The 288,358-nt window shown below is 42.6% G+C and overlaps 2 protein-coding genes across 2 annotated transcripts; one reads left to right on the forward strand and one right to left on the reverse strand.

Annotated features, from left to right (window-relative positions):
* The first annotated feature begins 3,851 nt into the window (after positions 1 to 3,851).
* On the forward strand, positions 3,852 to 224,436 carry megf10 (multiple EGF-like-domains 10). The gene is given in 28 exon segments (XM_034191821.1): positions 3,852 to 3,918; positions 26,867 to 27,002; positions 42,933 to 43,034; positions 43,386 to 43,486; positions 51,532 to 51,624; positions 136,727 to 136,973; positions 137,926 to 138,046; positions 140,971 to 141,107; positions 156,589 to 156,801; positions 158,328 to 158,502; positions 158,615 to 158,735; positions 159,246 to 159,409; positions 165,348 to 165,450; positions 177,537 to 177,683; positions 185,304 to 185,438; positions 186,476 to 186,604; positions 196,265 to 196,393; positions 197,540 to 197,668; positions 198,952 to 199,080; positions 203,953 to 204,180; positions 205,945 to 206,021; positions 206,023 to 206,062; positions 206,216 to 206,253; positions 210,430 to 210,517; positions 220,397 to 220,441; positions 220,518 to 220,681; positions 220,683 to 220,725; positions 222,038 to 224,436. Coding segments are annotated over 27 exon segments (3,354 nt in total). The 5' UTR covers positions 3,852 to 3,918; positions 26,867 to 26,883; the 3' UTR covers positions 222,175 to 224,436.
* A 1,686-nt stretch (positions 224,437 to 226,122) lies between these two features.
* Positions 226,123 to 265,037, reverse strand: lmnb1 (lamin B1). Its single transcript, XM_034191511.1, has 11 exons — positions 264,632 to 265,037; positions 255,785 to 255,941; positions 255,529 to 255,654; positions 247,653 to 247,823; positions 238,944 to 239,069; positions 233,796 to 234,016; positions 230,415 to 230,643; positions 230,158 to 230,262; positions 229,944 to 230,063; positions 229,340 to 229,438; positions 226,123 to 227,404 (listed from the first exon to the last, which is right to left on the reverse strand). The coding sequence occupies exons 1-11, from the start codon at positions 264,976 to 264,978 to the stop codon at positions 227,363 to 227,365; spliced, it is 1,743 nt and encodes a 580-aa protein (XP_034047402.1). The 5' UTR covers positions 264,979 to 265,037; the 3' UTR covers positions 226,123 to 227,362.
* Between the last annotated feature and the right edge of the window lie 23,321 nt (positions 265,038 to 288,358).

The raw sequence follows: 288,358 nt of genomic DNA on the forward strand, positions 1-288,358 counted from the left end.
ACAAAAGTGGTAATTTACGAGAATAAAGTTGTAATATTACGAGAATAAGTTCGTAATTTTATGAGAATAAATTCACAATTTTACGAGAATAAAGTCATATTTCAACTTTTTTCTTGTAATATTCCGTTTTTATTCTCATAATATTAAGACTTTATTCTCGTAATATTACAACTTTTTTCTCATAATATTACGACTTTATTCTCAAAGTCCAAAAAAAAAACAAAGCAAAAAAAACAATGTGGACCTAAAACTCCGTCGTAATTTTCGCCATTATATAAAACAAATAATGAATGTTTTTTCCATTCTTTCAATGGAACGAATATTTAATTCAGTGAAAGATGGAATATTTCATCTTTCATCTCATCAAATATTTGTACCATTGAACTCATAAACATTCATTATTTGTATATTAATGACTCTAAAAACAAGAATTGGGTGTACAAGTCTGAATTTATTGTGGATGTTAGTGGCAGTTGTGGTGCTAAGCTTAATGCCTTTGTCAAAGAGTTTGTTGATGAGTTTGCCAACAGTTTGGCTTGCTCTGGTGAAGTGCCATGCTATTTCTGCATCTAGGTATCCCTTGGTGCAGATTGTGTTGCCCAAGTAATAGAACTTGTCAACATATTTGATCTCTGATGGCGGGAGTAGAGGGAAGGAATGTAGTACCTTGGGTGCTGCAATGGTGCCACTTGGTACATAGTCTCCGTTTTGCTGAGAGTGATGTTAGTCCGACTCTGAAAACCACTTGCAGGAGGTTGAGACTAACAATGCACAGTCAGTCATGAGCAGTGGTGGGCACAGATAACCAAAAAATTAACTTTGATAACAGATAATCAGATAACTGAAAAGTTATCTTCGATTAAGATAAAACAATAAACCACCCAAAAATGTATCGGAAGTTACAGATAACCGATAACAGATAAATTCCAATATTGTCTCTGGTACATTTGCAACTATTAGTAAAACGAATTTAAGTTTTAAATTGAAAACATTATCTTCGATAATTATCTGTTATTGGATTATCGGAACTGTGCCCACCACTGGTCATCAGTATAGAGTAACTCCCTTAGAAGTGCCTTGAACACCTTGGACCTGGCTTGGAGGCGCATTAGGTTGAAGAACCTACTGTGTGTCCTGTCACAGTCTTTAAAGGCATTGATCAGCTGTGATTAACATTGTTTTTCAGCGGAAATACATCTGAGATGTCAGCATTTTCCTGCACTCTTACCTACACACCATCATGAAATGATGCGATAAGCTGAGTGAGCCTCTTCTGGGAATTGTGGAGAACCTCCCATAAGGCAGCTTCTGTTTACAGTCAAACGCTTTGGTCAGATCTGCGACGTTCAGTCGCTGTATCAAATTTATACAGTTACTTAAAAAAAATCTTCTGAATGATTAACTGGGATCAATCTGAGTTAACTGGAGAATGTTTGATGCTGGTTCTAAATGTGTGTTGTGTTTAGAAGCAGCACCTTGTATTACAGAGCAGGAGTGAAAAATTAATAAAGGCTTTCAGAACACAAATGCGGATCTTCACACAGCTTCATCCTCGTTAAGAAACTTCTCAAAAACCAGCAACTGCACAGTTGATGATATAGAAATATGGGAAGAAGCTTGGGACATCGACTTGGGACATCACTGAGGAAAGAGGTTCACATTTGAACCTTTGCTCTGAGGATCCACCACAACCTCAGGATCTTAATTAAGGACTTGATTCATTCAGATAGTTTGATCTTTTCTCAAGCAAAGCGCTTGGTTGCAGTATTTCTTAGGAAACTGCTTTTAAACTACTGACTATTTCAACTATTACACCAATAATGGCAGTGATACTACTCATTTATTTAAGTATTTTAGGAAAATAAAGTCCAACAGAGATATGAACGTGATTTAATGTTGTTAATCCACTACAGTTTCTTTTAAAAAATAAAAAAACTACGTACTCAGTGACTGTTTTGTCTGAACGTCCAAACGAATCCAAATCTGACCCAATGTGTTTTGCGGCACTTTGTCCACTAGAGGGCAGGGTAGGTAATAGTTTGGACTAATAATAACTAGTATAGTTTAGGATTCATAGTAGTAATTTTGACTTCACAGTTAGTTACATATGCATCTGATAACTTGTACGATTGTTGTTTGCTCATTGTGTTGATTTACATGTGTGTATTTTGTCTGACTGTATTTTTGATTAATAAAAGAAGCTCTTCAGTAAGGATTGTAACTGTCACCAAAAGTGCAGTAGTAATGTCTGTTTGCTTCTTCCCACAAGATAACATCATAAATGCAAATAATAATACATTATGTTTTACTCATAAGAAAATTAAGTGGTAATAAGTAATTTATTAGTTATGCAGAGGAAAAAAACAAAGTTTACATGTGAACATAATATCTTGTGGATATTTGTCTTCTGGGAGCAAGACACTAATTCCAATTGTATTATGGAAACAAAATAGTATCTTGTACAAACAAGATATTATTGTGGTAACATCTGGTTGGCATAATATATTAATAATGTTGGTAAATAAGTTCTTATCTTATGCTTACAATCTGAAGTTCTCGTGATAACAAAAGATATAACTCTGCTGTTGTGGTATAGGGGACATTTAGAATGTGATATATGAGTTAATATCTTACACTTAACATTTATTATAGCAGCATGATAGAAATATGTTAATAATCTTGTAGGAACAACAAAATAATTTTCTTGAGAACGGTATGTTGCCTTGTGGGAACATTCCATTTTGTGCAAACAAGATATCTTTATTTTGTATGTACAAGCCTATCTTGTGTGAACAACATCTCGTCTCTCTTGAGCTGTTGTGAGAACAAATTATCTTGTGCTAAAAAGAATGACACATAACTTAGGAAGAAGATATTTTGGGAAAATGTTCAAAACATAAAATTGATAGTGGTATTTGTTTTCTTGAGATATTAAACTTGTGTACATTAGATAAGTAAATATTTGGGAATATGGTGATTTTTTTTGGCGGAAACTGTTTTCTTATACTAGATAAGTGAACATTTGGGAACAGGATAATTGTTTTGTGGAAACTATTGTTTTCTTATAATAGATAAGTGAATATTTGGGAACAGGATAATTGTTTTGTGGAATCTATTGTTTTCTTATACTAGATAAGTGAATATTTGGGAACATGATGATTGTTTGGCAGAAACTATTGTTTTCTTATACTAGATAAGTTAGGGAACATGATGATTGTTTTGTGGAAACTTTACTTATACTAGATAAGTGAATATTTGGGAACATAATGATTGTTTAGCGGAAACTATTGTTTTCTTATACTAAATAAGTTGGGAACATGACTGTTTAGCGGAAACTTGTTTTCTTATACTAGATATGTTTGGGAACATGATGATTGGTTTGTGGAAACTTTTAGTATACTAGAAATATTTGGGAACATGATGATTGTTTTTGCAGAAAAGTATGGTTTTCTTGTACTAGATAAGCTGGGAACATGATGACTGTTTAGCGGAAACTATTATTTACTTATACTAGATAAGTGAATATTTGGGAACATGGTTGTTTAGCGGAAACTATTGTTTCCTTATACTAAATAAGTTGGGAACATGATAATTGTTTAGTGGAAATTATTGTTTTTATATACTAGATAAATGACTATTTGGGAAGATTGTTCAGTGGAAACTGTTTTCTTATTTCTTGAACACAATGTATTTTAATTCTCATGTCTTTTGGGAACATTATATTTTATTTATCTTGCTGGATCAAGATCGTGTATTTATCTTGCTGATTTTGTGGGAACACGCTTTTATCTTTGGTGGGCGGGGCTGTGACGTAACGGCAGCGGTCCGGTCCTCCTCCGCTGGTCTCAGATCTGCACAAACACTGTGTCCTGCACGCACGGATCTATGAGCGCGCGTCACCCTGCTGTCACGAAAAAGGTAAAACATTAAACTTTTACAATATTGTTCCAAAAAACAACTTTATGACGTTAAACTGGAGAATGCCTTTGAGTGAACTCTCAAACAGCACTTGTGCGACTTTTAACCATCAAAAAGTGTAAAAGTGGTCTGAAAATCTCGACTTTTTTTTTTCCAGCGCTGTTTTTTTCTGAATACACACTTTAAAAACGCATTATTCTGGTTATTTTGCATGTCAACAAATAGAAAATGAAATTGATGACATAATTGTGAAAGTGTACACCACAGTTTCACAATTATGTCATCAATTTCAATCAATGAGTAAGCTTAAAAAATGCACAAACTTACTCAGCAGCAGATGTAAACTCAGACCTCGATTTATGCAACAGAAAAGTTCTCAAAAGGATCAAAAAATAATTAATAATATCAGGATTTAGTGTAACTTGGAAGGACTTGAGCAAACAGGAAGGAGGGATTTTGGTTAAAGAGTGAATGAAATATTGGAAACTAAACAAGAGATTAATCTGAGTGATGATGTTGAAAGAAGATGGAATAATCTTAAAACGAAGTGCCTGAAGAGGAAAGTGGTTCTAGGAAACAACAACCACAGAAGCCGTGGATTACTCATCGGATGGTCAAATCAGTGGAAGAAAGAAGGAAGTGGGAATCTGTAAATAACAGAGCAGGGCCAAAGAATGTCCCATAAACTGAATAATCAAGAAGACAGACTGACAAAGATAAAGAAATATGGTTAGAACAAGAGTGCAAGGAGATAAAAGGAAATGGTGAGGAAGGTGAAATAAGTGATTGCTCAAAAGCAGAGGAGCACAGAAGATAATAAAGATGGTCAAATACTAACAAATGGAAGAAATAAAAGGCAGAGGAACTATATGCTGGAGAAGATAAGAAGGAAGATGTAAAACTGAAAGAACCACCATGCCAAGATGAAATAGGGCCTGATCGTTTGATACAAGAAATCTTAGTCTTCATTAAGGAATTAAACAATGGCAAAACAATTACAGCACAGTACAGTGCAAACTGCTAATCCATAAGAATGGCTTAAACTCTGGATATCGCATTCTAAACATTGGTATGTTCCCCATCCAACCACCAGTATCAATGTAGTATTGAACATTAATAAGTACTCTTTTAGACGCAATAAAATCATCTGTGTTTATTTATTTATTTGTCTGTTTGTTTGCCTGTTAGCAGGATTACATCAAAACTACTGCATGGATTTTGACGAGATTTCCACCACTGATAGATATTAGACTATGGAAGAATCCATTAAATTTTGGAGGTGATCCAGATCTGGATCCGGATTCTGGATCAAGTTTCACTTTTATAGGCTTTGAATGATTAGTTTTAGCATGATTATGTCAAAACTGCTGCACAGATTTTGACAACAATTTCACCAAAGATACACATTAGGCCATGGAAGAATCCATTACATTTTGGAGGTGATCCAGATCTGGATCCAGATTTTGGATCAAGTTTCACTTTATATAGGGTTTGAAGGATTAGTGTTAGCAGGATTATGTCAAAACTGCTACATGGATTTTGACTAAATTTTCACCAAAAGTGGGGCCAAAAAGTATTTAGTCAGTCCCTGATTGTGCAAGTTCTCCTACTTAGAAAGATGAGAGAGGTCTGTAATTTTCATCATAGGTACACTTCAACTGTGAGAGACAAAATGAGAAGGAAAAAAAAAAATCCAGGAAATCACATTGTAGGATTTTTAAAGAATTTATTTGTAAATTGTGGTGGAAAATAAGTATTTGGTCACCCACAAACAAACAAGATTTCTTGCTCTCACAGACCTGTAACTTCTTCTTTAAGAAGCTCTTCTCTTCTCCACCTGTTACCTGTATTAATGGCACCTGTTGGAACTCGTTATCTGTATAAAAGACACCGGTCCACAGCCTCAAACAGTCAGACTTCAAACTCAGCCATGGCCAAGACCAAAGAGCTGTCAAAGGACACCAGGAAGAAAATTGTAGATGTGCACCAGGCTGGGAAGAGTGAATCTACAATAGTCAAGCAGGTTGGTGTGAATAAATCAACTGTGGGAGCAATTGTAAGAAAATGGAAGACATACAAGACCATTGATAATCTCCCTCGATCTGGGGCTCCACGCAAGATGTCACCCGTGGGATCAAAATGATCATGAGAACGGTGAACAAAAATCCCAGAACTACACAGAGGGACCTGATGAATGACCTGGAGATAGCTGGGACCAAAGTAACAAAGGCTACACACTACACAGAGAGGGACTCAAATCCTGCAGTGCCAGGCGTGTCCCCCTGCTTAAGCCAGTATGTGTCCAGGCCCATCTGAAGTTTGCCAGAGAGCATATGGATGATCCAGAAGAGGATTGGGAGAATATCATGTGGTCAGATGAAACCAAAATAGAACATTTTGGTAAAAACTCAACTCTTCGTGTTTGGAGGAAGAAGAATGCTGAGTTGCATTCCAAGACCACCATATCTACTGTGAAGCATGGGGTTGGAAACATCATGCTTTTTCTGCAAAGGGGACAGGACGACTGATCCATGTTTAGGAAAGAATGAACATGGCCATGTATCTTGAGATTTTAAGCCAAAACCTCCTTCCTTCAGTGAGAGCATTGAAGATGCAACATGGCTGGGTCTTCCAGCATGACAATGATCCCAAACACACTGCTCGGGCAACGAAGGAGTGGCTCCGTAAAAAACATTTCAAGGTCCTGGAGTGGCCTAGCCAGTCTCCAGACCTCAACGCCATAGAAAATTTGTTGAGGGAGTTGAAAGTCCGTGTTGCCCAGCGACAGCCACAAAACATCACTGCTCTGGAGGGGATCTGCATGGAGGAATGGGCCAAAATACCAGCTACAGTGTGTGCAAACCTGGTGAAGACTTACAGGAAACGTCTGACCTCTATCATTGCCAACAAAGATTATGTTACAAAGTATTGAGTTGAACTTTTGTTATTGACCAAATACTTATTTTCCACCATAATTTACAAATAAATTCTTTAAAAATACTACAATGTGATTTCCTGGATTTTTTTTTTTTTCTCATTTTGTCTCTCACAGTTGAAGTGTACCTATGATGAAAATTACAGACCTCTCTCATCTTTCTAAGTAGGAGAACTTGCACAATCAGGGACTGACTAAATACTTTTTTACCACACTGTACATATTAGGAAATGGAAAAATCCATTAAACTTTGGAGGTGATCCAGATCTGGATCCAGATTCTGGATAAAGTTTCACTTTATATAGGCTTTGAAGGATTATGTCAAAACTACTTCACAGATTCTCACCAAATTTGCACCACAGATAGATACTAGGCCATGGAAGATTGGCAGACGTCAGAAATCTCTAATTGTTCTTCTTCTAACATCAAGTCAGTGTCGTGTGTGAATAATATTTGATTCACTAAATCTTGTTCAAACAGCTGCTGTGTGACATCGGGATGAATGTGAGGCATAACTTAATAAAATATCAAATGACAAGGACCTATTTCAGTTGTTATATAAAACAAATAATGAATGTTTTTTATTCTTTCAATGGGATGAATATTTAATTCAGTGAAAGCTGGAATGTACCATCCAATTCGGCTTCGCCTCATTGAATGGAACATTCCATCTTTCACCTCTTGAAATATTCATACCATTGAACTCATAAACATTCATTATTTGTATAATATATTTGAATGCGCACATGCCCAAATGTTTCATTCAGAACCATTACATGAATAAACTATTTACCCACGCAGCCATCATGCCATGTTCTGGCAGACTGGCTATTTACACCACGGGTGGTGCACATTGTGTGCACCACCCGAATACATGCTCACGTCGGATTGCGCCATTTGCAAGGTCCTCTTACAATGCTAACACAGCCATTGTTAGTGCCATTTTATGCACCACTTTACACCTGCTTTAATGTCCACTCATATACAGTCGGGCCAAAAAGTATTTAGTCAGTCCCTGATTGTGCAAGTTCTCCTACTTAGAAAGATGAGAGAGGTCTGTAATTGTCAACATAGGTACACTTCAACCGTGAGAGACAAAATGAGAAAAAAAAATCCAGGAAATCACATTGTAGGATTTTTTAAAGAATTTATTTGTAAATTATGGTGGAAAATAAGTATTTGGTCAATAACAAAAGTTCAACTCAGTACTTTGTAACATAATCTTTGTTGGCATTGACAGAGGTCAAACGTTTCCTGAGTCTTCACCAGGTTTTCCCACACTGTAGCTGGTATTTTGGCCCATTCCTCCATGCAGATCTCCTCTAGAGCAGTGATGTTTTGTGGCTGTCGCTGGGCAACATGGACATTCAACTCCCTAAACAAATTTTCTATGGGGTTGAGGTCTGGAGACTGGCTAGGCCACTCCAGGACCTTGACATGCTTTTTACGGAGTCAATCAATCAATCAACTTTTTTCTTGTATAGCGCCAAATCACAACAAACAGTTGCCCCAAGGCGCTCCACATTGCAAGGCAAGGCCATACAATAATTATGAAACACAGTCTACGTCTAAAGCAACATAACCAAGGGATGGTCCAGGGTCACCCGATCCAGCCCTAACTATAAGCCTTAGCGAAAAGGAAAGTTTTAAGCCTAATCTTAAAAGTAGAGAGGGTATCTGTCTCCCTGATCTGAATTGGGAGCTGGTTCCACAGGAGAGGAGCCTGAAAGCTGAAGGCTCTGCCTCCCATTCTACTCTTACAAACCCTAGGAACTACAAGTAAGCCCGCAGTCTGAGAGCGAAGCGCTCTAATGGGGTAATATGGTACTATGAGGTCCCTAAGATAAGATGGGACCTGATTATTCAAAACCTTATAAGTAAGAAGAAGAATTTTAAATTCTATTCTAGCATTAACAGGAAGCCAATGAAGGGAGGCCAACACGGGTGAGATATGCTCTCTCCTGCTAGTCCCCGTCAGTACTCTAGCTGCAGCATTCTGAACCAACTGAAGGCTTTTTAGGGAACTTTTAGGACAACCTGATAATAATGAATTACAATAGTCCAGCCTAGAGGAAACAAATGCATGAATTAGTTTTTCAGCATCACTCTGAGACAAGACCTTTCTGATTTTAGAGATATTGCGTAAATGCAAAAAGGCAGTCCTACATATTTGTTTAATATGCGCTTTGAATGACATATCCTGATCAAAAATAACTCCAAGATTTCTCACAGTATTACTAGAGATCAGGGAAATGCCATCCAGAGTAACGATCTGGTTAGACACCATGCTTCTAAGATTTGTGGGGCCAAGTACAATAACTTCAGTTTTATCTGAGTTTAAAAGCAGGAAATTAGAGGTCATCCATGTCTTTATGTCTGTAAGACAATCCTGCAGTTTAGCTAATTGGTGCGTATCCTCTGGCTTCATGGATAGATAAAGCTGGGTATCATCTGCGTAACAATGAAAATTTAAGCAATACCGTCTAATAATACTGCCCAAGGGAAGCATGTATAAAGTGAATAAAATTGGTCCTAGCACAGAACCTTGTGGAACTCCATAATTAACTTTAGTCTGTGAAGAAGATTCCCCATTTACATGAACAAACTGTAATCTATTAGACAAATATGATTCAAACCACCGCAGCGCAATGCCTTTAATACCTATGACATGCTCTAATCTCTGTAATAAAATTTTATGGTCAACAGTATCAAAAGCAGCACTGAGGTCCAACAGAACAAGCACAGAGATAAGTCCACAAAGAAGGAGTCACTCCTTCATTGCCCGAGCAGTGTGTTTGGGATCATTGTCATGCTGGAAGACCCAGCCATGTTGCATCTTCAATGCTGTCACTGATGGAAGGAGGTTTTGGCTTAAAATCTCATGATACATGGCCCCGTTCATTCTTCCCTTAACACAGATCAGTCGTCCTTGTTGTGTGGGCCACCAGAAGAGGAGGTACTGCTGGCCCACCACCAGAGGGCGCCCTGCCTGAAGTGCGGGCTTCAGGCACGAGAGGGCGCTACCGCCACGGACACAGCCGGGAGTGACAGCTGTCACTCATTATTTCCTGACAGCTGTCACTCATTCTTCATCATCTCACTCCATAAAACCCAGACGTCATCTCCACCTCATCGCCGAGATATCGTACTTCTATGGAGGTAACTTTCTCTGCCTGTATTGATTGATTCCAAGAGCTATTGTGTTGCAGCTGTCTAACCAGAGGACCGGCGTGGGTCGCGACTGTTTCGTCCTACTTCCCGTCAGATAATCAATCAATCAATCAATTTTTTTTATATAGCGCCAAATCACAACAAACAGTTGCCCCAAGGCGCTCCATATTGCAAGGCAAGGCCATACAATAATTATGTAAAACCCCAACGGTCAAAACGACCCCCTGTGAGCAAGCACTTGGCTACAGTGGGAAGGAAAAACTCCCTTTTAACAGGAAGAAACCTCCAGCAGAACCAGGCTCAGGGAGGGGCAGTCTTCTGCTGGGACTGGTTGGGGCTGAGGGAGAGAACCAGGAAAAAGACATGCTGTGGAGGGGAGCAGAGATCGATCACTAATGATTAAATGCAGAGTGGTGCATACAGAGCAAAAAGAAAAAGAAACAGTGCATCATGGGAACCCCCCAGCAGTCTACGTCTATAGCAGCATAACTAAGGGATGGTTCAGGGTCACCTGATCCAGCCCTAACTATAAGCTTTAGCAAAAAGGAAAGTTTTAAGCCTAATCTTAAAAGTAGAGAGGGTGTCTGTCTCCCTGATCTGAATTGGGAGCTGGTTCCACAGGAGAGGAGCCTGAAAGCTGAAGGCTCTGCCTCCCATTCTACTCTTACAAACCCTAGGAACTACAAGTAAGCCTGCAGTCTGAGAGCGAAGCGCTCTATTGGGGTAATATGGTACTACGAGGTCCCTAAGATAAGATGGGACCTGACCAGATAAGTGGTTACACAGACGCTGCACGAGTGTGTATTAGAGGTGGAGGTGGCATTCCCACCGTTGTTGTTACGGGGTGTACACACACCCACACTTGACTGTCTTTGCTCTTCGCCAGCAGTACCAGATCCGACAGTCGGGGACGGTGATCACCTGGGAATTCGGGACTTGGCGGCTCCAGTATTCACCAGGTTCGGTGGCGGCGGAAATCGTGACGGACGTCTTCTATCCTCGAGCCTGCCCACACGTCACCTTTGTGGATTGACTGTTATCAGATTCTGAGATTGTCTGTATATTCGTTGTGCACCTTCACAACATTAAATTGTTACTTTTTTGGCTCATCTATTGACCATTCATTTGCGCCCCCTGTTGTGGGTCCATGTCACTACACTTTCACAACAGTCCTGTCCCCTTTGCAGAAAAACAGCCCCAAAGCATGATGTTTCCACCCCCATGCTTCACAGTTGATATGATAATCTTGGAATGCAACTCAGCATTCTTCTTCCTCCAAACACGACGAGTTGAGTTTTTACCAAAATGTTCTATTTTGGTTTCATCTGACCATATGATTTTCTCCTAGTCCTCTTCTGGATCATCCATATGCTCTCTGGCAAACTTCATATGGGCCTGGACACGTACTGGCTTAAGCAAGGGGACACACCTGGCACTGCAGGATTTGAGTCCCTCTCTGCATAGTGTGTAGCCTTTGTTACTTTGGTCCCAGCTCTCTGCAGGTCCTTCATCAGGTCCCTCCGTGTAGTTCTGGGATTTCTGTTCACCATTCTCATAATCATTTTGACCCCACGGGATGACATCTTGCGCAGAACCCCAGATTGAGGGAGATTATCAATGGTCTTGTATGTCTTCCATTTTCTTACAATTGCTCCCACAGTTGATTTATTCACACCAACCTGCTTGGCTATTGTAGATTCACTCTTCCCAGCCTGGTGCACATCTACAATTTTCTTCCTGGTGTCCTTCGACAGCTCTTTGGTCTTGGCCATAGTTGAGTTTGGAGTCTGACTGTTTGAGGCTGTGGACAGGTGTCTTTTATACAGGTAACGAGTTCCTACAGGTGCCATTAATACAGATAACAGGTGTAGGAGAGAAGAGCTTCTTAAAGAAGAAGTTACAGGTCTGTGAGAGCCAGAAATCTTGCTTGTTTGTGGGTGACCAAATACTTATTTTTCACCACAATTTAGAAATAAATTCTTTAAAAATCCTACAATGTGATTTCCTGGATTTTTTTCCTCATTTTGTCTCTCACAGTTGAAGTATACCTATGATGAAAATTACAGACCTCTCTCATTTTTCTAAGTAGGAGAACTTGCACAATCAAGAGCTGACTAAATACTTTTTTTACCCCAATGTAACTGCAAACACGTGGGTGTGTTAATTCCTCATCACCGTGTCTCTGATGCGAACATCATTCTGATGACTTCATGTTTTCACACTATTAACGGTTCCCAGTATCAGCTTCATGTGTCCGTAGTGGACCAGTAGCTGTAGAAACGTGTGTACGCCAGCCAGGATTTTTGCGTGACACACCACACATTTCCATGGTCATTTCACTTTTAATACAGCTGAATGTTGGTGTGGAGACGGATGTGCGCCACGTTATTGTGCATACGCACGCTTTGCACATGAGGCCCCTGGTCTCTTCAGAGGATCCTTGGGTACCGCTGGAATTACTTTGTATCAAATAAGCAGTTACTCAGGGACACAAAGACTATGTGGCATGTTCCTCTGTGCATGATCCAGCATGCAGGTCACCAGGACCCCAGTGGCTGGAGAAGACGAAGGAGACGCCCACATTTCACCTAGCGGTGACAGATTCATGGTCACTTACCTTTGAGATGTGAGGAAAAACCAGCTGTCTACCTCTGTGGTTGCCTCCAGGAGCTAGGGCAGTTCTGTAGTGTGGTGAATGTGGCACCAGAACATGGTCTGACACTTCTGGTCCCAACACAAGACCTGTCAGATAATGTCTAATGGTCAACTATGAAACGTCTTTATCTCAAAATGTAAATCGAGATGCAACAACAGTCTGGTTCAACATAACTGATTGTTTTACTTGTGACGAGGAGGTGAAGTTTTCAGCTGTGTGTTTCTGTGTCAGCATGGAATGTGAAAAAACATGTAAAGAGATTTCATTGAAATTTTGAGGGTATGTAGAATTTTGGACACAAAGGAATTTGTTTAACTTTGATGTGGGTGCAGCTCCAGGATTTTTATTTTTACCTGAGGCCATCAAATATGGTCATCGGGTATTGCGAAGACCTTGGGCAAATTCAAAGATGGCTAACTTTGACCTATTTTAAGAGGTTAAAAAGTCACATTCTATTTCAGTCTGTTCAGTTTTGTTTTGGAGTAGCGGTCATGACAGTCAATCAGAGTAGAACTGCACTGTGACGTCAGTAGCTGGTCTCTCCAAAATCGCTTTGTTTTGTGTGTTTATATACATGTTTCTTATATATTATGCACAAGCTAGCAAGAAGAACACTTCTAAAACTGAAAATCCTGTTTTGGTAACTTAATAACATCTCTGAAATTATTTACAAGCCATTTTGCGGATGTTAGCATGGTGATGTCATAGGCTGGTAGCTGCCTGCAAAACTCTGTTTTGTTTGTGTGTAAATGTGTCCTCTGTCATATATTATGTAAAAGCTAGTGAGAAATAAACACTTCTAAAACTGAAAATGCTGTTTTTGGAACCCCTCTGAACTTATTTACAAGCCATTTCGCGGAGGTTAGCATGGTGACATCACAGGCTGGTAGCTGGCTGCAAAACTCCGTTTTGTTTTGTAAGAGTGTCACATGATGCATAACACAAAATGGCTGATGCACATCCTGGGCACAGCACCATTTCTGTTAGGTTCTTTTATGTGGTGAGTGATCTCAAAAAGAACTGGACAGGAAACAGACTTCAAAGTTTAGAGCTTGTATTGAAAAGTTCAAACACTGCTACAGAGCGTCATCTGCAGCACTGGGGTCTTGAACCAGATCACACGCAAACATCTGGGACAAAGAGCCCAGATTTCCTTTCTATGCCAACTTTTATTTCTGTGCCTAAGCCGGCCCCATGTGGGTGGTCCTTAGCCTGTGGTGAATCAGTGTCCATGTGATTGGCTGCAAAGTGAGGTGAAGTAGGCGGGTATTAGCGGGTGTCTGCTCACGTTGCGTTCAAGGCCGGTATGTAAAAATCTTAGTATTTGTGTATGTCTGCAATATAATGTAATGTCACACAATAAGTCAGTGTTACATCATGCTGTCCAAATAGATGCAAATACTTTGTTTTTATCAATTAGACAGTTATAAAAAGATCAGATACCAAATACAAGGACATTTTGTACGTCAGCCATTTTGAAAAGCAGTTAGGTAGAGATCAGATAGTTTCAATGACATTTTGGATGTGTGTCAGCCATTTTGTTTTATGCATCATGGAACACTCTTACAGTTTTGTGTAAATATATCCTCTTTGTCATATATTATGTAAATGTTAGCAAGAAATAAAGACTTCTAAAACTGAAAACATTGTTTGTGTAACCTGATAACACCTCTGGAATCATTTACAAGACATTTTGCAGATGTTAGTGTCCATGATAACTTCCTATGGAGTTACATTTGTCTCATTAATATTCCTTGATTTGCACAATTTCTGCTCTTAAAACATAAATATTGTTTTGATTTATTGATTGATTGAGGAGGTTTTATTGATTATTATTGTCCGTAAGACAATAGGATCTTAATAATTAACTAAATAACTAGAAATTATAAAAGACACAATGCTCATACGGCCGAGGGTATTTTAACATTGCGTTATATTTTAATTTATTGATGTATTGATTGACGGGGATATTTCAGGGGTGGAGATTTGGGGTGGGGGGGAGGAGTTGTGACTTAGTTTGGTGTGCTGAAAGCACACCCCTACTAGGGAGTTCTAGAGACATACCCCCTTGTAAATATTTAAAAATTTTAAGCCATTTTTTCTGCATTCTAGGGAAGTCTGGGAAGCTAAAATCCAGCTCTCTAATAATCATTTTAATGCACAAGTTTTATTTTAAACACTGGAAATCTTCTAATTGTGCATTGCAGTAGTGTCCATCCATCAGCGTTTATTTATGCAAAATACTTTACTTTTCCCATGTTTGATCACACTTTTAGTCAGTGGCTTGAGGGGAGGGGGGTTGCAACTACTTAAGCCCCCTCCAGATACACTGTGGTACTTATCTGTGGTCTCCTCTTGAGCTCCATGTTATGTACATGATGGTCCCAGAAACACTTCAGTGTGCTCTCAATCTGTGACCTCCAGTTTCCAAACTGTACATTTCTGTTCATGGGCCTTATAACAGCTTCTTCTAAAATTTGACGTATTTGTGCGTAATGAGGTTGTGATGCTGTTTAACATTTGAGCTGCTGTGGGAGCGATGAACAGCGGAGTCCATGTTGGGTTTTGGATCAGTCCTCTTCATGTGATGTAATTGGTGTCCATGGTAACACGAGGACGTGAAGTGTTTCCTCAGCAGCCTTTCCTTTCACTCGACATTTCAGACTGACAAACAGGAGAAAGGCTGTGAAACGTTTTCGTTCCACTTCAGACTGTACAACGTTCCACGCGGTGTTGGCGAATACAGAAACCAGGGAAGAACTGCTTGTGGTGGGGTTTTGAGACGGGGTGGAGAAGCGGCTAGTACTGCTTTAGATCCTGCAGCAGGAGGTTGTGTGCACTTTGTATGAATGTTCTATGCCGTAGTCTTGTGTTAGAATGATGGCATGTCCAGGTGCCCTTAACTAACCCTAAACACTCAACCCGCCCGCTGATAGCTGGATATAACAAGAGTCATCAGGAGATGACATAGCTCTCTAGTCCCCACAAATCAGAAATACAAAGTGTCGATGGTTCACCCAAGTACACGCTTATGCTAACTTTGAGTGAAATTGGTCAGCTGGTTGTTGAGATATCACCCTAACAAAGGTGGCAATGACGATATCTTCAATATGTCACTGTGACCTACAAATCGACTCCCAAGGTCTCCATAATTGACTGGTGTTGGGGGTTTACCCAAGTACACGCTTGTGCTAAATATGAGTGAAATTGGTCAACTGGTTCTTGAGTTATCGTGCTAACAACTGAAAACATGGATAGACAGGCGGACAGATGGACGGATGGACATGCTTGTCTCTATGTCCCTCTGTATTTGATACCAGGGGCATAATAAATGCATGAGCTCTGTAAAAGGCATCAGTGATTGAAGATGCTTTCGGATCTACAACTTTGAAAACTGTTAGTCTCAGACATCTACAACGTTTCTCTTGCAAAAGGATTCTTTAGTTCTTCTAACTGTCTGGGAGTTCTGAGTCACTGGCAGCCGGTTCTTGAGCGGCTTTCCTACATTCTCATGTGTGGAGTACAGGCATCTGCTCTGAGTTTTTCCCAGTGAAAACTGGTGTTCATTAGGAATATGTTCTGGGTCTTATACTGTTCACTGTTTGCATGGACTGAGTGTTGGGCAGGATTGTGAAAACCAGCGACATGGGTACTTTTGTTGGTGAGAAAAGGTGCACTGAGCTTGACTTTGCAGAGTCCATGGATACACTGATTACAACACTTGAAAAGGTGAGCAATGAATCAGAGTGTCAGTGTCTGCAGTTGTCCTGGATCAACACCAAGATCCAAGCTTCCAATGACTTTGTGGACTCAGCCATCAGAAGTGTATCTGTGTGTTACCAAAGTGTTGAACATGTACAGACATTCGCTCCTCTTCCTCTTGGCAGTGACGTTCATGTGAAGAGCTTATGGAGTCTTGAGTTTGCTGAACAGAGGTGTCTGGTGATACCGATGTCCAACCAGGAGAATGAAAGTTTAAGTCTTCAGGGTCCTGATACATCCTGTCTTACTGTTTGGTTGTGAGACTTTGACACAAAGGCAACCAATGGATGTCTTGAGTACTAGGTCTCTTTGGAGGATCCTTGGGTACCGCTGGAATGACTTTGTGTAAAATGAGCAGCTACTTAGGGAGACAACAATGAGGAGTATCACTTGCATTGTGAGGGAGCATTAGCTTTGACACTTTGTCCATGTGGGCGCATTTCTCTGTGCATGATCCAGCACGCAGATCCCTCAGTGTTGAGGATCCAGCTGGAGAAGGACAAGAACACATCCACATTCACCCGACTGTGGCAGATAGACTTTGTTTTAGAGATGTAGGGCTGGACTTGTGTGGTTGCCATCGAGGATCCAAGGCGATTCTTTGGTGTCAAGGTTGTGACAAAGTGCAGTACCAGTGCTTTCTCCCAAATGTGAATGGAGATATTGTTCCTGCACTTCATTTTTGTTCTACTTTTTGTGAACTCTTTTTATGAAATACAGTTCTGCTTTGTCTTCTGTGATGTGATGATGTGGAGGTGAAGGCAGGGCCTTGTGTAATTTGTCAGACCCAAGAAGACTTCATGCAAAGCAACAAATTCAATTAAAATAAATTTAAATGATGAACAGTAGAAAACACGTATGTTTTGATGTTCTTTAAAGATTCCGCAAAAGTGGATATTTTAACATCGACAGACACATTGTTTCACAAGATACAAACTCGATATGCAAAAGCCTTCCGATTTCTTTTTGACCCTCGAAATACAAAGTAAGCCTCCATCCAGATTCCCAAAGTATGAAAGGAGACAAAACAGCATCTTTATTTGTTCTTTAAACCAAACAACTATTTGTGTTGAAGAGTGAATCCTACACTGAGCCCGAGGTTTATCGGGTCCATGTCTATTCCAGAGATCATAGCATCAATCGGATGAGAGTCCATGACATCAGTCCATCACAGGTTATATCCCCAGCTCAGGCCGGCACCCAGCTGGACTGGGACAATTCAAGTGAACTACCTTCTACCTACCTTCTACCTTCAATACCTGTCTGTGTTGGACAAGATACAACCCCAATTCCAATGAAGTTGGGACGTTGTGTAAAATGCAAATAAAAACAGAATACAATGATTTGCAAATCCTCTTCAACCTATATTCAATTGAATACACCACAAAGACAAGATATGTAATGTTCAAACTGATAAACTTTATTGTTTTTGTGCAAATATTTGCTCATTTTGAAATGGATGCCTGCAACATGTTTCAAAAAAGCTGGCACAGTGGTATGTTTACCACTGTGTTACATCACCTTTCCTTCTAACAACACTCAATAAGCGTTTGGGAACTGAGGACACTCTTGATTGGGTATAAAAGGAGCATCCCCAAAAATCTCAGCCATTCACTAGCAAAGATGGGGCAAGGATCACCACTTTGTGAACAACTGCATGAAAAAATAGTCCAACAGTTTAAGAACAATGTTTCTCAATGGACAATTGCACATAATTTAGGGATTCTGTCATCTACAGTCCATAATATAAACAGAAAATTCAGAGAATCTGGAGAACTTTCTACACTTAAGCAGCAAGGCCGAAAACCAACAATGAATGCCCGTGACCTTCGATCCCTCAGGCGGCACTGCATTAAAAACAGACATCGTGTAAAGGATCTTACCGTGTGGGCTTCAAAAACCATTATCAGTTAACACAGTTTGTCGCTACATCTACAAGTGCAAGTTAAAACTTTACCATGCAAAGCGGAAGCCAAACATCAACATCCAAAAATGCAGCTGCCTTCTCTGGGCCCGAGCTCATTTGAAATGGAAAACGCAAAGTGGAAAAGTGTGCTGTGGTCTGATGAGTCCACATTTCAGATTGTTTTTTGACATCATGGACGTCGTGTCCTCTGGACAAAAGAGGAAAAAGACCATCCAGATTGTTACCAGCACAAAGTTCAAAACCCAGGATCTTTGATGGTATGGGGTGTGTTCCTCAGAGCACATCTTCCTCAGAGTGAGGACTCTGAGGAAGATGTGATCCTCACGTCGAAACGTTAGTCCCTCTGTATAATTTTGTTTTCTCTTTTATTGCACTCAACAAAAATATAAACGCAACACTTTTGGTTTTGCTCCCATTTTGTATGAGATGAACTCAAAGATCTAAAACTTTTTCCACATACACAATATCACCATTTCCCTCAAATATTGTTCACAAACCAGTCTAAATCTGTGATAGTGAGCACTTCTCCTTTGCTGAGATAATCCATCCCACCTCACAGGTGTGCCATACCAAGATGCTGATTAGACACCATGATTAGTGCACAGGTGTGCCTTAGACTGCCCACAATAAAAGGCCACTCTGAAAGGTGCAGTTTTATCACACAGCACAATGCCACAGATGTCGCAAGATTTGAGGGAGCATGCAATTGGCATGCTGACAGCAGGAATGTCAACCAGAGCTGTTGCTCGTGTATTGAATGTTCATTTCCCTACCATAAACCGTCTCCAAAGGCGTTTCAGAGAATTTGGCAGTACATCCAACCAGCCTCACAACCGCAGACCACGTGTAACCACACCAGCCCAGGACCTCCACATCCAGCATGTTCACCTCCAAGATCGTCTGAGACCAGCCAGTCGGACAGCTGCTGAAACAATCGGTTTGCATAACCAAAGAATTTCTGCACAAACTGTCAGAAACCGTCTCAGGGAAGCTCATCTGCATGCTCATCATCCTCATCGGGTTCTCGACCTGAGTCCAGTTCGTCGTCGTAACCGACTTGAGTGGGCAAATGCTCACATTCGCTGGCGTTTGGCACGTTGGAGAGGTGTTCTCTTCACGGATGAATCCCGGTTCACACTGTTCAGGGCAGATGGCAGACAGCGTGTGTGGTGTCGTGTGGGTGAGCGGTTTTCTGATGTCAGTGTTGTGGATCGAGTGGCCCATGGTGGCGGTGGGGTTATGGTATGGGCAGGCGTCTGTTATGGATGAAGAACACAGGTGCATTTTATTGATGGCATTTTGAATGCACAGAGATACCGTGACAAGATCCTGAGGCCCATTGTTGTGCCATACATCCAAGAACATCACCTCATGTTGCAGCAGGATAATGCACGGCCCCATGTTGCAAGGATCTGTACACAATTCTTGGAAGCTGAAAATGTCCCAGTTCTTGCATGGCCGGCATACTCACCGGACATGTCACCCATTGAGCATGTTTGGGATGCTCTGGACCAGCGTATATGACAGCGTGTACCAGTTCCTGTCAACATCCAGCAACTTCGCACAGCCATTGAAGAGGAGTGGACCAACATTCCACAGGCCACAATTGACAACCTGATCAACTCTATGCGAAGGAGATGTGTTGCACTGCATGAGGCAAATGGTGGTCACACCAGATACTGACTGGTATCCCCCCCAATAAAACAAAACTGCACCTTTCAGAGTGGCCTTTTATTGTGGGCAGTCTAAGGCACACCTGTGCACTAATCATTGTGTCTAATCAGCATCTTGGTATGGCACACCTGTGAGGTGGGATGGATTATCTCAGCAAAGGAGAAGTGCTCACTATCACAGATTTAGACTGGTTTGTGAACAATATTTGAGGGAAATGGTGATATTGTGTATGTGGAAAAAGTTTTAGGTCTTTGAGTTCATCTCATACAAAATGGGAGCAAAACCAAAAGTGTTGTGTTTATATTTTTGTTGAGTGTAATATCTTGTCTTTGTGGTGTATTCAGTTGAATATAGGTTGAAGAGGATTTGCAAATCATTGTATTCTGTTTTTATTTACATTTTACACAACGTCCCAACTTCATTGGAATTGAGGTTGTATCTTGTTCAGCACAGACAGGTATTGAAGGTAGAACAGCTGGAATTGAACCTCCGTCTACACCTTGGTAGACCAGTTTCTACATCGCAGAACGACTTGTGTGTGTGAACTCGGATTAAATTAATCTGATATGATCTGATCGGTCCAAATACTGTTCCTTTGGATTGGTTCAGGACATGTCCACTGGAGTTGTTGTTGTTTGATTGTCCTCATTGACCTCTGATGGGACAGAATGCAGTCAGCGGTGCAGGATTAATTTCAGTGTGACCAAATGATTTGGGTGAAAGCACAGATATGTTCAGTTGACTGCGTCCAAAATAACTTTAGTGCGTCTAATTTGAAGTGTTTATCAAAGAAAACCTGCATGAATTCTTCCATGAATACTCTGACAGGGTCTCAGTTCAGGCTTTGTCTGTTTCTGGGGGGATTCCTGGTTCCTGGCAGTCCTTTGTGAGCGGACAGCGAGATGTTGATCCGGTGCTGCCTGGAGCAGGGTATCAAAGTTGTGCCATAGTGTCTAATCTGCCCCGTTGGAGCTGGTGTGTCTGAAGATTTTTTTTTTTTTTTTTGTGCACACACACAGGACGGCCCTTGTTTGTGCAGCAGTGCAGTTGTCTGGAGGTGGGGATGTTGGGGGGGCAGGTTTTTGGTGTTCTTGGCTGCAGCTGTGCCTCCTCTTAACTTGGTGAAACCAGAGCGTCCTCGCCCTGGTGGACCCATAAACCGCCCACAGACACTGAAGACGTGTCTCCTACCTTCAGCTGAAGCTCAGAAAGTAGGAGTCTAAGTGCTAAAACACGTTCAGCTCCCTCAGTACAAGTGAGAGATGCATCAAACAGCTGGAGGCATTACACGGCCGTATCGTGAGCACCTGTTTCTGTCCAGTGTTGAAGACGAGCTTGTGGACATGCTGAAAAATCCCCAAATTCCCTCAGAGCTTTACTGCAGCTCCTTTATGTGTGGTGCAGACTGGATCACTTTCCTAATGTAATGTTTTAGTTTGTGTCCTTTAATCTGCTGCTTCGGTTATAGTCCATTTATTCATGGTAATCTACACCCCCCCGCCCCCCCCACCCAACACACAGACACAGATCTAATATTACATTAAAGAAACACTGCTGCAATCTGCCATTTAGCTCATTTAGCTCATTTATTTGTAGGGATGGGTATAAGATTTTATCGATATCATCGATACCATTATCGGTACTATTATCAGCATCGATACCCTTATCAGTGCCGCTTATCGATCTGATTCCTTATCGATACCTCTTGTGAATTTTCTTTGTACTAAAAGTAGACTTTACAGTTTTTCTATGTTAACAACATTTTATTGAGTCTTAAAGTAAATAAATATAAAATTGGTCACTGGATCCTTGATCTCTGGACATAAATGAAATAAACAAAATCTGTAGTTTTTGTCTAAAGCATTTCCTTTCAGACATTAATGGCATGAATGTCTCTCCATACCTCTGAGCTGAGCTCAGTTGCACTGCACGTCAACATCAATGTAATTCATAAAGAATGTAGGATGTCTCATTTTGGGAGGAAAACACGTTTTGTTTGATTGTAGTTTATTGTCTGTATTACTTAAAAAGCCATCACTTGACCCAGCTATCTTAGCTAATTATAGGCCAATCTCCAACCTTCCTTTTCTCTCAAAAATTCTTGAAAGGTAGTTGTAAAACAGCTAACTGATCATCTGCAGAGGAATGGTCTATTTGAAGAGTTTCAGTCAGGTTTTAGAATTCATCATGGTACAGAAACAGCATTAGTGAAGGTTACAAATGATCTTCTTATGGCCTCGGACAGTGGACTCATCTCTGTGCTTGTTCTGTTAGACCTCAGTGCTGCTTTTGATACTGTTGACCATAAAATTTTATTACAGAGATTAGAGCATGCCATAGGTACTAAAGGCACTGCGCTGCGGTGGTTTGAATCATATTTGTCTAATAGATTACAATTTGTTCATGTAAATGGGGAATCTTCTTCACAGACTAAAGTTAATTATGGAGTTCCACAAGGTTCTGTGCTAGGACCAATTTTATTCACTTTATACATGCTTCCCTTAGGCAGTATTATTAGACGGTATTGCTTAAATTTTCATTGTTACGCAGATGATACCCAGCTTTATCTATCCATGAAGCCAGAGGGGACACACAATTAGCTAAACTGCAGGATTGTCTTACAAACATAAAGACATGGATGACCTCTAATTTCCTGCTTTTAAACTCAGATAAAACTGAAGTTATTGTACTTGGCCCACAAATCTTAGAAACATGGTGTCTAACCAGATCCTTACTCTGGATGGCATTACCCTGACCTCTAGTAATACTGTGAGAAATCTTGGAGTCATTTTTGATCAGGATATGTCATTCAAAGCGCATATTAAACAAATATGTAGGACTGCTTTTTTGCATTTACGCATATCTCTAAAATCAGAAAGGTCTTGTCTCAGAGTGATGCAGAAAAAACTAATTCATGCATTTATTTCCTCTAGGCTGGACTATTGTAATTCATTATTATCAGGTTGTCCTAAAAGTTCCCTAAAAAGCCTTCAGTTAATTCAAAATGCTGCAGCTAGAGTACTGACAGGGACTAGAAGGAGAGAGCATATCTCACCCATATTGGCCTCTCTTCATTGGCTTCCTGTTAATTCTAGAATAGAATTTAAAATTCTTCTTCTTACTTATAAGGTTTTGAATAATCAGGTCCCATCTTATCTTAGGGACCTCGTAGTACCATATCACCTCAATAGAGCGCTTCGCTCTCAGACTGCAGGCTTACTTGTAGTTCCTAGGGTTTGTAAGAGTAGAATGGGAGGCAGAGCCTTCAGCTTTCAGGCTCCTCTCCTGTGGAACCAGCTCCCAATTCAGATCAGGGAGACAGACACCCTCTCTACTTTTAAGATTAGGCTTAAACTTTCCTTTTGCTAAAGCTTATAGTTAGGGCTGGATCAGGTGACCCTGAACCATCCCTTAGTTATGCTGCTATAGACGTAGACTGCTGGGGGTTCCCATGATGCACTGTTTCTTTCTCTTTTTGCTCTGTATGCACCACCTCTGCATTTAATCATTAGTGATTGATCTCTGCTCCCCTCCACAGCATGTCTTTTTCCTGGTTCTCTCCCTCAGCCCCAACCAGTCCCAGCAGAAGACTGCCCCTCCCTGAGCCTGGTTCTGCTGGGGGTTTCTTCCTGTTAAAAGGGAGTTTTTCCTTCCCACTGTAGCCAAGTGCTTGCTCACAGGGGGTCGTTTTGACCGTTAGGGTTTTACATAATTATTGTCTGGCCTTGCCTTACAATATAAAGCACCTTGGGGCAACTGTTTGTTGTGATTTGGCGCTATATTAAAAAAATTGATTGATTGATTGATTGATTATAGCGTTTGGAAAGAAGTGTCATTTGATTTAAAATGGCGATTCACTTTGAAGTTATTAATTCCGACCGGACTCTGCCTCGGCAGAGAGCAGCACAGCGTTTGGAGCTGTGACAACAGAACAGAGGACGATTCTCGTTTCTTGTCCGCAACGAGACAGGAGCCCAGTTTGTGCTTTTAATCTGCACAAAAGTGATGCACATTTGACATCATTAAATGGCTTTGAGAGGGATTAAGAAGCGGACTTGCTGTGTTGTGAAAGTGTAGGAACACGGACCCACAACAGGGGTCGTAAAAGAACGGGCAATGGATAAGCCAAACAGTAACAATTTAATGTTGTAAATTGTGCACAACGGAATACAGACAACAATCAGTTTGGGACTACAGTCAATTACACGTTGGGTGACGTGTGGGCAGGCTTGAGGATAGGAGCCGCCCGTCCAGAACCGAGCCGGATCCCACACGGCCCTCACCGCCAACGGACCTGAAGAACACCGGAGCCGCCAAGTCCTGGGTCCCCAGGTGGTCACCGTCTTCAGCTGTCAGACCTGGTACTGCTGGCAGAGAATAGAAACAGCACAGGTGAGTGTGAGTACGCACACTCAGTAATCCCACAGTCTGTGTTCAGTAAGGAGGGAGCACCTCCACCTCCAATCACACACTCGTGCAGCTCCTGAGACAACCACTTATCTGGGTGGGGTGGGAGGCGAAGCCGTCGCAGTCCACACCAAACGCCAACACAGCAGACAAGGAATCCGTTACAGGAAAACGGCTGCAAAAGAGATCAGACTATTGCTCGGTTTAGATTCAGCAGAGAAAATTACCTCCAAGGTAGCTGATTTCTCGGCAGGGAGGTGGAGTTGCAGTCCGGCCTTTATGGTGATAGTGTTGAGTAGTGGATGAGTGACAGCTGGTACAGATGATGAGTGACAGCTGTCACTCCCGGTCGCTCCGACGCCCTCTCGTGCTTGAAGCCCGCACTTCAAGCAGGGCACCATCTTGTGGTGGTGGGCCAGCAGTACCTCCTCTTCAACAGCCCACACAACATGCTGCTTCTGAAAAGCAGCGAAGCAGAGAAACAACAAAGCAGCGGGTCGGAGCACTGCTTCATTGCTTCAAGCTTCAAACACAGTCGCTGCAGAAGCAGTTGATTGTAGACCCGCTGCAGGTTCTGCAATCAATGTAAAGAAATGATCATTTACCCGACAAACACCCTCAAAAACAACGGCCGCTCTGAAGGACAGATAAGGGAATCATTAAGCACAAAGGCTATTGATATTAGTGGATTGAATAAATTCTAACAATACCCGAAAAGAAACCGGGTTCTCAATACTCATCCCTAGTTATTTGTAAATTAAATGATAAAGTACGATGTTTCAGTTGTATATGTGGTTTTTAGTGTGTTTATCTGGATAAAAACTACAGCCTGACTGATATAGATTTTGGGGGGAGCACTATTAGGGATTAAAAATATTTACAATACCAATATACCTGCCTGCAGGGGTGCCAAAAATGGGAGAATAAAGAGAAGGATTCTAGGGGCCCGTTATTAACAGAGGCCTAGAGAGGCCACTAATACCATTATTATACTGACAAAATTATATGGAGGGAGCCCCGTAGATTTTTTTTCATGGGACCCAAATTCCTGGTGCACCCCTGCCTACCAGTATATGCATAACAATGGCACTGATTCCTAACATTTCATTATTAAAAAAACCCTAGATTAGATAAATTAGACATAGTCTTAGATTAGATTAAATAGAACTTTATTAATCCCTTGGGAAGACTCCCTCAGGAAAACTGAGGTTCCAGCAGCATTGTATAGCAGCACATAGGGTGAGAAACACAGAGAGTATCAAAAGTGAAAAAAAAAAGAAAAACAATTTGCAAATATAAATACACAGAAAATTTTTCTGAGGAAGATTTACTCTACTGGGGTAACATTTGGTCCCAGTCTAAATAGAGTAAAATATACTTTACCACAGGGCTAAATCAGCTCAACATAGTGTAAAATCAACTCTTATTGGAGTAAAACCACTTGCATTGACTAGACGGTGTCGCAGACTGAATGGTCCGCCCTAAAAATTGGTCCGCCCTGCCGACACTGCGCATGCATCAGTCATCAGCCGTGGTTCACGGATTAACACCTCGTTTCTGCTTAAAACTGGACTCCAGTCATCATCTGTCTCAGCGACAGATATCTGAAGCTTTGTACAATAATTTTCACATAAATTCAGCATTATTTCATCATAAAAGGCAGAGGAAGTGATCAGACTGTCACAGCTATTTGGCTTCTAGCTGTTGCATTCACTGACTGCCCGTCATTTCAAACCATCACGGGGTAACGCCTCATTCCTGCTTAAAACAGCCTCGTTTCTGCTTAAAACTGACTTTAGAATGATTTAAAGGTTTTACCTTGTCATGTGATGGTTAATAATCCCATTAATCCATTTGATCGCTTTGGGTGAAGAGAGTCCATGCACAGAGCGGCTGAGCTCCGACATGACGCATGCCCAGTGGAGGCAGGACGGGGAGGGGGAATGTTCGGTCGGCAACACCCATAGAGCTGATTTCACTCAACAATAGAGTGTTTTTTACTCTATTTAGACTGGGATCAAATGTTATCCCAGCAGAGTACATTTTACTCAACAAAATTTACTCTTTGCTCTCCTTCCCATCCCCTGTCTTCCTGTTACTCCTCCTCCCCCTGAGTGGGGAGTTGTACAGTCTGATGGCCTGAGGGACAAAGGAGTTTTTCAGTCTGTTGGTCCTGTACTTGAGAAGGAGCAGACTCTGGCTGAAGAGGCTCCTGCACAGATGTCATTCAGAGTTTTTGAGGAAGTGTAACATAAAACCCGAAACACCTTCAGCTGTAAAAGGTGGATTGTAAAAATGAGTGCATGATGTGATTTATTACAGAGAGCGAGAGAGAGAGAAAACTGATCAGTGTGTGAATTGACACTTTGCAACATGTCTGTGAGATGTTTCTTATGATTTATCCTCTTGTCTGCAGGTGTATCTCTGAATGAGATGGCCATGTTACCGCCGTGCAGTCGGACCGTCCTATTGGCTGCGGCCTTCTGTTTCCTGCCTTGTATCACTTCCTCTCTGAGCCTGGAGGATCCAAATGTCTGCAGCCACTGGGAAAGGTCAGTTCCACGCAGGGGTGCTGAAAAGGGGAGAATAAGGAGAAGGATTCTAGGGGCCCATGACGCCCAGAGAGGCCCCTAATACAATTACAAAATAATATGGAGGGGTGGCCCAGTAAGATTTCTTTTTTGGATTCTGACTGGATTTTAACTCTGTCTCAGTCTGGGAAATTGAAATTGTATCGTTTGCTGCTTTGGAAACGTTAATGTTGAGATCGCTAAACTTCTTTTGAAGTTGGTACTTTTATTTAAATCAAACTTGAATCTGTACAACCAAGAAAACTTTCAATTGTTCTGAAGAGTTTCTAGTATTTTACATATAATTACTGTTCATTACTTTATCACTATTTTGCCAGAGCCAGTCTGCTCTGTGTGAGTCTCATCCCGTCTGGTCTCAGGAGCTAAGCAGAGTGGGACCTGGTTAGTACTTGGATGGGAGACATCTTCAGAAGAATAGGGGCTGTGTGTGTTTCACCGGGTAAAACTGGAGTTGCGTCTAGTATAAAACTTGTGCCACATCCCAATGCAGATCTGTGCCTGATCTGGTGTTAACACTTGGGAACAGCTGGAACACCACCACCACTTCCATCCTTATGTGGTACTTACTAATGAGCTTCAGTATACAGATGAGGGCAAAATTATTAGTCCCCAGCACAGCATTCCTAAACATCCTAGTCTCCCCCCCCCCAATGCTAATAGCCAATTATGTGTCCTTTTTGCTGGGTAACAGCCTGCAGTCATTTGTTATAGTTTTCAATAAGTCTCAGACATGTTCCCCGACCATTCTTTGGTGAATCTCTCAAGCTCCTCCAGATTTGATGGTTTTCAGTTTACCCCGCAGATTTTCAAAGGGATTCAAGTCAGGGCTTTGTGTAGGACAGTCAGTAACATTCACATTGGTCTTCTAGAAGTTGTTCTTCATCAAGACAGATGTATGTTTTGGGTCCTTGTCATGTTGGAAGACAAAGCGATGACCCCGACCCAGTTTTGCTGCTGACTGCTCGAGGTTTTCTTCCAAAATCTTCACATATCTTTCTTTCTCCATGATTCCTTCCACCTTGAGAAGATTCCCAGTTCCAGACGCACTGAAGCATCCTCACAGTCAGTGATGCCGGTAATGCGTTACTTAGTAACTCGTCCTCACCTCTTAAAGCATGGCGACAACAGCACACCTGCACTGAGCTTTACAAAGACATTTTTATGCTTTTTTCTCCTTTATTTAGAATTCTGAGCTGAGCCGCTCCGGATCTGCTCGTTTAAAACAGCTGATCCTCCGCGACGCGTCAACAACTAACACTATTTTCCACTCAAATGCACCTAAACTCTCTTTCTGAGGACCACATGATGTGAAAATGAAATAAAACTTTCTTACTTGTAAATCTGGTCACGTTTTCTGCATAAATAAATGTTATCCATTCTTTGTGCTCAAACGCCAAAGCAGGGGCGAATCCAGTTGGAATGGGGGCGTGGGGCAAGGATGTGCCCCCCTCACAACACCCCTAGATTAAAGGTCCAGTTTTGAAGCCTTTTTTTACTACAACTACTAATACTACTTATAATAATAATAATTTCGACAAGTAAAATGTTTAGAGAGAATTTAAATATTAGAAAAATGTTAGAAAGGATTTAATAGTTACATTTATAAACAATGTAGGTTAGAAATTACAAGTTTTACTGTCACAATGCTGTCAACAGTTAAATATGAGGTCAAGAAAGAGGTCTTTATTTTACTTTTTATAAAACAAGTATTTATTTTCATTGAAGCCAAGAAAGGGTGACTATAAAGTGAGTTTTGGCAAAACAGGTATCATTGTCATGTTGAGGTGGCAGAGGGTTATTGTTGGCAGCTGGGGAAGTAACTAAAAAAGTAACTAGTAATCTAACTTAGTTACTTTTACAATTGAGTAATCAGTAAAGTAACTAAGTTACTTTTTCAAGGAGTAATCAGTAATTGGATTACTTATTCAAAGTAACTGTGGCAACACTGCTCACAGTATAACACCCCCCCGCCGTGTTTCATTGTGGGGATGTGTTCTTTGGGTTTGACGCTTCTCCCCTCTTTCTCCAAACATAAGCAGCATCTCTTTGGCCAAAAAGCTCTAGTTTAGTCTCATCTGTCCAAAGGACACGTTTCCAGTTTGCATAAACTGTCTCCAGGTTGTCCTCAGCATACTTCAGTCTGGCTTGAAGGTGTTTCTTCTGCAGAAGTGGAGTTTTTCTTGGTCCTCACAGTCCATTCCTGTCCAGGGCTGTACTGAGTGTCTTCTTTGAGACTACAATTCCTGACTTGGCCGAGTCATTCACGAGTGTCTTGGCAGTTGCTCTGAGGTGTTCACACACGTCTCGCACTAGTTTTCTTTCCAGAGTTTTTGAAATCTTTTGTTTCCTTCCTCTGCCAGGCTTGTTCTCTACTGTGTACTGTACTGTCTCTTTGAATTTCTTGATGATACTTCTCACTGCAGTTCTTGACACTTGGAAACACTCTGCATACCTTTGCGTAAACTGTGGCGTCAGATCAGCGCCAAAATCACACTCGAGTAAAAAATGCGTTTGGGCATATTATATTATGTCACACACATATGTTATTTCTGTGAGCGATTTTCGAGCGAAAGAGTAGAAATCCCCTCGCAGCAGCTTTTCCCTCACTTGAGGAGCAGTTTCCTCACGTGCGCAGAGATAATTTGCATGTGTGAAATAATATCCTATGCATTTTTTATACGCACGAAGAGATTATTTGCATGCGCATAGTGATAATTTGCACACATACAGTTAATATCATGCATGAATGCATTTTTTACGTGAGTTCGGTTTTGGCACAGATCTGACGCCATAATAAACTTCTCCTGCTTTGTGAGCATCAAAAGTTCTTTTTCTCAAGTCTAAACTAATTTATTTTGTTTTTCACATCATGTTTTTTCAAGTGACAGCTCAAGTTGTTTTTTTTTTATGGGAATACAGCGTGGAACTCCCATTGGTCCATTTCAGGTCTTAGCCTCATCTCAGTCTTGATGCACTCCGGTCTTTGTCTTGTCCAGTCTTGATGCACTCTGGTCTTGTCTTAGTCTTGATGCACTCCAGTCTTTGTCTTGTCTTGGTCTAGATGCAGTCTGGTTTTAGTCTTGTCTCGGTCTTGATGCACTCCAGTCTTTGTCTTGTCTCGGTCTTGATGCACTCTGGTCTTGGTCTTGTCTCAGTCTTGATGCACTCCAGTCTTTGTCTTGTCTCGGTCTAGATGCACTCTGGTCTTAGTCTTGTCACGGTCTTGATACACTCTGGTCTTTGTCTTGTCTCGGTCTTGATGCACTCCAGTCTTGGTCTTGTCTTGGTCTGTTTACACTCTGATCTTTGTCTTGTCTTGGTCTTGATGCATTCCTGTCTTTGTCTTGTCTCAGTCTTCATGCACTCCGGTCTTTGTCTTGTCTCGGTCTCGGTACACTCCGGTCTTTTTCTTGTCTCGGACTTGATGCACTCCAGTCTTTGTCTTGTCTTGATCTAGATGCACTCTGGTTTTAGTCTTGTCTCGGTCTTGATGCACTCCAGTCTTTGTCTTGTCTTGGTCTTGATGCACTCTGGTCTTGGTCTTGTCTCAGTCTTGATGCACTCTGGTCTTTGTCTTGTCTCAGTCTTGATGCACTCCAGTCTTTGTCTTGTCTCGGTCTAGATGCACTCTGGTGTTAGTCTTGTCACGGTCTTGATACACTCTGGTCTTTGTCTTATCTTGGTCGTGATGCACTCCAGTCTTTGTCTTGTCTTGGTCTTGATGCACTCTGGTCTTAGTCTTGTCTCGGTCTTGATACACTCTGGTCTTTGTCTTGTCTCAGTCTTGATGCACTCCAGTCTTTGTCTTGTCTCGCTCTAGATGCACTCCAGTCTTTGTCTTGTCTTGGTCTTGTCTTGGTCTTGATACACTCTGGTCTTTGTCTTATCTCGGTCTTGATCAATCAATCAATCAATTTTTTTTATATAGCGCCAAATCACAACAAACAGTTGCCCCAAGGCGCTTTATATTGTAAGGCAAGGCCATACAATAATTATGTAAAACCCCAACGGTCAAAACGCCCCCTGTGAGCAAGCACTTGGCTACAGTGGGAAGGAAAAACTCCCTTTTAACAGGAAGAAACCTCCAGTCTTGGTCTTGTCTTGGTCTGTTTACACTCTGATCTTTGTCTTGGTCTTGATGCAGTCCTGTCTTTGTCTTGTCTTGGTCTTCATGCACTCCGGGCTTTGTCTTGTCTCGGAACACTCCGGTCTTTTTCTTGTCTCGGTCTTGATGCACTCCGGTCTTGGTCTTGTCTTAGTCTTGATGCACTCCAGTCTTTGTCTTGTCTTGGTCTAGATGCACTCTGGTTTTAGTCTTGTCTCGGTCTTGATGCACTCCAGTCTTTGTCTTGTCTCAGTCTTGATGCACTCTGGTCTTGGTCTTGTCTCTGTCTTGATGCACTCCATTCTTTGTCTTGTCTCGGTCTAGATGCACTCTGGTCTTAGTCTTGTCACAGTCTTGATACACTCTGGTCTTTGTCTTATCTCAGTCTTGATACACTCTGGTCTTTGTCTTATCTCGGTCGTGATGCACTCCGGTCTTTGTCTTGTCTCGGTCTTGATGCACTCCGGTCTTTGTCTTGTCTCGCTCTTGATGCACTCTGGTCTTTGTCTTGTCTCGCTCTAGATGCACTCTGGTCTTTGTCTTGTCTCGCTCTAGATGCACTCCAGTCTTTGTCTTGTCTCGGTCTTGATACACTCTGGTCTTTGTCTTGTCTCGGTCTTCATGCACTCTGGTCTTTGTCTTGTCTCGGTCTCAGTACACTCCGGTCTTTTTCTTGTCTCGGTCTTGATGCACTCAGGTCTTGGTCTTGTCTTAGTCTTGATGCACTCCAGTCTTTGTCTTGTCTTGGTCTAGATGCACTCTGGTTTTAGTCTTGTCTCGGTCTTTATGCACTCCAGTCTTGGTCTTGTCTTGGTCTGTTTACACTCTGATCTTTGTCTTGTCTTGGTCTTGATGCAGTCCTGTCTTTGTCTTGTCTCGGTCTTCATGCACTCCGGTCTTTGTCTTGTCTCGGTCTCGGTACACTCCGGTCTTTTTCTTGTCTCAGTCTTGATGCACTCCGGTCTTGGTCTTGTCTCAGTCTTGATGCACTCCAGTCTTTGTCTTGTCTTGGTCTAGATGCACTCTGGTTTTAGTCTTGTCTCGGTCTTTATGCACTCCAGTCTTTGTCTTGTCTCGGTCTTGATGCACTCTGGTCTTGGTCTTGTCTCAGTCTTGATGCACTCCAGTCTTTGTCTTGTCTCGGTGTAGATGCACTCTGGTCTTTGTCTTGTCACGGTCTTGATACACTCTTGTCTTTGTCTTATCTCGGTCTTGATACACTCTGGTCTTTGTCTTATCTCGGTCGTGATGCATTCCAGTCTTTGTCTTATCTCGGTCTTGATGCACTCTGGTCTTAGTCTTGTCTCGGTCTTGATGCACTCCAGTCTTTGTCTTGTCTCAGTCTTGATGCACTCCAGTCTTTGTCTTGTCTCGCTCTAGATGCACTCTGGTCTTAGTCTTGTCTTGGTCTTGTCTCGGTCTTGATACACTCTGGTCTTTGTCTTGTCTCGGTCTTGATGCACTCCAGTCTTGGTCTTGTCTTGGTCTGTTTACACTCTGATCTTTGTCTTGTCTTGGTCTTGATGCAGTTCTGTCTTTGTCTTGTCTCGGTCTTCATGCACTCCGGTCTTTGTCTTGTCTCGGTCTCGGTACACTCCGGTCTTTTTCTTGTCTCGGTCTTGATGCACTCCGGTCTTTGTCTTGTCTCAGTCTTGATGCACTCCGGTCTTTGTCTTGTCTCAGTCTTGATGCACTCTGGTCTTTGTCTTGTCTCGGTTTAGATGCACTCTGGTCTTAATATTGTCTCGGTCTCGGTACACTCCAGTCTTGGTCTTGTCTTGGTCTCGGTACACTCCGATCTTTGTCTCGTCTCGGTCTTGATATACTCCAGTCTTTGTCTTGTCTCGGTCTTCATGCACTCTGGTCTTTGTCTTGTCTCGGTCTCGGTACACTCCGGTCTTTTTCTTGTCTCGGTCTTGATGCACTCCGGTCTTGGTCTTGTCTTAGTCTTGATGCACTCCAGTCTTTGTCTTGTCTTGGTCTAGATGCACTCTGGTTTTAGTCTTGTCTCGGTCTTTATGCACTCCAGTCTTGGTCTTGTCTTGGTCTGTTTACACTCTGATCTTTGTCTTGTCTTGGTCTTGATGCAGTCCTGTCTTTGTCTTGTCTCGGTCTTCATGCACTCTGGTCTTTGTCTTGTCTCGGTCTTTATGCACTCCAGTCTTTGTCTTGTCTCGGTCTTGATGCACTCTGGTCTTGGTCTTGTCTCAGTCTTGATGCACTCCAGTCTTTGTCTTGTCTCGGTGTAGATGCAGTCTGGTCTTTGTCTTGTCACGGTCTTGATACACTCTGGTCTTTGTCTTATCTCGGTCTTGATACACTCTGGTCTTTGTCTTATCTCGGTCGTGATGCATTCCAGTCTTTGTCTTGTCTCGGTCTTGATGCACTCTGGTCTTAGTCTTGTCTCGGTCTTGATGCACTCCAGTCTTTGTCTTGTCTCAGTCTTGATGCACTCCAGTCTTTGTCTTGTCTCGCTCTAGATGCACTCTGGTCTTAGTCTTGTCTCGGTCTTGATACACTCTGGTCTTTGTCTTGTCTCGGTCTTGATGCAGTCCTGTCTTTGTCTTGTCTCAGTCTTCATGCACTCTGGTCTTTGTCTTGTCTCGGTTTAGATGCACTCTGGTCTTAATATTGTCTCGGTCTCGGTACACTCCAGTCTTGGTCTTGTCTTGGTCTCGGTACACTCCGATCTTTGTCTCGTCTCGGTCTTGATATACTCCGGTCTTTGTCTTGTCTCGGTCTTGATGCACTACGGTCTTGGTCTTGATTTGGTCTTTGTTTAGGTTTTCTTAACAGCACTGTAACTAACCTAACTTGGCACATGGCGAATGCCATTGGTTGGAACATTTACCATAGTGAGAGTGACCTAATTTGCATATTAATGGGGGTCACAGAATTTGAGAGTGGAAAATCATATTCTGTTATTTTTATCACTCATTCCATCTTTTTTTTGAGATGATCTACAATTGATTTCAAGGCACCCGGGGTGAATGCTTCCTCTGTGTCCGTCACTGCTTCACGGCATCGTCCACATAAAGACGACGCTCGAGGTGATATTTGTTTTGGAGAACAAGGTGAATTTAGGTGATTTCCAAATATAGAAGAAGCTCACAAATTCATGAAGTGAGACTGAAAAGAACAAAGGTGGAGGCACATTTCCCAGATAGATTAACTTTCACCAGCTAATCTGAGGAAACAGCTGCAAACACGCAGAGAGAGAGAGAGAGAGAGAGAGAGAGAGAGAGAGAGAGAGACCAAAGACAGGAAGACGGGTTCGTTCGAGACAGACGGGCTCGTTCGAGACAAACCCGTCTTTGGAAGACATTTTGTGCAGTTACATCAAGGCACAATAAATATTGATTGTAATTTGTCTGTTTCTAATGGTGTAGAGCGACAGCAGGAGTGAGGCGATCTGAATTTGGACTTGGGTATAAATGGTAAATGGACTGCGTTTATATAGCGCTTTTCCATCTGCATCAGAAGCTCAAAGTGCTTTACAATGATAAATCACATTCACCCACTCACACACTGATGTCAGGGTGCTGCCATACAAGGTGCTCACTACACACTGGGAGCAACTCAGGGGTTAAGGACCTTGGCCAAAGGCCCTTAGTGATTTTTCGGTCTGGTTTGAACCGAGGATCCTCTGGTCTGAAGCCCAGCGCTTAACCACTAGACCGTCACCTCCTCCCCAAAATCAGGACACCCATTATAGATCAGTGCGTTCAACACCAGCTGGCCTGACTTGCTCAACGATAAGCTACGTGACGTGAAGGTGGAGGCTCCACTGGTGGTCTGGATTACCAACTACCCCACAGGTCGCCCACAGTACGTGAGGCTTCAGGACATTACATCCGACACTATCAGGAGCAGCACGGGGCACCTCAGGGGACGGTCCTGTCTCCCTTTCTATTCACACTCTACACCTCAGACTTCAGGTTATGGTCACAGGAGGTACAGGAGCGTGACCTTTTGGCACATCTGTCTGTTTAACGCTCAAACCTTCAGGAATTAATACATTACTTTAAAAAAAAATGATGTGTAATATCATATTTTCACTTTGGAAAAATGCCGGAGTTGCCATTCATTTTGATAAACTGTCTGGAATGAGTTGGTTTTAAATGAAACCATGAGAGAAAGGTGCTTTGTGCTCCATGGGATGCTTCTTTTTTTTTCTTTTCTTTTTTGTAGTGGCGGTCCAGGTGCACAAAAACACAAGCCCTGGCTTTTTGTTTGTTTTTGGTTTGTGATCGCCTTTGAATTTACCCAGCAGCACTTGCGGTGCTTAAACTCGAAACTAGCTTAGCCGACGGCGTACTGAGTCAATACTAAAAGTTAGCAGTTAGCTGTAACTTCGGTTTAGCATGATAAAAGTTAACTTTTCAGTTAGTGGATTAGCGGTTATCAAAGCTAACTTTTGGTTAGCTGTGCCCACCACTGGATTTGATGTGTTGGTGTAAGAATTAAGTACTTTTATTTTTTGTGGACTTTTATAGCCTTATTTTATAGACTTAAAGAGAAAAGGCAGCGCTCTCTCTGTCTGTCTGTCTGTCTTTCCTTCTCAATTTCAATTTCAGTGGAGCTTTATTGACTTGGGAAACATATGATTTTGTCAAAGTAAGTATGAACCATCCTGATTGGAAAGTTGTGCTCCCTAACCTCCATCAACACATCAGTTGTGCCACCAGAGAAGGAAATACTTTGGATAAAACCTACTCTGATATCAAGCATGGCTACACGACTACACAGCTACCTCACCTGGACTCCTCTGATCACATGTCCCTGCTTCTGATACCAGCATACACTCCCCCTCAGGGAAAAGCAGCCCCACAGTAAAGACTGTTAAAACCTGACCTGGTGATGCCTCACAGCAGCTGCAGGACTGTTTTGAAAACTCTAACTCGAACATCTCCAGACATCAGGACTTGGAAGAATGCACCTCAGCCGTACTCGGCTACATCTGACACTGTGTCGACACTGTCACAGCGAACAGACGCATCCGGGTGTTCCCAAATCAGAAGCCTTGGATGACAAAACAAGTCCAGGCCCTACTGAAAGAGAGGACCATCGCTTTCAGGTCAGGAGATGAGGCCAAGTACAGCACTGCCAGAACCAACCTGAAAAGAGGCATCAGGGAGGCCAAGACAGCATACATGAGGAAGATTGAGGACCACTTCATCAGTGACAACCCACGGCAGGTATGGCAAGAGGTCCAATATATCACCAACTTCAGGTCCAACAACTTCATGGCAGCTGAATATGTGTAGAGGGTCTCAGACTTCAGGTTCCTGGATACCCACATTAAGGAGGACCTGACCTGGACAGCAAACACCACTGTGCTCCTGAGAGGCTCAGCCGAGACTGAACTTCCTGAGGACTGAGACTCATCAGGAAGAACAAGTTGTCAGAGATGCTGTTGGTGGCTTTCTACAAGTGCTCCATCGAGTCGGTCCTGAGCTCTGGAATTACGCTGTTCGCCAGCTGCACTTCTGCAGAGAGGAAAGTGCTCCAGAGGGTCATCAACATCTCCTAAAAACTTACTGGTTGCCTTCTGCCCTCTGTTGAGGCCATCTACAGTACCCACTGCCCCAGGAGAGCCCACAGCATCCTCAGAGACTCATCCCACCCTGGTCACCACGTGTTTGAACTGTGACCCTCAGGGAGACGCTTCAGAACTATCAGGTCCAAAAGAAACAGACTGAAGAAGAGTTTTTTTTTTTACCCCAGAGCTGTTACTGCACCAAACGCTGAACAAACCTGATAATACTTCAACACTCAATTCAGATCTGCAGTATTCTGATGTGTGATACTCTTTCGTGTTAATTATATCGCTTTTATACTTTTTATTTTAAACTAATATTGTGTCTGTCTGCTATTTATTTATTTTTATCTTTCATATCTCTTAAACAGCACTGAAATGAGAGACTCTACCTCAGTTTCGTTGTACTTTCGTGCATTAATCAATCAATCAATCAATCAATCAATTTTTTTATATAGCGCCAAATCACAACAAACAGTTGCCCCAAGGCGCTTTATATTGTACGGCAAGGCCATACAATAATTATGTAAAACCCCAACGGTCAAAACGACCCCCTGTGAGCAAGCACTTGGCTACAGTGGGAAGGAAAAACTCCCTTTTAACAGGAAGAAACCTCCAGCAGAACCAGGCTCAGGGAGGGGCAGTCTTCTGCTGGGACTGGTTGGGGCTGAGGAAGAGAACCAGGAAAAAGACATGCTGTGGAGGGGAGCAGAGATCGATCACTAATGATTAAATGCAGGGTGGTGCATACAGAGCAAAAAGAGAAAGAAACAGTGCATCATGGGAACCCCCCAGCAGTCTACGTCTATAGCAGCATAACTAAGGGATGGTTCAGGGTCACCCGATCCGGCCCTAACTATAAGCTTTAGCAAAAAGGAAAGTTTTAAGCCTAATCTTAAAAGTAGAGAGGGTGTCTGTCTCCCTGATCTGAATTGGGAGCTGGTTCCACAGGAGAGGAGCCTGAAAGCTGAAGGCTCTGCCTCCCATTCTACTCTTACAAACCCTAGGAACTACAAGTAAGCCTGCAGTCTGAGAGCGAAGCGCCCTATTGGGGTGATATGGTACTACAAGGTCCCTAAGATAAGATGGGACCTGATTATTCAAACCCTTATAAGTAAGAAGAAGAATTTTAAATTCTATTCTAGAATTAACAGGAAGCCAATGAAGAGAGGCCAATATGGGTGAGATATGCTCTCTCCTTCTAGTCCCCGTCAGTACTCTAGCTGCAGCATTTTGAATTAACTGAAGGCTTTTTAGGGAACTTTTAGGACAACCTGATAATAATAAATTACAATAGTCCAGCCTAGAGGAAATAAATGCATGAATTAGTTTTTCAGCATCACTCTGAGACAAGACCTTTCTGATTTTAGAGATATTGCGTAAATGCAAAAAAGCAGTCCTACATATTTGTTTAATATGCGCTTTGAATGACATAACAACTAAAGATACACTGATCTGTGAAAACACCCTTAGATTTTTAAAAATACATTGCAAATTTTCTCTTGTGCTTCCCCTAGTGAAACTCCTGAACCCCCAGGGGTACACACACCACAGTTTAGGACACCCTGGAGGTTCACAACAAGGTTCAGTATGCCAAGGGCATCCGGTGTAAAACTGGTGCCAATTCAAATGACAAAACACCCCGAGTCTGGGGAGCAAAATCAGTGGATGCAGGTGATCCCTCCACTATCCCCAACAAACTTGATCATCCGCTCACATTGTTCACATTGAGGTGTTTTTTTTTTTTTATACCTTTGAGGAGGTGATGATCTAGTGTTGGGCTTGAGACCAGAGGATCGTCAGTTCAAATCCCAGCCTGACCGGAAAATCACTAAGGGCCTTTGGGCAAGGTCCTTAATCCCCTAGTTGCTCCCGGTGTGTAGTGAGCGCCTTGTGCATAGCACCACCCTGAAATCGGTGTCTGAATGGGTGAATGTGAGGCATAATTGTAAAGCGCTTTGAGCTCCTGATGCAGATGGAAAAGCGCTATATAAATGTAGTCCATTTACCTCAGCCGTGACTGTGTTTATACGAAATTGATATGTTAAACAAGATTATTAGTTTTTGAAAAGCCGGAGGAAAAGGTGATCCGTCCATATCCGTCCACTGTCCGTATCTGTTCGCCATCCCCAATGAAGTAGATGCAGTCATATTGTGTTTGTTTGTGCTGGTTTTTTTTTGTACCTCAGAAAAAATATGTAAAACAAGATTAGAAATCATCATTTTCAGGCGGTATCTCGGAGGTTGACAAGTCTGATATTTTGTTTGTTTTGGTGTGAGCAGATGACAAATTCATCAATTACGCTGTGACCAAAACAAAGATGGCAGAAAGAAAATAGTTCCACACAACTTGGATCCACTACACCTAATCGGGGGGGGGGTGTCCGTACGTAAACCCAAGGCTGAAGTATAAACATGCAGATCCATGTTGGATTTGCCTGTGGCGACCCCGAGTGCAAACAACAGAACAGCCAAAGGGGCTTACTTTTTACAGAAAGTCAAAAATGAATAAATCATATTAAGAAATAAAATACACATGTAAAATAACTTTAATAGTCCAATTAACACATTTATGGCTTGACTTCCTGCTCCTCCATCTCCTCGAACTCATGCTTGTTGTCTTCACGTGATGTGTCAGTTCTGCTTATTGTTTAGCTTTGTTCAGTTTACAAATATAAACCCTATGATTGTGTTGACATAGACCATTAATCAGTTTTAATTGTATTGTTGTCTATAAATCTGTTGAATTAAAAATCAACAAATAATGGCAATTCAACATAATTCAATGTTGTTGTTTTTTTAATTGTCACACTTTTGTAACGTTACTTAACCTGTTTTACAACTTCAACATGCTCTCCATAATACTAGGACTAGTGGACCCTAGGACTAGTGGGAAGTTCTCCAACAGACCAACGAATAAAAGAAAATGGCATCACATTCTCAATAAGGGTTTGACAAAAATCAAGTAATGGGACTGACTTGAAAAAGAAAGAATTTATAAATAGAAAACAAACAAACAAGACATTTTGAGAATTTTTGAAGGAATAAAAACTGAATTGAGTAGATGGTGAGAAGTACTGAGTACTAACCGCCGTAACCAGTGGAACAGCTGAGTGAGTGGCGCTGCTAACAAGCAGTCACACGGCCGTCATAAGTCAGCCATTGTCACTGATCTCAGCGTGTTTGATTCGCCCGCTGAACACGATCATTCACACTTTGCTAAATGCTCACAGTCAGAGCTGGTTGAGTCTTAAGTAACGGAAACGCAAGCCCACACACAGACTGGGGTCAGTGCCCAAGCGGGACGGGGGAGGCAAAGTGGATCCTGCCAGAATGTACGAGTCACTTAATGACGGCCCCAATCAAATGCTCAGTGGTTCCTGGAACTGGACTCACGGGACCACATGGTGCTGTGTAAACATCAGTGATGGGCTGTTGCTCTTATTTTGCATGTGCGGAAAACAGAGAGAGGAACAGAGGAACCGCGGATTAACTTTTATGATGTGATCAGCTGTTCGTCTGACAGCTGTTCTAGCTGATCGCACTCATCTGAGGTTGTGGAGTTTGTGCACTGACTTATGGAAAGTAACACTGGCACACAGTTATATCATTATATGGATGTCCTGTCACGTGACAAAACAGAGTCAAAACATGTAATTATTACCTCCATAGAGGAAATAATGTGTGTTTGTCAGCAGGATAGTTAGAAAAGATATTAACAGGTGTCAGCAGGTTTCCATGACTCTGTTATTTTGCCCAAAGTGAAGTCCCAAATTGAAAGTATGTTAAATGGAAACGTGTATTTCGAAACAATTCTCAAATATCACAAAAAAAATTTTACGCTCACATGAGATGGAAATTTGAAAAACATAGGAAAAACATAGGAGATTGCGTAATTAGCTTATCCCTCCCCTAACCTTGACAGCGGCACAAACATTTTGAGAACGTTAGGCCTAATGTTCTCAAAATGTTTGTGCCAATGTTATTGGCAAACTTTCTGGGAACCAAAAAGAAACTGTTTTTTAGGCCTAACGTTTTCAAAACATTTGTGCTAACATTCTCAAAACATTTGTGCTAATGTTATTGTCAAATGTTCTGGGAACCAAAAAGAAACTGTTTCTTAAATGTTCCCAGAGCATTAGGCCTAATGCTACGTTTACACATAACGACGACAAGTCACGAATGCCACGAAGTCCACATTCTTGGCCGCTGATCACGAATGTGATGATTCGGGGCAGAGGCGTCAGGTGTCCTCAGGAACTGCTGCAACCTGTTACCACACGTTACGATTAATGGCACATGTTGCCGGAGAATTATCAGGAACCATTACGCACGGTCAAGAATAATGTTCCGCGTTGTTATGCACTATCGCGCGCTATTGCGTGTAACAGAGCATCGTTAAGTTCTGTCACGTTGTGAACGAGGTGAATTGTCTCCACACACACACCCATATTCTTCCAACCGAATTCAGATCGCTCCAGTTTTTCAGAAGAACTTTGTGACTGCATGCGTAGTTGGGCTCTGTGCCATGGAGTGGCGCAGAGAGGAGGAGGACAGAGCCAGATGTGTGGCTTCATGCGGCTCTCGTCTGGCACATTTCCCCAAACATCAGGCACATGCAGCAGGTGGAACACCTGCATGAGCGCGCTGAAGAGCACTGAAATTTGACTTTTAGCCGACTTGGTGTCAGCAATCAAACAATGTTGTGCAGCGCAGGGTTTAATTGTGCGCGCGCTTCTTCCTCTGCCAGACTGGAGGAGGTGCAGAGATGTCTGGCTGCATGTGAGTCTCCTCTCACTCCTCTGGTTGCTCAGACTCGTTCTCCCGCTCATCGGTTACAGCAGGTGGAACTCCTGCAGGAACATCCTGAGGAGCTTCAGCAGGAACTGTGGAACGACATTTGGAGCCAAGTTTAATTGTGTGCACGTGACAGAAAACTGATTTGTCGTGGCGCGCAGTGAAATGTGACACCGCGTTACAAGTCGTGTCAAAACTTGACAGTTTCCGTGTCACTTTCTAATAACGCGTGACAGTTTGGGCTCCAAGAACCATCACAGGAACCACTACGAACGTTGTCACATTCTATTAAGGATCAGTACTCATCAAGACGGATCAACACGCTCAGTTGCGACCTCCACGACGTGAGACGAAATGAGGGTGGTGTGTGATATTCATGGAAGATTTTTTGACAGGCAAAAACATGATCCACGAATATCAAGAATATCACACCAACACGCACTATTAAGAAACCTGTTCAGATGCGTTAAGTCACATTAAGAATGTCAGGAATGTGTCACGAATGACAGAAAAATGACATTCGCATAACGCGTCTTATGTGTAAACGCACCTTTACATTCTCAAAACATTTGTGCTTATGTTATTGTCAAATGTTCTGGGAACCAACAAGAAACTGTTTCTTAAATGTTCCCAGAGCATTAGGCCTAACGTTCTCAAAACATTTGTGCTTATGTTATTGCCAAATGTTTTGGGAACCAAAAATTATTTTTTTTAAATGTTCCCATAACGTTAGGCCTAATGTTCTCAAAATGTTTGTGCTAATGTTATTGTCAAACGTTCTGGGGACCAAAAAGAAACTGTTTCTTAAATGTTCCCAGAATGTTAAGACTAACGTTCTCAAAATGTTTGTGCTTCTGTTATTGCCAAATGTTCTGGGAACCAAAAATATATTTTTTTTAAATGTTCCCAGAATGTTAGGCCTAATGTTCTGAAAATGTTTGTGCTAATTTATTGTCAAACCTTCTGGGAACCAAAAAGTAACTGTTTTTTAAATGTTCTCAGAATGTTAGGTCTAACATTCTCAAACTGTTTGTGCGAGAGCATTTCATAAAATGGAAAAATACTTCAGAAGCACGTCTGTTTTCACGTACAGTTCGTAACCACTGTTAAAACACTTTCTTCTCACATGAGATTTCATATAAATTCCACTAATAAATAAAATGACAAACTGAAACGTTGTAAAGCTTTGAAGCCTTGAACCGAGTAGACATTTAAAGTAACAGTTCTTGGTCAGAGGTTTTTAGAATTAATCTGGACTGTGACAAAGAAAACGTTGTTGATGTTGAAGCTGAGCTCCACGGAGCTTCACGGAGCCTCCACACTCCTCTGAGCACAGCTAAGGTCCCAGAGAACCTCCATCCTTCACGACCTGATCCGTTTCCAGGTCCCATGAGTGACAAAAGGTGCTCCTCGTGTCTCACGTGTCTTTTCTGTCTTTTCTGTCTTTCAGCTACTCTGTTACGGTGCAGGAATCGTACGCGCACCCCTACGATCAGATCTATTACACCAGCTGTGCAGATATCCTCAACTGGTTCAAGTGCACAAGACACAGGTGAGGACATGTTTACACACAGCTGGTCAAAGACGCATCGAGCAGACTACAAATCTGTGTGTCCCAGACCCCAATCACAGAACACACACACACACACACACACACACACACACACCACTGAGTCCGTCCTGCTCCACCTCTCTTCTGTAAGGGGGCGTGGCAGCAGCGTTGGCTTTCCATTTAATAAACAAAGAAATAAATCATTTCTTCGAGACCTGAACTGATTGCAAATCGCAGTGTAGACACCTCCAAGAGCCAAAGACGGCAAATGTTTGTGTTTACTGTCTGTGTAAACTATTTCCTGAAGCGGTGCCATGTCCCTCTGTGACATCACTTCCTGCTGATGTGCAGGGTGAGCTATCGCACAGCCTACCGTCGAGGGGAGAAGACCATGTACCGGCGGAAGTCACAGTGCTGCCCAGGATTCTACGAGAGCGGCGAGATTTGTGCCCGTGAGACATTACACCACACACACACACACACACACACACACACACACACACACACACACACACACACACACACACACACTGACAATCCTGTTGGGAATTATTGGCCCCCTTAATTTCTAAACACAGGATATTTATTGGACAAAATTTTTAAATTTGATCATAAATAAACACACGAGCCAATTTTTTTTAAAATGAGAATATTTAATAAACAACAACAAAACAAATTACTTTCAAATACAGTAGTGAAATAAAAAGCAAAATGTTCATCAGACTAATCATAATAATAATAATAATAATAATAATAATAATAATAATAATTGGTACACTTTGAATTTACAGTAAATTATCACTTTTACAGACAGTTTTCTTGAGACAAAGAAAACCTGATTGACCGTGTGTAACAGGGTGATGTGTTTTATGATCTCCACTGAGATTTGTGTCATGTTCCTTTTGTTTTTATTTTACTCAGTGCCAACTGTAATGTGAGTATGTCACCACTTGAGGGCGTATAGGTTAGGAAGGAGTGGGTGTGTCCTACCTGGACACACCCACACGTGTGAATGGACACTGGAGAGTGGCGGCTGTTCTTTGTACATGTATATATTTTTTATGTTACCAGGACTAAAGCCTGAAAGAAAAGTGAACGTGTGTTTGATGGTGCGGAAAAGTAAAAAACAAAACAAAACAACACAACGCAGATTAAAACTACAACACAACCAAGAAGGAGATGAGCAAGGGGAGCCACCAAGGTGACCGTGACAACTTTGAATGAGTTATAGTACGATTTTGTGTCTGTTTCATCAGCAGTTAAGCTAGTATCTCACTGACGTGCAGCTGGTGCGAAAAATCACACAAAAAGAGGCGAGAAGGTGATAACTTTATCATATGGATTCTTATTGAGTTGATCCTCCCAACACGTGCGCATGATATCCGACTGTCTGCTGAATGCCTTCTGGAGTGGTGGTGAAAATACAGCTACAAATCTTGAACAGTCCGCACACATACTGTGCGAGAGCCACTGACATGGCGCGCAGCACACACGCAAAAGTCGAGCACTGCTGACGCAGTCTTTGCAGGCGCGAGGATTTGCACGTGAATACCACACAGCACTTTCACGGATGTTCAGCGCCACTGGTGCGGCTGAGATGGTGACATGTTTGTGCACACAGTGCTCAGGATGGATGTGGTATGTTATATTGATACTAGCGCATTGCCCGTGGGCATCCACGGCTCTAGACTGATGCAAAATACATAAACATACCAAAAGGTAAATATCAGCTTTCCCCAGTTTCACTGTGATCAAAGTTACAAATATAGAGGCCACTTGGCTTTTAATGTACGAGGTCTGTCCGTAAAGTATAGGTCCTTTTTATTTTTTTCAAAAACTATATGGATTTCATTCATATGTTTTTACGTCAGACATGCTTGCACCCTCGTGCGCGTGCGTGAGTTTTTCCACGCCTGTCGGTGACGTCATTCGCCTGTGAGCAGTCCTTGTGGGAGGAGTCGTCCAGCCCCTCGTCGGAATTCCTTTGTCTGAGAAGTTGCTGAGAGACTGGCGCGTTGTTTGATCAAAATTTTTTCTAAACCTGTGAGACACATCGAAGTGGACATGGTTCGAAAAATTAAGCTGGTTTTCAGTGAAAATTTTAACAGCTGATGAGAGATTTTGAGGTGATTCTGTCGCTTTAAGGACTTCCCACGGTGCGAGACGTCGCGCAGCGCTCCCAGGCGCCGTCGTCAGCCTGTTCAAGCTGAAAACCTCCACATTTCAGGCTCTATTGATCCAGGACGTCGTGAGAGAACAGAGAAGTTTCAGAAGAAGTCGGTTTCAGCATTTTATCCGGATATTCCACTGTTAAAGGAGATTTTTTTAATGAAAGACGTGCGGACGGGTCCGCGCGTCGGGACGCAGCTGACGCGGCGCAGCGGCACAATTTTTAAAATTTTTTTTTCATTAAAAAAATCTCCTTTAACAGTGGAATATCCGGATAAAATGCTGAAACCGACTTCTTCTGAAACTTCTCTGTTCTCTCACGACGTCCTGGATCAATAGAGCCTGAAATGTGGAGGTTTTAAGCTTGAAACAGGCTGATGACGCCGCCTGAGAGCGCTGCGCGACGTCTCGCACCGTGAAAAGTCCTTAAAGCGACAGTATCACCTCAAAATCTCTCATCAGCTGTTAAAATTTTCACTGAAGACCAGCTTAATTTTTCGAACCATGTCCACTTCGATGTGTCTCACAGGTTTAGAAAAAATTTAGATCAAACAAAGCGCCAGTCTCTCAGCAACTTCTCAGACAAAGGAATTCCGACGAGGGGCTGGACGACTCCTCCCACAAGGAGTGCTCACAGGCGAATGACGCCACCGACAGGCGTGGAAAAACTCACACATGCGCACGAGGGTTCAAGCATGTCTGACGTAAAAACATATGAATGAAATCCATATAGTTTTTGAAAAAAATAAAAAGGACCTATACTTTACGGACAGACCTCGTACACAATTTGTCATTGTGCACAATTTGTCATTGCTTTTTGGCACTTTAAATTGGAACCTCTATCCAATTTTGGTTGTGGAGGTAAATCCATAACAGAAATATGAGAGTGACTGAGATGCTTTAGTTTGAGATATAATGCAAAATGTAACCAACTGGGCTTTTCGATATTAAATTCAGATGTCCACAAAATCCACAATCCGGATCAGATCTGAATCAATGTGGATGCATCTCATTTCAAATATGAAAGTGATTGGGGCACATTTGATTGACGCCGTTGTATACGACGGCTGGGACCAAGCTTTACTAAATTATAAATAACTTTTTAATGATATGAGATAGAAATTTACTTTTTTTTTTTTTTGCTGAAAATTTAAGTCCGCAGACTTTCGATCCACCGTCGGCCATCTTTGTACTCCTCATAGAAGCTGTGTGATGACGTGCGGAATGTGAGTGTCCAATCGGAATTGGTTCACCGTTACATGATTTTCCAAAATCCAATCGTAGGGCAGATTTACCTCACGTGTTAAACCAAAGATTGTTTTCAGGACTGATACGTTACTAGTTGGCCCGTTTGAATAGCCTCCCTAACTCCACCAAAGAGCACTGCGCCATTACGCACAGCCAAAGTGAAAGCACACGGAGAGCCTCGTATGACAATCTCACATGCTCAAACAAAGAGTGTGTAACTATCAGGATTGCTCCACTAGTTTGCATTTGAATGTTACTGGATAACTCTGTGGCTCTGGATAACTCTCTGGCATAAAGCACTATTTATCAATGGGGTGAGGGAGAGGGGCCGCTCCTCAGACTGGAGCATAAACGCATAGACCATTTTGTATATATTGTTCAAAATGTGCATTTGTGTTTATTTTTTGAACATTTTTGTTGTACAGTCTTTCACACAAGACCTCAAATTACCTTTATAGTGTCAAAACAGTTGTTTATTATAGTTTGCTGTGTGTTTTGAATAAATGTGTGTGGAAAATTATTTTTCGCTTTATCTTTTCCTTTATTTCTGATTGTAAACCTTTATTACACTTATAAAACACAACAAAGTATATATATTATGAAAGAACAGGTTGTCCTGAAAAAAAGAGACATAAAACTTGATTGTGGGATGCAGGGAGAGCTGTTAACAGCAATAATAAAACATTTATGCCAGGCGAGTAAACTGTCCAAAAAATGCCCTTGGACCCCAGAGGGTTAATGTAATATAATGTAAAATATACTTTAAATGGGGTTTTCAATGTTACATTTAAATGGCTATAAAATCTATAATCTGAATCAGATCCAGATCAAACATTGTCATTTGATAAATGATACCATCCTACAAAATACTCTCAAATATGAAAGAAAGTTGATCTTTTGTGACAGTTATCAATTTTTGAAAATTCTTTCAGTGTTAAACATAGCAATTTTTCTAATTTTCCAAGACTGTGTGTGTGTGTGTGTGTGTGTGTGTGTGTGTGTGTGTGTGTGTGTGTGTGTGTGTGTGTGTGTGTGTGTGTGTGTGTGTGTGTGTGTGTGTGTGTGTGCATCATGCATGTGTGAACTTAAATGTTTTTTAATGATCATAAGAAATAGAAATTATGTGACATTGGCTTTTTGCTTTTCCATTAAATTCTGTCTCTTTTTTTTTTTTCGCTTCATATTTTCAGACTTATTTTGAAAAACACGTACAGTTTGGAGAAAGTGTTTGGCACGCACGTTCTCACTGCACATGCATGATTCCAGTTCACGTGCGGGAGAACATGTCCATGTGGCGTTTGTGTGTGTGCATGTGGGTGAGTGTCTCCACATGATTAACTTTGAAGCATATAGGTCAAAGGTCAAGGTGAAACTTTGGGGACATGATCTTGTAGTGGTTAAAGCATTGGTCTTGAGACCAGAGAATCAACGGTTCAAACCCCAATCTCTCCGTGGGTGAGGTCCTTAAACCCCAAGTTTCTCCTGGTGTGTCGTGAGCGCCTTGCATGGCAGCACCCTGACAATCAGTGTGAATGGGTGAATGTGAGGCATCATTGTAAAGGCCCTGTCACACCTTGACAATTTCGCCAGCATATGCCAACTGTATTAAAATACGCTGGCATAAATCTAATAAGTTAAGGGTAAGTTTTTTTATATGGGAAGAGCACGCTGAAGCACGTTGAAGCTCGCTGATATAAGTCCTAGTACACTGAACTCCTTGAAAAGTTTTGGGCATGCTGAAAATTTTCAACGCATGCCTACTTGTGACTCATATGTCCCTCACATGCGGGACATAAGTTATAGGTAAGTTATGTGATTGTTGGCACATGTTTCTTGTAATTTACTAAGTCTAAATACGTCCATTAATGCTGTCCACTGACTGGCTGAAACCTGCAGTCCTCATTGCAGACAGACTGTTTCATTCACCCACGGAGTAAATATTACCTGTTTGCTTCAGTCCGATCCATCATCACAGCCTGATGGACAAGTATCCACATAAAACTCCTGATTTTGGAAAATGACATCTGAAAATACTTCAATTCTCCTGATTTTGGAAAACGATGTCTGAAAATACTTCAATTCTCCCGATTGTGGAAAACGATGTCTGAAAAAACTTCAATTCTCCTGATTTTGGAAAACGATGTCTGGAAATACTTCATTTCATTGTCGTGGCTGGAAACATAACATTTTAAAGCAAGTCCCTCAGTGTTTTTTCTGCTGCAGGTGCATTTCTCAGAGGATGCCGGTGTCGTGCTCTGATCACACAGAAATGCTGTGATGATTTAAACTTTTAAAGCGCCGTCGCTGTAGGTGTGATCATCAGACGACCTGATTGATCAGGTGTGACCAGAGCTGAATGAAGCACTGTAACTCTTTAAACTTTTAAAGCGCCGTCGCTGTGATCTGTCGGTGCCGACACACAACATTCACAGCATTCACGTCTGCTCACACCTGACCACGGTTCACTGGCACTTTCAAATTTTAAATCATCACAGCACTCCATTCATGCATGGCAGCGTTTACCACAGCCAGTCGACTCATCAGCATTCTGTACACAATGAAAATGGTCCACCAAGATAAAAAAGTGTTTCTGACCCATACCACCCCGTGCAGTACTGACCCAAACCATCTTTAAGGTGTGACAGCTGCATTAATTTATTAGACGTGTGGCAGCGCGTGCCAGTGTTTTGAATATGGTTGGCATACGCAGGCTAAATCATCAGTGTGACAGGGCCTGAAAGCGCTTTGAGCTTCTGATTTGGAGGGAAAAGTGCTATGTAAATGGAGTCCATTTCCATTTAAAGTTGTTAAAAATATAGTGTGAAAAACATATTTTTATATCTCCCCAAACCCGTAGAGCACATTGCTGCTAAAGCTTATGTTGATCAGTTAATCATTTGTCATTCCACTGTGTAAGTGGCATCATGGTGATGTCACAATCGAGTCATGAAATGATGTCACAAAAGCCTGAAAAACATTTCCCAGGATGTCCTCACAACCAGCGGAACTTGATGAACAGATTCGGCCTCTTGCACTCTTCCTTTTGCTGCAACTCGTACGGCGTGGCATGACGTGCGTGCGTGCAGAGTGTGTGCCACCCCACTGCCCGAGGCACAGTCTGATGAGATGCACCGATCATATTGTTGTGGTCATTGTGCTTGGAGTGAGTCCTTGTTTGTTGTCCAGTGTTTGGCCTTACAACCCCGCCCCCCCGCCCCCTTCAGTCCTGACCAGGAGTGCAGCTCAGCGGAAAACAGATGGCACAGCGGTCAGCACCTGTTGTCCAGCAGCAGCAGTGTGAGAAACTATGTGAGGGAGGAAGACAATGGTGAGGAAGACGGGGCGTTAGCAGCAGTTGTTTTCTGTGAAGTTATGATGTGCGCCTGCAGAGGACAGACCCCACTTTAATCTGAGCGCTTAAAGGCTCTGTTGTCATGAGCGACCGTCACATGCTCGGAGTGTCACTGCGCTCTTCATCACTTCTCTGAAAGCTTAATGATCGCAGCCGAAGCCAAACAGTCCAGGCGGCCTGGAAGTTCCACATCACAAAGGACATCGATTCAGCTAAAGCAACTGACGTTTCACGGTAGAGTGTGAACTCAGGAAATCGATTATCGGTGGAGGAGACTGTTTTGGTTCACGTACTTTCGGTGGTGCTCCAAGTAAATGTTACATAAAAGAAAGAGGAGCAGCCAGGAAATCAAGAACCTTTTAAGATACAAAAACCTGCAGTAATATTGGTTCAGCTCTGGAATCAAGCACAACATTTTTTTTAAGTGCTCCAGTTCCAGAAGTAAAAATCCCAATTGTTTTCTTCATTGACATTTCAGGAAATCCTGAAATAAAGACTTTTAAGCTAGGAGAAGAAAAAAGACCACACAAAAAAAAATGATTTTGATTAAAAAAATGAAGGAACTACTCATCCCATAATCCATTGCAAATCCCAGAATCAATAGCAAATGACTCCATTAATCTGTTTTGTTTTTTTTGCAGTCGCCACTCAGGCGTCCACCAGTGCCACTTGTTTCCTCAAATTAACTGAGTGCCATTGTATTTACCTCACAGCAGCAACATCTGTCATTTTATTTATATATATATATATATATATATATATATATATATATATATATATATATATATATATATATATAGCATCATATAGTGGGGAAAATAAGTATTTGACCCCCAAGAAAAACAGAGCTTTACAACTGGTACAGAAACATTTGTCTGACATTACAGAGGTCAGACGTTTCCTGTAGTTCTTGATCAAGTTTGCACACACTGCAACAAGGATTTTGGTCCACTCCTCCATACAGATCTTCTCTAGATCTTTCAGCTTTGGAGTTTCAGCTCCCTCCCTGTTGTCCTCATTTAAATTTACATGTTGAGTCTCCCATGTGTCTTCTGGCAAACTGTGGCTGAATCTTTAAGAAAGTCCTTCTCTCTTCTACTCTGCTATGAAGCTGTTTAACTGGTTGATAGAGCAGATTGAAGTCGTGCGGCGTGCAGTTTCTGTCGCTCACTCGTTCCTTTCTTGCAGTTTTTGCGAGTTGCATTCTCCACACAGATTTACCAAACAGTACTGTACTGTTTGTATTTCATATTAATTGATGTCAGTGAGGTTAATGACATATTCGGTGATTGTGAAATGTTGCTGTTTTCATCCGCTGACGTCTTCAAATAAAACTCGCTGTAAAAGTGATCATTTGTATTAAGAATAATACTTACATCTGTCCGTTTACTTTTGGGCTCTGAACATGGACCATGTATAAAAGTGGCTGTAATTCCTAAATGTGCAATGTGATATTTTTGTTAAACCTCTTGAATTAAAGCTAAATAAGAAGCACATCGTTTGATTTAAAGTACATTGTGGTGCCGAACAGACACCAAATATTTAAAGACCTTTACTGTATGTCGTACTTTTGCCAACAAAGTTTCTGGTTTCTTTGCTTGTTGAGGAGGCGTCTAAATAATAATTTAATGCTGATGTATTTGTGTGTGTGTGTGTGTGTGTGTGTGTGTGTGTGTGTGTGTGTGTGTGTGTGTGTGTGTGTGTGTGTGTGTGTGTGTGTGTGTGTAGCTCATTGTGCAGAGAGTTGTGTGCACGGTCGCTGCGTGGCCCCAAACACCTGCCAGTGTGAGCCGGGCTGGGGGGGCTCCAACTGCTCCAGCGGTAAGTCCTCACAGCTGTTCCTGTCTGTGTGCGTCAGTTCGGTTTGTGTGAATCGACTCCAAACGTAGAAAAGGAAAAACAGATTCTGGTGCCGTTTGCCTCCTGCCTGGTTTTTCTCTGACGCATTCTCGGATAAACGTCCCCTAGTCTGTACCGTGTGTTAAACCCAGTGGAGATGACAACATTATAACCAAACAGTAATAAATACACTGGAGTTAGTTGGTTTGTTGCTCACAAATGATTTCAGTTGTTTTCAGTTTGGTGAAAAGTTCGAGCCAGAAATATTGGACATAGAAGGTTCGTGCAGAAAATCAGGCACTTTGGCCCTTGTTGGTTGACTGAGTGTGAATGTTCATAACTCTGACTTTACATCATGGTGCTAGTTTGCTGTTTGCAGAACCCTGTGCTGCTCGGGGGGTGGGGCTCAGAGCTGACCTCTCGTCACGCTGTAGTTAAATCGCTTTAGTGGGAAGGAGCACTACAGATGCAATGTTTGCTGTGGGAGATTGAGTGCCAGTGGGGGGGATCATGTTTGTGCAAGTGTCAAGGTGTGTACACTTATGTCAGGGTGCCCAGAGAAGAGTTGCGGGATGGTATAGCGAAATCTGGAGTGGAAGAGAAGTATGTGAGGGTGGTGCAGGATGTGTACAAGGACTGTGTGCAGTGTTTGCCACAGGGTGAGCATTTACTTGTGGTTTTGGGCAGCGAGCCATGTGACAGCGTGACGTGATGAGCGCGTTCAGAATAAATGATATTTTTTTTGCAAAACATACTCAATATCTTTAAATAATACAGAAATTTTAGAAGTTTACATATTAAACCAATTAGATTCTGAACATGCCAAAGGCAATTTAGTAAAATGGTGTCACTGCCCCGTTGGAGCTTCAAAACCGCTCCTCAGAAAGCCTTTGGATGATGTCACGGAGGGTTTGTCCAGTCAATAGTGTGAGTGTGTGCAAAGGAAGCATGGTGCCAGTTTCATGCCCTGTTCCTCATCTCCCTGCTTACTGGTTTGAGTTGAGTCTGTTCCTGGTTGGAGGAGGTGGGGATGGACTGCTGGCTGCCAGGTGGGATCCAGTACAGTGGTGGATGCAATTAAAGCTCCCAGACAAGGTCCTGGGTTTGATTACGGTTGTTGTGTGTGGTGTTTGCCGTATGTTTCCCACGTGGATGCATGGGTTTTCTCGGGGACTTCCCTTTCCTCCCAGAATCCAAGAACAAGCAGATTATATGGGAGTGAGTAATTGTCTCTGTGTGTTTGTTCCTGGAATGGACTGTAGATCTTTCACTCTGCACTAGGAGCGATTTTACAGTTAACAATTCAGGGGTGCACTGGTACTCGTGTTCGTGTGTGCTAATCATCATTGATGCACAGCAGAGGGAAACACTTTTCCTAAAATCTGTCATTGCTTTCCTCTTATGAAGTGCTTTCCTCGTGTTTTCTGCTACGCATAATTTATTTTTAGCACGCACAAGCACCATGAGTACCAGTTATGTGTACCCCTGATTATTGTGGCACCTTTCATAATGTGTTAGTATTCAGGCTGGGTGTTGAAAAATTAAAAATCAATCGATACCAAATTTATTATTTATGCAACCCATCATCTTGGCTTTTATATTTTTAATTAATTTATATCAAGTTGTAGAGATTTGGTTTGACGTTGAGTTAAGTTTTATACTGAGAAGCCTGATTTACTTTTTATATTTGAAATGGCATAAATAAATTAAAACGCGTTAAATACCAAGGGTTTTGCAAGCCACTGCCTATCTCAATCAAAAGTGCCTCAGTCACTCTCATTTTTTGGATGAAGGTTCCAATTTTATGCCTGTTTGTCTGTCTTCCAGTTATCAAAAAGCCAGTGACAAATTGTGCACAGCAGAGATAACCAATGTTCTGTGAAAACTGTCTGAAAAAGAATTCAGAAACCAAAAAGTTGAAAAAAAAAAAAACCCGACAACACCACATAAAAATTTGATTCAAGTGCATGAACTAAATGCACACTCCTGACATTTGATCACATGCTCATGAAAAGCCACTTCTAACAAGGTTTGACCTTGACATTTTTTTTCCAAGGTAAAAATGTGTCGAATTAGAAACTAGTGTTGGCAGAGGTTTGTGTTCTATGAGCGTGGTGCTCCAGTTTGTGGTGGCCAATTGGTTAGTGTGCTTGGTTTCAGTTTAAGTTCCTGGTTCAAACCCCACCACTGCCAGTTTCTCCATGTAATGTGGTGTTACATCAGGCGAAAAACATGTGCCAATTAAACATGCTGATCCACAACGAATCTGCTGTGGAAACCCCCCAAGTGAAAAAAATATTGTCGGTAAACTTGTTATGGTTAGAGGTCCGGGCGGAACTGGACCGTATTAGGCAATGGACCCAAATGCTAGGGAGCAGGACACGGGAAAGATTACAAAGGAAAAGATATTTATTTATAAGAATAAAAATCAAGATGCTGCACCGGGGGTGCCTGCAGAATGGTGGTGAAAGTAGGGAGCTGCAGTATCCCTAGCCAGTCTTGAAGGAGAACTGATAACAGGGGTTCAGGGTTCAGGACCAGGTAGAACGCTTGCCTCCAACACCAGGAACTAGGGGAATGAAGACACAACCGGTGAGTGAATGCACTCGTAACACTGAAGCCTTAAAACAGTCACTGTTCATAAAAGGCTTAACACAGGATTCTTCAGAGATCTGGAAATAATGTTCTCTTCTTAGGAAATAAGGTTTGCTTTTCAGGAATCATTCACAGTTCATAAATTGTATCCAGAGGTCAGAGGTCAAGTGCTGCGTGTTGTGACACAGTTCCAATTAAGCAGGACTTAGACAGCTGGGCTCTTAAAGCTAGAGTGCCAGGAAGCATATTGAAATTGAGACGATTGTTAGAATTTTGATGGAGACCAAAGTAATTTTGTTCTTCAGTGTGAATATAAAGGATTCCCAAAATATTAGTCTGAACATGATTAAAATTTGTCCGTATCTAAACAAATTCTGAATTATTGGCACGTGCCAAAAATTCGAAAGCCACGACGCCATCGGGGTGATGTCACAGGTCACGTGGGGGGGGGTTTCACCACTAGCAGCTAGCTAGAAGACTGGCGATCGAACTCACGAGGATTTTGCAGCGCTGCTTTTGGACAGGTGAGTTGCGTGGTGACTGGTGTCTGACGGTGTACAGTTATGGTTATTATCCGAGTCTGTTATTATCTGATTATCTGAGTTATTAAGTGCATGTGCGCAAGTGCAGATGCACTTCCGGCTTGAATTCGTCTGCAGGTTTTGACGGTCGCTGGGTCGAAATACGCTATGGATTTCCCTCAAATTATGTATGTTCCCACAAATTAAAAATTCCCCCCAAAATTTAATGGGTTCTAAATATGATGTAGTTTATATATATTAAACTTCAGACTATATTTTATCTACTGAAGATTGCCGGTACTCTAGCTTTAAACAGTTGATGTCAGAATTCATGCAGTTCTTAGGAAGAGCTCTTGGAACAGTTCTTTATCTTAGCACAGTCACAGACAGGAATGAGTGAGCACAGGATCCCACTGAGCAGAGCTGCACTCTGAGCAGAGAGCCTTAGAGTTCCAAAGTGGCGTTACTGTGCAGGTATCCAGGGACCAGGGCAGCGTGGAAGCCGTGCAGGAAGCGCCTGGAACTCCAGGAAAGACAGTTCGCTCTAATACAGGAATTAGAGAGCTGTCCAGGTTACCTTGAGCTTAGCTGCGGAAAGCTCCGACGTCTTGGGTGATTGGAAGCAGCAGGAAGACGTGGTCAAGGTCACAAAGAGGAGTCAGGCTCGGACAGTCTGGATCATGGAAGCGTCTGGTAAGTCTCTTGGAAGTCTTAGGCTTGAGGAGTCTCATGGAATGTCCTGGATCATTGATCATCAGGGAGAATCTGGCGTGGCTCTAGAATCATGGAAGAATCTGGCAACTACTGATTGGAAAGTCAGGGTTTAAATAGTCTGTCACACATCAGCCACTCATCCGCTCCAGGTGTGGAAAACAACTGAGGGCGCCATCTGCGGAAAAAACTCACACATGGGAATTAGTTAAAAACAGAATTAAAACCAGGATCCGGGTAAAACCCTGACAAAACTGTTTTGAATGTACCATTGGTGTGTGAGTGTGGCTGTGTGAATGTATGAATGTGAAGCATCATTGTAAAGCGCTTTGAGCTTCTGATATAGATTGGAAAAGCACTATATAAATGCAGTCCATTTATTAAGGAGCTGAAATATAAAGCAAAGGTTTGTACTTCAATGTGCAATGTAGTATTCTTTTTGTTCAAACAGATTAAAAAAAATTGTATCATCAAAAATATTCAGGACTTGGTATCAAAGTCAAAGTATCAGCATTGGTATCGGTATTGAAAATTTGAGTATGATACCCGTCCCTAGTTGGTATTAAGTGAAAAAACTGTTTGGAGAAAAACAGTTTTGGACGTCCGCTCTCACGTTGCCAGGCGTTTGTCTCCGACACATCAGGAGTCTCAGCAAGACCAAAAGCCTGAGGCTAACTTTAGCATCACTTAGCTCCCACAGCTGTGACGTGAAATTGTCATTAAGACCTTTAATGTGTGATGTGAGCTATATTCGGTTTTGGGCTGTGTTGTGTTGTGTGCACGCTGATGTGCACGAGGAGCCCACAGGGTGTGTTCCTGCTGAGTTCAGCTTTCAGGCCTGTAATCAAAGAGCTTATTGTTGTGTCTGGTCTTTGTGCTCACTCGTACAGATCACCGCGGCTCCTCTTGTCTGTGCAGCGTGACGGGAAAAGTCTTACCTGTAAAATAAAAGTCTCATTAAATTAATAAAAAAAAAAAAAAAATTAAAAATCCTGACTTGTTCCAAGTCAGTAGATTTGGCAACAAGGTGCAACTGAGTCGAACAAGTGCCAAATCAAATCAAATCAATTTTATTTATATAGCACCAAATCACAACAAACAGTTGCCCCAAGGCGCTTCATATTGTAAGTCAAAGCCATACAATAATTACGGAAAAACCCCAACTGTCAAAACGACCCCCTGTGAGCAAGCACTTGGCGACAGTGGGAAGGAAAAACTCCCTTTTAACAGGAAGAAACCTCCAGCAGAACCAGGCTCAGGGAGGGGCAGTCTTCTGCTGGGACTGGTTGGGGCTGAGGGAGAGAACCAGGAAAAAGACATGCTGTGGAAGAGAGCAGAGATCAATCACTAATGATTAAATGCAGAGTGGTGCATACAGAGCAAAAAGAGAAAGAAACACTCAGTGCATCATGGGAACCCCCCAGCAGTCTAAGTCTATAGCAGCATAACTAAGGGATGGTTCAGGGTCACCTGATCCAGCCCTAACTATAAGCTTTAGCAAAAAGGAAAGTTTTAAGGCTAATCTTAAAAGTAGAGAGGGTGTCTGTTGTGTGGGCCGCTGAAGAGGAGGTACTGCTGGCCCACCACCACCAGAGGGCGCCCTGCCTGGAGTGCGGGCTCCAGGCACCAGAGGGCGCCGCCGCCGTACGAGAGCAGTCAGGGTGACAGCTGTCACCCATTACTGGACACAGCTGACTCCACTCAGCCCGGGGGTATATCATCAGGACGGCGTCTCCACCTCAGTGCCGAGATATCGCCTTAAGACTGAGGTAACGTTCTCTGCATTCATATACTGAATAACCAGCTAAAACTTGTTAAACCTTTTCAGGACTGCTGACTACTGATAGCTAAATTGCTTGGATAAGTACTCACCTTCCTGCTATATATTGACAAGAGGTGGAGGCGGCTCTTCCCCTCTCCGTTACTGGGTGCTGTCGCATCCACACCTGTGTGTTGTTGCTCTCTCCCGCCAGCAGTACCGGATCCGACGAGCGGAGGCAGTGGCCACCTGGGAATTCGGGACTTGGCGGTTCCAGTATTTCCAGGGTTCGGTGGCAGAGGAGATCTGGGTGGTTCCGGTTCGACTGAGACGGACGTCTCCTACCTTCGAGCCTGCCCACACGACACCAGCGGATTCGACCCCAAATTGTTAATTGTTGTATTCGTTGTGCTCGTTTCACAACAGTAAAACTTGTTATTCACCTTTCTCCATTGTCCGTTCATTACGCCCCCTGTTGTGGGTCCGTGTACCTACACTTTCACAACAGGATATCTCGGCCAGCGTCATGGACCCCGAGGGGCGTCAACCGGCTGTTGAACGGCCAATGGAAGACCAAGGCGCGTCGGCGGCTTCGGGAGGGGTAATCGGTGAGTTGCAGCGGATCCTCAGCGCTTTCACCTCTCGGATCGATTTAATGACCGAGCAGCACATTCTCCTAAACCGCAGGGTGGAGGCTTTCGCCGCACAAGTGGAGGCGCGCCCTTCGGGCGCCGCTGCGGCTCTCCCTCCCAAGGACCCTGCGCGTGAAAGTGACGTTCCACTGGTCGTTCAACGGTCCCTTCCTCCGTCCCCAGAAGCATACATAAGCCCTCCAGAACCGTACGGAGGCTGTGTGGAGACGTGCGCGGATTTTCTGATGCAGTGTTCGCTCGTCTTCGCACAGCGTCCCGTGATGTACGCGACTGATGCTAGCAAAGTAGCTTATGTAATAAATCTGCTTCGCGGGGAGGCACGCGCTTGGGCTACAGCGCTCTGGGAGCAGAACTCACGGCTCCTTCATACATACGTTGGGTTTGTACAGGAGCTCAGAACGGTGTTCGACCATCCCAACAGAGGAGAGTCCGCTTCAACCGCGCTACTGTCAATGAGACAGGGGCGTCGGAGCGCAGCTGCCTATGCAGTCGCCTTCCGCATCGCGGCGGCGAGATCCGGCTGGAATAGCACTGCCCTCTGCGCCGCCTTTGTAAACGGACTGTCATTGGTCCTAAAAGAGCACCTGGTGGCGAAGGACGAACCGCGGGACTTAGACGGGCTCATCGATCTGGTCATACGACTCGACAACCGGTTAGAAGAACGCCGTCGGGAACGAGGCGAAGGGCGTGGCCAGGCACGCGTCGTCCCTCTCCCTTCCGGTTCCGATCGAGCTCCGCCTTCCCCACGCTCCACAGCCCCTGCGCTCCGTGGGGTCACAGCTCCCCCTACTGACGAAGCTAGGGACACGAGTAGGGCAACATTTAGGGCACCAGATGCACAGAGGAGATGGACCCACGGAGCGTGTCTTGTTTGTGGTTCAATAGAGCACCATGTGAGAGACTGCCCCGAGCGGTCAAACGCCAAACGCCCACCCCTAGAGACTGGGCCAGGGGTGGGCCAAAACATTCACGTGGGACACACCCACATTGCTACACGACTCCCAGTCACGATCCTGTTTGAGGATTCAACCCTGAAGGCCCCAGCACTGGTGGACACGGGCTCTGAGGGGAATCTGCTTGACAGTAGATGGGCCAGGGAGATAGGGCTCCCTCTGGTGGCTCTTACCTCGCCTGTGCAGGTTCGGGCGCTAGATGGCTCCCTACTCCCACCAATCACGCATAAGACACCTCCAGTAACTCTGGTGGTGTCAGGTAACCACCGGGAGGTGATCGAGTTCTTTGTGACTCAGGCCACCTCCCGTGTGGTTTTGGGTTTTCCCTGGATGCTGAAGCACAATCCCCGGATCGATTGGCCGTCCGGGGTAGTGGTTCAGTGGAGCGAAACCTGCCATCGGGAGTGTCTAGGTTCCTCGGTTCCTCCCGGCTCCCAAGCTAAGGAGGAGGTCCGAGTCCCGCCCAATCTGAAGGCGGTGCCGGCGGAGTACCATGACCTCGCTGACGTGTTCAGCAAGGATCTGGCTCTCACGCTTCCTCCCCACCGCCCGTATGATTGTGCCATTGATTTGGTTCCAGGCAGTGAGTTCCCATCCAGTAGGCTGTACAACCTCTCACGGCCGGAGCGTGAATCAATGGAGACCTACATCCGGGACTCATTAGCTGCCGGGTTGATCCGGAATTCCACCTCTCCGATGGGTGCAGGTTTCTTTTTTGTGGGTAAAAAAGGTGGCGGGCTTCATCCATGCATTGATTACAGGGGGTTGAACGAAATCACGGTTCGCAACCGATACCCGTTGCCCTTGTTGGATTCAGTGTTCACCCCCTTGCATGGAGCCAAAATCTTCACCAAGCTGGATCTTAGGAATGCGTATCATTTGGTTCGGATCCGGAAGGGAGACGAATGGAAGACGGCATTTAACACCCCCTTAGGTCATTTTGAGTACCTGGTCATGCCGTTCGGTCTCACTAATGCTCCCGCGACTTTCCAAGCGTTGGTAAACGATGTCTTGCGGGACTTCCTGCACCGGTTCGTCTTCGTGTATCTAGACGATATACTCATCTTTTCCCCGGATCCTGAGACTCATGTCCGGCATGTCTGTCAGGTCCTGCAGCGGTTGTTGGAGAACCGCCTGTTTGTGAAGGGCGAGAAGTGTGAATTCCACCGCACTTCTTTGTCCTTCCTGGGGCTTATCATTTCCTCTAACTCCGTCGCCCCTGATCCGGCCAAGGTTGCGGCGGTGAGAGATTGGCCCCAACCCACAAGCCGTAGGAAGCTGCAACAGTTCCTCGGCTTTGCTAATTTCTACAGGAGGTTCATTAAGGGCTACAGTCAGGTAGTTAGCCCCCTGACAGCCCTGACCTCTCCAAAAGTCCCCTTCACCTGGTCGGATCGGTGCGAAGCCGCGTTCAAGGAGTTGAAACAGCGCTTTTCGTCTGCACCAGTTCTGGTGCAGCCCGATCCTAGCCGCCAGTTAGTGGTTGAAGTGGATGCCTCGGACTCAGGGATAGGAGCGGTGCTCTCCCAGAGCGGGAAGACCGATAAGGTCCTTCACCCGTGTGCCTATTTTTCCCGCAGGTTGACCCCCGCTGAACGGAACTATGACGTCGGCAATCGGGAACTCCTTGCTGTGAAAGAGGCCCTCGAAGAGTGGAGACATCTGTTGGAGGGAACAGCCGTGCCATTCACGGTTTTCACTGACCATCGGAACCTGGAGTACATCAGGACCGCCAAGCGGCTGAACCCCAGGCAAGCCCGCTGGTCACTGTTCTTTGGCCGTTTTGACTTCCGGATTACCTACCGTCCCGGGACCAAGAATCAAAGATCGGATGCATTGTCCCGGGTGCATGAAGACGAAGTCAAAACGGAACCGTCGGATCCCCCGGATCCCATCATCCCGGAGTCCGCTATCGTGGCCGCCCTCACCTGGGACGTGGAGAAGACCGTCCGGGAGGCCCTGACCCGTGACCCGGACCCCGGACACGGACCAAAGAACAGACTATATGTCCCACCAGAGGCTAGGGCTGCAGTCCTGGACTTCTGTCACGGTTCTAAGCTCTCCTGTCACCCTGGGGTGCAAAGGACCGTGGCAGTCGTCCGGCTACGCTTCTGGTGGGCGTCCCTGGAGGCCGACGTCCGGGACTACGTCCAGGCCTGTACCACCTGCGCCAGGGGCAAGGCAGACCACCGAAAGACCTCAGGGCTGCTACAGCCACTGCCCGTGCCTCATCGCCCCTGGTCCCACATCGGCCTGGACTTCGTCACGGGTCTCCCGCCGTCCCAGGGAAACACAGTCGTCTTCACGATAGTGGACCGTTTCTCCAAGGCGGCCCACTTCGTGGCCCTCCCGAAGCTCCCAACGGCCCAGGAGACAGCGGACCTCCTGGTCCACCACGTCGTCCGTCTGCATGGAATACCATCAGACATCGTCTCCGATCGCGGTCCCCAGTTCACCTCGCATGTCTGGAGGAGCTTCTGCCGGGAACTGGGGGCCACGGTCAGCCTCTCGTCTGGGTACCACCCCCAGACCAACGGGCAGGCAGAGCGGGCAAATCAGGAACTGGAGCAGACACTTCGCTGTGTGACAGCCGCGCACCCGACGGCCTGGAGTACCCACCTGGCCTGGATCGAGTACGCCCACAACAGCCAAGTGTCATCAGCCACCGGCCTCTCCCCGTTTGAGGTGTGCTTGGGGTATCAGCCCCCCTTGTTTCCGGTGGTCGAGGGAGAGGTCGGTGTGCCCTCGGTCCAGGCCCACCTACGGAAGTGCCGTCGGGTGTGGCGTGCCGCCCGCTCTGCTTTGTTGAAGGCCCGGACGAGGGCGAAGAAACATGCAGACCGGCGGCGGGCCCCGGCCCCCAAGTATCGTCCTGGGCAGGAAGTGTGGTTGTCCACCAAGGACATTCCCCTTCAAGTGGACTCCCCCAAACTCCAAGAACGATACATTGGTCCCTTCACAATCCTCAAAGTCATCAATCCCGCCGCAGTGAGGCTCCAGCTTCCGGCCTCGCTGCGGATTCATCCAGTTTTTCATGTCTCCCGGATAAAACCCCATCACACCTCACCCCTCTGCACCCCGGGTCCGGCACCACCTCCTGCCCGGATCATCGACGGGGAACCGGCTTGGACCGTGCGCCGGCTCCTCGACGTCCGTCGAATGGGCCGGGGTTTTCAGTACCTGGTGGACTGGGAGGGGTACGGCCCCGAAGAACGCTCCTGGGTGAAGAAGGGCTTCATCCTGGACCCGGCCCTCCTGGCCGACTTCTACCGTCGCCATCCGGACAAGCCCGGTCGTGCGCCAGGAGGCGCCCGTTGAGGGGGGGGTCCTGTTGTGTGGGCCGCTGAAGAGGAGGTACTGCTGGCCCACCACCACCAGAGGGCGCCCTGCCTGGAGTGCGGGCTCCAGGCACCAGAGGGCGCCGCCGCCGTACGAGAGCAGTCAGGGTGACAGCTGTCACCCATTACTGGACACAGCTGACTCCACTCAGCCCGGGGGTATATCATCAGGACGGCGTCTCCACCTCAGTGCCGAGATATCGCCTTAAGACTGAGGTTAACGTTCTCTGCATTCATATACTGAATAACCAGCTAAAACTTGTTAAACCTTTTCAGGACTGCTGACTACTGATAGCTAAATTGCTTGGATAAGTACTCACCTTCCTGCTATATATTGACAAGAGGTGGAGGCGGCTCTTCCCCTCTCCGTTACTGGGTGCTGTCGCATCCACACCTGTGTGTTGTTGCTCTCTCCCGCCAGCAGTACCGGATCCGACGAGCGGAGGCAGTGGCCACCTGGGAATTCGGGACTTGGCGGTTCCAGTATTTCCAGGGTTCGGTGGCAGAGGAGATCTGGGTGGTTCCGGTTCGACTGAGACGGACGTCTCCTACCTTCGAGCCTGCCCACACGACACCAGCGGATTCGACCCCAAATTGTTAATTGTTGTATTCGTTGTGCTCGTTTCACAACAGTAAAACTTGTTATTCACCTTTCTCCATTGTCTGTTCATTACGCCCCCTGTTGTGGGTCCGTGTACCTACACTTTCACAACAGTGTCTGTCTCCCTGATCCGAATTGGGAACTGGTTCCACAGGAGAGGAGCCTGAAAGCTGAAGGCTCTGCCTCCCATTCTACTCTTACAAACCCTAGGAACTACAAGTAAGCCTGCAGTCTGAGAGCGAAGCGCTCTATTGGGGTGATATGGTACTACGAGGTCCCTAAGATAAGATGGGACCTGATTATTCAAAACCTTATAAGTAAGAAGAAGAATTTTAAATTCTATTCTAGAATTAACAGGAAGCCAATGAAGAGAGGCCAATATGGGTGAGATATGCTCTCTCCTTCTAGTCCCCGTTAGTACTCTAGCTGCAGCATTTTGAATTAACTGAAGGCTTTTCAGGGAACTTTTAGGACAACCTGATAATAATTCAATCAATTCAATTCAATCAATTTTTTTATATAGCGCCAAATCACAACAAACAGTTGCCCCAAGGTGCTTTATATTGTAAGGCAAGGCCATACAATAATTATGTAAAACCCCAACGGTCAAAACGACCCCCTGTGAGCAAGCACTTGGCTACAGTGGGAAGGAAAAACTCCCTTTTAACAGGAAGAAACCTCCAGCAGAACCAGGCTCAGGGAGGGGCAGTCTTCTGCTGGGACTGGTTGGGGCTGAGGGAGAGAACCAGGAAAAAGACATGCTGTGGAGGGGAGCAGAGATCGATCACTAATGATTAAATGCAGAGTGGTGCATACAGAGCAAAAAGAGAAAGAAACAGTGCATCATGGGAACCCCCCAGCAGTCTACGTCTATAGCAGCATAACTAAGGGATGGTTCAGGGTCACCTGATCCAGCCCTAACTATAAGCTTTAGCAAAAAGGAAAGTTTTAAGCCTAATCTTAAAAGTAGAGAGGGTGTCTGTCTCCCTGATCTGAATTGGGAGCTGGTTCCACAGGAGAGGAGCCTGAAAGCTGAAGGCTCTGCCTCCCATTCTACTCTTACAAACCCTAGGAACTACAAGTAAGCCTGCAGTCTGAGAGCGAAGCGCTCTATTGGGGTGATATGGTACTACGAGGTCCCTAAGATAAGATGGAACCTGATTATTCAAAACCTTATAAGTAAGAAGAAGAATTTTAAATTCTATTCTAGAATTAACAGGAAGCCAATGAAGAGAGGCCAATATGGGTGAGATATGCTCTCTCCTTCTAGTCCCCGTCAGTACTCTAGCTGCAGCATTTTGAATTAACTGAAGGCTTTTTAGGGAACTTTTAGGACAACCTGATAATAATGAATTACAATAGTCCAGCCTAGAGGAAATAAATGCATGAATTAGTTTTTCAGCATCACTCTGAGACAAGACCTTTCTGATTTTAGAGATATTGCGTAAATGCAAAAAAGCAGTCCTACATATTTGTTTAATATGCGCTTTGAATGACATATCCTGATCAAAAATGACTCCAAGATTTCTCACAGTATTACTAGAGGTCAGGGTAATGCCATCCAGAGTAAGGATCTGGTTAGACACCATGTTTCTAAGATTTGTGGGGCCAAGTACAATAACTTCAGTTTTATCTGAGTTTAAAAGCAGGAAATTAGAGGTCATCCATGTCTTTATGTCTGTAAGACAATCCTGCAGTTTAGCTAATTGGTGTGTGTCCTCTGGCTTCATGGATAGATAAAGCTGGGTATCATCTGCGTAACAATGAAAATTTAAGCAATACCGTCTAATAATACTGCCTAAGGGAAGCATGTATAAAGTGAATAAAATTGGTCCTAGCACAGAACCTTGTGGAACTCCATAATTAACTTTAGTCTGTGAAGAAGATTCCCCATTTACATGAACAAATTGTGATCTATTAGACAAATATGATTCAAACCACCGCAGCGCAGTGCCTTTAATACCTATGGCATGCTCTAATCTCTGTAATAAAATTTTATGGTCAACAGTATCAAAAGCAGCACTGAGGTCTAACAGAACAAGCACAGAGATGAGTCCACTGTCCGAGGCCATAAGAAGATCATTTGTAACCTTCACTAATGCTGTTTCTGTACTATGATGAATTCTAAAACCTGACTGAAACTCTTCAAATAGACCATTCCTCTGCAGATGATCAGTTAGCTGTTTTACAACTACCCTTTCAAGAATTTTTGAGAGAAAAGGAAGGTTGGAGATTGGCCTATAATTAGCTAAGATAGCTGGGTCAAGTGATGGCTTTTTAAGTAATGGTTTAATTACCGCCACCTTAAAAGCCTGTGGTACATAGCCAACTAACAAAGATAGATTGATCATATTTAAGATCGGAGCATTAAATAATGGTAGGGCTTCCTTGAGCAGCCTGGTAGGAATGGGGTCTAATAAACATGTTGATGGTTTGGATGAAGTAACTAATGAGAATAACTCAGACAGAACAATCGGAGAGAAAGAGTCTAACCAAATACCGGCATCACTGAAAGCAGCCAAAGATAACGATACGTCTTTGGGATGGTTATGAGTAATTTTTTCTCTAATAGTTAAAATTTTGTTAGCAAAGAAAGTCATGAAGTCATTACTAGTTAAAGTTAATGGAATACTCAGCTCAATAGAGCTCTGACTCTTTGTCAGCCTGACTACAGTGCTGAAAAGAAACCTGGGGTTGTTCTTATTTTCTTCAATTAGTGATGAGTAGAAAGATGTCCTAGCTTTACGGAGGGCTTTTTTATAGAGCAACAGACTCTTTTTCCAGGCTAAGTGAAGATCTTCTAAATTAGTGAGACGCCATTTCCTCTCCAACTTACGGGTTATCTGCTTTAAGCTACGAGTTTGTGAGTTATACCACGGAGTCAGACACTTCTGATTTAAAGCTCTCTTTTTCAGAGGAGCTACAGCATCCAAAGTTGTCTTCAATGAGGATGTAAAACTATTGACGAGATACTCTATCTCCCTTACAGAGTTTAGGTAGCTACTCTGCACTGTGTTGGTATATGGCATTAGAGAACATAAAGAAGGAATCATATCCTTAAACCTAGTTACAGCGCTTTCTGAAAGACTTCTAGTGTAATGAAACTTATTCCCCACTGCTGGGTAGTCCATCAGAGTAAATGTAAATGTTATTAAGAAATGATCAGACAGAAGGGAGTTTTCAGGGAATACTGTTAAGTCTTCTATTTCCATACCATAAGTCAGAACAAGATCTAAGATATGATTAAAGTGGTGGGTGGACTCATTTACTTTTTGAGCAAAGCCAATAGAGTCTAATAATAGATTAAATGCAGTGTTGAGGCTGTCATTCTCAGCATCTGTGTGGATGTTAAAATCGCCCACTATAATTATCTTATCTGAGCTAAGCACTAAGTCAGACAAAAGGTCTGAAAATTCACAGAGAAACTCACAGTAACGACCAGGTGGACGATAGATAATAACAAATAAAACTGGTTTTTGGGACTTCCAATTTGGATGGACAAGACTAAGAGACAAGCTTTCAAATTAATTAAAGCTCTGTCTGGGTTTTGGATTAATTAATAAGCTGGAATGGAAGATTGCTGCTAATCCTCCACCCCGGCCCGTGCTACGAGCATTCTGACAGTTAGTGTGACTCGGGGGTGTTGACTCATTTAAACTAACATATTCATCCTGCTGTAACCAGGTTTCAGTTAGGCAGAATAAATCAATATGTTGATCAATTATTATATCATTTACCAACAGGGACTTAGAAGAGAGAGACCTAATGTTTAATAGACCACATTTAACTGTTTTAGTCTGTGGTGCAGTTGAAGGTGCTATATTATTTTTTCTTTTTGAATTTTTATGCTTAAATAGATTTTTGCTGGTTATTGGTAGTCTGGGAGCAGGCACCGTCTCTACGGGGATGGGGTAATGAGGGGATGGCAGGGGGAGAGAAGCTGCAGAGAGGTGTGTAAGACTACTACTACAATAGTCCAGCCTAGAGGAAATAAATGCATGAATTAGTTTTTCAGCATCACTCTGAGACAAGACCTTTCTAATTTTAGAGATATTGCGCAAATGCAAAAAAGCAGTCCTACATATTTGTTTAATATGCGCATTGAATGACATATCCTGATCAAAAATGACTCCAAGATTTCTCACAGTATTACTAGAGGTCAGGGTAATGCCATCCAGAGTAAGGATCTGGTTAGACACCATGTTTCTAAGATTTGTGGGGCCAAGTACAATAACTTCAGTTTTATCTGAGTTTAAAAGCAGGAAATTAGAGGTCATCCATGTCTTTATGTCTGTAAACCAACAACATGCCAACAACATGAAAAGACCAATTAGAGTTGGATTTCCCCTCTATATGTATCTTCAATTTATGCAGTCATTTTTAAAAATAATACACTACATTCTTATAGTATTTAGCATATGAAGCTCCTGTGTTTTAGGCAAAATTACTTTGTTCTTTCAAATATTAAGTCAGCGATAATACGAGTGGAGCACGCCGCGAGGCTCGCTCTATGGTAGATGATGGCACAAACTGGAAATGGCACAAAAATCTTCACAGTGGGGGAAAAAGCCACAAACCGTTGTCGTAAAAAACGTTAAAAAGCCATAAACCGACGGTAGATGAACATAGACATTAAAAAGAGGAGTAGACGTCGCATTGGTTGCTGAGGCGCAAGAAATGCGGCCGCCATCTTTGATGGGTCATCGTAGTGATTCTATCACAAGGCACAGTGAAGGTTTGATTTTACAATCTTATTTTCTTTTTTAATCTTTCTAACATAATATTTGTGAAATTTTGGAGGGCACTGTATAGTAAGCTTATGATGAGTGCAAAATGAGTGTAGTATTATTACTGTTTTGTTTAACCCTCTGGGGCTCCAAGCTTTACTCAATTATAAACTTTTTAATGATATGAGATAGAAACTTACTTTTTTTTGCTGAAAAGTTAACTCCGTGGACCTTCGAGCCAGCCATCGGCCGTCTTTGTACTCCTCATAGAAGCTGTGTGATGATGTGCGCAATGTGAATGTCCAATCTCAATTAGTTCACCGCCACATGGTTTTCCAAAATCCAATCGTAGGGCAGATTCACCTCACGTGAAAAGCCAAAGATCGTTTTCAGGAGTGATATGTTACTAGTTGGCCCGTTTGAATAGCCCCCTGGGTGCTCCAATGAATACATACTCCAAATGCGCCCTGCGCCATTACGCACAGCAATCACTGAAAGCAGACGGAGAGCCTCTGATGACAATCTCACATGCTCAAACAGAGTGTGTAACTATCAGGATTGCTCCACTAGTTTGCATGTGAATGTTACTGGATAACTCTGCTGCTTTCTCTCAGATTAGAGTTATTTTCATTAGTTACTTCCTCCAAACCATCAACATGTCTATTAGACCCCATTCTACCAGGCTGCTCAAGGAAGCCCTACCATTATTTAATGCTTCGATCTTAAATATGATCAATCTATCTTTGTTAGTTGGCTATGTACCACAAGCTTTTAAGGTGGCAGTAATTAAACCATTACTTAAAAAGCCATCACTTGACCCAGCTATCTTAGCTAATTATAGGCCAATCTCCAACCTTCCTTTTCTCTCAAAAATTCTTGAAAGGGTAGTTGTAAAACAGCTAACTGATCATCTGCAGAGGAATGGTCTATTTGAAGAGTTTCAGTCAGGTTTCAGAATTCATCATAGTACAGAAGCAGCATTAGTGAAGGTTACAAATGATCTTCTTATGGCCTCAGACAGTGGACTCATCTCTGTGCTTGTTCTGTTAGACCTCAGTGCTGCTTTTGATACTGTTGACCATAAAATTTTATTACAGAGATTAGAGCATGCCATAGGTATTAAAGGCACTGCGCTGCGGTGGTTTGAATCATATTTATCTAATAGATTACAATTTGTTCATGTAAATGGGGAATCTCCTTCACAGACTAAGGTTAATTATGGAGTTCCACAAGGTTCTGTGGTAGGACCAATTTTATTCACTTTATACATGCTTCCCTTAGGCAGTATTATGAGACGGCATTGCTTAAATTTTCATTGTTACGCAGATGATACCCAGCTTTATCTATCCATGAAGCCAGAGGACACACACCAATTAGCTAAACTGCAGGATTGTCTTACAGACATAAAGACATGGATGACCTCTAATTTCCTGCTTTTAAACTCAGATAAAACTGAAGTTATTGTACTTGGCCCCACAAATCTTAGAAACATGGTGTCTAACCAGATCCTTACTCTGGATGGCATTACCCTGACCTCTAGTAATACTGTGAGAAATCTTGGAGTCATTTTTGATCAGGATATGTCTTTCAAAGCGCATATTAAACAAATATATAGGACTGCTTTTTTGCATTGCAGTTAATTCAAAATGCTGCAGCTAGAGTACGAACGGGGACTAGAAGGAGAGAGCATATCTCACCCATATTGGCCTCTCTTCATTGGCTTCCTGTTAATTCTAGAATAGAATTTAAAATTCTTCTTCTTACTTATAAGGTTTTGAATAATCAGGTCCCATCTTATCTTAGGGACCTCATAGTACCATATCACCCCAATAGAGCGCTTCGCTCTCAGACTGCAGGCTTACTTGTAGTTCCTACGGTTTGTAAGAGTAGAATGGGAGGCAGAGACCTTCAGCTTTCAGGCTCCTCTCCTGTGGAACCAGCTCCCAATTCAGATCAGGGAGACAGACACCCTCTCTACTTTTAAGATTAGGCTTAAAACTTTCCTTTTTGCTAAAGCTTATAGTTAGGGCTGGATCAGGTGACCCTGAACCATCCCTTAGTTATGCTGCTATAGACTTAGACTGCTGGGGGGTTCCCATGATGCACTGAGTGTTTCTTTCTCTTTTTGCTCTGTATGCACCACTCTGCATTTAATCATTAGTGATTGATCTCTGCTCCCCTCCACAGCATGTCTTTTTCCTGGTTCTCTCCCTCAGCTCCAACCAGTCCCAGCAGAAGATTGCCCCTCCCTGAGCCTGGTTCTGCTGGAGGTTTCTTCCTGTTAAAAGGGAGTTTTTCCTTCCCACTGTCGCCAAGTGCTTGCTCACAGGGGGTCGTTTTGACCGTTGGGGTTTTTACGTAATTATTGTATGGCCTTGCCTTACAATATAAAGCGCCTTGGGGCAACTGTTTGTTGTGATTTGGCGTTATATAAATAAAATTGATTGAATTGATTGATTGACTTTACCATGAAGACAAAAAACGCATAGACCATTTTGTATATATTGTTCAAAATGTGCATTTGTGTTTATTGTTTGAACCTTTTTGTTGTACAGTCTTTTACACAAGACCTCAAATTACCTTTATAAAGTGTCAAAACAGTTGTTTATTATAGTTTGCTGTGTGTTTTGAATAAATGTGTGTGGAAAATTACTTTCCGCTTTACTTTTTTCATTTCTTATTTTTGATTGTAAACCTTTTTTACGCTTACAAAACACAACAAAAGCATATATATTCTGAAAGGACAGGTTGTCTGGAAAAAAAGACACATAAAACTTGATTGTGGGATGCAGGGAGAGCTGTTAACAGCAATAATAAAACATTTATGCCAAGCGAGTGAACTGTCCAAAAAATGCCCTCCGACCCCAGAGGATTAAGAATGTTTAATTTTCACTGTTGCTGCACTTTGTGTGAAATTATAGTCATATCTTATATCATATTGATATGACAATATTGCAATATGATAATTTGGCCATATTGTAGGCAAAAAAAAAAAAATGCTTAAAAAGGTGGAGGGTCTGGGGGTCTCTGCCCTACTCTAATTGGTCTTTCCGGTGGTCAGACCACCGAAGCATTTACTAAAAAAAAAAGTCTGAAGGATCTAAATGACATGGTGAGATGCTGAAGCTCATCATGACCGTGACATATACATATTAGTAATATGTTTTTAAATAATATCTTATTTTTAAAAGTATAAGAATCTGGTTATTCTTATTCTTTTTCTTATTCTTATTATGTGATGGTTGACCCAGGAACTGACAGATAGGGCCCAGAATGCAGAGACAACCTGAAGACGGAGAAGGGTTTTTACAGTTTATTCAGGTGAGATGTAGGCCGGCTCAACTGGAGTGGTCTGATAGCGGAGGACAGGAACAGCTGAGCAGGACAGGCAGAGGAGTTGAACGTAAGTGAATCAAACAGGCGGCTGAAGACTGAAACAAGGCAGAATACAACTAGGATTACAGTGGATCAGGCGTGGCGGATCTGAGGCACAGCAAAAACAGGTAAACAGACGTCCAGGAAAATAACACCAAAAATACAGAGCCGCGAATAAATACTACAGTGGCTTGATTGGAGATAGATTGCAGGTGAGCAGACTCAGCAGCTGCAGAGGATCCGATGGGCAGGAGGAGGGAAGCCAAGAGTCCACGCCAGGAAACACAGAAACACTCACACACACACACACACACACACACACACACACACACACACACACACACACACACACACACACACACACACACTCTTCTTCAATCGCTTAGTCCAATCAAGGGTCGCGGGGGGCTGGAGTCTATCCCAGCAGTTATAGAGCGCGAAGCAGGTACACCCAGGACAGGGCGCCAGTCTGTCACAGGGCCACATACAGACAAACAAACACAGTCACACCCACTCGCACACCTACGGACAATTTAAAGATTCCAATCCACCTAACCCGCATGTCTTTGGATGTGGGAGGAAACCAGAGTACCCGGAGGAAACCTACGTATACATGAGGAGAACATGCAAACTCCACACTGAAAGGCCACAGGTGAGAACTGAACCCATGACGTTCTCGCTGTGAGGTGTTTGCGTGGGCTCCCTCCGGTTGCTTTGGCTTCCTCCCACATCCACACACATGCAGTTTAGATGTATTGAATTCTTTGTGTTGAACATCAGTGTGTGTGGGGGTGAATGTGTTTGTTTGTCTATATGTGGTCCTGCGACAGACTGGCATCCTGCCCAGGTTGTACCCCGCCTCACATCTTATGACTGCTGGAATAGGCTCCAGCCCCCTGTGACCCTTAATTGGAGTAAACAGCTGAAGATGAGTGAGTTTTTCTATTGTGAGTGTGACCTCTCCTCATCAATTGCTCCTCTTTGTTGTGGAGTGCCACAGGTTTCTATTCTTGGCCCTAATCTATTTTCATTGTACGTGTTGCCATTGGGATCAATTATAGCCGAGCGCAACCTGTCCTTTCATTGTTATGCAGATGATCTATTGTATTCAAGATGTAAAGCAGTGGCTCTCCCAAAATTTCCTTTACATGAATGATGGTAAAACAGAGACAGTTGTGTTTGGACATTGTGGCATGCCGAATGTTGTACCGTCAAACTTTGGTGTTCTGGCTAATTACAACCCCAATTCCAATGACGTTGGGGCATTGAGTAAAATATAAATAAAAACAGAATACAATGATTTGCAAATTCTGTTCAACCAATATTCAGTTGAATACACCACAAAGACAAGATATTTAATGTTCAAACTGATAAACCTTATTGTTTTTGTTCAAATATTTGCTCATTTTGAAATGGATGCCTGCAATACTTTTCAAAAAAGCTGGGACAGTGGTATGTTTACCACTGTGTTACATCACCTTTCCTTCTAACAACACTCAATAAGTGTTTGGGAACTGAGGACACTAATTGTTGAAGCTTTGTAGGTGGAATTCTTTCCCATTCTTGCCTGATGTAAGACTTCAGTTGTTCAAGAGTCCAGGGGTCTCCGTTGTCTTATTTTGTGTTTCATAATGCGCCACACATTTTCAATGGGCGACAGGTCTGGACTGCAGGCAGGCCAGTCTAGTACCCGCACTTTTTTATTACAAAGCCACGCTGTTGTAACGTGCAGAATGTGGCTTGGCATTGTCTTGCTGAAATAAGCAGGGACGTCCCTGAAAAAGGCGTTACTTGGATGGCAGCATGTGTTGCTCCAAAACCTGGATGTACCTTTCAGCATTGATGGTACCATCACAGATGTGTAAGTTTCCTGTGCCATGGGCACTAACACACCCCCATACCATCACAGATGCTGGCTTTTGAACTTTGCACAGGTAACAATCTGGGTGGTCTTTTTCCTTTTTTGTCAGGAGGACACAATGTCCATCATTTCCAAAAACAATTTGAAATGTGGACTCATCAGACCACAGCACACTTTTCCACTTTGCGTCTGTCTATTTCAAATGAGCTCAGGCCGAGAGAAGGTGGCGGCGTTTCTGGATGTTGTTGATGTATGGCTATCGCTTTGCATGGTAGAGTTTTAACTTGCACTTGTAGATGTAGCGACGAACTGTGTTAACTGACAATGATTTTCTGAAGTGTTCCTGAGCCCATGCAGTAAGATCCTTTACACAATGACGGTGGTTTTTAATGCAGTGCCTGAGAGATCGAAGGTCACGGGCATTCAGTGTTGGTTTTCGGCCTTGCCGCTTACGTGTAGAACGTTTTCCAGATTCTCTGAATCTTCTCATTATATTATGAACTGTAGATGCTGGAATCCCTAAATTCCTTGCAATTCAACATTGAGAAACATTGTTCTTAAACTGTTGGACTATTTTTTTCATGCAGTTGTTCACAAAGTGGTGATCCTCACCCCATCTTTGCTTGTGAACGGCTGAGTCTTTTGGGGATGCTCCTTTTATACCCAATCATGACACTCACGTGTTTCCAATCAGGTGTTCTTTGAGCATTCATCAACTTTCCCAGTCTTTTGTTGCCCGTCCCAACTTTTTTGAAACGTGTTGCAGGCATCCATTTCAAAATGACCAAATATTTGCACAAAAACAATAAAGTTTATCAGTTTGAAGAATAAATATCTTGTCTTGATGGTGTATTCAATTGAGTATAGGTTGAAGTGGATTTGCAAGTCATTGTATTCTGTTTTTTACACAACATCCCAATTTCATTGGAATTGGGGTTGTATTTAAAGCCAGCTGTTAAGAATTTGGGAGTTTGAGGTTTGATCAACAGATGAGCTCTGTTGTCAAATCAAGTTTTTTTTTCCCAGCTAAAGTAAAGTTTCTCAGTAGGCGTGATCTTAAGATGGCTATTCATCCTTTCATCAGCTCTAGACTTGATGACTGTAATACACTTTAGGCTGGTGTTAACCAGTCATCTCTTGCATGCCTCCAACTTGTGCAAAATGCTGCTGCTCCTTTTTGAACAAACACTTCCAGAAGTGAGCATATTCCGCCTGTACTTTACTCACTCCACTGGCTTCCAGTTGGTTTTAGAATTGATTTTAAGATTTTAATGTTTGTTTTTAAAGCTATTAATGGCCTTGCACCTTTCTACTTGTCTGAAATTTTAACTCTCCATACTTACAGTAGGACCTTACTGGCATCTGCTCATTTTTACTTCGATGTTCTAAGGTCAAAATACAAACTCTGGGGTGATTGTGCTTTGCGTTAGTCGGCCCCAGACTATGGAACAAGTTAGCTCCTGATTTACGCTCTCTTTCTAACCCAGCACTGTTTAAAATACAAGGAACTGAGCTGGAAGGAAGGCACAAGGCACATCGATCTGGTGATGGACAAGAGCAAACTGTGGGGCTTATAAAGCACCCAGGTGATGAGCTGCAAATCAAGAACAGGTGTGAGGTGAAACTTCCAAAACTGGGATGTGGCCAGACAGAGAGGAACGCCCACCACCAAGCACCAAGAGAGAGAGACAAGAAAGAGCAGGACAGAGAAAACCCAAGCAGAAAGACAAAACAAGAGAACAGAAAGATAACAAATACAAAGAAAATAAGAATAAAACAGAACACATACCCCAAAAAGTCCAAATCCTGACATCATTGTTGGAAGAGGTTTGCCTCAGGTGCTCCTGAAGTTCCCTCATAGGTACCTTAAGGATGCCTGATTTCTCCTTGCCAGAGATGGTCTTGAGAAACGTATAGGGATCTTTTCAGAAGGCCATCCTTGTTCATTCTTTATTCTTATGTTGCCTCCTCAGCCTTTGTACTGCTTCCAGAACCCTTCTTTCCTCTTCTGTGGCCTTCTTCCACATTTTTCTCAGGTTTCTTCTTTCTGTCATGAGCCCTTGCATCTCCTGTTGTCTCCTGGATTTGGTTCTGCTGTGATGGTTCCTTCTGTGGGACACAGAGGTGTTGTTGTGCAACATGAGGATAGTTACTGTCATTTGGCTGCCACGGTGTGAGCAGATCAGCATCCACATAAATGTTATCTGCTGAGTTGATGTGTTGATCAGTGATTTGCTCAATGATTTGGGAAGAGGGTTTAGGCTGCTCCTCTGCTTTGAAAATCTTCCCAAAAAGCTCTGCCACAGCCTTCTTTTCAGCTTCACCTCGCAGACCTTAAGAGAAAGAATAAATGACACCTATTATTATTTTGGCATTAACAGCTGGGAAAAATATAACTCAATGCTAAAATACCCTTGGCCGCATTGTGCTCTTTATAATTTGCAGTTGTTTAATTACTAAGCTCCTATTGTCTTACGTACAGTTTGTATATGTTCAATAACGATGCCGAAAACCTCATCGTCTCTCTCTTACAATAGGCGTGTTACCAGGTTACAAAAACAGTGTTTTCAGTTTTAGAAGTGTTTGTCATTAGCTTTTACATAATATATGAACACGAGCTTTTTAAAAGACCGGAAGTTAGCTTTGAGTGAGTTAGCGAACGTTAGTGTGCATGCTACATGGCTAAATGCCTTTTAAATCACTTCAGAGATGTTATTAGGTTCCAAAAAAACAGTTTTTAGTTTTGGAAGTGTTTATTTGTTGTTAGCTTTTACATAATATATGAACATGAGCTTTTGAAAAATCTAAAGTTAGCTTTGAGATAGCGGACGTTAGTGTGTATGCTACATGGCTAAATGCCTTTTAAATCACTTCAGAGGTGTTATTAGGTTACAAAAACAGTTTTCAATTTTAGAAGTGTTTATTTGTCGCTAGCTTTTACATAATATATGAACACGAGCTTTTGTAAAAAAACGGAAGTTAGCTTTGAGTTAGCGGACATTAGTATGATCGCTACATCGTTAAATCAATCAATCAATCAACTTTTTTTTTATATAGCGCCAAATCACAACAAACAGTTGCCCCAAGGCGCTTTACACTGTAAGGCAAGGCCATACAATAATTATGAAAAACCCCAACGGTCAAAACGACCCCCTGTGAGCAAGCACTTGGCTACAGTGGGAAGGAAAAACTCCCTTTAACAGGAAGAAACCTCCAGCAGAACCAGGCTCAGGGAGGGGCAGTCTTCTGCTGAGACTGGTTGGGGCTGAGGGAAAGAACCAGGAAAAAGACATGCTGTGGAAGGGGGCAGAGATCGATCACTAATGATTAAATGCGGAGTGATGCATACAGAGCAAAAAGAGAAAGAAACAGTGCATCATGGGAACCCCCCCCACAGTCTACGTCTAAAGCAGCATAACCAAGGGATAGTCCAGGGTCACCTGATCCAGCCCTAACTATAAGCCTTAGCGAAAAGGAACGTTTTAAGCCTAATCTTAAAAGTAGAGAGGGTATCTGTCTCCCTGATCTGAATTGGGAGCTGGTTCCACAGGAGAGGAGCCTGAAAGCTGAAGGCTCTGCCTCCCACTCTACTCTTACAAACCCTAGGAACTACAAGTAAGCCTGCAGTCTGAGAGCGAAGCGCTCTAATGGGGTAATATGGTACTACGAGGTCCCTAAGATAAGATGGGACCTGATTATTCAAAACCTTATAAGTAAGAAGAAGAATTTTAAATTCTATTCTAGAATTAACAGGAAGCCAATGAAGAGAGGCCAACACGGGTGAGATATGCTCTCTCCTGCCAGTCCCCGTCAGTACTCTAGCTGCAGCATTTTGAACTAACTGAAGGCTTTTTAGGGAACTTTTAGGACAACCTGATAATAATGAATTACAATAGTCCAGCCTAGAGGAAATAAATGCATGAATTAGTTTTTCAGCATCACTCTGAGACAAGACCTTTCTGATTTTAGAGATATTGCGTAAATGCAAAAAGGCAGTCCTACATATTTGTTTAATATGCGCTTTGAATGACATATCCTGATCAAAAATGACTCCAAGATTTCTCACAGTATTACTAGAGGTCAGGGAAATGCATCCAGAGTAAAGATTGGTTAGAAACCATGCTTCTAAGATTTTGTGGGGCCAAGTACAATAACCTTCAGTTTTATCTGAGTTTAAAAGCAGGAAATTAGAGGTCATCCATGTCTTTATGTCTGTAAGACAATCCTTGCAGTTAGCTAATGATGTGTGTCCTCTGTTCATGAATAGATAAAGCTGGGTATCATCTGCGTAACAATGAAATTTAAGCAATACCATCTAATATACTGCCTAAGGGAAGCATGTATAAGTGAATAAAATTGGCCTAGCACAGAACCTTGTGGAACCTCCATAATTAACTTTAGTCCGTGAAGAAGATTCCCCATTTACATGAACAAACTGTAATCTATTAGACAATATGATTCAAACCACTGCAGCGCAGTGCCCTTAATACCTGACATGCTCTAATCTCTGTAATAGAATTTTATGGTCAACAGTATCAAAAGCAGCACTGAGGTCAACAGAACAAGCACAGAGATAAGTCCACTGTCCGAAGCCATAAGAAGATCATTTGTAACCTCACTAATGCTGTTTCTGTACTATGATGAATTCTAAAACCTGACTGAACTCTTCAAATAGACCATTCCTCTGCAGGTGATCAGTTAGCTGCTTTACAACTACCCTCTCAAGAATCTTTGAGAGAAAAGGAGGTTGGAGATTGGCCTATAATTAGCTAAGATAGCTGGGTCAAGTGATGGCTTTTAAGTAATGGTTTAATTACTGCCACCTTAAAAGCCTGTGGTACATAGCCAACTAACAAAGATAAGTTGATCATATTTAAGATTGAAGCATTAAATAATGGTAGAACTTCCTTGAGCAGCCTGGCAGGAATGGGGTCTAATAAACATGTTGATGTTTGGATGAAGTAACTAATGAAAATAACTCAGACAGACAACTCGGAGAGAAAGAGTCTAACCAAATACGGCATCACTGAAAGCAGCCAAAGATAACGATACATCTTTGGGATGATTATGAGTAATTTTTTCTCTAATAGTCAAAATTTTGTTAGCAAAGAAAGTCATGAAGTCATTACTAGTTAAAGTTAATGGAATACTCAGCTCAATAGAGCTCTGACTCTTTGTCAGCCCTGGCTACAGTGCTGAAAAGGAAACCTGGGTTGTTCTTATTTTCTTCAATTAGTGATGAGTAGAAAGATTCCTAGCTTACGGAGGGCTTTTTATAGGCAACAAACTCTTTTTCCAGGCTAAGTGAAGATCTTCTAATTAGTGAGACGCCTTTCCTCTCCAACTTACGGGTTATCTGCTTTAAGCTACGAGTTTGGAGTTATACCACGGAGTCAGACACTTCTGACTAAAGCTCTCTTTTTCAGAGGAGCTACAGCATCCAAAGTTGTCTTCAATGAGGATGTAAAACTATTGACGAGATACTCTAACTCCCTTACAGAGTTTAGGTAGCTACTCTGCTCTGTGTTGGTATATGACATTAGAGAACACAAAGAAGGAATCATATCCTTAAACCTAGTTACAGCGCTTTCTGAAGACTCTAGTGTAATGAAACTTATTCCCCACTGCAGGGTAGTCCATCAGGGTAAATGTAAATGTTATTAAAAAATGATCAGACAGAAGGGAGTTTTCAGGGAATACTGTTAAGTCTTCTATTTCCATACCATAAGTCAAACAAGATCTATGATATGATTAAAGTGGTGGGTGACTCATTACTTTTTGAGCAAAGCCAATAGAGTCTAATAATAGATTAAATGCAGTGTTGAGGCTGTCATTCTCAGCATCTGTGTGGATGTTAAAATCGCCCACTATAATTATCTTATCTGAGCTAAGCACTAAGTCAGACAGAAGGTCTGAAAATCACAGAGAAACTCACAGTAACGACCAGGTGGACGATAGATAATAACAAATAAAACGGTTTTTTGGGACTTCCAATTTGGATGGAAAAAGACTAAGAGACAAGCTTTCAAATGAATTAAAGCTCTGTCTAGGTTTTTGATTAATTAATAAGCTGGAATGGAAGATGCTGCTAATCCTCCGCCCCGGCCCGTACTACGAGCATTCTGACAGTTAGTGTGACTCGGGGGTGTTGACTCATTTAAACTAATATATTCATCCTGCTGTAACCAGGTTTCTGTAGGCAGAATAAATCTATACGTTGATCAATTATTATATCATTTACCAACAGGGACTTAGAAGAGAGAGACCTAATATTTAATAAACCACATTTAACTGTTTTAGTCTGTGGTGCAGTTGAAGGTGCTATATTATTTTTCTTTTGAATTTTTTGCTTAAATAGATTTTTGCTGGTTATTGGTGGTCTGGGAGCAGGCACCGTCTCTAAGGGATGGGGTAATGAGGGGATGGGCAGGGGGAGAGAAGCTGCAGAGAGTGTATAAGACTACAACTCTGCTCCTGGTCCAAACACTAAAATGCCTTTAAATCACTTCAGAAGTGTTATTAGGTTCCAAAACAGAAATTTTAGTTTTAGAGGTGTTTATTTCTTGCTAGGTTTTTACATAATATGACAAAGAGCTTATACTGTATTTACACACAAATAAAACAGAGTTTGTAGCTAGCTACCAGCCTGTGACATCACGGTGCAGTGCTGCTCTCGATGGCTGTCACCCCCGCCACTCAAAGCAAAACTGAACAGATTGAAACAGAATGTGACATTTTTAACCTCTTAAAATACCATTAAATAGGTCAAGGTTAGCCATCTTGAACTTGTCCAAGGTCTGTGTCCCAAGAATATTCCCCTGTGAATTTCGAGACCCTGGCAGTAATAGGACTGGACTTTTGTTGAGCACAACAGAAGGACGGACACAAAGCCTTCGTAATTAGGGAATAACCCTGTTGTGTCTAATGATTTGCGGACGGTGATTTACTGTCGCAAATAGCCCGTTTTACCTCAATGTGCGAGCATAAAATCCAGCATTATTAGCACTTTACCGAGGCGTTGCTAGGCCAGTATCGTAGATTTACGTCAACGTAAGTGTGTGTGTTGGTCCCAATATGGATATTCCGGATGATTTTCTCATGGATAGTATGACAATGAACTGCAGACAGGCTTGATGAGGACGCACTGCCGAATTCGGAGAGCAGCGCATGACAAAAGTTAAAGTGAGCCAACTTTTTATGTACGCGTTACGTGTTGTGTATCTCAATAAAGTGATAATAATGCAAATAACATGCATTTGTCTGAGTCCCTCCATTCATGGCGTCACCAAAAATGACAGATATTCACCCTTGTTTAACTAAGGCGAATATCTGTCATTTTGGGCGACTGGGCATGAACGTCGGGCCTCTGAAAATGCATACCGCCCTCCAAAATGTTGTTATTGTATTATTATCATCTGCAAATCATCAGACACAAGAGTGTTATTCCCATTCTAATCCAATTCCAATGTTTGCACAGATCCGTGCCACCACTGAATTCTACATCTTAATCTGCATAATAATATAGTGCTATAAAACTGTTACGCAGACAAAGGGTGTGGTCGGCTCGTCAGAGCTTACCGTAGCAACAGCATCTTCATGCCAAACTGGAAATTCTGTGAGCAGAATCCACATCAATACTTTCGTATGGTAGCATAAATTATTCCATTTTGGCATCGTCGTCACTACGCCACATTCTCTCGCTCTCAGCTGACGGCGCCATTATTGACATCTGCGTAGCAGCGCACATGGGCAGGGTGTGAAACAATCAGATATTTTGCCACCGTCCACGCAATATTTTATGGCTGAAATCTCACACGATTAACCAATCAGATTTGTGGAAAAAAATGTAATTGGATTATAATACGTGATGGGCATATTTATACCTGCAGACAAGATGATGGCAAAAACATTTATATTTGTGTGTCAAGTGGGTGTAACAGACTGGGTGTGAAGCAGAGCATAAATACACTTTTAAAATGTGCATCGACTACAGTATATATGACATCAAAGTCCAGTATATTATTTATTTGCAAAACCAAAAAAACAAACCTAAAGTCAGAATTTTCACCACACACACACCACACACACACACACACACACACACCACACACTCAGATGTAATGACTCGGCCTTACAGGTCAGTGAGCACCAACAAGCCGTCTGTGGGTCAGTGTGAGTGCCAAGAAAGTCAAACAGGAAGCGCTGCATTTGTGGGTAAATGGGAATAATGGGAGAAAACAGTGCGTTTGGAAATGGCTTCAGGCAGTAGTACTTGTGATTGTGAACACATGACACCAGATGATCAGGGGGCTTTGAGTTCAGCTGTGTGGTCACAGAAAGGACAACAGCAACAACAGCACCTCATTTTGCTGCACCTCATTAAACTTTAGTTTGTTCTTAATGTCCTGTTCTATCAAATATGTAGACAAGGTTCTCTTGTGTAAAAAGAAAAGCTTGACGGAAAAATATGTGTGTAGGTGAGCTGTGAAATTGCTGCATATGACGCTTTTAACTTAGAGGCAAATTTTCATACCCCAATCACTGCAGCTGCACACGTCTTTATCAATGTAGAATTGTGTGTGTGTGTATATATATACACACACATATATATACACACACACACATACACCCTCCCTTATTAAATGATGTGATATGTATTTGGATACATGGGCTACGATACCATTCAGGAACCATGCATTTATTATGGAGCCATTTGGTTCCATGAGAGCGGATGCATTATGTTGTTTAATGTCAGCATTAGTTTTCCTTGATAAATTAAAATAAGCCAAAAGTGGCATTAATAAACTTCAAATGCATATTTCAGTAAAGACCAGAAACCTTCTTTGGGTTTTACTACTGTTACACCTCACCCTTTGTTCACCACAGGGGGCAGCAGCACATACAGTAGCAGAAAGTACAGCAAAAAAGAAGCTCAGAAGAAGAAGCCATATTTTGCTAGCATAGCATAGCATAGCATAACACAACCTTCCAGTTTGAATGAATGAATAAGTTTATTCAGCCGGCACATGAACAAAATACCAACATAAAAAACTCTTACTAACATAACAAATCAAAAAACAAAAGAAAATACAACAATAACTCAAACGATTTCCCAAATTGGGTGCGGCCAAAAGGGTGTGGGCTGAAGCAAAAGCTTATAAACGCCCACCCCGTACATCAGTTACTATACACAGTTAAATACACTCAAAATGAGATAACAATCAGAAATAACGTAACTGAACAGAACAGAACAATCAAATATATGATGTGCAAGTAAACAAAAAAGAAAAAGAACCATAAAAACAATTAGCCTAACATAACATACTATAGAGAAATTGCATTGTTTTTATAGAGCCTTTTAACACCTACCAATGACCACATGATTTAATACTATCAGCACAATTATTCCATATTCTAACACCTTTTACAGAAATACATGACTTTTAACAGGTTCGAATCTTTCTTCTTTCAAATCTCAATGTTCCTCGCAAATGATAATGGACTCCCTCATTTTAAACAACTCCTGAACGTGTAGAGGCAAAAATTATTTTTAACTTTGTACATGATCTGTATCGTAAAATAATCAACCAAATCTTGAATTTCAAAATACCCAGACAAGAAACAATTGGTTTGTTGGTTCGTAATATGGTTTTTTACTTATAACTCTTATAGCCCTCTTTTGTAACAGAAAAACTGAATTTGTTTTTGTTTATACGTGTTTCCCCAAACCTCAATACAATAGGTCATATGGGACAAGTAATGAATGATACAGCATGACCAACGAATGTTGGGGGAGAAAATAATGTGCTTTGTACAAAATTGAAATAACTTTTGAAATTTTAGATTTGACATAATTTATTGGGTTTTCCAACTTAATTTATCATCAATAAAAATGCCAAGAAATTTAGTTTCAGATACAGTTTCAATTTCAACATTGTTCAATGATAAGTTTCTATTTAAATTCCTAGGCTTATTTCCAAATATATATACTTAGTCTTACCAAAATGAAGTGACAATTTATTAGAATCAAACTATTTAAAATTTAATCATTCCCTCTCCATCCTTTCCAAAAGCTGTTCCAAATTGTCCCCACTACCGAACACAGTCGTGTCATTAGCAAACAAAATACAACGCACAGACTTTGACACCAAACCTGTATCGTTAACATACAACAAAAACAACAACGGCCCAAGGACTGACCCTTGGGGCACCCCACATGTGATCCTCGACAATTTGAATTTGTCCCTCCAAAATGAACACACTGTTTAATAAATAACTGGCTAACCATCAAGTGCTAATCCTCTAATGCCATACTTCTGTAATTTGTCCAATAATAAAGAATGATCTATGTATCAAATGCTTTCTGTAAATCAAAGAAAACCTCTCCAGTATATTTCTTCATTTATTGCATTTGTAACTTGCTTAACAAAGTCAATTATAGTTTAAACCGGTAGGGCAGTTTTAACAAATTGTGAAATGAATGTCAGTGTCAAACGGGCACCGCTGTCGAACATGCGGGTTTTGTTTTTATCAGGAGTTAAATACTTGTGTGGTCTGTCACGCATAAGCGTCGTACCCTTTGAAGTTTTCTGAGAGTTTGAAGATGCTGAGGTGTGGAAGTAACAGTGAGGTTTATTGACTGATTTATAAGGAGTGTCAGTCCGTGTGGGCATTTGCTCCTGTCCACTGCCCGTAGGACAGCACACCAGACCCTTTGCACTCTTCTTGCAGGTGTTGACACAAAGTCAATTTTCAGGATAAGCCCAACTGTTCCTCAAGATCTCCCAGGAAGAGTTGGAGGACTTGGTCGAGGATGGGAAAGTGTGGAAGGAACAGCTTAGCCTACTGCCACCACCAGCAGGACCCCGAAAAGTGGCATACAATGAATGAGTGACTTATAATGTTAAAATTGATCCATCCAACCAGTTCACAGTACATTTAAATCGATTCGTGGCTAAACATATTGATGTTGTCATAACGAGTAATTACCTTCAGCTTCTCCCTTGTTTTTCACTCGGGGTTGCCACAGCAAATCCAAAGTGGATTTGCATGTTGAATTGGCAGAGGTTTTACACTGTATATTTGTTTTATAAATTGTGTCGGTAGCATGGCCCAAGCAGTGGGTCGCCCCTTTGAGTCTGGTCTGCTTGAGGTTTCTTCCTCAAATCATCAGAGGGAGTTTTACCTTACCACTGTTACCTGTGAGCTTGCTCTGGGGATTGGTAAGGTTAGACCTTACTTGTGTGAAGCGCCTTGAGGCAACTTTGTTGTGATTTGGTGCTATATAAATGAAAATAAAGTGAAATTGAATTGAAATTGGATGCCTTTCCTGACATAACTCCACATTACATGGAAAACAGGCAAGACTTGGGTTTGAACCAGGAACCTTCCACAATGGAAATGAGCGCACTAACTTGGCCTGCATTTATGTAGTCATAACTATTCCTTTAATGTTGATTTTTGGATTTGTATCAGTTAATTGTTACACCCCTAAGCAATATCCATTGATTGATTAGAGAGACGTGATACCAAAGACATTCAGTCTTCAGTTGAAGTTCAAAGGCTGCCAAAAAGAGACAGGAAGGACACCAGGGAACCAAACAGTAGATCATCATACAACAGGGAAACTAAATGCTCAGGGCAGCACACCACTGAAACTCAAACACTGGGAATCCAAAACACGGGGAAACAGTCAAAACCTATGGAAGAAAGACACCAACACAACAACCAGGTGACCAAAATATACAAAACACAAAATCACACACAGAAATTCACAGCCATCTGCATAAGGAAAAAAAAATTCAGAAAAATTAATGCAAGAGAGACCAATGAGCACAGGGGAAGTAAACAGAAAAATTAAAATGGAAGATTAGAAAGGTAAATATAAACCCAAAGATACTCCAACAGCAGTGGCCAAAAGTACAAATAGGAAGAAACCACCAGATCAACACCACAAGGGAATAACCCAAATTACCAATGGGGGAACAGAATAAATGACAAACCAGGACTGCGACAAGATTGACGGGATGCAGAAAGCAACACTCTCCCAAGGGCGGACAGGACAATAAAAACAAACCCCTGATGCCAGGATGGCCAGAATGACTACAAACACCAAACCCAAACCACGAAAACGTAACTATATGGATGACAAAGCTGAGAACCTGACAGAGGGATGAACAGGCTTTAAGTAAACGCAGCACAAGAAACAAAATGTACTGTCCCACACCAAAACAAAATCTAATTGAGACCATTAAAACCACCCTAGAGGATAAAGGAATCGATACGATAACAAACCTAGACATGAGGGAGAGGAACAGAACAAAACCTGAAACAAGTCATAACTATTTCCCAGAAGGGTGAGAGGGACTAAACAGAAATACAAATTAACCCGAACACAACAATATAGATTAAACAAATGTGGACCTCAAAATTTACATTGTGGCAGTAAAGTAAAACACACGTAAAAACAACAACAGCAACAACAACAAAAAACAATAACAATTCCAAACTAGACACAAAGCAGGAGCCGAAACACAGAAGACATGACATCCTCAGAACAAACCGTTTTACAAAACCCAGACTAGAGCATAGAAGAATAAATAGAATAATGGGATCAAGGACCTCAGAAATAAAGAGAACACTGAAACCAATTCATCACAAGGATTGAATCGAATAACTGAAACATCTGACACAAAATCCAAATTTGTCATGATGAACTAAAAGCAGAATAATAATGAAAACGAAAATAGAAATGAACAAACACACAAGGCAGGAATACAGCCTCAAAAACCTCTGAAGTGGAACTTGAGCCTGACATAGTAAATATGGATTGTAAAACAGTCTAAAAAGAAATAAACAGAATTTCATAGACAGCACTCTAAACCAAGTATGTCAAAACTCGAATTAGCAAAAACTAAACTTATTAATAAAATTAACAGGGTCACAAAAATGCAGGAAAACTAAACAAAAAATATAACAGAAAATCATTGAAATGTAACAGCAAACTAACAGCACGCTGTATCAAAAACGGAAAGAAGGAAAAACTGACAGAATAATATAAAAGTCAGTCCAGGAAGGAAACAACAAATAATCCCAAAACAAGCAACCCGATAAACAGAATGACAGGATCCTAAGCTGTAACATGAATAGAAATAAGACGCAATCTGGAGCAAGAAGTAAAAAAGACTTGTACCAAATTGACATCGACAGACAACAAGACAACAAGATCCGTGAACCTGGATACTGGAAAAATAAGATCTAACATACTCAAACTGGTGAACTGCACACAGTGGACAAATACAGCAGGGAATGGCCATGTGGCCGGTGTAGTCTCACCGAAAGCCTGGAGGATGATCCTGCCGCAGGCAAACACCCAGCCCATTGTTAGGTGGGTGACTGTGCAGCTGGCTCAGAGCCAAAAACAACCACTGGAACATCAGTATCCCATCAACAGATGCAACAGCTGGAGCAGGTGGAAAACCAGCTGGTGGCCACCTCAAAGCTGGGGCACACAAAAGAAGTCGCGCGCCACTTGTCCACTTCCCCAGAGACAGGAACCAGTGGAAACAATGAAGCATACCAGGCCTGAGCTGCCTTAGAGACAGGAACAGTAGTGTGCATTCTTTTTGTGACAATGACTGCTGGAACTGATGAGGTGCACTGGCCTCTGTCTGTCCCAGAGACAGAAACCGTAGTAGGAGATGTGGCGAAGTGCACTGCTTAACAGACACTTTGGTATCCAGACAAGGGTGTGGTGAGACGTGTCATTCTTTGACCACCTTGGGCTCAGGAGAAAGAGCTGGGATTGATGAGGCGCGCCATTCCTCGACTGCCTCGGAACCAGGGAAAGAGATGGGGGTGTTGTAGCACGTCGTTTCTCGATCACCACGGAACCAGGAGAACGAAATCATCAGGCACATTGTTCCTCACCTGTCTCGGAACAGGGAAAAAACTGATGATGCGCACTGTTCCTCGACTGCCTAAAAACCAGGAGATGGAGGTGATGAGGCACATCGTTCCTTGACCGCCTCAGAACTAGAAGTAGGAACTGATGAGGCTCATTGTTCCTCAACCACCTCAGGACCCAAAGGAGGAGCTGATGGCTCGTGTGAGACAACGGAGGCTAGTCGTTGGTCAGCCACCCAGCGCATTGGTCTAGTGTTCTGCTCTTCTGTTGCTTCAGTGTACGGTGCACGAAGGACTTCATCAACTGAAGCTTGTCCCGATGACAACCCCGCCAGGTCCATCTAAGAGAAAAAAGCTACTAACTTTAGCTACTGATCTATGTATTAGCAGAATTGGCAGCTTCCATTCAGTTCTCTCTACCTTGGGTGGAGTGGTAGCCCACCAGTTTGGAACTATGCATGAATATTCTCCGCGAGGTCACCCTTTATGGCCGGTTTATTCTGTTACATTTGGGTTCTGATGTGACCCCAAATGCCGAAAACCAGCAGGATATTCAGTCAGTGTTCTTTAATCAAAGCCAATTTTAGTTCAAGGTCATACACAGGTGCTCACCATTCAAAGCACAAAGTTCATAAATCAAACTGCAGGGTCATAGGTCACAAAAGAAAATATAGGTGTAAAGCAGGACATCGGACCTGGAAGACGTAAACACCCAAATACAATTAGGACAAAAAACAACTAACGAACCAGCAACCAGCAATCAGATAAGCAGAGTTTAATTAGACTGGGAGCTGATTATGATTGACTGCAGGTGCACTGATGACTGAATGAGTTCAGGTGTGAATGTAACAGGAAGGAAGCCAACCAACCAAGAACAGAGAAAACTGTGTCAAAGTAAAACAGGAAGTGTGTGTGTTCGCGCACATATGCTTTCAACCTAAGGGCCCCAGTGTTGGTTGCTTAATTACTGTGGCTGTGCATATTGAAGACACACACACACACACACACACACACACACAGCTTTACATTTTAGATGATAATGATAATAGTGTGTATATGATTATCTAAACACTTTATAAATACATTAAACAGTAAATTAACATTAAAAAAATTACATAATTAACAGGAAATAAAAGGACTGAGTTCCTCATTTAAAAATTGTTGAGGTCTAAGGTTCTAAAAACATTCTGGACTCACACCCTATTCCAACTCATTGCTTAATTTATTACCACCCTTGAAAAATGTCAGCTACCTATTTTATAAACATTACCTGATGTAGAGCCCGTGGATCCCCACGGGCAACGTGTTAGTTTTTAATTAGTCCTCAGCAGAGGTGGGATCAATCAATCAATCAATCAATCAATTTTATTTATATAGCACCAAATCACAACAAACAGTTGCCCCAAGGCGCTGTCACCATCAAGTCACTCTCAAGTCATGAATCAGCAAGCCCCAACTCAAGTCTCAAGTCAGCTTGCAAACAGTTGGTGGTCATTATGAGTTTGTATTTTAGCCTCATAGTATACACTCAAAACATGGCTCTTTGGATGAACTCAATTCAATCCCCAACTTAAATAAAACACATCCATGCAAGATAATTAGGGACTAACCCTGTTGTGTCTGATGATTTGCAGACGTTCATGCTGGATTTTACAGTTGCAAATTGACTTTAAAGGTATAAAGGTGTTTTACCGGCGAGGCGTTAGCGGGATCGGTAAAATGGCTGTTTGTGACCGTAATCCAGCATGAACGTCCACAAATCATTAGACACAACAGGGATATTCCCATTCGATTCAAATTTCATCGTTTGCTTTTTTTTTTCTGTAAGTAATTCGGTCGGCGAATCGTTGTGAAAGTGTGCGGTCGGTTTGTCAAATCTTACCGTAGCAACAGCATCTTCATGCCAAACTGGAAATTCTGTGAGCAGACCCACAGATTCCTCCATCTCGTCATCTGCACTGAGTTAAATCCATCAATCAATCCAGTTAAATCCATTAAATCCACACAGTTCAGGATCATCGTCGCTGCACTAGTTTCTGTCACTCTCAGCTGACAGCGCCATTAGTGACACCTGTGCAGCAACACAGTCAGGGGGCGGAGTAATACATCCAATGTGGAACGGTTTTAATATTTTGCCACCGTCCAGCTGATATTTTATAGTCTGGAATCTTACACGATTAACCAATCAGATTTGTGGAAAAAATGTAATTGGATTAGAATGTAATTTATTTGAGTTGAGGCTACATATATTTATTAGATGGAATCCAATCAAATGAGTCATTTGTTTGAGTGTAACAAATGGCTCATTTGATTAACTCAATTCAATTATGGGCAGAATTTCCATCTAATAATATATGTAGTCTCAACTAAAGTAAATTATATTATCTTGCATGATGCATTTTATTTGAGTTGGGGCTACATATATTTATTAGATGGAATCCAATCAAATGAGTCATTTGTTTGAGTGTAACAAATGATTCATTTGATTAACTCAATTCAATTATGGGCAGAATTTCCATCTAAATATATGTAGTCTCACCTAAAGTAAATTAAATTATCTTGCATGAATGCATTTTATTTGAGTTGGGGCTACATATATTTATTCGGTGGAAATCCTGCTCATAACTGAATTGAGTTCATCCAATGGATCAGTTTTTTGAGTGTATTTGTGTTTGTTGTGCACAGGTGAGAATATGAAATAAGGCGCAGACGCTGCGTGTTTGCATGGAAATCGAGCGCCAGATGAATTTTAGCAATATTCTGAGTCTGACCTGGACTGTGCTTTGCCCATTTTTCAATAAACAGATGCATAAACGAGTGTTGGGACACTGTGAATCATGATGCGCTGGTTTTTAAAACCACTGGAGGTTTGTTCCTGCTCGCCACGGGAAGCTCGTACAGATGTTTTTCCTCACTGGGAATGCTCCATATCAGTGAGGAAAAAAAACATCGGTTCCCATGTACACCCATGCCTGGTGGGCAGCGTAATCACAGTCCCGGTTCCAGTCCCTCCTCACTTTTCCGATCCGGGCAAACTCTCAGTCCAGGGAGCTCAGATTACCAGCTGACGAGTTCCTCTCTGCTTTAACTCTGGCATTGTTCAGCCTGTAAAGAAACATTTTTTTTAATTTTTTATACTGTATGGATGAGTTGTGTTTTAATGCAGATGTGAGTTACTGTAAATAGTTTTTGGGTTCATGGCAGTCGAGCGACGCACTCGGCCCGGTGACCAACCCTGGCACCGTGCAACCTTTTTATTTTGGCAGTTGTGTTGAATAGCTCTATGATCTGTTCTCCAGACAGCAGACGGGGACTTTGGCTTTTCTTCAAACTAGGTCAGGTTTCACAAAGGTAGTGGGATGACCCAGCTGAATGCAGCACGGTTTAGGTTTTACTTGCACATCAGAGTATCTTTAATCTCTTGGTCTTTGTCTGTCCGCCGTTGCCGCTCTTTGTCCCACAGCGCCTGAGGACGAGGAAGTTTCAGGTCAGACTGGAATAGCAGCGGGAATAAAAGAGGCTCTGGCTTCTCCGTGCTCCAGCGCCGGTCACTCTGCATGCATGGTGCATAAAACCCAGGCTGCGTTCAGGAGCCTGATCTAGAACATCCCCCACGGTGTTCGTATGGATTCATGATGAAGGCAGCTGAAGCTACATTTGCAGCTTCCTCAGGAGAGGGAAGCATTTGGGACTGGATCCACTCAGGAAACAACCTGCATGGCTCAGCCAAGCAAGGGGAGGAGTTACCATGGCAACCATCAATAAATTTGCATATTGATTGTCTGTTTGGCAGGAAGTCCCTCCCCTTGATCTGCTGCTCCATCACACTGAGACTGTTTGCTTCAGGAGCTGTAGACAACTCCACCGCTGACTCTGCGAGTGATTTTTGAATGTTGTTTCTAGATGAACAAAATAAGCCCCGTGTCCCTCAATAAAGTGTTGACAAACTCCACCAGAGGGCAGTTTGCTGTATCTTAATAAATATCTAAATATCAGCTTTCAAGGTCACAGAATCTTTGGCTCAGGACGGCCTGATGCAACCCCTGACCCTAACTCCAGACAAACACTCCGTCCTCAGCTCATTCTTGTGAGAACTGGATGGAATCTGCACCGGCCCACCTCGATATGAGTGCAAAGTAGCCGGGAGTCCAGTCCAACTTGTGAAGATTAAACATGTTCTAAACCTCCAAGAGTTTGACCACCCTTCCCAGACGTGCTGTTCTCTGTCGAGCAGCATCCCATATTCCTTACAGGCCTTCAAGGTTTCCTGCTCTGTTGAGTGCCATTCTAGTTTTATATATATATATATATATATATATATATATATATATATATATATATATATATATATATATATATATATATATGTGTGTGTGTGTGTGTGTTTGAGCATAATAACTTGTTTTAAATTGCCCGATTACCACCAAACTTGGTATGTGTGTTGAGTATAGTTACCCCAAGAAACCTATTGTCTTTGGGGTACACTCTGAGTGTACTTTCTAAGAATCGTCTGAGCACAATAACATCTTTCCTAATTGCCAGACTCTCCCTAAACTTGGCGTGTGTTAAGCGTGGTGACTCCAACAAGCCTGTTGGTTTTGGTGTCAGAAGATCAAAGATCAAAATCACTTGTCAAATGTAACCTTCCCAAGTGTAGGACCAACAGACTGAAAACACCTTTGTCCCTCCGGCCAACAGACTGTACAACTCCTCACTCAGGGGGAGGAGGAGTAATAGGAAGACAGGGGACGGGAAGGAGAGGAAGAGTAGTAGCCAGTAAACCAGTAGCAAGCAGTATTTCTTGTATTTATGTTTGTGTTTACATTTAGATTTATATTTGTATTTACATACTGTAATTATACAGTATTTTTGTCTTTCTGATGATTGATTCTGTTTTTTTCTCTGTTTAAGGTGCAGTTCCATCCAGAGATGGGAGTTGTGTTGTGTTGGCGACCCTCCTGTCCTGTGCACCAATAGCATTTCTTGTATATTCGTCCGTGAATTGTTCTGTGAATTGTTCTGTCATTTATGTTTGTAGCATGGCCCAAGCAGAGGGTCACCCCTTTGAGTCTGGTCTGCTTGAGGTTTCTTCCTCAGAGGGAGTTTTTCCTTACTACTGTTGCTCTGGGGTTGGTACCTGTGTGAAGTGCTTTGAGGCGACTCTGTTGTGATTTGGTTCTATATAAATGAAATAAATTGAAATTGAAAATTGAAATTGAAATGATTTACATTTTGCAAATTGTGTTTACTTCTACCTTTGATGCTCTGTGTGCTTCTTACTCTGTGTGCTGTTATACAATGCTGCTGGAACCTCACTTTCCCTGAGGGAGTCTTCCTAAGGGATTAATAAAGTTCTATCTAATCTAATATAATCTAATATAGTATAATTTTCCCAGGGTGCCATGGGTTCGTGCAGACTTTGTAGTTGTTTAATAAAAACATCTCACATTTCAACATAGTTTGGACGATTACAAACTTTATTGTTTTTGGTGTCTGCTCCCGTACCAGAGGGTTTAGTCCAAACACAGTTTGTTGTTAATTCAAAAGTAACTCAATTTTCTTTCCTGAACCAAATTTGAGACTTGACAGTAAGCTGAGTGGCGCCACATCATCAGTTAAAATAAGCGGCTTTTGGGAGGCTGAAGCCGCAGCCTGATCCTCAACACCGACATGCAAACCCTGATTAGAAAAACAGAGTCCACTGACCTGAACTCTGCTTGTTAACCTACACATGACGGATTTTAGCCATAATCAGGCCACGCCCACAACACTATCAACATTGAAGCATCATCACAGCCAACGTTAAAGTCGAGCGCGCCACATGTTTATTCTCCAAGCCTCAGCCTCAGAGGGAACAGGAGCAGGTCCCAGCGCGCTGAGGGGCGTGATGGAGTCCAGAAGGGTTCCAGTCCCAGACCTGTTATTATGGGACTCTGTGTCACTGCCACATACATAAAGTTCTGGCTTCTGAGATTTTTCAATTTAAAAATGAAAAATTTAAAGTTCAGATGAGGATAAGATGAGAAGATAAACTCAGCTGTCCGATCAGTCCGAATATTTCATTTTTTATTCAACAGTATCAGAGACACGAGGGAAATAAACCCACCAAAGTTACCTTTTACTGATGCAACAGCGTACGTCCTGCTCACTAACTTTCAGTTTTGTTATGTTTGAACAAGTGAAACACGCAATTTACAGTTTCACACAAAATAAACCATTTTTAGACAAAGTCCATGTTTGCATCATCACATTAAAACCCGTCAGGGGTCCATGGCCTCCCCAGCGAAGCCAAATCAATGGGTTTTTCGTGTTGCTGGACCCCACAGGGGTTAATTCTACTTACCCCCCTACCCCCCCCCCCCCCCAAAAAAAAAAACTCCACCATGAAGCCAAAACACAGTTATGGCTCCGCTTACTGCTTAGTAAAATATTCACAATACTGCAATACACTAGCGTCTTGTCCACGGTGTGTCCCGCCTCTCACGCCCTATGACTGCTGGGATAGGCTCCAGCCCCCACAACCCTTGATTGGAGTAGGTCTGTATAGAAATGAATGAATTGAATAATCAAATAATAAGGAACAACTATCAACAATTTAACTTTTTTAAACATTATTGCAAATAACATGATCAAACTTTATGACTAGTGGCCTCCCCCCCCCCCCCCATTCCTGCATAAAATTTGCCCATTTGTTCCTGAAATATCACCAGAATCTGAAAAAAATTAGATTAGATTAGATTAGATAGAATCCCTTTATTAAGCCTCTCTCAGGGAATTTGAGGTTCCAGTAGCATTGTATAGCAGCAGACTGGGTAAGAAGCACACAGAGTATCAAAAGTGAAAGTTAAAAAAAAAGAAGCAATATAGACTGGTTTACTGGCTACTACTGTTCCTCTCCTTCCAGTCCTTTGTCTTCCTGTTACTCCTCCTTTTTTAATTGACCTCATGTTGGTTTACATGCAAGCAGCAGTGGCCTAGGTGCTGGACATCGGACCTAGGCTCTGCAAATTAACAAAATTGGAAAACCACAATCCCCAACAAACAATTTTATGTTGTCACAACATCACTTTTTAGGAATGATCATCTTAGAAAGTCACATTGCCACAGTGTGTAGAATTTTGAAGGACAAAAATGAATTTCATCCATTTTGGAATAAAGCTCTAACATTAAAACAAAAGATGGAAATAGAGAAGCACCGTGAATACGTTCCGGATGCATTAAACCTCAACCAAAATACAACAATGCTGCATTTGTGTTTGAGGGGCAATTTTTATGGAAGTAAATCTGTGCCATCAGAGTTTGAAGTTGAATTTCTAAGGTTGAATTTGTTTAGCATCAAAATATTCAGCCTCAAAAACGTCAACCTAAAAAAAATTCAACCTCAAAAAATTCAACCTAAAAAAAATTCAAACTCAAAAAATAAAACCTAAAAAATTCAAACTCAAAAAATTCAACCTCAAAAAATAGAAAAGCAGGGAGAAAGCAATCGATCCCTGTCTCAATCATCCAATGTTTATGTATGGAAGTAAGTCTGTGATTGAGACAGGGATCGATTGCTTCTCCCTGCTGTTGAATTTTTTGACTTTGAATTTTTTTAGGTTTTTTTTTTTTTTTGAGGTTGAATTTTTTTTTTTTTTTTTTAGGATTTGTTTTAGGTAGAATTTTTTAGGTTGAATTTTTTGAGGTAGATTTTTTTTTGAGGTTGAAGTTTTTTAGGCTGAATAATTTGATGCTAAACAAATTCAACCTTAGAAATTCAACTTCAAACTCTGATTTTGATGCTAAAAATATTCAACCTTAAAAATTCAAATTCAAACTCTGATGCACAGATTTACTTCCATAGACTTTAATCTTATACGTAACTTGAGCTACACCTGCTCCTGATTTTCATCATGATGAATACGATGATAAGGGTTTTCCCTGCAACAAGCCCAGATTTGTCCAGCAGGTGGCAAACAGGTGTGTTAAATAAGGAAAACAAAGTTGTTGTTTTTTTTTGTTTTGCAGATCTCATACTGCAACAGTTTTTTTTTTTAAGAATTGTTGTTTCAGAAAGTGTGTGTGTGTGTGAGGGGCATACTTGTCTGTGTCTGTCTGTCTGTCCAACTACTCAGTGCATGTTATAGGCTATAAGCATAGGATTTTCCAAACCCCAGTAATGTTCATCACTGGTCTGTTTCCTGATGATGTCCCGTCTTAGCTTTGCTCCACAAGCTCATGATGCTTTTGTTGTTGTGTTTACCAGGGGCAGATCCAGGATTTTGTAAAGGGGGGGGGGATCGGTTGGATTTGTGAACGAGTAATGCATCACTAAGGGGGATTTGAATTTTTAGGTGCTATTTCCTGCATTTTGGCACATACTGTATTTCACCACAAAATAACCTGTTTTTTGTTTTTTTTGTTTTTTACCTCCGCCAAGGAGGTTTGTTTTCGGTCGCATTTGTTTGTTTGTCTGTTTGTCGTTTGTCATAAAATAAAAGTCTCATTAAATTAATAAAAAAAAAAAAAAAATTAAAATCCTGACTTGTTCCAAGTCAGTAGATTTGGCAACAAGGTGCAACTGAGTCGAACAAGTGCCAAATCAAATCAAATCAATTTTATTTATAGCACCAAATCACACAAACAGTTGCCCCAAGGCGCTTCATATTGTAAGTCAAAGCCATACAATAATTACGGAAAAACCCCAACTGTCAAAACGACCCCCTGTGAGCAAGCACTTGGCGACAGTGGGAAGGAAAAACTCCCTTTTAACAGGAAGAAACCTCCAGCAGAACCAGGCTCAGGGAGGGGCAGTCTTCTGCTGGGACTGGTTGGGGCTGAGGGAGAGAACCAGGAAAAAGACATGCTGTGGAAGAGCAGAGATCAATCACTAATGATTAAATGCAGAGTGGTGCATACAGAGCAAAAAGAGAAAGAAACACTCAGTGCATCATGGGAACCCCCCAGCAGTCTAAGTCTATAGCAGCATAACTAAGGGATGGTTCAGGGTCACCTGATCCAGCCCTAACTATAAGCTTTAGCAAAAAGGAAAGTTTTAAGGCTAATCTTAAAAGTAGAGAGGGTGTCTGTTGTGTGGGCCGCTGAAGAGGAGGTACTGCTGGCCCACCACCACCAGAGGGGCCCTGCCTGGAGTGCGGGCTCCAGGCACCAGAGGGCGCCGCCGCCGTACGAGAGCAGTCAGGGTGACAGCTGTCACCCATTACTGGACACAGCTGACTCCACTCAGCCCGGGGGTATATCATCAGGACGGCGTCTCCACCTCAGTGCCGAGATATCGCCTTAAGACTGAGGTAACGTTCTCTGCATTCATATACTGAATAACCAGCTAAAACTTGTTAAACCTTTTCAGGACTGCTGACTACTGATAGCTAAATTGCTTGGATAAGTACTCACCTTCCTGCTATATATGACAAGAGGTGGAGGCGGCTCTTCCCCTCTCCGTTACTGGGTGCTGTCGCATCCACACCGTGTGTTGTTGCTCTCTCCCGCCAGCAGTACCGGATCCGACGAGCGGAGGCAGTGGCCACCTGGGAATTCGGGACTTGGCGGTTCCAGTATTTCCAGGGTTCGGTGGCAGAGGAGATCTGGGTGGTTCCGGTTCGACTGAGACGGACGTCTCCTACCTTCGAGCCTGCCCACACGACACCAGCGGATTCGACCCCAAATTGTTAATTGTTGTATTCGTTGTGCTCGTTTCACAACAGTAAAACTTGTTATTCACCTTTCTCCATTGTCCGTTCATTACGCCCCCTGTTGTGGGTCCGTGTACCTACACTTTCACAACAGGATATCTCGGCCAGCGTCATGGACCCCGAGGGGCGTCAACCGGCTGTTGAACGGCCAATGGAAGACCAAGGCGCGTCGGCGGCTTCGGGAGGGGTAATCGGTGAGTTGCAGCGGATCCTCAGCGCTTTCACCTCTCGGATCGATTTAATGACCGAGCAGCACATTCTCCTAAACCGCAGGGTGGAGGCTTTCGCCGCACAAGTGGAGGCGCGCCCTTCGGGCGCCGCTGCGGCTCTCCCTCCCAAGGACCTGCGCGTGAAAGTGACGTTCCACTGGTCGTTCAACGGTCCCTTCCTCCGTCCCCAGAAGCATACATAAGCCCTCCAGAACCGTACGGAGGCTGTGTGGAGACGTGCGCGGATTTTCTGATGCAGTGTTCGCTCGTCTTCGCACAGCGTCCCGTGATGTACGCGACTGATGCTAGCAAAGTAGCTTATGTAATAAATCTGCTTCGCGGGGAGGCACGCGCTTGGGCTACAGCGCTCTGGGAGCAGAACTCACGGCTCCTTCATACATACGTTGGGTTTGTGCGAGAGCTCATAACGGTGTTCGACCATCCCAACAGAGGAGAGTCCGCTTCAACCGCGCTACTGTCAATGAGACAGGGGCGTCGGAGCGCAGCTGCCTATGCAGTCGCCTTCCGCATCGCGGCGGCGAGATCCGGCTGGAATAGCACTGCCCTCCGCGCCTTTGTAAACGGACTGTCATTGGTCCTAAAAGGCACCTGGTGGCGAAGGACGAACCGCGGGACTTAGACGGGCTCATCGATCTGGTCATACGACTCGACAACCGGTTAGAAGAACGCCGTCGGGAACGAGGCGAAGGGCGTGGCCAGGTACGTCCGTCCCTCTCCCTTCCGGTTCCGATCGAGCTCCGCCTTCCCCACGCTCCACAGCCCCTGCGCTCCGTGGGGTCACAGCTCCCCCTACTGACGAAGCTAGGGACACGAGTAGGGCAACATTTAGGGCACCAGATGCACAGAGGAGATGGACCCACGGAGCGTGTCTTGTTTGTGGTTCAATAGAGCACCATGTGAGAGACTGCCCCGAGCGGTCAAACGCCAAACGCCCCCCCTAGAGACTGGGCCAGGGGTGGGCCAAAACATTCACGTGGGACACACCCACATTGCTACACGACTCCCAGTCACGATCCTGTTTGAGGATTCAACCCTGAAGGCCCCAGCACTGGTGGACACGGGCTCTGAGGGGAATCTGCTTGACAGTAGATGGGCCAGGGAGATAGGGCTCCCTCTGGTGGCTCTTACCTCGCCTGTGCAGGTTCGGGCGCTAGATGGCTCCCTACTCCCACCAATCACGCATAAGACACCTCCAGTAACTCTGGTGGTGTCAGGTAACCACCGGGAGGTGATCGAGTTCTTTGTGACTCAGGCCACCTCCCGTGTGGTTTTGGGTTTTCCCTGGATGCTAAGCACAATCCCCGGATCGATTGGCCGTCCGGGTAGTGGTTCAGTGGAGCGAAACCTGCCATCGGGAGTGTCTAGGTTCCTCGGTTCCTCCCGGCTCCCAAGCTAAGGAGGAGGTCCGAGTCCCGCCCAATCTGAAGGCGGTGCCGGCGGAGTACCATGACCTCGCTGACGTGTTCAGCAAGGATCTGGCTCTCACGCTTCCTCCCCACCGCCCGTATGATTGTGCCATTGATTTGGTTCCAGGCAGTGAGTTCCCGTCCAGTAGGCTGTACAACCTCTCACGGCCGGAGCGTGAATCAATGGAGACCTACATCCGGGACTCATTAGCTGCCGGGTTGATCCGGAATTCCACCTCTCCGATGGGTGCAGGTTTCTTTTTGTGGGTAAAAAGGTGGCGGGCTTCATCCATGCATTGATTACAGGGGGTTGAACGAAATCACGGTTCGCAACCGATACCCGTTGCCCTTGTTGGATTCAGTGTTCACCCCCTTGCATGGAGCCAAAATCTTCACCAAGCTGGATCTTAGGAATGCGTATCATTTGGTTCGGATCCGGAAGGGAGACGAATGGAAGACGGCATTTAACACCCCCTTAGGTCATTTTGAGTACCTGGTCATGCCGTTCGGTCTCACTAATGCTCCCGCGACTTTCCAAGCGTTGGTAAACGATGTCTTGTGGGACTTCCTGCACCGGTTCGTCTTCGTGTATCTAGACGATATACTCATCTTTTCCCCGGATCCTGAGACTCATGTCCGGCATGTCCGTCAGGTCCTGCAGCGGTTGTTGGAGAACCGCCTGTTTGTGAAGGGCGAGAAGTGTGAATTCCACCGCACTTCTTTGTCCTTCCTGGGGTTTATCATTTCCTCTAACTCCGTCGCCCCTGATCCGGCCAAGGTTGCGGCGGTGAGAGATTGGCCCCAACCCACAAGCCGTAGGAAGCTGCAACAGTTCCTCGGCTTTGCTAATTTCTACAGGAGGTTCATTAAGGGCTACAGTCAGGTAGTTAGCCCCCTGACAGCCCTGACCTCTCCAAAAGTCCCCTTCACCTGGTCGGATCGGTGCGAAGCCGCGTTCAAGGAGTTGAAACGCGCTTTTCGTCTGCACCAGTTCTGGTGCAGCCCGATCCTAGCCGCCAGTTAGTGGTTGAAGTGGATGCCTCGGACTCAGGGATAGGAGCGGTGCTCTCCCAGAGCGGGAAGACCGATAAGGTCCTTCACCCGTGTGCCTATTTTTCCCGCAGGTTGACCCCCGCTGAACGGAACTATGACGTCGGCAATCGGGAACTCCTTGCTTGTGAAAGAGGCCCTCGAAGAGTGGAGACATCTGTTGGAGGGAACAGCCGTGCCATTCACGGTTTTCACTGACCATCGGAACCTGGAGTACATCAGGACCGCCAAGCGGCTGAACCCCAGGCAAGCCCGCTGGTCACTGTTCTTTGGCCGTTTTGACTTCCGGATTACCTACCGTCCCGGGACCAAGAATCAAAGATCGGATGCATTGTCCCGGGTGCATGAAGACGAAGTCAAAACGGAACCGTCGGATCCCCCGGATCCCATCATCCCGGAGTCCGCTATCGTGGCCGCCCTCACCTGGGACGTGGAGAAGACCGTCCGGGAGGCCCTGACCCGTGACCCGGACCCCGGACACGGACCAAAGAACAGACTATATGTCCCACCAGAGGCTAGGGCTGCAGTCCTGGACTTCTGTCACGGTTCTAAGCTCTCCTGTCACCCTGGGGTGCAAAGGACCGTGGCAGTCATCCGGCAACGCTTCTGGTGGGCGTCCCTGGAGGCCGATGTCCGGGACTACGTCCAGGCCTGTACCACCTGCGCCAGGGCAAGGCAGACCACCGAAAGACCTCAGGGCTGCTACAGCCACTGCCCGTGCCTCATCGCCCCTGGTCCCACATCGGCCTGGACTTCGTCACGGGTCTCCCGCCGTCCCAGGGAAACACCGTCGTCTTCACGATAGTGGACCGTTTCTCCAAGGCGGCCCACTTCGTGGCCCTCCCGAAGCTCCCAACGGCCCAGGAGACAGCGGACCTCCTGGTCCACCACGTCGTCCGTCTCCATGGAATACCATCAGACATCGTCTCCGATCGCGGTCCCCAGTTCACCTCGCAGTCTGGAGGGCTTCTGCCGGGAACTGGGGGCCACGGTCAGCCTCTCTCTGGGTACCACCCCCAGACCAACGGGCAAGCAGAGCGGGCAAATCAGGAACTGGAGCAGACACTTCGCTGTGTGACAGCCGCGCACCCGACGGCCTGGAGTACCCACCTGGCCTGGATCGAGTACGCCCACAACAGCCAAGTGTCATCAGCCACCGGCCTCTCCCCGTTTGAGGTGTGCTTGGGGTATCAGCCCCCCTTGTTTCCGGTGGTCGAGGGAGAGGTCGGTGTGCCCTCGGTCCAGGCCCACCTACGGAAGTGCCGTCGGTGTGGCGTGCCGCCCGCTCTGCTTTGTTGAAGGCCCGGACGAGGGCGAAGAAACATGCAGACCGGCGGCGGGCCCCGGCCCCCAAGTATCGTCCTGGGCAGGAAGTGTGGTTGTCCACCAAGGACATTCCCCTTCAAGTGGACTCCCCCAAACTCCAAGAACGATACATTGGTCCCTTCACAATCCTCAAAGTCATCAATCCCGCCGCAGTGAGGCTCCAGCTTCCGGCCTCGCTGCGGATTAAACCCCATCACACCTCACCCCTCTGCACCCCGGGTCCGGCACCACCTCCTGCCCGGATCATCGACGGGGAACCGGCTTGGACCGTGCGCCGGCTCCTCGACGTCCGTCGAATGGGCCGGGGTTTTCAGTACCTGGTGGACTGGGAGGGGTACGGCCCGAAGAACGCTGGGTGAAGAAGGGCTTCATCCTGACCCGGCCCTCTGGCCGACTTCTACCGTCGCCATCGGACAAGCCCGGTCGTGCGCCAGGAGGCGCCCGTTGAGGGGGGGGTCCTGTTGTGTGGGCCGTGAAGAGGAGGTACTGCTGGACACCACCACCAGAGGGCGCCCTGCCTGGAGTGCGGGCTCCAGGCACCAGAGGGCGCCGCCGAGTACGAGAGCAGTCAGGGTGACAGCTGTCACCATTACTGGACACAGCTGACTCCACTCAGCCCGGGGGTATATCATCAGGACGGCGTCTCCACCTCAGTGCCGAGATATCGCCTTAAGACTGGTAACGTTCTCTGCATTCAGATACGAATAACCAGCTAAAACTTGTTAAACCTTTTCAGGACTGTGACTACTGATAGCTAAATTGCTTGGATAAGTAATCACCTTCCTGCTATATATTGACAAGAGGTGGAGGGGCTCTTCCCTCTCCGTTACTGGGTGCTGTCGCATCCACACCTTGTGTTGTTGCTCTCCGCCAGCAGTACCGGATCCGACGAGCGGAGGCAGTGGCCACCTGGGAATTCGGGACTTGGCGGTTCCAGTATTTCCAGGGTTCGGGGCAGAGGAGATCTGGGTGGTTCCGGTCGACTGAGACGGACGTCTCTACCTTCGAGCCTGCCCACACGACACCAGCGGATTCGACCCCAAATTGTTAATTGTTGTATTGTTGTGCTCGTTTCACAACAGTAAAACTTGTATTCACCTTTCTCCATTGTCTGTTCATTACGCCCCCTGTTGTGGGTCCGTGTACCTACACTTTCACAACAGTGTCTGTCTCCCTGATCCGAATTGGGAAGGTTCCACAGGAGAGGAGCCTGAAAGCTGAAGCTCTGCCTCCCATTCTACTCTTACAAACCCTAGGAACTACAAGTAAGCCTGCAGTCTGAGAGCGAAGCGCTCTATTGGGGTGATATGGTACTACGAGGTCCCTAAGATAAGATGGGACCTGATTATTCAAAACCTTATAAGTAAGAAGAAGAATTTTAAATTCTATTCTAGAATTAACAGGAAGCCAATGAAGAGAGGCCATGGGGTGAGATATGCTCTCTCCTTCTAGTCCCGTTAGTACTCTAGCTGCAGCATTTTGAATTAACTGAAGGCTTTTCAGGGAACTTTTAGGACAACCTGATAATAATTCAATCAATCAATCAATCAATTTTTTTATATAGCGCCAAATCACAACAAACAGTTGCCCCAAGGCGCTTTATATTGTAAGGCAAGGCCATACAATAATTATGTAAAACCCCAACGGTCAAAACGACCCCCTGTGAGCAAGCACTTGGCTACAGTGGGAAGGAAAAACTCCCTTTTAACAGGAAGAAACCTCCAGCAGAACCAGGCTCAGGGAGGGGCAGTCTTCTGCTGGGACTGGTTGGGGCTGAGGGAGAGAACCAGGAAAAAGACATGCTGTGGAGGGGAGCAGAGATCGATCACTAATGATTAAATGCAGAGTGGTGCATACAGAGCAAAAAGAGAAAGAAACAGTGCATCATGGGAACCCCCCAGCAGTCTACGTCTATAGCAGCATAACTAAGGGATGGTTCAGGGTCACCTGATCCAGCCCTAACTATAAGCTTTAGCAAAAAGGAAAGTTTTAAGCCTAATCTTAAAAGTAGAGAGGGTGTCTGTCTCCCTGATCTGAATTGGGAGCTGGTTCCACAGGAGAGGAGCCTGAAAGCTGAAGGCTCTGCCTCCCATTCTACTCTTACAAACCCTAGGAACTACAAGTAAGCCTGCAGTCTGAGAGCGAAGCGCTCTATTGGGGTGATATGGTACTACGAGGTCCCTAAGATAAGATGGGACCTGATTATTCAAAACCTTATAAGTAAGAAGAAGAATTTTAAATTCTATTCTAGAATTAACAGGAAGCCAATGAAGAGAGGCCAATATGGGTGAGATATGCTCTCTCCTTCTAGTCCCCGTCAGTACTCTAGCTGCAGCATTTTGAATTAACTGAAGGCTTTTTAGGGAACTTTTAGGACAACCTGATAATAATGAATTACAATAGTCCAGCCTAGAGGAAATAAATGCATGAATTAGTTTTTCAGCATCACTCTGAGACAAGACCTTTCTGATTTTAGAGATATTGCGTAAATGCAAAAAAGCAGTCCTACATATTTGTTTAATATGCGCTTTGAATGACATATCCTGATCAAAAATGACTCCAAGATTTCTCACAGTATTACTAGAGGTCAGGGTAATGCCATCCAGAGTAAGGATCTGGTTAGACACCATGTTTCTAAGATTTGTGGGGCCAAGTACAATAACTTCAGTTTTATCTGAGTTTAAAAGCAGGAAATTAGAGGTCATCCATGTCTTTATGTCTGTAAGACAATCCTGCAGTTTAGCTAATTGGTGTGTGTCCTCTGGCTTCATGGATAGATAAAGCTGGGTATCATCTGCGTAACAATGAAAATTTAAGCAATACCGTCTAATAATACTGCCTAAGGGAAGCATGTATAAAGTGAATAAAATTGGTCCTAGCACAGAACCTTGTGGAACTCCATAATTAACTTTAGTCTGTGAAGAAGATTCCCCATTTACATGAACAAATTGTAATCTATTAGACAAATATGATTCAAACCACCGCAGCGCAGTGCCTTTAATACCTATGGCATGCTCTAATCTCTGTAATAAAATTTTATGGTCAACAGTATCAAAAGCAGCACTGAGGTCTAACAGAACAAGCACAGAGATGAGTCCACTGTCCGAGGCCATAAGAAGATCATTTGTAACCTTCACTAATGCTGTTTCTGTACTATGATGAATTCTAAAACCTGACTGAAACTCTTCAAATAGACCATTCCTCTGCAGATGATCAGTTAGCTGTTTTACAACTACCCTTTCAAGAATTTTTGAGAGAAAAGGAAGGTTGGAGATTGGCCTATAATTAGCTAAGATAGCTGGGTCAAGTGATGGCTTTTTAAGTAATGGTTTAATTACTGCCACCTTAAAAGCCTGTGGTACATAGCCAACTAACAAAGATAGATTGATCATATTTAAGATCGAAGCATTAAATAATGGTAGGGCTTCCTTGAGCAGCCTGGTAGGAATGGGGTCTAATAAACATGTTGATGGTTTGGATGAAGTAACTAATGAAAATAACTCAGACAGAACAATCGGAGAGAAAGAGTCTAACCAAATACCGGCATCACTGAAAGCAGCCAAAGATAACGATACGTCTTTGGGATGGTTATGAGTAATTTTTTCTCTAATAGTTAAAATTTTGTTAGCAAAGAAAGTCATGAAGTCATTACTAGTTAAAGTTAATGGAATACTCAGCTCAATAGAGCTCTGACTCTTTGTCAGCCTGGCTACAGTGCTGAAAAGAAACCTGGGGTTGTTCTTATTTTCTTCAATTAGTGATGAGTAGAAAGATGTCCTAGCTTTACGGAGGGCTTTTTTATAGAGCAACAGACTCTTTTTCCAGGCTAAGTGAAGATCTTCTAAATTAGTGAGACGCCATTTCCTCTCCAACTTACGGGTTATCTGCTTTAAGCTACGAGTTTGTGAGTTATACCACGGAGTCAGACACTTCTGATTTAAAGCTCTCTTTTTCAGAGGAGCTACAGCATCCAAAGTTGTCTTCAATGAGGATGTAAAACTATTGACGAGATACTCTATCTCCCTTACAGAGTTTAGGTAGCTACTCTGCACTGTGTTGGTATATGGCATTAGAGAACATAAAGAAGGAATCATATCCTTAAACCTAGTTACAGCGCTTTCTGAAAGACTTCTAGTGTAATGAAACTTATTCCCCACTGCTGGGTAGTCCATCAGAGTAAATGTAAATGTTATTAAGAAATGATCAGACAGAAGGGAGTTTTCAGGGAATACTGTTAAGTCTTCTATTTCCATACCATAAGTCAGAACAAGATCTAAGATATGATTAAAGTGGTGGGTGGACTCATTTACTTTTTGAGCAAAGCCAATAGAGTCTAATAATAGATTAAATGCAGTGTTGAGGCTGTCATTCTCAGCATCTGTGTGGATGTTAAAATCGCCCACTATAATTATCTTATCTGAGCTAAGCACTAAGTCAGACAAAAGGTCTGAAAATTCACAGAGAAACTCACAGTAACGACCAGGTGGACGATAGATAATAACAAATAAAACTGGTTTTTGGGACTTCCAATTTGGATGGACAAGACTAAGAGACAAGCTTTCAAATGAATTAAAGCTCTGTCTGGGTTTTTGATTAATTAATAAGCTGGAATGGAAGATTGCTGCTAATCCTCCGCCCCGGCCCGTGCTACGAGCATTCTGACAGTTAGTGTGACTCGGGGTGTTGACTCATTTAAACTAACATATTCATCCTGCTGTAACCAGGTTTCTGTTAGGCAGAATAAATCAATATGTTGATCAATTATTATATCATTTACCAACAGGGACTTAGAAGAGAGAGACCTAATGTTTAATAGACCACATTTAACTGTTTTAGTCTGTGGTGCAGTTGAAGGTGCTATATTATTTTTTCTTTTTGAATTTTTATGCTTAAATAGATTTTTGCTGGTTATTGGTAGTCTGGGAGCAGGCACCGTCTCTACGGGGATGGGGTAATGAGGGGATGGCAGGGGGAGAGAAGCTGCAGAGAGGTGTGTAAGACTACAACTACAATAGTCCAGCCTAGAGGAAATAAATGCATGAATTAGTTTTTCAGCATCACTCTGAGACAAGACCTTTAATTTTAGAGATTGCATGCAAAAAAGCAGTCCTACATATTTGTTTAATATGCGCATTGAATGACATATCTGATCAAAAATGACTCCAAGATTTCTCACAGTATTACTAGAGGTCAGGGTAATGCCATCCAGAGTAACGATCTGGTTAGACACCATGTTTCTAAGATTTGTGGGGCCAAGTACAATAACTTCAGTTTATCTGAGTTTAAAAGCAGGAAATTAGAGGTCATCCATGTCTTTATGTCTGAAACCAACAACATGCCAACAACATGAAAAGACCAATTAGAGTTGGATTTCCCCTCTATATGTATCTTCAATTTATGCAGTCATTTTTAAAAAATAATACACTACATCTTTAGTATTTAGCATATGAAGCTCCTGTGTTTTAGGCAAATTACTTTGTTCTTTCAAATATTAAGTCAGCGATAATACGAGTGGAGCGCGCCGCGAGGCTCGCTCTATGGTAGATGATGGCACAAAACTGGAAAATGGCACAAAAATCTTCACAGTGGGGGAAAAAGCCACAAACCGTTGTCGTAAAAAACGTTAAAAAGCCATAAACCGACGGTAGTGAACATAGACATTAAAAAGAGGAGTAGACGTCGCATTGGTTGCTGAGGCGCAAGAAATGCGGCCGCCATCTTTGATGGGTCATCGTAGTGATTCTATCACAAGGCACAGTGAAGGTTTGATTTTACAATCTTATTTCTTTTTTAATCTTTCTAACATAATATGTGTGAAATTTTGGAGGGCACTGTATAGTAAGCTTATGATGAGTGCAAAATGAGTGTAGTATATTACTGTTTGTTTAACCTCTGGGGCTCCAAGCTTACTCAATTATAAACTTTTTAATGATATGAGATAGAAACTTACTTTTTTTTGCTGAAAAGTTAACTCGTGGACCTTCGAGCCAGCCATCGGCCGTCTTTGTACTCTATAGAAGCTGTGTGATGATGTGCGCAATGTGAATGTCCAATCTCAATTAGTTCACCGCCACATGGTTTTCCAAAATCCAATCGTAGGGCAGATTCACCTCACGTGAAAAGCCAAAGATCGTTTTCAGGAGTGATATGTACTAGTTGGCCCGTTTGAATAGCCCCCTGGGTGCTCCAATGAATACATACTCCAAATGCGCCCTGCGCCATTACGCACAGCAATCACTGAAAGCAGACGGAGAGCCTCTGATGACAATCTCACATGCTCAAACAGAGTGTGTAACTATCAGGATTGCTCACTAGTTTGCATGTGAATGTTACTGGATAACTCTGCTGCTTTCTCTCAGATTAGAGTATTTTCATTAGTTACTTCTCCAAACCATCAACATGTATATAGACCCATTCTACCAGGCTGCTCAAGGAAGCCCTACCATTATTTAATGCTTCGATCTTAAATATGATCAATCTATCTTGTTAGTTGGCTATGTACCACAAGCTTTAAGGTGGCAGTAATTAAACCATTACTTTAAAAAGCCATCACTGACCCAGCTATCTTAGCTAATTATAGGCCAATCTCCAACCTTCCTTTTCTCTCAAAAATTCTTGAAAGGGTAGTTGTAAAACAGCTAATGATCATCTGCAGAGGAATGGTCTATTTGAAGAGTTTCAGTCAGGTTTCAGAATTCTCATAGTACAGAAGCAGCATTAGTGAAGGTTACAAATGATCTTCTTATGGCCTCAGACAGTGGACTCATCTCTGTGCTTGTTCTGTTAGACCTCAGTGCTGCTTTTGATACTGTTGACCATAAAATTTTATTACAGAGATTAGAGCATGCCATAGGTATTAAAGGCACTGCGCTGCGGTGGTTGAATCATATTTATCTAATAGATTACAATTTGTTCATGTAAATGGGGAATCTCTTCACAGACTAAGGTTAATTATGGAGTTCCACAAGGTTCTGGGTAGGACCAATTTTATTCACTTTACATGCTTCCCTTAGGCATTATGAGACGGCATTGCTTAAATTTTCATTGTACGCAGATGATACCCAGCTTTATCTATCCATGAAGCCAGAGGACACACACCAATTAGCTAAACTGCAGGATTGTCTTACAGACATAAAGACATGGATGACCTCTAATTTCCTGCTTTTAAACTCAGATAAAACTGAAGTTATTGTACTGGCCCAAAATCTTAGAAAACATGGTGTCTAACCAGATCCTTACTCTGGATGGCATTACCCTGACCTCTAGTAATACTGTGAGAAATCTTGGAGTCATTTTGATCAGGATATGTCTTTCAAAGCGCATATTAAACAAATATATAGGACTGCTTTTTTGCATTGCAGTTAATTCAAAATGCTGCAGCTAGAGTACGAACGGGGACTAGAAGGAGAGAGCATATCTCACCCATATTGGCCCTCTTCATTGGCTTCCTGTTAATTCTAGAATAGAATTTAAAATTCTTCTTACTTATAAGGTTTGAATAATCAGGTCCCATCTTATCTTAGGGACCTCATAGTACCATATTACCCCAATAGAGCGCTTCGCTCTCAGACTGCAGGCTTACTTGTAGTTCCTACGGTTTGTAAGAGTAGAATGGGAGGCAGAGCCTTCAGCTTTCAGGCTCTCCTGTGGAACCAGCCCAATTCAGATCAGGGAGACAGACACCCTCTCTACTTTAAGATTAGGCTTAAAACTTCCTTTTGCTAAAGCTTATAGTTAGGGCTGGATCAGGTGACCCTGAACCATCCCTTAGTTATGCTGCTATAGACTTAGACTGCTGGGGGGTTCCCATGATGCACTGAGTTTCTTTCTCTTTTGCTCGTATGCACCACTCTGCATTTAATCATTAGTGATTGATCTGCTCCCTCCACAGCATGTCTTTTTCCTGGTTCTCTCCCTCAGCCCCAACCAGTCCAGCAGAAGACTGCCCCTCCCTGAGCCTGGTTCTGCTGGAGGTTTCTTCCTGTTAAAAGGGAGTTTTTCCTTCCCACTGTCGCCAAGTGTGCTCACAGGGGGTCGTTTTGACCGTTGGGTTTTTACGTAATTATTGTATGGCTTGCCTTACAATATAAAGCGCCTTGGGGCAACTGTTGTTGTGATTTGGCGTTATATAAAAAAATTGATTGAATTGATTGATTGACTTACCATGAAGACAAAAAAACGCATAGACCATTTTGTATATATTGTTCAAAATGTGCATTTGTGTTATTGTTTGAACCTTTTTGTTGTACAGTCTTTTAACAAGACCTCAAATTACCTTTATAAAGTGTCAAAACAGTTGTTTATTATAGTTTGCTGTGTGTTTTGAATAAATGTGTGTGGAAAATTACTTTCCGCTTTACTTTTTCATTTCTTATTTTGATTGTAAACCTTTTTTACGCTTACAAAACACAACAAAAGCATATATATTCTGAAAGGACAGGTTGTCTGGAAAAAAGACACATAAAACTTGATTGTGGGATGCAGGGAGAGCTGTTAACAGCAATAATAAAACATTTATGCCAAGCGAGTGAACTGTCCAAAAAATGCCCTCCGACCCCAGAGGATTAAGAATGTTAATTTTCACTGTTGCTGCACTTTGTGTGAAATTATAGTCATATCTTATATCATATTGATATGACAATATTGCAATATGATAATTTGGCCATATTGTAGGCAAAAAAAAAAAATGCTTAAAAAGGTGGAAGGGTTGGGGGTCTCTGCCCTACTCTAATTGGTCTTTCCGGTGGTCAGACCACCGAAGCATTACTCAAAAAAAAAAGTCTGAAGGATCTAAATGACATGGTGAGATGCTGAAGCTCATCATGACCGTGACATATACATATTAGTAATATGTTTTAAATAATATCTTATTTAAAAGTATAAGAATCTGGTTATTTCTATTCTTTTTCTTATTCTTATGTGATGGTTGACCAGGAACTGACAGATAGGGCCCAGAATGCAGAGACAACCTGAAGACGGAGAAGGGTTTTTACAGTTATTCAGGTGAGATGTAGGCCGGCTCAACTGGAGTGGTCTGATAGCGGAGGACAGGAACAGCTGAGCAGGACAGGCAGAGGAGTTGAACGTAAGTGAATCAAACAGGCGGCTGAAGACTGAAACAAGGCAGAATACAACTAGGATACAGTGGATCAGGCGTGGCGGATCTGAGGCACAGCAAAAACAGGTAAACAGACGTCCAGGAAAATAACACCAAAAATACAGAGCCGCGAATAAATACTACAGTGGCTTGATTGGAGATAGATTGCAGGTGAGCAGACTCAGCAGCTGCAGAGGATCCGATGGGCAGGAGGAGGGAAGCCAAGAGTCCACCAGGAAACACAGAAACACTCACACACACACACACACACACACACACACACACACACACACACACACACACACACACACACACACACACTCTTCTTCAATCGCTTAGTCCAATCAAGGGTCGCGGGGGGCTGGAGTCTATCCCAGCAGTTATAGAGCGCGAAGCAGGTACACCCAGGACAGGGCGCCAGTCTGTCACAGGGCCACATACAGACAAACAAACACAGTCACACCACTCGCACACCTACGGACAATTTAAAGATTCCAATCCACCTAACCCGCATGTCTTTGGATGTGGGAGGAAACCAGAGTACCCGGAGGAAACCTACGTATACATGAGGAGAACATGCAAACTCCACACTGAAAGGCCACAGGTGAGAACTGAACCATGACGTTCTCGCTGTGAGGTGTTTGCGTGGGCTCCCTCCGGTTGCTTTGGCTTCCTCCACATCCACACACATGCAGTTTAGATGTATGAATTCTTTGTGTTGAACATCAGTGTGTGGGGGTGAATGTGTTTGTTTGTCTATATGTGGTCCTGCGACAGACTGGCATCCTGCCCAGGTTGTACCCCGCCTCACATCTTATGACTGCTGGAATAGGCTCCCCCCTGTGACCCTTAATTGGAGTAAACAGCTGAAGATGAGTGAGTTTTTCTATTGTGAGTGTGACCTCTCCTCATCAATTGCTCCTCTTGTTGTGGAGTGCCACAGGTTTCTATTCTTGGCCCTAATCTATTTTCATTGTACGTGTTGCCATTGGGATCAATTATAGCCGAGCGCAACCTGTCCTTTCATTGTTATGCAGATGATCTATTGTATTCAAGATGTAAAGCAGTGGCTCTCCCAAAATTTCCTTTACATGAATGATGGTAAAACAGAGACAGTTGTGTTTGGACATTGTGGCATGCCGAATGTTGTACCGTCAAACTTTGGTGTTCTGGCTAATTACAACCCCAATTCCAATGACGTTGGGGCATTGAGTAAAATATAAATAAAAACAGAATACAATGATTTGCAAATTCTGTTCAACCAATATTCAGTTGAATACACCACAAAGACAAGATATTTAATGTTCAAACTGATAAACCTTATTGTTTTTGTTCAAATATTTGCTCATTTTGAAATGGATGCCTGCAATACTTTTCAAAAAAGCTGGGACAGTGGTATGTTTACCACTGTGTTACATCACCTTTCCTTCTAACAACACTCAATAAGTGTTTGGGAACTGAGGACACTAATTGTTGAAGCTTTGTAGGTGGAATTCTTTCCCATTCTTGCCTGATGTAAGACTTCAGTTGTTCAAGAGTCCAGGGGTCTCCGTTGTCTTATTTTGTGTTTCATAATGCGCCACACATTTTCAATGGGCGACAGGTCTGGACTGCAGGCAGGCCAGTCTAGTACCCGCACTTTTTTACTACAAAGCCACGCTGTTGTAACGTGCAGAATGTGGCTTGGCATTGTCTTGCTGAAATAAGCAGGGACGTCCCTGAAAAAGGCGTTACTTGGATGGCAGCATGTGTTGCTCCAAAACCTGGATGTACCTTTCAGCATTGATGGTACCATCACAGATGTGTAAGTTGCCTGTGCCATGGGCACTAACACACCCCATACCATCACAGATGCTGGCTTTTGAACTTGCACAGGTAACAATCTGGGTGGTCTTTTTCCTTTTTGTCAGGAGGACACAATGTCCATCATTTCCAAAAACAATTTGAAATGTGGACTCATCAGACCACAGCACACTTTTCCACTTTGCGTCTGTCTATTTCAAATGAGCTCAGGCCGAGAGAAGGTGGCGGCGTTTCTGGATGTTGTGATGTATGGCTATCGCTTTGCATGGTAGAGTTTTAACTTGCACTTGTAGATGTAGCGACGAACTGTGTTAACTGACAATGATTTTCTGAAGTGTTCCTGAGCCCATGCAGTAAGATCCTTTACACAGTGACGGTGGTTTTAATGCAGTGCCTGAGAGATCGAAGGTCACGGGCATTCAGTGTTGGTTTCGGCCTTGCGCTTACGTGTAGAACGTTTTCCAGATTCTCTGAATCTTCTCATTTATTATGAACTGTAGATGCTGGAATCCCTAAATTCCTTGCAATTCAACATTGAGAAACATTGTTCTTAAACTGTTGGACTTTTTTCATGCAGTTGTTCACAAAGTGGTGATCCTCCCCATCTTTGCTTGTGAACAGCTGAGTCTTTTGGGGATGCTCCTTTTATACCCAATCATGACACTCACGTGTTTCCAATCAGGTGTTCTTTGAGCATTCATCAACTTTCCCAGTCTTTTGTTGCCCGTCCCAACTTTTTGAAACGTGTTGCAGGCATCCATTTCAAAATGACCAAATATTTGCACAAAAACAATAAAGTTTATCAGTTTGAACAATAAATATCTTGTCTTGATGGTGTTCAATTGAGTATAGGTTGAAGTGGATTTGCAAGTCATTGTATTCTGTTTTTTACACAACATCCCAATTTCATTGGAATTGGGGTTGTATTTAAAGCCAGCTGTTAAGAATTGGGAGTTTGAGGTTTGATCAACAGATGAGCTCTGTTGTCAAATCAAGTTTTTTTTTCCCAGCTAAAGTAAAGTTTCTCAGTAGGCGTGATCTTAAGATGGCTATTCATCCTTTCATCAGCTCTAGACTTGATGACTGTAATACACTTTAGGCTGGTGTTAACCAGTCATCTCTTGCATGCCTCCAACTTGTGCAAAATGCTGCTGCTCCTTTTTGAACAAACACTTCCAGAAGTGAGCATATTCCGCCTGTACTTTACTCACTCCACTGGCTTCCAGTTGGTTTTAGAATTGATTTAAGATTTTAATGTTTGTTTTTAAAGCTATTAATGGCCTTGCACCTTTCTACTTGTCTGAAATTTTAACTCTCCATACTTACAGTAGGACCTTACTGGCATCTGCTCATTTTTACTTCGATGTTCTAAGGTCAAAATACAAACTCTGGGGTGATTGTGCTTTTGCGTTAGTCGGCCCCAGACTATGGAACAAGTTAGCTCCTGATTTACGCTCTCTTTCTAACCCAGCACTGTTTAAAATACAAGGAACTGAGCTGGAAGGAAGGCACAAGGCACATCGATCTGGTGATGGACAAGAGCAAACTGTGGGGCTTATAAAGCACCCAGGTGATGAGCTGCAAATCAAGAACAGGTGTGAGGTGAAACTTCCAAAACTGGGATGTGGCCAGACAGAGAGGAACGCCCACCACCAAGCACCAAGAGAGAGAGACAAGAAAGAGCAGGACAGAGAAAACCCAAGCAGAAAGACAAAACAAGAGAACAGAAAGATAACAAATACAAAGAAAATAAGAATAAAACAGAACACATACCCCAAAAAGTCCAAATCCTGACATCATTGTTGGAAGAGGTTTGCCTCAGGTGCTCCTGAAGTTCCCTCATAGGTACCTTAAGGATGCCTGATTTCTCCTTGCCAGAGATGGTCTTGAGAAACGTATAGGGATCTTTTCAGAAGGCCATCCTTGTTCATTCTTTATTCTTATGTTGCCTCCTCAGCCTTTGTACTGCTTCCAGAACCCTTCTTTCCTCTTCTGTGGCCTTCTTCCCACTTTTTCTAGGTTTCTTCTTTCTGTCATGAGCCCTTGCATCTCCTGTTGTCTCCTGGATTTGGTTCTGCTGTGATGGTTCCTTCTGTGGGACACAGAGGTGTTGTTGTGCAACATGAGGATAGTTACTGTCATTTGGCTGCCACGGTGTGAGCAGATCAGCATCACATAAATGTTATTCTGCATGAGTGATGTGTTGATCAGGATTTTGCTCAATGATTTGGGACGAGGGTTTAGGCTGCTCCTCTGCTTTGAACTCTTCCCCAAAAAGCTCTGCCACAGCCTTCTTTTTCAGCTTCACCTCGCAGACCTTAAGAGAAAGAAATCCATGACACCATTATTATTTTGGCATTAAACAGCTGGGAAAATATAACTCAATGCTAAAATACCCCTTGGGCCGCATTGTGCTCTTTATAATTTGCAGTGTTTAATTACTAAGCTCCTATTGTCTTACGTACAGTTTGTATATGTTTCACTAACGATGCCGAAAACCTCATCGTCTCTCTCTTACAATAGGCGTGTTACCAGGTTACAAAAACAGTGTTTTCAGTTTTAGAAGTGTTTGTCATTAGCTTTTACATAATATATGAACACGAGCTTTTTAAAAGACCGGAAGTTAGCTTTGAGTGAGTTAGCGAACGTTAGTGTGCATGCTACATGGCTAAATGCCTTTTAAATCACTTCAGAGATGTTATTAGGTTCCAAAAAAACAGTTTTTAGTTTTGGAAGTGTTTATTTGTTGTTAGCTTTTACATAATATATGAACATGAGCTTTTGAAAAATCGAAAGTTAGCTTTGAGATAGCGGACGTTAGTGTGTATGCTACATGGCTAAATGCCTTTTAAATCACTTCAGAGGTGTTATTAGGTTACAAAAACAGTTTTCAATTTTAGAAGTGTTTATTTGTCGCTACCTTTTACATAATATATGAACACGAGCTTTTGGAAAAAAAACGGAAGTTAGCTTTGAGTTAGCGGACATTAGTATGATCGCTACATCGTTAAATCAATCAACAATCCACTTTTTTTTATATAGCGCCAAATCACAACAAACAGTTGCCCCAAGGCGCTTTACACTGTAAGGCAAGGCCATACAATAATATGGAAAACCCCAACGGTCAAAACGACCCCTGTGAGCAAGCACTTGGCTACAGTGGGAAGGAAAAACTCCCTTTTAACAGGAAGAAAACCTCCAGCAGAACCAGGCTCAGGGAGGGGCAGTCTTCTGCTGCGACTGGTTGGGGCTGAGGGAAAGAACCAGGAAAAAAGACATGCTGTGGAGGGGGCAGAGATCGATCACTAATGATTAATGCGGAAGTGATGCATACAGAGCAAAAGAGAAAGAACAGTGCATCATGGGAACCCCCCACAGTCTACGTCTAAAGCAGCATAACCAAGGGATAGTCCAGGGTCACCTGATCCAGCCCTAAGCTTTAAGCCTTAGCGAAAAGGAACGTTTTAAGCCTAATCTTAAAAGTAGAGAGGTGTATCTGTCTCCCTGATCTGAATTGGGAGCTGGTTCCACAGGAGAGGAGCCTGAAAGCTGAAGGCTCTGCCTCCCACTCTACTCTTACAAACCCTAGGAACTACAAGTAAGCCTGCAGTCTGAGAGCGAAGCGCTCTAATGGGGTAATATGGTTACTACGAGGTCCCTAAGATAAGATGGGACCTGATTATTCAAACCTATAAGTAAGAAGAGAATTTTAAATTCTATTCTAGAATAACAGGAAGCCAATGAAGAGAGGCCAACACGGGTGAGATATGCTCTCTCCTGCCAGTCCCCGTCAGTACTCTAGCTGCAGCATTTTGAACTAACTGAAGGCTTTTTAGGGAACTTTTAGGACAACCTGATAATAATGAATTTACAATAGTCCAGCCTAGAGGAAATAAATGCATGAATTAGTTTTCAGCATCACTCTGAGACAAGACCTTTCTGATTTTAGAGATATTGCGTAATGCCAAAAGGCAGTCCTACATATTTGTTTAATATGCGCTTGAATGACATATCATGATCAAAAATGACTCCAAGATTTCTCACAGTATTACTAGAGGTCAGGGAAATGCCATCCAGAGTAAAGATCTGGTTAGAAACCATGCTTCTAAGATTTGTGGGGCCAAGTACAATAACTTCAGTTTTATCTGAGTTTAAAAGCAGGAAATTAGAGGTCATCCATGTCTTTATGTCTGTAAGACAATCCTGCAGTTTAGCTAATTGGTGTGTGTCCTCTGGTTTCATGGATAGATAAAGCTGGGTATCATCTGCGTAACAATGAAACTTTAAGCAATACCATCTAATAATACTGCCTAAGGAAGCATGTATAAGTGAATAAAATTGGTCCTAGCACAGAACCTTGTGGAACTCCATAATTAACTTTAGTCCGTGAAGAAGATTCCCATTTACATGAACAAACTGTAATCTATTAGACAAATATGATTCCAAACCACTGCAGCGCAGTTGCCCTTAATACCTATGACATGCTCTAATCTCTGTAATAGAATTTTTATGGTCAACAGTATCAAAAGCAGCACTGAGGTCCAACAGAACACACACAGGATAAGTCCACTGTCCGAAGCCATAAGAAGATCATTTGTAACCTTCACTAATGCTGTTTCTGTACTATGATGAATTCTAAAACCTGACTAACCTCTTCAAATAGACCATTCCTCTGCAGGTGATCAGTTAGCTGCTTTACAATACCCTCTCAAGAACTTTGAGAGAAAAGGAAGGTTGGAGATTGGCCTATAATTAGCTAAGATAGCTGGGTCAAGTGATGGCTTTTTAAGTAATGGTTTAATTACTGCCACCTTAAAAGCCTGTGGTACATAGCCAACTAACAAAGATAAGTTGATCATATTTAAGATTGAAGCATTAAATAATGGTAGAACTTCCTAGAGCAGCCTGGCAGGAATGGGGTCTAATAAACATGTTGATGGTTTGGATGAAGTAACTAATGAAAATAACTCAGACAGAACAATCGGAGAGAAAGAGTCTAACCAAATATCGGCATCACTGAAAGCAGCCAAAGATAACGATACATCTTTGGGATGATTATGAGTAATTTTTTTCTCTAATAGTCAAAATTTTGTTAGCAAAGAAAGTCATGAAGTCATTACTAGTTAAAGTTAATGGAATACTCAGCTCAATAGAGCTCTGACTCTTTGTCAGCCTGGCTACAGTGCTGAAAAGAAACCTGGGGTTGTTCTTATTTCTTCAATTAGTGATGAGTAGAAAGATGTCCTAGCTTTACGGAGGGCTTTTTTATAGAGCAACAAACTCTTTTTCCAGGCTAAGTGAAGATCTTCTAAATTAGTGAGACGCCATTTCCTCTCCAACTTACGGGTTATCTGCTTTAAGCTACGAGTTTGTGAGTTATACCACGGAGTCAGACACTTCTGACTTAAAGCTCTGTTTTTCAGAGGAGCTACAGCATCCAAAGTTGTCTTCAATGAGGATGTAAAACTATTGACGAGATACTCTAACTCCCTTACAGAGTTTAGGTAGCTACTCTGCTCTGTGTTGGTATATGACATTAGAGAACACAAAGAAGGAATCATATCCTTAAACCTAGTTACAGCGCTTTCTGAAAGACTTCTAGTGTAATGAAACTTATTCCCCACTGCAGGGTAGTCCATCAGGGTAAATGTAAATGTTATTAAAAAATGATCAGACAGAAGGGAGTTTTCAGGGAATACTGTTAAGTCTTCTATTTCCATACCATAAGTCAAAACAAGATCTATGATATGATTAAAGTGGTGGGTGGACTCATTTACTTTTTGAGCAAAGCCAATAGAGTCTAATAATAGATTAAATGCAGTGTTGAGGCTGTCATTCTCAGCATCTGTGTGGATGTTAAAATCACCCACTATAAGTATCTTATCTGAGCTAAGCACTAAGTCAGACAGAAGGTCTGAAAATTCACAGAGAAACTCACAGTAACGACCAGGTGGACGATAGATAATAACAAATAAAACTGGTTTTTGGGACTTCCAATTTGGATGGAAAAGACTAAGAGACAAGCTTTCAAATGAATTAAAGCTCTGTCTAGGTTTTTGATTAATTAATAAGCTGGAATGGAAGATTGCTGCTAATCCTCCGCCCCGGCCCGTGCTACGAGCATTCTGACAGTTAGTGTGACTCGGGGGTGTTGACTCATTTAAACTAACATATTCATCCTGCTGTAACCAGGTTTCTGTTAGGCAGAATAAATCTATACATTGATCAATTATTATATCATTTACCAACAGGGACTTAGAAGAGAGAGACCTAATATTTAATAAACCACATTTAACTGTTTTAGTCTGTGGTGCAGTTGAAGGTGCTATATTATTTTTTCTTTTTGAATTTTTTTGCTTAAATAGATTTTTGCTGGTTATTGGTGGTCTGGGAGCAGGCACCGTCTCTAAGGGGATGGGGTAATGAGGGGATGGCAGGGGGAGAGAAGCTGCAGAGAGGTGTGTAAGACTACAACTCTGCCTCCTGGTCCCAACAACTAAAATGCCTTTTAAATCACTTCAGAAGTGTTATTAGGTTCCAAAAACAGAAATTTTAGTTTTAGAGGTGTTTATTTCTTGCTAGGTTTTACATAATATATGACAAAGAGCTTATACTGTATTTACACACAAATAAAACAGAGTTTGTAGCTAGCTACCAGCCTGTGACATCACGGTGCAGTGCTGCTCTGATTGGCTGTCACCCCCGCCACTCAAAAGCAAAACTGAACAGATTGAAACAGAATGTGACATTTTAACCTCTTAAAATACCATTTAAATAGGTCAAGGTTAGCCATCTTTGAACTTGTCCAAGGTCTGTGTCCCAAGAATATTCCCTGTGAATTTCGAGACCCTGGCAGTAATAGGACTGGACTTTTGTTGAGCACAAACAGAAGGACGGACACAAAGCCTTCGTAATTAGGGAATAACCCTGTTGTGTCTAATGATTTGCGGACGGTGATTTACTGTCGCAAATAGCCGTTTTACTCAATGTGCGAGCATAAAATCCAGCATTATTAGCACTTTACCGAGGCGTTGCTAGGCCAGTATCGTAGATTTACGTCAACGTAAGTGTGTGTGTTGGTCCCAATATGGATATTCCGGATGATTTTCTCATGGATAGTATGACAATGAACTGCAGACAGCTTGATGAGGACGCACTGCCGAATTCGGAGAGCAGCGCATGACAAAAGTTAAAGTGAGCCAACTTTTTATGTACGCGTTACGTGTTGTGTATCTCAATAAAGTGATAATAATGCAAATAACATGCATTTGTCTGAGTCCCTCCATTCATGGCGTCACCAAAAATGACAGATATTCACCCTTGTTTAACTAAGGCGAATATCTGTCATTTTGGGCGACTGGGCATGAACGTCGGGCCTCTGAAAATGCATACCGCCCTCCAAAATGTTGTTATTGTATTATTATCATCTGCAAATCATCAGACACAAGAGTGTTATTCCCATTCTAATCCAATTCCAATGTTTGCACAGATCCGTGCCACCACTGAATTCTACATCTTAATCTGCATAATAATATAGTGCTATAAAACTGTTACGCAGACAAAGGGTGTGGTCGGCTCGTCAGAGCTTACCGTAGCAACAGCATCTTCATGCCAAACTGGAAATTCTGTGAGCAGAATCCACATCAATACTTTCGTATGGTAGCATAAATTATTCCATTTTGGCATCGTCGTCACTACGCCACATTCTCTCGCTCTCAGCTGACGGCGCCATTATTGACATCTGCGTAGCAGCGCACATGGGCAGGGTGTGAAACAATCAGATATTTTGCCACCGTCCACGCAATATTTTATGGCTGAAATCTCACACGATTAACCAATCAGATTTGTGGAAAAAAATGTAATTGGATTATAATACATGATGGGCATATTTATACCTGCAGACAAGATGATGGCAAAAACATTTATATTTGTGTGTCAAGTGGGTGTAACAGACTGGGTGTGAAGCAGAGCATAAATACACTTTTAAAATGTGCATCGACTACAGTATATATGACATCAAAGTCCAGTATTATTATTTATTTGCAAAACCAAAAAAACAAACCTAAAGTCAGAATTTTCACCTCTCACACACACACACACACACACACACACACACACACTCAGATGTAATGACTCGGCCTTACAGGTCAGTGAGCACCAACAAGCCGTCTGTGGGTCAGTGTGAGTGCCAAGAAAGTCAAACAGGAAGCGCTGCATTTGTGGGTAAATGGGAATAATGGGAGAAAACAGTGCGTTTGGAAATGGCTTCAGGCAGTAGTACTTGTGATTGTGAACACATGACACCAGATGATCAGGGGGCTTTGAGTTCAGCTGTGTGGTCACAGAAAGGACAACAGCAACAACAGCACCTCATTTTGCTGCACCTCATTAAACTTTAGTTTGTTCTTAATGTCCTGTTCTATCAAATATGTAGACAAGGTTCTCTTGTGTAAAAAGAAAAGCTTGATGGAAAAATATGTGTGTAGGTGAGCTGTGAAATTGCTGCATATGACGCTTTTAACTTAGAGGCAAATTTTCATACCCCAATCACTGCAGCTGCACACGTCTTTATCAATGTAGAATTGTGTGTGTGTGTATATATATACACACACACATATATTACACACACACACATACACCCTCCCTTATTAAATGATGTGATATGTATTTGGATACATGGGCTACGATACCATTCAGGAACCATGCATTTATTATGGAGCCATTTGGTTCCATGAGAGCGGATGCATTATGTTGTTTAATGTCAGCATTAGTTTTCCTTGATAAATTAAAATAAGCCAAAAGTGGCATTAATAAACTTCAAATGCATATTTCAGTAAAGACCAGAAACCTTCTTTGGGTTTTACTACTGTTACACCTCACCCTTTGTTCACCACAGGGGGCAGCAGCACATACAGTAGCAGAAAGTACAGCAAAAAAGAAGCTCAGAAGAAGAAGCCATATTTTGCTAGCATAGCATAGCATAGCATAACACAACCTTCCAGTTTGAATGAATGAATAAGTTTATTCAGCCGGCACATGAACAAAATACCAACATAAAAAACTCTTACTAACATAACAAATCAAAAAACAAAAGAAAATACAACAATAACTCAAACGATTTCCCAAATTGGGTGCGGCCAAAAGGGTGTGGGCTGAAGCAAAAGCTTATAAACGCCCACCCCGTACACCAGTTACTATACACAGTTAAATACACTCAAAATGAGATAACAATCAGAAAATAACGTAACTGAACAGAACAGAACAATCAAATATATGATGTGCAAGTAAACAAAAAAGAAAAAAGAACCATAAAAACAATTAGCCTAACATAACATACTATAGTAAGAAATTGCATTGTTTTTATAGAGCCTTTTAACACCTACCAATGATCCACATGATTTAATGCTATCAGCACAATTATTCCATATTCTAACACCTTTTACAGAAATACACTGACTTTTAACAGTCGCTCGAATCTTTCTTCTTTCAAATCTCAATGTTCCTCACAAATGATAAATGGACTCCCTCATTTTAAACAACTCCTGAACGTGTAGAGGCAAACAATTATTTTTAACTTTGTACATGATCTGTATCGTAAAATAATCAACCAAATCTTGACATTTCAAAATACCCAGACGAGTAAACAATTGGTTTGTTGGTTCGTAATATGGTTTTTTACTTATAACTCTTATAGCCCTCTTTTGTAACAGAAAAACTGAATTTGTTTTTGTTTTATACGTGTTTCCCCAAACCTCAATACAATAGGTCACATATGGGACAAGTAATGAATGATACAGCATGACCAACGAATGTTGGGGGAGAAAATAATGTGCTTTGTACAAAATTGAAATAACTTTTGAAATGTTAGATTTGACATAATTTATTTGGGTTTTCCAACTTAATTTATCATCAATAAAAATGCCAAGAAATTTAGTTTCAGATACAGTTTCAATTTCAACATTGTTCAATGATAAGTTTCTATTTAAATTCCGAGGCTTATTTCCAAATATAATATACTTAGTCTTACCAAAATGAAGTGACAATTTATTAGAATCAAACTACTATTTAAAATTTAATCATTCCCTCTCCATCCTTTCCAAAAGCTGTTCCAAATTGTCCCCACTACCGAACACAGTCGTGTCATTAGCAAACAAAATACAACGCACAGACTTTGACACCAAACCTGTATCGTTAACATACAACAAAAACAACAACGGCCCAAGGACTGACCCTTGGGGCACCCCACATGTGATCCTCGACAATTCTGAATTTGTCCCTCCAAAATGAACACACTGTTTAATAAATAACTGGCTAACCAGTCAAGTGCTAATCCTCTAATGCCATACTTCTGTAATTTGTCCAATAATAAAGAATGATCTATGCTATCAAATGCTTTCTGTAAATCAAAGAAAACCTCTCCAGTATATTTCTTCATCTTTATTGCATTTGTAACTTGCTTAACAAAGTCAATTATAGTTTAAACCGGTAGGGCAGTTTTAACAAATTGTGAAATGAATGTCAGTGTCAAACGGGCACCGCTGTCGAACATGCGGGTTTTGTTTTTATCAGGAGTTAAATACTTGTGTGGTCTGTCACGCATAAGCGTCGTACCCTTTGAAGTTTTCTGAGAGTTTGAAGATGCTGAGGTGTGGAAGTAACAGTGAGGTTTATTGACTGATTTATAAGGAGTGTCAGTCCGTGTGGGCATTTGCTCCTGTCCACTGCCCGTAGGACAGCACACCAGACCCTTTGCACTCTTCTTGCAGGTGTTGACACAAAGTCAATTTTCAGGATAAGCCCAACTGTTCCTCAAGATCTCCCAGGAAGAGTTGGAGGACTTGGTCGAGGATGGGAAAGTGTGGAAGGAACAGCTTAGCCTACTGCCACCACCAGCAGGACCCCGAAAAGTGGCATACAATGAATGAGTGACTTATAATGTTAAAATTGATCCATCCAACCAGTTCACAGTACATTTAAATCGATTCGTGGCTAAACATATTGATGTTGTCATAACGAGTAATTACCTTCAGCTTCTCCCTTGTTTTTCACTCGGGGTTGCCACAGCAAATCCAAAGTGGATTTGCATGTTGAATTGGCAGAGGTTTTACACTGTATATTTGTTTTATAAATTGTGTCGGTAGCATGGCCCAAGCAGTGGGTCGCCCCTTTGAGTCTGGTCTGCTTGAGGTTTCTTCCTCAAATCATCAGAGGGAGTTTTACCTTACCACTGTTACCTGTGAGCTTGCTCTGGGGATTGGTAAGGTTAGACCTTACTTGTGTGAAGCGCCTTGAGGCAACTTTGTTGTGATTTGGTGCTATATAAATGAAAATAAAGTGAAATTGAATTGAAATTGGATGCCTTTCCTGACATAACTCCACATTACATGGAAAACAGGCAAGACTTGGGTTTGAACCAGGAACCTTCCACAATGGAAATGAGCGCACTAACTTGGCCTGCATTTATGTAGTCATAACTATTCCTTTAATGTTGATTTTTGGATTTGTATCAGTTAATTGTTACACCCCTAAGCAATATCCATTGATTGATTAGAGAGACGTGATACCAAAGACATTCAGTCTTCAGTTGAAGTTCAAAGGCTGCCAAAAAGAGACAGGAAGGACACCAGGGAACCAAACAGTAGATAGCATCATACAACAGGGAAACTAAATGCTCAGGGCAGCACACCACTGAAACTCAAACACTGGGAATCCAAAACACGGGGAAACAGTCAAAACCTATGGAAGAAAGACACCAACACAACAACCAGGTGACCAAAATATACAAAACACAAAATCACACACAGAAATTCACAGCCATCTGCATAAGGAAAAAAAAATTCAGAAAAATTAATGCAAGAGAGACCAATGAGCACAGGGGAAGTAAACAGAAAAATTAAAATGGAAGATTAGAAAGGTAAATATAAACCCAAAGATACTCCAACAGCAGTGGCCAAAAGTACAAATAGGAAGAAACCACCAGATCAACACCACAAGGGAATAACCCAAATTACCAATGGGGGAACAGAATAAATGACAAACCAGGACTGCGACAAGATTGACGGGATGCAGAAAGCAACACTCTCCCAAGGGCGGACAGGACAATAAAAACAAACCCCTGATGCCAGGATGGCCAGAATGACTACAAACACCAAACCCAAACCACGAAAACGTAACTATATGGATGACAAAGCTGAGAACCTGACAGAGGGATGAACAGGCTTTAAGTAAACGCAGCACAAGAAACAAAATGTACTGTCCCACACCAAAACAAAATCTAATTGAGACCATTAAAACCACCCTAGAGGATAAAGGAATCGATACGATAACAAACCTAGACATGAGGGAGAGGAACAGAACAAAACCTGAAACAAGTCATAACTATTTCCCAGAAGGGTGAGAGGGACTAAACAGAAATACAAATTAACCCGAACACAACAATATAGATTAAACAAATGTGGACCTCAAAATTTACATTGTGGCAGTAAAGTAAAACACACGTAAAAACAACAACAGCAACAACAACAAAAAACAATAACAATTCCAAACTAGACACAAAGCAGGAGCCGAAACACAGAAGACATGACATCCTCAGAACAAACCGTTTTACAAAACCCAGACTAGAGCATAGAAGAATAAATAGAATAATGGGATCAAGGACCTCAGAAATAAAGAGAACACTGAAACCAAATTCATCACAAGGATTGAATCGAATAACTGAAACATCTGACACAAAAATCCAAATTTGTCATGATGAACTAAAAGCAGAATAATAATGAAAACGAAAATAGAAATGAACAAACACACAAGGCAGGAATACAGCCTCAAAAACCTCTGAAGTGGAACTTGAGCCTGACATAGTAAATATGGATTGTAAAACAGTCTAAAAAGAAATAAACAGAATTTCATAGACAGCACTCTAAACCAAGTATGTCAAAACTCGAATTAGCAAAAACTAAACTTATTAATAAAAATTAACAGGGTCACAAAAATGCAGGAAAACTAAACAAAAAATATAACAGAAAATCATTGAAATGTAACAGCAAACTAACAGCACGCTGTATCAAAAACGGAAAGAAGGAAAAACTGACAGAATAATATAAAAGTCAGTCCAGGAAGGAAACAACAAATAATCCCAAAACAAGCAACCCGATAAACAGAATGACAGGATCCTAAGCTGTAACATGAATAGAAATAAGACGCAATCTGGAGCAAGAAGTAAAAAAGACTTGTACCAAATTGACATCGACAGACAACAAGACAACAAGATCCGTGAACCTGGATACTGGAAAAATAAGATCTAACATACTCAAACTGGTGAACTGCACACAGTGGACAAATACAGCAGGGAATGGCCATGTGGCCGGTGTAGTCTCACCGAAAGCCTGGAGGATGATCCTGCCGCAGGCAAACACCCAGCCCATTGTTAGGTGGGTGACTGTGCAGCTGGCTCAGAGCCAAAAACAACCACTGGAACATCAGTATCCCATCAACAGATGCAACAGCTGGAGCAGGTGGAAAACCAGCTGGTGGCCACCTCAAAGCTGGGGCACACAAAAGAAGTCGCGCGCCACTTGTCCACTTCCCCAGAGACAGGAACCAGTGGAAACAATGAAGCATACCAGGCCTGAGCTGCCTTAGAGACAGGAACAGTAGTGTGCATTCTTTTTGTGACAATGACTGCTGGAACTGATGAGGTGCACTGGCCTCTGTCTGTCCCAGAGACAGAAACCGTAGTAGGAGATGTGGCGAAGTGCACTGCTTAACAGACACTTTGGTATCCAGACAAGGGTGTGGTGAGACGTGTCATTCTTTGACCACCTTGGGCTCAGGAGAAAGAGCTGGGATTGATGAGGCGCGCCATTCCTCGACTGCCTCGGAACCAGGAGAAAGAGATGGGGGTGTTGTAGCACGTCGTTTCTCGATCACCACGGAACCAGGAGAACGAAATCATCAGGCACATTGTTCCTCACCTGTCTCGGAACAGGGAGAAACAACTGATGATGCGCACTGTTCCTCGACTGCCTAAAAACCAGGAGATGGAGGTGATGAGGCACATCGTTCCTTGACCGCCTCAGAACTAGAAGTAGGAACTGATGAGGCTCATTGTTCCTCAACCACCTCAGGACCCAAAGGAGGAGCTGATGGCTCGTGTGAGACAACGGAGGCTAGTCGTTGGTCAGCCACCCAGCGCATTGGTCTAGTGTTCTGCTCTTCTGTTGCTTCAGTGTACGGTGCACGAAGGACTTCATCAACTGAAGCTTGTCCCGATGACAACCCCGCCAGGTCCATCTAAGAGAAAAAAGCTACTAACTTTAGCTACTGATCTATGTATTAGCAGAATTGGCAGCTTCCATTCAGTTCTCTCTACCTTGGGTGGAGTGGTAGCCCACCAGTTTGGAACTATGCATGAATATTCTCCGCGAGGTCACCCTTTATGGCCGGTTTATTCTGTTACATTTGGGTTCTGATGTGACCCAAATGCCGAAAACCAGCAGGATATGTTCAGTCAGTGTTCTTTAATCAAAGCCAATTTTAGTTCAAGGTCATACACAGGTGCTCACCATTCAAAGCACAAAGTTCATAAATCAAACTGCAGGGTCATAGGTCACAAAAGAAAATACAGGTGTAAAGCAGGACATCGGACCTGGAAGACGTAAACACCCAAATACAATTAGGACAAAAAACAACTAACGAACCAGCAACCAGCAATCAGATAAGCAGAGTTTAATTAGACTGGGAGCTGATTATGATTGACTGCAGGTGCACTGATGACTGAATGAGTTCAGGTGTGAATGTAACAGGAAGGAAGCCAACCAACCAAGAACAGAGAAAACTGTGTCAAAGTAAAACAGGAAGTGTGTGTGTTCGCGCACATATGCTTTCAACCTAAGGGCCCCAGTGTTGGTTGCTTAATTACTGTGGCTGTGCATATTGAAGACACACACACACACACACACACACACACACACACACACACACACACACACACACACAGCTTTACATTTTAGATGATAATGATAATAGTGTGTATATGATTATCTAAACACTTTATAAATACATTAAACAGTAAATTAACATTAAAAAAATTACATAATTAACAGGAAATAAAAGGACTGAGTTCCTCATTTAAAAATTGTTGAGGTCTAAGGTTCTAAAAACATTCTGGACTCACACCCTATTCCAACTCATTGCTTAATTTATTACCACCCTTGAAAAATGTCAGCTACCTATTTTATAAACATTACCTGATGTAGAACCCGTGGATCCCCACGGGCAACGTGTTAGTTTTTATTATTAGTCCTCAGCAGAGGTGGGATCAATCAATCAATCAATCAATCAATTTTATTTATATAGCACCAAATCACAACAAACAGTTGCCCCAAGGCGCTGTCACCATCAAGTCACTCTCAAGTCATGAATCAGCAAGCCCCAACTCAAGTCTCAAGTCAGCTTGCAAACAGTTGGTGGTCATTATGAGTTTGTATTTTAGCCTCATAGTATACACTCAAAACATGGCTCTTTGGATGAACTCAATTCAATCCCCAACTTAAATAAAACACATCCATGCAAGATAATTAGGGACTAACCCTGTTGTGTCTGATGATTTGCAGACGTTCATGCTGGATTTTACAGTTGCAAATTGACTTTAAAGGTATAAAGGTGTTTTACCGGCGAGGCGTTAGCGGGATCGGTAAAATGGCTGTTTGTGACCGTAATCCAGCATGAACGTCCACAAATCATTAGACACAACAGGGATATTCCCATTCGATTCAAATTTCATCGTTTGCTTTTTTTTTTCTGTAAGTAATTCGGTCGGCGAATCGTTGTGAAAGTGTGCGGTCGGTTTGTCAAATCTTACCGTAGCAACAGCATCTTCATGCCAAACTGGAAATTCTGTGAGCAGACCCACAGATTCCTCCATCTCGTCATCTGCACTGAGTTAAATCCATCAATCAATCCAGTTAAATCCATTAAATCCACACAGTTCAGGATCATCGTCGCTGCACTAGTTTCTGTCACTCTCAGCTGACAGCGCCATTAGTGACACCTGTGCAGCAACACAGTCAGGGGGCGGAGTAATACATCCAATGTGGAACGGTTTTAATATTTTGCCACCGTCCAGCTGATATTTTATAGTCTGGAATCTTACACGATTAACCAATCAGATTTGTGGAAAAAATGTAATTGGATTAGAATGTAATTTATTTGAGTTGAGGCTACATATATTTATTAGATGGAATCCAATCAAATGAGTCATTTGTTTGAGTGTAACAAATGGCTCATTTGATTAACTCAATTCAATTATGGGCAGAATTTCCATCTAATAAATATATGTAGTCTCAACTAAAGTAAATTATATTATCTTGCATGAATGCATTTTATTTGAGTTGGGGCTACATATATTTATTAGATGGAATCCAATCAAATGAGTCATTTGTTTGAGTGTAACAAATGATTCATTTGATTAACTCAATTCAATTATGGGCAGAATTTCCATCTAATAAATATATGTAGTCTCACCTAAAGTAAATTAAATTATCTTGCATGAATGCATTTTATTTGAGTTGGGGCTACATATATTTATTCGGTGGAAATCCTGCTCATAACTGAATTGAGTTCATCCAATGGATCAGTTTTTTGAGTGTATTTGTGTTTGTTGTGCACAGGTGAGAATATGAAATAAGGCGCAGACGCTGCGTGTTTGCATGGAAATCGAGCGCCAGATGAATTTTAGCAATATTCTGAGTCTGACCTGGACTGTGCTTTGCCCATTTTTCAATAAACAGATGCATAAACGAGTGTTGGGACACTGTGAATCATGATGCGCTGGTTTTTAAAACCACTGGAGGTTTGTTCCTGCTCGCCACGGGAAGCTCGTACAGATGTTTTTCCTCACTGGGAATGCTCCATATCAGTGAGGAAAAAAAACATCGGTTCCCATGTACACCCCATGCCTGGTGGGCAGCGTAATCACAGTCCCGGTTCCAGTCCCTCCTCACTTTTCCGATCCGGGCAAACTCTCAGTCCAGGGAGCTCAGATTACCAGCTGACGAGTTCCTCTCTGCTTTTAACTCTGGCATTGTTCAGCCTGTAAAGAAACATTTTTTTTAATTTTTTTATACTGTATGGATGAGTTGTGTTTTTAATGCAGATGTGAGTTACTGTAAATAGTTTTTGGGTTCATGGCAGTCGAGCGACGCACTCGGCCCGGTGACCAAACCCTGGCACCGTGCAACCTTTTTATTTTGGCAGTTGTGTTGAATAGCTCTATGATCTGTTCTCCAGACAGCAGACGGGGACTTTGGCTTTTCTTCAAACTAGGTCAGGTTTCACAAAGGTAGTGGGATGACCCAGCTGAATGCAGCACGGTTTAGGTTTTACTTGCACATCAGAGTATCTTTAATCTCTTGGTCTTTGTCTGTCCGCCGTTGCCGCTCTTTGTCCCACAGCGCCTGAGGACGAGGAAGTTTCAGGTCAGACTGGAATAGCAGCGGGAATAAAAGAGGCTCTGGCTTCTCCGTGCTCCAGCGCCGGTCACTCTGCATGCATGGTGCATAAAACCCAGGCTGCGTTCAGGAGCCTGATCTAGAACATCCCCCACGGTGTTCGTATGGATTCATGATGAAGGCAGCTGAAGCTACATTTGCAGCTTCCTCAGGAGAGGGAAGCATTTGGGACTGGATCCACTCAGGAAACAACCTGCATGGCTCAGCCAAGCAAGGGGAGGAGTTACCATGGCAACCATCAATAAATTTGCATATTGATTGTCTGTTTGGCAGGAAGTCCCTCCCCTTGATCTGCTGCTCCATCACACTGAGACTGTTTGCTTCAGGAGCTGTAGACAACTCCACCGCTGACTCTGCGAGTGATTTTTGAATGTTGTTTCTAGATGAACAAAATAAGCCCCGTGTCCCTCAATAAAGTGTTGACAAACTCCACCAGAGGGCAGTTTGCTGTATCTTAATAAATATCTAAATATCAGCTTTCAAGGTCACAGAATCTTTGGCTCAGGACGGCCTGATGCAACCCCTGACCCTAACTCCAGACAAACACTCCGTCCTCAGCTCATTCTTGTGAGAACTGGATGGAATCTGCACCGGCCCACCTCGATATGAGTGCAAAGTAGCCGGGAGTCCAGTCCAACTTGTGAAGATTATAAACATGTTCTAAACCTCCAAGAGTTTGACCAACCTTCCCAGACGTGCTGTTCTCTGTCGAGCAGCATCCCATATTCCTTACAGGCCTTCAAGGTTTCCTGCTCTGTTGAGTGCCATTCTAGTTTTATATATATATATATATATATATATATATATATATATATATATATATATATATATATATATATATATATATATATATATATATATATGTGTGTGTGTGTGTGTGTGTTTGAGCATAATAACTTGTTTTTAAATTGCCCGATTACCACCAAACTTGGTATGTGTGTTGAGTATAGTTACCCCAAGAAACCTATTGTCTTTGGGGTACACTCTGAGTGTACTTTCTAAGAATCGTCTGAGCACAATAACATCTTTCCTAATTGCCAGACTCTCCCTAAACTTGGCGTGTGTTAAGCGTGGTGACTCCAACAAGCCTGTTGGTTTTGGTGTCAGAAGATCAAAGATCAAAATCACTTGTCAAATGTAACCTTCCCAAGTGTAGGACCAACAGACTGAAAAACACCTTTGTCCCTCAGGCCAACAGACTGTACAACTCCTCACTCAGGGGGAGGAGGAGTAATAGGAAGACAGGGGACGGGAAGGAGAGGAAGAGTAGTAGCCAGTAAACCAGTAGCAAGCAGTATTTCTTGTATTTATGTTTGTGTTTACATTTAGATTTATATTTGTATTTACATACTGTAATTATACAGTATTTTTGTCTTTCTGATGATTGATTCTGTTTTTTCTCTCTGTTTAAGGTGCAGTTCCATCCAGAGATGGGAGTTGTGTTTGTGTTGGCGACCCTCCTGTCCTGTGCACCAATAGCATTTCTTGTATATTCGTCCGTGAATTGTTCTGTGAATTGTTCTGTCATTTATGTTTGTAGCATGGCCCAAGCAGAGGGTCACCCCTTTGAGTCTGGTCTGCTTGAGGTTTCTTCCTCAGAGGGAGTTTTTCCTTACTACTGTTGCTCTGGGGTTGGTACCTGTGTGAAGTGCTTTGAGGCGACTCTGTTGTGATTTGGTTCTATATAAATGAAAATAAATTGAAATTGAAAATTGAAATTGAAATGATTTACATTTTGCAAATTGTGTTTACTTCTACCTTTGATGCTCTGTGTGCTTCTTACTCTGTGTGCTGTTATACAATGCTGCTGGAACCTCACTTTCCCTGAGGGAGTCTTCCTAAGGGATTAATAAAGTTCTATCTAATCTAATATAATCTAATATAGTATAATTTTCCCAGGGTGCCATGGGTTCGTGCAGACTTTGTAGTTGTTTAATAAAAACATCTCACATTTCAACATAGTTTGGACGATTACAAACTTTATTGTTTTTGGTGTCTGCTCCCGTACCAGAGAGGGTTTAGTCCAAACACAGTTTGTTGTTAATTCAAAAGTAACTCAATTTTCTTTCCTGAACCAAATTTGAGACTTGACAGTAAGCTGAGTGGCGCCACATCATCAGTTAAAATAAGCGGCTTTTGGGAGGCTGAAGCCGCAGCCTGATCCTCAACACCGACATGCAAACCCTGATTAGAAAAACAGAGTCCACTGACCTGAACTCTGCTTGTTAACCTACACATGACGGATTTTAGCCATAATCAGGCCACGCCCACAACACTATCAACATTGAAGCATCATCACAGCCAACGTTAAAGTCGAGCGCGCCACATGTTTATTCTCCAAGCCTCAGCCTCAGAGGGAACAGGAGCAGGTCCCAGCGCGCTGAGGGGCGTGATGGAGTCCAGAAGGGTTCCAGTCCCAGACCTGTTATTATGGGACTCTGTGTCACTGCCACATACATAAAGTTCTGGCTTCTGAGATTTTTCAATTTAAAAATGAAAAATTTAAAGTTCAGATGAGGATAAGATGAGAAGATAAACTCAGCTGTCCGATCAGTCCGAATATTTCATTTTTTATTCAACAGTATCAGAGACACGAGGGAAATAAACCCACCAAAGTTACCTTTTACTGATGCAACAGCGTACGTCCTGCTCACTAACTTTCAGTTTTGTTATGTTTGAACAAGTGAAACACGCAATTTACAGTTTCACACAAAATAAACCATTTTTAGACAAAGTCCATGTTTGCATCATCACATTAAAACCCGTCAGGGGTCCATGGCCTCCCCAGCGAAGCCAAATCAATGGGTTTTTCGTGTTGCTGGACCCCACAGGGGTTAATTCTACTTACCCCCTACTACCCCCCCCCCCCCCCCCCCAAAAAAAAAAACTCCACCATGAAGCCAAAACACAGTTATGGCTCCGCTTACTGCTTAGTAAAATATTCACAATACTGCAATACACTAGCGTCTTGTCCACGGTGTGTCCCGCCTCTCACGCCCTATGACTGCTGGGATAGGCTCCAGCCCCCACAACCCTTGATTGGAGTAGGTCTGTATAGAAATGAATGAATTGAATAATCAAAATAATAAGGAACAACTATCAACAATTTAACTTTTTTAAACATTATTGCAAATAACATGATCAAACTTTATGACTAGTGGCCTCCCCCCCCCCCCCCATTCCTGCATAAAATTTGCCCATTTGTTCCTGAAATATCACCAGAATCTGAAAAAAAATTAGATTAGATTAGATTAGATAGAATCCCTTTATTAAGCCTCTCTCAGGGAATTTGAGGTTCCAGTAGCATTGTATAGCAGCAGACTGGGTAAGAAGCACACAGAGTATCAAAAGTGAAAGTTAAAAAAAAAGAAGCAAATATAGACTGGTTTACTGGCTACTACTGTTCCTCTCCTTCCAGTCCTTTGTCTTCCTGTTACTCCTCCTTTTTTAATTGACCTCATGTTGGTTTACATGCAAGCAGCAGTGGCCTAGGTGCTGGACATCGGACCTAGGCTCTGCAAATTAACAAAATTGGAAAACCACAATCCCCAACAAACAATTTTATGTTGTCACAACATCACTTTTTAGGAATGATCATCTTAGAAAGTCACATTGCCACAGTGTGTAGAATTTTGAAGGACAAAAATGAATTTCATCCATTTTGGAATAAAGCTCTAACATTAAAACAAAAGATGGAAATAGAGAAGCACCGTGAATACGTTCCGGATGCATTAAACCTCAACCAAAATACAACAATGCTGCATTTGTGTTTGAGGGGCAATTTTTATGGAAGTAAATCTGTGCCATCAGAGTTTGAAGTTGAATTTCTAAGGTTGAATTTGTTTAGCATCAAAATATTCAGCCTCAAAAACGTCAACCTAAAAAAAATTCAACCTCAAAAAATTCAACCTAAAAAAAATTCAAACTCAAAAAAATAAAACCTAAAAAAATTCAAACTCAAAAAATTCAACCTCAAAAAATAGAAAAGCAGGGAGAAAGCAATCGATCCCTGTCTCAATCATCCAATGTTTATGTATGGAAGTAAGTCTGTGATTGAGACAGGGATCGATTGCTTCTCCCTGCTGTTGAATTTTTTGACTTTGAATTTTTTTAGGTTTTTTTTTTTTTTTTGAGGTTGAATTTTTTTTTTTTTTTTTTTTTAGGTTGATTTGTTTTAGGTAGAATTTTTTAGGTTGAATTTTTTGAGGTAGATTTTTTTTTGAGGTTGAAGTTTTTTAGGCTGAATAATTTGATGCTAAACAAATTCAACCTTAGAAATTCAACTTCAAACTCTGATTTTGATGCTAAAAATATTCAACCTTAAAAATTCAAATTCAAACTCTGATGCACAGATTTACTTCCATAGACTTTAATCTTATACGTAACTTGAGCTACACCTGCTCCTGATTTTCATCATGATGAATACGATGATAAGGGTTTTCCCTGCAACAAGCCCAGATTTGTCCAGCAGGTGGCAAACAGGTGTGTTAAATAAGGAAAACAAAGTTGTTGTTTTTTTTGTTTTGCAGCTGATCTCATACTGCAACAGTTTTTTTTTTTAAGAATTGTTGTTTCAGAAAGTGTGTGTGTGTGTGAGGGGCATACTTGTCTGTGTCTGTCTGTCTGTCCAACTACTCAGTGCATGTTATAGGCTATAAGCATAGGATTTTCCAAACCCCAGTAATAATGTTCATCACTGGTCTGTTTCCTGATGATGTCCCGTCTTAGCTTTGCTCCACAAGCTCATGATGCTTTTGTTGTTGTTGTTTACCAGGGGCAGATCCAGGATTTTGTAAAGGGGTGGGGGGGATCGGTTGGATTTGTGAACGAGTAATGCATCACTAAGGGGGATTTGAATTTTTAGGTGCTATTTCCTGCATTTTGGCACATACTGTATTTCACCACAAAATAACCTGTTTTTTGTTTTTTTTTGTTTTTTACCTCCGCCAAGGAGGTTATGTTTTCGGTCGCATTTGTTTGTTTGTCTGTTTGTCGGTTTGTCAGCAGGATAACTCAAAAAGTTTTGAACGGATTTTGATGAAATTTTGTGGAGTGGTTGGAAATGACAAGAGGAACAAGTGATTAAATTTTAGTGGTGATCCGGATCACGATCTGGATCCCGATGCTAATGCGTTAGCATGTCTATGGCATGTTCAATGTTAAAAGTTAGCATTAAGCAGTTGCAGCTGTCATCACGTTCGGGTGCATTGTAATTGTAATATTTCTTAAATGTATTTTTGTTTATATATTAATAATCTAATGATTATTATATACAATTTTAGAGAAACAGACAAAAAGAAATAGATCACTGTGCCAAGGAGGGACTCTCTTTAGGGTCAGTGACCCTATGGCCTTGTTTAGTGTTTCATGAATGTTAAAAAATTCATATATTTGCAGTTTAGTTGAATAATAAATTGAATTTTGTCTCTTATTTGTTTTTGTCTATAAGCACATGCAATATCAGTATCAGTGCTCAGATGACAGTAGCTTCTGGGAAACGTGCAAGTTGCAATAAACTGTGATGTCAAGTGCTAAGGATACATGCTATCCAGTCACAGCAGATGAAACTTTTTTTACTACTGAGCAAACATCATTGTTAGACTTTTTTAGGTTCAATGATTCCACGGCGTGTAGATGTTATGGCGTCAGTGACCCCATGGCCTTGGTGGAGGTTTGCACTCTCTGAGTGCTTCTAGTTTATTAATTTGAACATGTACAATCTTTAGAGAACATTTGAAATGTCTGTGGCTCAAAAAGTGAACACCTTTGCCACATCTTTGCTGAACCATGATTTGATATAAATGTATGCTGCTGAGTCACAAACAGCCTTCGGCAGGGATTTTAAAACCCGGATCTGCCCCTGTATACCCTTTGTAAGTGCGGCTCAAATTTTAACAAAAAGCGACGGCTTTGGAAAAGAAAAAAACAGGCAGAACGTCAAGACCACACCTGCTCCTAATATCCACCATGATCCTGATTTTTATCATGGACTCACAGACCATATCAAAATGTTTCAGGGTACGTGGTGAATGTTTATCAGAATTTTATAAGAACGTTTTGACGATAGCTACAGTGAATCGACGAACACAGCGTCTGTGTTTGTTTTAGTAGTGGTGCGTCTTAGCTAAAATTTCCATAAAAATTGTTAATTTTGTGATAAAAGCATGGAATTTGGCACACATATTCTAAGTTAACTAATGTTTATTTTCAGATATGGAACCATCCTGGAGCTGACCTCTAATGAGCCACAGGGGTCAATAAAGAATTACACAGGGGTCAAAATTTAAAAATGCTCCAATCATGTTGAAAACTATACCACATTTTTTGTCTGATCATAGCGATTACAAAAAGGTATAGTTTGGACTATCTATGACTGAATTCCACGAAGTTATGGGGTAAAAACAGCAAAAATGGTGACAAAGGTCAGTTTCAGTTTGCACAGGGTTCAAAAGTTAATGTTACTCCAATTTTAGTAAAAAATTATGTAAATTATTGGTTGAGTTAATAGCATTTTAAAAAGGAATAATTTGGACCATCTATCATGCTTAGTTATCATGTTAGGGGGTAACATAAGTTACAATGGACGTTGAACTTGTTTGACCTTTACTCTGGAGACCAAACATTCAACATGGTCAAAACTATTCCATTTATTAATCCTTTTATTTCAACCAGTAATTTGCATCACTTTTTACAAAATTAGAGTAACTTAAACTTTTGACCCCTGTTCAAACTGAAAGTGATCTTTGTCACCAATTTTGCCATTTTTACCCCATAACTCCAGAACATTCAGTCATAGATAGTACAAACTATACCTTTTTGGAATTTGTAAGAGTAGAATGGGAGGCAGAGCCTTCAGATTTCAGGCTCCTCTCCTGTGGAACCAGCTCCCAATTCAGATCAGGGAGACAGACACCCTCTCTACTTTTAAGATTAAGCTTAAAACTTTCCTTTTTGCTAAAGCTTATAGTTAGGGCTGGATCAGGTGACCCTGAACCATCCCTTAGTTATGCTGCTATAGACTTAGACTGCTGGGGGGTTCCCATGATGCACTGTTTCTTTCTCTTTTTGCTCTGTATGTACCACTCTGCATTTAATCATTAGTGATTGATCTCTGCTCTCTTCCACAGCATGTCTTTTTCTTGGTTCTCTCCCTCAGCCCCAACCAGTCCCAGCAGAAGACTGCCCCTCCCTGAGCCTGGTTCTGCTGGAGGTTTCTTCCTGTTAAAAGGGAGTTTTTCCTTCCCACTGTCGCCAAGTGCTTGCTCACAGGGGGTCGTTTTGACCGTTGGGGTTTTTCCGTAATTATTGTATGGCCTTGCCTTACAATATAAAGCGCCTTGGGGCAACTGTTTGTTGTGATTTGGCGCTATATAAATAAAATTGATTGATTGATTGATTGATTGATTGATTGATTGATTGATTGATTGATTGATTGATTGATTGATTGATTGATTGATTGGAATTGTTATGATCAGACAAATAATGTGGTATAGTTTTCAATATGATTGGAGCATTTTTAAATTTTGACCCCTGTGTAATTCTTTATTGACCCCTGTGGCTCATTAGAGGTCAGCTCCAGGATGGCTCCATATCTGAAAATAAACATTATTTAATTTAGAATATGTGTGCCAAATTCTATGCTTTTATCACAAAATGAACAATTGTTTTGCTCTGTCGCCCCACGATACTGACGGGAGCAGTTTTGGTGAAGCTCGTCTGCTCGACTGATAAAATGAGACGAGGAAATATGTTTGGCTTCATGTTATGAGAAAACGCTGACTGCCAGGCAGTCCAGATGTTTCACATCTGTGAAGACTGTGTTGCTCTGTTTTTTTTAATTGACCAAGATTATCTCCTGAAGAAGAAGAAGACGACGACATGTTTGATTTGTTGTGCTGTGCAGTGAACAATAGCTGTGTTTTGTATTTGTGACTTCTTTGTTTGTGTGATGTGTTGTGTGTTTGTGGTGTGTAGCGTGTGACGGGAGCCACTGGGGCCCTCACTGCAGTAACAGGTGCCAGTGTCAGAACGTGGCGCTGTGTAATCCCATCACCGGGGCCTGTATTTGCACTCCTGGCTTCAGAGGCTGGCGCTGTGAGCTCCGCTGTGACGTGGGCACCTACGGTAACGGATGCCAGCAGAAATGCCAATGCCAGAACGGAGCCGAATGTCACCATGTGACTGGAGAATGCAAGTGTTCGCCAGGATACACCGGAGCTTTGTAAGTCAGAGTCTGTGGGAATCTTTAGTTTTGTTGTTTTTAATCGTGACACTGACGTGAAATTAAGACTCCTGGGGGGGAACACAAACCCACGTGGTAATATTAGTCGCGTGTTTAGCTAATGGCTTTGTCAGTCTTCTTGGCTACTTGTGTTTTTGGTTAAAAGTCCACATCTGTTTTGTTCTGCTGTGTCACGCTCTTTCTCAACCCAAGTTACAAAATAAACTAGTTCAGCCTGGAAACGGGGCCCCCGGAGGGGGGCGGCACACCAACAGCACGGGTCAGGGCAGAACAACACGGGGATCAAAAAATTATATATACATATAAAAATAACTAAAATTAACTATATATATATATATATATATATATATATATATATATATATATATATATATATATATAGTTAATTTTAGGGATATATGTAAGTAATATAAAATATTATGAAAGTTAGTAATATGTTTCATTTAATTTCAACTACAGTATTGTTTTACACTTTTACAATGTTATGTAAGTTACCTTAACTTAAATTTGTTTTATTTGAGTGGGCAGCACGGTGGAGTAGTGGTTAGCACTGTTGCCTCACAGCGAGAAGGTCATGGGTTCGATTCCCGCCTGTGGCCTGTCTGTGTGGAGTTTGCATGTTCTCCCTGTGTTTGCGTGGGTTTCCTCTGGGTGCTCCGGTTTCCTCCCACATCCAAAGACATGCAGCTTAGGTGGATTGGAAACGTTAAATTGTCCATAGCTGTGCGTGTGTGTATGAATGTGTTTGTCTGTTTGTGGCCCTGTGACAGACTGGTGTCCTGTCCTGGGTGTACCCTGCCTCGCGCTCTGTGATCCCGCCGTGACCCTTAATTGGATTAAGCGGTTGAAGATGAGTGTAGTGGATATATATATATATATATATACAGTAAGTGAAGAGATGCTTAACCGACGTCTTCTTTTTTCCTTCGAGCTGTGAAGACCTGTGCCCACCAGGTAAACACGGACAGCAGTGTGAGCAGAGGTGTCCGTGTCAGAACGGAGGAGTGTGTCACCATGTGACCGGAGCGTGCTCCTGTACTGCGGGATGGATGGTATGACCTCACGTCTGCACTGGATCACACAATTTAATTAAAATACACCACGTTTTACAAAGGATGGAGGGCAGTCTATTAAAAACTCAAACCTCAAAGCTTTCTACCACCATATAAAATGTTGCCCAGTTGGATCCAACGTAAAGAGCGCATGCTGTGCCGAGCGTGGCCGAGTTAGTGCTGTTCATATATGATTAATTATAGGCACAAACCTACGCCTCCTATGCCTTTATTATAGGCGTAGGAGTTGTGCGACCAACCTACAGGCTGGTAGTCGATTGGAGGCTCAAACTATCTGTGTTTTTTGACAAGACACTTCATTTGCATCGTCCCAGTCGATTTTTCTTTTTTAATCTTTTAATCGATTTTTCTCAAAATTAAATCACCATCTCCTTGGTTCACCAGCAGTCATTCCACAAACATTGGATCAAATGGAATCAAAACTCTTGAAGTTATCTTGTTCACACAGGAGCAGCATGCACAGCCGGTGTTCTGTTAAATTGTGCTTCTCATCGCATAAATTGACAGTTTTGTGTCCGGACAATACTGCGCATGCGTGCACATGCACAGTAGCACGGAGTACAGGATTGATATTCAACAGAAATGACATCTCATCAGAACAACGGTCAGGGCGCGGAGTAATACATCCAAATGTGAAATGGTCGAATATTTTGCCACCATTACCCTGATATTACTCAGTCTGAAATCTCACACGATTAACCAATCAGATTCGCAGAAAAAAATGTAATTGGATTAGAATAATCATTAATAATGAAATGTGATTTTTTTATTATTATTGTTATTACTACCTCCGCCAAGGAGGTTGCGTTTGTTTGTTTGTCTGTCTGTCTGTCTGTCTGTCTGTCAGCAGGATAACTCAAAAAGTTTTGAATGGATTTTGATGAAATTTTGTAGAGTGGTTGGAATGACAAGAGGAACAAGTGATTAAATTTTAGTGGTGATCCGGATCACGATCCAGGATCCAGGAATTTTTTAAAGGATTCTTCACCATTGCAGGAGAGGGGGAATTTTGACATTCTATTTTCTAACTCCACAAAAACAAGGCAGAAAGGCTTGAAAAAAAATAGGGTGTAACATAGTCAAATGTTCTATCAAACAACAAAGTTTGGTGATGATTGGATCCGGATTCCGGATCTGGTGATCCAGAATATGCAAAAATATAGGGAAAATAGAAAATGTTTCAGTGTGAGGTGACAAATGAAGCTTGAGATGCACAACTAACACCAAATTGTAGCTGAATCTGTACTGATTCAGTAAGGTGTCATCAGATTTGATGTAGCTTCAAATGTTATGGAGCTAGATCCAGAAGAAAACTGCCATTACCGAAAAATCGTTTTTATACAATACTTTTGAACTAATAAAGACATAAAAGTGATTCCAAGTTCTAGTGGTATGTTTTCATGGTCAAGGATGTCAAATATAAAGGAAACAAAAGTGTATGTATCATAGTTTTGGTTGTAACACTGAATTGTTGAATAGATCACTGTGACAAGGGGGGAATCTCTTTAGGGGGTTTAGAAGTGTTTCATAAATGTTAAAAAATTCATATATTTGCAGTTTAGTTGAATAATAAATTGAATTTTGTCTCTTATTTGTTTTTGTCTATAAGCACATGCAATATCAGTATCAGTGCTCAGATGACAGTAGCTTCTGGGAAACGTGCCAAGCGCTAAGGATACATGCTATCCAGTCACAGCAGATGAAACTTTTTTTACTACTGAGCAAACATCATTGTTAGACTTTTTTAGGTTCAATGATTCCACCGCGTGTAGATGTTATGGCGTCAGTGACCCCACGGCCTTGGCGGAGGTTTGCAGGTTTGCACTCTCTGAGTGCTTCTAGTTATTATTATTTATTTATTTATTTATTTTTTGTATAGAAGTCGCACTGGAGAATAACTCCCAAACTAATCGTAAAAAAAAAAAAATGACTTATACTCCAGAAAATACAGTATTCCTATTCCCAACCATCTCAAATCTTTCATAACTTTTCTAAACAATGCTAACAATTGAAGAAAACACTCACGATCACCAACCTTAGGCCCCACGTCCATATAGCATTTTATTTATTTTTTTATTTATTTTCAAAAATGCTCCGTCTCAGGGTTTCTAGTGGGGTGAAAGTGCTTCTAATGACTGGTTTATAATCTACAGTGATTAAAAAGTACTCACCCACAGCTACAACCAAGCGTCTGTCAAGTCTGCTATGACAGATTAGTTTTTTATTTATTTATTTATTTTGTCTCTATTGTGATAGATTTAAAGTGAAAATCAAAAATAAATCTCTCCTCCAGTTTGCCCGAAAAAAGCTCTGCAGTAACGTCACAGCACCTTAAGGGGAAAAAATGGGAACAGCTTTTTCCTTTCACAATGGCATTAATGAAACTCAGAAAATAATAATGTTTCATAAAATTGCCATCAAATTGCTTGAGAAATATGTTGAATTATTCCATTAAATTCTGCAGTAGTTCATGTATTTGTTTCTTTCCAATATAGCAGAACATCTGCAGTGCCAAGACATTGGTCATGATTCAAATGGCAAAAAGTGCTCATGTCACATGTAGTATTTGATATTTATGGTCCAGAAAGTGATGACAGCAGCGTGAGATGCGCCGGCACCTCCGGATAACGGAACAGTTGGGGAGTAACAAATCCAAGACATGAACCAATTCCTTTATCACACAGACACAGTTCAAAGGTTCAGTCAGATTCTCGTCATGAGACGTCACGGCTGCATATCAACGTCTCCTGAAGCTGGTATCAGGCTGAGATAGGACCTGTCTGAAGTATTATGTAAAAGCAAGTTTGGTTTGAAAAGACGAAATGGAAAATGTGTGCACATAGAGTGACACATCCGTCAGAAGTGAAGTGTAAAATCGTTTGAAATGTGTTGATGTTTTGCAGGGTACCGTGTGTGGACAGCCGTGTCCACAGGGGCGTTATGGACAGAACTGTTCCCAGGAATGTCAGTGTCACAATAACGGGTTCTGTGTGTCGGCCAGTGGACAGTGCCTCTGCAGCCCCGGATACACCGGAGAACGGTAAGAGAAACCGTTTATCTTCGGCACGTCAGCTCAGCGCCGTTGACTTAACTTTAAAACCTGATAAAGGACTAAATAATAAAAACCAAACAGTCATCAGCATACAAACGTTAGAGTATTGTTTTTAACAGGAGAATCAGTGTCCATTAAAATAAGCACTTTGTGTCTCAATGATCCAGACGCCAACAGTAGAAATTAAATCTACGTTAGTTTACTGACTATTCAGGCAAACTGAAGCAGTTGTCCATTCTCTTCCTGAAGTGTGCACATTTCTCGGCTTTGTTGGTCATGTTTTGGTCTAAAGGTTAGCGAAACAGACTTGTAATTGGTAGTCCACAGGTTCAAATTCCCAGACAGACAGCAAACTCACTAAAGTGAACTTGACTGAGGTCCTTAATCCCCAACTATCTTCTGGTGTGCAGTTGAGTGTCTTGCATGATAGCACCCTGACACTAATATCAGGGTGCTATCATGTAAGTGTTTTAGTCTAGGTGGGCTGCCATGTGTCTTTTACTAAGGAGTGGCTTCCGTCTGGCCACTCTACCATACAGGCCTGATTGGTGGATTGCTGCAGATATGGTTCTCCTTCTGGAAGGTTCTTCTCTCCACAGAGAATGCTGGAGCTCTAACAGATTGACCATCAGGTTCTTGGTCACCTCCCTGAGTCAGGCCCTTCTCCCCTGATCGTTCAGTTCAAATGGGCAGCCAGCTCTAGGAGGAGTCCTAGTGGATCCAAACTTCTTCCATTTACTGATGATGGAGCCCACTGTGCTCATTGGGATCTTCAAAGCAGCAGAAATATTTCTGTACCCTTCCACAGATTAGTGCCTCAAGACAATCCTGTCTCAGAGGTCTACAGACAATTCCTTTCATGCTTGGTGTGTGCTCTGACATGCACTGTTAACTGTGGGACCTTATATGTAGACAGGTGTGTGCCGCTGAACACCTCTGTCCAATAATATCATGACTCCATCGGTTCTTCACAGGCATCTCTCAGTCTCAAAAGCAGAGGACCAAGAGACATGAACGGCACTGCTGAGAAAAGTGAATGTCTGTCCAAGTTCAACACGTTCACCAAACTTGTAGACATTCAGTTATCAATCTTTACCAGAAGCACAAGGGTTTGTTTAATTAACCGCATTGTGTATCGGCAATAATCAATGCACAGTGCATTGCATCATCAACGTCTGTGGTTGTTCAGTGGTTAGCTGACCTCCTGGTCACTTTCACTTTGCAGCACCTTACAACAACACTTCCTACATGTGTTAATTTATGGTCATAATACTGTTCATCTCATATGTGGTACCTCCAGACGCCGATCATCATGGATGATCACAAACGTTTCAGGAATATGATGTGGCACACCTGAAAAACACATTTAAGAACACTGTGAGTGTGCTGTGTGTAAAGCCCCGTTTACACATAGACGGTAAGAGCTCCCGGAAGTGTACCGAAAGATTTTTTGGCCGTCTTAAGGATCAAACGCCGTTGTTAACGCCTGCATTAGGGGGCATGGCTTAGTTCCAGCTTTACCGGGAATCGTTGAAAAAATTATTCAACATGTCGAATAATTCCGGGAGCGCTCCCGGAGAATTCGCATGACGACGGAGACAACGTGAACAACGGCGTTTGATACTTTTTAATTGCTGTTTCATCCTGCCCCTTCCTGTAGTGCCGCAGTTTACACCGCCGTAATTGGCGGCCGGCGTTGTATCCCTAATGAACGGCGTGTAAAACGGTGATAGAGCCCACATCGGCGTCCTCAAGGGTGTTTTAACCGGCGACAGAGGCACATAAAACGGCGGCGCTAGCGGACAGTACGCCGTTCTAAACGCCACCTCCCGGTTAACGGGGTTCCAAACGGCTGATAGGCGGCAGTCAGTATAAAAACGCTAGCGCGCTGCATGCAGGCCTCTCACTCGTGGCCAGCTCCAGATATTTTTGCAGAGAAGCTTCAGTATGCCTCCTAAAACAAAATTGGCAGCAGCAAGGACTTACCAAGAGGTCTGGTTCAGAAGCAGAGGGGAGGCCTGTGGTGGAGGGGGAAAGGAAGGAGAAGAAAAGGCTGAGTATGATCTCCCTCCCCCTGAAGTGACACAGGCATGTATTCCTGCTGCTTCAGCCTATTATACTCTGGGGGCGGTGCCTATATGCAAAAGTTCCTGGAGTAACGCAGGATTTGCCTGGATAAAACCAGCGGTACACAGGGCATTATCGGCGGCAGCAGAACACCACCGTTCTCACGCGCATCTTAACCTGCGATTGTAAAGGATAGAACTGGATATTAACTCCCCTTGCCTGACGTGTGCCGGATGCTACGGCGTCAAAACGCCGCTTTATTCGTTGGATTTAGCAGCGTTTTATCTGCGTATTTACGGCTAATACGGCGGTCAAAACACCGGCGAAATGCTCCGCCCTTTTCCACGGCGAAAACAGCCGGAACTACCGCGAACTTCGGTCTACGTACTACCTGCCCACAAAACCGTCTATGTGTAAATGGAGCTTTAGTACTCACGTTCTGACCACAACATGGGCTACAATGCTATCACATGGAGGTACGGCTGACTGTAAATCTTGGCAACGACAACAACAACAATAATGTTAGCTAATATCTGCGCCAAGTCTTTATTTTATGTTAGTTATGAAATATTTGCTTTTGCTATTTGATTGGAAGTCTTTGGAATCTGGTTTAACATTTAAACATAAGAGTTAAGTTTTACTTCCATCATTTATGTCTAAGTTTTAGAAATGTGAGACTAAACTACACCCATTGTAAATGCCCACATTGTATAAAAAGTGTTGTATGACCCATTTTCTGGGCCTTTCATAAGATGGACACTGTCTGTGAGGGTCCCGGTCCAGTTTTCATTGTGACCTTTAATAAATCCAAAATCAGAAATACAATGGTTTAGTTCTTGGAAAGGAGCAGTAAATTACATAAAAACCCGAGAGAAATTACAATAATGTCCCCTATGTTGGATCGTGGACTTACACCCCCCCAACCCCCCACCCCCATTTATTCACCCACTCATCTACATCTGCACGGTTTATACCAATGCAGATTAAAAGATTGGAAACACAGCAGAGTTATGTCTTTGGTGTGTTCATCGACTCTGTCAATACGCTGACGATAGTCCGCTGTGAAAACACCTCAAAAATACAATCGTGTACTGTGTACGTGTGAATGTCCCGCTGAGCGTCTCAGAGGGCAAACAGCTTGAGGAAGAGCACTCAGTGTTTTCACACACACTTCTTAGCAGTTAGCCATGCAGGGATTTGGCCCATATAATTAACAATATCAGAGTGCGCGGAGTGTATACTTAAGCAGACCAGTGACGGGACAGGAATAGCCCGACCAAGTGCATTTTATGAGTAAATAAGGGTTTGAGGGAAACCAAACGTCACGGTACAGCACTGCTCGGAACACGCCACACCCAAACCCGCCGAAACCCATTAACTGCAGTGGGGGGAGGGGGCGCTATCTACCCTTTGGACTGAAGGAGCGTTAAATGAATTCCAACATTTTAGCAGAATATACACAACACAGATGAATTGACTTTAATCAGTGTTGTCAGTGATGTGGTGGATAATTTTTTTCTTCCAGTCCGCTCCTGCACCTCTTACAGACTCAGACTCCCTTTAATTTATGTCTTCCTTTACTCCACCTCCACGTCTGCCTTCGCCTCTTTTCTCTTTCCTTTTATTTCATCACCAAACCTCTTTTCTCCTACTTTTGTTGGACTTGTGATTCTCTCATCACCTTTTGTGATTTTTGTGTTACTCTGAACACCAGCGGGTTTCTGTGTGGAATTTGTATGTTCTCCCCATGTTCACATGGGTTCCCACCGGGTGCTCCAACGTCCTCCCACTTCCAAAGACATGCACGTTACATCAGCTGGTGACTCAAAATTGACTGCAGGTTTTGGTGAGAGTGTCAATGTGTTTGTCTGTCTATACCTGATCCTGCAACAGACTGTGACAGCCCTATGACTGCTGGAAGTATTTTGATGATATATCAAGGCCAAGTCGTCAAAAATATACTCCAAAAAACACATTTTCCAGGACATCGCCACAACCAATAGGATTAAAAGGACAATGTGAAGCTCATATGAGTTGGTAAATCATTTGTGCGAATAACATTTTGACAATGTCACAAAGACATCATGAAGGCAGGGGTGGAGGTGGATGAGTGGTTAGGGCACTTGCTTTCATTGTGGAAGGTTCCCGGTTCAAACCCCACCCCTGCCACATTTCTCCATGTAATGTGGAGTTGTGTCAGGAAGGGCATCCGGCGTAAAACTTGTGCCAATTCAACATGCCGATCCACCTTGTGGTTGCTGTGGTGACCCTGACTGCAAACAAGGGAGCAGCCAAAGGGTATAAAAGAAAGGTATCTCAGTGACCAACAGGGATGCAGAGACGATCCAAAGCTTATGATGATCAGCTAATTATTTGTCATTACAGAGTATGAGTAATGTCATTTCAATTCAATTTCAGTTTATTTCATTTTATATAGAGCCAAATCACAACAAAGTTGCCTCAGGGTGCTTAACACAAGCAGGGTCCTTCCCACCAACTCCCAGAGCAAGCACACGGGTGACATTGACAAGGAAAAACTCCCTCTGAGGAAGAAACCTCAAGCAGACAAGACTCAAAGGGGTGACCCTCTGCTTGGGCCATGCTGCAGACACAAATACCAGATTCCAAATTACAAAAACAATTCTGAATAAAATGAATTAAAAGAGTAAAAAGCATAGTAACATAATATGCCAGTATGCTAGCCATACAAAAGGGAAAATAAGTGAGTCTTAAGTCTGGACTTGAAAGTCTCTACAGAATCTGACTGTTTTATCGACACAGGGAGATCATGCCACAGAACAGGAGCATGATAAGAGAAAGCTCTGTGACCTGCAGACTTTGTATTCACCCTAGGGACACAAAGTAGTCCTGCACTCTGAGAATGCAAAGCCTAGGCCGGTACGTAGGGTTTAATTATGTCAGCTAGGTAGGGAGGTATCAGTCCATGAACAATTTTATAGGTTAGTAGCAGAACCTTAAAATCTGATTTCACAGGGACAGGAAGCCAGTGAAGAGATGCTAAAATGGGTGTAATGTGGTCAAACTTTCTACTTTGTGTCAAAAGTCTGGCTGCAGCAATTTGAACCAGTTGGAGACCCCTAATGCTGGACTGTGGTAAATGATAAAATAGAACATTGTAGTAGTCCAATCTAGAAGTGACAAATGCGTGAATTAGGGTCTCAGGATGAATCAGGATGGGACAAATCTTCACTATATTTTGCAGATGGAAGAAAGCAGTCCTAGTAATATCTCTAATTTGAAGGTCAAAGGACAATGTAGGATCAAAAATTACCCCAAGGTTCCTCACTTTGTCAGTGTGATGTTTGACACACGAGCCTAGGCTAACTGTTAGCAAATTGATGCCGATGTCTCACTGGACCAAGAACCATCATTTCAGTCTTATTAGAATTTAAAAGCAGGAAGTTGCTAGACATCAAGCAAGGCAACCTTTTAAGGATTTTATGTGGATGAGATTACCAGCAGTTTTCAGCATGTATAACTGAGTATCATCAGCATAGCAGTGAAAGGTAATCCCCAAAATGCCACAATATGTGCCCAAGGGGTATGATGTCATGATGGCATCACGAAAATACCATGAAGTGACATCACTGTAGTCTGAAAAATAACGTAATGCTAAAATATCCTCGGCCGTATGAGCATGTAATCAATGAAAGAGTTTGTAGAAAGAATGTGACAATTTGACCTCTTAGAATAGGTCAAGGTTAGCCATCTTTGAACTTGTCCAAGAATTGTCCTGCCCTGTGTTAGCCAGTCTGGTTGAGTACCTGCTGTTAGTAGGTACTCACCCTAACCCTAACCCTTGTCCTGCCAGATGCACATGGAGTGCTGTTCTACGCTGTACTCATAACCATCCCAAAAACATATCGTTATCGTTGGCTGCTTTCAGTAATGCTGTATTTGGTTAGACTCTTTCTCTCCGATTGTTCTGTCTGAGTTATTTTCATTAGTTACTTCCTCCAAACCATCAACATGTCTATTAGACCACATTCCTACCAGGCTGCTCAAGGAAGCCCTACCATTAATTAATGCTTCGATCTTAAATATGATCAATCTGTCTTTGTTAGTTGGCTATGTACCACAGGCTTTTAAGGTGGCAGTAATTAAACCATTACTTAAAAAGCCATCACTTGACCCAGCTATCTTAGCTAATTATAGGCCAATCTCCAACCTTCCTTTTCTCTCAAAAATTCTTGAAAGGGTAGTTGTAAAACAGCTAACTGATCATCTGCAGAGGAATGGTCTATTTGAAGAGTTTCAGTTAGGTTTTAGAATTCATCATAGTACAGAAACAGCATTAGTGAAGGTTACAAATGATCTTCTTATGGCCTCAGACAGTGGACTCATCTCTGTGCTTGTCCTGTTAGACCTCAGTGCTGCTTTTGATACTGTTGACCATAAAATTTTATTACAGAGATTAGAGCATGCCATAGGTATTAAAGGCATTGCGCTGCGGTGGTTTGAATCATATTTATCTAATAGATTACAATTTGTTCATGTAAATGGTGTTGTGTGGGCCGCTGAAGAGGAGGTACTGCTGGCCCACCACCACCAGAGGGCGCCCTGCCTGGAGTGCGGGCTCCAGGCACCAGAGGGCGCTGCCGCCTAATGAGAGCAGCTAGGGTGACAGCTGTCACCCATTACTGGACACAGCTGACTCCACTCAGCACGGAGGTATATCATCAGGATGGCGTCTCCACCTCAGTGCCGAGATATCGCCTTGAGATAGAGGTAACATTCTCTGCAGCATATTCTGTGTTAAATTGATAAACTTGTTAAACCTTTCAGGACAGCTGACTACCGCAGGCCGAGTGATTAGATAAGTACTCACCTTCCTGCTTTTTTGGGACGAGAGGTGGAGACATCTGTTGGAGGGAACAGCCGTGCCATTCACGGTTTTCACTGACCATCGGAACCTGGAGTACATCAGGACCGCCAAGCGGCTGAACCCCAGGCAAGCCCGCTGGTCACTGTTCTTTGGCCGTTTTGACTTCCGGATTACCTACCGTCCCGGGACCAAGAATCAAAGATCGGATGCATTGTCCCGGGTGCACGAAGACGAAGTCAAAACGGAACCGTCGGATCCCCCGGATCCCATCATCCCGGAGTCCGCTATCGTGGCCGCCCTCACCTGGGACGTGGAGAAGACCGTCCGGGAGGCCCTGACCCGTGACCCGGACCCCGGAAACGGACCAAAGAACAGACTATGCGTCCCACCAGAAGCTAGGGCTGCAGTCCTGGACTTCTGTCACGGTTCTAAACTCTCCTGTCACCCTGGGGTGCGAAGGACCGTGACAGCGTCCGGCAACGCTTCTGGTGGGCATCCCTGGAGGCCGACGTCCGGGACTACGTCCAGGCCTGTACCACCTGCGCCAGGGGCAAGGCCGACCACAGAAAGACCTCAGGGCTGCTACAGCCACTGCCCGTGCCTCATCGCCCCTGGTCCCACATCGGCCTGGACTTTGTCACGGGTCTCCCGCCGTCCCAGGGAAACACCGTCGTCTTCACGATAGTGGACTGTTTCTCCAAGGCGGCCCACTTCGTGGCCCTCCCGAAGCTCCCAACGGCCCAGGAGACAGCGGACCTCCTGGTCCACCACGTCGTCCGTCTGCATGGTATACCATCAGACATCGTCTCCGATCGCGGTCCCCAGTTTACCTCACACGTTTGGAGGAGCTTCTGCCGGGAACTGGGGGCCACGGTCAGCCTTTCGTCCGGGTATCACCCCCAGACCAACGGGCAAGCAGAGCGGGCCAACCAAGAATTGGAGCAGACACTACGCTGTGTGACTGCCGCGCACCCGACGGCCTGGAGTACCCACCTGGCCTGGATCGAGTACGCCCACAACAGCCAAGTGTCATCAGCCACCGGCCTCTCCCCGTTTGAGGTGTGCTTGGGGTATCAGCCCCCCTTGTTTCCGGTGGTCGAGGGAGAGGTCGGTGTGCCCTCGGTCCAGGCCCACCTACGGAAGTGCCGTCGGGTGTGGCGTGCCGCCCGCTCTGCTTTGTTGAAGGCCCGGACGAGGGCGAAGACACATGCAGACCGGCGGCGGGCCCCGGCCCCCACGTATCGTCCTAGGCAGGAAGTGTGGTTGTCCACCAAGGACATTCCCCTTCAAGTGGACTCCCCCAAGCTCCAAGAACGATACATCGGTCCCTTCAAGATCCTCAAAGTCATCAATCCCGCCGCAGTGAGGCTTCAGCTTCCGGCCTCGCTGCGGATTCACCCAGTGTTTCATGTCTCCCGGATAAAACCCCATCACACCTCACCCCTCTGCACCCCGGGTCCGGCACCACCTCCTGCCCGGATCATCGACGGGGAACCGGCTTGGACCGTGCGCCGGCTCCTCGATGTCCGTCGAATGGGCCGGGGTTTTCAGTACCTGGTGGACTGGGAGGGGTACGGCCCCGAAGAACGCTCCTGGGTGAAGAAGGGCTTCATCCTGGACCCGGCCCTCCTGGCCGACTTCTACCGTCGCCATCCGGACAAGCCCGGTCGTGCGCCAGGAGGCGCCCGTTGAGGGGGGGGTCCTGTTGTGTGGGCCGCTGAAGAGGAGGTACTGCTGGCCCACCACCACCAGAGGGCGCCCTGCCTGGAGTGCGGGCTCCAGGCACCAGAGGGCGCTGCCGCCTGATGAGAGCAGCTAGGGTGACAGCTGTCACCCATTACTGGACACAGCTGACTCCACTCAGCACGGAGGTATATCATCAGGACGGCGTCTCCACCTCAGTGCCGAGATATCGCCTTGAGATAGAGGTAACATTCTCTGCAGCATATTCTGTGTTAAATTGATAAACTTGTTAAACCTTTCAGGACAGCTGACTACCGCAGGCCGAGTGATTAGATAAGTACTCACCTTCCTGGTTTTTTGGGACGAGAGGTGGAGGCAGCTTCTCCCCTCTCCGTGTTATTGGGTGCAGCCGCATCCACACCTGTGTGTTGTTGCTCTCTCTTGCCAGCAGTACCGGATCCGACGAACGGAGGCAGTGGCCACCTGGGAATTCGGGACTTGGCGGTTCCAGTACTTCCAGGGTTCGGTGGCAGAGGAGATCTGGATGGTTCCGGTTCGACCTGGACGGACGTCCCCTACCTTCGAGCCTGCCCACACGACACCAGCAGAATTCGGCTTAACCCCAAATTATTGATTGTTGTATTGGTTGTGCTCGTTTCACAATAGTAAAACTTGTTATTTATCTTCTCCATTGTCCGTTCATTTGCGCCCCCTGTTGTGGGTCCGTGTTCCTACACTTTCACAACAAATGGGGAATCTTCTTCACAGACTAAGGTTAATTATGGAGTTCCACAAGGTTCTGTGCTAGGACCAATTTTATTCACTTTATACATGCTTCCCTTAGGCAGTATTATTGTTACGCAGATGATACTCAGCTTTATCTATCCATGAAGCCAGAGGACACACACCAATTAGCTAAACTGCAGGATTGTCTTACAGACATAAAGACATGGATGACCTCAAATTTCCTGCTTTTAAACTCAGATAAAACTGAAGTTATTGTACTTGGTCCCACAAATCTTAGAAACATGGTGTCTAACCAGATCCTTACTCTGGATGGCATTACCCTGACCTCTAGTAATACTGTGAGAAATCTTGGAGTCATTTTTGATCAGGATATGTCCTTCAATGTGCATATTAAGCAAATATGTGGGACTGCTTTTTTGCATTTGCGCAGTATCTCAAAAATTAGAAAGGTCTTGTCTCAGAGTGATGCTGTAAAACTAATTCATGCATTTATTTCCTCTAGGCTGGACTATTGTAATTCATTATTATCAGGTTGTCCTAAAAGTTCCCTGAAAAGCCTTCAGTTAATTCAAAATGCTGCAGCGAGAGTACTGACGGGGACTAGAAGGAGAGAGCATATCTCACCCATATTGGCCTCTCTTCATTGGCTTCCTGTTAATTCTAGAATAGAATTTAAATGTTGTGTGGGCCGCTGAAGAGGAGGTACTGCTGGCCCACCACCACCAGAGGGCGCCCTGCTTGGAGTGCGGACTCCAAGCACGAGAGGGCGCCAGACCTAGAAGAAGTGACAGCTGTCATTCATCCCCTGCACCAGCTGTCACTCGTTCATCATCATCACCACCATAAAAGCCGGACTGCAACTCCACCTCCTCGCCGAGAAATCGACTACCAGTACCAAGGTAATTTCTCTGCTGACTAACACTGTGTGTGTAATAACTTGAACTTCTATTGCAGCCGTTTTCCTGGAGTGTTGCCTTATCTGGAGGATTGGCGTTTGGTGTGACAGCGACGGCTTCGCCTCACATCCCACCTCAGATAAGTGGTTGACCAGGAGCTGCACGAGTGTGTGTGATTTGGAGGTGGAGGTGCTCCCTCCTACCTGTGTTTGGACTGCGAATTACTGAGTGTGCGGACTCACACTCACACATCATATCGCTGCTTTCTGCCAGCAGTACCAGGGTCGACAGCCGAAGACAGAGGCCACCTGGGGACTCGGGACTTGGCGGCTCCGGTGTTCTTCAGACCGTTGGTGGTGGAAGCCGTGTGGGACGCGGCTTCTCTCTCGTCAGGGGTCTTCTATCTTCGAGCCTGCCCACACGTCACCTGGTGTTTATTGACTGTGAAGATTACTGCACATTTCGTTGTGTATTATCACAACATTAAATTGTTACCTTTTGGCTTACTCATTGTCCGTTCATTTGCGCCCCCTGTTGTGGGTCCGTGCTACGACACCTTCCCAACAGGATTTCTCGGCCATCGTCATGGATTCCGAGGGGCATCAACCCGAGCTTGAACTGCCAATGGAAGAGCCAGGAGCGCAGGCGTCAGCGGGAGGCGTGTTGAGTGAGCTGCAGCAGATCTTAACCACCTTCACGGCTCGGTTAGATTTAGTGACCGAGCAGAATGTCCTCCTTAATCGGAGGGTGGAGGCTCTCACCGCCAGGGTGGAAGCGCGCGATCAGGGCGCTGCTGCAGCCACTCCTCTGGCTGGTCCTGGGCCTGTATCAGACGTTCCACTGGTCGTTCAACGAACTCCCCCACCGTCCCCTGAAGCCCTCCGGAACCGTACGGAGGTTGTGTTGAGACGTGCGCAGACTTCCTCATGCAGTGTTCGCTCGTCTTTTCACAGCGCCCTGTCATGTACGCATCAGACGCTAGCCGGGTAGCTTATGTTATTAATCTGCTTCGAGGAGAGGCACGCGCCTGGGCTACGGCGCTTTGGGAGCAGAATTCACGGCTCCTAACGTCTTATACTGGGTTTGTACGGGAGTTCAAACAAGTGTTTGATCATCCCAACAGAGGCGAGACCGCTTCGAACGTGCTGCTGTCTATGAGACAGGGGCGCCGTAGCGCAGCCGAGTATGCAGTCGACTTCCGCATCGCGGCAGCGAGGTCCGGCTGGAATAACGTTGCGCTCCGCGCCGCCTTTGTAAATGGACTGTCCTCGGTCCTTAAGGAGCACCTACTGGCTAAGGAGGAACTGCGGGATTTTGACGGGCTTGTCGATTTAGTTATACGCTTAGACAACCACTTAAATGAGCATCGTCAGGAGCAGGCCGGGGGGCGTGACCGGGCACGAGCCGTCCCTCCCCCTTCCGGTTCCGACAAGGTGACGTCGTCCCCACGCTTCACTGCCAGAGAGCTCCGTGTGGCTACAGCTCCCCCTGCTGAGGAGGCTATGGACACGAGCAGGGCCAAAGTGAAAACAAATGTCAGACAAAGGAGGCTGGCCCGCGGGGAGTGTTTTGTCAAACTACAACGCCCGTCCTTAGAAACTGGGCTAAGGGTGGGCCATAACACACACGCGGGAAAACCCCGCAAATCTGCACAAATCCCAGTAACAATCCTTTGTGGGGATTTAACCCTTCACGCCCCAGCACTGGTAGACACGGGGTCGGAAGGGAATTTGCTGGACAGCAGATGGGCAAAGGAAGTAGGGCTCCCCCTGGTGGCTCTGCCGGCACCATTGCAGGTGCGAGCACTAGATGGCACCCTGCTTCCATTAATCACACATCAGACACAACCAGTGACTTTGGTTGTGTCTGGGAATCACAGGGAGGAGATAGTGTTCCATGTAACACCATCTACCTCCCGAGTGATTTTGGGCTTTCCATGGATGGTGAAGCACAATCCCCGGATAGATTGGCCGTCCGGGGTTGTGACGCAGTGGAGTGAAACCTGCCACCGGGAGTGTTTAGGATCCTCGGTTCCTCCCGGCACTACGGCTAATGAGGAGGTTGTGTTGTGGGTCCGTGCTATGACACCTTCCCAACATTAAAATTCTTATTCTTACTTATAAGGTTTTGAATAATCAGGTCCCATCTTATCTTAGGGACCTCATAGTACCATATCACCCCAATAGAGCGCTTCGCTCTCAGACTGCAGGCTTACTTGTAGTTCCTAGGGTTTTTAAGCGTAGAATGGGAGGCAGAGCCTTCAGCTTTCAGGCTCCTCTCCTGTGGAACCAGCTCCCAATTCGGATCAGGGAGACAGACACCCTCTCTACTTTTAAGATTAGGCTTAAAACCTTCCTTTTTGCTAAAGCTTATAGTTAGGGCTGGATCAGGTGACCCTGAACCATCCCTTAATTACGCTGCTATAGACTTAGACTGCTGGGGGGTTCCCATGATGCACTGAGTGTTTCTTTCTCTTTTTGCTCTGTATGCACCACTTTGCATTTAATCATTAGTGATTGATCTCTGCTCCCCTCCACAGCATGTCTTTTTCCTGATTCTCTCCCCTCAGCCCCAACCAGTCCCAGCAGAAGACTGCCCCTCCCTGAGCCTGGTTCTGCTGGAGGTTTCTTCCTGTTAAAAGGGAGTTTTTCCTTCCCACTGTCGCCAAGTGCTTGCTCACAGGGGGTCGTTTTGACAGTTGGGGTTTTTCCGTAATTATTGTATGGCTTTGCCTTAAAATATAAAGCGCCTTGGGGCAACTGTTTGTTGTGATTTGGCGCTATATAAATAAAATTGATTTGATTTGATTTGTTCTTCAGCTAGTCGGTGTGGATCAATCAATTCAATCAATCAATTTTTTTGATTGATTGTCCAGCTCTTCATCCCTGAGACTCGCCGTTGGATGTCTGCCTTTGTGATGTTGACTGGTTCTTGCGCTGGGAGGTGGCTGTGCTGTGCTCTTATGTCTACCAGCCACTTGACATTGGTGTTATATGATGCCTCTTTCTCCCAGATGTTCTTCTTGCTCAGTCTCAGCTCTGGGCAGGTCTGTTCTTGTGTTATTGTTTTCTACTTTCCACTGGGAGTACACCCTTAATGCGTCACTGGAGAACAGGTAATTTATTCTTTTGGCCTCTGCTTCTCTGGTGTATCTCTTCATCCTAGTTGCCAGAGCTATGAACCTTTGTTTGGTAGTTTCCAGGGTCTCAGTTATGGACATCTTGTTGTACTTCTTATCAATCTAGGACCCATCTCTCATTCTGTACCTCTGTTAGCCAACTAACATCCTTCCTGGCTTTCCGGATTTCGGATTCCAATCTTCTTCGCCATGCGGGGTTCCCTCCACATGCATTCTTGTTCTTATACCCAAGTGTTTCTAGGATTAATGTGGCAGTGGCATATATGAGCTCATTGGTTTCTGTAATACTGGTAGTGGAGATGCTGAGTAGAGCTGTGTTAACATTAGAGAGAGAGAGAGAGAGAGAGAGAGAGAGAGAGAGAGAGAGAGAGAGAGAGAGAGAGAGAGAGAGAGAGAGAGAGAGAGAGAGAGAGAGAGAGAGAGAGAGAGAGAGAGAGAGAGAGAGAGAGAGAGAGAGAGAGAGAGAGAGAGAGAGAGAGAGAGGAGAGAGAGAGAGAGAGAGAGAGAGAGAGAGAGAGAGAGAGAGAGAGAGAGAGAGAGAGAGAGAGAGGACAAATATAGATACAGATAGATTTGTCATCGTCACATGTGGGGACAGGCGTTCAGATCAGGACCACTACAGGCTGTAATGTGAATGTGGTCTTACTGAAGGGGTTTCAACACAGACCATTTCATTTCTTTCCATTTTTTTTCATTTCATTTCTTTCAATTTCCATTTCTTTCTTCGTGTGGATCACCACTCACTTGATCCCTTACTTGCTCTTCCCTGGTCTTCCAGTCGATGGAGGAGCTCTTGAAGTTGTGCTTCAGGAGGTCCTTGTAGCATTTCTTCTGCTCTTCTATGGACTGTTATCCTTCACTCAGCTGGGGGAAGAAAATCCACTCAGGAAGTCAGTTGTCATCCATCCTAAAGATGTGACCCACCACCGAAGCTGGGAAAGACACACTCTGCTCTGTAGCCTGGCTTCAACCAGGATAGTGATTTTGGTACTGACATCTTCCCACCGGATATGAAGGATACTCCTCAGGAAGCATTGGTAGAATTGTTCGAGGGTCTTCAGGTGGCGGCATTAGGTGGTCCAGGTTTAGATCTGTACAGCACGGTTGGCAAGACAACAGCTTTGTAGTATTTTCATTTCATTTTGAAGGTCTCTGTTGTTGAAAACATGGGTGCGAAGCTGTCCAAAGGCAGTTCCTGCACACTTGAGTCAGTGTTGGATCCTGTCATTGATGTCGACGTTTGATGACACGTGGCTGCCCAGGTTTGGAAAGTGTGTCATGCTTTCCAGGACCTCTCTGTGCACTTTCACAGCATGCAGGGAGCTTTGGATTGACCATGTTGGGTGGAGGCTGATACAGGATCTGTGTCTTCTTCAGGTTGATGTGAAGACTAAGCTCAGTGTAGGCTTCATTGAAGGTTTCAGAGATCGTGATGATTTTCTTCTTGGTTCTCAATCGGCTCAAGTTGGAGAGCTTTCCATCCATTCTGTCCAAGATCCCAATTAATGGTGGCACCTTGTCCTTGATCAGGTGGAGGATTGTAGCTATGAAGATGTTGAAGAGCGTAGGGGTGATGATGCAGCCCCGCTTTACTCCTGATTGAACATTGAAGGCTTGAGATTTTGTGCCATTTAGCAGAACTGTGACAGAGATGTCATCATGGAGAACCCTCAGGACATTGTTGAAGTTCTCTGAACAGCCCATTTTGCTCAGGATCTTCTACCAAACGTTAAATAGACTGCAGAGGCTCACAGCCTTTACAGTGATGCCTGACATTCATCTGTTCACCCCAAGCTGTAGACATGCAGCGTGCTCAACTGACCACCAGGAGCAACTTGGGGATTGAAGATCTTGCTTAGTTTTCCTGTCTGATTGGGGATTTCCACATATGAACCTCTTAATTAACTTTTCCATAAATTAAAACCGTGATATGCGTGTTTGATAAATGTGCTGATATCAATCTGACTGAGGTCACATGTTGTATTTGAGTGACTGCAGGGTCGCAGCAGCACTTATGGTTTGCACATAGTGAGGATCTCTGTGTCTGCCGGCCTTAAACCATCCCGTCACTGCCTGTCCTCCTGTGAGCAGGTGTCAAGACGAGTGTCCGGTCGGCACGTATGGCACCGGCTGTGTCGAGACGTGTCACTGTGGGAAGAACAGCAAGTGTTACCACACCAACGGAGTGTGTCTGTGCGAGCTGGGCTACACGGGAGAGGCGTGTGAGGTGCGACTGTGTCCTGACGGCCGTTACGGCATCCATTGCAACAGGAAGTGCCCGTGCTACGCTCAAAACACACGCAGGTGAGCTGTAACGATAGAAAAGCACATATGTGCAGCATGCTGTTTTAATATGTTACAGAGTTTCTTATATGGTTGACTTTTGGTAACTCATGATTGCATCCTGACAGTCTATGAAGCTTGGTCTCAGGATGTTTGTGGTGCGTCCAGCTCCATTTTGCTGTTTTAAATGGCACATGATCTGAGTGTGAAGTTGGCAGCAGGGTGCTAAGGGGACGTTTTGACATGACGTAAACCAATCTATGGATTCCTGTAAGCAACAAGTGCAGCAGTACCTGGTGGATTGCTGCTTAGAGTCCAACCTCAGAACTGAGAAGTTTTCTGGATCAGAAATGAATCTTCTCGTAAAGTGTCAAAGAGCACGAGTGGGAGTAACAGAATGACACAACTGCTGGAGGTGAAGCATTTGAGTGTTTCCACTCGTGCTCCTCATCTGACATCCTCTGCTTCATATCGCACACCCCGCCTGCACATCTCGATAGAAAGAAAAGCAATACTGTACGATCCAGTGTTATTAATGTTGAGTATTTTTTTCCACACACTGGCACAGCCAGTGATCTACACGTCTGTGAGCAGCTAGTCAGTCAGCCATGTGACATTTCAGTTGTGAGAGAGATTACGTCGGTTGTCACCAGTCTTGGTATATGCATTACGGATAATGACCCCCAAGAAACCTATTGATTGACGTCAAAATGTCAAAGGTCAATAGAACGTAGTTTGTAAAAATCTTGTGTGTACAGTAACTTCCTTTTAACTGCCCGATAGTCATCAATCTTGGTATATGCATTACGGATAATAAGTTTTAGAAATTTTTTATGTTGTTCATAAACAGTTCACATTGACTTTTAATTCACTTTATTTATACACAATACTGCTTCACGGAGGTAAAATTGAACCTTACAAGTTTACTTTGACCTTAAAAATGTGATTTGTTGCCCGGCGGCAGTGTTAGCTGATTAGTGAATACAGCAGTGACATGTGCATTAGCATGGCTGTTAGCAGTCCGTTAGCGCGGCACAGCTGGCGTGCTGCATGTGTCGAGGCGGAGAGCAGCTGTTCTGCCGCGTCTCAATGGTGCTGCTGTTTCAGGTGGACCAGCTGTCAATCAAACACCCACAGCAACAATCACACAACCCACACGTGTTCGCGTCGCTGGTGATCCTCCCACTGAGACGCTGCAGAGACTTTCAGACCTGCTCCCCACTTCTCCCTGTACTCCTGCACAAAATGTGCTCATTTCCACTTTTATTTTAAAAAGGTCTGATTCAGTCACTTCCACTGATTAGCTGAAAAATCCTAGCAGAGGTGTCAAACTGGTGGCCCTCGGGCCTGTGAGGCCACAGCATGCTTCATAGCCTTGAGATAATTTTCACTTGGATTTTAAATTTTTTCTCTTTTTTTTAAGCCTTATGATTGTCTCAACCTATCACGGCCTCCCATAAAAACATGAGCATAGCTACTCATGTCCTGCTGATTGATTGACAAAATAATGGTTTCAGCTCTGCTGCAATATTTTCTTTTGTCTCCAGCTGCCATCCCATGTCAGGGGAGTGCACATGTGAGCCTGGCTGGTCAGGACTCTACTGCAACGAGACGTGTCCCCCGGGATTTTTCGGCGAGTCTTGCCAGCAGGTTTGCCAGTGCCAGAATGGTGCAGACTGCCACGGCGTGACTGGAGAGTGTGTTTGTGCTCCAGGCTTCAAGGTAGTGGTGATAACAGTACATATAAAAGAATACACTCCTTTACCTCCTGCAGTTTGAAAGCTGTTACGTGTTTTGCAGACTGTGCCTCACTGTTTGACCTTTGACCTCACAGGGTCGCAGCTGTTCCGTGAGCTGCCCTCTGGGAACATACGGCACAAACTGCTCCTCCAGCTGTAGCTGTAAGAATCGGGCTCAGTGCTCCCCTGTGGACGGATCCTGCTTGTGCCAGCCAGGTGAACGGAAGAACAAACACGAAACATTTTAAGTGCATGTGGGCGCGACGCAGACACCTTGCTGAGATGTGACATGCAGCATGTCACATCGACACAGACAGGAGTCAGTCTGCTCAGTCACCATCTACTAATATGAGCAACACAGAAGCCTGTAGTCAAGGTTCTTGAAATACAGCAATATCTCCACCTGGTGGATATTTGCCATTAATGCAGGTAGAGTAGACTTTCACCACGTGCTCTACAATTTCATATGGATGATGTGATTGCAGAGTGTATTTTTGTGACATGTCACCACGTTACAGCTGAAGTATGAGCTTTGATCAAATATTTAATGTTTTAGTGCTGTGGGCTAAATTGGGAAACTAAGTAAAACTGCTGTAAAAGTAACTCAGGTTGGAGCTGGTTGTAATTAACTCTGGGAAGACGTGTCAGTCAAATACTTGCATGTTAATGTACACGCATGTTGCTTGTTTTGGAGCTTACTGACGCTTGCTGACTGGTTGTTTTCAGGCTGGCATGGAGTGGACTGTTCCATCAACTGTCCCAGTGGGACGTGGGGTCCGGGGTGTAACCTCACTTGTCTGTGCGGAAACGGGGGTGCGTGTGACGCTCTTTACGGTCACTGTACCTGCGCTCCGGGCTGGAGGGGGCATATCTGTGAGCTGCCATGTCAGGTGAGCAGATGTCGGTTTTTAACCATCAAACCTTCCAAGGCACCAGGGGCACTGTTGTCATAGTCACCATCTGTCTGTGCGTTTGACAGAAAGGAGTTAAGCAGTCAACTCAACATTTTCAGGATATATTTGATTCCGCTTTATTTTTAAGGTCTGAAGTTTGAAGGCCTCTGTGTTTTTCGCCTCGGCCTGATATTTTTCCGTACAGACTGAGCAAGTATATATATATATATATATATATATATATATATATATATATATATATACGAGGGCTGTCAATAAAGTTACGGTCCTTTTTATTTTTTTCAAAAACTATATGGATTTCATTCATATGTTTTTACGTCAGACATGCTTGAACCCTCGTGCGCATGCGTGAGTTTTTCCACGCCTGTCGGTGACGTCATTCGCCTGTGAGCACTCCTTGTGGGAGGAGTCGTCCAGCCCCTCGTCGGAATTCCTTTGTCTGAGAAGTTGCTGAGAGACTGGCGCGTTGTTTGATCAGAATTTTTTCTAAACCTGTGAGACACATCGAAGTGGACACGGTTCGAAAAATTAAGCTGGTTTTCAGTGAAAATTTTAACAGCTGATGAGAGATTTTGAGGTGATTCTGTCGCTTTAAGGACTTTTCACAGTGCGAGACGTCGTGCAGCGCTCTCAGGCAGCGTCATCATCCTGTTCAAGCTGAAAACCTCCACATTTCAGGCTCTATTGATCCAGGACGTCGTGAGAGAACAGAGAAGTTTCAGAAGAAGTCGGTTTCAGCATTTTATCCGGATATTCCACTGTTAAAGGAGATTTTTTTAATGAAAGACGTGCGGACGGGTCCGCGCGTCGGGACGCAGCCGACGCGGCGCGGCGGCACAGGAAAAACACCTCCGTGTTGATAACCATTTGTAAAATCCAGGCGGCTTTTGATGGCTTTCAGTGGAGTGAGTATATGAGAAATTGTTTAACAGGCAGGACATGTTCCAACTTGTCCTTAAGGCTTTCAACAGAGGTGTTTTTCCTGTGGCGGAGCGTCGCGGCGGCTGCGTCCCGACGCGCGGACCCGTCCGCACGTCTTTCATTAAAAAAATCTCCTTTAACAGTGGAATATCCGGATAAAATGCTGAAACCGACTTCTTCTGAAACTTCTCTGTTCTCTCACGACGTCCTGGATCAATAGAGCCTGAAATGTGGAGGTTTTCAGCTTGAACAGGCTGACGACGCCGCCTGAGAGCGCAGCGCGACGTCTCGCACCGTGAAAAGTCCTTAAAGCGACAGAATCACCTCAAAATCTCTCATCAGCCGTTAAAATTTTCACTGAAAACCAGCTTAATTTTTCGAACCGTGTCCACTTCGATGTGTCTCACAGGTTTAGAAAAAATTTTGATCAAACAACGCGCCAGTCTCTCAGCAACTTCTCAGACAAAGGAATTCCGACGAGGGGCTGGACGACTCCTCCCACAAGGAGTGCTCACAGGCGAATGACGTCACCGACAGGCGTGGAAAAACTCACGCATGCGCACGAGGGTTCAAGCATGTCTGACGTAAAAACATATGAATGAAATCCATATAGTTTTTGAAAAAAATAAAAAGGACCATAACTTTATTGACAGCCCTCGTATATACAGGCAAACTTGCTGTATCACATACCATTCAACTCGGTAAATTAAATGTTTGTTCCATTGAAAGAATGAAAAAACACTCATTATTTGTTTTATATAACGGCTAAAATAGATCCTTGTCATTTGACATTTTATTAATTTATAAACAACAGAAAAGGTTACTTACATTTTGGTGTTCCACTGCTGCTAAAGTCCAAATTGTGATGTGTAGTCCAGTGATGCTGTGGACTGATTAAAAAAAAGACTTTGTAGTTCCTCAGTCCAGCCAAAAATCACATCATCTTTTCACCTGAACAGTTCTTCATGCATCTAGACAGCTTACAGTGGAGTGGATTTTGTGTGTGTGCGCATGCGTTTTGTGTGTGTGTGTGTGTGTGTGTGTGTGCGTGTGCGCACACGCACGCACGTGCATGCACAAGCACGTATGGACGTGCGTACATGCGTGTGCACGTGTGCAGGTTGCAATGGTACCAAACATATGGAACCAAATTTGCACTCTAAATGGAAACAAACTGCACTCTAAATGCAATGCAACACAAATGGGATGAATTAATCCATGTCATGTGACATACAAAGCACCAGTCACCAATGACCATTATATAATACAATATAGATAACGTCAGTGTAATTATGATATATAAATTTTGCTTCAAAGTAATGAAATATTCCTATGTGTCCAACTAGAGTCCCTTAATTCAGAGAGTAGTGACACGACAAGTTGAAAAAAAAAAATGGTCATGTGACTCATGGTGCCATCTTGGGGCGTTTGCTGTTAATCTGTCTGCATGTAAATCCAGCTATTTTATTTATTTATTCACTGAAAATGCAGGTTGCTGTGCATTTGGATGCACAAATAGACACAACAAGGGCTTCAGGATGTACAGATTCCCTTCAGATCCAAACAGAATAAAAATTTTGGAAAATAAAGTCAGCTGTGTGGGATGGAAGCAACTTCATTATCAAAGTTTTGCAAGGTAAATTTATTGTTCAGTCCCATGTACAGTAAAACTCACCTAAACCGTCATCATATAAACTGGATATTTGCAGTCACCAGACAAAAAAGTCCCAAAGTTTTTGTATTGTTTTCCATGTAATAAACACCGTATATAACAGATTTTGTACAACGATTTTTTTCGCTAACATCGGATAAAATTTCCCGTCCGATCACAATGTATTTCCATTAAAACCCCCTTGCATGTGGGACCGGAGTCATTTCTGTGATTAAAAGCCCAACCATTTATTTTTTTCACACCGTGTTCAAACTTGGAGCCGCCTGATGTGCACCTGTTAAATCAGACAGCGCAAAAGGCTGTGATTTGACACTTTTCTGCTTTCACTCCTTCGTCATCATATTTTCAATTTCAATTTTGAATTTCAATTTATTTCCTTTATATAGCGCAAAATCACAACAAAGTTGCCTCAAGGCGCTTCACACTATTTTAATAGTTTTTGTAGTGCGCACGCTGATTACACTTCAGGATCCTGTACATTTGGCAGAAAAACCTGCAAATTTACAACAGGGAGTCGGAAAAAGAGGAAATTGTACAGCTTACCCTTGAATTGGAGGTGATGATTGTAGAAAGAAAAACTTGTTGAGGGTCAAATTAATCCATAATAAAGCATCATCTAGAGACGGAGAACTTTAAAACTGTCACACACGTCGGCGTCAACGGAGTTACAGAGCTGCAGAAGCATAAATCAGGCTTTAAATTAATTAAATAAATCAATCAATCAATCAATTTTTTTTATATAGCGCCAAATCACAACAAACAGTTGCCCCAAGGCACTTTATATTGTAAGGCAAGGCCATACAATAATTATGTAAAACCCCAACCCAAAACGACCCCCTGTGAGCAAGCACTTGGCTACAGTGGGAAGGAAAAACTCCCTTTTAACAGGAAGAAACCTCCAGCAGAACCAGGCTCAGGGAGGGGCAGTCTTCTGCTGGGACTGGTTGGGGCTGAGGGAGAGAACCAGGAAAAAGACATGCTGTGGAGGGGAGCAGAGATCGATCACTAATGATTAAATGCAGAGTGGTGCATACAGAGCAAAAAGAGAAAGAAACAGTGCATCATGGGAACCCCCCAGCAGTCTACGTCTATAGCAGCATAACTAAGGGATGGTTCAGGGTCACCTGATCCAGCCCTAACTATAAGCTTTAGCAAAAAGGAAAGTTTTAAGCCTAATCTTAAAAGTAGAGAGGGTGTCTGTCTCCCTGATCTGAATTGGGAGCTGGTTCCACAGGAGAGGAGCCTGAAAGCTGAAGGCTCTGCCTCCCATTCTACTCTTACAAACCCTAGGAACTACAAGTAAGCCTGCAGTCTGAGGGCGAAGCGCTCTATTGGGGTGATATGGTACTACGAGGTCCCTAAGATAAGATGGGACCTGATTATTCAAAACCTTATAAGTAAGAAGAAGAATTTTAAATTCTATTCTAGAATTAACAGGAAGCCAATGAAGAGAGGCCAATATGGGTGAGATATGCTCTCTCCTTCTAGTCCCCGTCAGTACTCTAGCTGCAGCATTTTGAATTAACTGAAGGCTTTTTAGGGAACTTTTAGGACAACCTGATAATAATGAATTACAATAGTCCAGCCTAGAGGAAATAAATGCATGAATTAGTTTTTCAGCATCACTCTGAGACAAGACCTTTCTGATTTTAGAGATATTGCGTAAATGCAAAAAAGCAGTCCTACATATTTGTTTAATATGCGCTTTGAATGACATATCCTGATCAAAAATGACTCCAAGATTTCTCACAGTATACTAGAGGTCACGGTAATGCCATCCAGAGTAAGGATCTGGTTAGACACCATGTTTCTAAGATTTGTGGGGCCAAGTACAATAACTTCAGTTTTATCTGAGTTTAAAAGCAGGAAATTAGAGGTCATCCATGTCTTTATGTCTGTAAGACAATCCTGCAGTTTAGCTAATTGGTGTGTGTCCTCTGGCTTCATGGATAGATAAAGCTGGGTATCATCTGCGTAACAATGAAAATTTAAGCAATACCATCTAATAATACTGCCTAAGGGAAGCATGTCCATAATTAACTTTAGTCTGTGAAGAAGATTCCCCATTTACATGAACAAATTGTAATCTATTAGACAAATATGATTCAAACCACCGCAGCGCAGTGCCTTTAATACCTATGGCATGCTCTAATCTCTGTAATAAAATTTTATGGTCAACAGTATCAAAAGCAGCACTGAGGTCTAACAGAACAAGCACAGAGATGAGTCCACTGTCTGAGGCCATAAGAAGATAATTTGTAACCTTCACTAATGCTGTTTCTGTACTATGATGAATTCTAAAACCTGACTGAACCTCTTCAAATAGACCATTCCTCTGCAGATGATCAGTTAGCTGTTTTACAACTACCCTTTCAAGAATTTTTGAGAGAAAAGGAAGGTTGGAGATTGGCCTATAATTAGCTAAGATAGCTGGGTCAAGTGATGGCTTTTTAAGTAATGGTTTAATTACTGCCACCTTAAAAGCCTGTGGTACATAGCCAACTAACAAAGATAGATTGATCATATTAAGATCGAAGCATTATTAATGGTAGGGCTTCCTTGAGCAGCCTGGTAGGAATGGGGTCTAATAAACATGTTGATGGTTTGGAGGAAGTAACTAATGAAAATAACTCAGACAGAACAATCGGAGAGAAAGAGTCAAATAAATAATCATAAATTGTAAATTCATGTAAATTTGAAAGCTTAACAATTTTTATATTTATTTTGACAGTATCTGTACCTGGATGTGTTGCTCTATGTGGTTACATGATAAAAAAAAGAAGTTGAAAACATAAGATTAATTCAGTAGTTCAGCACAGTTGGACCCAAAATGGCACCATGTTCCAAGTTGACGCTACTCTCTCAATTAAGGGACTACAGGTCCGACAGGTCTGGAACACTCGTAGAGTTTATTCAATACTCACAATAAGAGAAAATTGGTGGATGCAGGAAGTTCCGCACTGTGGATGAACAAAGGTTTTAGTGTGAGTGGTTCATATACTGTATGAAGCCCGTTGATGCACAACATGAGGGTGTCAAAACGCTTTGCACCGGAGTGAACATCAGGGAACAATAAAACAAGATATTTTTGGATGTAAGCTTGCTTTAGTTATCGATGTTACATCATCTGCAGTGACACAGTGACTGTGGGACTTTTGAGGACGTTTTAAGAAGAACCTCCAGCCGTGTATGTCAAAAGTAAACAGAACACTTCAATCACACTCACCCGTTAATGTAAAGTGCACTGAATGTTCCTGTAATGAAAAGTGTTGTGTAAATAAAATGGTCTTTCTTGTGTTGGTTGGTGTTTGGCGTCTGCAGGACGGCACCTACGGCATGGACTGTAGGGAGCGCTGTGACTGCAGCCACGCTGATGGATGTCACCATGTGACAGGACACTGCCGTTGCCTGGCTGGATGGACAGGTACAAGGACAGTCTTTTCTCTCATAAATGCGTGAACACATCAGTGGTCATAATCCAAACACAGTAGCACCACACTCATTGGCCACTTCATTAGGTACAAGTTTATTTTAAAACTAATCATGGCAGAACCTCGGTGCATTTATACGTCTGCATAAGGTAAAGATGATCTGCTGAAGTTCAAACCAGACATCAGAATGAGGGAGAAATGTGATTTAATCAACTTTGAATGTGGGAAAGTTGTTGCCATCAGAAGTGGTGGTTTGAGTTTTTCACAAACTTCTCATCTGTTGAGATTTCCTCACACAGCCACCTCCAGGATCCACAGACAGGGGCTCAAAAAGACGAAACAATCCAATAAGTGGTGGTTCTTTGGTTGGGTGTCTTGGTGGCTTCCCTCACTATTTTCCTTCCAGCATGGTCACTCAATTTTTGAAAATTGCCAACTTGACACAGATTTGCATTTTTTTTAATGACTGATGCAAATGAAGTACAAGGAGACTTTCGATGACTGGCTGTAACTGGCTGTAAAAGTGCTGATTAATTCTTACATTTTGAAGAAATTGTGACAATCCCAACTTTTTCTTTTTTGGAATATGATGCAGGCCTTAAATGCAGTAATGGGTGGATATATATATATATATATATATATATATATATATATATATATATATACACACACACACACACACACACACACACACACACACACACACACACACACACACACACTTTTTTTACACAGTGCATCCAGAGAGTATTTAGAGATTCACTTTTTCCACTTTTTGTTATGTTACAGCCAGTAAATTCTTTTTTTAACCTCATAATTCTACTCACAACATCAAAAAAGTTGGGGTTATTAAAAATTTAAAAAAACTAAGAAATCACGTGTACATAAGTGTTCACCCCAGCCATTTTCAGATCTCTCAGATTCAAGTCTTCTTGAATATGATGTCACAAGCTTGGTGCACCCATCTTTGGGCAGTTTGGTCCATTCCTCTTTGCAGCACTTCTCACGCTCCATCAGGTTGGATGGGGAGCGTCGGTGCACAGCCATTTTCAGATCTCTCCAGAGATGTTCAGTCAGATTCAGGTCTGGGCTCTGGCTGGACCACAAGGACATTCACAGAGTTGTCCTGAAGCCACTCCTTTGATATCTTGGTTGTGTGATTAAGGTCATTGACTTGCTGAAAGATGAACCGTTACCCCAGTCTGAGGTCAAGAGCGCTCTGGAGCAGGTTTTCATCCAGGATGTCTCTGTACATTGCTGCATTCATCTTTCCGTCAATCCTGACTAATCTCCCACAGCATCCCCACAGCATGATGCTGCCACCACAATTCTTCACTGTAGGGCCGGCGCACCGTCCAAGCCGGCTCCCCATCGATGATCCGAGCAGGAGGCGGCGCCAGTCCAGGAGCACAGAGGGGTGAGGTGTGGTGAGGTTTGATCCGTGACACGTGAAAAACCAGGTGGATCCGCAGTGAAGCCGGGAGTTGGAGCTTCACTGCGGCAGGACTGAGGACTTTGAGGATCTTGAATGGTCCGATATATCTGTCCTTAAGTTTCGGGGAGTCCACCTGGAGGGGGATGTCCTTTGTGGAAAGCCACACCTCCTGCCCGGGCTGGTAAGCAGGGGCCGGGGATCGCCGGCGGTCTGCATGGGTCTTCGCACTCGTCCGGGCCTTCAACAAGGCAGAACGGGCGGGGCGCCACACCCGACGGCACTTCCGCAGGTGGGCCTGGACCGAGGGCACACTGACCTCTCCCTCCACCACGGGAAACAACGGGGGCTGATACCCCAAACACACCTCAAATGGGGAGAGGCCGGTGGCAGAGGACACCTGGCTGTTATGCGCATACTCGATCCAGGCCAGATGTTTACTCCAGGCCGTCGGGTGTGCGGACGTCACACAGCGCAGAGCTTGCTCCAATTCCTGATTGGCCCGTTCTGCCTGTCCATTGGTCTGCGGATGATACCCGGACGAGAGGCTCACAGTAGCCCCCAGTTCCCGGCAGAAGCTCCTCCAGACTTGTGAGGAGAACTGGGGACCACGATCAGAGACGATGTCGATGGGTATCCCATGCAGACGGACGACGTGGTGGACCAGGAGGTCTGCTGTCTCCTGGGCTGTTGGGAGCTTCGGGAGGGCCACGAAGTGGGCCGCCTGGAGAATCGGTCCACTATCGTGAAGATGGTGGTGTTGCCCTGGGACGGCGGGAGGCCCGTGACGAAATCCAGGCCGATGTGGGACCAGGGGCGATGAGGCACAGGTAGCGGCTGGAGAAGTCCTGGGACCTTTTATGGTCTGCCTTGCCCCTGGCACAGGTGGGTGCAGGCCTGGATGTACTCCCGGACGTCGGCCCTCCATAGACGCCCACCAGAAGCGCTGCGGACAACTGCCACGGTCCCTTCGCACCCCTGGATGACAGGAGAGCTTGGAACCGTGACAGAAGTCCAAGACTGCAGCTCTGGCCTCTGGTGGGACATACAAACGGTTCTTCGGACCTGTTCCTGGGTCCGGGCTCCGTGCCAGGGCCTCCCGGACGATCTTCTCCACGTCCCAGGTGAGGGTGGCCACTATAGTGGACTCAGGCAGGATGGGATCCGGTGGATCCGACAGTGCGGTTTTGACCTCCTCTTTGTGTACCCGGGACAAGGCATCCGACCTCTGGTTCTTGGTCCCGGGGCGATAGGTGATCCGGACGTCAAAACGCCCGAAGAACAGTGACCAGCGGGCTTGCCTGGGGTTCAGCCGCTTGGCGGTCCTGATATACTCAGGTTCCGATGGTCAGTGAAAACCGTGAACGGCACAGACGCTCCCTCCAACAGGTGTCTCCACTCCTCAAGAGCCTCTTTCACCGCAAGGAGTTCTCGATTGCCGACGTCATAGTTCCGTTCAGCCGGGGTCAACCTGCGTGAAAAGTAGGCACACGGGTGAAGAACCTTATCGGTCTCTCCGCTCTGGGATAGCACGGCTCCTATCCCTGAGTCAGAGGCGTCCACTTCAACCATAAACTGGCGGCTAGGGTCGGGCTGCACCAAAACTGGCACAGTAGAGAACCGTCGTTTCAACTCCTTGAACGCGGCTTCGCACAGATCCGACCAGGTGAAGGGGACTTTTGGAGAGGTCAGGGCTGTCAGGGGGCTAACTACCTGACTGTAGCCCTTAATGAACCTCCTATAGAAATTAGCGAAGCCGAGGAACTGTTGCAGCTTCCTACGGCTTGTTTGTTGGGGCCAATCTCTCACCGCCGCAACCTTGGCCGGATCAGGGGCGACGGAGTTAGAGGAGATGATAAACCCCAGGAAGGACAAAGACGTGCGGTGAAACTCGCACTTCTCGCCCTTCACAAACAATCGGTTCTCTAACAACCGCTGCAGGACCTGACGTACATGCTGGACATGGGTCTCAGGATCCGGAGAAAAGATGAGAATATCATCCAGATATACGAAGACGAATCGGTGCAGGAAGTCCCGCAAGACGTCGTTAACCAAGGCTTGGAATGTCGCGGGGGCGTTGATGAGGCCGAACGGCATGACCACGTACTCAAAGTGACCTAACGGGGTGTTAAATGCCGTCTTCCATTCGTCTCCCTTCCGGATCCAAACCAGGTGATACGCATTTCTAAGATCCAGCTTAGTAAAGATTTTGGCTCCATGCAGGGGGGTGAACACGGAATCCAACAATGGCAACGGGTATCGGTTGCGAACCGTAATCTCATTCAGCCCCCTGTAATCAATGCATGGACGGAGTCTGCCATCTTTCTTGCCCACAAAAAAGAAACCTGCCCCCATCGGGGAGGTGGAGTTCCGGATCAGCCTGGCAGCTAATGAGTCCCGGATGTAGGTCTCCATTGATTCACGCTCAGGTCGTGAGAGGTTGTACAGCCTGCTGGACGGGAACTCAGCGCCTGGAACCAAATCAATGGCACAATCGTACGGACAGTGCGGGGGAAGGGTGAGTGCCAGATCCTTGCTGAAGACGTCAGCAAGATCGTGGTACTCAACCGGCACTGCCGTCAGATTGGGAGGGACTTTGACCTCCTCCTTAGCCTGTAAACCGGGAGGAACCGAGGATCCTAAACACACCCGATGGCAGGTTTCGCTCCACTGAACCACCACCCCAGACGGCCAATCAATCCGGGGATTGTGCTTCAACATCCATGGGAAGCCCAAAATCACGCGGGAGGTAGAAGGAGTTACAAAAAACTCAATCTCCTCCCGATGGTTTCCAGACACCAGCAGAGTTACTGGTTGTGTCTTGTGTGTGATTAAAGGGAGGAGGGTGCCATCTAGTGCCCGCACCTGCAATGGCGAAGGAAGCGCCACCAGAGGGAGCCCTACCTCCCTTGCCCATCTGCTGTCTAGCAAATTCCCTTCTGACCCGTGTCCACCAGTGCTGGGGCTGAAGGGTAAATCCCCGCTCAGGATTGTAACTGGGAGTCGTGTGGCAATCTGTGTGTGTCCCACATGAATGTTTGACCCCCCTTAGCCCAGTCTCTGAGGGCGGTTGTTGTTGTGGCCGTTTGGGGCAGTTTTTCTGTGTGTGCTCCTTTGAGCTGCAGAGAAAACACTCCCCGCGGATCAGCCTCTTCATTTTGGCCCTGTGCGTTTCCCTAACAACGTCAGCAGGGGGAGCTGTTGCCCCACGGAGCGCTGCGGCTGTGGAGCGTGGGGAGGGCGGCCCCTTTTCGGACCCGGAAGGGAGAGGGACGGCGCGTATCCGGCCACGTCCTTCGCCTCGCTCCCGACGGCGTTTCTCCAACCGATTGTCTAACCGTATAACGAGATCGATAAGCCCATCTAAATCCCGCGGTTCCTCCTTAGCTACCAGATGCTCCTTCAGGACCGATGACGGTCCGTTTATGAAGGCGGCGCGGAGCGCAATGTTATTCCAGCCGGACCTCGCAGCCGTGATGCGGAAGTCGACTGCATATTCGGCTGCGCACCGGCGCCCCTGTCGCATTGACAGCAGCATTGTTGAAGCGGTCTCTCCTCTGTTAGGGTGATCAAACACTGTTCTGAACTCCCCCACAAACCCAGTGTATGCTGATAACAACCGTGAGTTCTGTTCCCAGAGCGCCGTAGCCCAGGCGCATGCCTTACCCTGAAGCAGAGCAATCACATAAGCTATTTTACTAGCATCTGACGCGTACATGACGGGACGTTGTGCGAAGACGAGCGAACACTGCATGAGAAAGTCCGTGCACGTCTCCACACAACCTCCGTACAGCTCAGGAGGGCTTATGTATGCTTCAGGGGATGATGGGAGGGGTTGTTGAACCACCACTGGAACGTTCATATCCTGCACAGGGTCGGCAGGAGGAGGAGCTGCAGCAGCGCCCTGAGCGCTCGCCGCCACCTGCACGGAGAGAGCCTCCACCCTGCGGTTCAGGAGGATGTTTTGCTCGGTCATTTGATCCAACCGAGCCGTAAAGGCGGTGAGAATGTGCTGCAGCTCACCAATCACGCCTCCTGCAGACGCCTGCGCTCCCTGCTCTCCCATTGGTTGTTTAACAGCCGGGTGACGCCCCTCGGAGTCCATGACGCTGGCCGAGATATCCTGTTGTGAAAGTGTAGTGACACGGACCCACAACAGGGGGCGCAAATGAACGGTCAATAGATGAGCCAAAAAATAATTTAATGTTGTGAAGGTGCACAACGAACATACAGACAATCTCAGAATATGATTACAGTCAATCCAAAAAGGTGACGTGTGGGCAGGCTCGAGGATAGAAGACGACTGTCCTGAGAAGAGCCGGAACCACACGATTTCCGCCGCCACCGAACCTGGTGAATACTGGAGCCGCCAAGTCCCGAATTCCCAGGTGATCACCGTCCCCGACTGTCGGATCTGGTACTGCTGGCGAAGAACAAAGACAGTCAAGTGTGGGTGTGTGTACACCCTGTAACAACAACGGTGGGAATGCCACCTCCACCTCTCACTCAATATTCTGTAGAGTACCGCAGTGATTCCTCAGGGGAAAAGAGTGCCGTCCTGCACTCACTCAGCTTCCACAGAAAGAGGAACCGGTACTCCTGCAAACACTCACAATATACAGATATATTGCAAAACACAAATGGCTGAGTCTATTACCTCCAAAGAAGTACGATATCTCGGCAACGAGGTGGAGATGACGTCTAGTCTTTATGGAGTGAGATGATGTAGAGTAGATGGGTGACAGCTGTCAAGAGATAATGAGTGACAGCTGTCACCCCCGGCTGTGTCCGTGGCAGCAGCGCCCTCTCGTGCCTGAAGCCCGCACTTCAGGCAGGGCGCCCACTGGTGGTGGGCCAGCAGTACCTCCTCTTCTGGCGGCCCACACAACAGACATGGCTAAAATTCATCTTTACTACCCGTGCATAGAAGGGGTAATTCAACTAGTGTGTGTATATATATATATATATATATATATATATATGGTCCTACTCTGGCCAGACTGGTCACTGTTAATTGTCACTGTTAATTTAACACTGGTGATTTTACTGTGTGTATATGTGCATCTTTTTATCAGGATATGTAAGTAACTATAATTGCATCTATTTCCAGTTTTGTGCAATACCTTTAGCAAGTATTGTGACAACGTCTTAATAGATTTGAGTCATTCTTTAACATTAATTTTTTCTTTAATTTTTATATACACTTAACTGTTTTCATAGTAATAAATACATTTTTAGATTCAGATAGTGTTATTTTACATCAATTTTACTTTGTTAGCTTTATATCCATTTAGCTATTACTTTGCATGAAATTATGTTCATAGTGATAAATACATTTTTAGATTCAGATAGTGTGATTTTAAGTACATTTTAGATTGCTAGCTTTATATTCATTTAACAATTTGCATATCTTTGCATTAATTTATGTTCAGTTGCCTGTTTTTCAGTTACTTTCAGATTCAGTTAGCTTTATACACACTTATCTGTTTTCATAGTGATAAAGGTTTTGACTGTGATTGTTTTAAGTGCATTTAGATTTGGTTAGCTTTATATTCCCTCAGCCCCAACCAGTCCCAGCAGAAGACTGCCCCTCCCTGAGCCTGGTTCTGCTGGAGGTTTCTTCCTGTTAAAAGGGAGTTTTTCCTTCCCACTGTCGCCAAGTGCTTGCTCACAGGGGGGTCATTTTGACCGTTGGGGTTTTTCTGTAATTGTTGTATGGCTCTTGCCTTACAATATAAAGCGTCTTGGGGCGACTGTTTGTTGTGATTTGGCGCTATATAAATAAATAAATAAATTTGATTTGATATTCCGTTTGTTAGCTTACAAGCTATAGTTACATTGCGCTAGATGAATTGTTTTCGGTTTAGATTGAGTCAGATTTATTTTCAGTCAGTTTTAGATTGTTTGAGGTAGGTTTTCCTGGAGCTGCACTCACTTTGGTTTTGATTAGGTTGGCTTTGTGTTTTTGTTGTTGTTGTTTTACAACACAGATATTGTTTATTCAAGTATGGCAGTGGTAGGTCCATAACCTATACGGGATCTAGGCGCTCCCGCCATCACGAGTCTCCCAGCTGACTGGGTTATAGCAGTGGGTAGATGGGACTCATTAGCCCTGTTAAGGCGGTCCTCCTATGGGAAGGAAAACCCTGATATTAAACCCCCAGCCTGGGTTACTGCCCCCGTGCCTCCGAGGAAGGTTCTTTAGCCAGAGGCTAGGAGAAGGTCACTCTGATGTAAAACCTACAGCCTGGTGGTCGCCACAGCTGTCTCAGCTTGTCTGTGCCACTGTGGAGTGCCACCTTGCCTAAAGAGTGGAATTGGTATGCGCGAGCTGATCCCCACTTTAAGCAACGAGCGCAGGCGGGAAGGAAAGCCCTGCAGCGATGGGAAGATACGAAAACAGCAGGTGCATGATGGCACTGGGAGCTGCAGTCTCGATCCTGCATGCAGGCGGCTCAGGAACCATGGTCGTTTGATTGCTGACCCGAGACAACAGCATCATCCGGCAGGGCCCTGGGTGACCAAGCAGCCCTGTTTAGGGATAGCCCTGCTTGCTCCACATGGAGACAGACCTAGAAAAGGTGGTCTAAACATGGCTTGTCTCACTAGACCCGGTTGGCTCACCGCTGCCAACGGGCATCACTACACGCGGTGCGAAAAGAAAAACAAAGAACCTGAAAATTGCGTGCTGGACTCAGACAATAGCGATCGTCCTCGAAGACGCTCAGCCTTAGTCGCCAAAGAGCTAGCAAGGCTTGACATAGACATTGCTGCACTCAGCGAGGTGCGCTTTGCAGACCAAGGGTCACTCACCGAGGAAGGCACAGGCTAGACACTGTTCTGGTCAGGGAAGGCTAAAGAAGATCGTCGACTCTCAGGGGTCGGGTTCATGATTAAGAGCACCATAGCACATAGGTTACACAGTTTGCCAGTTGGACATTCTGACCGACTCATGTCACTCCGGCTCCCCATCAACAACAAGGATTTTGCCACTATTGTTAGTGTGTATGCCGCAACCATGCAGGCTGACATCGGAGTTAAGGAGGCTTTCTATAGTGATCTGCACAACCTTCTACAGCGCGTCGACACCCAGGACAAGCTCCTCATCATGGAGATTTCAACGCCAGAGTGGGCCGCAACTCTGATGTATGGAAGGACGTGCTAGGGAAACATAGCATAGGCAACTGTAACGACAATGGCCGCCTGCTGCTGGAGTTCTGCTCTGCACATGACTTGACAATCACCAACAGCCTGTTCCAACAGAAAGAGAGATTCAAAGCAACCTGGAGACACCCACGCTCCAAACACTGGCACCTTCTGGACTACGTTCTGACGCGACAGCGTGATAGAAGAGACGTACTACATACCAGGGTGATGCCTAGTGCGGATTCCTGTACTGCTCATCGCTTGGTCCGTTCCAAGTTTGCTTTCACTTTCAAGCCCCCTCCTAAGAAGAAAGGCCCACAGTTTAAGAAGCTACAAGTCCACAAGCTGCAAGACATAGACACAAAAAAGGAGTTCCAGGCCAAACTAGAGGAGAGACTGGGTGGAGAAGAAGGCCTGCCTGACGACCCTGAAAAACAGTGGATGAGATTAAAGACCATCCTTCAGGAGACGGCAGCAGAAGTAGTGGGCTTCTCAGCCAGGAAAAATAAAGACTGGTTTGATGAGTCTGATGCACAAATCCAGGAACTACTAGAAAATAAATGTGCATGCCACAAGACTCTTTTAGCTAAACCTGCCAAGACAGCTTACAGAAATGCCTGCTCCACACTGCAAAGCAAGCTCTGCATACTGCAGAACGACTGGTGGCTAGCTTTTGCGGAGAAGACACAACAACATGCCGATGCCGGAGACATGCGCTCCTTTTATGAAGCCCTTAAGACCATCCATGGGCCAGCACATCAAGTGCAAGCACCCCTGCGCTCCTCAGACGGCTCCACCCTTCTGACGGACAAGGAAACCATTATGCAGCGTTGGTCAGAACACTTTGAAAACCTCTTCAGTGACAAGCGCACTGTGCAAGAGTCATCAATCGAGAAGATTCCCCAGGTGGAGGTGAAATGGGAACTTGATGAACCCCCAACACTTGAAGAGATCCGAAAGCCCACCACGCAGCTGAATCCAGGGACGTCTCCTGGCATAGATGGCATCCCAGCAGAGGTGTACCAAAATGGAGGTGAGGCAGTCCTCGACAACCTTCAGATTCTCTTCTCCAGTTGCTGGGAAAAGGGAATGGTTCCACATGACCTTCGGGATGCGGTCATTGTCTCCCTGTACAAGAACAAGGGCGACAAGTCCGACTGTTCTAATTACCGGGGCATCACTCTCCTCTCAATAGCAGGTAAGATTTTGGCTCGAGTGCTGCTCAACAGGCTTACCCCTACCATAGCGCATGAAAATACTCCCGAGAGTCAGTGCGGATTTTGGGCCAACAGGGGAACCACCGACATGATCTTCGTCCTGAGACAGATCCAGGAGAAGTGCAGAGAACAGAACATGGCCCTTTATGCAGCCTTCATAGACCTAACCAAGGCTTTTGACATGGTCAGTCGTGAGGGTTTGTGGAAGATTCTTGCACGCCTTGGCTGCCCTCCAAAGCTCCTCACCATCATCCGCCAGCTGCATGAAGGCCAGATGGGACAAGTGAAGTACAACGGGACTCTGTCCTGCAGCTTCCCCATCTCAAATGGCGTCAAACAAGGTTGCATCCTCGCGCCCACTCTGTTCTCCATCTTCTTCAGCATGATGCTTCCTGAGGCCAAAGAAGACTTGACAGAGGGCATCTATATCCGCTTCAGAACCGACGGAAGTCTGTTTAACTTGCGGCTCCTTCTGTCCCACACTAAGATCACAGAACAGCTAATCATGGAGCTGCTCTTCGCAGATGACTGCGCCCTCGTCGCCCATACGGAGCAAGCCTTGCAGCACATTGTCAACTGTTTTGCTGAAGCAGCAAGAGCCTTCGGCCTCACCATCAGCCTGAGAAAGACAGAAGTACTATATCAACCGGTCCCCCATACAGCATATACCCCACCCCAAATCAACATCGAGGGTACCAGCCTGAATGCAGTAGAGCACTTCACGTATCTCGGTAGTGTTATCTCAAATGACCCATCTGTTGCCAAGGACCTAGACAGTTGCCTTGCCAAGGCCAGCAGTTCTTTTGGTCGACTCTCTAAGAAAGTCTGGCAGAATCATTCACTGCGCCTTTCCACAAAAGTGCAGGTCTACAGAGCCATTGTGGTCCCTACCCTCCTGTATGGAGCTGAAACCTGGGTTCTGTATCGCCAACAGATCAGATTACTGGAATGCTTTCATCAGCGTTGTCTCCGAAACATCTTCGGGATCAAGTGGCAGGACTACGTCTCAAATGAGGACATCCTTACCAGAGCCAAATTGCCCAGCATGGAGTCTATTATACTCAAACAACAGCTTCGTTGGGCAAATCACGTAGCCAGGATGGATGATACACGCATGCCGAAATTAATTCTCTTTGGCGAGCTCAAGGAAGGGAGAAGAAACCAAGGGGCCCCCAAAAAGTGCTATAAGGACCAGCTGAAGAAACAGCTCTCCCTTGCAGGCATTCAGCATCAGTCATGGCAGCATTTAGCTACAGATAGACTCAGCTGGCGTTCCAGCATCAAATCCGCCAGCCTGAAGTTTGAGGCAGAAAGAAGTGAGGCCTCACGCCAGAAGCGTCAAAGACAGAAAGAGCGGGCAGCAGCACAAGCCCAGCCTACTCAAGTGTTCATTTGCCCCAAGTATAACAGGTCTTGTGCATCCCGCATCGGACTTTTCAGCCACCAGAGGGCTTGTAGAAAATAAACTAAAAAAAAAAAAAAAAAGGCCTTCCCACTATCCTCGCAAGCGAGGAAACTGCCAACAACATTCTTTTAACAAATCAATAATCAAAAGCTGAAGGCAACAACATTGTCTGCTTTAGAAAATTTAATGAGCAGGGTTTCCTTCACCCTTTCTGTTCTCAGGCTTGTAGTTGTGGGGAACATTCTTTGGTGAGGCTCCAGTCTGTTAGTTAGTTTCCGGATTTTCTCATCTCTGTGCACAAACAGCATGCCTGCCTCACTTAGCAACCTGCACAGAAATTCCTCAAAGGATCTTTTGGAGCAGCTCCTCTTGGCTCCTGAAGCCTGTTATCCAGTGAGAGTGTGGTGGCAGGAAACGCTGCTCAGCTGAAGTCAGTTTGATGACTGAATAGTTTCTGAATGTGCCGCTTTATGTTGATGCATATCAAATATAAAAAGTATCTGTTTGGTGAGCAGTTTGCTCAATACACAATGATAGCTTATTTGTACAAGTTCACAAATTCTAATCAGCTATTCTCATCAAAAACAAACATAAGACCTCAAGTTTTGATCCAAATTTACACAAAGATAGTTAAATATGAGGAATTTGAAACACAATTATTTCAGAAGATAACCATGGTATTTAAAAAATAAAATATTAATTGTTTTTATGACTTGTCCTGTGCTTAGGGGTGTGGACACTAAATCATTTCAGCATCTTTGAGTGTTTTGAAAAGCGCATTATAAATAAAATGTATTATTATCCAGTTCAGGGTCATTTGGATGATCCGCTAACCCTGCCCACTTTCACATAAAATCATTTGTGTGTGTGTGTGTGCAGGTATTCACTGTGACAGTGTGTGTGCTGAGGGCCGCTGGGGTCCGAACTGCTCCCTCCCGTGTACCTGTAAGAACGGAGCGTCGTGCTCCCCGGATGAAGGGACCTGTGAGTGCGCTCCAGGATTCAGAGGCGCCACCTGCCAGAGGAGTGAGTGCACACATGAAACAAGAAAGAACTGAAAATGATCAGAAAATTATGTAAACGTGGGTAATTTGTTCCACAGGATTTAATTTGATGAGTGTTGGCTTGTTCACTTTGGTCGATGAATTAGGAAATATTCGCTGAAGTGTGTTTTACTGTATTTGGCAGCGATGTATTATTGGATAAAGTCACTGTATCCGTGCATCGGAGTGCCCAGGGCCGAGCATTAGCCGACCCCCTTTTTTGAAGAAAGTCGATTAAAGTCCACCCATAATTAAATTTTGTGACGCCAACACATCGTAAAAAGCAACATAAATAAATAAATAAGAAAGAAGAGTTTTCACAATGTTTTTCTCATCTCTTCTTGTGTGCACTGGTACATAAATCGAAGTTTATGTGCTTTTATTTTGAAAGACTTGTGCGCAAGCAAACAAGAAGTGTTCGAAACCATGACTAGCTTTGTGAAGGTTAAGAAAGAATTTGCTGTGACGGTTTTTCTGCTGCCGACTTGAGAAAGCAGCTTAACGTCAACTGGACATCCACTGGCAAACCATGAACGAGGACAAAACAACCATTGAGAAAGTTCTCTGTCTGATGCCCGCTCAAAGTTTTGAGCATGTACAAAGCTTTCCGACAGACTCGCCAGACATCAGCTGACAAGGAAAACATTTCATGAATGAGAAAAGGATTTGTACAGGACGAAAACGGGCATAAACAAGTGAGTTACAGTGGTGTCAAAAGTACACACATTTATTACTTAAGTAGAAGTATAGATACTGCAGTTTAAAAACACTCTGGTAAAAGTTGAAGTATCAACTTGACCTCTTTACTCAAGTAAAAGTGAAAAAGTATGTACTCCAAAACCTACTTAAAGTATAAAAGTATAAAGTAACCTTTAAAAAAAAAAAAAAAGGTAGATGCCACTATATGAATTGAAAGCTTAATTTAAAAACTGATTCGTTCTACATGTGGCCCAAGACCCAAAACCCAAAATTACCCCCCAACACCACCTGCACGAAAATGTTTCAATTCTAGAAGCTCTGAAATGCAATCTGGGACTATTCCAGACAATAAACTGCAGTGAGTGCAGCATCCATTTAGTGAGAAAAAAAAAAAAACTTTCCTTATTCAGATTCATTCCAGTAGTATTCTGCTCTTACTAGGATGCAGCAGTTTTCTAGTTTGGCAGATAGTTCTGGAGGAAATCACTGAAGAAATTAACACATTGAAAATATGGTTTGACCAAAACAAACTGTCATTAAACTTAAATAAAACAGGGATGAAATGGAGGTGTAAGAGTCACTAGGTGTTCACAGGAAACACTTATTTATTTCTGTATGTATGTATGTTCATTGTTAGTTGCTTTTATATTTTATTTTCTGTTGTGTTTCTATTCAGGTTCTTTTTGTCTCTTTCTCTGAAATTGTATATAATAATTATCATTAGATTATTAATATATAAACAAAAATAAATTTAAGAAATATTACAATTTGAAAACAAATGCACCCGAACGTGAAGACAGCTGGAACTGCTTCATGCTAACTTTTAACATTGACTTTTAACATAGACACTAATATTGATGAAAGTATATTTGACTTAAAAACGATTGGTTGTGAGTATTATACGGTAGAACAGCTGAATAGTGAAAAAATTGCAGAAGATACCCTGTCACTCATACATATAAACAGTCGAAGCTTGTATTGTAAAATGTCACAAATAAAAGATTATTTAAATCAGTTTAAAAATAGATTTAGTATTGTTGCAATCACTGAATCTTGGCTTAAAGATGATCTCATGGATGAAGTTCAAATGGAGGGATATGAGCTGTTTTTGTATACAGAAGATATAAAAAAGGCGGTGGTATTGCTCTGTATACAAAAACAGATCTGATGTGTACAATTGTTGAAGAAATGACAATTATGAATGATGTCATAGAAATTGTAACAGTGGAACTTGTACATGAAACATCTAAGAATATTTTAATTAGTTGTGTATACAGAGCACCAGATTCTTGTGTTGTGAAATTTACAGATAAAATAATTGAATTATTCCATCAAATTAAAAACAAAACGCTTTTTATGTGTGGGGACTTTAATATTAACATAGAAAGCTCCAGCTGCCAAAGATTAAGTGATTTTGTGAATACAATGTATAGTTTGGGGTTATTCCCCTTGATAACAAAACCAACCAGAATTACATCGCAAAGTGCAACGGTAATTGATAATATATTTACAAACAGAACAGATGAAATTATCAAGAATGGGATCTTCATGACAGATATTAGCGACCATTTACCAATTTTTTCAATATTTAAATATAAAAATAGGTACAACAAAAAAACTGATATAAACTTTAAAAGAGATAAGTCAGTAAAAGCCTTAGAGGCATTAAAATATGACCTTAAAAATCAAAACTGGGAAGAAGTTTATGTCAGTGATGTTAATGTAGCATATAACTCATTTCTGAAAATATTGATGAAATCATACAATAAAAATTGTAAATTAATTGAAATTAGTAAGAAAAGAGTAAATAAACCATGGCTGACAAAGGGAATAAAAAATGCTTGTGCAAAGAAAAACTATTTATACAGGTGCTTTTTAAAATTGCAAACAAAGGAATCAGAACATAAATACAAAAAATATAAAAATAAACTATTAACAATAATTAGGAAACAAAAAAAAGATTATTACAGTGAAAAACTAAATAAGAGTAAAGATAATATGAGGGTAACATGGGGAATTATAAAAAGTGTGATTGATAGTGATGGAACGAAAGAAACTATTCCAAATTACTTTGTTAAGGAAAATAAGAGATATATGATATAAAAGAAGTTGCAAATGGGTTTAATGATTATTTTTCAAATGTAGGGTCAAGTCTGGTGGGAAATAAACCAATAATAGAAGATAAATTATGTACATTGGTAAATACGGTCAATAGTATTTTCCTGGACAATGTGGAAAAAGATGAAATAAGAAATATTGTAAAAAACTGTGTAAGCAAAAGATCAACTGACCATGAAGATTTAGACATGATGACTGTAAAAAGTATAATAGAAATTGTTATTGAACCATTTACTTATATTTGTAATCTGTCTCTGTCAACTGGGGTTTTTCCAGATGAAATGAAAATTGCTAAGGTAGTCCCATTATATAAAAATGGAGACAAACATAATTTTTCTAATTACAGGCCAGTATCATTGCTTCCACATTTTTCTAAAATTATGGAAAAAGTTTTTGTAACAAGATTGGATAAATTTATTGAGAAACATCATATTTTAAATAATGCTCAGTATGGATTCAGAACAAAACATTCGACAGCTATGGCAATTATGGAACTAATAGAGAAAATATCAACAACAATAGATAATAAGGATTATTTGTAAGTATTTTTATTGACCTGAAAAGGCTTTTGATGTTATAGACCACTCAAGATTGCTCCACAAGTTACAACAATATGGAATAAGAGGTGTTGCACATCAGTGGGTAAAAAGCTACTTAGAAAATAGAAAACAGTTTGTTCAGATAAATAATACCAAATCAGAATTGTGTAACATTATTTATGGAGTACCACAAGGATCGGTACTTGGACCCAACTGTTTATTTTGTATATCAATGATTTTGTGAATGTATCCAATGTGCTTGGCAGCATTTTATTTGCTGATGATACAACGCTGTTTTACTCTGGATCAGATATACAGGAAGTAGCACAAGTGATAAATACAGAGTTGGAAAAAGTTAAACATTGGTTTGATATAAACAGATTGTCACTAAATATTAATAAGACAAATTTCATATTGTTTAATGATAGAGCGAAAGAAAATAATGTGTCATTACAAATAGATGGAATGGATATACAAAGGGTAAAAGAAATGAAATTTTTAGGAGTCATGATTGATGAAGATCTTACATGGAAGTCACACATAAATTACATAAAAGGAAAAATAGTGAAAGCCATTGCTGTTTTGCATAAAGTAAAATATTCATTAAATAGTTATGGTTTATTAACATTGTACAATTCATTGATTGTCCCATATTTAACTTACTGTGTAGAAATCTGGGGATCAACATATACAACCTATATACAACCTTTATTTATTTTGCAGAAAAGAGCTTTAAAAGTGATTAGTAACAGTGGTTTTAGAGATCCATCTAATCCATTGTTTATTAAGTATAGGGTACTTAAATTTCATGATTTAGTTGATTTGAAAATATTACAAACGATGTACCAAGTTAATAAAATACTTTACCAACAAACATTCAAAATATGTTTGAAAAAAGAGTAAGTAGTTATAAATTGAAAGGAATAGAAGTCTTTAAAAAACCAAGATTTAGAACCAAAGTAAAGGAAAGGAGTATTGCAGTAAATGGTGTCAAATTATGGAACAATCTTAATAAAGAAATTAAAGAATTAAGGTCACTTAAATTATTAAAAAAAAACATATTAAATTAGATGTATTAAGTAAGTATGAAACTATGAAGTAAGTCAGTGGGCTGCAAGAAAGTCAAAAAAAAAAAAAGTAAACTGTTAATAATGTTTGGAGTGTCTTAAGTTTAAATATAACCTGTCAGTGATGTAATCTATTAATTAATGGTCATAATTATGAAATGGGTCAGTGGTATGTGACAAGTTAAAGAAATGCAATCTGTTAAATAATGTTGACTATGATGCTGTATATTGAAAGATTGTATTGTTAAAAGGGGCAGAAATCATAAGACTTGTTCTTCTTTCTGCTCCTTTTCATTCTGGTATTGTGGTGCTTTTGTTTTTTGCTTTTCTGTTTTTCTTTTAAATGAATGAAATAAATATTAAAAAAAAAAAAAAAAAGAAAGAAAGAAAATGCCATAGACATGCTAACGTGTTAGCGTCGCTCCCATTTTTAAGTTATAAAATACATCTATCAACTGTTTCAGAAGACCATAACAGGTCGGTTTAACATAGAAAAGGTAAATAATACTCACAGAAGTATGCTCTTTAGGGTTTTAGCGGGGGAAAATTAAGCGAAAGAAAGAAAGAATAAACGAAACAATAGGTTGAAGCATTGCTTCAATCTGCAAACCACTGCTTCGACTGGTTCAAAATCCATTCCTTTATCTTCATTGATCCATGTTTCTGATATAGCAATTATGTTAATTTTTTTTTTTAATTGACTTAAATATTCTTTAATGTTGTTAAAGTTTGCATACAGACTTCTGCTGTTGAAATGGATTATTGATAATTTGTTATCCGTTTTAATGATTCGATTAAACTGTTCATCTGTATAATAGCAACAACTGTCATTAATATTTGAGAAGAAATTATTGTCCGGGTCTATATCGTGCTCCAAGTCCAGTACATTGTGGTCTGTGTATTTAAATGTTCTCAGTTCTAGTTTTCCATGATCATCAATCCTGTGAGTTATATCCTTCTTGTCTCCAGATGTAGATGATGTAGTAGATGAATAGGTTCCTCTGGTCTGTGTCATGGTGTTGTGATGTGTTTGTGTCCTCATACCTTATTGGTCGTATTTGTCCAGTTCCTTGATGTTCCTTATTACCATAACCTTCGCTTGTTCTGGTGTTCCGTTCAGTTTGATGAATGTTTTGCAGTTGGATGTCCATGTCTGTTGAATTTTTCCCTGCTTTTTTAAGAGACGAGCTTTCCTGGCGATGTCTGCGTTTCTTTTGGTCAGATGTTCATTGATGAATACGTTTGTTCCTTTGAGTTTCCGTCCCTGTTTTAACAATGCCATTCTATGTTTTCTGTTGACAAACCTCATTATAACTGCTCGCTTGTCTCCATCCTCTCTCCTGGGCAGGGGGTGGCACGCTTCAATGTTATTACAGTCCATTTGAATACCTTTAGATTGCAGGAAGTCAGCCACCTGTTGTTCCACTGAGCTGGCCTCCTGCTCACTGGCCTCCCCTCCGCTGTCTTCTGACACCGCCCGTGCGTAGGATCGAGGTTTAATATGAATTCCTGTAATAATAACGTCGTTCATCCTTGTGTACTGTTCCAACTCTGCAACACGGTTCTCCAGGTGCACCAGACGCCGGTCTTTCTCGGCATTCTGGATCCGGAGAGGCTTCACTTCTTCCACCAGCTCCATAATGGATTTCTGCTGCATTTTAACAACAGAGATTTCCTCAGACAAAAGTCCAGGGACTTCTTGATATCGTCTCCCTCCTCCGCCGTCAGTGCCTTCTTCGGACCCATGGTCAGATAAATCCGCGCTGGCACCTCGGTAAAACCGCGCCGGTGGATGTGCGCTGACGCCTCAGCGCACATCCACCGGCACTGAAGCCAAGAGTAACGAGGCTGTTTGTTTTAAAAATGTAAGGAATACAAAGTACAGATACTTGTGTGAAAATGTAATAAGTAGAAGTCGGAAGTAGGCAGAAAAATAAGTAATGGAGTAAAGTATAGATACCTAAAAAATGTACTTAAGTACAGTAACGAAGTATTTGTACTTCGTTACTTGACACCTCTGGTGAGTTATTTGTAATTTATTTTTACCCGAGGCCATCAAATATGGCCATTGGGTATTGTGAAGATTTTGCGTCCATCTGTCTGTCTGTCTGCCTGCATAAGTCCAGTCCGATTACTTGCCACTCACGGGAACATTCTTGGGACACAGACCTTGAACAGGTTCAAAGATGGCTAACCTTGACCTGTTTTAAGAGGTTAAAATGTCACATTCTGTTTTATTCGGTTACTCTTCTTTTTGTTTTGTTTTGTTTTTTGAGGTGTGGGGGTGACAGCCAATCAGAGTAGAGTGGCACCGCGATGTCAGTGGACGGTCTAGCTAGCTGCAAACTCCATTTCGTTTGTGTGTAAACATAACCTCTTTGTCATATATTCTATAAAAGCTAATGAGAAATAAACACTTCTGAAACTGAAAACACTGTTTTTGTAACCTCATAACATCTGAAGTGATTTACAAGATATTTCGCTGACGTTAGCGTGGTGATGTCACAGGCTGGTCTAGCTAGCTGCAAACTCCATTTGGTTTTTGTGTAAATATAACCTTTTTGTCATATATTCTATTAAAGTTAATGAGAAATAAACACTTCATAAATGGGAAAACGCTGTTTTTGTAACCTCTGGAGTGATTTACGAGACATTTCGTAGATGTCAGTGTGCACGATAACTACCGCTTACTAAAATCTAAGTCCCACCACCCCTTTAGGTGGAGCTTTGTGTGGAACCCCCTGGGCACTCCAAAACATCCGGTGTATTAATGATGTCATCACAAAGAATGCTGCGTGTGTGTGTGTGTGTGTACATATATATATATATATATATATATATATATATATATATATATATATATATATATATATATATATATATATATATATATATATGCAAAAGATATTCTTAAACTGATCAACATATGATGGTTTTAATGTTTTTAATCTGTATAAAAAATGGTTGTAATTCCTAAATGGTTTATGCAATATTTTTATTACACAGCTTGAATTAAAGATGAAATTATGAACACATTTCAATTCCACTGTGATGATATATGGAGGCAAAATTACAAAATTGTGTGACTGCTTAAATACTTATGTTCCTAAGTGTGATCTCTAGAGTGGATTAAAGAAAATGTGCCTCTCTGAGTTCAGCTTTGTGTTTGTCTCTCCGCAGTCTGCTCGCCGGGTTACTTTGGTCACCGCTGCAGTCAGACGTGTCCGCAGTGTGTCCACAGCAACGGGCCGTGTCACCATGTGACCGGACAGTGCGACTGTCTTCCTGGGTTCAAGGGGGCGCTGTGCAATGAGGGTGAGCATCCCACCATTAATTATTTGGTAATAATTTGATAGGATGTTTCCTGGTAAAGAGTGTATACACTCACTTATATTGTACCTCCAGTTATGACAGGTGAGTGGTAGAGATGACTTCAAAATGTTTTTGAGTGAAGGTCCTAATTTGAAGACACCTTGGAAGTTCTTTTGGGAGCGTTATGTCGTTGTTGCGGTTGCTCAAAGGAAAGCAGCATGTCATCTTCAAACAGATGTCCCATTGTTAGAATCCCCTTCCTTTCCCAGATTTCCAATCTTGCATCTAAATTGCCTCGAGGAAAAGCATGTATTTCTGTAGATTGGAGTAAGAAAGGACAAATCACCAACCGATCCATCCCTCGGCTTTCTAACTGCTTGTCAGACCATCAGCCTTGTTCTGACAAGAGGGTTTTTATCCAGGGTATACAGTGCATCAACAAAGCATTGAGCAAAGGGTGTGAATACTTATGCATATGTGAATTTGTAGTTTTTATTTTTATTAAATTGGGAAAAAAATTTAAAAAAAAAACTTTTTTAATGTTGTCCTTATGGGGTGTTGTGACTACAATTTTGAGGGGGGAAAATGAATTTACACCATTTTGGAATAAGGATGTAACAAAAAAATTGGAAGAAGTGAAGCACTGTAAATACTTTATGGATGCACTGTATTTACACTCCTTAAAATCTAGAGCCAAAAAAAAGACTTGTTCATTTAGCACCTGCACTAAGAGTTTATAAGTTTAGCGGCACTGAGTCTCACCTAGTCTGATATGTAGTGAAGCTGTGCCTGCAGCTGATGAAGCCTGATGTTTGGGAAGCACAAAAACAAGATCCTCCGTGGCTGTATGTCACAGCCAAAGACACATGGGACTTTTAACACTACACATGTAGGAAGTGTTCAAGCAGTGATTTCATTTTTAGGTGTGCAGGAGCGCATCAGAAAGCCCTCATCCTTTATGAACAAAGTCTCCATGCTCTGACAGAAAGCCAGTCAGTGAACACTCCAACGGAAAATTTTGACATGTGCTTTGTGTGCAGTTTGTCCGAGCGGTCGCTTCGGGAAGAACTGCATGTGGAGCTGCAGCTGCACCAACAACGGTACCTGTAACCCCATCGATGGGTCATGTCAGTGCTACCCGGGATGGATCGGCAGCGACTGCTCTCAGCGTGAGTTCACTCGTGCTGCTTCATGGTAAAACCATCCATGTGATCATGATCCAGTAAATGTGGTTGTCTTTGGAATATTTCAGCGAAGATTTACAACTCAAATGAACAAAAGTGGGAACGCCTTGGGGTGTGTGTGTGGATCGGGAGGTCTGGGCGGCTTTGCTTGAGCTGCTGCCCCCGCAACCCGACTCCGGATAAAGTGGAAGAAAATGGATGGATGGATGAACAAAAGTTGGGACAACATTTAAAATAGAAATAACAAACCTGCAGTGATTCTTGCATTTACTTAGGTTTTTGTTATTTTGTTGGAGGTAGTATGAGCCCAAGATCATATTTTGGTTGGTCAACTTTATTGTAATGACAATACTTTATTCCCCTCCAAAAAAGTTGTGATGGTGGACGTTAGAGCAAATAATGAGGTACAAAATAATAATAATAATAATAATAATAATAATAATAATAATAATAATAATAATAATAATAATAATAATAATAATGAAGACGCAATGTTTTTAAAACAGGTGATTGTGTTCGTGATTTCGTACAAAAGCAGAATTCACAAAAGGCTGAGTCTTTAGGGCACAAAGATGGCAGAACATCTTTAGTTTTTCAACAAATGCATGAGAAAATTACAAAAAATGTTTTAAAACTGGATTTCTCAAAGAAATATTGGAAGGTATTTGCCTATTTCTCCCGTACATTGCCTAATATCATTGAATGATTCAAGCCTCGGTTGAACACCGTGTTCTCTGGTTCCTCAGATTGTTCAGCATCAAGAACAGTCATTCATCGATAGCTGATATAACCACATGGGCAAGGGATTATTTTAGGAAACATATGTCAAGCACTACAATCAATCATTCAATCAACATTTATTTCTATAGCCCTTTACAACAGCCACATGGTGTCCAAAGTTCTTTAGAGTAAAATCAAAGATCAAGAATTCACAAAAATAAAACAAACATACAATAGAGTTAAAAAGGCACATAAAAAACAAAACACATCACAGTATCACTAGGTATTAGAAGTTAGTTTAAATAAGTAAGTCTTAACCTTTGATTTAAAAAGTGCTGATTCAGGAGGTAGCTTGTTTCACAGTCTGTATTTTGACCTCGGAACATCTAAGTAAAGCTGAGCAGACGCCAATAAGGCCCTATTGTAAGTGTGGAGAGTTAAAATTATAGACAAGTAAGATGGTGCAAAGCCATTAATGGCTTTGAAAACAAACATTTTAAACATTTTAAAGTCAATTCTAAAATGAACTGGAAGCCAGTGGAGTGAGTAAAGTACAGGTGGAATATGCTCACTTCTGGAAGTGTTCGTTAAAAGAGGAGCAGCTGCATTTTGCACAAATTGGAGGTGTGCAAGAGAAGACTGGTTAACACCAGCATAAAGTACATTACAGTCATCAAGTCTGGAGCTGATGAAAGGATGAACAGCCATCTTAAGATCACGCCAACTGAGAAAGGGCTTTACTTTAGCCAGAAGACGTAGCTGGGAAAAAAAAAACGATTTGACAACAGAGCTCATCTGTTGATCGAGTCTCAAACAGCTGTCAAATATCACTCCCAAATTCTTAACAGCTGGCTTTAAATAATTAGCCAGAACACCAATGTTTGACCATACAACATTCAGCATGCCAGAATGTCCAAACATAATGGTCTCTGTTTTACCATCATTCATGTAAAGGATGTTTTGGGAGAGCCACTGCTTTACATCATGAATACAATTAAACAATTAAGACAAAGCATCGCTTCCATTAGTCCTCAGGCAGACTGATTTGCAGATCATCTGCATAACAATGAAGACAGGTTGTGCTTGTCTATAATTGACCCCAACAGCAAGATATACAGTGAAAATAGATTAGGGCCAAGAATAGAACCCTGTGGCACTCCACAACAAAGAGCAGGAATTGATGAGGAGAAGTCACCAATCATAATGGAAGAAACTCCTTTCAGTCAAATATGCTTTAAACCACTTAAGTATAGAGCCAGGATTTCCTGCATCCAAAGACAGAGTGATGTCATTATGTATGGCTTTCTGCCATATTCCACCTGTTTCTTGACGGGACAAATTGAGCGTCTATGGGCGCTTCCCAGTGAGTTGCCTGGAATTAAAATGGCGACCACGCCTCCTTGCCGGGATACAGCTCAGTGCAACTGCGGACTCTAGTTCTCATTTATTAACCTCTTTGGTGAGAACTCACTTGGCAATAATTCAATTCTGATTCTGATATTAACGAAAATTAAGATGAGCAGAAAAAACCATGAAATATCACCCTGCAGGAATAAGAATGACTGCAGGGTGTTTTTATTTTATTTATTTATTTACTTATTTATTTATTTTTTTTGTGAATTTGCATTTTCCGTATTTAAACTTTTTCAGATTTGGAGTTGCCCACCCGCTCGTGCTTTGATCTCATCAAGTTTGATAAGATTTTTAAACAAGTGCTCACATCTGCAAAAAGGAGTGAGAAGAAATACAGAACTTTATTCCCACCCCATCTTGATAAGTCATTTGTTGATAGTTATCCAGCTTCCTTATTAATATGAACAAATACGATTACATTTCTGTAATTTTCACATAATTAATATAATAATATCATTTTTAGTAGCTTTGGTTTGGATCCATTCTTTTAGTCATTTTTGTGTGGGTGACCTCTCACTGACCCTGATGACTGGGTGTCATCGTTGTCATCGTTATAATGATGTGCTATTTAATGTTCATCCAACCACAAGCCAGCCTCACTGTGGCTAATGCTAAGCTAAGTATCACAGCCTTAGTCGGTGTAATTTCAACACAGTGGCACAGTCACAGCTACACATGCACAAATCCCCACGACTCTGGTGCACACTCCCACAGACAACCAGCTAACCAACCACACGTCCTCAGAGGTACAACTACAACTAGAGAGGCACTGATCTGACATTTTCTCTTGATACCGATAACTCAATCCAAACTCTGTTCCAACACCAGCGCTTGTTCCAAGACTGTTTGATTTTTAATGTGCTTCACAGTGTTAAAGGTGTTTTAGTGGGGCGGCGTAGCTAACCCATTGTTCATTTTGTAATAAAAGTACCACATTTGGCACACATATTATAAATTAAATAATGTTTATTTTCAGATGTATAGAGGCATTCTGGAGCTGAACTCTAATGACCTACAGGGGTCAATGAAGAATTACACAGGGGTCAAAATTTAAAAATGCTCCAGTCATATTGAAAGCTATACCATAGTATTTGTCTGATCATAAAGATTCCAAAAAGGTATAGTTTGGACTATCTATGAGTGAATGTTATGGAGTTATGGGGTAAAAACAGAAAAAAATGGTGACAAAGGTCAATTTCAGTTTGTACAGGGGTCAAAAGTTAAAGTTGCTCCAATTTTGGTAAAAAAAAAAAAGTGGTGCAAATTATTGGTTGAGCTCATAGGATTAATAAATGGAATATGTTTGACTGTGTTCTATGGCACGTGACACATTGATAAGTAAGCATGACACATGATGCCAACTAGGGATGTCCCGATCCGATCACGTGATCGGAAATCGGGCCTGATCACGTGGTTTCAGACTTGATCGAAATTGGATGTTGCATCCCGATCAGGAATCCAATATAGATCTTATCCTCATTATTTTGATCAGTGTTATTTCAAGTTCATTATTGCGGATTAATGGGCCTTTCACGTGTCAGAGGTGTCAACACTGAACTCAACACTAGTAGTGTAGAGTTCAGTGGGTGTAAAGAATCGGTGTAAAAAGCATTATTTTCAATGAGACACATTGCTTTTTAGAGGCATCAGCGTCACGTCAAAAACTGAGCTAAAGCGACGCTTCTCACAGGAGCGTGCATTGCTGCTTGTCAGCAGGCTGATGTGGTCAAAGTTCAACCCAATCTTTTTTCTTTTTTTTTTAATTGAACAAAAGAAAAAACACAAGTTCAACCCAATCCAACTTTCGACGCTCTGAGTTGTGATGTAGCTTTGCGCTGTCCAATAGGAACGCCGCGTCGGGCCAAAACACGGAAGACTAGTGGCAGAAACCACTGATCTGTGCAAAACAGAAACATGTCACAGGACTGCTCATTTCTTCTTCTTCGTCTTTTGGCTGTTCCCATTAGGGGTCGCCACAGCAGATCAATCGTTTCCATCTCACCCTGTCCTCTGTATCTTCCTCTGTCACACCAACCACCTGCATGTCCTCTCTCAGCACATCAATGAACCTCCTCTTTGGTCTCCCTCTTCTCCTCCTGCCTGGTGGATCCTTCCTCAGCATCCTTCTCCCTATATACCCTGGGTCCCTCCTCTGCACATGTCCAAACCATCTCAATCTCGCCGCTCTGACTTTGTCTCCAAACCGTCCCACCTGAGCTGTCCCTCTGATAATGTTCATTCCTAATCTTGTCCATTCTTGTCACTCCCAAACAGAATCTCAACATCTTCAGCTCTGCCACCTCCAGCTCTGCCTCCTGTCTTTTTGTTAGTGCCACCGTCTCTAAACCGTACAACATAGCTGGTCTCACTACTGTCTTGTAAACTTTCCCCTTCACTCTTGCTGATATTCTTCGGTCACAAATCACTCCTGCCACCTTTCTCCACCCACTCCACCCTGCCTGCACTCTCTTCTTCACCTCTCTACCACACTCTCCATTACTTTGAACAGTTGACCCCAAATATTTAAACTCATCTACTTTCACCACTTTTACTCCTTGTAACTGCACTATTCCACTGGGCTCCCTCTCATTCACACACATGTACTCAGTCTTGCTTCTACTGACTTTCATTCCCCTTCTCTCCAAAGCATATCTCCACTTCTCCAGACTAGACTCAACTTGCTCTCTACTCTCACTACAGATCACAATGTCATCTGCAAACATCATAGTCCATGGGGACTCCTGTCTGATCTCATCCGTCAACCTGTCCATCACCACTGCAAACAAAAAAGGACTCAGAGCTGATCCTTGGTGTAATCCCACCTCCACCTTGAATGAGTCTGTCATTCTGACTGCGCATCTCACCGCTGTCACACTATTCTTGTACATGTCCTGCACTACCCTAACATACTTCTCTGCCACTCCAGACTTCCTCATACAATACCACAATTCTTCTCTTGGCACCCTATCATAAGCTTTTTCTAAGTCCACAAACACACAATGTAACTCTTTCTGTCCTTCTCTGTACTTCTCCAACAGTATTCTCAGAGCAAACATTGCATCTGTAGTGCTCTTTCTCGGCATGAAACCATATTGCTGCTCACAGATCTTCACCTGTTTTCTAAGCCTAGCTTCTACTACTCTTTCCCATAACTTCATGCTGTGGCTGATCAGCTTTATGCCTCTGTAGTTACTGCAGCTCTGCACATCACCCTCAGGCATCCTCTCACTTTCCAAGATTTTATTAAACAATCTGGTTAGAAACTCTACTGCCATCTCTCCTAGACATTTCCATGCCTCCACTGGAATGTCATCTGGACCAACTGCCTTTCCACTCTTCATCCTCTTCATAGCAGCCCTCACTTCTTCCTTGCTAATCTCTTGTACTTCCTGATTTACTCTCACCACATCATCCAGCCTTTTCTCTCGCTCATTTTCTTTATTCATCAGCTCTTCAAATATTCCCTCCACCTTCTCAGCACACACTCCTCACTTGTCAGCACATTACCATGTGCATCTTTTACCACCTTAACCTGCTGCACATCCTTTCCAGCTCTGTCCCTTTGTCTGGCCAGTCGGTACAAGTCCTTTTCTCCTTCCTTACTATTCAACTTCTTGTACAGCTCGCAATATGCCTTTTCCTTTACTTTTGCCACTTCTCTTTTTGCCTTACGCCGCATCTCCTTGTACTCCTGTCTACTTTCTTCATCTCTCTGACTATCCCAAAACTTTTTCGCCAACCTCTTTCTCCTTATGCTTTCCTGGACCTCTTCATTCCACCACCAAGTTTCCTTGTCTCCCTCACCACATCTGCAGTACTTTTCCAGAGTCCAAAATCGCTTCCCCTCCAACCAGTGCTTCTCTCACCTGCTCGCTAAATTTCACACGTCTTCCTCCTTCAGCTTCCACCATCTGATCCTTTGTTGAGCTCTCACTCTCTTCTTCTTCTTTACCTCTAAAGTCATCCTACAACCATCCTATGCTGTCTAGTGACACTCTCTCCTGCTACCACCTTACAGTCTGTGATTTCTTTTAGCTTGCATCTCCTATAAAGAATGTAGTCCACCTGTGTGCACCTTCCTCCACTCTTATATGTTACCCTGTGCTCCTCCCTTTTCTTAAAGTAGGTATTCACCACAGCCATTTCCATCCTTTTTGCAAAATCAACTACCATCTGTCCTTCCCCATTCCTATCCTTGATACCATATCTACCCATTGCTTCCTCATCACCTCTGTTCCCTTCACCAACATGCCCATTGAAGTCTGCTCCTATCACCACTCTTTCATGCTTGGGCACACTCTCCACCACCTCATCTAACACACTCCAGAAATCTTCTTTCTCCTTCATCTCACAACCTGCCTGTGGGGCATATGCACTGATGATATTCATCATCACCCCTTCAATTTCCAACTTCACACTCATCACCCTGTCAGACACTCGCTTAACCTCCAACACACTTTTAACATACTCTTCCTTTAAAATCAATCAATCAATCAATTTTTTTATATAGCGCCAAATCACAACAAACAGTTGCCCCAAGGCGCTTTATATTGTAAGGCAAGGCCATACAATAATTATGTAAAACCCCAACGGTCAAAACGACCCCCCTGTGAGCAAGCACTTGGCTACAGTGGGAAGGAAAAACTCCCTTTTAACAGGAAGAAACCTCCAGCAGAACCAGGCTCAGGGAGGGCAGTCTTCTGCTGGGACTGGTTGGGGCTGAGGGAGAGAACCAGGAAAAAGACATGCTGTGGAGGGGAGCAGAGATCGATCACTAATGATTAAATGCAGAGTGGTGCATACAGAGCAAAAAGAGAAAGAAACAGTGCATCATGGGAACCCCCCAGCAGTCTACGTCTATAGCAGCATAACTAAGGGATGGTTCAGGGTCACCTGATCCAGCCCTAACTATAAGCTTTAGCAAAAAGGAAAGTTTTAAGCCTAATCTTAAAAGTAGAGAGGGTGTCTGTCTCCCTGATCTGAATTGGGAGCTGGTTCCACAGGAGAGGAGCCTGAAAGCTGAAGGCTCTGCCTCCCATTCTACTCTTACAAACCCTAGGAACTACAAGTAAGCCTGCAGTCTGAGAGCGAAGTGCTCTATTGGGGTGATATGGTACTACGAGGTCCCTAAGATAAGATGGGACCTGATTATTCAAAACCTTATAAGTAAGAAGAAGAATTTTAAATTCTATTCTAGAATTAACAGGAAGCCAATGAAGAGAGGCCAATATGGGTGAGATATGCTCTCTCCTTCTAGTCCCCGTCAGTACTCTAGCTGCAGCATTTTGAATTAACTGAAGGCTTTTTAGGGAACTTTTAGGACAACCTGATAATAATGAATTACAATAGTCCAGCCTAGAGGAAATAAATGCATGAATTAGTTTTTCAGCATCACTCTGAGACAAGACCTTTCTGATTTTAGAGATATTGCGTAAATGCAAAAAAGCAGTCCTACATATTTGTTTAATATGCGCTTTGAATGACATATCCTGATCAAAAATGACTCCAAGATTTCTCACAGTATTACTAGAGGTCAGGGTAATGCCATCAGAGTAAGGATCTGGTTAGACACCATGTTTCTAAGATTTGTGGGGCCAAGTACAATAACTTCAGTTTTATCTGAGTTTAAAAGCAGGAAATTAGAGGTCATCCATGTCTTTATGTCTGTAAGACAATCCTGCAGTTTAGCTAATTGGTGTGTGTCCTCTGGCTTCATGGATAGATAAAGCTGGGTATCATCTGCGTAACAATGAAAATTTAAGCAATACCATCTAATAATACTGCCTAAGGGAAGCATGTATAAAGTGAATAAAATTGGTCCTAGCACAGAACCTTGTGGAACTCCATAATTAAATGACCCCAACACCATTTCTCTTCCTGTCCTCACCATGGTACAATAACTTGTACCCACCGCCGATGCTCCTGCTCTTACTTCCCTTCCACTTGGTCTCTTGCACACACAATATGTCTACCTTTCTCCTCTCCATCATATCAGCCAGCTCTCTCCCTTTACCAGTCATACTACCAATATTCAAAGTCCCCACTCTCATTTCTACCCTTCTAGTTTTCTTCTTCTCCTGCTGTTCGTGGCAATGTTTTCCTCCTCTTCTTCATCGTCTTCGCCCAGCAGTAGCCCAATTTCCACCGGCACCCTGTTGGACAACCGCCGCCACAGGAAAAACACCTCCGTGTTGATAACCATTTGTACAAACCAGGCGGCTTTTGATGGCTTTCAGTAGAGTGAGTATCTGAGAAATTGTTTAACAGCTGGACATGTTCCAACTTGTCCTTAAGGCTTCCAACGGAGGTGTTTTTCCTGTGGAGGCGCGCCGCGCCGGCTGCCTGCCAACGCACCAATCCGTCCGCACTTCTTTCATTACAAAATCTCCTTTAAACAGTGGAATGTCCGGATAAACTGCTGATCCCAACCTCTTCTGAAAGTTCTCTGTTCTCTCACGACGTCCTGGGTCAACAGAGGCTTAAATTTGGAGGTTTTCAGCTCGAAACAGGCTGACGACGGCGCCTCGGAGCGCAGCGTGACATCCTGTTCCATGGGAAGTCCTTAAAGCGACAGTAACACTCCATAATCTCTCATCAGCCGTTAAAATTTTCACAGAAAACCAGCTGAATTTATTGAATGGTGTCCACTTCGATCTGCCTCACAGGTTCTGAAAAAATTTTGATAAAGCAAAGCGCCAGTCTCTCAGCAAGTTGTTAGACAAAGGAATTCCGACAGGAGGGGTGGACCACTCCTCACTCAAAGCCTGCCCACAGGCGAATGACGTAACCGACAGGCGTGAAAAAACTCTCGCATGCCCATGAGGGTTCAAGCTTGTCTGATGTAATCGCACGTGATTCAAATCCATATAGTTTTTGAAAAAATAAAAAGGTCCTATACTTTTCTCACAGACCTCGTATTTGATGAAATATTCTTTCCATTGCACAAATGAAAAAACATTCATTATTTGTTTTATGTAACATAGACCCTTGTCATTTGATATTTTATTAATTTATAAACAAAAGAAAAGGAACTTGTGGCTTTCCAAACCAACAAAATTAATGCCTCGCAGATGTGCAGAAATAATGAAAAACTGTTATACAACTAAATACTAGTTTAGTGATTCACAGGATTGCTAAAAAAGCAGTTTGAACATAATAGTTTTGAGTTTGTAGCGTCAACAGCAGATGCTACTATTACTGTGAACACCCCCTTTTCTACTTTGTTTTTACTAGTAGCCCAATTTCATAGCCTTAAGAGTGTGCATATCATGAATGCTTGGTCTTGTTGGATTTGTGAGAATCTACTGAATCTACTGGTACCTTGTTTCCCATGTAACAATAAGAAATATACTCAAAACCTGGATTAATCTCTTTAGTCCCATAGCACTACTATTATTCTGAACACTACTGTACAAACCATTAATCAAATGACAAGGATCTATTTAGGTGTTATATGAACAGGAACAGCACACTGCGCACGTGTTGATGTGTGGTGGTGTGTGTGTGTTGCAGCGTGTCCTCCTGCTCAATGGGGTCCAAACTGCATCCACACATGTAACTGTCACAATGGAGCTCAGTGCAGCGCTTATGATGGAGAGTGCAAATGTACGGCGGGATGGACCGGACTGTACTGCACACAACGTTAGTATATACACACACACACATACACATACACACACACACACACACACACACACTGAGGGGTCGCATGAAATCTCAGCACAAACCGCCACAAAGATAATGCAGAAAGAAATGAAATTTTCTTAAAAAAAAAACAGTTGTATGACATTGAATACCCCAATTATGTTTTGATTATTTTACTGATATTTTATTCAGAGATATTTTAAAAAATTAGAAAAAACGTTTCTTTACCATTCATTTTTATCATTGAAGATCAAAAGTCTGGGTGTGGGACAAGCACAAAACAGCATATTTGCATATAATGATGCTGAAAAAAGGTGGAAAAAGTCATCATAAACTACTAGAACAAATTTCTTAACACACTTTCATTGTAAAGATAACTATAAAAGTGTGAAATTTCCCCTTTTTTCTGTTTTTCATACAATATGATCAAAGGACATAATAAGTGCCCGTAGTCTAAGAATCACCCGTACACAGAGTTATGACAGCTACAATAACCGCCTGTTCTAGATGGAAGATGCACGTTACACGGGGTACAATTCACGCTACCGCTGTGAGGAACGCGTGTTGTAAACAAGTGTGCTGGATTTACAAGAAGGTCTGCCTTGTTTCATAAGTCAAGGTTTTGCTGATGTTTTTGCTGCATAAATACGACAAATTACTCAGTTTGATGTGTTTTAGTGTAACATCAGAACAGATTAGGTCGAAGTAAATATAATTTTACTGTTACTGTTAATTTTACTGTGATATTGATCGGGAAGTGCGATTATTTAGTGAGCTGAGCAAAGTTTTCATTTCAATACTTGATTTTAAATATAAAGTATGACGCCGGCAGAAATGTGGCATCAATACACAGGATGTTAAATGTTTTGGGGGGCTGGGGGGAATCTGTTTTCAAGGGCGGATCAGTTTTGCCCCTCAAGTTAACAGCGGAGGTACGACTTCACGCGTACTTGTTGAGGTCTGTTAATGGAAGGATTATGAAAGATGAACGCACGCCGACACGCTACGTGCAGCTCAGAGTTTCAACGTTTTTCATCACCAATGAAAAGAATGAAACAATTCACACAAACAGCAAACAGCACTTTAAAGGAGTTTATCTTTTGCAAACGCTTCTTTTTCAATGAACGTGTGAATGTGTTCCAGGCTGTCCGTTAGCTCTGTACGGGAAGGACTGTTCTCAGGTCTGCCAGTGCAGGAACGGAGCCGACTGTGACCACATCAGCGGACAGTGCACGTGTCGCACGGGCTTCATGGGGCGACACTGCGAGCAAAGTACACACACACACACACACACACTATATTTCTCTCATAACCTCTGCGTTATGTTTTCACCCCTGTTTGTTTGTGAACAGCCTGAAGCCCACAATTTTTCATATATCCTTATGAAATATTTACTGAAGATTCATATCCTGATAGACAAGAACTGATTCAGTTTTCAAGGTCATAGGTCAAAAATGCGCCAGGAAAAATCCCTATCTTTAACATTGAGCAAATTTTCAAAAACGCATAACTCTGTCGAAAAAGATCAAATTTCTTTCATATTTGAGAGTGTTATGTAGGATGGTATCCTTTATGGGTTGGCAACATTTGATCTGGATCTGATCCAGTACAGATTTCGTGGTCATTTAAATTTAACATTGAAAACCCCATTTAATGTACATTTTACATTATGGCTTAATCAAACGTGCTCCAATCGCTCTCTTATTTGAACGTGAGGTGCAGACTGGCACTCACTATTGCCTGACAAAGTTTGATCTGGATCTGATGCGGATTGTGGATTTTGTGGGCATTTAAATTTAACATCGAAAACCCCTTTTATTGTATAGTTTACATTATATCTTAATCAAACATGCCTCAATCACTCTCATATTTGAAAGTGAGGTGCAGACTGACACTCACTATCACCTGACAAAGTTTGATCTGGATCTGATCCAGACTGTGGATTTTGAATTTAATATTGAAAAGCTCATTTGATGTACATTTTGCATTATATCTCAATCAAAAGTGACACTGGGGTGCAAACTAACACTGAATGAATAGACTAATTTTGATCCGCATCTGATCCATATTGCAGATTTAGCGGATATTTGATTTCAACGTTGAAAAGCCCTTTTCATCTATATTTTGTATTATATTTTAGATTATGAAAAGCCACTTCTAACAAGACTTTGAAAAATTTTTTCCAAGGTAGAAATTTGTGGAATTAGACACTAGTGTTGGCGGGGGTTTGCTCTAGATTTCTCTTTTTTCCCCCCAAGTGATTTTATCAGGAGTCCATGTGAGTGTATATAAACTTTTTAACCGCAGTTCCTTTTTTACGACGTGAACTCGATGTGTGGATTCACCGATCAGGATGAGCTCAGGCTGATTCGAATCTTTCATGTGAAAATCACATTTTCATGGTCTGGACAGTGTGAAGATGAACCTGACCGTGACTCTTGGACTCAGTTGCATGTTGTGTATATTGAATAATTTGTCGTGTTTTATACAAGGGTGTTGATGTTTTGTGTTGTTTTAAGGAGCTTTGCTGTGTTGATGTGTTGGTTTTTGTGCAGAGTGTCTCCCCGGGTCGTACGGTTACGGCTGCCGGCAGGTGTGCGACTGTCTGAATAACTCCACCTGCGATCACATGACCGGCACCTGCTACTGCAACCCGGGATGGAAGGGAGCTCGATGTGACCAAGGTCAGGACACTCGTCTGGCAACTCTGATGGTTTTCTGAGAGAAGAATGAACCAAGTCTAAAGGCGTAATTTAGCACATTTTGCTGCTGATTAGTCCAAGAGTTGTATGTGTAGAGTCACATACTAAAAGTCCTCGAAAATCCCCCTTGTGGCTTTTTCAAAATGCAAGAAAGGCAGCATCCAGGATGGCTGCTAGTTCAAGAATTCTTATATAGCATTGCTTCTGGAAAAGTAAAAATCTAATTTAAGTGTCCAAATGTCTGTATAAAGACATTAGAAAGTCTTTATGATGATTATCTCGAGGTTTCCAGGATTAGAAGTGTCAGAAACTAAGATGTGTCCTTATTGGAATCCACAGCGGCTGCTGTTGTGGTTTAATTTTTGAGTTGAATTCTCACTTGCAGTGTGACAGCGATATTGATCTGTGATCACAATTACACTGGTCAACACCATTTTTCTCTACATGGAGTTTCCCAACAGATTTTGGGAAATTTGGGGGTGCCGAATCTGAATCTGGTGTTAGTTTTTGCCAATCACATCACATTTTTGAGTTATGAAAACATATTTCTTCTATCAAGCATTGAAGCAGAAGCTGCGGTCTCACACACCTTTTGGGCAACATAAACGATATTACGGCTCTTGTTCACATTTAGCGAAGAGCTCATATTTCGGATTCAGCACCCCAAAATTACTCTAAATCAGTTCTCAAAGTCCCTGCAAGATTTTTTTTTTTTTGACCAGTGTTCTGCATAAGGAGACATCGGTTTGAGAATTCACGGCACTGTCCATGAAATCAGATCTAAACATTAAAATCGAAATCATCTTATCTCAGGAATTCACATGAAAAACCTCTAGATAATCACAGCAAAGAATTCATCATGCTCTAAAAATATACAGTGGTCAAAAAAAAAAAAAAAAAAAAATCAAAGGAACACTTTGAAAACACATCAGATCTCAACAGGGGGAAAAATGCTGGATATCTTTCCTGATATGGACTGGGTAACGTGTTAGGAATGAAAGGATGCCACATCCTTTAATGGAAATTAAAATACTCAACCTACAGAGGACTGAATTCAAAGAGACCCGAAAATAAAAGCAAAAATATTCTGCACCAGGCCATTCTGCCAAAATTTCACTCCAGCAACTCAAAATAGTACTCTGTAGTTTGTACGACTGCCACGTGCTTGTGTGCCAACCTGACACCCTCGGGGATGATCCTAATGAGAAGATGGATGGTGTCCTGGGGGATCTCCTCCCACATCCTGACCAGGTCATCACTTAGCTCATGGACTGTCTGAGGGGCAACCTGGTGGCATCGGATGGACGGAAACATAATGTCCCAGAGGTGTTCTATTGGTCAGGTGAGCATGGGGGCCAGTCAGTGGTATCAGTACCTTCATCCTCCATAAATTGCCTACATACTCTCGCCACATGAGGCCGGGCATTATCATGCACCAGAAGGAACCCAGGACCCACTACACCAGCGTAGGGTCAGACAGTGGGTCCGAGGATTGCATCCTGATACCTAATAGTCAGGGTGCCAGTTGTCTAGTGTTTAGAAGTCTGTGCTTCCTTCCAGAGAGATATTTCTCCCCAGACCATCACTGATCCACCACCAAACCACTCATGCTGAATGATGTTGCAGACAACATGATGTTCTCCAGAGCGTCTCCTGGGGCCTCATGTACAAAGTGTACGTATGCACAAAAACATGGCGTACATCCGTCTCCATGCCAACATTCCAATGTATCAAAAATGAAATTACCGTGGAAATGTGTGGTGCATCACGCAAAAATCCTGGTTGGCGTACAGATGTTTCTACAGCTATTGTTCCACTGCTGACATGTAAAGGTGATGCTGGGAACAGTAATAATGTGAAAACAATAGAAGTCATCAGAGTGATGTGCTGCATGTGCACACCAGAGACACACTGATGAGCATTTAACACACCCGCGTGTTTGCAATTATATGGGTAGATATAAAAACAAGCGCCAAGTGATGCGTAAAATGGCACTAGCAATGGCTGTGTTAGTGTTATCAGAGAACTTTGCCAATGGTGCACTCCAATGTGAGCGCATATTCAGAGAATGTGAGGATTTACGTGCAAATGACGATAATTGGCTCATAAGCTGATATCGATTACCAAGGCCAGTGTTACTGGAGTTGCTTGCAGAACTGCAGCTGGACCAGAGCGCAATATGGCAAAGAGCCAGGGGTTGTCTGTACCCACACAGGTCCTGACCACGCTGGGTGTCCTGCAACAGGGGCATTCCAGTGGGAGCTGGCCGATCGGTCAGGCGTGTGCCTGTCAAGCTTGAGCCAGGCCATGCCAGCTGTGTGGAACACATTCATCCAAATGTCATCCAGGTACATCACATAAAGCACCATTTGCAGCGAGAGCCAGTTGCCCCTAATATAATTGGAGCTATTGACTACACACATATTGCTATAAAGGCACCATCACATCATGAATTTGTTTTTGTTAATAGGAAACATTTTCATTACATCAATGTTCAAATCATGTGATGCAGAAATGCATTGGATTGGGTTGGGAACAGGCTACAGGCTGGCCATGATGCACAATGGGTGGCTGTATGGGTAAATAGTTTATTCGTGCAATTGTTCTGACCAAAATCAGCACAGGCACATTTGGGCATGTGCGGATTCAAATATGTTTTTTTGTTATTATTAATGGGGGTTTTTCTTGATGGTGAAACTAGAGCTGCAGATTCTTAACAGGCCCCTGATTGTCTCCCTGTGTTCAGTATTTGTCAATAAGTGTGTGTGTGTGTGTGTGTGTGTGTGTGTGTGTGTGTGTGTGTGTGTGTGTGTGTGTGTGTGTGTGTGTGTGTGTGTGTGTGTGTGGTGTGTGTGTGTGTGTGTGTGTGTGTGTGTGTGTGTCACGTGATGAATGTCACATTATCAGCCAGCGCACTTAATTTCTTGTGTGCACTGCTCTGAACTCACAGTGGCCTGGTGAAGCTGGCTCCCCCTCTAATTCAAAGTATTAAAATAGCAGTGTTGTTCGTTTGTGCTACATTTGTGCTGTTTTGTATTTTCATTTGTGCCCTTAAAGCTTTTGAGTAATTCAAAAATACATTTTCAAACCCATGTCACTCAGCTCCCTACCCCATGTCCAAATCTCTCCAAACTGGTCTCTGTTGTTTGTGCTGGTTTGTACTTTTACAGTTTCACCTGTTCATAGCTTAGGCCTATGTTTTTACATGTGTGACGTCAACCTGCATGAAGTTGGTTTCACCTGTCATTCACAGTATTAAAATAGTACTGTTGTTCGTTTGTGCTCGTCTCTGCTGCTAAAATAAATTGCTTAACTTAGCCTGCAGCCTACTTTTAGACCTCCATGCGCCGCCTGGCCGTGTTGTGGGTTAAACAGTCGACGCGTGATGGTCATCTCTGGTGGGGTTGCCTGCAACCTTCCACGGGCTCCACCACCCTGCTGCGCTGCCCTCCTGAAAAAAAAAAAATCCAACACCTTTCAGCTACGACCTCAGATCACATGAGACAACCCCCTGAATTTAAGCATATCACTAATTAGATGGAGTTTACCACTCAATTTGCATTCCCAAATAACCCGACTCGGGGAAGGCCTGGCCCCGGCACGATGGGGGCCGTTACCAGACTCACACCATCCAAGGGCTGAGGCTCAATCAGAAGGACTCCCAGGATTCCCTCAGCAGTGGGGCTCTTCCCTCTTCACTTGCCGCTACTGAGGGGGATTCCCTCAGGACTGCGTGATGTCACCTGTGTGCAGGAAATGTGGAGTATGGCAGACTGCTACTGGCCTGGTGCGGAACGGTGGCCTGACTCCTTTTGATCAAGGCTCAGCCGTATTTTAAAATTTTGAATGGGGTGGCAGCTTCATGCAGGTGGCCTGACAGGGTACCAAATAAACTCCTTATATATCCTTGCATGTCTCTGTGTCATTTCCAGTCAACTGTAGCTCACACTCTGTATAAATTCATTTCTGTGTTCATGTTGACTGATCTGATGGAGGGGAATCCCAGCTCCCATTTACATGATTTTGCATATTTAAATATGGGCGTGGAAAGGGAGGAATTTGGTATGTCTGCGCTCAATTACACGTTGATTAGGATGTACAAACAGAATGTGCTTGGATCCATGCATATGCACACTTTGATACATCGGGATAGTTTTGTGTGTACTGCGGTTTCTGGGTTTTGGCATGCATCATGTTTCATTAGGAAATCTACACACGTCTTTGTACATGAGGTCCCACACCCTTTTATGTCTGTTACATGTGCTCAGCTTGAACCTAATGTAATCTGTGAAAAGCACAGCGTGCCAGTGGCAGACCTGCCGATTCTGGTGTTCCATGGCAAATGCCAGTCGAGCTCCACAGTCTCAGCCAGTGACCACAGGGCCCATTACAGGACGTCGGGTCCTCAGGCCGCTCTCATGAACTCTGTTTCTGATGGTTTGGTCAGAGACATTCACACCAGTGGCCTGCTGGAGGTCATTTTGTAGGATTCTGTCAGACTAGGTTGTGTGTCGTCCCCATCCACACTGAAAATGCAACTTCACATCACACACCATCAGTGCATCTTGTTTAGCTGATCCCAGTACAGTGTGAAACACACATTTCCATGTAGCGAGGTGTCACTTCTTTGTTTGGTTGAAGGCAAAGGAACTGTTGATGTGGGAAAATGTGGCTCCGCCCTTTTACTACAACCCATGTAAACTGAAATGAATTCCAGTCCAGATCCACATTGATGGTGTTTGTGGCTGAGTTGTCCAGTCTGTGGTCAGATAGTCTCCCTCTGTCACCTCAGTCACATGGTCAATGTTCTGATGGATCAAATGACAGATTGACAGGCTTGTGTGTTTTGGGCAGCTGGCGCAGTGGTGGTTGGCAGCCTGAACAGTTTGACCAGTGCAGCCGTGCAGGTGGACACCTACCAGATCGGTGCCATTGCAGGAATCATCTTCTTGCTGCTGCTAGTGCTCTTCCTCCTCCTCCTCTTCATCATCTACAGGAAGAAGCAAAAAGGCAAAGAGCCCGTTGTGCCTGCTGTCACCTACACACCAGCTGTAAGGGTCACCACTGACTACGTCATCACAGGTACGCATTTCTTATCAACATTATAATAGCCAAGTGGTCTCTGTGTGCATGGCTTCGATCACGCAAATACCACAGACAGCTGACATTTGCCGTTTGGTGTTATGTATTTTGGGTCAAGGATGAACGCTGCGAAAATAGAAAGTTGATAGGACAAATATTTTTGGAGAAATTAGCAATTTTACCTAACCAATAAACAATGGATGTTGTGCTGCAGTGCACCATGGGAGTTCAGGATTTTGGGGTTTTAAATGTGTTATTTGTGGTTCATGTTAGTTTAGCAGTGGTGTTCATGTTATTAAATTGGGTTTTGTAGTTCAGTTGGTTTAGTCAGTTTAGTTAAGTGTCATTTTGCTACCATGAGTAAAAGGTGTAGTGCTTTTAATGTCTTTCGCCACCATCGTTTGCCAAATTAAAAATACCTGCTTACAGCAGAATGCAGAAAAAACAAACAGCTGTGCATAGGTGCATGCAATTTTGATCATGCACAAACTGTTTATGTATTTTCGGTCAAAGATGAACGGACTAATATATTACCTAACAACACTGAACAATGGGCATTGTTATTTACATTCTGGACTCTCATGCCAATCCAGCAGGAGGCAGTAAATCATCAATATATTAAAAGTGTGTGTGTATGATTTTATTTAGTAAGTTCAATGTAAGTCCATAATATATTTGTAAGTACATGAAAAATATATGGATGACAGAGGAAGTTGAAAACACCTCTTTCCATTGTGGTCCATTTAAAAATCAAATGATAAAATAGAAGTAAAAATAATAATAAGTATAATAATACTGACAGTAATAATAATAATAATAATAATAGTGTGGATACGATAACAAAAACCTAAAAAAATGTATAATACAATTGACATAAATATGTAATCAAAAGAAATAAAAGGGTTGAGTTCTTCTTCTAAAAAACTGTTGCGGTCTAAGCTCAAAAGTTTCTAAAACATTCTGGACTCACACGCATTCCAACTCATTATAGAAACTGCAGAGTCATTACCACCCTTGAAAAATGTCAGCTAACCTATTTATAAAACTACCCAATCTAGAGCCCATGGATCCCCACGGGCAATGTGGTAGTTATTATTATTCAGATTATTATTAGTAGTAGTAGTAGTAGTACTAACAGTGTTCATAATACAATACAACTCAAGTTGTGGACACAAAAGATTCAGTCACCAAGTGACCAGATTACTGCTGAGGTAAAGGACATCTGTTCTGTGACGTCTTTCTCCAGTGAATTCTGGGTGTATCTCAGGGATGTGTGCTGGGTCCCCGCACCACTGTGCAGTGCTCTGCATGGACTAGGTGTTGGGTTGTGAAGATCCAGCAATTTAGGTGTTTTTGTTGGCAAGGAAGGTAGGTGGGCAGAAGATCCAAGTCTCTAGGATCCAGTCTTCCTGTCTAATTGTGAGATTTGGGTGGTTGTCAACCAAAAGCAATGGCTGGATGTCTTTGGTATGTGTTTTCAAGAACCTTTGGGTATGGCTATAATCACTGTATGTCAAACATTTCTTTAAGGAGGCTCAGATGAGTTTTAAGATACAAATGTCTTAAAACAGCAATCGCAATGTGTAAAAGAATAACAAATTTCCTTACTCCGTCCTTTTCTTATGATCCCAAAACTGACAAGTTGTGATTCCAGGCCGCGCCAAACGTTCGCAGATATCAGTTCATTAGGTTGAAGTAATATCCGGTTTTTGTGTTTTGTTTTTTTTTTTAATCACAGTTCATTTAATTTCCGTAATTTTTCAGATGTCAATCCAGCCCCGCAGGATTCTCATCCCAGCAACTACTTCTCCAACCCCAGCTACCACACTCTGACGCAGTGCGTCGGCCACACCACATGTTAATAGACGCCTGATACGGAAAGGTACGTAACTGACCTCTGGGAGGATGTGCAGCACACAAGTTCCCTGTACTGGAACCCAACTTATGTAATTAAAGGTCATGACAGCACACTTAAAATATTATAGGAAATATATGATTTATTATGAATATATATTGGAAATATTGGTTGCTTTAGGAAATATAAAGGCCCTGTCAGATCTTGACGATTTATCGGTATGCCGGCATATTAAAATACATTGAACATGCTGGTGTATTAACAAATAGTTTATGGGTAAGTTTTGTACAGGTTAAGAGCACGTTGAAGCCCACTGGTGTACAGTAGTGGTCGAATACTGTATTTTCCAGACAATAAGTCACATTGGAGAATAAGTCGCATGGACATACAGGTATGTTAACTACATGAAAGTTCAGAGTATAATATTATGATATTATGATGATAATATCTGAACGTTGTTCGAGACCCATGTGCGACTCGTTCCTCTAGCTGTGGCCATCTAGCTTTTAGCCCGCGATTAGCTTTTTTTTGTTTTTTTCATGGTGGTTAGAGTAACCTCCGCTTTCCTCCAGTCCCTCACAAGTTTCGTCACTCACACTCCAAACTCTCTCTCTGCTGCTTGATTACTGTTTTCAGATGCTATTTTCACCAGTCGCAACTTTGTAATCTGCAGAGTAGCTTTTCCTTTTTGGTGGCATTTTTTTTGGCCTTCCTCCGTTGTCTAGTTAAGTTATCAGTAATGTTGAAATTTTTATTTTTCTATGGTAGTCAGAAGTCGCTAGGAACCGCACACAAGCCTTGAGTGCCCTCTCGTGAGCTGCATTTTCTACGGATATGTTTGTATTTTGCGGACAAATTGCGAGCCGAACCATGCGCACCTACCTGCGCAGCTCATGACCTCCCGGTGGGGTCGAAGCCAGCTCCTTTCAAGTGCAGACGCTAATCCTCCGCCATCGCTCACCCATTGCTCCCACGCAGCTCTCAGCATCAACTCTGCTCACACTGATATCCAAGGGTTGAAGCTGTTTTGTTAGCCCTCCCGGAATAAGCACCGTGTTCGTCTGCTTCACACGCTGTTTCACAATCATTGTCTGGGTGAAGTGAGGAATACGCGTCCAATGTTCTGTTCTCTGATTGGTTATCGTGACCAGCGTGACCTATAGGACGGCTGCCATACTACAGTGCCCATGATGCATTGCATTTCCATTTCTGGTGGCCATTTTAAAACATAGAGCAACTCTGTCATGTAAAATTGTTTTATTACGGTAAATTAATTGAGAATCTACTGGTATATTTTTCATTTATAAGTCACACTGGAGTATAGGTCGCACCCCCTGCCAAAACATGTAAAAAAGTGCGACTTATAGTCCGGAAAATACGGTAATAGTAGTGCTATGTGACTAAAAAGATTAATCCAGGTTTTGAGTATATTTCTTATTGTTACATGGGAAACAAGGTACCAGTAGATTCAGTAGATTCTCACAAATCCAACAAGACCAAGCATTCATGATATGCACACTCTTAAGGCTATGAAATCGGGCTATTATTAAAAAAAAAGTAGAAACGGGGGTGTTCACAATAATAGTAGCATCTGCTGTTGACGCTACAAACTCAAAACTATTATGTTCAAACCGCTTTTTTAGCAATCCTGTGAATCACTAAACTAGTATTTAGTGTATAACCACAGTTTTTCATGATTTGTTCACATCTGCGAGGCTTTAATTTTGTTGGTTGGAACCAAGATTTTGCTTGTTATTAGTGTGCTTGGGGTATTGTCTGTTGAAACACCCATTTCAAGGGCATGTCCTCTTCAGCAAGGCAACATGACCTCTTCAAGTATTTTGACATATCCAAACTGATCCATGATACCTGGTATGCGATATATAGGCCCAACACCATAGTAAGAGAAACATGCCCATATCATGATGCTTGCACCACCATGCACCACCATGCTTCACTGTCTTCACTGTGAACTGTGGCTTGAATTCAGAGTTTGGGGGTCGTCTCACAAACTGTCCTTGGACCCCCCAAAAAAAAACAATTTTACTCTCATCAGTCCACAAAATATTCCTCCATTTCTCTTTAGGCCAGTTGATGTGATCTTTGGCAAATTGTAACCTCTTCTGCACGTCCTTTATTTAACAGAGGGACTTTGCGGGGGATTCTTGCAAATAAATTAGCTTCACACAGGCGTCTTCTAACTGTCACAGCACTTACAGGTAACTCCAGACTGTCTTTGATCACCCTGGAGCTGATCAATGGGTGAGCCTTTGCCATTCTGGTTATTCTTCTATCCATTTTGATGGTTGTTTTCCATTTTCTTCCACGCATCTCTGGTTTTTTGTCAATTTTAAAGCATTGGAGATCATTGTAGATGAACAGCCTATAATTTTTTACACCTGTGCATAAGTTTTCCCCTCTCCAATCAACTTTTTAATCAAACGTTGCTGTTCTTCTGAACAACGTCTTGAACGTCCCATTTTCCTCAGGCTTTCAAAGAGAAAAGCATGTTCAACAGGTGCTGGCTTCATCCTTACATTGGGGACACTGATTCACACCTGTTTGTTCCACAAATTGACGAACTCACTGACTGAATGCCACACTACTATTATTGTGAACACCCCCTTTTCTACTTTCTTTTACTAATAGCCCATTTTCATAGCCTTAAGAGTGTGCATATCATGAATGCTTGGTCTTGTTGGTTGTGGAGAATCTACTCGGTACCTTGTTTCCATGTAACAATAAGAAATATACTCAAAACTGGATTAATCTTTTAGTCCCATAGCACTACTATTATTCTGAACACTACTGTAGATGGGAAGAAGTTGTAGGTAAGTTATGCGATTGTTGCACACAATTACTTGTAAGTGATTCATAAAGTTGAAATACGTCCAACGATGCTGTCCGTGATTGGCTGAAAAACTGAAAGCTGCAGTCATCATATGAACAGATTGTTTCAAATATTAAAACCATTCACACAAGTAAAATATAAAGTCTTATCGACCTGTTACGCTCGTTTCAGTTCAGTTCATTCATCACAGCCTGACAAAACTATCCACATAAAGCTTCCTTATTTTGGAAAATGACATCTGAAATACTTTAGTTCCTTGTCGTGGCTGAAGAAACGTTGTGTTTTTAAAAGAAGTCCCTCTGTGTTTTGGTGCGTCTCTCAGCCTGACCCAGAGACCGTCGGCACTTTTTTCCACAACAGACAATTAACTTATTTTAAAAGTTGAAAGAGTCACAGCGCCTCATTCATTCAAGTGAGCGTTTATCAGTAGACATCAGTGATTCTTCAGCATTCTGCAGGTGATGAAAATAAATCCAAATCCACCAGAAAAAAAAAAATTAAAAAATATTAATTACTCTGTTTGCTTCGTTTGGAGGGTGAGGCCGCACCACAGCGTACGTGTGGTCGATGACGTGCATGTCAATATCTGTATGCTCCACCTACCAAACAAAAGGGTTCTGCTGGATGTGGAAACGCAAACCAAACTGGACTTAACCGTTCCGACCCGCACCATACTGTGCAGTACTGACCCGGACCGCTTGGTGGAAACAGGGCTGTTGGCATACACTGTCTAAATCGTCAAGATGTGACAAGCCCATAAGATAAGAAATAGACTATGATCAAACATGACAGATCAGGATCAAAGAATAATAATCAATATCTAGAATCAACAATCGTGATGAAAGTTCAGCAATCAGGATAGAAGATGAGGAACATTAATGAGAAACATGAGTGATCAGGATTAATATAAGTGTGCCGTTTCAAAGATAAGTGATCAGGATCAAAGATTTGCCATCATGGTTAAAGATGAGAAACATGATCTTACACAAGTGATCAGGATCTAGAATCAGCAATCATAGTGAAAGTTTAACAATCAGAATAGAAGATGAGGAACATTAATGAGAAACATGAGTAATCAGGATTAACATCGGTGTGCAGCGTCAAAGATAAATCAGGAGGAATAATCAGGATCAAGGATCAGTGATCATGATTAAAGTTCAGCCATCAGGATCAAAGATGAGCAACATGGATCAAAGTTGACTGATCAGGATTAAAGACAAATGATTACGATTAAAGTTCAGCAATCAAAATCTAAAGAGTGATTGGAGTCAAAGATCAGGATCAAAGTTGAGTGTTCAGGAGCCAGTATTTGTCCTTCCACCAGGTCTACTTTCATCCAGATGTATGATCAGAATGTGGTGGGTAAACATCGTCAGGTCCAGTGGAGTAAGGTTTTCTGGACTGTGCAGCCTTGACTCAGCCGTGCACTTCATTTCATTCACAAATATTCTGAGTCTTTTTCCACCTTTAAATTACACGTCAGACTGTGAAGCATCTGTGAAGTTTTTTTGCTCATGAATGTTGTTTGAAATTGTGACTTCAGACTAACAACAAGCAGCTCTTTGTCAACATGAACCACCCGGACACTCTGCCCGCTGAATGGAAACAAGGAAATGGATTCGGCGATCTGGGTGAGGACACGTGTGTTCGTTAGACTCAAAAACAAAGAACAAACACACTTAAATAACATCCAGCTCGAGTCTGCGTGTGTGTCCTATTGTCACCAAACTTGGTGTGTGTGTGTGTTTTAGATGTGGTGACTGAAAGGAGCCTATTGAGTTTGAGGTCAAAAGCACACGGCTGTAGTTTGTAAACGCCTTCTGCAGAAATATGTCGCTTGTGGACGGTGAGCATATCAGCGTTTGCCCGGGGTGCCGTGGCCGACGCCTTCAAGTGCCACCTACTGGCACAATGTGGAAAATCTGCACAAACGTTCATCAAAAACAGAGTCACCCCACAGAGCCGAGTGAGGGAAGTCACAGATTAATGACAGAGTGATGGAAAGAACGATATTCGTTCATTCGTTTTCTATGTATACCTGACTACTCCAATTTAGGGTCAAAGGGCGGAGCAGGGAGCGGAGCCTATCCCAGCAGTCACAGGGCGGGAGGCCGGGTACACCCTGGACAGGACGCTAGTTTATCGCAGGGTGAGAAAGATACTGTTGAAAAGATTCTGGCTTGCGTCTCAGTGAACACAGCTGGATTTTTAAGCTGCACGTCTTCAGCGCAAGTGCGAGCACGATGTTAACGTCACCGTGTGCGTACGTCTGTGTAGACAAGATAACATCAAAAACACCAGGACAGATTTCCTTCAAACATGGTGGGAATATTACTTTGATAGATATCTAGAGTTGATTTGATAGTTTTATCAAAGGTCACGATCAAAGGAAATTAGGTAAGAAAAAAAATCCCTTTTGTTTTTTGTATAACCCAACAGCCACAGCATATACACTCAAGAAAAATATAAACGCAACACTTTTGGTTTTGCTCCCATTTTGTATGAGATGAACTCAAAGATCTAAAACTTTTTCCACATACACAATATCACCATTTCCCTCAAATATTGTTCACAAACCAGTCTAAATCTGTGATAGTGAGCACTTCTCCTTTACTGAGATAATCCATCCCACCTCACAGGTGTGCCATATCAAGATGCTGATTAGACACCATGATTAGTGCACAGGTGTGCCTTAGACTGCCCACAATAAAAGGCCACTCTGAAAGGTGCAGTTTTATCACACAGCACAATGCCACAGATGTCGCAAGATTTGAGGGAGCGTGCAATTAACATGTTGACAGCAGGAATGACAACCAGAGCTGTTGCTCGTGTATTGAATGTTCATTTCTCTACCATAAGCCGTCTCCAAAGGCGTTTCAGAGAATGGTGTCTAATCAGCATCTTGATCTAGGCAAACCCACAACTGGAGGCTGGACTACAACGTTTGGCTGAGTCGGATATGAGCCTGATACCCAGGGTAAAGGGCCTTGAGTGGAGTTGGCAGGGGGCAGGGCTGCAGAAGGATACTGCATCGTGCCAGAGAAGCCGTACTGGGCAACACTCGGTTGTGCAGACCATGCAGGGAGTGATGCAGGCCAGTTAAAGTCTCTTTGTTGTTGCCGGGGGGATGTGAATTTGCAGCTATAAATGTAGAACTGGATACTACTGGTGCTGATGGAGATGTAACTGTAGAAGCCACAGAAGAGAAGACATAAACAGGCAGTGCTGCCGTCACTCCTGCTATAGTAGAAGCGGGTACTGTTGGCTGTAAAGTTGAGGGGATAGCCATAGACTGTACTGTGTGAGGAGAGGTTGGCTGTACAGTACTCATGTTATAGTCCGGTGGCAATGGAGATAAAGGAGCGATGACTTCCAAACTGCCCATAGCTGGGTCCCTTATGGGTTGATTACTGTCTTCGTTGAGCAGAGATGAACTGTCATTGAGCAGAGGTAAACTGGTACTCCGGGTCTGAGGGAAGTGCTGCATTTTTGATGGTGCTCTGTTGCGGTTCAGCGATACTTGCAGTGCACTCTGTAACTCCCTCACTTGATTCTGAACCTGAGTTACACAATGTTCCATCCTCCGCCATCTCTCAGTCTCTGATGACCCGTCAATGCCACCTGCTGGATGCATTGGAGTAGATGTTTGATGCATGGGAAAGGTCCTGGCAACCTCAGTGTATACTGGATTTGGCCGTTGTGATGGATAAGTCAGGAGAAAGTCGTCCAGATGTCCTGGGATCCGGTGAACCCTCCTCGGACGGACACTTTGCTCTTCTTCATATCTGGATGTCGCCATTAGGAAAGCTGCAACTAGATCCGGCTCGAAGGACCACTTGATGTGAACATTGTGCATGTGTATTGACTGGCTAGTTACAGCTGGATATTCCTATCCTCTGTCAGAAGGTACAGGAGACTTGAGATGAAGTCTTATCCACAGCCTTTGGGTTCCAGGACTTTATTAGGACATGCAACTAACAAGTGTTTGTGTGTGTGGTTTCTGTAAAACAATAAAAGGAAAAAATAATTACAATTGAATGAATAATCATAATACAATCTAAATCTACATGTCAAACCAGCATGAAAAACACACTCAAATTCAGGCCACTCATAAGTGGTAGAACACCGCCCTCTTCTGGACAAAAAAATGTACTACCCTACTAACAAAGGAATGTAGACATCTTTACTGAGGGCTCCTTATTCTGGTTGAAGACTGTATGGGCGCCGCCATTATGGTCGAACGCCCCACGGCCAAATAAACACCATAACCAAACTAACACCGCACAAACTTAACAACTACATCATGCAGTGCAATATTAAACATAGCACATGTAATGACAATAATATACAGGATACTCACGTTAATATTCACGCACACACGGCACACGTTCGGAGCAACAAACTATCAATCAATTTGCAGGTTCAACAAGGCACAAAAGGTCTGGACAAGCCAGAGGCAAAGTGGGATGTACCATTTTACCATAACCTGGAGGGTGGGCGGAACAGCCCAACTAGTCCAGTCACAGGGGGTTTTATATAGCCGCACCCTAATATGTGTAGCATATTAGTAAACACTAAAACCCTTGTGAACACTATGAACTGTCATCAGACATTGCAGGTAATGCAATAAGTATGGATACTGGGCGTTGGTAAGTGTGCGAACCAATGGTCACTTCCGCTACTCGGACCTGTCCGTCCGGGCTGGGAAACACCTGTGTTACCTTCCCCACAGGCCAAGACGCCCGCGGCAGCTGTGGGTCCACCACCATAACAGCTTGTCCTACTGTCAGAGCGGGTGTAATTTGTGTCCATTTTTGACGGTGTTGAAGTCCAGGTAGGTACCGCCGAGTGAACTGAGACCAGAAATGGTCAGCTATGACCTGGCTGTGGCGCCACTTGCACCGTCCAAGTTATTCTCTTGTGCCGTACACTGCCTGGGGCAGAGAAGCATCTCGCCGCCCCATAAGCAGCATATCTGGGGTAACAGAGTCTACATCCGCAAGGTCAGATGACACATATCCCAGTGGTTTGGAATTGAGCATGCCTTCCACTTCAATAAGAACGGTGAGCAGCAGGTCTTCTGAAACGGATTGTCCTTTGAGTATCACCTGAAGTGCAGATTTCACTGAGCGGATCTCCCGCTCCCAGGCTCCACCAAAATGTGGCGCATGTGGGGGATTGAAGTGAAAGGTGATGCTCTGTTCACTGAGTTTCTCCTGTAACTGTGGCTCCATAGCTTTAAATGCCTCTTGCAGCTCGCGGTCACCTCCTCTGAAGTTGGTGCCCTGGTCACTCAGTATTTCAAAGTGTTTTCCTCTCCGAGCGATGAATCGGCGCAGGGCCATGAGAAAAGAGTCGGTGTCCATACCAGTAAGTAGATCAAGGTGGATGCAGCGGGTGGTGAGACATTTGAAAGTAATGCCCCAACGTTTCTCCTGTCTCCTACCTATCTTTATGGTAAAAGGACCAAAGCAGTCAACCCCAGTGGACCAGAAAGGAGGTTGATGAAGGCGCAGCCTGGAGACAGGAAGGTCAGACATTCTAGGTGATACAGGATTAGCTCTCCACTTTTTACATTCCAAACAGGTGTGTTGGTGCTTCCTCACAGCCTGTCTTCCTCTTATAATCCAGTATGTATGCCACAATTCAACATAGACACGTTCAGGGCCAAGGATGTAGAAGCCGGGAATCATAATCTTTAATGATAAGCTGAGTAGTAGGATGGTTCGGTGACAGCACAATAGGATGTAGGGTATCAATATCTATGTTTTCTGCATGTCGGAGATGACCACCTACCCGAATGAGGTCAAGCTGAGGGTCATATTCAGGTGACAGGTTGTTAAGTCTGCTGTCTGTGCGCACTTCCTTTCCTGAATTCAGTGCATGGACCTCAGCAGGAAAGCTGTCGAGTTGTGCCTGTTTGAGGAGCTGAATTTCTGTCTCCAGGCGCTGGGCTGCGGACATGGGGGAAGCAGCCGCTCCGTGACAGGAGAGGTAGGTGGCTTGCACTAAGTCAGCCCAGGAGTTGTACTCTACAGGATTAGGCTGTATAGGACCAGCGGTGACATGAGCACAAAATACGGATCTTTTCAGCTCCTTGTTATCCACAGGGTCCATACTCACAGTAGGCGGCGTAGGCCAGTACTCTGATGTTTGTCTCAAAAAGACAGGCCCATTCATCCACTGGCTTTGTGCAGATAACTCTTGCAGTCGTTTCCCCCGGGTGATGTCATCAGCGGGGTTGAGGTCAGAGGGTACATATCTCCAGTTAGCAGACTCTGTGAGCTCCTGCAGTTCAGCAATACGGGTGCCTACAAATACTTTGTAGTGGCAGGACTCAGACTGGACCCAGTTTAGTACAGTGGTGGAGTCTGTCCACAAGGTAGTGTCAGTGACAGGTTGTGTGAGCTCTCACTGAGGAGGAGTTTAGACAGCTGTGCTCCGGCCAATGCAGCACATAGCTCTAAACGGGGAACTGACAGTTGTTTTCGGGGAGCTACACGTGATCTAGCCATGGCAAAAACAGTATGTACCTCGTGTTGTGGGGACCCATATCTCAGGTATGCCACTGCTCCATACACTCGCTCTGATGCATCACAGAAAATGTGCAACTGGACAGTTCCATCTCGTATCTGTGGAATGGTGTAACAGCGCGGCATGCAAATAGTAGGCAAATACTGCAGTTCACTCACCCATGCTTGCCATTGCTGGAGCAGCTCACCTTCAATAGGCTCGTCCCATTGTCTCTCTCTCTGCCACAACAGCTGCACAATAAGTTTAGCCCTTGTAGTAAAGGGGATAATGAAGCCCAGTGGGTCATATTGTGAAGCAAGTATACTGTAGATGTTTCTCATAGTTGGTTCATGAGGAGATACTGGTCGACATCTGTAGCTGATCTGGTCCGTGGAACAATGCCAGGCTAGGCCTAGTGTTGGTTCTTGTGGGTCTGGTTGATGTGCGGTTAACCACAGCTCACAAGTAGGTGATCTTGCTACTGTGGGGAGATGAGCTATGGCCTCTGGATAGTTACTGGCCCACCATCTGATCTCAAAACCACCTGTAGATAAGAGCTCCCTGATGTTATCAACCAGTGGCCGTGCCTGTGAGGAAGAAGGCAGAGACTGCAGACATTTATCGACATAAAATGAGTGCAGAACTGAATCTAGAACTTGTTCATTCCCTTCCTTGTAGTCCTGTACATGACGCTGAAGAGCATATGTGGCACAGCATGGGCTGCATGTGGTCCCAAAAGGCAGAACGCACCACTCATAAATGTCGGGGCTACGCTCTCTCTCCATATCTATCCCTACAAATCCGAGCAGTGGTCTGTCCTGGGGCAGGAGCCACACCTGGTGGAACATACTACGTATGTCCCCGCTCACAGCAAAGGGGTGTTCTCTAAATCTCAACAGGACACCTATGAGTGAGGGACCAAGTGTTGGGCCTGGTAACAGCTGGTTGTTAAGGCAGTCATTTTTGTAGTGGAATGAACAGTTGAAAACTATCCTGGGCTTGTTATTGTGATGTACAATATGATGGGGAATGAACCAGGATTCATCTGTGCTGTTTGCCTCTTCAGGAGTGATTTTCCTTGTATATCCTTCCTTTTCCAGTTTTCGTATTTCTGCATTGTACACAGCAGCTAAATCACAGTCTTTAGCCAGACGCCTCTCTGTAGACCGCAGGAGAGCCATAACTGCTTCAGGGCCAGCCTGTAGTTTGGAAGCAGTTTTACGCCGGAGTAGAGGGGTTGCATAGTGGGATACTCCATCAATCTGTACTCGTTCAGTAGCGCTCTGCAGTAACTCTAGTGCCTCTTTATCCTGCTTGGACCGAGTTGCCTCCTTTTCAGACTGAAAGGGAAGCACATCCAACTGCCATAGCTTCTCTACATTGTGCCTTAAAACTTGAGAAGGAGATGGAATTAGGGATGTATGCAGACATGATGTGTCAGTAGGCTGGTGCAAGAAGGTCGCAGGCCCCTGGATAGCCCAGCCAAGCTTTGTGTGCACAGCCACAGTGCTGCCTATAGGACCAGCTCTCACCGGTGACAGAGGTGTGATGAGCTGTGCATTGTCTGAGCCTATAAGGAGCATAGGCTGCACATCTTTAAATGCTTCAAAGGGAATGTCTGTCAGGTGTGAATATTTTGACGGAGTATATCCATTGGGCAGATTGTTTAGCCAGGTCAAGCTCTTTTGCAGTGAATGCGTTGCAAACTATGATATTTGGTTTGGGGAGATTCGGATGCACTCACATCAAAGGAAGCACTCGCTCCCCATACCTGGGATACTCCTGCCTTATGGTGCGCAGTTTGAGGGAATCCTCTGTGGTGTTTAATTTCAGATAGTGAACTGCAGCGGATAGTACTATAGTCCTTTCCGATCCGTCATCTAGAATTGCGTGTGTAGACAGAGATTGGCCATTGCTGTGTAGGGTAACCGGTACTACTTTGAGCATGACAATGCCTGAGTGTGTAGACTGATCCCAGTACACCTACTGGAGTTGTACTCAATGTTAGGACATCCTATTGGCGCTGGAGGCTGCTTCATGGAGAATCTGCAGGTGTTGCTCTCCACAGGTACCACATGGTTTTTTCAGATTACAGCAGTCAGGTTGATGGCCCCGTCCACATCGCCAGCATTTCTTGTTGTCGTTAATCCAGGTAACAATTTGGGCAGTGCCAGTTTACTGAAATCTGGGCAGGAACTCAAATAGTGCTCTGTACTACTGCAGAAGAGGCAATAGGGCTTAAATTTCTCTCTTGTCTTGCCTTTAGATCTATCTTTATTCTCCGTAGAGACGGAGGCGCCGTTGAGAGGAAGTGATGTAGCCTTATCGGTGCCATAGTAAATGGATGATGGAGGTTTGTGTTGTTTAAATGGTTTATCCCCGCGGTCTGGGCGTAGCTTTTCAGGTATATAGCTCTCAGTTGCTCTTCTGGATATTTGAATAGCCTGTGACTTCCTCTCTAACCATTGTGCAAAGTCAGGGAGAGTATATGTTGTAACAGAGTCACTTTGCAGAATACCCTTTGCGAGGCAATATTCAGCAAAACTGTCCTGATATGAGAGGGGAAGTTTACTCAGAAGCCTGTCCACATGAGAACCACAGTCGAGTTCACGCCTAGCTGCTCCTTCCATAGAGTTTAGCAATCCCACTAGGCTACTAACTGAGAGTGCAAAGTCCTCAAACCCCTGTGTATCTCCAGCTTTCACTGTAGGGGCCCTCAGAATGTTGTTAATTTCACCTTGGACTAACTGCCGTGGCTGCCCATAACGTTGCTGTAGAGCCTGCATTGCTCTAGTGAAAGGCATAGGGTCATAAATATACCTTTTTGCTATTTGAAATGCAGCTGGGAATTTCAGATGGTCCAGCAGTACTTGGAATTTATAATCCTCAGACAGATGTGTGTGTGGTCCCAGCACTCCGTCTAGTCCTTTCTTTAACAAGAGAAAATCACTCTCCTTTCCTGTAGTGAAACTGATCAGCTTGGGTTTGGGGATGCCATAGGAGGAAGATATAGCCATTTCCATCAAGTTTGGTCTTTGAGGTGCACCATACTGCATGCTAACAGGAGACTGTGGGGCTGGAATGGGGTTGCGACACGCATTAGGCAAACCCACAACTGGAGGCTGGACTACAACGTTTGGCTGAGTCGGATATGAGCCTGATACCCAGGGTTAAGGGCCTTGAGTGGAGTTGGCAGGGGGCAGGGCTGCAGAAGGATACTGCATCGTGCCAGAGAAGCCGTACTGGGCAACACTCGGTTGTGCAGACCATGCAGGGAGTGATGCAGGCCAGTTAAAGTCTCTTTGTTGTTGCCAGGGGGGATGTGGATTTGCAGCTATAAATGTAGAACTGGATACTACTGGTGCTGATGGAGATGTAACTGTAGAAGCCACAGAAGAGAAGACATAAACAGGCAGTGCTGCCGTCACTCCTGCTATAGTAGAAGCGGGTACTGTTGGCTGTAAAGTTGAGGGGATAGCCATAGACTGTACTGTGTGAGGAGAGGTTGGCTGTACAGTACTCATGTTATAGTCCGGTGGCAATGGAGATAAAGGAGCGATGACCTCCAAACTGCCCTAGCTGGGTCCCTTATGGGTGATTACTGTCTTCGTTGAGCAGAGATGAACTGTCATTGAGCAGAGGTAAACTGGTACTCCGGTCTGAGGGAAGTGCTGCATTTTGATGGTGCTCTGTTGAGGTTCAGCGATACTTGCAGTGCACTCTGTAACTCCCTCACTTGATTCTGAACCTGAGTTACACAATGTTCCATCCTCCGCCATCTCTCAGTCTCTGATGACCCATCAATGCCACCTGCTGGATGCATTGGAGTAGATGTTTGATGCATGGGAAAGGTCCTGGCAACCTCAGTGTATACTGGATTTGGCCGTTGTGATGGATAAGTCAGGAGAAAGTCATCCAGATGTCCTGGGATCCGGTGAACCCTCCTCGGACGGACACTTTGCTCTTCTTCATATCTGGATGTCGCCATTAGGAAAGCTGCAACTAGATCTGGCTCGAAGGACCACTTGATGTGAACGTTGTGCGTGTGTATTGACTGGCTAGTTACAGCTAGCCAGTCAATTCCTATCCTCTGTCAGAAGGTACAGGAGACTTGAGATGAAGTCTTATCCACAGCCTTTGGGTTCCAGGACTTTATTAGGACATGCAAGTGTTTGTGTGTGTGGTTTCTGTAAAACAATAAAAGGAAAAAATAATTACAATTGAATGAATAATCATAATACAATCTAAATCTACATGTCAAACCAGCATGAAAAACACACTCAAATTCAGGCCACTCATAAGTGGTAGAATACCGCCCTCTTCTGGACATAAAATGTATTTCCCTACTAACAAAGGAATGTAGACATCTTTACTGAGGGCTCCTTATTCTGGTTGAAGACTGTATGGGCGCCGCCATTATGGTCGCACGCCCCACGGCCAAATAAACACCATAACCAAACTAACACCGCGCAAACTTAACAACTACATCATGCAGTGCAATATTAAACATAGCACATGTAATGACAATAATATACAGGATACTCACGTTAATATTCACGCACACACGGCACACATTCGGAGCAACAAACTATCAACCAATTTGCAGGTTCAACAAGGCACAAAAGGTCTGGACAAGCCAGAGGCAAAGTGGGATGTACCATTTTACCATAACCTGGAGGGTGGGCGGAAACAGCCCAACTAGTCCAGTCACAGGGGTTTATACAATTACATTGTGGACTCCCGAGGCATTCCAAATCATTATAGAAACTTTGCATAATTTATTACCAGCCTTGCAAAATGTCAGATACCTGTTTTATAAACACTACCCAATTAAGAACCCATAGATCCCCACAGACAACGCACAAGTGTGTATTTACTTCTGCATTTCTATGGTGGGGTGTAGAGTGCATGGGTGGTGTGTGTGTGTGTGGGGGGGGGGGGGTCAGCCCTCCGAGGCCTTTCACAAACTTGCCTGTTCTTGTTTCTGGCTCCATCAGGAGCCTACGGGGTCGACAGGAGGCACACAGAGAAGTCTTTACGAGGTACGACCTTAAACTCACCACATGAACGCAGTAGGGTTCAGGGCTCTGGTCTTTCAGCTTCTTTCTATCTCCTCAGATCTGGTGAAGGACACACCCTATCACGCCAGCACCTCTTCTCTCAGCAGCTCCGAGAACCCGTACGCCACCATAAAGGACCCCCCACTGCTCAACGTCAAAAACACAGAATGTGGCTACATGGAGATGAAATCACCGGCCAGACGGGACTCACCGTACGCAGAGAATCAGCAACAGCAGCCCCACCAATAAGAACATCTATGAAGTTGGTGAGGAGAGACAGAAATATCCTCATTTTGTGTTTATTGATTTGGAGAAGGTTCATGAGAAGTTGCTACATCAAGATGATAATGTTGAAGCCATTCACCGAGGCGTTCCCAGGGCACTGTGGAGATCTAATCTCTCCACCTAGTCCTGGGTCTTCCCCGGGTCTCCTCCCATATGGACGTGCCTGGAACACCTCCCTAGGGAGGCTCTCAGGGGGGCATCCTTACCAGATGCCTGAACTACCTCAGCTGGCATCTTTTAACACAAAGGAGCACCAGCTCTACTCCGAGGTCCCCACAGATGACTGAGCTTCTCACCCTATCTCTAAGAGAGACACCAGCCACCCTCCTGAGAAAACGCATTTCAGCCGCTTGTACCCCCAATCTAGTTCTTTCGGTCATGACCCAACCCTCATGACCACAGGTGAGAGTAGGAATGAAAATTGGCCAATTGATCGAGAGCTTCGCCTTTTGGCTCAGCTCCCTCAGTGAATGCAACACTACCCCTGCTGCTCCGATTCTCCAGCCAATCTCATGCTCCACTGTCCTCACTTGTGAAAAAGACCCCGAGGTTGTTGAACTCCTTCACTTGAGGCGAGACCTCATTCCCTACCTGGAGTAGGCAATCCATCGGTTTCCTGGTGAGAACCATGGCCTGAGATGTAGAGGTGCTGATCCTCATTCCAGCTGCTTCACACTCAGCTGTGAACTGATCCAATGAGTGTTGGAGGTCACAGGCAGATGAAGCCAACAAGATCACATCATCTGCAAAAAGCATGAGACCCTGAACCCACCAAACTGGAAACCCTCCTCCCCCTGACCTTGATATCCTGTCCATGAATATCACAAACAGGATTGGCGACAGGTATAGATCAAACTTTGTCAGTTGATAACGGATACCATCCTACATAATGCTGTCAAATATGAAATAATTTTTTTATATATATTTTTGACAGTTATGGTTTATTGAAAATTCATTCAGTGTTTAAGATAGGGATTTTTCCAATTTTCCAAGATTTTTCCTGACTTTGACCTATGGCCTTGGAAATTAAATGTAAGAACTGGCTGAAAGTGATAATTTGTATGAATAATAATCCTTATAGTTAGTTTTTCCATTTACCTTTGGACTCTGAGAATAGAGGGATTATGTTAAAAAAAAATCTGGTGGGAAAGAAGACGACAGGATCGTCATGTGGCGGAAGATCAATAAGACCGGCAACGATGTATTGGGCTGAGATACAAGCAGTGAAGGGAGCGCCAGAAGACAGTGTGATGTCTGTGATATATGACTCGTGTCCTTCCTGTTTTCTTTCAGAGCCCACTGTGAGCCCCGCCCACCCTGCAAATGCCACCGACCCGTATGACCTACCGAAAAACAGCCACATCCCGTGTCACTACGACCTCCTGCCGGCCAGAGACAGTCCCACGTCAGAGCACCATGAGCTGGACTGACTCAAGAGTGCACGTGCATTCTCCTCGTGCACCATGAACAATGTGGCTGTGTGAGGGCGGAGCTTATTTTTGAGTGTTCAAAGTATGACAAAGGCTTCATGGCTCATTGCACACGTCTGGAACTTGTTAGCATGTAGCATTGTGCAGCAATCAAAGGTCTGTTTTTGTAACAGTATTAGTCTACAGTTTGCCTCAGTCAGAGTGTGGAGGCGGCAGGTGTTTGGTGACGAGCCACTGCTGGCGCTGGACGAGCTCGTGATGATCACACATCATACAGCGGTTGATGGATTAGTGCTCAAGTTAACCAAAGGTACATGTGCCATTAAAAAATCATTTAAATTCAGATCAATGTCATCTGTCAAAATGTGACACTTGCGTCACGGCACAGTGGATTCGACTCGCTCTGTGTGCGCAGAGTTCACGGATCACGTGCACTTTTCATTGTGACTGTGCTGACTTCATTGCTAGGACTGCAGGTGGCGCTGTCGTACAAAGCCCGTCTTTTAAAAAAAAGCCACAAAAAGAAGAAGAAACCTGCAGTTGCTCAGTTTTTTTCTTTTTTCTTGAGGCACTTTCTCAAACTGTTTCAAACAACAAGAAAAGTATTTTTCCTGTGCACTAGCTGGAGAATTTTTTACTTCATTCTCTATTTTTTGAGTTTGTCAGTCTGTGCACGTTTGTATCACTCCAGAGTCCGGCCGTATTCGACCGCCAGCACACCGTGTAAATATATGCCCAAAAATACTCCAAAACTAATTCCAATCTGCGTCTTTTTGGAATTTTTGAATCACTGTGAAAAATTTAACTTGTTTTGCATTTTAAAGAACCGTTCAGAACATCGGTTACAGTTCCTACTTCAGATCCTGATAGTTCCTGGTTTTGAAGAGTACGAGCAACTTGAGGAACAGATGATTTTTTAATTTTTTTTAAAGCTCCACCAATTTCTGTGACTGTGGTGCAACATTGTGTGTGTGTGTGTGTGTGTGTATGGTGCATGTGAACACATGACAGCTCCTGATTGGCTAAAGCGTGTGCCCGGTGGGTGACTTTATAAACAGTAGTAAAATCATAATGTTAAGGCTCAAATTTAAGGTCCTTCAAGGAACCAGAATTTAGGCTTTGACACAAACATGATAACATCTTGCAGGGTGTTCTTGATCTACTTCACTCTTTCATCCGCCCTCCGCGTTCTGCTCCCGAGTTGATCTGCGCCCAACAGTTTGGTCACATTTTTACATTCAAGAGTATGTTTTTTGATCAATGTGATTACACGTCCTGAAAACACGTCAGCAGAACCCCCCCCCTCCCCCCCAACTCCTAAAAGAACTGAAAACTATATATATATATATATATATTTTTTTTTAAATGTGAATAATTTTTTTTCCTCTTAAGACCAAAACAGTATTTTCAGACCAACCAACTTTCAAAAAAAATTACAATTATTCAGATCGTCGTCTGGTGTTTTGGACTCGATACATTCCTCCTTTAACCGTTTTAATTTTCAGACTAGCTGTAAATGAAATCCAAAAAACTGACTGATTAAAAGGTGATGTGCAAACTGGAGCTGCGAAGCTGTTGATTGTAGCCACTAGATGGCAGCAACAGCAGGATTTTCCTCCAGGGTGTGCGTGTGCACGAGCTCCAGTGCCGCCTATGAAGAGTCCCATTTACTCTGTGTGATGATGTAACGTCACGTCATAAAGCTGTTGCTGCAGCAGCTAAACTTTAAAGGACTGGAATCGGGAAAGCTTAAGCTGGACTTTAGCTTTTTTTTTTTTTTTTTTTTTAAGGACCGACAATCAATGAAACATCACGTGCAGATTGCTCACGTTTTTTCTCCTTTCCTGCCCTTTATTTAGATTTTTTTTTTTCCCTCCTTGTATTCTATTTGTTTTGAGCTACTTTGAGCTGGTTTTCTGTCAGAGATTTAATAACAGGACCAGGCTCGGTCATTAATGTTTTTATTTAAGCTTGAAAAACGGTTTGTCGTGGAAACGAAGAAATATGAACTTTGTACTCTGAAGACATTTATTCTGTAACTTCTAATCTGCCAGAGATCTTTGTATTTAAATGAGCACTAAATACATCTGAGCTTCTGGAGTTTAGTCGTTTTTGTTTGTACATTTCTACATATTTACACAGACTGCAGTTATTCTCGTCCCAAATGAAGGCAGTTTTATCACTTCCACTGATATACTTTTGTTTTAAAGTTTTTTCATTAGTGTTTGCAGTCGTTTTGCAATAAAGTGAGAAATTTAAAAACTTCTTTCATCTGAATGCTGTTGCCATTTTCTCTTCATACATCCAAAAAAAAAAAAAAAAAAAAAAAATTACCAAATACTCTATCACATTTTTAAAGTTTTAATACACTGACTGGGATGATTTTTTTTGTTTGTTTTTCTGCCTGTACAGTTTAACACCAACATTTAAATGCAGCCCCATATTCATATTTTTAGACCTACACAGCCCCGTCACCCCTAAATCATTCCATAACCTTTGACCCTGAGTAAAAATTTAAGTTTCCACCCTGTGTACAACACTATCATGTTCAGTCTAATGTTTCAGTGAATTCAGCATGAAGTGTGTGGCTTTATTTTGTGGGTGGTGTGTAAAGGTGTTTGCGACACAGCTAACACGTCAACGCAGTGAAGTTCACGTCCACACTACAAAAAGTCTTCATATATTCACGTCACTATGATAAAACTAGCTTGAGTTAGCATATAAGCTAACAGTCATGCATGTTTCAGACACACAGCGTTTCACAACTTACCGAGTCTGCAGAAAACGCTGACAGAAATACAAGTGATTTCTGTAGCTGTTTTACTCACGTTCCTATTTTTACGTGCTCACTATCAACCCGCTGGCTGTACTTTAAAATGCTGAACGCGTTTAAGTGTACATTTCAGCGGGTATTTAAGGAAATGTTTCAGTTGCGCACACAGCAGCTGAACAAGGAAGCGAATAATCTATCCTATGAGGTAATCAATCCTTGAACAAAGTATCTTGAAGAGTTTTGATCCAAATTGGACCAAACCATGAAACGACTGAAGGTTAGCCTCTGGAAAAGTGATGTGGTTTGGATAAAAATCAGGTCACTGGTTGAAGTCAAAACTCTTCTACACAGGGGACATTTAATGACTACAAGGATCTGGTTGCTTTTAAACATGAATATCAAGTGGTGTATCCACTTGATGTTGGTCACATGATCTTGAAATGTCCCAAACTGGTCAACTCAAAACATCCATCCATTTCCCTAAACCTGGTTATGTAAATTAATACTCACTAGTGGGTGAGAGGAGCAGACAGGGCTTAACACAAGTTTGGAGCTAATATGGATAACGTTTGGCGGAAACACTGTTGAAGTACTTCATGTTATTCACAATGGTAAGTTGTGTGTCAAGAGAAACTGCCGTCCTTCTGTCCAGCAAAACCTTCTGTGGTCTTAAAGTCAAGAACTGTAAAACTCTCAAAATCAAGGTTTATATATAAAACAAACAGGAAGTCAAAGCTCTGGATGTAAAAACAACAAAAAAAAAAAAACCATGCATTTCTCATATTTATATTTATAAATGCTTTTTACTGACTTTTGGGTTTTAAGAAAGAAATGTCAACAGAAGCCCTGAAAGCCTCACAATCACCCACTAGATGGCAACAAAAGCTGTTCAAATGTGCAGCAAGTTCTCTGCTGTTTATCCATTTGACAAGTTAATTTTTGGAGAAAATGAGATGAACTGACAACTAAAACCCAGTCGTGCCCCGGCTGTACCAACAAATCAAAGAATTTGCACGACTGTCAAACGCTTCTGCTCGCAGCCTGATGACAAAGAAGTCAAACTAATGGCAGAGTCGCAGTCACGGCCTGTTTGAAGGTTTTCCGTTATGATGCACGCTTCACTACTTTGCATCATCTGCATCATGTGTTAGGTGTGAAGAGTGTACACACACACGTTACAAGAAATGAACATTTTATTGTTTCTCTATAAAGTTTACAGCCACAGCATGCAGAGTAACACACAACACAAACTTCAGCTTATCAAAAGGTTAAGAATACAATCACTTCTTACTTGGCACTGCGCTTCACCAGTCGGCAAAAACAAAGCAAAGGCGGCTGCGCGATTTCACATTAAAGCCACAACGTGCAGGACGCCGTGAACCCAACGTCTCAACGGTCGTCTTGCCGCCTGTTTCTTCATTCTCAACCATCCAGTGCAGACTGAAAGGTCAACGATCCGTCCTCAGTGTGGCATCACGGGGTCACATGTAAATTAACATATTAAATAACTTTTCAGTCCACGAGATCACCTGCACATTACCCATCTCTCCCTGCTCTGCTCACAGCTGGTGTTTGCCAGCTGCTGATTGGCCGAGCCAATTAGCCAACAGAAGAACAGGACACGTGACCTCCAGGAGCGCTAAACGGTAAACTTTTACAGTGCTGAACAGAGTGGCCCAATGAGATAACAAGGCACCGGAACGAAGCCCTGAGAAACATTCTACAGAACTTTATGCTTCGACACTGTTCAGTTGTCAGATGGTGATATGGTGTGATGATCCGCCGCGTTAATTATTTCACAGTTAGGATTCAAACTGCTGTTGGTCGCAAGTTTCCACTTTCAGCCCTGCACATGGTGGCTTTAACCGACAAATCCCGAACACGAAAACGTCGTACAATCGTGGCGGTTTGTTTAAAGAGTGGTTCGGGTCAGAGCACGTCTGTGGTCACAGCCCACAGCCGCTAAAACGCCCGTTAACTGAGGAGATCTTAGTGTTCTGGTCAAACAGTCTCCTGTTTGCGGAGACTGACACTTTAAGTATTGACACCTTGCTTGAATGTTTTTTTTTTTCTTCTGGCCAAGAAAATTAAAATCTATTTAAAAAAAAAATACACAGCACAAGGTCAGATTTTCTTAAAGATAATCCATCAGTGAGTTTAAACTACATGTTGCGGTTTAAAAGGATTCTGACTACAATAACTAAAACAACCAGGTTGTTTTGGTCTTTAAATTACCACAGAAGGCGCTGACCCAAAACAGTTTTGCCTTCTTGTGTCAGGGATAAAGAAAAAAAAAAAAACGAGCTTCAAATTAAAATCAGACATCTTATTTAAAACACACTACAAACCATAGAAAAATATTTGTATATAGCAGCAGAGTCGCTGGGCTCAGAGGAGGCGGCGGCGGCAGTGACATCACATAATGGTGCAGCCTCTCTTGGAGCCGTGTGGCTCTACCTGAAAGGACAAACAAAACAAAACATTCATAAAGACCAAAATATACACTTCAGCTGATCTGAGACCTTAACGTATTTTCCAGACCATATGGTGCACTTTTTTTTTAAATTCATTTGGTTTAGCTTGGTTGTCTCACCTTACATTTCAAAGGGATTTATGTCAAAATACATTGCATTATCATCTACCACCACACAGCGTTGTGAAATGAAAATAGTAAAATCCAAGGAAAATTTGCAGCCCCCCCCAGGAGCCGGGGTCGAGGGCTCGCGGGGCCCCAGAAACCAAATTAATTTTATATCTAATGATCCATTTTCAACATCTCCTGGAAGAAGAAGAAGAAAAAAAAAAAACTCAAAAGAAGTTCATATTTAAATGATCCTAGATTTACTTTTTCATTTGAATTGTCAACGATAATCTTAAAATAACGGAATATGACATGGAGGTACGACCCGGAATGATTTTCACTTTAACTGTAAACCAAATTATGCATCAACTCAGAACAATTAAATTACATGAAATTCATGAAGACTGAAAAACCACAGCTAAAGGTTGTAGAATATTTTGAAAATCATGGTAAAATATCAACATACCTTAGCGTAAAAAACTTATGTTCTTGTGTAAATTCCTGTAAATCCATTCAAAGCCACAATGTCTTTTTCCAATGAAATAAAGTCTACATTAATAATAATAATAATAATAATATCACATAATCTTGTCTGAAATCCTGCTTGAACAGCACAATGTTTATTTTCCAGGGAGATAATTTTATTTATTTATTTTTACCATGTTTCCTGGGGGCACAAGATGCAGTTTGCTTTTCCTGTTTCTTTCATTTTTCGGATGTGTTCATGAAGACGACTTTAAATTCAAGCCAGCGCCAATTCCATGGATTTTGAGTCCTTATTAAACTTTTTCACGCAGTCTCTCGCCAGCTTCTCTCTGTCCGACGTCACTCCGTGACACAGACATGCTGCAAAATTCTTCTTTTAAAACCTTGATAGCTCTAAAAGTATGCGATGTCCATATGCTACATTTATCTTAAGAACAGCATCTTGCAGCAGCCACACAGCTTCGCCGTAGCAACCAACCAGTCCTGCTTTACAACAACTGTCATAACAGCCACCCTTTGAGTGAAGGCTTTTTCTCCATGGAAACTGATCTGTTTAACGGATACAGATCAGTGTCTGTGGATTCATAAAACTTGCACGATGTTGTAAAAAAATATACACACACACACACATATATATACTGCTTTGGTACAAGTGGTTGCTACGTTCTGATAACATTTGCTTCATTAACACAGATTAGCTATTTGCACTTTGAGCAAAAACTGTAAAATGACCTAATTTTAGTGAAAAATTTATTTCATAAATCAAGAGAAACATTTCTTGTTACCGAATCACAGGACTGAATAACAAACACATCAAACGATAGTATAATATGCATATAATCAGCATATGTCAAGGATTTCTACCAGTTTTCGTGAAATTTGCCCTAAATATGTGAGGAGTTGATTTCAGAATGCAGGCGCCCACAGTGTTTAGGTTTGTTCATCAAGGGCCATAACTCTGCCAAAATGTGTCAACAATATTACAATATGCGCGTTGTCAACCTACAACAAGGACTTGGCCCAAGTTTCCCCTAATTCCTCCTAAAAGTGTGACAGAAGCTGCTTTTAGAACACTTGCACCCTTTTTTGTGACGGACAGACGGAAACTGCCACGACCCTATCCCCCTTTAGGCCTTCAGGGGATTAAAAACTATCAAGAAGCTTAATTTCTTTATTAATGTCATTTAAAAAAGTAAAAGCCAAAGGATGTGAGTATTTCCTGTAAGAGGGATGACGGGATTTCAGAGGCAAAGGCTGCAAAACTCACTCAGATGTTCCTTTTTTTTATAAACACGTCCAAATCAAAGTGTCCCCGACCCGACTACCTGCTGGTGGACGCGTTGTTCTTCAAAGGCCTCCACTCCATCGTCCTCGTCCTGCTCCTCTTCTATCATCTGATATGTGGTGGTTCTTCTTGCTACCTCCTACACAACACACACAAGTTGCCATAATTTTAGGTACCATCAAAAGACTGAGCTCATTGGATCTGCGTTGATCTCTTATGGGCTTCCTGCCCCAACTGACGGAAACCCGCCGCAGCGATGGAGAACTTTGATCACTGCTTCTGCCATTTACAGTTTTGTCAATAAACATAGAAGATTTTAGGGTTCGTCGTGTGGTTATTGCTAAACGGGTTAAAATTAAGGCAATTTTAAGCATTTTACAGAGTCATTATTTTAACACTTCAGATGTTCAGGCATATGATGTAACCACCAACATCATCCAACAAAATAAAACATGAAGTTTTCCTCGTTTAAATAATGTGAAGGACGGTGGAAAAAAACTAAAACAGGCTTTTTTTTTATTCCAATTCTTAAAACAGAGAGCAGATGTCCAGACGCCAACAGTCCAACAGAATCTGGATCTGCCTCAACATGTGTCTGCTCACGTTCTGATCAAACGTAAAGTGAGAATTGGCCGGCGCCTCACCTCTCCCTGAGGACTCATCAGCACCACGTGCACGTCCTTCCCCGAGCCCCAGGAGGCCTGGTTCTTCCACACCAAGTCTGCAGGGGGTTTGGAGCTCACGCCGGCATCAGAGGTCCAAATCTACACGCAAAAACATACCAAATATTCACACGGATGAAGTGACACGTCATTAAAATCCACAATCAATAAATGTTTTAAAGGAGATAAATCTTACGGTGACTTTGTGACCCGCCTTCAGGACGTATTTAGGGGTGAACTTGTAGGTGGCCGTAGACCTTCCAATTGTCCTGGTCATCTCATAGCCCACCATGGCCTGGTCCTGACACATACACACACACGTTCACACAATCCACCTCAGAATGAAGCTACAACTTTACTCAAGACACTTTAAAACATTGAATTCTGAGAAAGTGCAAAATAAATCATCGTTACAACGAGCAAAACCGCAAAAAGGGTGGAGCCGGGCCTCACCTCATCACCGCTGTTGTACAGGCAGATAAACTTGCCGTCGGTGTCGATCTCGTCGATGCAGACGGGTCCCGTGGCCGAGGCGGAGTGGGTGATGGACACGGAGCTGCTGGCTTCCTGTTCCTCCACGTCCACACGCTTCCTCTTCCCCTGAGCAGTTCGAATGCTGCGGCTGCTGGATGAGGCTCGCGACACCGTCACGCGAGACGAAGGACTCGGCGACAACTTCAGTCTGGAAGGGGGGGGGCGGGGGGGGGGGGCACGTCGGATCATTACAGACGACAAAAAGTCAATGAAGTCGGCAGCTCAGGGAGCCGCATCCATCACACCACAGAGCTCACCTGGGCCCTGGATGGCAACCACTCAGACAACTGGTACATCCACACCTCTCAAAAGTAACCATCCGCCAGTCAGGCACATACAGAGAGTCGTGACCTTCAAAATCCCAACATTTTGTCTGACAGGTGCTGCATCATTTCCAAATCCAGATAGATGGTGGGTGCACTGATCTCTCTCTCTCTCTCTCACTCACACACACACACACACACACACACACACACACACACACACACACACACACACACACACACACACACACACCTAAACGCAGCCCCAAACATTTCCACATGACAGGATGTTGTGCATACAGATTTAAATATAAAATGCAATGCTAAAATATCTTCGCTCGCCTGCATTGAGCATAAAACTAGGGAACAGAATGTGACCTTTTGACCTCTTAAAATAGGTCACGGTTAGCCATCTTTAAGCTTGTACAACTGTCTGTGTCCCAAGAATGATCCCTGTGAATGTGCCATGAAGACACAGGAAACGCAGCGTCCAACAGATCGAGCTGGGATACAATACGGAGTCTCAGTGTGTTGGCGCTATAATGCAGGTGAAATGTGGGCGCCCCCTGCTGTCGAGGAAGCTTAATGCATTGCTGAAGCTTAAACCCTCAACATCTAAAAAAAAAAAAAAAAAAAAATGCTCAGCAAACATTTTTTATTTTTAATAAAAGAAAGAAATCTAAGGCTGTTTCAGTCAGTTTGAGTTCTAATTCACACTCGTCATCTTAACGAGTAAAGCTCGTTAAGACCTGATGTGATCCAGGTATTGATTGTTGCACCTTGATGACTTTGAGGATTCAAAATACTGAAGAAAAGTCAAAGTTTTTTCAAGCAAACCAGTAAAAATACAGAATGATTTTATTGGAAACTGATGTTCTTGTTACTTTCACAATTTATCACTTTAGACAAAGTTGTTAGTCTCTTTTCTGTGTGGACCTCCATGTTTGATTGATCTGCCCCCCCCCCCCCCCCCCCCATGTTTTGGACTTGAGGGTATGAATATTTGTAGTGGGGCCAAAAATGTTTATTTATTTATTTAGAGATATTTGTTTAATGCGTCCTGATCCACCTCAGATTCTGATACCAGACAGTCATGTGTGCACAGCATCATGACAAAAGCACTGTGGAGTCCAAAGTGAGCACTGAAAGAGAACACAAAGGCTTAAAGTGTAGGTGACACCAAAAAATGTGCACAAATCACTAAAAATGATGAAATGTTGATATTTTAAAAATATCCTGAACAATAAAAGTCAATAAGTGCACAGGTGAAGGATAAACAACAGCTGTCTGAAGCCTGCGCTCTATTTCAGCCCTCAGCTGCAGCCATATTGATGCTATGTCATCAAGAAAACGGGACCTGCTGATTAAAGACCAAATCAATTGTAAACAGTTTTGGTTGATTTGGGTTTACAATTGACGATGTTTTTTTTGTCTAGTGTGGAGCTTTTTTGTTTGTTTGGTTTTTTTTTTTAGTCCAGTCTGAAGGTGTTTCTGAAGCAGCTGTGGGGACACAGCCTCATGATTTTGAGCTTTATTTAGACCACAATGAGGGAGACTAAACCTTGGAGGAAAACCTTCAGTCTGACAACAGTGACGATATTGGCAGAGTTCAGAACACAGAATGGTGATTATAAAAGAAACAAATTAATAATGCAGACAATTTCAGCATATGGGTGATGATAAACTGTTTTTATTTTTTTGCCAGCTCTTTGGTCATAATCAGCTGATAAAAAGTTTCACCATCTGTGACATCAGAACAAAAGTGAAGAGGAAGTAGGGATTTTTTATTTATGATTTTTTCCCCTGAGAAACAGGTACATACTGGGCATGTGGAGATTAATTGATACAAATCGACATCTAGATACAAACGTGCGTGATGCGAGTGCATCGATTCATTCAGTGTGCATCAATTCAACTGACGGGTTAAATCGTGTTGTATCGCTCGCTGCCTGCTTGCATTGATTTTTTTCTGAGACACACTGAATGCACCAAGGGTGGTGCAGAAATTATCCCACGATCCACAAAATAATAAAATAAAGTGTAAATACTCCGTCTTGCCTCCGTGTGGAGTGGAGAAGCCACAGACAATGTGCATGTGCGCTTGTCAATACAAATGTTCCACCTGCCAATAAAAAGGATTCTTCCAAAGAGAATTAACCGCTCTGACATAAAAAAAAAACGTGCATCACCGACCTGAACCACTTGGTGGAAACGGGGCTGTCAGTAGCCTGTAAAAACACATAAATTAATGGGACTATTAAGATAATGGTTCCGTCGCTGATATCACTTCCTCCTCCTTCTCTGATGTCGGGACTCGCCAGGACATTCCTGGCTTTTATTGCGCACGCAGTTCAAAATCCAAATATTTATCTCTTCAGTAACTTCGCACCAGGAAAGGATAAATTTAAAACTGTTTAATTTTACTAAAAAAAAAAATAAAAAATTACATATCGTGTCACCTACACTTTAAGAACCCACTATTAAACAGTTTAAAGAACTAGTCAAAGGTTCAGACTGTAAAGGAACACCAACGTGTCCCACAGCAGGTCCAGACCAAAGGAGATGGTAGAGTACGTCGAGTTACTGAGACTTCACTGGACATTCATCAATGAAACGCTGATTACAGCAGTCGCACGTCAATCAGCCCCCCAAAGACCTCCAACAAACCAACACTTAAACACTCCCTAGACATATTCAAACCAGTAACGCAGTGCCTTGATGCTCGACTTTGGTCTTTCTTCTCCAGGTCTTGGCCTCGAGGATTCAGAGTGTCATGAATGTAGGTGCCAAAGCAACCTGAACACCACAGAAACATTATGTGGTGTTTTACAGGGAAAAACCATCAAAAAACTGTATTTAAAAGATACTCACATAACCTACAAGGCTTTGGATGTAAAGGTCAAAAGTTCTTTGTGCCTTTACTTGGTCAAAGGCGGCATCTAGCCGTGCGCCCCGCGACTACAGTTGCGTCAACTTGTATAGAGAAGTGAAACAGCGATCTCACTTCCCTCTTCCACACACTACACGAGCACCTCACCTTTCCTCTTCGCCCTCCAGCAGTTTGCGGTAGGCGTTGATCTCCATGTCCAGAGCCAGTTTGACGTCCAGCAGCTGCTCGTACTCGTTCAGCTGCTGCTGCATCTTGGCCTGGATGTCCGCCACCTCCCGGTCTTTGTCCGTCAGTATCTTACGGCACGTGTCTTTCTCCTTGGCCAGTGCTGCCTCCAGGTCCGCTATACGATCACGCCATCCGCGGGTCTGAACACACAAATGGGCGGAGGTGATGATGGTGCACAGATGACACAGGAAACAGAGACAAGATTTGTTTTGTTTTTTTTAATGAATGTGGGAGGGATTAGGGCTTTTTTCCCCCTTTTCTCTCTGTTCTGTTCGCTGCACAAATGAGTTAAATGTCTGTACTTCCCTTTTCTTGATAATACAACTACCTATAACCTCATTTTCAATTGAAAGCAAAAGTTAGTTTTCATGTACATATTACCAAACAGACCTGAATCTGTTGCACTAAACGCTCAATTAAGCACCGGAGCAGCTTAATGAACTCTAACGAGGTTCAGAGCTCAAACTCATGAAGCCAGAAGAAGAAGAAGAAAGAGAGAGAGAGAGAGAGAGAGAGAGAGAGAGAGAGAGAGAGAGAGAGAGAGAGAGAGAGAGAGAGAGAGAGAGAGAGAGAAAAAAAAAACCTGATTCAGGATATTTCTCATCCAGGTTTGAACCTGTCAGGAGCAGATTTGAAAATTAAATCAATCCAGCTTCAATTGTTGTTCAAATAAGAATTATTAAAGGGGCCACACTACCAAGTCAGTATTTAAATTTTCTTTTTTTGTTTTCATGTCTTTAAGGTTTAATGTTAAATATCTCAAAATAAAAATACAAGCCCCATAATTCTGTGTGTTTTCAGACAGTCTCCTGTTTTCATCACTGAGGACTGACACAGCTCGTTTCAGACCCCTGTGACATATGATACCAAAGTCCAAATTTCTCTGGAAAGAAAGAAGAAGAAAAAAAAACAAAAATAAATAAAAAAAAACTAGTTGTAAAAGTGATTTATATTAACAGTATGTCCTATTGCTGTGCAGAAAAACATCTGCAATTTCTAATAACATTTCTGTCAAACCTCTTGAATTAAAGCTAAAAGTCAACACTTCAAGAACATCTGGACGTTCCTTTCAAGTCGCATCTGACTGTTAACATTACAAAAAAATACATGTACTCTGCAATCGTGATCTTATACACAATAAATGTGAGGGGGGAGGTTCTGTTTTTTTTTTGGGACTCTGGTCATCAGTTTGTGCTCATCAATCAATCAATCAATCAATCAATTTTTTTTTATATAGCGCCAAATCACAACAAACAGTTGCCCCAAGGCGCTTTATATTGTAAGGCAAGGCCATACAATAATTATGTAAAACCCCAACGGTCAAAACGACCCCCTGTGAGCAAGCACTTGGCTACAGTGGGAAGGAAAAACTCCCTTTTAACAGGAAGAAACCTCCAGCAGAACCAGGCTCAGGGAGGGGCAGTCTTCTGCTGGGACTGGTTGGGGCTGAGGGAGAGAACCAGGAAAAAGACATGCTGTGGAGGGGAGCAGAGATCGATCACTAATGATTAAATGCAGAGTGGTGCATACAGAGCAAAAAGAGAAAGAAACAGTGCATCATGGGAACCCCCCAGCAGTCTACGTCTATAGCAGCATAACTAAGGGATGGTTCAGGGTCACCTGATCCAGCCCTAACTATAAGCTTTAGCAAAAAGGAAAGTTTTAAGCCTAATCTTAAAAGTAGAGAGGGTGTCTGTCTCCCTGATCTGAATTGGGAGCTGGTTCCACAGGAGAGGAGCCTGAAAGCTGAAGGCTCTGCCTCCCATTCTACTCTTACAAACCCTAGGAACTACAAGTAAGCCTGCAGTCTGAGAGCGAAGCGCTCTATTGGGGTGATATGGTACTACGAGGTCCCTAAGATAAGATGGGACCTGATTATTCAAAACCTTATAAGTAAGAAGAAGAATTTTAAATTCTATTCTAGAATTAACAGGAAGCCAATGAAGAGAGGCCAATATGGGTGAGATATGCTCTCTCCTTCTAGTCCCCGTCAGTACTCTAGCTGCAGCATTTTGAATTAACTGAAGGCTTTTTAGGGAACTTTTAGGACAACCTGATAATAATGAATTACAATAGTCCAGCCTAGAGGAAATAAATGCATGAATTAGTTTTTCAGCATCACTCTGAGACAAGACCTTTCTGATTTTAGAGATATTGCGTAAATGCAAAAAAGCAGTCCTACATATTTGTTTAATATGCGCTTTGAATGACATATCCTGATCAAAAATGACTCCAAGATTTCTCACAGTATTACTAGAGGTCAGGGTAATGCCATCCAGAGTAAGGATCTGGTTAGACACCATGTTTCTAAGATTTGTGGGGCCAAGTACAATAACTTCAGTTTTATCTGAGTTTAAAAGCAGGAAATTAGAGGTCATCCATGTCTTTATGTCTGTAAGACAACCCTGCAGTTTAGCTAATTGGTGTGTGTCCTCTGGCTTCATGGATAGATAAAGCTGGGTATCATCTGCGTAACAATGAAAATTTAAGCAATACCGTCTAATAATACTGCCTAAGGGAAGCATGTATAAAGTGAATAAAATTGGTCCTAGCACAGAACCTTGTGGAACTCCATAATTAACTTTAGTCTGTGAAGAAGATTCCCCATTTACATGAACAAATTGTAATCTATTAGACAAATATGATTCAAACCACCGCAGCGCAGTGCCTTTAATACCTATGGCATGCTCTAATCTCTGTAATAAAATTTTATGGTCAACAGTATCAAAAGCAGCACTGAGGTCTAACAGAACAAGCACAGAGATGAGTCCACTGTCCGAGGACATAAGAAGATCATTTGTAACCTTCACTAATGCTGTTTCTGTACTATGATGAATTCTAAAACCTGACAAACTCTTCAAATAGACCATTCCTCTGCAGATGATCAGTTAGCTGTTTTACAACTACCCTTTCAAGAATTTTTGAGAGAAAAGGAAGGTTGGAGATTGGCCTATAATTAGCTAAGATAGCTGGGTCAAGTGATGGCTTTTTAAGTAATGGTTTAATTACTGCCACATTAAAAGCCTGTGGTACATAGCCAACTAACAAAGATAGATTGATCATATTTAAGATCGAAGCATTAAATAATGGTAGGGCTTCCTTGAGCAGCCTGGTAGGAATGGGGTCTAATAAACATGTTGATGGTTTGGATGAGGTAACTAATGAGAATAACTCAGACAGAACAATCGGAGAGAAAGAGTCTAACCAAATACCGGCATCACTGAAAGCAGCCAAAGATAACGATACGTCTTTGGGATGGTTATGAGTAATTATTTCTCTAATAGTTAAAATTTTGTTAGCAAAGAAAGTCATGAAGTCATTACTAGTTAAAGTTAATGGAATACTCAGCTCAATAGAGCTCTGACTCTTTGTCAGCCTGGCTACAGTGCTGAAAAGAAACCTGGGGTTGTTCTTATTTTCTTCAATTAGTGATGAGTAGAAAGATGTCCTAGCTTTACGGAGGGCTTTTTTATAGAGCAACAGACTCTTTTTCCAGGCTAAGTGAAGATCTTCTAAATTAGTGAGACGCCATTTCCTCTCCAACTTACGGGTTATCTGCTTTAAGCTACGAGTTTGTGAGTTATACCACGGAGTCAGACACTTCTGATTTAAAGCTCTCTTTTTCAGAGGAGCTACAGCATCCAAAGTTGTCTTCAATGAGGATGTAAAACTATTGACGAGATACTCTATCTCCCTTACAGAGTTTAGGTAGCTACTCTGCACTGTGTTGGTATATGGCATTAGAGAACATAAAGAAGGAATCATATCCTTAAACCTAGTTACAGCGCTTTCTGAAAGACTTCTAGTGTAATGAAACTTATTCCCCACTGCTGGGTAGTCCATCAGAGTAAATGTAAATGTTATTAAGAAATGATCAGACAGAAGGGAGTTTTCAGGGAATACTGTTAAGTCTTCTATTTCCATACCATAAGTCAGAACAAGATCTAAGATATGATTAAAGTGGTGGGTGGACTCATTTACTTTTTGAGCAAAGCCAATAGAGTCTAATAATAGATTAAATGCAGTGTTGAGGCTGTCATTCTCAGCATCTGTGTGGATGTTAAAATCGCCCACTATAATTATCTTATCTGAGCTAAGCACTAAGTCAGACAAAAGGTCTGAAAATTCACAGAGAAACTCACAGTAACGACCAGGTGGACCATAGATAATAACAAATAAAACTGGTTTTTGGGACTTCCAATTTGGATGGACAAGACTAAGAGACAAGCTTTCAAATGAATTAAAGCTCTGTCTGGGTTTTTGATTCATTAATAAGCTGGAATGGAAGATTGCTGCTAATCCTCCGCCCCAACCCGTGCTACGAGCATTCTGACAGTTAGTGTGACTCGGGGGTGTTGACTCATTTAAACTAACATATTCATCCTGCTGTAACCAGGTTTCTGTTAGGCAGAATAAATCAATATGTTGATCAATTATTATATCATTTACCAACAGGGACTTAGAAGAGAGAGACCTAATGTTTAATAGACCACATTTAACTGTTTTAGTCTGTGGTGCAGTTGAAGGTGCTATATTATTTTTTCTTTTTGAATTTTTATGCTTAAATAGATTTTTGCTGGTTATTGGTAGTCTGGGAGCAGGCACCATCTCTACGGGGATGGGGTAATGAGGGGATGGCAGGGGGAGAGAAGCTGCAGAGAGGTGTGTAAGACTACAACTCTGCTTCCTGGTCCCAACCCTGGATAGTCACGGTTTGGAGGATTTAAGAAAATTGGCCAGATTTCTAGAAATGAGAGCTGCTCCATCCAAAGTGGGATGGATGCCGTCTCTCCTAACAAGACCAGGTTTTCCCCAAACCTTATTCCTCATCTGAAATGTTTCCCCACCAAACACCAAGTAAATTACTACAATCAGAACATCAGCTTTTAAAAGATAACCAATTCTGATGAGATCAAGATAAAACGTTCAAACTGAAATGAGCTATAAATTAAAGCCGACAACATCTTAAAATTAAACAGAGATTTGAAGACTTTAAAACAAACCAGCAAACAATAACTGAGAACATCAGGTTCCATTTTAGGTGGTAAAGCATCTTTGAACAATCACCTCCTTCTGAAGGTTGGCCAGCTGGCTGCTCAGGCTCTCGATGCGCAGGCTCGACTCCCGCAGGTCTTCGCGGGCCATGTTTGCTGATGCTCCGTTCATCTCAGACAATCGATGCAGATCTTCCAGCTGAAGAAATACAAATGCACACAGATGGTCAAAGGAACATCGAAACAGTTTCTCACCTCTGAAGAGGAACTGAGCGATGTTGCTCATTTCCTGACAAACAGGAAGGTAAGCAGCGTGCGCAATCGAACACCCGCTGCTCAGATCAACAGTGTGATAATTCTCTCACTTATGAAGTTCACCTTCAGCTCTTATCTCGGCCAAGGAGGCGATGTTTTCAGTGGTGTGAGCAGAATCACGCAGACACTCATGAACGGATTTCAAATCATTAAATTTGGTGAGCAGAGGAACAACAGTCCAGATGTTCTGTAAAAAAGATTCATATTTGGCAACACCGAACTTAAAATGCTGTGAGATCTTGTGGATGAAATTCACTGAGCATAGAACATGATAATGTCAAAGAAAATATGAAGGATTTTATTTTGAATTCCAGACATTTTAAGCAACACATGGCCTTGGCAGAGGTGCGCGCGCTGTCAGAGCACCTTCTAGTTTAAAATGTTGACATGAAAATAAGCAACAGCTCGTGTTTTATCACAGCGAAATCCAGTCCCCGGGACAGCTGAGGAATATTAAGATTAAATCAACTCATTTATTCCCAGAAGCAGAAAAACGGAGGCATGTGCAAAATGAATGAATAAATGACTCCATCACATCCAGACTGTCAACATTAACTCAAAAAACAAATTCCATCATCATGTAACTCACTAAATTAAGAAAACAGATTAATGAGGACAAACCCTTCTGATGCACCTGATCAAACATAAATAGCTACTTTTCTTCATATAATATCCTGCAGACGTGTTCGCCACCTGCTGGATGGTTAGTGGATTGACGGCTCATCAATAAGGTTTTTCACAAAATGTAACAAATCAGAAAACAGTAAATCAAGATTATATTATGATTAATAGCAGTTACACTCTAAATCTAAATAATGATCACAAATACACGCAACCCAACAGGAAGGATTTTGTAACCAAAGCAGACTTCTTCCTTCTGAGCTACGATGTCTCACTCCCTTTGTTTTGGACAAATTCTCTGCCAATTAATGCAATTACTATTAAGGACACGACACTGTTTATTATTTTATTCCAGATTTAAATGATAAATTTTCTATATAATACATTTAACTTTAATTGTATGCATATAGTTCACAATAATAAAACTCACTCACTTCCAAAGCCAAGGAGGGGGGCAGCTTAGGGCACCACCACTGGGTCACATCGATTCCTTCATCACACTACAGGGCATCCATAAAGTATTCACGGCGCTTCACTTTTTCCACATTTTCTTATGTTGCAGGCTTAGCAGGGGCGGTGGCCAAGTGGTTAGTGCACATGGCTTCAGTGTGCAAGGTTCCTGGTTCAATCCCCACTCCTGCCACATTTTTTAATGTAATGTGGAGTTACGTCAGGAAGGGCATCCGGCGTAAAACTTTTGCCAATTCAACATATGCAGATCTACCTTTGATTTGCTGTGGTGACCCAGAGTGAAAACAAGGGAGCAGCCAAAAGGTCTTACTGTTATATTACAACTTTATGCCAGAATGGATTAAATTAATTTTTTCAAAGGATTCAAGAGAATTTTATTGTCATATGCACAGAAGAACATGTTCCCTGCACAATGAAATGTGTCTACTGCATTTAACCCATCCTAATTGCCAGTAGGAGCAGAAGTCGCCATTAGGCGCCCGGGGACCAACTCCAGATGTACATCCCTGCCTTGGTCAACAGCAGGGCTGAGCAAACCAAGACCGACCCATAACAAACGACACACACATAACACACAACACACATAGGCCGGCCCGGTACATAAACATATAAAAAAAAAAAAAAAAAAGCACACACAAGGTAAGGAAGAGAAAAAAACCCTCAAGGTTGCTGCCTTCGAGAAGCCACAACAATGAGGAAAAAACTCTTATCAGCACAGAGAACAATAAACACACAGACAAACAAGAACACAGGACGACAGCCAAGATTTGAAAGTCCAGTTTATCAGAACACTCCAGTAGCAGTCCTTTTTGGCGCTAAACAACAAATTTATTATTTATTTAAATTTATTATTTATAAATTTATGCAAATTTATTAAAAACAATGATATAAGAATAATTATTCTTATATTATTGTTAGTATTCACAGCCTTTACCACGAAGCTCAAACTGAGCTCAGGAGCATCATGTTTCCACTCATTATCTTTGAGATGTTTCTACAGCTTAATTGGAGTCCACCGGGGGAAAATTCAGTTAATTGGACATGATTTGGAAAGACACACCTGTCTACATATAAGGTCCCACAGTTAATAGTGCATGTCAGAGCACAAACCAAGCATGAAGTTAAAGGAATTGTCTGTAGACGTCCGAAACAGGATTGTGTTGAGACTCAAATTTGGGGAAGGATACAGAAACATTTCTGCTGCTTTGAAGGTCCCAGTGAGCACAGTGGCCTCCTGTAAATGGAAGAAGTTCAGATCCACCAGGACTCTTCTGAGAGCTGTCCACATATCTAAACTGAGCGATTGGGGGAGAAGGGCCTTAGTCAGGGAGGTGACAAGAACCCAATGGTCACTCTGTCAGAGCTCCAGCATTCCTCTGTGGAGAGAGGAGAATCTCCCAGAAGGACAACAATCTCTGCAGTAATCAGGCCTGTGTGGTAGAGTGGGCAGATGGAAGTCACTCCTTAGTAAAAGGCACATGGCAGCCCACCTGGAGTTTGCCAAAAGGCACCTGAAGGACTCTCAGACCATGAGAAACAAAATTCTCTGGACTGATGAGACAAAGATTTAACTGCAGTCAGGTTTGAGGGAAAGATGAACGCAACAATGTACAGCGACATCCTGGATGAAAACCTGCTCCAGAGTGATCTGGACCTCAGAATGGGGTGATGGACAAGCTTTCAGCAGGTCAATGACCCTAAGCACACAGCCAAGATATCAAAGGAGTGGCTTCAGGACAACTGAATGTCCTTGAGTGGCCCAGCCAGAGCCCAGACCTGAATTTGATTGAACATCTCTGGAGATATCTGTGCACCAACACTCCCCATCCAACCCGATGGAGCTTCAGAGGTGCTGCAAAGAGGAATGGACAAAATTGCCCAAAGATAGGTGCACCAAGGTTGTGGCATCCTCCTGACTAGTCCTGGTAGTCAGAAGGATATTCAAAGACTTGAGGCTGAAATTACTGCCAAAGGTGCATCAACAAAGTACTGAGCAAAGGGTGTGAATACTTGTCTACCCATGATTTCTTTATTATTATTATTATTTTCAACAAATTTGCAAAAAAATGTTAAAAAAAAAAAAAAAAAAAAAAAAAAAAAAAGAAGACACTGTCTTCATGTTGTCATTACAGGGTGTTGTGAGTAGAATTTTGCCAGGAAAAAATAAATTTACTCCATTTTGGAATAAGGCTGTAACATGACAATGTGGCAAAGGTGAAGCGTTGTGAAAACTTTCTGGATGCACTGTAATTTAAAGAGGAAGAAATAGTGGAAAAATAAAAAGGCAAAAAATTGGGAGTATTTCAGCATAAAGGCCGAGTGTTAGCTGGTGTGCAGCAAATGTAGACTGAAAGATTAAATGACTCGACAAAAGACTGCTAGCTTAGCTACCATGCAGCCTGTGCAACAGCTGCCTAAGATTAGCAGCGACAACTCGGTGGAACAAATGGAAACAACTGCAGACAGCAGGACAGGCCAAAATGTAATGAAAAATGACAGTCAAACTACTTTACGACGGTTTGAAAAGTCGACTGGAAATATTGTGGCAGTCAAGTTAGAACAATTTTAACACAAAAATTGATATTTAACGTTCAGTTTATATTAACGCCTGACAGACTGACACATTTAACAAACTTGCAGCCTTGTTGAGTGTACTTCATTTTTCTCTTCTTTTTTTTTTTTCAAGGGGGTAAAAAAAAAAAAAAAAACTTTCCAAGTGGCCCATTAATGTTCAGTCAGAATGAAGTATTTTAACAAAATCATCAGTACTTAAAATCAGGAATATGAGGTGCAACACTCAAACGGTGAGAAAGAACTTGAGGGGGGGGAAAAAAGCAGTGCAGAGGTGGAGGACGTTACTGGCTGTCTTATGAAGACACTTAAAATCTGTACAGAAGAGGTCAAAGTTTTAAATCTTTTGTTGGAAGTGCTGAGTGTTAACTTTAACTGAGCGTACAGCTGGAGCTTTCATCATCTCGCTCTAGTCAGGTGACTACCAGTGAGATATTTACATCCAAATTAATGCATATCTGGCTGTATTTTTTGTCAGCATTATCAAAATATTTCTGGCCTGGCCGATGTTTTCCCCGCGTTACAGAGACCAGTCATAACACGCGCCTGGTGGTAATAATACTACTACAGCAAATACTAAGGAAATACTGGTGGCATAGGTTGTGCCCGAGGCGCAACAGCTGCTCGCGGCCACTCTTTGAGAACTGTCCTCAGCCTTGATGTATTTCTTCCCAAACAGAAATAAGTTATAGGCTAAAATTAAAGACAACTGATGCGTGTGTCAACAACATTTTTAGTATTTTCAGGGGTAGAGAAATCCATTGGTCCGAGGACATGGACCAGTAACTTCTGATCTATGTCTAGTTGATATTTACCCCTGCTTTGACCAACGTCTTGTTAAAAATCTTGTTGGTCTTGTGATTAAAAGTGTTCAACAAGTCAGATTTTTTTTTTTTTTCCCAAAACTGCACCTTAAATAAGTGAGCCATTCGGAGATGACAAAAGAGTTTTGAACAGCGAGCCATCCAAGATGTAATTCGGATGGACAATTTTCGAAAAACAAAAAAAAACCAAAACAAAAAAAAACCAAAACAAAAAAAAAAAACCCTGCCAAACAGTGGACGCGTTCCTCCAAGTCGTCTAAAGTGCAGAGTTTTTCGAACAAGATGTCTGTATCTATAGTATGTGCAGAGCTGAGCAGCTCAGTCAGATGGCTGTCAGAGACAGAGTGCGAGGAGGCTGAATGGAGCAGGCAAGATCAGAAGCATTAATCACATTAACCAGGTGAGAACTCTGAACTTTAATAAGCTTTTATTTTATAAAGTATTTATTTTAGATCATGAGTTAATGTAGGTGTTTTATGTTCAAGCACAAAACATGAACGAGGAGAAAAAAAAAACAAAACGGGATGACTTCGTCACACTTCCAGCCAGAATTAAAATACAAGCTGCTAATTTAGTGTTATTTTTATTTGGCTGCAGCTGTCTGTTTTATTTATTTCAGAGTAAGTTACCTTTGATTTTATTCTTATTTTCAAAAAAGAAAAAAAAAACGCATCGGGGGTGTGTGTGTGTGTGTACGTACAAAACAACCTTTGTTCTGTTCAGTTTATATCAAAGTTTTCCTGCACATGCCCAGGTATTATTTTTTCCCCCTTCTTTAAAAGAGTTTGGTCTTTACATCAGTTCTACAACGTATTAAAAACCAATAAAATGTTAACACTTTTCTTTATAGCAGTTTTGTAATTTCAGAAATGCAATAGGAAAAAAGCAAAAATGTTGCACTATTCCCAGTTTCTCCACTCACACCCACAGAAGCCAAAAATTCTTCCAGAGTTGTGTCTTGGTGGCTTCCCTCACTTGTCTCCTTCCAGTATGGTCATTTAGTTTTTGAGAACTGCCTACCTGACACAGATTTACCATAATGTACCACACTCTTTGTATTTGTATAAAACTTGTGCCAATTCAACATGCAGATCCACCTTGGATTTGCTGTGGCGACCCCGTTGTGGTGCAAACAAGGGAGCAGCCGAAGGGACTTACACCACACTCTTCGTATTTCTGAACGATTGACGAACCCCCAGACCCCCGCCAGGGGCTTCGGGTCTTTGGCCCTTGCCAAAAAATTTCAGTCCCCCAACCATGGCCCATTTTCCTCACAGATAAAAGCAGAGGACCATGTAAAAAATGTTTATAACTTTACATACATTCAACTAGGGCTGCAGCTATCGATTATTTTAGTAAGAGTATTCTGATTATTCTGGTGATTAATCAAGTAATCGGATAAAAAGTACTTCTGTGTTTTTAAACATCAATAGTCCAGGGCTCTCCCTAAGCAATGGCACAATGTCGCTGAGCCAAAGTCTTGACATTTTGCTGAAATGGCGATGGGAAATGTCTTTCTGTTTTGTTTTTTAACCATTTTTGGTTGGTGGACTGGGTCCCTGCGCGATTTTTTTTAATCCCTGTTTTTTTGTATTGCCCAAAAAAAGTGAAAATAAAAAAGCACAACACTCAGTGCGAGTATCAGCAAAACACAGAAGAAAGAGTGGACTTCTTCCAGAGACTGTCAGTGTGGCCGGGGACGGAGCTGTAGCTGTGTGAGGGGCTTCCTTCACACCGAGCAGCTTGCCGCCGGGCGAATAGTCACTCCCCACGTAGAACGGACCACGTGTATTTTAAAAATAGACAAACACACTGCTTTACACGGCATATGTGCATGCTGCAGTCGTCTTGTTTTTTTCTGGGGATGTTACAGCGCCACATACAGGCCTGGCATTTGTACTACAATGTTAAACGAAGCTTCGAGGCACAGAATTTGCCTCGAACATTTTTTGTAATCGAATTATTCGAGTTAATCGACTAATCGTTTCAGCCCTACATTCAACACAAAATGAAAATGTTCTATCATGCTATAGATTTACAAATAGAATATTGACTGAATACATGCGTGTGATGTGAAGATTAATGCTACGCTGAGGCTCGACAGGTCGTCGCTGGAGGCTCTGAGCTTCTAATACCATGAGGCCTCTACAAATGAGCCATCGCTAGATATCCAACTTGCAACCTGACTGTTGCATCTGCAGCAAAAGACTTTCTGCAGCTTCACAGCCACATGTATCTCACAGCCAGTGGGCTTTCGTATTGTCATCAGTAAACTGAAAATAAGATGATTTCTGTTCTGTTTTGGGGGTTGACGCTTATATATATATATATATATATATATATATATATATATATATATATATATATATATATATATATATATATATATATATGAGGTCTATTAGAAAAGTATCCGACCTTATTATTTTTTTCAAAAACCATATGGATTTGAATCACGTGTGATTACATCAGACATGCTTGAACCCTCGTGGGCATGCAAGAGTTTTTTCACGCCTGTCGGTTACGTCATTCGCCTGTGGGCAGTCTTTGAGTGAGGAGTCGCCCACCCTCTCGTCGATTTTTTCATTGTTTAGGAATGGCTCAGAGACTGCTGCTTTGTTTGATCAAAATTTTTTCAAAACTGTAAGGCACAACTGAGTGGACACCATTCGATAAATTCAGCTGGTTTTCGGTAAAAATTTTAACGGCTGATGAGAGATTTTGGTCTGGTAGTGTCGCCGTAAGGACAGCCCACGGTGCCTGACGGCGATCTGCGCTTCGAGGCGGCAGCGTCTCGCCATTTCAAGTTGAAAACTTCCACATTTCAGGCTCTGTTGACCCAGTAAGTCGTCAGAGAACAGAGAAATTCAGAAGTCGTCGGCGTGAGGAGTTTATTCGGACATTCCATTGTTAACGGACATTTTGTAATGAAAGAACGTGCAGGCAGAGTCGCATGTTGGGTCGGACCCGACCGCGGGGGGTCGCGACAGGAAAAACACCTCCGTTGGAAACCTTAACGGGCAAGTTGGAACATGCCCAAGCTGTTAAACAATTTCTCAGTTACTCACTTGTTGAAAGCCATCAAAAGCCGCCTGAATTTTAAAAATGGTTTTCAACACGGAGGTGTTTTTCCTGTCGCGGCGCACACAGATTCGCAGAGTCGTCACGGAAATGACTCGGCGAATTTGCGCACACGTCTTTCATTAAAAAAAGTCCTTAAACAGTGGAATGTCCGCATAAAGTCCTCATGCTGGCCTCTTCCGAATCTTCTTTGTTCTCTCACGACGTCCTCGGTGAATTAAGCCTTAAATTAGGATGTTTTCAGGTCGAAACAGGCCGACGACGGTGCCTGGAAGCGCTGCAGGACGTCCCGGTCCGTGGGAAGTCCTTACAGCGACAGAAACACCCCATAATCTCTCATCAGCCGTTAAACTTTTCACAAAAAACCAGCTTAATTTCTCGAATAGTATCCACTCGGATATTCCTCACAGATCCAAAATTTTTTTTGATAAAGCAACGCGCGCCGTCTCGAGCAGCGTGTGAAACAAAGGAATTCAGCCGAGAGGGCGGGACCACATCTCACTCAAGGCCTGCCCACAGGGAAATGACATCACCGACACGCGTGAAAAAACTCACGCATGCGCACGAGGGTTCAAGCATAATTGGTGGAATCGCACGTCATTCAAATCCATATAGTTAAAAAAAGTAAATAAAAGGGTCGGTTTATTGTCTAATAGACCTCGTATATATATATATATATATATATATATATATAGGCATGTCCGAGCTTGTCGCTTGGAATAATTTATCTGGTCTGGTGTCCACCAAGGCCACTGCTGAGATTTGATGACTTTCACTACTCATTTCAAAATCATCACACACACACACACACACACACACACACACACACACACACACACACACACACACACACACACACACACACACACACACACACCACTCAGAGTCTGTGCCCCTACTTTGGTTATGTAGGTACTCTCCATGTTGTCCTTGTAGATCTTGATCTGCTCCTCATTCTGAGCCCTCATATCAGCCAACGCCTCAGTCAGTTTATACTCATATTCCTCTTTCCGTCCAGAGTCCACCTCCACCAGGCGGGTCTCATAGCGTTGACGGGCTTCCTTCAGCTCCTGTAACACAGCACAGAGGCACCACACAGTTTCAACTGTGCACATTCTAATTAATTTCAATAAAATCCACAGCTGTGCATGCAGGATGGATGAATGGATACTCCAAGGCTGAAAGCACCCCCCCCCCCACACACACACACACACACACACACACACACACACACACACTGCAACGTGGAGATGAAGGACCTCCCTCTGTTTTTCCAGTTTTATCTGAGAATTAAACAAAGGATCCTCTGACCCTTTAACTTCTAGGCTCCAACTTCTACAGTAAAAGTCATCTAAAAACTGAAACACTATATAATGGATTATACAACTAGTGCTGACTGACAGCAATGAACTCAGGACAGCCTTGGAGGTTTGGACATTAGATATAATCGTTGTAAAACTACTCTTGCAAGATCTGTCAGGCTGAAAGACGACTGTAAGGCTGGTGTCTGGGAAAAGAAATTAACAGTTGCTTGCCTCTACTGGTGGTTGGCTCTCACTGCGGTATTGTATCACTTCCTGTTCCGGAGCACAGCGGTGTTTTTCTGTATCTGTTAGCTGTTTAATCTGCGCAGTTAGATTGATCTAGACTCGGCTCCGCACCGTGGAAAATTCTACAGCTAGCCAGGCCCCTGTAGTCGGTGCGGACCAAGGTAGCTTAGCCGCCGTTAGTTCCCCCCTGGCAGATCCCGAGCAGCCGGGAAAGCAGGCTGACTGGGTGACTGTGAGGAGGAAGCGTAGCCCTAAACAGAAGCCCTGTGTACACCGCCAACCCGTTCACATCTCTAACCGTTTTTCCCCACTCGACGACACACCCGCCGAGGATCAAACTCTGGTTATTGGCGACTCTGTTTTGAGAAATGTGAAGTTAGCGACACAAGCAACCATAGTCTTATTGTCTTCCGGGGGCCAGAGCAGGCGACATTGAAGGAAATTTGAAACTGCTGGCTAAGGCTAAGCGTAAATTTGGTAAGATTGTAATTCACGTCGGCAGTAATGACACCCGGTTACGCCAATCGGAGGTCACTAAAATTAACATTAAATCGGTGTGTAACTTTGCAAAAACAATGTCGGACTCTGTAGTTTTCTCTGGGCCCCTCCCCAATCGGACCGGGAGTGACATGTTTAGCCGCATGTTCTCCTTGAATTGCTGGCTGTCTGAGTGGTGTCCAAAAAATTAGGTGGGCTTCATAGATAATTGGCAAAGCTTCTGGGGAAAACCTGGTCTTGTTAGGAGAGACGGCATCCATCCCACTTTGGATGGAGCAGCTCTCATTTCTAGAAATCTGGCCAATTTTCTTAAATCCTCCAAACTGTGACTATCCAGGGTTGGGACCAGGAAGCAGAGTTGTAGTCTTACACACCTCTCTGCAGCTTCTCTCCCCCTGCCATCCCCTCATTACCCCATCCCCGTAGAGACGGTGCCTGCTCCCAGACTACCAATAACCAGCAAAAATCTATTTAAGCATAAAAATTCAAAAAGAAAAAATAATATAGCACCTTCAACTGCACCACAGACTAAAACAGTTAAATGTGGTCTATTAAACATTAGGTCTCTCTCTTCTAAGTCCCTGTTGGTAAATGATATAATAATTGATCAACATATTGATTTATTCTGCCTAACAGAAACCTGGTTACAGCAGGATGAATATGTTAGTTTAAATGAGTCAACACCCCCGAGTCACACTAACTGTCAGAATGCTCGTAGCACGGGCCGGGGCGGAGGATTAGCAGCAATCTTCCATTCCAGCTTATTAATTAATCAAAAACCCAGACAGAGCTTTAATTCATTTGAAAGCTTGTCTCTTAGTCTTGTCCATCCAAATTGGAAGTCCCAAAAACCAGTTTTATTTGTTATTATCTATCGTCCACCTGGTTGTTACTGTGAGTTTCTCTGTGAATTTTCAGACCTTTTGTCTGACTTAGTGCTTAGCTCAGATAAGATAATTATAGTGGGCGATTTTAACATCCACACAGATGCTGAGAATGACAGCCTCAACACTGCATTTAATCTATTATTAGACTCTATTGGCTTTGCTCAAAAAGTAAATGAGTCCACCCACCACTTTAATCATATCTTAGATCTTGCTCTGACTTATGGTATGGAAATAGAAGACTTAACAGTATTCCCTGAAAACTCCCTTCTGTCTGATCATTTCTTAATAACATTTACATTTACTCTGATGGACTACCCAGCAGTGGGGAATAAGTTTCATTACACTAGAAGTCTTTCAGAAAGCGCTGTAACTAGGTTTAAGGATATGATTGCTTCTTTATGTTCTCTAATGCCATATACCAACACAGTGCAGAGTAGCTACCTAAACTCTGTAAGTGAGATAGAGTATCTCGTCAATAGTTTTACATCCTCATTGAAGACAACTTTGGATGCTGTATCTCCTCCAAAAAAGAGAGCTTTAAATCAGAAGTGCCTGACTCCGTGGTATAACTCACAAACTCGTAGCTTAAAGCAGATAACCCGTAAGTTGGAGAGGAAATGGCGTCTCACTAATTAAGATCTTCACTTAGCCTGGAAAAAGAGTCTGTTGCTCTATAAAAAAGCCCTCCGTAAAGCTAGGACATCTTTCTACTCATCACTAATTGAAGAAAATAAGAACAACCCCAGGTTTCTTTTCAGCACTGTAGCCAGGCTGACAAAGAGTCAGAGCTCTATTGAGCTGAGTATTCCATTAACTTTAACTAGTAATGACTTCATGACTTTCTTTGCTAACAAAATTTTAACTATTAGAGAAAAAATTACTCATAACCATCCCAAAGACGTATCGTTATCTTTGGCTGCTTTCAGTGATGCCGGTATTTGGTTAGACTCTTTCTCTCTGATTGTTCTGTCTGAGTTATTTTCATTAGTAACTTCATCCAAACCATCAACATGTTTATTAGACCCCATTCCTACCAGGCTGCTCAAGGAAGCCCTACCATTATTTAATGCTTCGATCTTAAATATGATCAATCTATCTTTGTTAGTTGGCTATGTACCACAGGCTTTTAAGGTGGCAGCAATTAAACCATTACTTAAAAAGCCATCACTTGACCCAGCTATCTTAGCTAATTATAGGCCAATCTCCAACCTTCCTTTTCTCTCAAAAATTCTTGAAAGGGTAGTTGTAAAACAGCTAACTGATCATCTGCAGAGGAATGGTCTATTTGAAGAGTTTCAGTCAGGTTTTAGAATTCATCATAGTACAGAAACAGCATTAGTGAAGGTTACAAATGATCTTCTTATGGCCTCGGACAGTGGACTCATCTCTGTGCTTGTTCTGTTAGACCTCAGTGCTGCGTTTGATACTGTTGACCATAAAATTTTATTACAGAGATTAGAGCATGCCATAGGTATTAAAGGCACTGCGCTGCAGTGGTTTGAATCATATTTGTCTAATAGATTACAATTTGTTCATGTAAATGGGGAATCTTCTTCACAGACTAAAGTTAATTATGGAGTTCCACAAGGTTCTGTGCTAGGACCAATTTTATTCACTTTATACATGCTTCCCTTAGGCAGTATTATTAGACGGTATTGCTTAAATTTTCATTGTTACGCAGATGATACCCAGCTTTATCTATCCATGAAGCCAGAGGACCACCAATTAGCTAAACTGCAGGATTGTCTTACAGACATAAAGACATGGATGACCTCTAATTTCCTGCTTTTAAACTCAGATAAAACTGAAGTTATTGTACTTGGCCCCACAAATCTTAGAAACATGGTGTCTAACCAGATCCTTACTCTGGATGGCATTACCCTGACCTCTAGTAATACTGTGAGAAATCTTGGAGTCATTTTTGATCAGGATATGTCATTCAAAGCGCATATTAAACAAATATGTAGGACTGCTTTTTTGCATTTACGCAATATCTCTAAAATCAGAAAGGTCTTGTCTCAGAGTGATGCTGAAAAACTAATTCATGCATTTATTTCCTCTAGGCTGGACTATTGTAATTCATTATTATCAGGTTGCCCTAAAAGTTCCCTAAAAAGCCTTCAGTTAATTCAAAATGCTACAGCTAGAGTACTGACGGGGACTAGAAGGAGAGAGCATATCTCACCCATATTGGCCTCTCTTCATTGGCTTCCTGTTAATTCTAGAATAGAATTTAAAATTCTTCTTCTTACTTATAAGGTTTTGAATAATCAGGTCCCATCTTATCTTAGGGACCTCGTAGTACCATATCACCCCAATAGAGCACTTCGCTCTCAGACTGCAGGCTTACTTGTAGTTCCTAGGGTTTGTAAGAGTAGAATGGGAGGCAGAGCCTTCAGCTTTCAGGCTCCTCTCCTGTGGAACCAGCTCCCAATTCAGATCAGGGAGACAGACACCCTCTCTACTTTTAAGATTAGGCTTAAAACTTTCCTTTTTGCTAAAGCTTATAGTTAGGGCTGGATCAGGTGACCCTGAACCATCCCTTAGTTATGCTGCTATAGACGTAGACTGCTGGGGGGTTCCCATGATGCACTGTTTCTTTCTCTTTTTGCTCTGTATGCACCACTCTGCATTTAATCATTAGTGATCGATCTCTGCTCCCCTCCACAGCATGTCTTTTTCCTGGTTCTCTCCCTCAGCCCCAACCAGTCCCAGCAGAAGACTGCCCCTCCCTGAGCCTGGTTCTGCTGGAGGTTTCTTCCTGTTAAAAGGGAGTTTTTCCTTCCCACTGTAGCCAAGTGCTTGCTCACAGGGGGTCGTTTTGACCGTTGGGGTTTTACATAATTATTGTATGGCCTTGCCTTACAATATAAAGCGCCTTGGGGCAACTGTTTGTTGTGATTTGGCGCTATATAAAAAAATTGATTGATTGATTGATGTGAGTGACTCTAAACAGCCTTTTTTCATGTATTTACTCTAAGGTTGGAATAAAAATTGATATTTTATAAAAGATCCAACTGACTTCTCATGGCTGAACTAAATTTTCCTCCCAAACCTGTTAACCAACAATAGATGTTTGTTATTGACCTAAAATAACCAGAGGTATTTGCATCTGTAATCATTACTTTAGAATAATATGCAAAGTTGCATTTTAATCAAAATGGGGTTATAGAATCTGAACTGTCCATCTAAGAGTTTTCAAGTAGGTTGAGTCAAGTCATCTGGACTTGTTTATTTCCTTGGAAACGTTTCACTCTTCATTCAGAAAAGCTTCATCAGTTTAATCCTCTCAGGTCATTGGGTGCATCAAACACTTTTTTGTCGTCATGTTTCTAGTAATAGCTCAGCAATGGAATGTCTCAGATACTTCATTCGAGCACTTCCTGTGCCAGACTTTACTGCAGAAAGTTGCTCACGGGCAGCAATGCTTTTAATCTAAACAAAAACAGGAACAAGAGTCTTTCAAGCTACAGGAAAACATTTTTATTCAGTCTGTCACAAAAAGGAATTCGACATAGAAAAAAAAGTTTTGTTTTTGAGTGGAAATTGTGCAAAAAAAAAAAAAGAAAAAAAAAGTTGCAAGTCATTATTTTGTACAGTGGATTAAAACTTGGAAACAAGTTGTTCCAGTGAGCCATTTTATATTATCTTTATATATATATTAGTATTGTACATTTTTTAGTCTGTAATATCGGCATTAGTATCAGTCAGGTTCTGCCAGTGCCAGTCACAGGAAAAATAAAAAAAATAAAAACTCTGCTGCTGTTTTAGTGTTTTAAGGTGCGTTTACACATAAGACGCGTTATGCGAATGTCATTTTTCTGTCATTCGTGACACATTCCTGACATTCTTAATGTGACTTAACGCATCTGAATAGGTTTCTTAATAGTGCGTGTTGGTGCGATATTCTTGATATTCGTGGATCATGTTTTTGCCTGTTAAAAAAAATCTTCCACGAATGTCACACACCACCCTCATTTCGTCTCACGTCGTGGAGGTCGCAACTGAGCGTGTTGATCCGTCTTGATGAGTACTGATCCTTAATAGAATGTGACAATGTTCGTAGTGGTTCCTGTGATGGTTCTTGGAGCCCAAACTGTCATGCGTTATTACGAAGTGACACAGAAACTGTCAAGTTTTGACACGACTTGTAACGCGGCGTCGCATTTCACTGCGCGCCACGACGAATCAGTTTTCTGTCACGTGCGCACAATTAAACTCAGCTCCAAATGTCGGTCCACAGTTCCTGCTGAAGCTCCTCAGGACGCTCCTGCAGGAGTTCCACCTGCTGTTGTAACCGATGAGCGGGAGAACGTGTCTGAGCAACCAGAGGAGCGAGAGGAGACTCACGTGCAGCCAGACATCTCTGCACCTCCTCCAGTCCGGCAGAGGAAGAAGCGCACGCACAATTAAACCCTGCTGCACCGCGTTCAGTTTGATTGCTGACACCAAGTCGGCTAAAAGTCAAATTTCAGTGCTCTTCAGCGCGCTCCTGCAGGTGTTCCACCTGCTGCATGTGCCTGATGTTTGGGGAAATGCGCAAGACGAGACCCGCATGAAGCCACACATCTGGCTCTGTCCTCCTCCTCTCTGCGCCACTCCATGGCACAGAGCCCAACTACGCATGCAGTCACAAAGTTCTTCTGAAAAACTGGAGCGATCTGAATTCGGTTGGATGAATATGGGTGTGTGTGTGTGTGGGGCGACAATTCACCTCGTTCACAACGTGACAGAACTTAACGCTGCGCTGTTACGTGCAATAGTGCGTAACAATGCGGAACACTATTCTTGACCGTGCGTAATGGTTCCTGATAATTCTCCGGCAACATGTGCCATTAATCGTAACGTGTGGTAACAGGTTGCAGCAGTTCCTGAGGACACCTGACGCCTCTGCCCCAAATCATCACATTCGTGATCTGTGGCAAAGAATGTGTACTTCGTGGCATTCGTGACTTGTTATGTGTAAACGCAGCATTACAGCTTAACCTTTGGTAAACAACAACAGAATAATGTTTTGTTTGTCTGAAATGGAAACATTCTATGCCCACAGTGTTCTGTGTCTCCTCACCTCTCTCACATTTTGACTGAAGTGTTCTAAAAAAAAAAAAAAAAAAAAAAACACAGCCAAAGGTCCCGTGATGAAGCTAAGCTCTGCGCTGTGCTCTGGCAGTCACAACTGGTAGACTTTATGTGCAGTTCATTGCATTCCAAAAAGTCCACATACATTTTTCTTTTTTTGTTTAATAGGCCGGTGCAGATTATGTTAAAAAGGCATTAAATCGGGCTTATTAATTGGCTGACTGATAGCTGAGGTTGCTGTCTTACAGCAGCTGATGTCTTATACTTTCCACTGCCTCCACAATCAGTATGTGCATGAACACTGAGGCCACATCGTAGGAAACTGTGGTTTTATTCAGGTTTATACTCAGGCTTCAAACTTTGTTCATCAACTCTAGTTATTGATGTGGGGGAGTGCTGCCGACCGGCAGCGTTCAAACAGTGGCTGCACATTGGCTGTGCTGTATTTGACAGAGTTAAAAGGTCTGACCGTCTGTGTGTGTCTTTGGGAGTCCAGACATTCAAATGTGTCCTCTCCAAAATACAGACAGTTAATACCTCGTGACTAAACAAGTTCAGTTGACCTGACTCAACCTACTTTACCATCATGACCTGGATAACAATCTTCACAGACATCTTAGAGTTCCAGAATGCCCCAAAAGAAGACCTTTCCAAAAACGCCCATTAAACACCCATGGTCATTTCCAGGAAGTAAATGGCCTCTGGCTTGTGGATGAACTCAATTAGATTTTCCTTGTTGGACATCCTTAAAGTCGTCTTACCTCCTCATGCATGCTCTTACGGAAATCCATGTCCTCAGTCAGACTCTGACAGCGGTTTTCCAAGTCGACGCGAAGGAGCATCTCATCGGCAAGGTGCTTCTTGGCCTGAGCGAGACCTGTATCCAACTGACCACACACAGAGAGCGAGACTGAAAAACATGTCAAAATGTCATCAAGTTGAACAAAATCAACTCTCAACTGGAAAACAAAAGCATCAGCAGATGCAAACCGCTGCCTCCGTAGGTGAGAGGCGTACCTCCTGCAGCCGCTCTTTGAGGTCAGCTATAGCGGCCTCCAGAACCCTCTTCTCAGACTGTGATGTAGACAACATGGCCTCTTTATTGTTCAGCTGAGCCTCCAGGTCCTTCAGCCTCGTCTGGGCTCCTGCTGCATCAGAGTCCCTCTTGTTGTAGCTGAATGGAGAACATTGCATGCTGGGTGAACAGGCACTAAAATACAAGACGACTGTGACCACTGGAAGAGCTACAAGACCAAGTCTGCCACTGATTTCATTAACGTTAGTGGGGTAACTGACCATGTTTGATCTGTATGGACCCCCCCACCGGACACACACACACACACACAAACACACGAGTTGCGATTAACTGCCAAGTTTACGCAAGTGAGATTTCATATTACGACAACTAAAAACACTTTTCCCCAGGGGCAATCACCAGAACACCCTCTTTTTTGAAACAAGTCTGTTAAATGCCCACCTGAATTTAAAATACATGGAATACATTTGATGAATGAGAACAGGACAAACAAATGGATACAATCAGGCAAGTTTTTATGTTACAGCCTTATTATTAAATGTAGAAAATTCATATTTTCCATCAAAATACTGCTCACAACACCCCATAATGACAACATGAAAAAAAGTTTTTTCAAATTTGTTAAAAATAAAAACTGAGAAATCACATGTACATAAGTATTCACACCCTTTGCTCAATACTTTGTCGATGCACCTTTGGTAGCAATTACAGCCTCAAGTCTTCTTGAATATGATGCTACAAGCTTGGTGCACCTATCTTTGGGGAGTTTTGCCCAGTCCTCTTTGCAGCACCTCTCAAGTTCCATCATGTTGGATGGGGAGCATCGGTACACAGGCATTTTCAGATCTCTCCAGAGATGTTCAGACAGATTCAGGTCTGGGCTCTGGCTGGGCCACTCAAGGACATTCACAGAGTTGTCCTGAAGCCACTCCTTTGATATCTTGGCAAGGGAATCACCAATCCACAATTTTTCACTTCCGATCCCGATACCTGAATTTGAATATCTGCCAGTACGTTTCCTATCCGATACCAGAGCTCTGTTTGCTTTAATATTATTGTTGATTTTATGAGGATTTTCTTTTTATAGACTTAATGAGAAAAGACAGCAGTCTGTGTCTCTCCTTCTCAATTTTCAAATTCAATGGAGCTTTATTCAATCAATCAACAACTTTATTAATCCCACAAGGGTCAATTTCATTTGAGTAGTCCGTTAAAAAACCCACAATAACATAACATATAACAATAAAGCAAAAAACAGACTTAAGGAGTTAAAATGAATAGCAAGAATAAATAAATAAAATAAAAACATGGCAGACCTATGGAGCATTTAAAAGTCGAATCGCCGAAGGGATAAACTACTTTAAAAACCGGTTGGTTTTATTGGTATGGGACACATATGTTTACATAGTCAAAGCAAGTGTTACAGAGAAAACTTAAGTCCTCTGTCTCGCTCCCTGTCTGTCTCTCTCTTTCACCGTCACTTTCTCTCTCCATCTGTCTCTTTTTCTTTCTCTCTCGCTGTTTTCGTGCTGCACAAAATTCGAACTTTTTGGAAACACGAAGCCTTTCAACTGGAAAATAAATGAATCATCAGCGATGCTCATGCGCAGGATTTTTTCCTTTCAGTGGACAGAATCTCTGTTCTCTGTTTGACAGCCTCGGGACAGTGAAGTGGCTAACTTTTTAGCAAACATTTTCAGCAACAATTGTTTTGTTTTTTTTATCCCCCCCGGAAAATCCATGCTCGACGCACAGACAAATTCAACCCAAGAGCCGGGCGGAAATTTGCCACTACCCACAGCTAGAACACTGTAGAAGAGAGCTCTCTCAAGCAGCTCAGCTCCAGAAAACCTCCCCCTCTCCTCCTCCCACTCAGCAGCAAACAAAGCAGAGAGCAAACAGCAGTTGAGAGGATTCACAGTGGCTCTTCTCCGGTATCGGAAAATGTCGCGAGTTGGATCAGTATTAGGGCTGCCACAAAAGACTATTTTGATAGTCGACTAGTCAACTATTATTTTTACGATTAGTTGACTAGTCGGATCATACGTAATTTCCTAAATTTAAGGCCTGCAGCATTTTCCGAGAAACGTCAGGGGATGAAAACATGAACATTTCCAAATCAGTGACTATTTTTTAGACTTCATTTACATCAACCATTCAGAAATACAAACAGTGTGGTAATTTATAGGAAATCTGTGTCAGGTAGGCAGTTCTCAAAAACTAAATGTCCATTCTGGAAGGAGACAAGTGAGGGAAGCCACCAAGACACAACTCTGGAAGAACTTTTGGCTTCTGTGAGTGGAGAAACTGGGAATAGTGCAACATTTTTATTTTATCTTCATTTTACATATAGTCTCAGCTTTTTCTGATTTGTGGTTGTTTCTGTTGCATTTCTAAAATTACAGAACTGCTTTAAAGAAAAGTGTGAACATTTTATTGTGTTTTAAAACTTTGTGGAGCAAATGCAAACACCAAACTCTTAGAAAGAAGGAAAAAAATACACAGATGTGCAGGAAAACTTTGATATAAACTGAACAGAACAATGCAGGCTGATTTGACTCCCCATATTTTTTGTATAAATAAATCAGAATAAAATAAGAGGTAACTCACTTTGAAATAATTAAAAACATATAGCCGCAGGTTATAATAACTTGAAAAATAACAAAAAAAACAGCAGCTTGTATTTTTATTCTGACTCCAGTTCATTTAGGTGTGATGAAGTCATTTTTAAAAGTCATTTTTTTCTCCTTATCAGTCATGTTTTGTGCTTGAACACTACATTAAGCTTAAGACTGAACAAATAAATAGCTTTGGAAAATAACAGCTGTTAAAGTTCTCACCTGGTTTATGTGATCTGTGCATCTGAACATCACTGCACAGCTTCTTCACAGCAGGGTTTTTTTTATCCGTGTATCTGTAATTTTTGCTCCGTTCATTTATTTATTCTCATTTTAAAGGATATTTAACTGTTTATTTCATCTCATGATCTCATAAATTCAGTATACAATGCGCACATGGTGTGAACAGGACAGTGCCATCAGAACCACATGGGTAGAGAAAGTGCAGAGAGAAGTAAAGGCAGCTCCACGGTTTGGTTTGTTTGTTTTTTTTTTTTTACATGTTCTCAGGTTAAAATTCTCTCTCTCTGCTCCACACTCGCTGTCTCACGTGCACTGATCGTTCTCAGCAGAATGTAACGTCTCGTGCCTCCGTTCAGGAATCTTCCTTCCTCCCTCGCAGTCTACATACAATCAGTTGACTCTGCGCACGCACACACACACACACACACACCAACAGCTCCTCCGGTAAACTGCGTTTTAAAAGGCTTTGAACAAGACGGCCAGTGTTTTAATCGGCTGTCTTATCCAAATTTGAACATCCAAATGATGGCAGGACGGCTCGCTGTCTAAAACTATGAATAGAGAGAAAACAACGACGTAAATAAAATAAACAACTCGTCGACTACTAAATTAGTTGTCGACGGTTTCAGTAGTCGACGTAGTCGTGACTAGTTGAGGCAACCCTAATCGGTATTTGCGTGAGTTACGTCGTATCGGAAGCCGATCCCAATACCGGATCGGTCACAACCTTACATGTGAGACACACACACTCCTGCCAGCGCACCCAGAACTACACAGAGGGACCTGATGAATGACCTGCAAAGTGCTGGGACGAAAGTAACAAAGGCTACACACTATGCAGAGGGGGACTCAAATCCTGCAGTGCCAGGCGTGTCCCCCTGCTTAAGCCAGTACGTGTCCAGGCCCATCTGAAGTTTGCCAGAGAGCATATGGATGATCCAGAAGAGGATTGGGAGAACATCATGACCTCAACCCCATAGAAAATTTGTTGAGGAAGTTGAAAGTCCATGTTGCCCAGCAACAGCCCCAAAACATTACTGCTCTAGAAATACCAGCTACAATGTGTGCAAATGTGGTGAAGACTTAAAGGAAATGTTTGACCTCTGTCATTGCAACAAAGATTATGGTACAAAGTACTGAGTTAAACTTTTGTTTTTGACCAAATACTTATTTTCCAAATACTTATTTTCCACCATAATTTACAAATAAATTCTTTAAAAATCCTACAATGTGATTTTCTGGAGTTTTTTTCTCATTGTGTCTCTCATGCCGCATTCACACTGGGAGCGACGTGAGCGACAGGTTGCCATGTAATCTCTATGGAAGGAAGCGTTTTGGCGCCAAGCTGCGCGACGGATGCGAATGAAGCAACGTGAATGAAGCGATTGGTGTGTTTGTGGCACGATATTGCGTCGCGTCACATCGCCCTCCTGCCCAAGTTGAAAAATCTGAACTTTTTCGTCTTGTCGTGCCACAATGACCAATCAGGGACTGAATATGTAGTGACGTGGAGATGTCTGGAGTTTGACTGAGGATGAATGTCCTGTCTCTGGTAGCAGCCTGTGAGCAGGACTTATGTCCCTTTTGTCCTTTATTTCACAATTATGACAGTTTTTGAAGAGAGCAGCAGCCCCACAGCAGGGGGAGCGGAGTTTCTTTTCTTATTTTACGTGCGCGCCCGAGCGAATCGTCCATGAAGATTATTTTACTTATTAACTACACAGATAAAGCAAATGGTGACTGGTTTCTAAACACAATTATGGCAGACTTTTTTGGGGAAGAGCGAGGAGCAGCCCCACAGCAAGCAGCAGAGTTTTTTTTTTGTTTGTTTGTTTCTTTCTTCAACGTGCGCGCGCGAGCGAATCGTCCATGGAGATTATTTTACTTATTAACTACACAGATGTATAATAAACAAATGGTGACTGGTTTCTAAACACAATTATGACAGATTTTTTGGGGGGAGGAGCGAGGAGCAGCCCCACAGGAGGGGGAGCGGAGTTTCTTTTTTTAATTTTTACGTGCACGCGAGTGAATCATCCGTGGAGATTATTTTATTTATTAACTACACAGATGTATAATAAAACAAATGGTGACTGGTTTCTAAACACAATTCTGAGCGTTTTTTGGGGAAGAGCGAGCAGCAGCCCCACAGCAAGCAGCTGAGTTTTTTTTTTGTTTTTTTTTAATTGTTTATATGTGCGCACGTGAACGGGACAGGAGGTCATCAAACTGGGTCCCACAGAGGCGGAAGGACCGCTGAAAGCGGACGTCATCCAGACGCAGCTCCTGTCTGCCTCCAAATTTACACACCCTACATTGACCCCGGCAGGAGAGACCCTCCTGTTCCTGTTGGTGCCTTGTTAACTTCACTTGCCAAAGATCCACCAGACAGGATCAATGATGTTCCAGTTTGGCAGATGTGACCCAACTCCCTATAATACAGTCATCATACAGTCTATGGCTGTGATTCTTAACGCTTCCAAGCTTGTATCATACATTGATTTATTACTGTTTAAAGAGGTCATTCATTCTTTTTTTTCTAACCCACTCACTCCAATCAAGGGACATGGGGGGGGGGGGGGAATTGTTTTTCCTCATCAGTCACATTTTGTGCTTAAACACTACATTAAGCTCAAGATTGTACAAATAAATACCTTTGGAAAATAACAGCTGTTAAAGTTCAGAGTTTTCACCTGCTTTTTGTGATCTGTGCCTCTGAACATCACCACAGCTTCTCCACGTCATGGTTTTTTTTTTTTTTTTTTTTTTTTGCTCAGTTCATTCATATATTCTCATTTTTTAAATATGTTTTTAAAGATATTTGACCTTTATTTCATCTCATGATCTCATAAATTCAGTATACGACGCACACATGGTGTGAACAGGACGGTAACGGCAGAATCACACCGGGAGAGAAAGTTCAGAGAGAAGTAAAAGCAGCTCCACAGTTTGGTTTTGTTTTTTAACATGTCCACTCAGTTTAAAATCCTCTCTCTGCTCCGTGCTCGCTGTCTCACGTGCACTGATGGTTCTCAGCAGCATGTCGTGCCTCCATTCAAGAATCTCCCTCCCCCACCCCCTCCCTCGCAGTCTGCGCGCGCGTGGACACACACACACACACACACACACACACACACACACACACACACACACACACACACACACACACACACACACCTCCTTCGGTAAACTCCGCATTTTAGATGGCTTTTGAAGAAGACAGTCACTGTTTTAATCAGCCGTCTTATCCAAACGGCAGGACAGATCGCTCCTCAGCCTCCATGTTATTGTCCTGCCTTAAGACGAGAGCGAAACAGTGAGCGAGGCTGCAGCACAATGACGTCAGATTCTGAGTCATTTTATGCTTTGTGGATAAAATAAATAATTCACGGTAATCGTGACTATGAAAAATAATCGCGATTGGCAAATATTGTAATAATTGTGACAGCCCTAGTTCCCACTCCCTCAGATATTCTACCTCCATACACCCGTCTGTTCCCTCCGCCTGTCTCACTACCACAGGGAGCAGAGGATTCAGCTGCTCTGCTCCCTGTCTCTGGAATTCATTACAATCCCAACTCACAAACATCAATTCACTGCCCCATTTCAAATCTCAACTCAAAACTAGGGATGCAATGATACCACTTTTTTTCCAGACCGAGTACACGTACATACATTTTGGTACTCATCGATACAGAGTTCCGATACAAATACTTAAGGATACCATTACATTTTTATGATGACTTTGAAAACATGTTTTATTCATCAGTTGTTCCTTACTTTTTGACTGTAACTGCTACCAATATCATTAGTTTTGTTTTTATTTTCAAACATTTCACATAAATCATTTAAGTTCACTTTTTGACTACAACAAATTGTCCTTTAACATTAATAGTGTGTTTCTTAAAAAACATGACAATGACAGACATCTCACTTAAATGTAACGTGTGGCCTTCAGCACTTACAAAATACACAACACCAGGAACAGAACTGAAACTGCCCATCACTATTTATGTCTGTGAGAACTAAAAGCCTTTTTTGAAAATGTGAGGGCAGATTCATTATGATGAAAAGCAGCTTCTCTGCTTAATCAGCTCTTTTTATGTACAATGTGACACTGAGCTAAACAGTTTTTCCACTCTCCACACTATTTTTTTAAACTTAATTAAATACATACCGGTAACATATACAAATCCAAACCGTATTTTTTTCCCCCAAAGGTGGAACATACAATATTGATGAGCACAGCGTGCACACACACACACTGTTGCGCGGCATCTGTATGACACGCAGAGGCAAAATGGAGTAATTAAAACATTTAATTTTTTCTTTGTGGATCATGGGATAATTTTCCTCGCATTCAGACAGAATTGCCCATTGCCTGTGATAACTAAGCTGTTAATGAGGAGCAGCGACTCTTAACTTCTTGCCCAAATTGCGACAAATTGCAAACGAACGGTCCGAATGCCCCATAAATAATTTTTGCGGTCTTGGTAATTTTCTGTGTTGGGCAGCGATGATGAATAAAACCTGCAAATTCAAGACAGAATAAAAACAAAAATATTAGAGCCCGACCGATAGATTTTTTGAGGCCGATGCCGATAACGATATTTGGATGAAAAAAACGCAAATAACCGGTAAATCAGCCGATCAGCTGAATGTTTCAACCTCTTAGCAGTAAACAAAAGTTTTTCATGCTAGAAATAAGGTCTACACAACGTGGGCTTAATAAAATGCGTGACCAACGCAATGAAACACATTTGACACATTACTACATAAACTGAGTTAATCAAACCGAGTTGAACTAAAACAGGAGAAATGTAAGGTGAATGTAATTGCAAAGTTATTACAAACAACATCCTTATAAACTTACTTGTAAGCTTTTGTCAGCCGATCAGTGCAGTGTGACGGCGAACTACGGGGGCCAGGTGATGAACACATTTAAGCAGGGGTGTAAGCAGCTCTCAACTGAAATGGAGTCAGTGCTCCATCTAACGGATAAACGGTGCAAGGACATTTTACATTGCCGACATTATGAGAAATTATCGGCGTTCTATCTGCAAAATTTCGGCCGATAGTGAGTACTTTGAAAAGGGCTTATATTGGCCGATAATACTGGTCGGGCTCTAGAAAATACAGAAGTCCACGTCGGCACGTGTGTTTATCCTGTTTTTTTCTCAGTCAGCGTCATGTCTGCAAAACCTTTGCTCAGTCCACCCCTGAAAATAGTGAATAGTAAAATGTGCCAATTTTCAATAATGAAAATCAACTCCATTTGTCTTTAAGTTTCCGCCCGACCACGGCCGTTCCGTTCCATCATGAATAAATTTAGACGGCTGGCAAAACATCGCAACCCGCCATTTTGCCAGTGTCGCATATGGTGAAATATCGTCCAGTTCAACTTTGCTGAGGGCTCAACCATGTTGAAATAAACTCTGCAATGTTGTCATCTGAACTAGCCAATCAGCGAGGCGATCCGGTCAAATAGCGCTAGGTGCGTGTTTGCCATATCTGGCAAAATATCCACTGTATCGCTGGTAGTGTATCAAGGTGCGTATCGAATCGCTGTCAGTGATGAGATTCACATGCCTAGTCTACATATTTTATTTTCAGCCAACAAACTGTGGATTAAGTCAACATTAATTTGGCATGAAACAAGAGACACCAAAGGGGGAGAAACAAAAACAAACAAACAAAAAAAATAGTTGTCTTCTTGCCACAAAATTTTATGGTATTTGTACTTGTAATTGAGGAATAATTTCATCATGTATTTGGTATGTAAACAGGTTGATTCCCATCACGTGACTCCCAAACAAAGGCGGGCACAAAGCCCTTTTATCAGTTCCTGTAGGGGTCGCTGTTCACAACTCAACTTAACAATCGCCAACTATAAACACTGACTTTTAAATAAATAAACAGAATAACTGCAGTGTTTGAAAGCTTTTGAGCAGAGTTCTGCGAGCTCACCTGTGCAGCAGCTGGTCGTGCTCGGTCCGGATCTTCCCCAGCTCGATCTGGAGCCAGGCCCGCTCCTTGGACGAGTCGTCCAGGCTCCTCCTGGCGTCGGCCAGCTCGGTCTCGTACAGAGCTCGGAGCCCGCTCAGCTCCCGGCTCCGGACCTCCTCCCGCTGCTCGATCTGCAGCTGCAGCACCTGGTTCTCGGACTCCAGGCTCCGGACTTTGTCGATGTAGACGGCCAGCCGGTCGTTGAGATCCCGGAGCTGCTGTTTCTCCTGCAGCCGGGTGATCCGGGTCGGACTCAGCGGCGTGCTGCACGTGCTGCTCCTCGCGGCGCTCGGAGTTGCGGTCGCCATTGTGGAAGGGTGACTTAAAAAAAAAAAACGTAAAAAAAAAAAACCGCGCAAAACTATGGCTGGAGCTAAGCTAGCTCCCGTGCAAATGTGCAGATTAAAAAAAAAAAAAAAAAACTCCTTTCAGAAAACTAGAGTGAAAGTCTGCGCGGGTCCGCCAATGAAAGACAGGTTTGGCTTCCTAACATGGCGGCTGTTTGAAAAAAATGTACGTTATGTGGAAGCAGCCAATAGCGGCGCTCAACGCACTGCGCTCTTTCAAAGTCGGCGTTTGCGTGCGCTTGTCATTATCACCGTCGTACACCGAAAGTCTGCTCCCAAAAAGGAGAGTGGATGTTAGTGACCGCCCGTCTATGTGTAACCGGCGTGCGCCGGTCATCATAAGAAGCGCGAAGTGACTGTTGGGACAAAAGGCCGATCTGTTAGGAGTAGGGGCGGGGCTAAGGAGGGCCATGCAACGTTAAAAAAAATAATCATACACAGAAAATCGAATTTGCAGAACAGAAAACGTAAAGAGACGTACCGACTCAACAAGTTCTGATCGTAAAATTAAAAATAAGACCATAATTAGAGTTAAAGTCGTGGTTTCTGTTGAATTTAAACTCAAATAACACTGTCATAAGTACAGTACACCAGTACAGGTAACCCACAGAAAACAATTCTGTATACATGGAGCCAAAATAACCACTTCCCCTTCATAGTGATCTTCATACACTGGACCACCATTGTGTGACGACTCAGTGAGATCATATGAAGGATCAATGAAGCACAAAAGTCCAATTATCTCCTATTTAAGGTGTCAGATTTTCAGATTCATCTTCTTTCATTTACATCTTCCAACACAGTTTCATTTAAATCCACCGCAAACCTTTTAGAAGGAGTTGCACTTGACAGATGACTAGACACATGGGCAGATGGACGATGTGATTCTTATATACCTGTCAAATAAGAATTGGAATCATTAAGATCTTTATTAAGCCTGAAGGAAATGTAAAAATTCCAGTCATTTTGAAAAGTATGATAAATGTAGTGGTACAGCTTAGCTAAAATTTCCATAAAAAATTGTTAATTTTGTGATATAAGCATAGAATTTGGCACACATATTCAAAATTAACTAATGTTTATTTTCAGATATGGAGCCGTCCTGGAGCTGACCTTTAATGAGCTACAGGGGTCAATAAAGAATTACACAACGGTCAAAATAAAAATAATCTCCAATCATGTTGAAAACTATACCACATTATTTGTCTGATCATAATGATTCCAAAAAGGTATAGTTTGGACTATCTATGACTGAATTCCACGGAGTTATGGGGTAAAAACAGCAGAAATAGTGGCAAATGTCAGTTTCAGTTTGTACAGGGGTCAAAAGTTAAAGCTGCTCCATTTTTGTAAAAAAAAAAAAAAAAAAAGATACAAATTATTGGTTGAGTTAATAGCAGTTTAAAAGGAATAGTTTTCACCATCTGTCATGCTTAGTTATCATGTTACGGGGTAACATTGTTGTGTGTTGGGGGGTTTGGCTGGACATTTTGGTGTTGTTTTCTTTTCTTTGCTCTCCAGGTGGTATGCAAACTGGTTTTTTGTCTGTGGAGAAGGTGCTGGCAGAAGAGTCCTTCACCCTCATCAGCATTATTGGCTGCACTTGTGGAGGATGTTCACATGCAGGCCTAACGACTTGCAGCACCTGTGGATGATGCTCACGTGCAAACTTAAAGACTTTCAGCTGAAGCAGATAATGAGATGGCCTTCTGCATTTAAGCCATGAGTGATTCGAGCAGAATTGCCGGGAACTCGACCTTGTGACGTTCATTTGTGAGACGCTGAGGACCACGCCTGGGTTTGACACATCGTGCCTGTGAAGGAGGACGGGTGAGGGACACATGCTGTCAGCACACATCAGAGGTGATGATTGTCTGAATAAGTGTTAACAGTAATTTGGTATTTTGTTACGCAGTATATTTGAACATTGATGAGAATTGTGCAGCTCGCTTCTCACTGCCGTGGCATACGGAATGATGATCCTCCACCTGTTGTGAGAAGCTGCTCATTTACATAAAGCTTAAATTCAGACCTGAATGTGTTGCTGATAGTGTGTGCCTTTGAAGGATATTTGTTGTAGCTGTTGACTTACCTCACCTTTTCCATCCTTCACAGAGTCAGTTTGTCGTGTCCACCTGGGGGGTGTTCGACGGTGAGTCTGGGTCCAGAAGCGTTGGGCTTCGATCCATTTGGGCGCTGGAGAGCGCGCCGTCCTTCACCTCGCCAGACAACCGCACATTTATGTTGTACACAATTATTGCACAGAAGGGAAATAAATTTGTTTTGTTTTTGGAACCGCTTTCTGGTTATTTTAGCGCTGGGTTCAGTCAGACGCTGGTCCGCTCCTCAACTCGCGTCTGCACATAACAAACATAATGTCATACGTCATAGAATCCAATGGACGTCAAAACTATTCCATTTATTAATCCTTTTATTTCAACCAATAATTTGTATGCTTTTATCACAAAATGAACAATTGTTTTGTTATGCCGCCCCACTAATGTTTGTATGCTGGGAGTATTGGTTAATAACCCCCTTGTTCCACAAAGTCGTCACACTGTAAAATATAATAAGTTGACTTTACTTTTAAAAAATATGCAAAGTCGTTGCCTTAAAAAAAGTAATTTATGTTAACTTAAATGTATTAGATTTGATTAACTAATTTTTTGTTAGTTCTCTGTACTCAAATTAACTTAAATAAATTATATTATAGTAACTTATTCATTTTGAGTTTGCAGTACTCAAATAAACTTAAAAACCTAGATTATAGTAACTTGTTTATTTTGAGTTTAAAGTAGTCAAATAAATTAGATTACAGTAACTTATTTACTGTGAGCATCCAGTACACAAATGACAGCGTAATTCTCTTTAGTTTTGTTCATCCTTCATATTCAGGTCAATTTAATTTTCTTGAAGCTACAGCTAACCGCTAACTTTTAGTATTGTCTCCAGTACACTGTCAGCTACACAAGCCATTTTTGCGTTTAAACACCGCTGACACTTCTGAGGAAAAACAAAGGCGATCACAAATCCAACACAAACAACGAGTCAGCGCTTCTGTCTTTGAGCGCTCTGCCCACTGCTGTAAGGACAAGTCCTTTACTTTCAACATGGAACAGTACTGGCATGTCGCATAGGACATTAAAAGCAAAGCAGTTTTGACTTATGGTTTTTATTTATAAACCAAACTAATTCCAGACATTTTATCATCAATGAGTGAAAAACAGGTTGGAGAGAGCACTGGTGGTCCAAACACGGGCTCACCATGGACGTGTGTGGGCGGGAATGCGCAAAGTAAGTGAGGCAGATCTGCACATGTCTGAAAGAATGCCCCAAAGGACACTGGATATGAAAAATTATTTTTTTCTAATTTGTCTTAAATGGGAAACATCATGTAAAGCAGGTCTTCCAGTCTCAAAGTATCTTACTTATTTAAAATGAGTGTTCATAACAGGTTGATGAAAACTGAGTTTGGTTCACTTATCATACTTAATTCATTTGTATGTTAGCATTTACAGTGCAGGTGATTTTTAGCAAAATGTAATCGAAGGTCTCAGTAAAATGACAGAAAATGTTCAAACACATTTTAGTGTTACTGTTTTTTCTGTCTTGTACGCTTACCGGCCACTTTATTAGGTACACCTTTCTAGTACCATGTTGGACCCCTTATGCTGTTAGAACTACCTTAATTCCCAGTAGATCAGCAGTTTCTGAAATACTCAGAGCAGCCCATCTGGAACTAACAATCATGCCACGTTCAAAGTCACTTAAATCTGCTTTGTTCCCCATTCTGATGCTCGGTTTGAACTTCAGCAAGTCACCTTCACCTAGATGCCTAAATGCATTGAGTTGCTGCCATGTGACTGACAGGTTAGCTATTTGTGTTGACAATCAATTGAACAGGTGTACCTAATAAAGTGGGCTGTGAGTGTGTATAACCCATGAGGCAGTAGTCAATTTTGACCTAATTGGTACCGCTTAAGGGGACTAAACACCACAATCCAGCCTCAGTGTACCATCACCTACAACAAAATGTATGTTGACCATCCCAGGGTGGTAGCTGTATAGGCAAATAGAGGTCAGTGACGAATTACATAGAGGTCAAAATTTTTAAATACTCCAGTCACATTCCAAAAAGGTATAGTTTGGACTATCTATGACTGAATGTTGTGGAGTTATGGGGTAAAAACGGCAAAAAATGGTGACAAAGGTCAGTTTCAGTTGATACAGGGGTCAAAAGTTAAAGTTGATCTAATTTTCATAAAAAAAAGTGATGCAAATTATTGGTAAACTAAAAATGATTAATAAACGGAATAGTTTGACTGTGTTTTGACTTTCTATAGTAAAGGCCAAACAAGGTACTGTTCACATATGACATATGTTCCTTCGTCACGTGATAAGTAAGCATTACACATGGTGCAAACTATTCCTTTTATAACCCCCTATTCACTAAATCAATAATTTGCATCACTTTTTTTATCAAAATCACTGCAACTTTAGCTTTTGACCCCTGTAGGGGCCAAATTGAGGTAAAAATTGAGACTAAAATGGTGAAAACTCACAAAAAAGTGAGCTAGGTTTCAGTTATTGGTGGCAAAACTTTAAACTCAGGAGCTGCTGCCAAATTTTTATTTTACTGATGTCATGCTATCTAACTCTTCATTAGATCCACTTGAGCAACATCTTGAGCAGGTCCTTTTGGAACTGGTACTCACCTTGTCAACACAAAGTCCTGTTCTTATGGTTTTGATCACAGGCCCAAAGACACGCTGTCACATCCCAGCAGGGTGTGTACAGCAGGTAAGTCAGCTGCAAAATCAGATGTGTAATTCATATGCCAGCTTTTACAAAGTACAGTTCAGTGATTTTAACCTTGGACCTTTTGGCTCCCAAATCAATGGGCTTCTTGAGGTCACCATGTCAAACACATATACCAAGTTTGGTGACAATCAGGGAATTAGGAAATAAGTTTTTGCACTCATAAGATTTTTACTGATTACATATTTCAAGTTTTTTCAGCAGAAAGCTTTTACAAAGTATGCTCCAGTGACCTTGACCTTTGATCTTTTAAGCCCCCCAAAAATAGGGTTGTTTGGGTCAGTATACCTAACACATATACCAAATTTGGCAACAATCAGGGAGTTAAAAAAAGTAGTTATTGTGCTTACAAGATTTTTACAAAGTATGCTCCAGTGACCTTGAACTTTGACCCCAAAAGCAATAGCCTTCTTAGGGCCATAATATGTAGTGCAACGTAAGTTATCTGAGATAACTTAAGTTGGACCAAACTTGGTATATGCACTACATATTATCCGTATTATTTTCCAAGATCAACAAGTGAAAGCACACGTTTTGGACTTTGGAAGTTCCGAAACTAACTTTTCTGAGGTTACCACTGAACAAGATCATTGTCAGCAGGAACTTACACTGGATGGTTCTCTATCAAAGTGGTGGTCAAAAGCAAGAACTCTATTTTTGGATTAAAAGTTGGACCTTTTATCTTATGTGTATTGTCACAGATATGAATGAGTGATGCTCTTCAGCATCTCATCATGTCATCATGTGACAGATTTTTTTGTGCCATTTCTGGATTGTGATTTTTTTTTTGTGCCATTTCCAGTTTGAGCCTTTGTCTACCATAGAGCAAGCTTCGCACCGCTGTGTGTCACTTCGCTCGTATCATTAGTTCTGTAATTTGGGATTTTTGTGCATTGTCGTCACAGTGCTTCACTTTTTCCACATTTTGTTGTTACAGCCTTATTCCAAAATGGAGTAAATTCATTTTGTTCCTCAAAATTCGACACACAATACCCCATAATGACAATGTGAAAAAAAATTGGGCATTTTTGCAAATTTATTAAAAATAAAGAAACTAAGAAATCACATGTAAGTATTCACAGCCTTTACCAGGAAGTTCAAAAGTGAGCTCAGGTGCATCCTGTTTCCACTGATCATCCTTGAGATGTTTCTACAGCCTAATTGGAGTCCACCTGGAGTAAATTCAGTTGATTGGACATGACATTTAGGATATTTTGGTTTTAAAATCTACTCCTGTATATTATATAGTACCATATTTATTGTATATGTTGTTTATTACCCTTATTATTTAAATATCAGTAATATATATGATATCTTATTATTTATTATTATAATATACTCGTATATCCTTTTTTTCTTGAGCTGCTTGGGTGGGTAGGGAGAGTTCCCATGGGATATAAAAAGCTTTTCAACCTACCATCCCTGGTTCTCAAGACCAGGCACCTAAGTGGCTCTACTCTACTCTTTTCTACTCTTCTATTTTACTCTTCCTTTTTAGATATTTATATATACCTTAGTATACTAACATAGTTCCACCTTAGAATTGACAGTGCATGTCAGAGCACAAACCAAGTCAAAGGAATTGTCTGTAGACCTCTGAGACAGGATTGTCTCGAGGCACAAATCTGGGGAATGGTACAAAAACATTTCTGCTGCTTTGAAGGTCCCAGTGAGCACAGTGGCCTCCATCATCCATAAATGGAAGACTTTCGGATCCACCAGGACTCTTCCTAGAGTTGGCCACCTGTCTGAACTGAGCATTTGGGGGAGAAGGGCCTTAGTCAGGGAGGTGACCAAAAACCCCATGGTCACTCTGTCAGAGCTCTCCAATTTCTCTGTGGAGAGGGAAACCAGAAGGACAACCATCTCTGTAGCAATCCACCAATCAGGCTTGTATGGTAGAGTGGCCAAATGGAAGCCACTTCTTAGTACGTAAAAGACACATGGCCTCCCACCTGGAGTTTGCCAAAAGTCACCCGAAGGACTCTCAGACCATGAGAAACAAAATTCTGTGGTCTGATGAGACAAAGATTGAACTCTTTGGTGTGAATGCCACTAGTCATGTTTGGAGGAAACCAGGCACCAACCCTACAGTGAAGCATGGTGGTGGCAGCATCATGCTGTGGGGATGTTTTTAAACTAGAGAAATCACATGTACATATATATTCACACCCTTTGCGCAATACTTTGTTGATGCACCTTTGACAGCAACTACAGCCTCAAGTCTTGTTGAATATGATGCCACACACTTGATGCACCTATCTTTGGAGGTATACGCAAAGACGATCCCTTTGTGGTATGTGTTGCTCGTTGATGATCACTCAACAATAAAATAACCACAAAAACAGATGATTACATTAAACCTGATTCTCTTACAAATTGCAGGAGACATACACAAACAAATATTGGTATTTTTAAACAGCTGAGTGCAAAAGTATGCATCTCCTTACTTTGAAATGGCAAAAAACAATCAAATAAAGACTTGTTTTGATCAAAATGAAATTTAATGCCCAGTTAGTTCATTCAAATGTTCTATCATCATCATCAAAAGTTGCAAAAATGGACAAAGAGTGTATAAAAAGAAAGTTACAGTAAAATAATGAAAATTATACAAATCCAAATGTTGGATTCCCTTTATGAAAGGTTAGCCCATACTTTGTACAGTGCATCAAATTCACAGCGCTTCACTTTTTCCACATTGTTATGTTACAGCCTTATTCCAAAATGGATTAAATTCTTCTTAAAATTCTGACCCTAATGACCCTAAGCACACAGCCAAGATATCAAAGGAGTGGCTTCAGGACAACTCTGTGAATGTCCTTGAGTGGCCCAGCCAGAGCCCAGACCTGAATCTGATTGAACATCTTTGGAGAGATCTGAAAATGTCTGCACCGACGCTCCCCATCCAGCCTGATGGAGCTTGAGAGGTGCTGCAAAGAGGAATGGACAAAACTGCCCAAGATAGGTGCAACAAGCTTGTGGCATCATATTCAAGAAAGACTTGAGGCTGCAATTGCTGCCAAAGGTGCATCAACAAAGTATTGAGCAAAGGGTGTGAATACTTATGCACAAGTGACTTCTTAGTTATTTTATTTTGAAATTTGCAAAATAAAAATATATACTTTTTTTTCATTATGGGGTGTTGTGAGTAGAATTTGGGGGGGGGAGGGATAGAAAAATAAATTTACTCCATTTTGGAATAAGGTTGTAACATAACAGTGTATAAAAGTGAAGGGCTATGAATACTGGATGCACGTTTACACTTAAGAAAACACTTGAACCAACTTAATTGAACTGTGTCAACTGGTAACATCAATTGACTAGATGTGTTAGATTAACACATCTAGCTTATTAACTTAATTTCGAAGAACTCGTTTGAATGCAGCCCAAACACTAACTTTTGAATGTTAAAATTTTTTTTTTTTTTTTACAGTGTATACAGGAATACAGTACAGCAAACAGGAGTTGAAAAATGTGCTTAGCGGTAAAAAAAGATGACAGCAAAGTGTACAAGTTTATGGTGCTACAACTCGGAAAAAAAATGGGAAGGGACGTAAAAACATTTAAAAAGTTATGACTGCTTCTGTATGTGCTGTATGTTGTACTTTTTAAATCTATAAATAATCAGTTCAGTGGGACTGAAGGAGGACACAGAAGAGTGCACATTAGTTAGCAGCAACAAAATCTGTAAAAGATCCTTCCCCCTGAAATCATATTATTTTTAGTCTTTGGTACGTGGAATCTCATTGAACAGATTAACAATAATGTCATGTACATTACTTCATGATCTCTTCTTCAGTGAGGCTACATAAGTTCATGTGATTGTACATCCTGATGTGTTATGCTGTTTCAATAGCCCACATTTGAAGAAATACATTCTAACATCATCTGCATATAGGATGACTTTTTAATTAACTTAATTGAAGGACTCAGACTGTTGTTATCACACTTTAGTTCAAGTCCTCAATACAATAATCTATGACATGAATGGCAAAGATGCTTGTGCATGGCTAATGAGCCGACATTTAGTACAACTTAAACGACTACCCTGTAATCTAAAAATCTCAAGTGCTCTGTCCCATTGAATGATTACAAAACATCTTCTGAGCAAGTGACAAAATTAAAGCACACATATAAACATACATTCAAGCTATATAGTGCTGGTAAAAACTCAACGCTCTATAGTTTGGACGACATTCAGGTTCACGTCACTCAACTAAAGACATAAAGTCAAAAAGCATCTCGACTTTCAAAAGGTGATGTTCTTGTATTAATGGCACAGAACAAAGTTGCCACACTGGAGGGAGAGACATCAGAAGGCTGACACAGTGAGGTGTGGTGACGTAACCCTGTATGAGTGAGGCACCCTAAGGTGACACGTGCGATCCATCTCCAGGGTCCTGACAGTGTAACCAGTTCACAGTTTGAAAAAGGACCACAGGAGATCTCTGCAAATTTGTGTGCCACAGTAAAAACACAGTGGCTGATTTTCTTCAAACACCCCAAAAAGGTGTTTCACTTCATGTGTGCAAAACATGTATTTTTTTTATTTTAGACCACTTAATTAAGCCATATGCAGAGAGCAGCATGTTAACAATACACAGATCACAGACAAACAGCTGGTGATTGCCCAAAATTTCAAATGAATATGTGCACTTTTAACTCTGTGCATGATTTTTTAAAGTTTTTTGTTTGTAGTGGAAGCCACAGTGAAACCAGCCATTTACAGTAATGTGTACTGTTGATATAGTGTGTGTTATATGTAACTAAGACAAATAGTGGGTGTGTCGTGTATGTACACACACCAACAAGGCAGCATCAAGCAGAGCAGGAAATGGGTTGTTTGCTTCAGTGTGTCAAAAACAGCAATGCTGCTGTGTGTTCAAAACATTGACACGTGTGCTTTAAAATTTTATTTATATATATATATATATATATATATATATATATATATATATATATATATATATATATAAAGTATTTGAACACCCTGCGATTTTGCAAGTTCTCCCACTTAGAAATCATGGAGGGGTCGAAACTTTAATCTTAGGTGCATGTCCACTGTGAGAGACATAATCTAAAAAAAAAAAAAAAAAAAAAAAAAAAAAAAAAATCTGGAAATCACAATGTATGATTTTTTTTTTTAAATAATTTGTATGTTACTGCTGCAAATAAGTATTTGAACACCTGTGAAATCAATGTTAATATTTGGTACAGTAGCCTTTGTTTGCAATTACAGAGGTAACGTTCCTGTAGTTTTTCACCAGGTTTGCACCCACTGCAGCAGGGATTTGGTCCACTTCTCCATACAGATCTTCTCCAAATCTTTCAGGTTTGGAGTTTCAGCTCCTTCCAAAGATTTTCTATTGAGTTCAGGTCTGGAGACTGGCCAGGCCATTCCAGGACCTTGAAATGCTTCTTACGGAGCCCCTCCTTAGTTGCCCTGGCTGTGTGTTTGGGGTCATTGTCATGCTGGAAGACCCAGCCATGACCCATCTTCAATGCTCTTACTGAGGGAAGGAGGTTGTTTGCCAAATTCTTGCAATACATGACCCTATCCATCCTCTCTTCAATACGGTGCAGTCGTCCTGTCCCCTTTGCAGAAGAGCACCCCCAGAGTATGATGTTTCCACCCCCATGCTTCACGGTTGGGACGGTTTTCTTGGGATTGTTCTCATCATCTAAACATAGTAAGTGGAACTGATTCCAAAAAGCTCTATTCTGGTCTCATCTGACCACATGACCTTCTCCCATGCCTCCTCTGGATCATCCAGATGGTCACTGGTGAACTTCAAATGGGCCTGGACATGTGCTGGCTTGGGCAGGGGGACCTTGCTTCTCTGCAGGATTTTAAACCATGACAGCATCATGTGTTACTAATGTAATCTTTGTGACTGTGGTCCCAGCTCTCTTCAGGTCATTGACCAGGTCCTCCTGTGTAGTTCTGAGCTTTCGCAGAATCATCCTTAACCCACAAAGTGAGATCTTGCATGGAATCCCAGACTGAGGGAGATGACAGTCATCTTGTGTTTCTTCCACTTTCTAATAAATAATCATAACAGTTGTTGTCTTCTACCAAGCTGCTTACCTGTTGTCCTGTAGTCCATCCCAGCCTTGTGCAGGTCTACAGTTTTGTCCCCTGGTGTCCTTAGACAGCTCTTTGTTCTTGGCTATGGTGGACAGGTTGGAGTGTGATTGATTGAGTGTGTGAACAGGTGTCTTTTATACAGGTAACAAGTTCAAACAGGTGCAATTAATACAGGTAAAGAGTGCCAGAATAAGAGGGCTTCCTTAAAGACAAATTAACAGGTCTGTGAGAGCCAGAATTCTTGCTGGTTGGTAGGTGTTCAAATACTTATTTGCAAGAGTAACATACAAATAAATTATTAAAAAATCATACATTGTGATTTCTGGATTTTTTTTTTTTTTTAGATTATGTCTCTCACAGTGGACATGTACCTAAAATGAAAATTTCAGAGACCTCCATGATTTCTAAGAGAACTTGCAAAATCACAGGGTGTTCAAATACTTATTTTCCTCACTGTATATATATATATATATATATATATATATATATATATAAATATATATATATATAATATATATATATATATATATATATAATATAACTAAATAAAGACTAGGCAAGGGTGTAGTCAAACTGGCCCTTCTCTAGGCCATCCAAGCCATCAGCCCAAGTAGACGTGGGCATGCTTCGGTATGGATCCAGCAGGATGCGGAAACAGCGCACAATCAGGACGAGGAGGAGACAAAGAGGAGACGACCAAGGCAAAGTGGTTTTCTGCTCCAACGACATGGCAGCGATGGCCGAATCTGACGCAGATGAGGAGGCGGACGAGGAAGAGGAGGCAGAGGAGGGCGACAAAGTGACCCCCAGCAGAGTGCAGCAGAGAGGAGAGAGCAGAGGTAAAGGGCTCTCCCTCCATCATCTGAGAAGAGAAGTGTGTGGCGGTGGTGGGACAGTAGCACTGCAGCTCCCCAAGAGGGCGCTGTGGCATCCTCTTCTCACCAGCTTGGCCACGCCGCTTCAGATCGATCGCAATATCTGAGGAAAGAGAAGGAAAAACCAATCGTAATGCAGTTGCATGGGATCAAAGACTATTTTTGGTGCCATCTGATCTTTTTGCAGAATTGACATTTGAATCACAGCAGATTAACTTAGTGTAATCAAATGGATTAATGGGATATTACCCATCAGATGATAAAGGTAAACCCGCATCATTCTAAAGTCAGTTTTAAGCAGAAACGAGGCGAAATTCCGTGACGCTTTGAAATGTTCCAAGACGCAGTGAACACATCAGCGAGCAACTTGTTTAGCCATGGTGCTCTGATCGCTTCTGCCACCTTTTATGATGAAATAATGCTGAATTTATGTGGAAATGATTGTTGTACTAAAGCTTCAGATATGTGTTGCTGAGACAGATGACTGGTGTGCAGTTTGAAGCAGAAACGAGGTGTTAATCTGTGAACCGCGTCATCGGGGGACCGATTTTTAGGAGGGGACCTTTCGGTACTCTTTCACTGACGCTGTGCCCCTCCTCCTCTCCACCCCTCCTCGTCCGGTCTCTCTCTCTCTCTCTCTCTCTCTCTCTGTGTGTCTCTCTCCCTCCCTTGCTTGATCACAATCTCTGCTGTTTTTTCAAACTGAGCTTTTTGGAAACACGAAGCCTTTTCAACGGTAAAATAAACTGTAAATTTCTGAATATCATCACATACGGACACAGAAGGACCTCTGGATTATTTAATGTAGAATTTTCATGGCTTTTTTTTTCCTTCAGTTCAGAGCGGAGCAGAGACACTGTTTTCAGCTGCTGCCCTTCACAGCTCTGGCCACGATCTCTGCTGTTTGCGATTTGATATGAAGAAAATGAGAAATATATTTATTACTTTAATTATTGGTTTAATATTGCAAAACTATGACTCTATAAGCTTGAAATACAATTGAACTGGTACATTTTCAGCAACATTTCAGTTCATTTTTCAGAAATTCTGTGCTGGATGGGACAGCCAATTTCAACCCGAGAGTCGGCTGGAAATTAGCAGTACCGGGCGGGCGGCCCGGCGCCACCCACTGTGGCTGTTAACTATGATAAGGTAACTGCATTACTTCAAAACCCAAAAGTCTCAACTTTAAGTGTTCATCATTTCAAGATTACGAGGTCTATTAGAAAAGTATCCGACCTTATTATTTTTTTAAAAAACCATATGGATTTGAATCACGTGTGATTGCGTCAGACAAGCTTGAACCCTCGTGCGCATGCGAGAGTTTTTTCATGCCTGTCGGTTGCGTCATTCGCCTGTGAGCAGGCTTTGTTGTGAGCACTGGTCCACCCTCTCGGCGGATTTTTATTGCGAATAAATGTCTGAACGATTTGGAGCTTTGCTGCATCAATTTTTTTCCAGAACTGTGAGAGCCTCCAGGTGGACACCGTTCAAAAAATTAATATGGCTTTCAGGGACGATTTTATGGGGATTAATAGATTAAGGAGTGTTACTGCCGCTTTAAGGACGGCCCACAACTCCTGAGAGCGCGGCGTGCTCCCAGCCCCCATCGACAGGCTGACACCCCGCTGAAACAACCAGATCATTTCCAACAGGAAGGCTTTGTTGATCCGGGACCTTGTCTGACTTTTACAATAAGGCAGAAGATGTGGACATCAGCACTTTTTCAGCACATTCCACTGTTACAGGAGTTTTTTTCACGGAAAGAAAAGCGGAGGGACGCGCCACGGAGCCGTTCATTATGCGGGACAAAACCACCTCGGTGTTGGTCTCACAGGACGGCTTTCAGGTGAATTTCAGATGGATTCCGGTTGCTTTCCAGTTGTGTGAATATCCGATTGTGATTGTGCATGAGCTGGACATGCCAGAACATGTCCTGTGAGGCTTCATCACGGTGTTTCTTTGCGCGGAGCGGCTGCACCGCAACGCGCGGTGGAGCCGCTTCTCTTTCCATGACAAAAACTCCTGTAACAGTGAAATGTGCCATTCATTTTTAAACTGGACGCTGTCTTGATCCAGTATGTCATCTGCCTAGCACAGGAATTGTGAAAAGACGTGGACATCAGCACTTTTTCGGCACATTAAGACAGACGTGCGGAGGAGTTCCGCGTGTCGCGGTGCAGAGCTCGGCGCAAGAAACACCGTGATGAAGCCTCACAGGACATGTTCTGGCATGTCCAGCTCATGCACAATCACAATCGGATATTCACACGACTGGAAAGCAACCGGAATCTGTCTGAAATTCACCTGAAAGCCGTCCTGTGAGACCAACACCGAGGTGGTTTGTCCCGCATAATGAACGGCTCCGTGGCGTGTCCCTCCGCTTTCTTTCCATGAAAAAAACTCCTGTAACGGTGGAATGTTCCGAAAAAGTGCTGATGTCCACATCTTCTGCCTTTTTGTGAAAGTCAGACGAGGTCCCGGATCAACAAAGCCTTCACGTTGGAAATGATCTGGTTGTTCCAGCGGGGTTGGAGCCTGTCGATGGGGGCTGGGAGCGCGCCGTGCTCTCAGGAGTTGTGGGCAGTCCTCTTAAAGCGGCAGTAACACTCCTTAATCTGTGTAATCCCCCTAAAATCGTCCCTGAAAGCCATATTAATTTTTCAAACGGTGTCCACCTGGAGGTCTCTCACAGTTTCTGGAAAAAATTTGATGCAGCAAAGCTCCAAATCGTTCAGACATTTATTCGCAATAAAAAATAGATGAAAGGGGTGGACCACACCTCACTCAAAGCCTGCTCACAGGCAAATGACGCAACCGACAGGCATGAAAAAACTCACGCATGCGCACGAGGGTTCAAGCTTGTCTGACGCAATCACACGTGATTCAAATCCATATGTTTTTTTTAAAAATAATAAGGTCGGATACTTTTCTAACAGACCTCGTATATGAGGAAAAAATGAGAAGCATACCTGACTTATTCTTGTCTCATGCAACATAACCATGAATTTTGGCAATCAGTGTTGATTTTCCCACACCATTTGATTTGGTTAACTGGGCTGCTCTCTGAGACATCTTGAAAATTTGCTGGATCCTGAATAAGTTGCTAGACATCACAGGTAGCCTACATGCAGGTACTGTAAGTCCTGTTGGGAGCTTGTACAGAATATTGAAGATCTTCTCAGTGAATTGGGTGTTCATCAGGGTTATGTTCTGGCTCCCACTCTGTTCAGTGCTTGAAAGTTGTGTGAGACCAGCAGGTTAGGTGCATTTGATGGTGAAGAAAGCTTTAGTGACATTGAGTTTGCAGATGAGGCTGTGATCTTTGCAGAATCAATGGATGCCCTGATTTCAGCACTTGAAAAACTGAGTGAAGAATGGGAATGTCTTGGTTTCTTTTTTTTAATTCTTTATTTTCAATTTTTGCAGAAAATAAACATTTTCCAAGTAACATGTAAACACAGGGGGTGTGCCGATGATGTAAATACAAGATTACCATAAATACAAAAATGAAATACAATCTCTGAGAAGTTAATAAAATCTGGTCTAGTGGTTATAATAAACTCAATCCACTGCTTCCATCGGTCTTCAAACTTGTCTCGTTGTAATCTAATATTGAATGTTATTCTCTCTAGTTTGAAAATGTCATATATGATATCAAACCATTCATTTATTGATGGTATTGTGGGTTTTAACCACTTTCTAGTAATTGCTTTCCTAGCAGCTGCACTTAAAATTTGGAATAAGTATTTACTTTTATATGATATATTGTCATCTAGCAAGGAACCTAGGTACAGTGATGTAAATTGGAACAGTATGTCCATGTGAAACACTTTTTCAAATATTTTATGAACATCAGTCCCAAAATGGAACAATCAGAGGACATGTCCAGAAGATGTGGCAATGGTTTGTTTCCTGTTCTCCGCATTGCCTCCAAGAGGTTGCTGATTTGGTGAAGTGTTTTCCTTGTGCCGGTGTTTTGAAAAACCTAACCAAGTTTTTCCAACAAAACTCTCTCCAGATGTTGAGTTGGTAGTTTTCCATTGTACCTCACAGATTGTTGTCCATTCCTCATCAGAGATACGTAAATTCCCCTCTTTTTCCCATTTTTGTTTCACATGACACTTAAGTCCTTTTGATTGACATAGTCCTTTGTAGAGCCTTGAAATTGTCTTATGGTCATTATGTGAAGTGTAGGCATCAACAAACACTTTGATTAAAATATTATTTTGGAGTTTTTCTTTAGTATTCTTTAACATTTTTTCAATATAGTTTCAAATTTGGAGAAATCTAAAAAATCACTATTGTTTAAACCATAAATCGTTTTCAATGTGTGGAAATTGTTCACTTTCCCTTGATTTAACAAGGTACAATAAGCAGTTAACCTTGTGAGGTCCATTCTTTAAATCTTGCATCTAACCTGCTGGGTGCAAAATCTTTATCATATCCACACCATTTCAATATCCCGCCACATCATTTAAATTATTGTATTGTACTGTCTTATTCCATAATTTAATAGATAAAGTAATAAAACAGTCTAATCTGTCCAATCTAATTTTTTTTCCTATTAGCTCTTGAATTGGATATCCGTTTGTTGATGCCTCTTCAATTTCTTACCATTTAGCAAAGTAGTCAGGATTACTAAGCACACAGTGGTCTCAGTTGTGCAGCCACATACAGGAAATGTCTTGGTTTCTGATGGTCCTGCATCAAGACTAAGATCCAGCCTCTCAGTGACTTCCTGGACACAGCCATGAGAAGTGTATGTGGTGAAGTGTTGAACTTGTTAGAGACATTAATTTTTCTTGGCATTGGCATTTATGTCTCTAGGTCCTCAGCCTCTGACATAGAAAAATGACTGGAAAGAGTAATGAGGTCCCTGCACAGACATCTTTGTAGATGCCATAGCCTTTGCAGGAAAATGAGGTCTAAGTCTTTAGCGACCTGGTTCTTCCTTTCTTATTTAGTTGGCAGGCATGGATGGTACTCAGTGACCTAATGTGATAACTGTTTTTGGTACTATACCCCTTCAGAGGGGCCTTGGGTAACATTGGAATGAGTTTCATAGTGAGGGAATGTCAGCTTACAACATTTTGGCCATGTAGCAGGCTTCTCTGGATGTTATCCAACATGTAAGTGCTTCAGTTTTGAGGAACTCAGGAAATGGAAAAGGCCACAAGGAGGCCCATATCTCACGTGGCTGTGAGAAACAGACAGCTGCTTTCAAAGGTAGGGATTGACCAGTTGTCTGCCCTGGGTTGTTTCCACCCAGGACAGTGTGGTATTCCTAGAACAAAATCTCTTCTGTCAGACAGTACACATTTGTTTTTTCAGATTTCAGACAGAAAAAAAATAAAAGCACTGCCTGGTCCTGTGATCTAAAGTTAATTTTTTAAAAAAGCCCCACGTTCCCACAGTGCTGATGTGGTCTGCTCAGTAAGATGTTACTAAATAGTTACATATGCTGTTGCAAGCTGAGCTGTTGGAGAAGTTTGTGAATGTTTGGAACTCTGATCAGTGGACCTTCTGTTCAGTGGGCTTCCTGTCAAACAAAAAACTGAAATATTTTCTTTTCAAATAAATCAGCCATTTTCAGTAATTTATCACTCTAATCACATACTATAGTGTTGAATTTTAGCTTGAATTCCAGGAATTTATTAAAAATATCACATTAACTGCTTAGGAAATTATGGCCATTTTAATACATTTTCCGAGTCACATATAATTGGACAAAGTAAATGTAAGGAATATTTTTAATCTGCATGTCCTTGTTATCGATTTCTTGATGATATATTGTTCTTTTATGCTTTTAAATCAGACTTCCAGGCATAATTCTGCCAAGTTCCAGGAGCAAAAGTGCCATTTCTATGAAAACACACCATTTGTATGAGGGATATTTTTAGCTGGGAGAAGGTGGGACTTCCTATCAAATCATTATTCTTGGAAATTCCAACAGTGAATTATTTGTTTTGTACTAAATTGGATTAAATCTCTCTACAAGATAGGAACTACTTTCTTTCATTTGGTAATTATGAGTGAGCGAACAAAGGTTCAAGGTGGGGTTCCTCAAGGGTCCATGTCTCAGACCATTTGTACAACCCCATTTCCAATGAAGTTGGAACGTTTGTGTAAAATGTAATAAAACAGAATACAATGATTTGCAAATCCTCTTCAACCTATATTCAATTGAATACACCACAAAGACAAGATATTTAATGTTCAAACTGATAAACTTTATTGTTTTTGTGCAAATATTGCTCATTTTGAAATGGATGCCTGCAACACGTTTCAAAAAAGTTGGGACAGGGCAACAAAAGAGTGGGAAAGTTTGATGAATGCTCAAAGAACACCTAACTGGAACAGGTAAACAGGTGAGTGTCATGACTGGGTATAAAAGAAGCATCCTCAAGAGGCTCAGCCATTCACAAGCAAACATGGGGCGAGGATCACCACTTTGTGAACAACTGCGTGAAAAAAATAGTCCAACAGTTTTATGAACAATGTTTCTCAACGTTCAAACTGCAACAAATTTAGGGATTCCATCATCTACAGTCCATAATATAATCAGAAGATTCAGAGAATCTGGAGAACTTTCTACACGGTAAGCGGCAAGGCTGAAAATCAACACGAATGCCCGTGACCTTCGATCCCTCAGGCGGCACTGCATTAAAAACCGACATCATTGTGTAAAAGATCTTACCGCGTGGTCTCAGGAACACTTCAGAAAATCATTGTCAGTTAACACAGTTTGTCGCTACATCTACAAGTGCAAGTTAAAACTTGACCATGCACAAACAAAAGCCATACATCAACAACATCCCGAAATGCCGCCGCCTTCTCTGGGCCCGAGCTCATTTGAAATGGACAGACGCAAAGTGGAAAAGTGTGCTGTGGTCCGATGAGTCCAGATTTCAATTGTTTTTGGAAATTATTTCAGCAAGACAATGCCAAGCCACATTCTGCACGTGTTACAACAGCGTGGCTTTGTAGTAAAAAAGTGCGGGTACTAGACTGGCCTGCCTGCAGTCCAGACCTGTTGCCCATTGAAAATGTGTGGCGCATTATAAAGCGCAAAATACGACAACGGAGACCCGGACTGTTGAACACTGAAGTTGTACATCAAGCAAGAATGGGAAAGAATTCCACCGACAACAATTAGTGTCATCAGTTCCCAAACGCTTATTGAGTGTTGTTGAAGGAAAGGTGGTGTAACACAGTGGTAAACATACCACTGTCCCAGCTTTTTTGAAACGTGCTGCAGGCATCCATTTCAAAATGAGCAAATACTTGCACTAAAACAATACAGTTGATCAGTTTTAACATTAAAGATCTTGTCTTTGTGGTGTATCCGATGGAATATAGGTTGAAGAGGATTTGCAAATCATTATATTCAGTTTTTATTTACATTTAACACAACATCCAGCTTCATTGGAACTGGGGTTGTCGGTGGTGTCACATCTACAGGTTGTTACTGTGTCACATGCTGTTACAGAGTGTTACTGTGTGTGTCACATGCTGTTACATCTGTGTGTGACGTGCTGGAGTCACAGTGTGTTACAGGCTGCTGAAGTCTCCTGTATCAGTGTCTCACATATGGAATAATGTCATTTTCATACGGTTCAGTCCAAAAATGTCACCTTCCTTTCAGCTGGTTGAGCAGAAGGAACGTAAGAAAGGATGTCTGCAGGAATCCGACAAAGACGCCGCGACCGACCGCGTTCACAGACGTCTGATCCGTAACACGTGACCAACGTGAATCCGTGCACGAATGGAAGCTTTTGCACACACACACACACAAAACAAACAAAAACCGCTCACTCAACAAGTGCGAAAACAAAAACCCGCACCGAGGACAAACTGACGCAGAGTCACCCACGCACACGCACGCACCTGCACGCTGGCGTGGATCAGTACCTGAGTCTGTCGGCGAGGACGTCGGATTCCATTTCCAGAGTCAGAAAAGGAACCGGAGGGTCGAGCCATTCTACCTTCACCTCTGCACGTCCTGCCGGTGCGACCAGAACGACGGAATGTGACGAGGAGAGAAACGTGCACGAGAAAATCACGCAGCCGCCGTGAGAGGAGGCGGATCCGCCCAGTGCGCATCAGCAGCACCCACGAGCACCGCGTCCGCACAGGAGCGGCAGCATCCACCATCAGATGGTAAGATGTCACCATCACGCAGAAGATTTACAGACATCTGAACCTCGACCTTATAGTCAGGAGGGACCAGGGGCGGATCTAGAGTCAGGTGTCCGGGGGGGGGGGGGGGGGGGGTGCTTGTTCCACTGAGCTGTCAAACACCAGGATTCTCACCAGAAAATGTTAGTGTGTGTGTGTGTGTGTGTGTGTGTGTGTGTGTGTGTGTGTGTGTGTGTGTGTGTGTGTGTGTGAGGGGAGGGGGGTATTCTAAAATATGAAATAGATGAACTGGAGCGAAACAGGGACTGATAAATCACGTAACGAAATGGAGCAGTTTGAACCAGACTGACTCCAAATAATTACTTTTTGTTTAGCTTTTGTTTTTTGTGAGATGCACTCAATACATGTATTGGGGCAGGTGCGCCATCTGGTGTTCAAGAGATGAAACTTCAGTTAATGGGTCAGTCTACTCCATTTCGCTACGTTTAATCCCTGTTTCGTTATTGTGAGTCCCATTTCGCTTAAAAATAATTAATAAAAGTAATTAATTGAACCATATTTTATCATATTTGGAGTCAGTCTGGGTCAGTCTGATCCATTTTGTTACGTTTTACCCCATTTTGTTATTATCAGTCCCCATTTTGCTTAAAAATATTTAAATAAAAGTAATTAAACTTGTAATGCCAACAAAAAGCACAACCTGTTATTTGATCCTACACCAACAAAACTGTTTAAGGACCTGTGGCTCACTCTTGGGCCGACTGTGCTGGAAATGATTAATCTTTCTTTAACTTCTGGATCTGTTCCTAAATGTTTCAAATCTGCAGTGATTAAACCATTACTTAAGAAACCTAATCTTGACGCTAATGTATTGAAAAACTATCGGCCGATATCAAATCTATCATGTTTCTCTAAAATTCTGGAAAAAGTGGTGTCACAGCAGCTCGTAGACTATCTTACTGAGAATAATCTCTTTGAGCCACTGCAGTCTGCTTTTAGAAAATATCAGTCCACAAAGACAGCTCTCTAAACTCTCACTAAAGTGGCGAATGATCTTCTGCTTACAATGGATTCAGACACCACTACGGTTCTGGTGCTGTTAGATCTCAGTGCTGCATTTGATACAATGGATCATCATATTCTACTTGATAGGCTGGAAAATTATTTTGGGATTACTGGGAGTGCCCTTGCATGGCTGACATCATACTTGACCAGTCGTTCTCACTGTGTTTTGTACAGTAACACTACCTCTAACCTTAGTGACATGAAATTTGGGGTTCCACAGGGGTCTGTCTTAGGCCCCCTGCTTTTCTCCCTTTATATAGCACCCCTTGGGCACATATTGTGGCATTTTGGGATTACCTTTTACTGCTATGCAGATGATACTCAGTTATACAACCCCTGGCAAAAATTATGGAATCACCGGCCTCGGAGGATGTTCATTCAGTTGTTTAATTTTGTAGAAAAAAAGCAGATCACAGACATGACACAAAACTAAAGTCATTTCAAATGGCAACTTTCTGGCTTTAAGAAACACTATAATAAATCAGGAAAAAAAATTGTGGCAGTCAGTAACGGTTACTTTTTAGACCAAGCAGAGGGAAAAAAATATGGAATCACTCAATTCTGAGGAAAAAATTATGGAATCATGAAAAACAAAAGAACACTCCAACACATCACTAGTATTTTGTTGCACCACCTCAGGCTTTTATAACAGCTTGCAGTCTCAGAGGCATGTAATTAACGAGTGACAAACAGTACTCTTCATCAATCTGGCTCCAACTTTCTCTGATTGCTGTTGCCAGATCAGCTTTGCAGGTTGGAGCCTTGTCATGGACCATTTTCTTCAACTTCCACCAAAGATTTTCAATTGGATTAAGATCCGGACTATTTGCAGGCCATGACATTGACCCTATATGTCTTTTTGCAAGGAATGTTTTAAACGGACTGCATTTATATAGCGCTTTTCCATCTGTATGAGACACTCAAAGCGCTTTACAAATAATGCCTCACATTTACCCTGATGTGGGGGTACTGCCATACAAGGCGCTCACTACACACCGGGAGCAACAGGGGATTAAAGACCTTGCCCAAGGGTCCTTAGTGATTTTCCAGTCAGGCTGGGATTTGAACTGAGGATCTTCTGGTCTCAAACCCAACGCCTTAACCACTAGACCAGTTTTCACAGTTTTTGCTCTATGGCAAGATGCATTATCATCTTGAAAAATGATTTCATCATCCCCAAACATCCTTTCAATTGATGGGATAAGAAAAGTGTCCAAAATATCAACGTAAACTTGTGCATTTATTGATGATGTAATGACAGCCATCTCCCCAGTGCCTTTACCTGACATGCAGCCCCATATCATCAGTGACTGTGGAAATTTACATGTTCTCTTCAGGCAGTCATCTTTATACATCTCACTGGAACAGCACCAAACAAAATGTTCCAGCATCATCACCTTTCCCAATACAGATTCGAGATTCATCACTGAATATGACTTTCATCCAGTCATCCACAGTCCACGATTGCTTTTCCTTAGCCCATTGTAACCTTGTTTTTTTCTGTTTAGGTGTTAATGACTTTCGTTTAGCTTTTCTGTATGTAAATCCCATTTTCTTTAGGCGGTTTCTTACAGTTCGGTCACAGACGTTGACTCCAGTTTCCTCCAGTTTCCTCCCATTCGTTCCTCATTTGTTTTGTTGTGCATTTTCGATTTTTGAGACATATTCCTTTAAGTTTTCTGTCTTGACGCTTTGATGTCTTCCTTGGTCTACCAGTATGTTTGCCTTTAACAACCTTCCCATGTTGTTTGTATTTGGTCCAGAGTTTAGACACAGCTGACTGTGAACAACCAACATCTTTTGCAACATTGCGTGATGATTTACCCTCTTTTAAGAGTTTGATAATCCTCTCCTTTGTTTCAATTGACATCTCTCGTGTTGGAGCCATGATTCATGTCAGTCCACTTGGTGCAACAGCTCTCCAAGGTGTGATCACTCCTTTTTAGATGCAGACTAACGAGCAGATCTGATTTGATGCAGGTATTAGTTTTGGGGATGAAAATTTACAGGGTGATTCCATAATTTATTCCTCAGAATTGTGTGATTCCATATTTTTTCCCCTCTGCTTAGTCTAAAAAAGTAACCATTACTGACTGCCACAATTTTTTTTCCTGATTTCTTATAGTGTTTCTTAAAGCCAGATAGTTGCCATTTGAAATTACTGTAGTTTTGTGTCATGTCTGTGATCTGCCTTTTTTCTACAAAATTAAACAACTGAATGAACATCCTCCGAGGCCGGTGATTCCATAATTTTTGCCAGGGGGTGTAATTCAATGTAATAGTCCAAGGACAAGAAGTCCATAATGTTATAGCAGACAATACGAGGTCTATTAGAAAAGTATCCGACCTTATT

This window comes from Thalassophryne amazonica, chromosome 17, assembly GCF_902500255.1.
Source record: "Thalassophryne amazonica chromosome 17, fThaAma1.1, whole genome shotgun sequence".
In the NCBI taxonomy this organism is placed as follows: Eukaryota; Metazoa; Chordata; class Actinopteri; order Batrachoidiformes; family Batrachoididae; genus Thalassophryne; species Thalassophryne amazonica.

Excerpts from the sequence above, each read along its gene's own strand:
- lmnb1 (XM_034191511.1), bottom strand. The coding sequence starts at position 264,978 with ATGGCGACCGCAACTCCGAGCGCCGCGAGGAGCAGCACGTGCAGCACG. Across the intron at positions 247,824-255,528 it reads GTAAGAGCATGCATGAGGAG|GAGCTGAAGGAAGCCCGTCA; the intron begins GTAAGACGACTT and ends GCTGTGTTACAG. Across the intron at positions 230,644-233,795 it reads CTGGAGGGCGAAGAGGAAAG|ACTGAAGTTGTCGCCGAGTC; the intron begins GTGAGGTGCTCG and ends CCCCCCTTCCAG.